The sequence below is a fragment of the Pan troglodytes genome, chromosome 15, assembly GCF_028858775.2.
Source record: "Pan troglodytes isolate AG18354 chromosome 15, NHGRI_mPanTro3-v2.0_pri, whole genome shotgun sequence".
Classification (NCBI taxonomy): Eukaryota; Metazoa; Chordata; class Mammalia; order Primates; family Hominidae; genus Pan; species Pan troglodytes.
Window position 1 is genome coordinate 50413763 of NC_072413.2, and position 234828 is coordinate 50648590.

The window sequence follows — 234828 nt, forward strand, 5'->3', positions numbered from 1 at the left end:
CACTGGAATTTTTTTAAGTACCATTTATACCACCCTCCAATATATAAAATAAACAGAAGTCAAGTCACTCTGGTTGAAGCTCAGGAAGGGGAGACAGAGTACCAGCTGTCAGGGCCTTCCTTCTCCCCATTAGCAGTGCCTGATGCACTTCCATAGGCCCATTGTTTTAGAATCATTGATCTAATTTGCTCCCAGCGGGCATGAATAATCCCACTCCACTAATAAGGCTGATCTGAGTTGTATCAGATTCTTCAGAGAAACAGAACCAGTATGATTTGTGTGTGTGTATTCACTCCTTAAATAAATATATATAATATATCCCTTAAATATCTTTATATATGAATATACTTACATATAATATTTATATATATAAAATAAAGATTTTTTTGTCTGGGCACGGTGGCTCACACCTGTAATCCCAGCACTTTGGGAGGCTGTGGTGGGCAGATCACGAGGTCAGGAGATCAAGACCATCCTGGCCAATATGGTGAAACCCCGTCTCTACTAAAATACAAAAAATTAGCTGGGCGTGGTGGCACGTGCCTGTAGTCCCAGCTACTTGGGAGGCTGAGGCAGGGGAATTGCTTGAACCCAGGAGGTGGAGGTTGCAGTGAGCCGATATCACGCCATTTCACTCCAGCCTGGCAAGAGAGCAAGACTCCATCTCAAAAAAAAAAAAAAAATTAGCCAGGTGTGGTGGTGTGCATCTGTAATCCCAGCTACTCAGGAGGCTGAGGCAGCAGAATCGCGTGAACCCAGGAGGCGGAGATTGCAGTGAGCCGACATCGCGCCGTTGCACTCCAGCCCTGGTGACAGTGCGAGACTCCGTCTCAAAAAAAAAAAAAAAATAGATATTTTAAAGAATTGGCTCATGTGATTGTGGGGCTGGCAGTCTGAAATCTGTTAGAAATTCCATCAGGAATTGATGCCATCTTGAGTCCCAAGCCAGACTGGAGTCAGAACTTCTTCCTTGAGACCTCAGTCTTTTCTCTTAAGGCCTTTAACTATATGAGACCCACTCACACTATAGTGGCTAATCTGCTTTACTTAGTGTCTGCTGATTTAAATGTTAGTTACATCTAAAAAAATACCTTCACAGCAACATCTAGACTGGTGTTTGATCAAACAACTAGGCACAATAACCTAGAGAAGTTGGCACATAGAATTAGCTAACATAGCTGAACCCAGCTTGGGCTGAGTTTCCTGGCTCAGGTAGAAATAAGAAAGTCTCAAAAAATTGCTGACCAGAGATGAAAAAAGCATCTTGTAGTGCCAATGTGATCAAAAGATGCTACTTTGAAATGATTAATATCCAAAACTACAGGTCGAGCAAGGGCCACAAGCAGAGTAAAGAAGGCCTAATTTTGGTGAATTTGGCTTATCTCAAAAATTAATTCTAGAGTAGAAATTCATCACCAAAGTTCTGCCAGAAACGAAAAGCTTTTCATTAAAGATCTATTAATATTTGAGGTTGATAAATTGAGGTTGAAACTCTAGCAGATTGGAGTTTCATACATAACTGGGACCTATTTCCTAGTAGCTGGTTCTTGTTACCAGGGATGTAAATGATGAAAATAAAATTTTTGCCTTTTGAAAGCTGAGCTCATGCTTCTTTTTCAAAAGACTATTAGCTCTTTAACCTAAAAAAAAAAAAGATTCAGAAAGGAGTGGCTGAATAACCAATGCAGTATAGTTCACTCATGCATTATTTAATCACTCAGAAAGTTTTTGGAATGTAAGTTGTGTACTTTTACACTACACAGCCCAAGTCTCAGAACGGGCCCCTCTAAACCCACTCCCAAGCTGAACTACACACATTACTATGCTGGTACCACTCTTATTTTGGCCTCATCTGTTGGATCAGGGCAGCCATTTTAAAAAATTGACAGATGACATTGTATGTTTTTATTGTATACATGATGTTTTGAAGTATATATACATTGTAGAATGGTAAACAACTCTAGCTAGTTTAAAAATACATTAACTCACATAGCTGTCATTTTTGTAATGAGAGCACATAACTTCCACTGTTTACATTTTTCAATAATACAATATACCATCAACTATAGTCACCTTGCTATACAATAGATATCTTGAAATTTACTCCTCCTATCTAACTGTAATTATGTATCCTTTGACCAGCATCTTCCTATACCCTACCCCTCTAGCCACGCTAGTCTCTGGTAACTACCATTATACTCTCTACTTCTATGAAATCAGCTTGTTTAGCTCCCACATGTGAATGAGACCAAGCAATATTTGTCTTTCTAGACCTGGCTTATTTTATCTATTTACTTATTTTTGAGACAGAGTCTCACTCTGTTGCCCAGTCTGGAGTGCAGTGGCGTGATCTCGGCTTACTGCAACCTCCGCCTCCCAGGTTCAAGCGATTCTTGTGCCTCAGCCTCCCAGGTAGCTGGGATTATAAATGCGTACCACCATACCCGGCTAATTTTTGTATTTTTAGTAGAGGCAGGGTTTCACTGTGTTGGCCAGGGTGGTCACGAACTCCTGACCTCAAGTGATCCATCAGCCTCAGCTTCCCAAAGTGCTGAGATTACAGGTGTGAGCCGCTGCGCCCAGCTGGGCTTATTTCATTTAACATAATGTCCTCCAGGTTCATCCATGTCACAAATGTCAGGATTTCATCCTATTTTTATGGCTGAACAGTATTCCATTGTGTATATTTACCATATTTTTTTCTTTCTCCATTTATTCATTGCTAGGCATTTAGATTGATTCTGTATCTTGCATAGTGTGAATAGGGCTAAAATAAATATGGGAGTACAGATATCTCTTCACCATAGTGATTTCATCTCCTTTGGATATATACCCAGTAGCGTGTGTACGTGTGTGTTTAATTTTCATTTTGACTCAGTGTTCTGTGGAAAACTTAATTCACTTGAAAAGGCTGAACTAAAAATATCAATAAAGTTTCACTTTCAGCACAAAACTAGAAATGATGTAAATACAATTTTTTTATCTTGAAGAATTATGATTTTAAGTTGGAGGAGGGATGAGGGAATTAACAACTGTGTTTATGCTATTGGCGTATGTCTTGGCCAGTTTTGCTAGTAAACATCTTTGTCAGTTCTATGGGAGCAATTAAACATGAAATATGCAAGTTTTGAATATTGCCAAGGCTTCAGGAACACGTCACTCTCATAAAATGAAACCGTATTGTACTTTCTCTGTTTTAGTCATATGCCTGTACCATTCATGTCAATAAAGTTTCTTTAACTTGTTGACTGGCATCTGGGTTTTAAGAAGCAGAGAAGAGAATCATGATAAATTTATGTTTCAGGCTATTAAGCGATATTTAGAAAAACTGAAATAAATAGTTAATTGGATACAGTCATCTTGTAAGCTTTAATAGTTTTTTTGCCTTTTTTGCAGTCATGAAACTCTTTGACAACCTAAAGAAAGCTATGGGTCTAGGGCCGGGCGCTTGGGAGGCCAAGGCGGGCAGATCACTTGAGGTCAGGAGTTCAAGACCAGCCTGGCCAACATGGTGAAACCCCCATCTCTACTAAAAATACAAAAAAATAGCGGGGTGGGGTGGTGGGCGCCTGTAATCCCAGCTGCTGGTGAGGCTGAGGCAGGAGAATCATTTGAACCTGGGAGGCAGAGGTTCCACTGAGCCAAGATCATGCCATTGCACTCCAGCCTGGGTGACAGAGCTAGACTCCGTCCCCCTCCAATCACCCCCCACCGCAGAAAAAAAAAAAGAAAAATGGGTCTAACCCCCAGAAGAATGCATACATGTTCATGTACACTCCACTTTACCTATGTGTACTACAGACCCCAAGTAAAAAAATCCCTCCTTAGATATAGGATATTTGTGGAGTGGAGCTCTGCATAAGCAAGCACAGGTCCTCTAACACAGCCACCTCTACCTGCAGTTTCAGCAGTCAGCCTCTAGCTTACTAGGTGCATGTGTAGATAGAATGTAGTCCTGGGTTCCAATTACCCTTCCATCAACCTTCCTAAATGTTCTGGGACTTCTCTTTGTATTCAGGATCAAAGAATTTTAGACTATTAAACCAAAGGTGAAACAAGATTCCTGATGTTACAAATATTTACAACTATTTTTTTTGGTAACTATCAGAGAGCACTAATGACAACTAAAACAATTCAGAAACACATGGAATAGAACAAACTACACAATGTGCTAAATTTCATATGATAAAATCTGACTTAGGTAATCAGGGATAGTTTTTTCTTCAAATAGTTTATTAAATCAATTTGTACCAGAAACACACGCACACACAGGCACACATATATACACATATACATATATAGGCATACATAGTGAAGCTCTGAAATTACAGGAACATACATAGTATTTATGTTAATATATTTTTGAATATTATTTATCAAGACTATGCCTTTCTTGAAAAGATATCAAGATCTGAAAATCCAAAAATATAAAACAAGAATCTGTGGATTTTCATTTAAAAAGTAATTCTTGGGCCAGGCGCAGTGGCTCACGCCTGTAACACACTTTGGGAGGCTGAGGCAGGTGGATCATAAGGTCAAGAGATAGAAACCATCCTAGCCAAAATGGTGAAACCCTGTCTCTACTAAAAATACAAAAAAAAAAAAAAAAATTAGCTGGGCATGGTGGCACACGCCTGTAGTCCCAGCTCTTCGGGAGGCTGAGGCAGGAGAATCGCTTGAACCTGGGAAGTCAAGGTTGCAGTGAGCCAAGATAGCACCATTGCACTCCAGCCTGGGCACAGAGCCAGACTCTGTCTCAAAAAAAAAAAAGTAATTCTTAATTTTAAAAAAGTACAAAATTATTTATTCAACTAGAAGTTTTGTCTATTCAACTACTTGTCACACATCTGTATAAAAGGGCATTTACTCACAGGATTATTTTATTATTATCAGAAAACATAAAAGGTGAGTTGAAAGATATCAAAAAAATCTCTATTTTAAAAAGACACTTTGGAGCCATAAAAATCATTATTTTTCTCTAGCAGACCAAAAGCTGAAGATCATTTTCAGGGGGATGGACCAACAGCAATGGATAGGGCCTGAATTCTCAGATTTCCCATAGCACAGTGGAGAGAGAAAACTTCCACTTTATGAAGCTGGATTAGAGCAAGTGTTAACAAAATAAAGTCTTCTACACATTAAAAAAAATCTCATACGGGCTCATTAAGGGAGCAAGGGAATTACTAGAAATAACTCTGAAATTCTTTCCCACAAATACTGAACTTTCATTCTTTTTACAATGCGTGTCTGTCAACAATTATAAGAAGGAACAGTAAGACAAGGAAAACAAAGAAATTGCTGATTATAGGTTCTGTTATGAACAAATATATATTTTTAAATTTTGTATTTTCAATGGTAGACATGATTTCTTACATGTTTATAATAATTGCACTTGGGTTGATTCCTAGAAACTTGGGAAAGTATAATCACATAGTTTATAGGTTTTACATTTACTTTTAGAAAGGCAAATCATCTCATGCATTCCTATAAGAAAAAATACCATTGTGAATTCTTGGGTTTATACTCCTAAAATATAAAAATGCTTTCTCAGGAAACATGAATTATGATCAAAATTTTAAAAATCAGAGATGCAGAACTCAATCAGAAATTCCTTTCATAGGCTAGGGGAAGTGACCAAGGATAAATCAAAACACTAAGACTAAAAAAGTTTCAGGTACTGGTTGTGTCTTCAGTGTTTTCCCTGAAGCCCAAATCAGATTTAAGTAAGATGTAAGAGGTATGAGAGGTCTGCCTTGAATCCTAGAGCTTGGAAAGTCTTTTGGAAAAGACATGGAGAAAAGAAACACCTTTGTGAAAACCTAGACAACTATGGCCTAGTGACTGGGATACATTTGTAACAACGTAGAAAAGGTGAAAAACAACAAATTCTATGTACAGGTGATTGATGATTTAAAATATCAAAATAAACTTTAAAAGTCCTTTATACCATTGAAAACAGACACTTTACAAAAGCACTATACCATGTAATTCAGATTCTGAGAGCTGTACACACTTAAAAGCAGAAAGTGTTTGCAGTACTACTTACAACAGCATCACCTAAAACACCAATCTTCAACCAACAGGTGATAAATCGCAGCAAAAATAAATTATCTAAAATATATTCTCCCTTAAATTTGTTTTATAAAAATCCTGCCTAGGGCTGAAATTCATCAACTTCTGAAAAATAAGAATTTGGAAAATCTCTTTCAAATGTCCAAGAAGAAATCTCATAACCATGGCTCAGTGGCTTCCTTTGGTGACAAAAACAGGGTAAATCAATGTTATAGTTCATCAATATCACAAAATGGATTGTAGGTTGCATTTGCCAGGCCTTTCACAGTGTCCTGGGGTTCATTTTCCTCTTTTATGGGTTTTTCTTTATTCTATCATTTATGATCATTTATTATAATAATGGTTTGGTGGTTTCTCCCACATATTTTCAGAGCATCTTAGGCAAGCTCCTTTACTTCTCTGAGCCTTAGTTTCATCATTAGTAATATAAAAATGGAAAAAACATCTACCACTCAGATCTTCCTTCTTGGGACTTGAGTGTAACTCATCTTCTAAAACATGGAGTCTCTCTTCCCCACACACCTGGGAATTTACTACAGTTTCATGGCAATTGTTTTTTCATGATTCGTCTTCAGGTTTACAGCTTATCATGGATTTTTTTCACCATGTCTCCTTAAAAGATACAAATGGATCTACCATTTCCTCTGTCTTGTTTTCCTGCATTTCCTGCTTTTCATGCCTAGAAACAAAAAGATTACACTCACATCATGAACATCCATACTAACAACATCCCATAAAATGTTACCAATCTGAAAATTTCTGATCTTGACTGTCACTCCATCTTCACTTTTAAAAAAAATTGTTTTTAAAGGAAAATTGCCATAAGATTTTAATTCACATCCATCAACATCCATCCCTCTACCCCTACCCCTCGCCTCCCATCAACTGCTCCTACCTAACTTGTGGTCTATGGGAAACACCCTTGACTTGCAGTCTGCATGCCTGGTTCAAGCTCTGATTCTACTCCTTAAGAGCTTCAGAAAAATCTCCTTAACTGGCTGGGCATGGTGGCTCACACCTGTAATCCCAGCACTTTGGGAGGCCGAGGCGGGTGGATCACGAGGTCAGGAGTTCGAGACCAGCCTGGCCAACATGGTGAAACCTCGTCTATACTAAAAATACAAAAACTAGCCAGGCGTGGTGGTGGGCACCTGTAATCTCAGCTACTCAGGAGGCTGAGGCAGGAGAATTGCTTGAACCTGGGAGGGGGAGGTTGCAGTGAGCCAAGATTGCACTACTGCATTCCAGCCTGGGCGACAGAGCGAGACTCCGTCTCAAAAAAAAAAAAAAAAAGAAAAAAGAAAGAAAAATCCCTTTAACCAGGGGTTCCCAAGGAGGTTCACTATCAGCATCATCTGGGCAGCTTTTTAACTGTTAAAGCAGAATCCTGGAGGGGGTAGTGGAGGGGAGGAGAGTGAAGCACACAAAAAAATACAAGGGTCTCTTTTATGAAAAGCTCTGCTAGATGATGCAAATGAAGACTCTAGTTTGTGACCTATGTGCTGTAGCTTCTTATTTATTTATTATTTATTCATTTATTTTGAGATGGAATCCTGCTCTGTCACCCAGGCTAGAGTGCAGTGGCGTGATCTCGGCTCACTACAACCTCTGCCTCCCAAGTTCAAGTGATTCTCCTGCCTCAGCCTCCTGAGTGGCTGGGATTACAGGCCCGTGCCATCATGCCTAGCTAAATTTTGTATTTTTAGTAGACCTCAAGTAATCCTCTGCCTTGACCCCCCAAAGTGCTGGGATTACAGGTGTGAGCCACCGTGCCCAGCCCCATGTGCCATAACCTCTTGGTTTTGTTCCTAGCTTGTAAAATACTGAGTCTATTTTATAATGATATTGTGAAAACTAAACAATGTATAGGAAAGGGCTTTATAAATGGGAAACTGAATATAATACAAGGTAGTATGAATCAATACTTTGTAAACTTTAGAGTAAAATAAACTTACTATCAATCATTTCTGCAGCAACCATCACACACAGGATGTGATATAAACATATCAATACTGACTATCTTCTGAAATGCTCATAGTATAAACTCTCTGAGTATACCAGAACACAATTTTAAAAACACATAAAGGAGTTTTAAAACTGAAAGACAAAATGTTTTCACAAGACTTTAGAATAACAAACATCTAAATAATTTCACTCTTTCTGACTTCTTGAATTACATTAAGACTTTATTGTGGGAATCTGCTTCTCAAAGTCCCAGTCTTCTAGGAAACCAGAGAAACACTGGAAGACTTTGAAGCCAAACTAAAGAAAAGAAATGGATGTGCAAATATTGGTAATGGTCTGTCTCCTTCCCATACCTAAGTTGTTTCCTGGAACCATAGTAATTGAGATGCTAAGGGAGGTTTACTAACTCAGTTCCCATTTTGTGCAATTTATATTGCAGGGAATAAACTGTACTCTAATAGTCTGGAAAAATTATTTCAGGAAATGACTTTGGCCCTAGAGAGTATCTGATACATTGTAATTTCCAGGATAAAACATTCACCTACAATTTTTAATCCCCCAGAGGGCTTAATCTACTTATGTTAATGCAAGCAAAGGGGCTGGTAGAAAGGGACTCTTACTCTAAAATGATTATAATTATCATTTTAGGGAGACCATGTGTTTAAGGTAATCTATCATAGATGTTTAATTCTCCTCTTTCATCAAAATAGAAACACTTGAAGTTTACTTTTTTACTCTTGGGAATGGGTGGGGAATAACTGAATAGGCTTGTAACCCTAAATCATAACCTACAATTCAGAGTTCAAGCTCACTAGTTCAACAACACTTTGCTGTATCTGGCTCCTGTTCCTCTCTGGCCTCCTGCATGTCTTTTCTTCAAACACTCTTCACTCCAAATGGAACTAGTGCTCTTGTTTCTGCATGCACCAGGCTGTTTGAGGTCTCCATGTCATCACCCAGGCTCTTTCCTCTCCCTGGAAATTGCTTTAGTAAATTCTACTTATACTCCAAAATTCAGCTCAAGCATCCTTTCCCCAGGAAGGTTTTCTGGCCCCCAGACTAATTTAGCTGCTCCTCCTCCAGGATTCCCCACAATCCCGGGCCACCCTTTGCCTCAGCACTTATAACAACAGGCAAAAGTGATTTCCATGTCTCTCCCACACACTAGATGCTAAGGTCCTGCGGGTAATGGTCCATTCCTTATATGACTTTATGTTCACAGCACTTAGCTCAGGGCTGGCACTTAATAGGCATCACAGATGTTGGTTGGTTGAAGGAATGAATGTAAATGAATGAATGATGTGATCTAAAGATGTGTGGCATGAAATCTCAGAGAATCAATTATGCCACTTGCCTATACTGCAATAACTGCATATTTTCTAATTTTTCGAGTAGCCAGATTTTTTTTAAGTGGGAAAAGCTGAACTCAACTTCTCTGGTAAACAAGTAGGCAATACAGGGAGTCACTCTGGGTGATCGTCCTTGTTCTTTGAAGAGTCATTTGAATTGCTGTTATATGTTAAGCAAATGTAAGCCAAGATCCTCTGCTTATAGAAAAGGTTATATACCCTTTCCTAATACCCTTTGGTATTCACAATTCCAAGAAGGGGTGAAGTGATTTGGACAAGGATCCCTGGGCTTTGGGACAACTTCTCAGTGGGCCAGAGTGTCCCTGAACAATGCTCAGGGGCAGGGAAGGACAAGGGGCTCCCTAAAATAAACCTTGAGGGTAGAAAGGTACTAGAATTGTTAAATGGACCCAGCACTGAGCTGATAGAGAAGAGCAACAGCAACCCCGAGTCAAGAGATGGCAGATGCTGGAACTACTTTAACCCAGATTCAGGGCACATTTGCACTCTGGGGAAGTGGCTATGTGTGAACCAAAGTTGCTGGTGCCTAACAGCTGTAACATTTGAGGACCCAGGCCTCCTTTTGGCATGGAGCTTCTCAATGGAGAACTTCTAGATCATCCTTACTACTATTACTGGGGTGTATCTTCAAACCAGCACCAAGAACAAGGCAGAATACACATGGCCCATCCCCTTATCTTCCATTTTCCCTCCTGTGTCAGAGGCTGTGGATTTGTTACAGCATTTTCCATTGCTGTTTTCCGGTATAGAGGTTGGAAAACAAAATACAGGATTTACTTCCCAGCTCTTTTGCAGGTGGGAGTGGCTATATGGCCCAGCTCTGACCCAAGCCTGATACACAAGCAGAATCTCCCAGGCGACTTTTGATTAAGCCTTTGTCCTTCTTATAAAATGGAGGTATCAGGCATCCACCTCTCTCTTTCTTCCTGCCTTAAATACATGTCAGATGCTTGAGCTTCAGCAAGCATCTTGCAGAAGAGAGGAAACAAGCCATTACATTATGAGCGAAGCAAAGAGACAGAACCTAGGACATTGCTACCACCATGAAGCTGCTATATCTGGTGACTACTTATGTAAATAAAGTAAAATATTTCACTTAAGTAAAATGAAACCCAATATGTTAAGTTACTGTTAGATTATCTGTTACATACAGTTAAAGGATTCTGAACTGACACAATTTTCATACCTGCAGTCATATGTATCAGACACTAGCAGCCACAAGTGATATTTACACACATTGGACAGGGGTTATCCATTAGCAGGAAATCTGGTGGACTGTTACTCAGTACAGAATGGTGCTCTCGAGCACTGCACTCCAGGACACCAAGGGGATGTTGTGTTCAGCCAAACAAAAAACACTCTCGGTATAATTATGTTAACTTTTAAGTTGAGATTTGAAGAACAAAATTCCAGTCAAAAAAGCAACTATTGACTACATTAATGATCAAATGGGACAGATTTTTCTACAACCTCCCCCTTTTGATTTCAGCGTAAGCACTGAATATGGATGAAATATTTAATACCACAACGTGAAAGAAAAACTGTTAATGCTAGATATGAAAATAAATAAGTTAAATTTAAAAATATATTCTAATGGTATCTTTACTTGATCTTAGTTGAAAAGGTGGAGGGACAATTGACTAACCTAAGTATCTTTGAATCCTAAAAATAAGAAGTAAAATATTCAGAAGGTCAAACGGAAGCCAAATTGTTAATGGTAGTTACCACGTCTCCATAATTGGAGTTGGAGGGAAGTGGGACCAGGTATTGCTTTTTGTGTTTATTTCTATATTGTTTAAATTTTATTATGAGAATGTATTACTTTATTTTGTTAATAGGACAAAATTTCTAGTAAATAAACCAATCTTTAAGATGACATACATCCAATGCTTACTAGGCATACTCCCATTTAACCCTCAATACCATGTGGTAAGCAATGTTTTCACCACTGAGGAAACTAAAATGTAAGATTTTAAGTAACTTTACAATATCACACAGCTGATAATTGGAAGAGTCAGGTCCAAAGATTCTTCAGCACAGATCCAAAGCCCATTCTCTCACCAATGTGCTATACTGGTTATATCTCCCAGATGTTTCTGGATATGCAGGTGTTCTCAATTCTGTTTACCAGACATGAGAGTTTCTTTGAATGCTACTTTTGTTAGACAGTTTTTAAGAAAACTGTTCTCCAATAGCTTTTTCCCTCAGACTTTAAGTATCTTTAGAAACAGGAATAACCCTACCTTCTTACAATGTTTAAATAGGGACTTACTCACTGTTCACATTTGTCAAGACCATCTGGGGCTGGTGTGACCTTAGAGTCCTCTCCTGGTAACTTTGGAGAAGTGATTTAGATGCAATAGTCACTCTCAGTACAATAAACCAGACATTCTGAAGGAGTTTCATGGCACAAAGAACTGGGTAGCTGGTTAGGTTGTATCTCTAATAAGAAAACAAGTTTAAATGTGAGGAAAATTAATTCTTCAAAAATAGCCTTCATAACTATATAAAATATCCACCTGAGAAACAGAAAATCCAGACTGCATTTAATGTCAGAGGAAATGAGTGCTTTATTTGATTAAAATACTGACGTGCAATTTTGCCCACTATAAGTCAAGAAGCTGGTCTGGAATATTTCACAAGACTCCAGATTCTGCATCTGTTTTTTTATAGCTCTCGAGGCCTATGTAAGGACTTGACCCTGGGTTATCCAAACTAAATCTTGGATAGGCTTCCACTAATAAATCTTAGTAAAAGAAAAAGGCTTATTTTAAGAGAATGTGAAATTACAGCCTACAACCATAAAGTGTTAAGAATATTAACTCTAAGGGAAGACATGATTGAATTGTCTGATTATTCAATAATCTAGTCATAGGCCATTTTAGTATTATTTTATGTATTTTATATATATTTTAAAATGTCAATGCAGAAGGATGTTATGGACAGGAAATGCTTTACATGGTATCCCACCAAATGGATGTGAAGGAGACTCAGGTTGAATTCCAAATTTTTCCATTCATAAGCTATAGGATGCCTAGATTTTTACCTCAAGCTCAGGTTTGCATACCCAACTCCTTAACTCTATATCTCCAGGCATCATTTTGTTATTGATTTCTAGATTAATTGCACTGTGTTCAGAGAACATGTTGTGCATGATTTTAATCCTTTAGCAATTATCAATACTTGCTTTATAGCCCAGTATATGTTCCTTTTTATAAATGCCCTGTGTGTGTTTGGAAAGAATGTGCATTCTGCAATCAATGGGTGAAGTTAGGTCAAGTTTATTAATGACATTATTTAACTCTTTGATAACTTCCCTTTTTTTTCTGCTGGCTCTATTAATTACTTCGTACTTAAAAATCTCATATGGTGAATTTGTCCACTTCTATTAATTTTTGCTTCACATAATTTGATACCATGTTATTAGGTGATCACAAATTTACAACTGTTGTAACTTACTGATGAATTGAACATTATCATTATGAATAATCTATCGTTTTAATAATGCTTTTGACTTAACATCTGTCTTCTCTGACATTAAGGCTATCTGACCAGCTTTCTCTCATTTGCATGGTATGTATTTTTTCCATCCTTTTACTTTTAACCTTCCTGTATACTTAAGTTTGATATATATCTCTTATAAACTTCATATAGTTGATTTTTTAAATCCTGACAATCTTTTAATTGGAGCACTTAGTCTGTTTGCATGTATTTACTGACATTTCAGATTAAATTGCGGTCCTATTTTGAGCTATTTATCCCACCTGTTCTGTGTTTCATTTATTTTCTTTTCCTGCCTTCTTTTGGCTGGTCATTTCTTGTAGCTCCAGTTTTTTTTTTCTCTCATAGTTTGAAAATTTTCAATTCTCTTAATGTATACCCTAGAAATTACAAAGTGCATACTTATTGAAACCCAAAATTAATCAGTAACTATCCTTTTCCCAAGGAATGTAGAATGCATTAACTCTATTGATTCCTTTTCCTGCTTATATATTGTCATGGTATATTATTTTCATTGTTCACTTTTTAAAACTCCACAAGACATTGTTTTATGCACTCAATTCTCATTCAGATTTACCCATGTACTTACCACTTTGTTCCTCATTCCCTTTTGCCTCTCTTCCCTTCCATCTGGGATCATTTTCCTTCCACATGAAGAATATATCCTGAATCTCCTTATTTTGCAGATGGCAACTCTGTTTTTGCTATTCTGAAATGTCCTGATCTTACTCTCTTTTTTAAAGAAATATTTTCACTGGATTTAAAATTCTAGGTTAGCAATTATTTTTCTTTGTTTATTGAATATATCATTCTACTGGCTTCTGACTCAGTTGTTGTCTGACACTACTTTGAATGCAATCTCTTTTTTTTCCAGCACATTTTAAGGTTTCTTTGCCTTCGGTATTCTGTAGATTCACTGTGTGTGTGTGTAGGGTAAATTTGTTTTTATTTAATCGAATTTATAAGCTTCTGAACTTGTGAATTGGTGTCTTTCTTCATTCTGGAAAATTCTGTTAATTGTTCTTTCGCTTGGCTTCTTTTTCATATTTTTCACCTTTTGTCTCTCTGTGGTACATTCTGAGTGATTTTTTATGATCTTCCAATTATCTTTCTCTTTTCAGCTCTGTCTAGTTTTAATTTTTAGGTTTTTTTTTTTTTTTTTTTTTTTTTGAGATGGAGTCTTGCTCTGTCGCCCAGGCTGGAGTACAGTGGCGCAATCTTGACTCACTGCAACCTCAACCTCCCAGGTTCAAGCAGTTCTCCTGCCTCAACCTCCTGAGTAGCTGGGATTACAGGCATGCGCCACCACGCCTGGCTAATTTTTTTGTGATTTTAGTAGAGATAGGGTTTCACCATATTGGCCAGGCTGGTCTCTTACTCCTGACCTTGTGATTCTCCCCACTCAGCCTCCCAAAGTGCTGGGATTACAGGCATGAGCCACTGCTCCCTGCCTAGTTATGGTTGTTTTTTTTTTTTATTTCTAGAAATTTTCTTTCTTTCTCAAATTCGTTCTGTCTTTTGATTGCCTATTTCCTGAAGATATGTTTAAGCTTGCCTTTTATTTCTTGCAACATAGTAAGCACAATTAATATGTCTAATAATGTTAATTTCTGAAGTCTTTGTTTTGCTTTTAATTCTTGCTAATTCTCAGTATGCTTGGTTTTTCCTTGTGTGCTTACTTAATTTTGACTATAAGTAAATCACTGCCCTTGAAAAAGTTATCTTGGTCAATACTTGGAGGCCTGCTATGAAGGTGGGTAGCTTTCCCCAGAGAGAATGTGTTTGTTTTTGCCAAGTTTCTAGTTCAAGGACCTGTTTGGGACCATTTTAAACTAATCATCACTTGAGGGTTTTTGGACCACATAGGTTATGGCAATTTGGTTTGCAAATCTCAAGGGCTCCAAGTATATCCAAAACTTGGATATAGTTCCAAGTTTTCAGAGAGGGTTTGGCTTTTTGTTTTCCTTTTGCTTCTCACTATCAAAACATCTTCTTTTGTAGTATTTGACTATGTGGAGATGGAGAAGGTTTTTTCTATTTCTTTAAGTTCACCTTTACCTCATAGGCTCTGTGGAGTTCCAACTTTCCATGCTGGTTGGACTTTTAACTTTGGTCCCCATGGCAAAGCTGAAGTTTGGGGCTAGGGACATTTGCCAGGGTATGGGACAGACACCCACCCACACCCACACTCCACGCACCTCCTGGGCCAGGCTGGACCGGTTCTGGCCCCAGGGTGGACTTGGAAATCTCACCACAGGCACCTTACAGAGGTGGACGTGGGGAGACTACTCTTGCTCACCTGAGGCACAAGCGGTTCATGGGCTCCTGGGAAGATTTAGAGCTTTCTACACAACAAAATCCCTCCTTCGTCATCTTCAGGCCAACGGAGACACTTGGCAGCTAAAGAAAGTTGACCGTGTTTTTATTTTTATATTTATTTTTTGTTTTTCATTTTAAACAAGAAGTTTATTTAAACAACCCCATGCTTGGCTTCAAGGGAAAACTCTCCAGGATTTTTTAAGAGTCATTCATCCCTACTTAGACAGATTGCCCTACATGTTGACAGCTAGTATAAAGAAGTTATAAAATGTACTTGGATTTAAATAAGTGAAAAAGATTAAAATTCTCCAGCCTATCAATGTATTTAAGAATTTTTCTGTTGTTGTTCTTTCTTTGTGTTTGTTTTTGGTAAAACAGAGCAAAATGCCAGGCGCGGTGGCTCATTCCTATAATCCCAGCACTTTGGGAGGCTGAGGCGGGCAGATCACGAGGTCAAGAATTCAAGACCAGCCTGGCCAACATGGTGAAACCCCATCTCTACTAAAAATACAAAAATTAGCTGGGCATGGTGGCAGGTGCCTGTAATCCCAGCTACTCAGGAGGCTGAGGCAGGAGAATCACTTGAAATCAGAAGGCGAAGGTTGCAGTGAGCCAAGACTGTGCCACTGCACTCCAGCCTGGGTGAAAGAGCAGAACTCCATCTCAAAAAAAAAAAAAAAAAAAAAACAGAGCAAAATAACTTACTAAAATATAAAATATAAAGATGAGAGCTGAGTAAGTCAGCTCACATGGACAATTCCTTTAGGAAAAAATACTTGAAGTACATCCTTTAATTCTCTGGTTTCCTGCTTTTACTTAGATTTTGGCCCAGCAGTTTTTTGGTCTCTTGTCAGTCAGCCCCTCAATCCTTTGAATAAAGAATTTTAAAAATTATCTAGCATTCTAAATTGTTTTAAGTAACGGAGTTGATCGCAAAAAACCTGAAAGCTTGCTCCCTTATTTCCTTTTTAGGTTTAAGTTTACCTTATCAGTGAGGCCTTCCTTATCCACACTTTATTTTTAAAATCTCCTATACCCCTCCCTACCCTCCTTTGTCTTATTTTTTTCACAGCCATTATCATCTGTGTATCAATTGTATATTTACTTGTTTATTTTCCATCTCACCTGCAGTAGAATGTAAGTTCCATGAAGAAAGGGGCTGTTTTACTCTCATTGCCAAAAACAGTGCCTGGCAGACAATAAACAATATTTGTTGAATCAATGAAGAAAAGCTCTCCACTGAGCTCCATACTGAAGTATCCTACTGTCAACTTGAAATCAAATAGGTTTTTCACTCTTAGACACAATAAAACTTTTGATTTTCTGTCCACCCCCAACACCACCCCAGCTTTCCTATTCCTCATTTCAGTAAATAGCACCACGTTCTTTCAGTTACTAAATCAGAAACTTGAGTTATTTGTAGTTCTTCCTTTTCCCTCAAAACCTAGATCCAATTCATCAGCAAGGTCTATAGGTCAAACCTCCAAAATACAGCTCAAATCCATCCTCAATTCTCCATCTCTATGACCACTCCTTGTGGCAACCAGAATATTCTTCTGAAGTTTTGCATCCCATATTTCTCCCCTGCTTCTTGGTGCACTTGAAATAAATTCCTTACCATCCATGTCTTCCAAAACCCTGCGTAATGCTGCCTCTTCCTAGCTCTCCAGCCTTATCTCTTTATTGCCCCCCTTGCCCATTAGACTCCAGCCACATTGGTTGTATTCCATTCTTCAAATAAGCCAAAATCTTTCCGGAGTCTTCCAGATGCTATTCCTCTATCCAGAATGCTCTTTATTCTCATCTAGGGTGGCTATCTCATCCTTTTAAGTCTCAGCTCAAATATCACCTCATTATGGAGGACTCACCTCACCACTGTACTTAAGTAGGTGGTCCTCTAATCATAATCATTCTCTATCACTTCCCTCTACATCTTCATTGCATTATTGCAATTTGAATTATATACTTATCAGTTTGGGGAATTCTTGAACAGGAGAGATTTTCTGTACTTGTAGTGAGAGTGGATCTCTGCTTGGTATTGGCACAGGATCCTGGGCCCACAAGATTTTCTGCCTTTCTCAAGGGCAAAAGATTTCTGTTTTTACATGTCCTTCAAGAGCAGTGGATCTCTGCCTGGGCCATTAGGGCAGGAAGGTTTGCCATCTCTCCCCCAGTGGCTTTGCTTTGTACAAGAGAAAGGTCTGAGGAAGTGGGCAGTGTTTCACGCCTGTCAGCCCATCATTTCATGCATGCCTGTGTCACTGAGGGGTCTCTTCTCACCAGTCTCTTGCCCCAGTCTTTCTCATTAGCATGCAGTGGAGGCTTGTGGAAAGTGATTGTGAACCTCTATCATGTCAAGGGACCTATTTAAACTGATATTGATTACACAGTTGGCCTTTAAAGAATTCCTTAACATTTAATGATTTCTGTCAGCAGACAATTCTCCATGGGTCTCTCATATTTTTGCATGATTGCATGGAAAGCTACTGCCTGCCTTTCTTCTGGACTACCTTTTCAAGGATATTTATATAAAGAACAGCCTGGAAAGACCAATAGAGATATCATCTCCCTAGAGAGTATCTCCCTCTAGAAGGACAAGTTTGATTACTGTCCAGTATAATAAAGATCTATTCCTCCAGAGCAAAGGGCATGCATGCTAAATATCCATTATAACATATTTGGACTCCCTAAACTCCAAGGTTCTTTCTGTTATGCAATCCACTCTGTGTGCAGGTATCACCTGGGCCTCTTCTGATAACACTGTGGGGATGCTGACACTCTGACTAATGCTACTGGTGTAATAAAGTCCTTTGTTTCCAATTCAGGAATCTGAGGCAAACTAACTTGCAAGGGGTGCTTCTAAATTCTTTATAATTTATTCTCACTTGCTTTAATGGCAGCCTCCTATTCTCTGATGAAGGCAAAACAGTTCACATATCCTGTTTGTCTTTGAAGGGGACTTGTCACTCTTTGAAATTCAGTTCCTTTGGCTACTTTCTCTGAAGGATATAAGAAAATCGATAAATTTTTGTTGTTAGGATAGGAGTAACATTCTCTTGCAGTTTTCTACGTCTTAGGTGGAAGTGAAAATCCTAAGGTGTATCTACTCGATTACTTTTTATTACTGAAATAGACACTGATTTGCAAACTCTTATTTTTCACCTTACACATATTTAATTACTTTTTAAAGAAGCATAGGCATAAGTGAGGAACTCTAGGAATTTTGAAAAACAGCTCGTGAAACATTTCATCACAAGGGCTGGAAACAATGGACCAAGGATATTTACATTCTAGCACAGGTGAGGCAGGAGAGGGTGAAATAATATGACTCATGAGACATGAAATGTTATACAAAATGTAAATATGCACTGGTGACCAACCCTACTAGAGGACCAGGAGAATATACAGGAAAGCTATAACCACTCAGGGTAAAGAGAGGGCTTTTGGAGCTCTCAAAAATGGGTAAGAGGTAGCAGAAAGACCTGAAAAGGATACAGAGGATGGTAGAAGAACAGCAAGCAGTGTCTTGAGGATTCATGGGTTTTCTATTTCTTCATTGTTTTTCCTCCTCTGCATTCATTCTCTTTGGATTTCTTTTGTGAGATTCACCCCTTCTGCATTTGAAAGTACTGTTAGGGCCGGGCGCAGTGGTTCACGCCTATAATCCCAGCACTTTGGGAGGCTGAGGCGGGCGGATCACAAGGTCAGGAGATCGAGACCATCCTGGCTAACACAGGGAAACCCCATCTCTACTAAAAATACAAAAAATTAGCCGGGCGAGGTGGCGGGCGCCTGTAGTCCCAGCTACTCGGGAGGCTGAGGTAGGAGAATGGCATGAACCCGGGGGGCAGAGCCTGCAGTGAGCCAAGATCACGCCACTGCACTCCAGCCTGGGTGACCGAGCGAGACTCCATCTCAAAAAATAAATAAATAAATAAATAAATAAAGTACTGTTAGGACTGCCAATTAAAGTGCCTAGTGGTCCCCTAACCAACTTTCCCAGGACTCCCTGAGTCACAAAAGATAGTAAATCAGTTGGAACCGATTCTTCACTGAGCTGTTAGTTCCTGTTACACAGAACAGACTTAGTTCCTATCCTTTCAAAGCCTAGTTTACTTTTTCTGCTCTGTGAATTATCCAATATTCTCATTTTGCTTAAGTGAGCCAAAGTTGAATTTCTGTTGCTTGTAACCAAAGAAACCCAACTGATAGAGGGAGAGTGGTCCGAGAGGGCACAGTGGAGACTAAAGGAGGCTTGTGAAGGTATTCTGAAACCCAGACACTTTATTTAAAATTATGACAAACATTAATGACTGTCAAAATTGCTGACAAAGGTACAATGACTAAGCAATTTCATGTTTCTATGTGCTGGTACTTAATTAGCATTTTCTAATAGTTAGGCTAATGATGTTTTATTACTACAACCTATATTTAGAGTTCACTCTCATTGTTCCCATATTAGAAATAAAAGCAAATGAAAATGAGTTTAATCAGGCATCACATGCTACAGGAAAAAAAATTGAGGAGAGGGTGCTGACAGTAGCAACGGGTCTATGTTATAAGGAGATATATGCACTTACTGAGTTTTAGCTGTTTGATTCCTTAAATTTCAGTTATAAAAATCAGTTGTATCAGGCAAACCATACGTGAAGAAAATTTAAAGAACAAGATATCAAGTAGATATTAAAAGGAGAAATACAGTAGAGCACCAAATAGAATATTCTCAACAAATGTCTCAAAAAATGCACAGAGCAAAAATGAGACAAACAACTGCTACAAACAGATTAGTCTAACAGCTAAGTGATTTGGAATGAAAATTAACTCTTTGGCTAATCTTTCCCTCCCTCACAGAATGAGGCCGTGTGGCTCAGGGAGACCAACTGATTTGTCTGAAGCTTGCAAGGGTAGATTTCAGAGACGCTTCAGATGAGGGAGCCTCTCTTTCCATGAGGAGATGGCAGAATGCTGAATTCCTGTTCAATCTGAAATTTAGCCATATAACTTGTAGAAATAAGAAGAGGTTTTAAGACTCACTTAAAATATAAATATCATTCTGAGTCCTCTTCTAGGGTTATCCCATCACTTTCTGAAAATATTAGAAAAGATCAAGTTGTATCCAGGTAATAATCAGGATAAGACCATCTAATACATATCTTTAATAGCCAAAATTGTTTCAAACATGATACTTGAGCAGAACCAGGAAATTCTGGAAACCTAGTCTGCCACAGGTTACTTTTAACACAAGGTTACTCAGCCTTGGCACTACTAACATTTTGGGCAGGATAATTCTTTGTTGTGGGGCGCTGTCCAATGCAGGTTATTTAGCAGCATCCCTGGCCTCTACTCACTAAATGTCAATAACTGCCCTAGTCATGACATCAAAAATGTCTCCCGACAATTGCTAAATATCCCCTGAGGTTGACAAACGCTGATTTTAATATCATGACTACAATAAAACAAATATAACTGTCAGCTGCATGAATGCACTGTGGAGTTAACTGTGATTAGAGTTTAATTTTAATCCAAATATAAATCATGGCTAGAACTAAGTTAATTATGCTAGTTTTTGTCTAGTACTGAACTGTCCAATACAGTAGTCACAGGCCACATGTGGCAATGAACACTTGAAATATGGCTACTCGGAAGTAAGAAATGCAGTAAGTATAAAATATGTACTGCATTTAGAAGACTTGGTACAAAAAAGGATGTAAAATATCTCACTAATAATTTCTATATTTAGCTATTTTGGGTATACTACTGGGTGAAAAGTAATATCAAAATTATTTTGCCCTGCTCACTTTTACTTTGTTTAATGTAGTTACTAGAAAATTTTAAATAAAACATATGACTTATATTATAATTCTATTGGATGGCACTAGTCTGCAAACTTGATTTAATATTATTCTTTAAGGAAATAAATTAAGTCTATCATGCCAAAAAAATTTTGGAAACCACAGCCCTATAAAATTAGTTCACTTTTGAGCATCATAACTCTTTATCACGTCTAAATGATTTTTCTGCTTCTTTAAACCAATTACTTCTATTCCAATGCTTTATTCTCAGAGTTTCGATCGGTTCTTTTCTGACTGCCGATTTATCTTCATGTTGTTCCTTATCATTCTCCTGCACATCTGTTTCTTTCATACACTTGGGAACTTTCCTAGTGCCACGGTGAGATGTTGCGGCATCTATCATACTTAGAAAATCATAAGCTGGAAGAGGAGGTTTCCATTCTTGAGCAGGTAAAATTGCTGGAAGGAAGAAACAATCAAAGGTTAAAGATTAACAGCTATAAATCGTCACATCAACATATTAGAAAAGGTTTTATTTTGAAAAATATATTTGTAGAAGTGAAAGTTTTATTAGTTTTACTTATCTAAGCAAAGCTAGGAATTTTTTTACTGTCATTGTCAAAAAGAAATTTGATACATTTGTCACTACTAGCCATTTTCATTTTTAGATTACATTTACAAGCTATTATTTTCTTTAAAAAAAAGTATGAATAGGGGAAAAAAGGTCCATAATCTCAATGCCGATTAACCTTTGCTAAGGTTTTCAAAAAAAGCAATATGTGTAACAAGATCACATACACATATGTAAAACGTTAAATGAAAAAGTCACCTGCTTCCCTCTCTACTGCCAAAGAAATGTAACTATTTCTTATAAATCATTCGAGAAAAAAATTTTGGAACATATGTAATTATTTATTATAGAGTTATTTATATAAGTGTTTCCTTACATTTTAAAGCATTTTCTGTTCCTGAAGCTTTTGATTAACATCTTTTCCACACACTTTATGAAAACAAGTTCATTTCATAAAAATAATTATAGACAAGAAATAATTAAAAATTGCTGTGGAATCAACTGTACTATACATAGTGATTAAATAATTTCTCTTAGATGAGCTTCATGGCAATGAATCTTAACATTATTTTAAAATATTGGTTATTAAAAGAGGTAAACTGATTAAGGCTGATAACATAGAGATAAATTAGCTAACTTTCTTCCATTTACTAGACAGTTTACAAAATAGTTTCAGAATTTAGTTGGCCCATTTAGGGTACTATTTTAAAAAATAAACTATATAAGGAAATGTACAAAGTAAACCTTTTAAAAATAAATTCCAATGAAAGAATCTATGCACTGTTACATGCTAAATAATAAATGCTCATAAGATACAAACTTGAGCATCTCTCATAAATTGAGTATCTTTAAGAGCTTAGAAAAAACATATATATTGCAATTTCCTAGAGTAAAGCTCAAACAAAAATCCGTATATGTACACATGCAGTACAGCTGTACTTTGCTTATTGATATATAATTCCTTCACTCATACTCAACTATATGAAATCCTGGTAATTGGTACATCAGCAGGGCAATAAATTTAGGCTACTCATGAAACTGATGTTTCAAATTGGTGTTGCCAGGTTAGCAGGTTCAAAAGTGACAAACGGATGACATATTTTCTTGAACATAATGAACAGGTAAGAAGAATAACTGTAGTTTGCAATATGCAGATAAATGTATATTAAAGTATCTGTAAGAGTCCAGTTTAGGCTGGGCATGGTGGCTCACATGTACAATCCCACCACTTTGGGAAGCCAAGATGGGAGGACAGCTTGGCCCCAGGAGTTCAAGACCAGCCTGGGCAACATAGTGGTAGCCCTTCTCTACAAAAAATCAAAAAATAAAAATAAATTAGCTGGGCATGGTGGCACATGCCTGTAGTTCCAGCTACTCGGGAGGTTGAGGCGGAAGGTACACTTGAGCCCAGATGGTTGAGGCTGCAATGAGCCGTGATTACACCACTGCACTCAAACCTGGATGAGAGAGTGTGACACTGTCTCAACAACAACAAAGAGTCCAGTTTAAAGTGTAGCATGTAGCAAATATTATATTTAACAATAGTTATTTTTTAAGGTCAACACTGCGGCCTAGCGGTCTGAGACTATGACAAAATGCCTGAAACATCCCAATTCTGCTAATTAGTTGCTGAGGGAACTCTACAAAGATCTTAATGTTTTCAATTGCAAATAAAACTGTAATAATGTATGGGTAATAAATACATTATTCATCAAATCAGTAATGATAATAAATAATACTAATTAACATTTATTGAGCCTTTACTATACACATGCACTATTCATTTTATCTTTACAATTTTATAGACGAGAACACCAAAGCATACAAATATCAGGGAACTGGGCCAAAGTTAAGTGTAAATCTCAAGTAAGAATTGCCAGTGGCCACAGTTTCACAGAAATTAAGATATGCAATAAGTAAGGTGAGGCAGACACCAGTGGCACCATGTTACTGAGTTAGGCTATTTCCAGAATGTTCCTACAACTCATCCGACCCCAACCCCATCTCAGAACACCACTGTTGGCAAAGGTCTATCTAACAGAGATGCTGAGAGCAGGCCCTGCTAGCATAGAAGGCAGAATCCAATACACAGAGACTGTTCAGTTTTCTTTTTCCTGCTGCAGAGGCTACAGGATTAATTTAAGAATAGGAGCAGTAATGCATAGAAATGATGGAAACCCGCAAAGAATGAGCTGGCAAAGATGTTAACAAAATTGCAATAGAAGACACGCCAGTCTCTCAGAAAACTCAGAAGTATAACGTTGATTCTTTCCTCTGGGTAATGGTTTGATCTGAGGAATCAAAGCCCTCCGGGATGTTCCTTGCAGGAAAGGATCTTTACATAGGTGATGATAATACATTAGAGTTTATACTTTACAAAGTGCCTCTGCATTCATTTTTTAATAACTATGTGATGTATTCAGAGTGGAAACTATTAAATTCATTTTATAGTTGTAGAGGAGGAAACCAAGAATGACTTGCCTAGAGCCACATAGTAATCTAGGAAGCTAGGTCAGGAGCTCAGGTTTCTATGTTTTGAACATGTCTGCTTTTTTTTTTTTTTTTTAAGTAATTCTGTTTGAGAAACATTCTTGCCCTAGCTACACATAATCTTGAGTTACAGTCCATGGGAACTCTGTGTCACTGCAGCTACAACATGACAATACTCATTTGCTTCTATAAAATAGCAATGCAGACAGTTAAGTGAACATAGACTTTCTGAGGAGTTTAAGAGCTACAGCTGAAAAGATCCCTATACCATGTGGTGAGAATGAAGTAGTCAAAGATGACTGATAACTACAGAAAGGTCTCCTTCCAGATCCACTTAAACAAAATATTGAATTTAATTAATTAATTCTGTCCCGTTTCCTAGGAAAATATTAAAACCAATAAATTGCCTCAGAAAATTAAGACAAAAATATCATCCAAAGGAACCCAGAATAGCCAAAATTGTCTTGAAAACAAAGAATAGGGCCAGGTGCAGTGGCTCATGCCTGTAATCCCAACACTTTGGGGGGCTGAGGAGGGAGGGTTGCTTGAGGCCAACAGTTCAAGACCAGCCTGGACAACACAGTGAGACCCTGTCTCTACAAAAACAAAAACAAAGACAAAAACAAAAAAATGAAGCCAGGCTTGGTGGTGCATGCATGTAGTCCTAGCTACTTGGAAGGCTGAGGTAGGAGAATCCCTTGAGCCCAGGAGTTCGGGGCTGTAGTGTGTGATGATCGCACCCCTGCACTCCAGCCTTGGTGACAGAGTGAGACCCTGTCTCAAAAAAAATAACAAAATGAAACAAAAGAAAATGAAAAACGAAGTTGGAGTAATCAAATTTCCCAATTTTAAAATCTACTACAAAGCTACAATAATCAAGACAGTGCAGTACTAGCATAAAGACAGGCACAAAACCATATACATGTATGCTCATAGCAGCATTATTCATAATCGCCATAAGTAAAGGCAACCCAACTGTCCATCAACTAAGGAATAAACAAAATGTGACATATCCTTGCAGTGGAATATTATTCATCCATAAAAAGGAATGAACTACTGGTTCATGCTATAACGTGGTTGATCCTTGAAAACCTTATAAGTGAAAGAAGTCAGACATAAGGAGCCACATATTATATGATACCATTTATATGAAATGTCTAGATTAGGCAAATCCATAGAACCATAAAATAGATGAGTGGGTGCCAAAGGGTGGATAGAGGAGAAAATTGAGAGTGACTGCTAATGGGTATGGGGTTTCTTTTTGGGGTGATGAAAATGTTCTGGAATTCAACAATGGTAGTAGTTGCATGATCTTGAGAATGCATGAAAAAGTACTGAATTGTACACTCTAAAAGGGTGAATTTTATGGTATATTATATTTCAATAAAAATACCATCCATATTTTATTTAAGCATAATAGGTTTGTTAAAACTGCTTAACTTGACAGAAATGAAGCAGACCACTTAGGAAGGATGGGTTTGGTGTAATGATTGACCCTAAAATAAATTAAAGTAGCTGATGAAATACATACAAATATACATAATGGTAGATTCATACTATACCTGATAGTTGACATAATATTGAATGAGAATTTGTATACCAGAGTGTATGTGTATATACATACGTACACACATACATACATATTTACATATATACACACACATACAAACCTTATTTCAGGACTCTGTCATGGAACAGTATCAAAATATTATTTTAGGATAGATCATCTAGTATCTAATAAAATCCTTATATAGTACCTAGGAGACTTTTTGTTACATTTCACACTATTTGTTCAATATACTATAATAATCTAGGTTGCTACATGTTTACTTATTTAAACTATAGCTACAGGCCTATTGTTGCCACAACTATGTATAAATGGTTAAGACTCAAATATAAATTAATATATATATCCATACTACAAATATAAATTTTTCTATGTTTTCAGAAAAGTAGATATTATGGCATGTTATAAGCCAGGATAATAGATTCTGGGCCAAGATCTATTTTCTTGTGGTTCAAAATTCTGGCTCTGTCCAAATCAGAAAGAAGTTAAATTGTTCCTGTTTGCAGGTAGCATGATCTTATATACAGAAAACGCCTAAAGACTCCACAAAAACACCTGTTAGAACTAATCAACAAATTTAGTAAAGTTGCAGGATACAAAATAAACAAACTGGACCTTATCTCACTCTTAACTCAAAAGATATTAAAGACTTAAATGTAAGAACTTAAATTACTAAAAGAAATTATTAGACAAAAACATTATAGAAACTCTCCAGGATATTGGACTGGGCAAAGATTTCTAAATACCCCACAAGCACAAGCAACCAAAGCAAAATGGACAAATGGGATCACATCAAGTTAAAAAAAAGCTTCTTCACAGCAAAGGAAACAATAAACAATCAACAATGTAAAAAGATAACCCACAGAATGGAATAAAATATTAGCAAACTACCTGTCTGACAAGGGATTAATAGCCAGAGAATATAAGGAGCTCAAACTACTATGGGGAAAAAAACAACTAATAAACTGATTTAAAAATTGGCAAAAGAGCTGAATAGACACTTCTGAAAAGAAGACATTCAAATGGAAAATAGGTCTATGAAAACAGATATTTCTCTGATCATCAGAGAAAAGCAAATCAAACCTACAATGAGATATCACCTCACCCCAGTTAAAATGGCTTTTATCTCAAACAAAGGCAATAACAAATGCTGACAAGGATGCAGAGGAAAAGGAAGCCTTGTACACTTTGTGGGGCTCAAGACTTCAGTGGAGAAAGTAGCTGCAGATGGGGTATAAATAACAAGAGAACTAGAATTAGAAATGGTGCCTGAAGGTGAAACTAAATTGCTGCAATCTTATGATGAATCTTGAACGGATGCTTCTCATGAATAAGCAAGGAAAGCAGTTTCTTGAGTTGGAAACTACTGGTGAAAATGCTATGAACATCGTTGAAATGACAGCAATGGATTTAGAATATTCCATAAACTTAGTTGATAAAGCAGCAGCAGCGATTCAAAGGATTGATTCCAATTTTGAAAGAAGTTCTACTGTGAATAAAATGCTATCAAACAGCATCATATACTACAGAGAAATCTTTTGTGAAAAGAAAGGTCAATCAATGCTGCAAACTTCATTGTTGTCTTATTGTAAGAAATTGCCACAGCCCAAACTTCAGCACTTCAGCAACTACCACCTGTCAGTTAGCAGCCATCAGCACAGAGACAAGACCCTCCTTCATCAGCCAAAAGGTTACAATTCCTTGAAAGCTCAGATAATTGTTGGCATTTTTTAGCAATATTTTTAAACTACGGTAAAAACATTTTTTAGACATAATGCTATTACACATTTAATAGACTTCAGTATAGTGTAAACATAACTTTTATATATACTTAGAAACCAAAAAATGTGTATGATTTGCTTTATTTCAATATTTACTTTATTGTGGTGGTCTCATACTGAACCCTCAATATCTCTGAGGTATGCCTGTACTTAGAACCAGAATTTTATATAACAATAATGCACTATTTGTAAAATATCCTCATTTTCTATAAAACCACATATTTGCTTACAGTTATAAAAAGAAAACAAGCTGGCATGCACATGGAAAAAGCTGCACAAGAAATATCTTCTGAAATCTACAATTTTAAATTTTATAAAAATAGATGAAATACTTATGCTTTGGTAGGCCAAAGCTCCCACTGTAACAATTTTTTTAATGGCATAAATTACCAAAATCATATGTTTGAATACACTGGTGATCTATACAAGTAACATGGACTCAATGAATTAAAATTCAAGAAACAGGCCTTCACAGGGGAGCCGATCACTGACTGAAGCCTTGCACCTTTGGCCTCCCAGTCAGAGACTGTCCACATGGATGATGCTACCAGCATTTTAATAACTCATCCTACCATTCTTTAGCTATATTTAGAGTTTAACATTTATGGAACAAAATGCAGAACTACATGTATTAAACAAAACAGAAAACTTACTGATATGATTTTCTAGTCCTGCTTCTAATTTCTTCAGCCACAATACAAGGTTTTCTTCAATTATAGCCTGGTCTGAAGGAAATGCAAATACTTGGCCACCTGAATGCAGATTCACCAAAACAAGAAGAGGAAGGGGAGGCAGAGGATCAAAATATGCCCGCAAGATTCCTCTCCCCACTGGAGTATTCTTTCTGCAAAAGGGAACAATTGAACATATTAATGTTTCTTTCTACAACAAAATAATGAAAATAGTAATTTGTAGAACATTAAACTTTTAAGTAGTATCATGCCAGTAAGTTCACTTTATGAAAAGATGTCCTAAAAACCAAGAAGTCTACGACATGTTATTAGTAACCGGATTCTTTTAAAGTTTCTTTTTAACATGGGGCACTTTGTTTCACTTAGGAGAAAAGCGGCAGCCAATGACAATTTTAATGAAAAGCAGGCATAGCCCAAAGGCTTGTCAATTTAGGCTTGACGCAACCAGTAGTTTCCTTCCAACATTTGGCCAAGTATCTGATCATACATCAGCTCAAAAATTAAATGATTACATAACTAGAAGATAACAAGATACTTATTTTTATAAATACTTCTTTTCCATAGAATTGTGCTTTTTCTCAGGAAAAGGCATTAATTTCAAATTAAAGAAGTAGAAATAATTATGTTCATACAAGGAAACTCTAAGTTAAAGATACTTAGTTTTCCTAATGTAACACATTCTACAGTTTATAAAATACTATTTTACTCTTAGATACCTATAATGATAATTGCCTGGGAAAATGTTGCCTCAAGCAGTAGAATGCACTGTTAAACTCTTCACAGCAAAAATGTACACTGCCCCATTTCTGTTATTTTTCAAATGATTTTAAAGAATAAAATATGTCTTTCATCTGATGAATCTGAACAAGGGGCAGTATATTATTTGTGAATTTTGTTCACAGACATTAAATGTAACACAATCCATACATCTAGAAAACATACTAGGAAATATTGCTGATGAATGCACTGAAATCTGTCTGAACTTTAAAAATATAGAAGTACAGAAAAAGGAACTGAAGGAAAAGTCCAAAAATCACAATGTTTACTATTCTGTATTTGCCAAATTTTCTCAATGGGCATCAATTCCTTTTAAAAAGTAGAACAATTATTGCTTTTAAAATTTTACTGTAGAATAAAATTTAATCTAAAATAAGGTCATCTTGGACCTTGTTTGGGGGAGTTTTGTTACTAAAATATCATGGTGACATATTTGATTCCATAAAATTAACTCCAAAGAGTTAGAGAGTTTCGTTTCCTAATGAAAATGTAATAATTATTACTTTCTTTACCTCTTACATATTAAAAAATAAACACATACTTACAGATTTAACCAGCATGGAGTAAATGAATCCAAGTATTTCTGCTTTACCAGTGTCAATATTGCTTTTTTATATTGAGGATTTACAGTGCCATCACTGAACAAAATCAGTAATGGTTTCTGAAGTCTGAAATAACTGGGAAGATTTTCCACAGTGATTTCTGGCTGTCAAAGAAAAGGAATAACAACAATAAAAAATGCATTGGGGATGATAATGCATACCACAGAAGACATTCAAATCACTCAGTCAATTTTAGTTTGTAAAATGTAATTCAAACACATTTTCACTCAAGTAGAGATTTTACTATATTAATAACTATGAATCTCAATCGTCTTATTCAATCCCACATCATCTGAATGAGTTATTTTCAAAATAAAACTACACGGAATTTGAGAATAAATTAATTTAAAGGAGTCCCCTGTTTTACAAGATGTAACACTTCTAATAATTTATTATGCTAAAGTCTGGACCAGACTAACCAATATACACATGACAATTGTTATATTTTTTCCTCTAACATAACAATTTTGAAGAAAACTGTAAGCTGAAAAAGTATTTCCTTTAACATCTATCATTACTTAATAAATATAAAATTTTACTTTTTCCAATATTATGGTTAAAATCATAATTAAAATAACCAAAAATATGCTAAAACAAATCCAAACACCAATCTTGTTTCTTCTGAGTTTAAAATAACTGAAAGAATTTAATATGAAATTAGAAATCGAATCCTTTTATCATTTTTATTACTAATTAAAAGATAGGAGGCTGGGAGTGATGGCTCACGCCTGTAATCCCAGCACTTTAGGAGGCCGAGGCAGGCAGATCGCCTGAGGTCAGGAGTTCAAGACCAGCCTCACCAACATGGCAAAACCCTGTCTCTAATAAAAGTACAAAATTAGCTGGGTATGGTGGTGCCCGCCTGTAATCCAGCTACTCTGGAGGGTGAGGCAAGACAATCGCTTGAACCCAGGAGATGGAGGTTGCAGTGAGCCGAGATTGTTCCACAGCACTTCAGCCTGAGCAACAGAGTGAGACTCTCAAAAAAAAAAAAAACCCAAAAAACAAAAACAAAAACAAGATAAGGAGGTAATCATTCTCCTGCAATTCGCCCATGCTATGCACATTAAAATAAAATTTTGTATGCCTTTCTCCTATTAATCTGCCTTTTTTCAGTTATTTTCATGGAACCTTCAGAGGACAAAGAGGAAGCTTTCTCTTGGCCACTGCACTCTTTTTTATCTTAGAAATACTTCCTTTCTCCACTCACCTCCAACTCAAGGAAGGGCCTAAAATTCTATTATATTAATATTAGCAGTAATGACTGTCTGTCCTCTCTCTCTTTCTGTTCTCTCTTTCACACCTTTCTGTAATGGGGTAGACTTAAACAGTCACTTGATTACAAGTCAGAATCCCAGGTTCTGGATTCATGGAACTGTCACAGTAATAAAACTTTGAGCAAAGCACTCTGTACCCCAGTTTTTAAATCTGTGAAATGAGGGAATTGAAAGAAAAAAAAAAAAGAGAATAACCATTTTTAAATGTATTTGTAGAAGACAATTTGTCTACGCTGTCAGTAACAAGAATTGGAAAGTGCAACAACAATGCTAATATATTTAAGATTAAAAATAGCAATGACATAGAATAATAAAACCTTCTACCATTTTCAGTTCCACGTCCACTATTTCATCCTCTGGATACACCTGCGAGCTAGATATATCATCCCGTATCAGATAGATAACCCCCAGCTGACATATGGGGAAGCTAACACAGAGACTAACTTGCTTAAGTCACCACAGCTAAGCAGGGGGAAGGAGTGATGGTAGAATCCAGGCATTCTGCTCACCAGTTTCCCCTTTCTTTAGATCGCACTACAAATTCAGATGAACTTGTTTTTAATGGTGTCACCCACCTCTAAATATAGTCCTAGTTCATCCTGAAGTGCCAAATTCTGGCATATAACTCCCTTTTCAGTTCTCAAAGCAGCTTGCATTTGCCCATTCTCATTTTTCTTCTAATTATCTCTCTTTCACACTCAAAATCTCCTTCTTACACCTTCCTCTTTCATGGCTTAAATCTTAGATCACTTTTTCTCCAAATTCCCCTATGCTGTCTTCTTGTGTTAGCTTTCATCCTTTAATCTTGTAGTTGAGTTAGATCCCTCTCCTAAATATTGACAGATCTTTTTTTTTTTTTTTTTTTTTTTTGGCCTTGTGCTGTATGAATTTAATTCTCCAAAACTGGCTGAAATAAGCCATAGTCAAATAACAGAAGACGCTTAATGAAAAGTGTTATTTTTACCTTTTAAATGACTGTCCTTTCCTCTATAATAAGAAACTTCCATTAACTGGTCTCAGGAAAAAAATTACTAAAATCAAACCTTTTTTGGAAAATAATCATATGACTTAATTGCACAGGCAAATTCATGACAAGGAATAAATAATATCTATTACAGAAATATTTTCATTAAAATATACACATTGACTTCCTGAAATCTTTTGTGAATTTCATGAGTAGCACTTAGCCATTTTAAAAGAAATGTATGACAGATACTTGCGTGTGTGGCAGATTTTTAATGTCCAACTGCCATGTGTTCTGTACATAGATTTTTTTTTCTCAAATTTCTAAACACAGTGGAAGCCACCAGAGAGAATATCTGAAGCAATTCATTAAAATCTTGGCAGCCAGACCCCAGCTCCCACTTTCCCTGAAAGCTCCCTTTAATGAAGCTGAACGCTGTCCCAGCAATTCCCTCCACAGAAGACCTACTGTCACCACCTCTGGAGGGGCAATTCCTGGAGGAACCAAGTCAGCCAATCGAAGGTCCTGAATAAGCAAAAACTAAGTAAATAAATTACCATCTCGAAAGTGATGGGTTAGTGTGCTCTTTTGAATGCCCCGTAGGAAAACAAATTTGATTAAAATTAAATATTTTGTTGTACGATGTAATGCTCAAATTCAGGGGATTCTGGTGTCCCTCTGGACAGTGTCAGTTGTGGGGGGAGGAGGGAAATGCCAGCTGTCCTATGGCTGTTGAATCACAAGAGCTTATTTTCTTTGATAGGATTTTACTTTGAAAATATGTTGTAGGTGATCATAAATGAAGGATGTGCCTCCTTGCTAAGAACATTACATTTTTCTGCATTTTTCACCTGTTTGTGGCTTTGCATGTTGTTGTTTTTTTTTTTTTTTCTTTTTTATTGATCATTCTTGGGTGTTTCTCGCAGAGGGGGATTTGGCAGGGTCACAGGACAATAGTGGAGGGAAGGTCAGCAGATAAACAAGTGAAAAAAGTTCTCTGGTTTTCCTAGGCAGAGGACCCTGCGGCCTTCCACAGTGTTTGTGTCCCTGGGTACTTGAGATTAAGGAGTGGTGATGACTCTTAACGAACATGCTGCCTTCAAGCATCTGTTTAACAAAGCACATCTTGCACCGCCCTTAATCCATTCAACCCTGAGTGGATACAGCACATGTTTCAGAGAGCACAGGGTTGGGGGTAAGGTCACAGATCAACAGGATCCCAAGGCAGAAGAATTTTTCTTAGTACAGAACAAAATGAAAAGTCTCCCATGTCTACCTCTTTCTACACAGACACAGCAACCATCCGATTTCTCAATCTTTTCCCCACCTTTCCCCCCTTTCTATTCCACAAAACCGCCGTTGTCTTCATGGCCCGTTCTCAATGAGCTGTTGAGTACACCTCCCAGATGGGGTGGTGGCCGGGCAGAGGAGCTCCTCACTTCCCAGTAGGGGCGGCCGGGCAGAAGCGCCCCTCACCTCCCGGACGGGGCGGCTGGCCGGGCGGGGGGCTGACCCCCGCACCTCCCTCCCGGACGGGGCGGCTGGCCGGGCGGGGGGCTGACCCCCCCACCTCCCTCCCGGACGGGGCGGCTGGCCGGGCGGGGGGCTGACCCCCCCACCTCCCTCCCGGACGGGGCGGCTGGCCGGGCAGAGGGGCTCCTCACTTCCCAGAAGGGGCAGCCGGGCAGAGGCGCCCCTCACCTCCCGGATGGGGCGGCTGGCCAGGCGGGGGGCTAACCCCCCCACCTCCCTCCCGGACGGGGCGGCTGGCCGGGCCGGGGGCTGACCCCCCCACCTCCCTCCCAGACAGAGCGGCTGGCCGGGCAGAGGGGCTCCTCACTTCCCAGTAGGGGCGGCCGGGCAGAGGCGCCCCCCCCACCTCCTGGACAGGGCGGCTGGCCGGGCAGGGGGCTGATCCCCCCACCTCCCTCCCGGACGGGGCGGCTGGCCAGGCGGGGGGCTGATCCCCCCACCTCCCTCCCGGACGGGGCGGCTGGCCGGGCGGGGGGCTGACTCCCCCACCTCCCTCCCGGATGGGGCGGCTGGCCGGGAGGGGGGCTGACCCCCCCACCTCCCTCCCGGACGGGGCGGCTGGCCGGGCAGAGGGGCTCCTCACTTCCCAGTAGGGGCGGCCGGGCAGAGGCGCCCCTCGCTTCCCCGACGGGGCGGCTGGCCCGGCGGGGGGCTGACCCCCCCACCTCCCTCCCGGAGGGAGCGGCTGGCCGGGCAGAGGGGCTCCTCACTTCCCGGTAGGGGCGGCCGGGCAGAGGCGCCCCTCACCTCCCGGACAGGGCAGCTGGCCGGGCGGGGGGCTGACCCCCCCACCTCCCTCCCGGACGGGGCGGCTGGCCGGGCGGGGGGCTGACCCCCGCACCTCCCTCCCGGACGGGGCGGCTGGCCGGGCGGGGGGCTGACCCCCCCACCTCCCTCCCGGACGGGGCGGCTGGCCGGGCGGGGGGCTGACCCCCCCACCTCCCTCCCGGACGGGGCGGCTGGCCGGGCAGAGGGGCTCCTCACTTCCCAGAAGGGGCAGCCGGGCAGAGGCGCCCCTCACCTCCCGGATGGGGCGGCTGGCCAGGCGGGGGGCTAACCCCCCCACCTCCCTCCCGGACGGGGCGGCTGGCCGGGCCGGGGGCTGACCCCCCCACCTCCCTCCCAGACAGAGCGGCTGGCCGGGCAGAGGGGCTCCTCACTTCCCAGTAGGGGCGGCCGGGCAGAGGCCCCCCCCCACCTCCTGGACAGGGCGGCTGGCCGGGCAGGGGGCTGATCCCCCCACCTCCCTCCCGGACGGGGCGGCTGGCCAGGCGGGGGGCTGATCCCCCCACCTCCCTCCCGGACGGGGCGGCTGGCCGGGCGGGGGGCTGACCCCCCCACCTCCCTCCCGGATGGGGCGGCTGGCCGGGAGGGGGGCTGACCCCCCCACCTCCCTCCCGGACGGGGCGGCTGGCCGGGCAGAGGGGCTCCTCACTTCCCAGTAGGGGCGGCCGGGCAGAGGCGCCCCTCGCTTCCCTGACGGGGCGGCTGGCCCGGCGGGGGGCTGACCCCCCCACCTCCCTCCCGGAGGGAGCGGCTGGCCGGGCAGAGGGGCTCCTCACTTCCCGGTAGGGGCGGCCGGGCAGAGGCGCCCCTCACCTCCCGGACAGGGCAGCTGGCCGGGCGGGGGGCTGACCCCCCCACCTCCCTCCCGGACGGGGCGGCTGGCCGGGCGGGGGGCTGACCCCCACCTCCCTCCCGGACGGGGCGGCTGGCCGGGTGGGGGGCTGACCCCCGCACCTCCCTCCCGGACGGGGCAGCTGGCCGGGCGGGGGGCTGACCCCCCCACCTCCCTCCCGGACGGGGCGGCTGGCCGGGCGGGGGGCTGACCCCCCCACCTCCCTCCCGGACGGGGCGGCTGGCCGGGCAGAGGGGCTCCTCACTTCCCAGAAGGGGCAGCCGGGCAGAGGCGCCCCTCACCTCCCGGATGGGGCGGCTGGCCAGGCGGGGGGCTAACCCCCCCACCTCCCTCCCGGACGGGGCAGCTGGCCAGGCCGGGGGCTGACCCCCCCACCTCCCTCCCAGACAGAGCGGCTGGCCGGGCAGAGGGGCTCCTCACTTCCCAGTAGGGGCGGCCGGGCAGAGGCACCCCTCGCCTCCCGGACGGGGCGGCTGGCCAGGCGGGGGGCTGACCCCCCCACCTCCCTCCCGGACGAGGCGGCTGGCCGGGCAGAGGGGCTCCTCACTTCCCGGTAGGGGCGGCCGGGCAGAGGTGCCCCTCACCTCCCGGACGGGGCGGCTGGCCGGGCGGGGGGCTGACCCCCCCACCTCCCTCCCAGACGAGGAGGGAGGACGCTCCTCACTTCTCAGATGGGGTGGCTGCCGGGCGGAGGGGCTCCTCACTTCTCAGACGGGGCGGTTGCCAGGCAGAGGGTCTCCTCACTTCTCAGACAGGGCGGCCGGGCAGAGACACTCCTCACATCCCGGACGGGGCGGCAGGGCAGAGGTGCTCCCCACATCTCAGACGATGGGCGGCCGGGCAGAGACGCTCCTCACTTCCCAGATGTGATGGCGGCCGGGAAGAGGCGCTCCTCACTTCCTAGATGGGATGGCGGCCGGGCAGAGATGCTCCTCACTTTCCAGACTGGGCAGCCAGGCAGAGGGGCTCCTCACATCCCAGACGATGGGCAGTCAGGCGGAGATGCTCCTCACTTCCCAGACGGGGTGGCTGCCAGGCAGAGGCTGCAATCTCGGCACTTAGGGAGGCCAAGGCAGGCGGCTGGGAGGTGGTTGTAGCGAGCCGAGATCACGCCACTGCACTCCAGCCTGGGCGCCATTGAGCACTGAGTTAACGAGACTCCGTCTGCAATCCCGGCACCTCGGGAGGCCGAGGCTGGCGGATCACTCGCGGTTAGGAGCTGGAGACCAGCCCAGCCGACACATCGAAACCCCGTCTCCACCAAAAAAATACGAAAACCAGTCAGGCGTGGCGGCGCACGCCTGCAATCGCAGGCACTCGGCAGGCTGAGGCAGGAGAATCGGGCAGGGAGTTTGCAGTGAGCTCAGATGGCAGCAGTACCGTCCAGCTTCGGCTCGGCATCAGAGGGAGACCGTGGAAAGAGGGAAGAGGGGAGAGGGGAGAGGGGAGAGGGGAGAGGGGAGAGGGGGGAGGGGGGAGGGGGGAGGGGAGAGGGGAGAGGGAGCTCTATCTACCACACAGTCCTTCTCGACAGATCTTTTATTGAACAAGCAGAAACATTAGGTGAGACAGAGTCACCACAGCTCAATTCAAACATTTATTGAGGACAAAGTTCAAGATGTTATGCTGGGTGCTGAATCTATAAAGAAATAAGATCCTTTCCTTGCCTTCAAAGAGTTCATACTTTAGAAGAGAAGACAGGTAAGTATACAGACTGCTATAATAAATAAAAAATTTAATGTATGACAATAAGAAAACTTATTGGTTTGAAATTAAACAAGCTAAAAACACAAGGTAGGTGTGATGGTTAATACTAAGTGTCAACTTGATTGGATTGAGGGATGTAAAGTATTGATCCTGGATGTGTCTATGAGGGTGTTGTCAAAGATTAACATTTGAGTCGGTGGGCTGGAAAAGGCAGACCCACCTTAATCTGGGTGGGCACCATCTAATCAGCTGCCAGCACAACTAGAAAAAAACATAAAGCAAACAGAAAAAAGTGTAAAGACTAGACTGGCCTAGTCTCCCAACCTACATCTTCTCCTGTGCTGGATGCTTCCTGCCCTCGAACATCAGACTCTTAGGTTCTTCAGTTTTGGGACTCAAACTGGCTTTCCTTTCTCCTCAGCTTGCAGATGGCCTATTGTGGGACCGTGTGATTTTTATTAGTTAAAACTTAATAAACTCCCTTTTATTATATCTATCCTATTAGTTCTGTCCGTCTAGAGAAACCTGACTAATACAGTAGGGGAGCTCATGGATGATTTTAGGAATTGATATTTGAGCTGGACCCTGGATAAAGAATAAGATCTTGACAGACTGAGGTGTGTGCTTGAGCAGGGATTTCAGACATAGGGAACATCATGAAGATAGGCAGAGAGCTATTAAAGCATACATAATATTTGGGAATAGTGATAATGAAGGATGCCAGAGTTAGGCATGCAAGAGGCAAATATGGCTGTGAGACCAGATGAGTAATGCCTTCATAAGTATTCTAGCTCCTGGGAATACTGAGAAGATTTCTGTATCAGATTGGTGACACAGTTAGGCCTGTTTTTCAAAAGATGACTAACTAGAATATAAATTTGTGAAAAGAAGGACCAGTGGAAGGACCCTACTCTTTCCTATGTCTAGTCAAAAGAGAAAGACCAAGAGATTTGTGAGTTTAGAAGGAAACTGAGTTCTAAAATTAAACACTCGGATTTAGGAATCATCAGCTGGTAGTGATGGTAGAAGTTATGGGTATGGATAAAATTTTCCAAAGAAAAGACATAGCAAAAGAAGAAAAAAAAAGAGTTGAAGATGTAATTCTAGGGAATAAATGAGACAGAGGATGGTCAGATGGATAAAAGAGGACTGAATTACAAAAGCCAGAAGAAAAGAGAATGTTAAGGAGGAATGGTATAGACAACGGTTTTGACTGCTACTGAGAGGCTAAGGAGAAACACAGTTAAGAGGTCATCAAATGTGGTACTTGGAAGGTGACCTTTGGCTCTCTGAGTATATAACAGGCTATAACTGTGTGGGTCCTGGTGTTCTAAACTTGTCAATAATAAAAGCATAAAAAAAGAACTCAGTTTATCTGAGAAAAATACTAAACCCTATTTCCTAATAGGAAACAGTCTTAAATATATCAATGCTTATGTAGTTAATTATTGTGTATTTCAGATTTAAGCATTATTTATCTGGCCCAATTTGTCATCAGGTTCATTAAAATAAAAACTTCATACCATAATAAAAAATCTTCACCCTCTGGTCATCAACTCTCCTTCCTCATCCAGATGAAGGCACTAAAGTCTCTCTAAAGCCTATTTAATCTTTATTATAGCTGTTCAGTATTAAGTTGAACACCACAAATAAAAACATTGGAAACAAACACTGTCACAATGCATATTACATTTGTTGTTACTGTAAACAGATTTTGATACTAAGTTTCTCCTACGTTTCTAAGGTTTAATGAATATAATCTTTAAAAAAATTAGAGACCAATTTTTATCCACTAGATATGCCAAGATAAAAAGAGTAAAATGACACAAATCTTCTGTCAGGAAATACAAAAGTTATCAGAAGCCTCAAAAGTGGGCCTACTCTTTGGACAACCAATTCAAATTCTAGAAATTTAACCTAAATCCATAATCATAGATACACCCAAAGATTACCTAAAAGGATGTTCCCTGAATTATAAATAAAACAAAAACTAAAGACAGCTTAAACAACCATCAAGAGGAAATGGGCTAAATAAATTTTGGTACATTAGTAAACAATATTATGCAGATGTTAAAAATTAAAATGTGTATCTATAGTACTTGATGGAAATACCATTAATATAAAAAGGCACACAGATACATACAGAATTTAGGTTTGGGGAAATGTATTTCCTAATGTAAACTTGGGTAGAAAAGTTATGGTTGATTATAATTTTCTTCTTTATCCTTTCTGTATTACCTGAAAAAGCCAAACAAAGGCTTCTAGTAATTCCAAAAATACTACACTATGTATATGCTAAAGGAATTACTTAATAACATGTCATTAATAACATAAATGTTACTTTAATAAGTAATTTAGAAACATACATCATTAACATAATAATCATTATCAACTCAATGATTTGATTATTTATAACCTATAATTTTAACAGGAGGAAAGGACAGAACCAAGACACAAAAAGACTTAATAAAGACTGCAGTCCCTTAGTTGAGCCCAAAATGTAATGTCCTTTAGATCATCAAGACAAAAAACCTAACAGGATATTCATTTAGCATCTATAGCTAATAAAAATGCTCCTTGAGTCACTTCAGAAATGTAGAAAAGTATAAATTCTAGCTATGTTTAATATGAAAGCAAACAACTAAAATCAGGTAACACAGGTTACATTTGTTGTGCCCTTGAATCCACTATTATACAGTCATGCATCACATGATGTTTCAGTCAACAATGGAGTACATGTAAGATGGTGGTCCCATAAGATTATACCATGTTTTTACTGTACCTTTTCTATGTTTAGATACACAAATATTTACCATTGTTACAACAGCCTACAGTATTTAGTAAAGTAACATGCTGTACAGGTTTGTAGCCTAGGAGCAATATGCTATACCTTACAGCGTAGGTACGTAGTAGGCTATACCACCTAGATTTCTGTAAGTACACTCTATATAAAGTTTGTATGATAAAATTGCCTATCAATGCATTTCTCAGAAGATATCCTCGTTAAGTGATGCATGACTGTAAAAGTAAAACATAAGAAAAAGCCTTTCATAAGACAATATTTTGTTCTAAAACTGTACAAATAGGAGAGTGAAGCAAGATGGCAGACTAGAGTACTCTACCAGTCATCCCCTCTTCCCCTGCAATGACTACTGCAATTTAACAACTATCTACACAAAAAAGCACCTTCATAAGAACCAAAAATCAGGTGAGTACTCACAGTACCTGGTTTTAACTTTATATCGCTCAAAGAGGCACTGAAGAGGTAGGAAAAACAGTCTTGAATCATCAATGATACCCTTCTCCCATCCCCTGGCAGTGGCCACACTGCATGAAGAGAGAATCTATGTGTTTGGGAGAGGGAGAGCACAGCAATTGTGAGACTCTGCATTGAACTCAGTGCTGCCCTGTTTTAACAGCAGGCAAAACCAGACTGAACTCAGTGCATGCTCGCCCACAGTGGGTGTATTTAAACCATCTCTAGCCAGAGCAGAATTGCCCATCCTAGAAGTCAGAACTTGAATTACAGCAAGACTTGTCACCTCAGGCTGGAGTGTGCTGGGGCCCAAATAAACTTGAAAGGCAGTCTAGGCAACAAAGGCTGCAACTCCTAGGTGAGTCCTAGGGCTGAACTGGGCTCAGAGCCAGCAGACTATAGGCACACATGACCTACTGAGATACCAGCCAGGACAGCTAGGGGAGTGCTGATGCCACCTCTCCCCTAATCCCAGGCTGCACAGCTTGTAGCTCCAAAAGAGACCCCTTCCTTCTGCTTAAGGAGAGGAAAGGAAAGACTGGGAAAGACTTTGTCTTGCATCTTGGATACCAGCTCAGCCACAGGAGGACAGGGCCCTGGTCAGAGTTGTGAAGCTCCCTTTCCAGGTCCCAGCTCTTGGATGACATTTCTAGATACACCCTGGGCCAGAAGGGAAACTGCTACCTCTATGGGAAAGACCTAGTCCTGGCAGCATTTATCAACTGCTAAGTGAAGAGCCCTTGGGCCTAGGTAGTACATTGTAGGACTTGAGTGAGACTCCGAGACTTGCTGACTTCAGGTGAGACTAAGCACATTCTTAGCTGTGGTGGCTATGGGGTGAGACTCCTTCTGCTTGAGAAAAGTAGAGGGAAAAGTAAAGGGGACTTTGTCTTGCACCATAGGTACCAGCTCTGCCAGAGAAGGGTAGAACACCAAGCGGGTTTTGGGGGGGCCACAATTCTAGGCCTTGGCTCTTGGGTGGCATTTCTGGACCTTACCTGGGCCAGAGGCAAGCCCACTATCCTGAAGCATGAGTCCCAGGCCAGACAGCATTCACTACAAGCTGATGGAAGAGCCCTTGGGCCTTAAGAGAACATGAGCAGTAGCCTGCCAGTACTCCCTGTGGGCCTGTGGTAGCAGTGGCCATGGGGTGAGGCTCCTCTATCTGGTCCTGGAGGAATTCACCATCCTAAAGGGAAGAACACAGGCCCAGCTGGCTTAGCCACCTCTGATTTTAGAGCCCCAGGGCCTTAAGTGAACATAGGCAGTAGCCAGGGAGTGGTTACAGCAAGTGTTGGGAGAGACCCAGTACTGTGCTGGCTTCATGTCTGACACAGCACAGTGCCAGTGGTGGTGGCCCCTGAGGGTGGTTGCGTCACTCCACCCCCAGCCCCAGGTGGCTCAGAACAGAGAGACGGACTCCATTTGTTTGGGAGAAAGTAAGAGAAGAGAACACCTTTAATGCCCAGACACAGACAAGCATCCAACAGTATCAACAGTGTCCTGGAAAAGATGACCTCACCAAATGAACCAAATAAGACACCAGAGACCAATCCTGGAGAAACAGAGCTATGTGTCCTTTCAGACAGAGAAATCAAAAGAGCTGCTTAGAGAAAACTCAAAGAAATTCAAGATAACACAGGGAAGGAATTCAGAATTCTACCAGATAAATTTAAGAAACAGAAATAATTAAAAAGAATCCAGCAGAAATTCTGGAGCTCAAAAATGCAACTAACATATGTAGAATACATCAGAGTCCTTTAAGAGCAGAAATGATCAAGCAGAAGAAAGAATTACTGAGCTTGAAGACAGGCTATTCATAAACAGTCAGAGGAAACAAAAGAAAAATGAAAAAAAAAAACAATGAAGCAGGCCTACTAGGATCTAGAAAATAGCCTCAAAAGGACAAATCTAAGAGTTACTGGCCTTAAAAAGGAGATAGAGAAAGAGATAGGGATAGAGTGTATTCAAAAGATAGTAACAGAGAATTTCCCAAACTTAGAAAAAGATATCAATATCCAAGCACAAGGTTATAAAACACTATGCAGATTTAACCCAAAGAAGATTACTTCAAGGCATAATCAAACTCCCAAAGGTCAAGGATTTTAAAAAAAGGATCCTAAAAGCAAGAGAAAAGAAATACAACACACAATGTAGCTCCAATACACCTAGCAGCTGACTTTTCAGTGGAAACCTTACAGGACAATAACATGACATATTTAAAGTGCTAAATTAAAAAAAAAACCTTTTACCCTAGAATAGTATAACTGGTGAAAATATCCTTCAAATATGAAGGAGAAATAAAAACTTCCCCAGACAAATAAAATCTGAGGAATTTCATCAACACCGGATCTGTCCTACAAGAAATGCTAAAGAGAATGCTTCAATCAGGAAGAAAAGGACACTAATGAACAATAAAAATTCATCTAAAAGTACAAAACTCATTGCTAATGGTAAGTACACTGTAAAACACAGAACCTACTCTTAAGTAGAAAGACTAAACAATGGACCAATCAAAAATAATAACCACAACAATTTTTCAAGACACAGATGGTACAATAAGATATAAATAGAAACAATAAAAAGTTAAAAAGCAGGAGATGAAGTTAAACTAGAGTTTAACTTGATAGAGTGTAGAGTTTTTATTAGTTTTCCTTTGCTTGTTCGTTTATGCAAACAGTGTTAAGTTGTTATTGGCTTAAAATAACAAGTTATAAGGTAGTATTTACAAGCATCATGGTAACTTCAAATCAAAAAACAAAACAAATACAAACAAAAAAATTTTTAAAAAATTAAATCATATCACCAGAGAAAATCACCTTCACTAAAAAGATGACAGGAAGGAAGACCACAAAACAACCAAAGAACAAATAACAAAATGGCAGGAGTAAGTCCTTACTTATCAAAAATAACATTAAATATAAACAGACTAAACTCTCCAGTCAAAAGACACAGAATGGCTGAAGAGATTTAAAAAAAATAATAAGATCCCATGATCAGTTGCCTAAAAGAAACACACTTCACCTATAATGATATACAAAGACTGAAAATAAAAGGATGGAAAAAGATAATCCATGCCAATGGAAACCAAAAAGAGCAGGAGTCGTTATACTGATATCAGACAAAATAGATTTCAAGACAAAAACTGTAAGAAGAGACAAATAAGGTCACTATATAATGATAAAGGGGTCAATATAGCAAGAAGATATAACAATTGTAAATATATATGCACCCAACACTGGACCACCCAGGTATATAAAGCAAATATTATTAGGGCCAAAGATAGAGATAAACTCCAACACAATTACAGCTGAAGATTTCAACAACCCACTTTCAGCAATGGACAAATCTTCTTGACAGGAAATCCGCAAAGAAACCTCAGATTTAATCTGCACTACAGACAAAATGGGCCTAATAGATATTTACAGAACATCTCATTCAATGGCTGCAGATACACATTCTTCTCCTGAGCATATGGATCATTGTCAAGGATAGACTTTAGGTTAAGTCATAAAACAAGCCTTATAACATTTAAACAAAAAACCTGAAATAATATCAAGCATCTTCTCTCACCACAATGGAATAAAACTAGAAATCAATAACAAGAGCAATTTTGGAAACTATACAAACACATGGAAATTAAACAATATGCTCCTGAATGACCAGTGGGGTCAATGAAGAAATTAAAAAAGAAATTTTAAAATTTCTTGGAAAAAAACCATACCCAAACCCTTGGGATACACTGAAAGCAGTACTAAAAGGAAAGTTTATAGCAATGAGCACCTACATCAAAAAGTGGAAAAACTTCAAAGAAACAACCCAATGATACACCTAAAGAACTAGAAAAGCAAGAGCAAACCAAACCCAAAATTAGCAGAAGAAAAGAAATAATAAAGATCAGGGCAGAAATAATGAAATTGAAATGAAGAGAACAATACAAAACATCCAGGAAACAAGTTGGTTTTCCGAAAAGTTAAACAAAATTGACAAACCCTTAGTCAGACTAGCTAGGAAACAAAGAGAGAAGACCCAAATAAAATCAGAGATGAAAAAGGAGACATTACAATTGATACAGCAGAAATTCAAAAGGTCATTAGTAGCTACTATGAGCAACTATATGCCAATAAATTGGAAAATTTAGAAGAAATGGACAAATTCTTAGACACATACAACCAACCAAGATTGAACCATGAAGAAATTCAAAACCTAAATAGACCAATAACAAACAAGGAGATTGAAGCTATAATACAAAGGCTTCCAGAAAAAAGAAAAAAGCCAAAGCTCGGGACCCAATGGCTTCACTGCTGAATTATACTAAACATTTAAAGAACTAATACCAATTATCAGGGAAATACAAATCAAAACCGCAATGCAATTCCACCTTACTCCTGCAAGAATGGCCATAATTTAAAAAAATAACAGATGTTGGCATGGATGTGGTGAAAAGGGAACACTTTCACACTGCCGGTGGGAATGTAAACTAGTACAACCACTATGGAAAACAGTTGGAGATTCCTTAAAGAACTAAAAGTGTATCTACCATTTGATCAAGCAATCTCACTACTGGTGCACACACGTTTATAGTAGCACAATTTGCAATTGCAAAAATACAGAACCAGCCCAAATGCCCATGAATCAACAAGTGGATAAGAAAATGTGTTTTATATATATATATATACACACACACACACACATACATATATATATGTATACATACACACACATTGTGGAATACTACTCAGCCATAAAAGGAATGAAATAATGGCATTCAAAGCAACCTGGATGGAGCTGGAGACCATTATTCTAAGTAAAGTAACTCAAGAATGGAAAATCAAACATCATATGTTTATAAGTGTAAGCTAAGCTATGAGGACACAAAAGCATAAGAATGAAATAATGGGCATTGGGGGCTTGAGGGGAAGGGTAAAAGGAGGGTGATGGGATAAAAGACTATACATTGGGTACAGTGCATAATGCTCAGGTGATGGGTGCAGAAATCACCACTAAAGAACTTACCCATGTAACCAAATCCCACTTGTTCCCCAATAACCTATTGAAATTAAAAAAAAAAAAACATGAATACTAATCCTACTCAAACTATCCTGGAAAATAGAGGAGAAAGGAGTAATTCCAAACTCATTCTACAAAGCCAGTATTACCCTGGTATAAAAACCAGACAAAGGCATATCAAGAAAACAACAGGCCAATATCATTGATGAATATCAATTGATGCAAAAATCCTCAACAAAATATTAGCAAACCAATTCAACAATACATTAAAAAGATCACTGATCATGTCCATGTATGATTTACCCCAAGGATGCGAGGATGGTTCAACTTACACAAATCAATCAATGTGATACATTATATCAACACAATAAAGGACAAAAACCATATGATCATTTCAACTGATGCTGAATAGCATTTGATAAAACTCAACATCCCTTCATTTAAAAAACCCTCAAAAAACTGGGTACAGAAGGAATATACCTCAACATAACAAAGCCATATATGCCATAGCCACAGCTAGTGTCATTCTGAATGGGGAAAAAGTCTTTTCTCTAAGATCTGGAACGTGACAAGGATACCCACTGTCATGACTATTATTCAACATAGTACTGGAAGTCCTAGCTAGGGCAATCAAACAAGACAAAGAAATAATAGGCATCCAAATTGGAAGGGAAGAAGTCAACTTATCTTTGTTTGCAGATGATATAATCCTATATTTGGAAAAACTAAAGACTCCATCGAAAAACTATTCAAGCTGATAAACAAATTCAGTAAAGTTGCAAGACAAATCAAAATACAAAAATCAGCAGCATTTTTATATGCCAACAGCGAACAATCTGAAAAAGAAATCAAGAAAGTAATCCTATTTACAATAGCCACAAGTAAAATTAAATACCCAGGAATTAACTAAAGAAGTGAAAGATCTCTACAATGAAAACTATAATACATTGATGTAAGAAACTGAACTGAACACACAAAAATAGAAAGATGTCCCATGTTGATGGACTGGAAGAATCACTGTTGTTAAAATGTTCTTAATACCCAAAATAACTACAGATTTAATGCAAGCCCTATCAAAATACCAATGATATTCTTCACAGAAATAGAAAAAATAATTCTAACATTTATATGGATTCACAAAAGACCCAGAATAGCCAAAGCTATTCCTAAGCAAAAAAGAACAAAATTGGAGGAATCACATTACCTGACTTCAAATTATACTATAGAGCTATAGTAACCAAAGTGACATGGTACTGGCATAAAAACAGGCACATAGACCAATGGAACAGAATACAGAATGCAGAAATAAATCCGTACATCTACAGTGAATTAGTTTTCGACAAAGGTTCCAAGAACATACATTGGGGAAAGAAGAATTTCTTCAATAAATGGTGCTGGGAAAATTGGATATCCATAGGCAGAATGAAACTAGACCCCTATCTCTCATCATATACAAAAATCAATTCAAAATGGATTCCAGATGTAAATCTAAGACCTTAAACTATGAAACTACTACAAGAAAACACTGGGGAAACTCTACAGGACACTAGACTGGGCAAAGACTTCTTGAGCAATATTATCCCACAGGCACAGGCAACCACAGCAAAAATGACAAATGGGATCACATCAAGACAAAATGGTCCTGCACAGCAAAGGACACAATCAACAAAGTGGAGAGAGAGCCCACAGAATGGGAGAAAATATCTGCAAACTACCCATCTGACAAGGGATTAATAACCAGAATATATAAAGAACTGATACAACTCTATCAGTAGGAAAAAATCTGATTTAAAAAATGGGCAAAAGATCTGAATAGACATTTCTCAAAAAAATACATACAAACAGCAAACAGGTACATGAAAAGGTGCTCAACATCATTGATCATCAGAGAAATGCAAATCAAAACTACAATTAGGTATTATTTCATTCCAGTTAAAATGGCTTTTATCCAAAAGGCAATAACAAATGCTGGTGAGGATGTGGAGAAAAGGGACCCCTCGTATACTCTCAGTGGGAATGTAAATTAGTGCCACCACTATGGAGAACAGTTTGGAGGCTCCTCAAAAAACTAAAAATAGACGTATCTTACCATTCAGCAATGTGACTCCTAAGTACATTCCCAAAAGAATATCAGTATACCAAAGAGATATCTGCACTCGCAGATTTATTGTAGCACTATTCATAACAGCCAAGATTTGGAAGCAACCTCAGGGTCCATCAACAGATGAATGAATAAAGAAAATATGGTACATACACACAATGAAATACTATTCCGTCATAAAAAAAAGAATGAGATTCTGTCATTTGTAACAACATGAATGGAACTGGAGGTCATTATGTTAAATTAGATAAGCCAGGCACAGAAAGACTAAAAGCACATGTTCTCACTTATCTGTGGGAGCTAAAACTTAAAACAATTGAACTCATGGAGATAGAGAAAAGGATGGTTACCAGAAGCTGGGAAGGGTAGTGAAGAGGACTATTGAAAAAACTGGATATCCATATGCTGAATGAAACTAGACTGCTATCTTTCACCATATACAAAACCCAGTACAGCCTCTGGTTGTACTAATTTACATTCCCACCAAGAGTGTACAAGAGATCTCTTTTCTCCACATCCTCACCAGCATTTGTTACTGCCTATGTTTTGGATAAAAAAGCCTTTTTAACTGGAAATGGTGGGGAGGGGGGAAGTAGGGATGGTTAATGGGTACAAAAACTAGTTTGAAAGAATAAAGAAGACCTAGTATTTGCCAGTATAACAGGGTGATATAGTAAAAAATAATTTAATTGTTCATTTAAAAATAACTATATGAGTAAATTGGATTGTTTGAAACACAAAGGGTAAACACTTGAGGTAATGGATACCCTATTTACCCTGATGTGACTACTATGCATTGCATGTTTGTATCAAAATACCTCATGTAGCCAGGTGCGGTGGCTCATGCTGTAATCTCGGCACTTTGGGAGGCCAAGGCAGGAGGATCACTTGAGCTCAGGAGTTCGAGACCAGCCTGGGCAACATGGTGAAGCCCTGTCTCTACAAAAAAATACCAAAATTATCCGGTGTGGTGGCACATGCCTGTAGTCCTGGCTACTTGGGAAGCTGAGGCAAGAGAATCACTTGAGACCGGCAGGCAGAGGTTGCAGTGAGCTGAGATCACATCATTGCACTACAGCCTGGGTGACGGAAGTGAAACTCTGTCTAAAAAAAAAAAAAAAAAAGCTCATGTAACCCATAAATATGTTCATCTACTATGTACCCAGAAAAATTAGAAATTAAAAACTTTTTTTTAAACCAGGCTGGGCACGGTGGCTTATGCCTGTAATCCCAGTACTTTGGGAGGCCAAGGCAGGCGGATCATTTGAGGTCAGGAGTTCGAGACCAGCCTGGCCAACATGGTGAAACCTTGTGTCTACTAAAAATACAAAAAAAAAAAAAAAAAGCCAGATGTAGTAGTGAGTGCCTGTAATCCCAGCTACTTGGGAGGCTGAGGCAGGAGAATTGCTTGAACCCGGGAGGCGGAGGTTGCAAAGAGCTGAGATCACAGCAACAGTGAGACCCATCTCAAAAACAAAACAAAAAAACCCATATAAATAATAAGAATAGTAACTAACATTTGTTGGATGCTTACCATGGACTAAATAATATACACAAAGCACTATCAAATCATGTCTCATTCAGTCCTCACAATAACTGTCTGCAGTAGATGCTACTATGAGCTACATTTTACGCATGCAGAAACCGAAGAACAGAGAAGTTAACCTATGTCAGTAAGAAATCAACCAATGATTTGAAGCTGGGCAGGCTGACCTTCCAGAATACACATGCTTTATAACAAGTTTCACCCTGGATTAAGCATGTGAACTGAACTTCGGCCACACTAGTCTCAGCAAGATGTAAACTTTTAGCAGTGGACTCAAAATGATGTATGCATAATGACTGAACAATAAAACAGAACAATCCAGTGAATCCCCAGCTCACAAATCACCCTGCCCTGTACCAGCAAAAAATGGAAAAATGTGTATGAACATATACTACCTTTGACTGATCTAGATTTTATTTCAAGTATCACCCTTATTATAAAACATACTCACAAACATTTCCAGTAGTGCGTCTGTTATTATTTGAACTATGTCTTGTGCATGGGTGCTAGCCAGTGGGACGCTCTCTATTTTGCCTTCTGTGTGTCTGGCAAGCAGCAGGGCTGGAAGACTTGCAGCATATTTGGTTGACCTATGGAGAAAGGCAGTATTAAAATTCACGATCAAAATCTAGCATGTCAAAAACATGAAAATCTAGGCTAGGAGGTCACAGTGTGAGGCAGCAAATGGGAAGTCCTACTGCTAAGGAAAAAAATGAACTCCATTTCCAGGCAAACTTATCTTCTATGACAACCTACATTAAAAGAAAGAAACAGGTAATAATCTATAACAAACTAGATTTTTAAAAAGCAACAAGGCAGTAATCTAGCCAGATTTTTTTCTATACAACTTACTCAACAAGAAAATAAATCAGATTTGGAACACAGTGAATGGTTCTCGACCTTTCTGGACTTGCTCACCACAATGCTGAGTAAGAAAATGGGCATTTATGAGAAACCTCCTATCTGCCAGGCACTATACTAGGTATTTCAATTATGTTTTTATTTAACTTTCAGAATGAAAGTGGCCATTATGACCTCATTTTGCAGATGAAGAAATAGGACTTAGAGAGTGATAAATGGCAGACACAGACTTCAAATGAGGTGTCCCTGACACAGTCTGTTCCTGACATAGTCTGTACTCTCTCCACTGAAACAAGAGCCCAAATCCACCCTCCCACAATCCCTTTCGCTAACTAAACCTAAAAGAAAATTATCTAAATAGAAGAAAGCTTTGTGTAAAATTACTAGTGAAGTAGTCATGTATAATAACTTAATTCATGCCAGAACAAAGTATAGACATTATAACAACATAAGCTTTAGTTGGGAGGCCAGTTTTCAGATCACTTAAAGGAACCTCTTAGTTGACCAGTTGGTTATTAACAAAACACACTCTGAAAACTACTGGTCTAGCTCTTTGGACCACAGCTAGATGCACAATGACAGCAGAGTAGAAGATCGTGGGTGATTACCCATTGTCAGATGGACAGTCCTCATATTTCCTTCTTTAATATATACTTTATGAAAATCAGTGATTTCACATATAGAACAAAAGCCTGATCACCAAGAGCATATGTCACCAGTGTTCAAGATGAAAGATTTAAGCTTAGAAATCATAATTAGGAATTTATAGTCAGAAGCTAAGAAAGACAAACTACTGGGGCTTAGTAAGTACACCTATACCTGAAAATGGGCCATAGAGAATGTGATATGTATTAATAATAATCTCCAAATTTGCAGTTCAGTCCTTCATTCTATAGCAACTAAAATATTTTGGTAGTCCACAGAAGTCCCATCTTCTACAGATAAGGTAATTTAAGAGGCTAAAAAAGCACTGATTTTTATACACACACACACCCACTCACCCACCCAGGGGGTAAATAAAACCTCAGATGCTCAAAAAGTAAAATTTATCCCAAACTATGATAACTCCAAAGAACCACATTGTAGGTAATAGAACCCAAAGAGGAAAATTTTTATAGGAGGATGGTGAAGTACGAATCCAAGACTGCCCCATGGGGTCTTTGGTCTAAAGTAAAAGAATAGCTAAAGAATCTAAAGTATTTCCCAGGTACTTTATTTCCTAGAAGGAAATAAAAAAATTTTCTTTAGATTGCTACCTTATTTTCCTCCATCAGCTGTGTAAATATAAGCAATTATTAGATAACATTATTTTGCATAATTTCTTCCTCCCTAAAATTAAAAGAGCAATAAACTTACAGTAGCAAAACATCTTCTTCAGAATAAATTCCAGTGATAACATATCCTTTTAGGTAGTTTCCTGCTTCACTAAAATCTTCTTTTGCTATAAATACATAGAGAAGACAAAAATCTGAAACCTTTATAATTATGTATGCTATTCAACTGATGAAGAGATTTATAGGTGGTAGTATTTCATTATTAATTAATTACAAAAATAATATTTAAGTGCAGATGCCTTATATAATTTAGTGGTTCCAAAATAAATCTGTATTCTCTTTATGACATGGGATTACTACAGAACCGTCAATTGATATAATGCAACGTGGCTTCCAAAACAAATGTACTCTAAATGTAATTCATAAGCTTTATAGCACTCTAATCATAATTACTGAATAAATACTTTTTGCCTTTTAATTTACTCCTATGGCAGAGTAAATGGAGACAGCTGTCTTATGTGTAGCCTGAAAAGAGAAGTAGGTATGTGAAATGATATGCACATTATAACCATAAAATCTGAAAGTATCTACATGCATAAAAAATAGCAGACTGAAAATTGTAGCCCTCTAACAGTGTCTGTGTTAGGGTTGTGCAAGTATAAGGGATTCTGTGTCTTTTAAAAAACAATTCCTACATTTTCTCTAATGTGTTTTCATTAGTTTTGAACTTTGATTAATTTGTATTGTCTTTTCTCATTTGTTAGGATATACATATTCAAAATACAAGCTATTTCTATAAATTTCTGAATACATTTTCATTAATAATAGCATACTGTGGATCTTGTTAATAATGACTATCCTACAACCAAGAAGCAAGTCTGAATTAAATCATTGTAGACTAATGAGAAAAGCACAGAGGTGGACTTATAGGTCAAATTCTTGCCAAGTGAAGGCCAAATGATAATTCAATTCATACATGAAAGATTCACAGCAGTCAAACAGAAAAACACTCATGGAAGAATGAGTCACATAGTACCTACTAGGCTAGGCATGCTGAACCCAAATATCTGTACCTCAGCAGTCAGCACTACATTCATGATGTAAGCATTCAACATTGTCAACATTGGGTAACCACAAGATTATTTTCTTTAAAAAGGGTACATACTTTCCCTAAGATTGAGCAATACTGTCTGTAGGAAAGCTAACTTACTAGAGTAGCTCAGTAGGCAGCATGGGGAGCTCATTTACAATCACAGATTTAATGAGACAACTGGCCAGGTGCGGTAGCTCACACCTGTAATCCCAGCACTTTGGGAGGCGAGGTGGGTGGATCACTTGAGGACAGGAGTTTGAGATTAGCCTGGCCAACATGGTGAAACCCCATCTCTACTAAAATATAAAAATTAGCTGGGCATGGTGGCATGTGCCTGTAGTCCCAGCTACTCAGGAGGCTGAGGCATGAGAATCACTTGAATTTGGGAGGAGATTGCACTGAGCTGAGATCGTGCCAGCCTGGGCCACAGAGCGAGACTCTGTCTCAAAAAAAATAAAAAGAGAGATGAGAGAGAGAGAGAGAGAAAACTTATTAAAATATTTTTTTAGCCCATGCTACATCAAAGTAGAAAAGACACATGAGATTATAAACTAGAAAGGACTGTGTGTCTGTACTTTCATTTCTAAGAGTGAACAGAGTGAAATTCCAGTCAATGGATAAACTATATCTAAAGCAATGACATAACAGAATCTGTTTCAGCTTCTTTTCATTTTAGGCAAGTAGCAATAGAAAAGTACACCATTATTTCCATATAATTTCCTCATACAAAAGACTCTCTACTTATGAATATGTCTCTTAAAAAGTCTCTTCGTAAATCCATGTGTTTGTAAATCCTAAGTGATTCACAGGATGGGAAAATATATGACTGTAGATCTCAGATGCATATCCATTTCCACTAAACTAGAATACATATTTTCCTCTGAACATTCAAAACCAGGCATATTCTCCTCCTTCGTAAAAACTGTATATATGCCAAAATATATGGCAACCTCAAATACAAGAAAGTACTCAATTATCTGAACAAAAATATGCACAAAAAGCTTTTCAGCTACTATAAATATATTTTAATTGCATAAAATAAACATATTTATTTAGCAATATTATTTTTTCTACTATCACATCTTATTAAATAATTATTTTTATAGACATACATACATACATACATCTGTTTTTTAGCTCTGTCAGCAGGGAGAGCTGAGAAGCAAGGAAACCCCAGTAACTAAAAGCACTCCTAACCCCTATATTATACAAACTAGAAAATCTAAAAGAGATGGATAAACTCCTGGACACATACACACTACCAAGACTGAACCAGGAAGAAATTGATTGCCTGAACAGACCAATAACAAGTTCTGAACTTGAATCAGTAATAAATAGCCTACCAACCAAAAAAAGCCCAGGACCTGATGGATTCACAGCCAAATTCTACCAGACATACAAAGAAGAGCTGATACCATTCCTACTGAAACTATTCCCAAAAATTAAGGAGGCGGGACTCCTCCCTAGCTCATTCTATGAAGCCAGCATCATCCTGATACCATAACCTGGCAGAGACACAACAAAAGAAGAAAATTTCAGGCCAGTATTCCTGATCAACACTGAAAATCCTCAACAAAGTATGCAAACTAAATCCAGTAGCACATCAAAAAGCTAATCTACCACAATCAAGTAGGCTTCATCCCTGGGATGCAAGGTTAGTTCAACATATGCAAATCAATAAATGTGATTTATCTCATAAACAGAACTAAAGACAAAAATCACATGATTATCTCAGTAGATGTAGAAAAGGCCTTCAATAAAATACCCCTTTCATGTTAAAAACTCTCAATATACTAGGTACTGAAGAAACACACCTCAATAAGAGCCATCTATGACAAACCCACAGTCAACAGCATACTGAATGGGCAAACGTTGGAAGTAATCCCCTTGAAAACTGGCACAAGACAAGGATGCCCTCTTTCACCACTCTTACCCAACGTAGTCTTGGAAGTCCTAGCTGGAGAAATCAGGCAAGAGAAAGAAAAAAAGAGCATCCAGGCTGGGCACAGTGGCTCACTCCTGTAATCTCAGCACTTTGGGAGGCCGAGGTGGGAGGATAACGTGAGCTCAGGAGTTTGAGACCAGCCTGGGTAACATGGCTAAACCCCATCTCTACTAAAAATGCAAAAATTAGATCTCTGCAAGGAGAATTATAAAACACTGTTCAAAGAAATCAGAGAAAACACAAACAAATAGAAAAACATCCCAAGCTTATGAATGGGAAAAAACAATATAATTAAAATGGCCATACTGCCCAAAGCAATCTATAGATTCAATGCTATTCCTATCAAATTACCAATGATATTTTTCACAGAGCTAGAAAAAAAGTACTTTAAAAGTCGTATGAAAGTCAAAGAAGGTTGAACATTATCTTCTGACAATGTTTTTCATGTAATTTTACATAATAAATTAACCTGTTCATTATCTCTCTTTTGGATGCTGCAGGGGCCCTCTGTAACATTTGAAAGTCACTTTGAGGTCAAAAAGACTTAATTTTAAACTTGATTTTGGGAAGCCTATTAAATATGTCAAAAGTTTAAAACACTTATCAAAATAGATCACAGGTCACTGTAAAATAAATCATTTATTTAGCCAAAGTGATAATTAAAAGGTTTTTAAAAGCAAAGACCTTTATTTGTTGATTAAAAAAGGACTCAGTTTTTAAAAACAATTAAAAGACCTAATAAAGATAGAACATGTCTCTTCTTTCTCCCTTTTTTGAGAGTTTATTCAAAACGTGAATGAAAGTGTTTTATTGTGTCTTATTAGTATTACATGAAATTTATGTGCAAAAGAGAAAACTAAATTTGTATTCTTTTATTAGTGTATTATCAATTCTAAAGCTGATTTTAATAAAAACTTATATACAAATCTCACTTCAGTCAGCTTTTAATCACACAAGATTTTAAAATAAACTTTGTAATCTCATAACAATTTTGAAGTTTTCTAACTTTCTACAATTTATTTAGTTTTATCTATATCTTTTTTATTCTTTTAATTTGAAACAATCTTTAAATAACTTCTTTTTTCTCACATTTTTATGCCTTTATAACTTTCCTCACCAAAAATATATCTTGCTTTTTTAATAGACTCTTTATTTAGAATTCTCTTACATTTAGTAGTTTTAATTATATTATGTTAGCTATAATTTTGACTCTTAGTAACCCAAATTTCTAGTAAAAATCTAGAAATTAATTTTGAACTGTTTATATCAATATTTGTAGATGAAAATCATTTATAATTTTTAGAAAGATTTTAATTTTATTAACAAATCTAAATATATTTAGCTTTTTTATATCATGTAAAAATAAGATGTCAAAGTACATAAACAAACATATGTTTGATAATTAATATTTTAGTATTTTAACTTATTTAGGAATGACTCAGACATTTTATTATTATTTAACATGACTTAAAGATTTTTAATTAAGGGAAAATAAATTATGACACAGGTACCCTCCTTAATGTCTTTCTCAGTTGTCCTTAGTCCTGAGTACCCATGTGGCACCTGATGCCTATAAAAGGCAGGGCTCTTTTGGGTCCTAAATCTACATACCAGATGTCAGGATAGAAGACAGAGCTGTGAAGAGGATGTCTGGTGGATCTGACCACTCCCAGCATGGCCATGAGGCAAATCTGGGCCAAGCAAGGAGGAACAACGGGCCCTGCAGCAGGTGGCCTAAGCATTGACAACATGCCTCCAGGCCTTACCATGGCCACCTGTCCATACCCCAGAATCCTGAAGCTCAAAACCAAAGACCAGCTTATAGTAAGATGTGTGCAAAGCTCTAGGGAAGCTCAACCGCCAGCTTTAGCCCACAGACAAATCAAGCAAGTGCCAAAAATATTATAGAAAATTAGCAGTTTTATGACCTTAAAACATGTAAAGACAGCATAAACCTGTCTGACCAGTAGATCCAGGCAAAAATATCTGAATTATATTTAAGTTACACTCTTGAAGCCATTTTTATTTTACTTTGTTAACAACTTTGAAACTAGATTTACCAAATATCACACATACATAACACATACAGACACAGACATCCAGACAGAAGCAGATTTTATGGCTTTTATAAAAAATTTTCATTTGCTGGCTTTTAAATGGTTTCTCTTTTATTTTTTTAAACCTATAGTCAGCAAGTTCTTTATATTTTTGTTTATTTTTTTTTTAGAGACACAGTCTTCCTATGTAGCCTAGGCTGGTCTTGAACTCTTAGCCTCAAACATTCCCCCCACCTCAGCTTCCTGAGTAGCTGGGATTAGACAGACTCTCACTCCATCATCCAGACTGAGTGCAGTGGCACAATCTTGGCTCATTGCAATCTCCGCCTCCTGGGTTGAAGCAATTCTTATGCCTCAGCCTCCCAAATAGCTGGAATTACAGGCACATGCCACCATGCCTGGCTAATTTTTGTATTTTTAGTAGAGACAGGGTTTCACAATGTTGCCCAGCCTGGCTGGTGTTAAAAACTCCTGACCTCAAGTGATCTGCCTGCCTCGGCCTCCCAAAATGCTGGGATTATAGGCATGTGGAAATATAAGCCACTGTTCCTGGCCCTGGCTACCTGTTACAAAGGGTCTTTTAAAACAGGCAATAAAAATACTGAAATCTTTTGAGAAGCTTCTGCACACCAATAGGCATCCCTGAATAAGCCTAATTAGAGAGTCCTCATTTTTAAATGTACTTCTAAAGTGTAGCATTTTTCATTTGAAATGTTCTACTGTAACTTTAAATAACCTTTAGTAACATTTTGCCATTTTTGTAAGTGTTTGTAGGTAGTTGTAGCCAGAAAGTGGAGTACTCAGTTCTTCAGAAATTAAGGATCTCATTTTTATGTTGAATCTTGGCTTTGGCTCTCAGATTTCCTCACAACTTAGTCATTGACTTTTTTCCTACCTATGAGTGCAAGAAAAAGAAACAAAGGGGATAGAACACAAAAGTCCCTGCAAATTTCTGAAAGCTGAAGTTCATACTACCTACAATATTGCCATTTACTGTCAGTTTCTGTCTGATTCAGACATCTGAGGCCTTTAACTAGATCTAAGTCAGTTAATTATCAGATCTAATTTGATCCTGGACCCAGTCCAATTTCTGTAACAACTTCCAAACCCAGTTCAGATTAAAAAAAAAAATATCTGCTCAAACAAACTCAGATAGCTCAGAACACAAAGCCGTGGAGCTTCAAAGTCTGAAAGAGAACTTACCCACGATCCCCAGTGGCTGCAAGAGAGCAATGGACACAATGGGCCCAGCGGGTACACCATTTGGTCACTCTATGCTTCCGGGGGTCGCTGGAAGTTCTACTATAGGTCCTATTTCTGACACCATCTGTTAAAAGAAAAACTTCGAACTAAATTTAATAGAGTTTAACTGATCAAAGAACTATTTGCCGGCTGGGCAGCCCCCCCAAACCAGAATAGGTTCATGGCAACCTCAGTGCTACCATGAAGTCAGAAAGGATTTACAGACAGTAAGAGGAAGTGAGGTGAAGAAATAGCTGGATTGGTTACAGCTTGGCATTTGTCTTATTTGAACAGGATTTGAACAGTTGGCCACCTTTGATTGACCAAAACTTGGTGAGTGGTATAAGAGTTGGTTATAGTCTGTTTATACATTTAGTTAGGTTACAGTTCACTACTTATAGAGAAACCTTTAGTCTGAACTTAAAATATATACGGAGGCAGCTTTAGGCTAAATTTAACAAAAGTTAGCTTTTATTAACAAAACACAAATTTATATAGAAATGTTAATAAATTCATAAGATTTTTATCATTATTTATTCTCTCTTCAATAGATGTTGATAGTCCAGCTACTAATATATCAGTGTTTGCAAAAAAACAAAAACAAACTAAAAGAAATAAAAAGGAACAAATATCTAACTGACAATGTTGGGAACAATCAATCCAGTCAAATAATGAAGTTATCATATCCAGGCTACATCATTTTGGCACACCAGAACTACCTTTAAGTAATTTAACATTACGTTTTTGACTTGTATTGTGAGATGACTGTATGTACATTTTATCATCATTTGTGTAAAAATATGATCAAGTACACCATTTCTTATGTTGATTCCCAATGTAAAAAATAATATGAAAAATTCTTTTCAATATTTGAATTAGGAAAAAGTTTTCTCTGTGGATTAATCAGCATCCTAACTTGTGTGTTGCGATTTATTACATATGACAATAGATGGCAAAAATTTCATCTTTTTGTTTCTAGTTGCTACCAGATTGCTTAGGGCTAAGTTTTATGACAAACGACAGTGTTTTCTAGACTTTCTACATAATTACCCCCTACTGTTTTATTGCTGAGTTTTTACATTGTTTTCAATGATTTTATCGTACTTGTGCTTTTTATTATCTGAAGACTTAAATTCTTCTTGGAAGGAGGCCTAGTGTGAATAATAAATGAGAAGGTTAGGGCACCAGGCACCTGAGGTACAGAGAGGACACTGTCAACCATTGGAGCAAAAACATTCAAAAGGGAAGGAAGGTGGAGGAGTAAAACACAGACTTACTTCCCAATTTTTCATAAAAATTTTTTTTTCATTAGAAGGTTATGCTCTCTATAAGGCCAGGTGCGGTGGGCTCACGCCTATAATCTCAGCACTTTGGGAGGCTCAGGTGGGCAGATCACTACAGGCCAGGAGTTTGAGACCAGCCTGGCCAACACAGTGAAACCCTGTCTCTACTAAAAAGACAAAAAATTAGCTGGGCATGCTGCTGCATGGCACATGCCTGTGGTCTCAGTACTTGGGAGGCTGAGGCATGAAAACTGCATGAACCTGGGAGGTGGAGGTTGCAGTGAGCCAACATCATGCCACTGCACCCCAGCCTGGGTGACAGAGCAAGACTCTGTCTCAAAAAAAGTAAAAAATATAAAGATATGCTCTCTAGGATTTTGCCTTCAAAGATGATAAGCCACAGGGCACATATTAATATTCTTATTATTTATTTTTTGTAAGTTCCTTTTGTTTTTACTTTTTACAATTCTGAAAACAAAGTAGAAAAAAATTGCTAGATGTAAATTTGTAGAAAGCAAAATTTAATATGTAGTTAATAGTATCTACTATGTGCAAACATAATGCTAGACCAGTGGGGTCCTCATGTCAGACAAATATTCTTAAACTCTTTCATTCAGAATTTGAAATCCAACTCAAGAAAAGAAAAACAAGGAGGAGGGAAGTTTCCTAGATAAATGGTAAGAGTTAGTATAATGAAGTAAACATTGGCCAGGCGCAGTGGCTCACGCCTGCAATCCCAGCACTTTGGGAGGCAGAGGTGGGTGGATCACGAGGTGAGGAGATCGAGACCATCCTGGCTAACACGGTGAAACCCCGTCTCTACTAAAAATACAAAGAGTCAGCCGGGCTTGGTGGCGGGCGCCTGTAGTCCCAGCTACTCGGGAGACTGAGGCAGGAGAATGGCGTGAACCTGGGAGGCCGAGCTTGCAGTGAGCCGAGATCGCGCCACTGCACTCCAGCCTGGGCGACAGAGCAAGACTCCATCTCAAAAAAAAAAAAAAAAAAAAAAATTGAGGGTTTTGTTACCGACTCAAGAGGCCACCTAGATGCAAAAGCAACAAATAACATTCCCAGAAATACTATCGGTCAGAAAAAACACCCTATGTGTACCCTTCCTTAAAAACTTATTGAAAGACACATTCCTGTGAAGCAAGAGATAAGTAAAGAGTAAGGGTCTAAGTAAAGAGAAGGTGTGATATTTAAAAAATACCGTAGTTTATGCTGCCATGTAAAACTATCAAAGTAAAAATAATTGTTATAAGCATATCAAAGTTGAATGCAAAAACATTAATTTGAATTGCATCAAAAATAAGATGAATTAATAAGTAGAAAGATATACAGGTATATACTAAAGCAAATATAAAATGTTAATGGTAGAATCTAGGTGGTGAGTATATGGGTGTTCACTGTACAATTCTTTGAACTTTGCTGTATGCTTGAAAAAGTTCATAATAAAATGTTGGAAAAGTGAATGAAGGATTTTCTTTCAAAAATTTCCAACATTTTATTACGTATGATGCAATAAATAATTAAATAAATAAATAAAAGCTCAGCAATAAAGGTAATATGAATCCATAACATGAAACCATGGCATACAAAGAAAAAAAAACCATAGAACCCCATCTCTACTAAAAATACAAAAAGTAGCCAGGCATGGTGGCACATGCCTGTAGTCCCAACAACCTGGGAGAATGAGGCAGGAGAACTGCATGAACCTGGGAGGCAGAGGTTGCAGTGAGCTGAGATCACACCACTGCACTCCAACCGGGATGACAGAACAAGACTCTGTCTCAAAAAAAAAAAAAAAAAGACTTCAAAAAAGAAATTAAAAGCATCTTCCACAAGAGGGAGTCCAAATCATTGAAACGATCTTTAACTTTATAGATTCAAATATGTTTTTGGGGAACATTTTCTCTAGTCCTGGAGAAAATACAAGCAAAAGAAGCAGACACCATATTTTAAAAAATAAAGAAAAATGGCCAGGCGCTGTGGCTCATGCCTGTAATCCCAGCACTTTGGGAGGCCGAGATAGGCAGATCACGAGGTCAGGAGATGGAAACCATCCTGGCTAATGCGTTAAAACCCCGTCTCTATTAAAAATATAAAAAAATTAGCCGGGCATGGTGGCAGGCGCCTGTAGTCCCAGCTACTCGGGAGGCTGAGGCAGCAGAATGGCGTGAACCCGGGAGGCGGAGCTTGCAGTGAGCCGAGATCACGCCACTGCACTCCAGCCTGGGTGACAGAGCAAGACTCCATCTCAAATAATAATAATAATAATAAAGAAAGAAAAACAATAATGAAGCATAAAACAAGCAGCAGATATCCAAATCAGTTAAGAGAATAAGTATAAATTACTAATGTTCACCTAGTAGAGTCAATAGAAAAAAAACAAGAAAATATTTAAAAAGACAGATCAGAGACTTGACTCTATATTCAACATGTATTATAAAACTAATAGACTAAGTATCAATAGGTAAAGTGAATAAAATAGAAAACAATTAAACAGACATATATCACACACACACATATAGATAAGGACAACATGGTGCTAGTGAAATCACATATAGAGGAGAAAAAAAGGATAAACGTTAACATTAGAAAAAAAATTAAGTTGGCACCAACACTCATCCCATGCACTAAAATATCTAAAGGGTTAAAAACTTTTTAAAAAGGGAAAAAAATCACAATCAACAGAGTAAAAAAGCAATCTATGAAATGAGAGAAAATATTTACAAATAAAATCTTTGATAAAGGATAATATCCAGAATATATAAAGAATTTCTGCAACAAAAATATAAATAACCCAATTAAAAAACAGGCAAAGGAGTTACAGACATTTCTCCAAAGAATATATACAAATGACCAAGAAGCATAATGAAAAGATGCTCAGCATCACTAATCGTCTGGGAAATGCAAATCAAAGCCACAACAAGATATCACCTCACACCCATTAAGATGGCTATCATAAAAAATAAAATAAAATAACGAATATTGGCAAGGATGTTAAAGTCATTGGAACCCCTGTACACTGTTGGTAGGAATGTAAAATGATGCAGCCAGGGTGGAAAATAGTACTGCGGTTCCTCAAAAACTAAAAACAGAATTACCATATGACCCAGCAATTCCACTTCTCAGTATGTACTCAAAATAATTGAAAGCAGAGTCCCAGAGAGATATTTCCATACCCATGTTCGCAACCGCATTATTCACAACAGCCAAGAGGTAGAAGTAACCCAAAAATTCATTAATGGATAAACAGATAAACAAAATAAGATATATACATACAATGGAATACTATTCGGCCTAAAATTGGAAGGAAATTCTGACACATACTACAATATAGATGAACCCTGAAGACATTATGCTAAGTGAAATAAGTCAGTCAGAAAAAGATAAATACTGTATGATTCCACCTGTATGAGGTACATAGAGCAGCCAGACTCATATAAACAGAAGGTAGAGTGGTGGTTACCAGGGCCTGGGAGGAGGATGAAATGAAAAGCTGTTGTTTAATGAGTACAGAGTTTCAGTTTTGCAAGATGAAAATGTTCTGGAGATTAGTTGTACAACAATGTGAATATACTTAATACTTGTAAAACATACACTTAAAAATGGGTAAGATGGTAAATTTTACGTTATGTGTATGTTATCAAAATTTTTTTAAAAGAAAAAATATACAAAGCAAGACAAATTAAAATAGGAAAATATTGTAAATTAAAGCAAGAAAAAATACAGGTGAATATTAGGTGACAAAAATGATAGGGTTTTTTATAGCTAAAAGCAATAGAAGAAATCTTAAAATCAATAGATTAAAAAAATTTTAAACTGTGATATACAAAATTATCATTAAACAAAGCTAAAGAGCAAATAACAGACTGAGGGAAAATAACTGAAACAAAATGACAAAAGCTTAATATCCTTAATATACAAAGGTCTCACACCAATTCATTAGACAAACAGTAAAACTCCATTTTAAAAAGTGAGTGGGCAAGTACAGTGGCTCATGCCTATACTACCAGCACTTTGGGAGGCCAGGGCAGGAAAACTGCTTGAGCCCAGGAGTTTGAGACCAGCCTGGGCAACACAGGGAGACCTCATCTCTATGAAAAATTAAAAAATCAGTGGGCATGGTGGCACATGTCTATAATCCTAGCTACTCAGGAGGCTGAGGTGGGAGGCTCACTTAAGCCCAGGAGGTTGAGTGTGCAGTGAGCTGTGATTGTGTCACTGTACTCCAACCTGGGCAATAGGGCGAGACCCTGTCTCAAAAAAAAAAACAAAAAACCATGAGTAATGTATATAACTTACAATTTATAGAAGACATACGTTATTCTATTGGGAATCTAAACTCATTATATGGTCTAAAATCCATACAAAGACTCAAAAATATTCTTCACATACAGAAGGAAAAAAAAAGGAAACAGTACAAATATTGTTCATAAACAGTTAAATAAGGCCAGGTGTGGTGGCTCACATCTGTAATCCCAACACTTCGGCAGGCCAAGATGGGTGGATCACTTGAGCTCAGAAGTTCAAGACCAGCCTGGGCAACATGGTGAAATCCTGTCTCTACAAAAACACAAAAAATTAGCTGGGCATGGTGGCACATGTCTGTGGTCCCAGTTACTCAGGAGGTTGAGGTGGGAGGATTGCTTGAGCAGGAAGCAGAGGTTGCAGTGAGCCGAGATCATGCCATTGCACTCCAGCCTAGGTGACAGAGCAAGATCTCATCTCAAAAAAAAACAAAAAACAAATTTAAATACATTTTGATATATATATTTACCAAATATTACGTAGCCATAATGTTCATGAAGAATATCAATACATCATTGTAATGTTAAATAAAAACAAGATTCTGGCTAGGTGCGGTGGCTCACCCCAGCACTTTGGGAGGCCAAGGCAGGCGGATCATGAGGTCAAGAGATGGAGACCATCCTGGCCAACATGGTGAAACCCCGTCTCTACTAAACACACAAAAATTAGCTGGGCATGGTGGCATGCGCCTGTAGTCCCAGCTACTCAGGAGGCTGAGGCAGGAGAATCACTTGAACCCAGGAGGCAGAGGTTGCAGTGAGCCGACATCATGCCACTGCACTCCAGCTTGGTGACAGAGCGAGACTCTGTCTCAAAAAAACAAAACAAACAAAAAAAACCCAAGATTCTAACCTAGATACACAGTTTTAGCCCAATTATGTTAAAACATACATAAATACGCAATCTGTAGGTACACAGAAAAAAGATGGAAGAAATTACATCAAAATTTAACACTATCTCTGAATAATTAGCTTACGATATTTTTCTTCAAACTTTTCCATAATTTTGAAATTCTCTATAATTTAAAAAGATATTCTTAAAAAATAAAACTAGCAAGCAATGATATACTCTACTGTATAATTTAAAAGCTCAGCTCTGCTTACCTGTTTTCATGGTTGGACTAAATAGTCCCAGTACTGACACACTAGAATAGGAGATGAGGTCTTTATATAATTCCCCACTTAAATATTCTTCTGCTTCTTGGATCGATATTATATTCACTGGATATGAAATCCTGTTGCTGGATAAACATATAACTATATTACAAATTAATTTTTAAGATATTTTCAGTTTGTAAAAAAAAAGCATACTAAACATAGCAAACAATATATTACATAGGATATCTTACAAAATATAGAAAATTAAATATTATTCTTAAAGAAAATCAGACTCATTAAACAAAATTGCTATCTCCCCAAAAGTGTCGAAATGTACACAGACTTTCATGAATATTCATTTTGTGATCTCAATTCTAGTATCTTCCTTAACCTATTTTAAGTGTTAGCAAAGTCTGAGAATTAGAACTTCTAAAGACCTAAACATTCAGAGATCTTATAATGAAGCTGAATACTTACAGCTGGATAAATTTTAGGAGATCTTCGGTTCCTAACATCCCCGCATAAGATACTGGGTTCTCGCCTTTCTTGTACATCTTTACGATAGGAAATTCAGTAACATTTTGCTTAGTACATACATCAGACCAATCTGCACAGTTTATTCTAGTAAGAAGCATAGTAGATGTGCCTAAATAAAAGGAAAATGCACATTTGTAATTACTAATTGTAGAAAATGCATTTGCTTAGGATCTTCAGTATTTTTCTATCCCATTCTTATTTTAACCTCTCAGCATGAAACACTCCTGCTTAAACACTCTCTTCCCTTGGTCTTTGCAACACCATTCCCTGTTGGCCTTTTCCCTTCCTTTCTAGCTTCTCCTTTTTGTTCCCTTTTGCAGGCTCTTCAGCCAGTAGAGTTGGGGGTCCCTCAAGGCTCAGCTTAAGCTGCCTTCTCTTGTTTTTCTTCACTCCTGTCCTACACAACTTCAATAACCATAGACAATCTAATGAATCCTAAATTTATGTCTTTGGCCCAAACTCCTTGAAGTTCCAGACCCATATATCCTTACTACCTTCTCTGTTTTCCTTTGAATGGAAACCTCCTCAAACTCAACAAGTCTAAAACCATATATGGTTTCTTTTCTGTTTGTTGGTGAATGTTGCTGCTCTTGTGCAACTCAAAAAACAAAGCATCATCTTTCATACCTCTCCATTCCTAAGGCCCTTCATGCCTATTGATTAATCAGCATGTTCTTTCAATTTTACCACCTGAATTTTTAATATCTCTAATTACCGTCCATTTCTCTTTACTGCCACTACTCAAGTTGTCGTTCCTCCTGGATAACTACAATAGGCTTCTAATTCACCTCTTTGAATTCAGTGTCTCTACACTAATGCTAGAGATATCTTTTCAAAACTCAAATATTTTGGTAGCAGCTTACCCCCACCAACCTTTTGCAGAGTTAAATCTTTCTCACCGTGTACAACTTCAAGGACTAGCCTTCTCTGACACAGTGATCTACATCAGGTTCCCTTGATATATGCTATTATAGAACCATGCTCTTTTCCTTATCTCCTTATGTAATTATATACTATTCATTATCTGATCAACGTCTGTCTCTACCAAGACAACTCCTTGAGAGCAGGGACTATGTCTGTTTATCATTGATTTTCCAGCACCTGCAGTACCTTAAATATGCATGTGAATAAATGACATATGTGAAACTCATCCAGGACTTCAGATACCTATCCTGTCTAAACATTATAATTTCTTTTCAGCCTAAGAAAACACATAGTAGAATCTCAAGCAGAAATTCCTACTTGCTCTATAATAAAACGTGTAAAGTTCTCTAAAATATTATAAATCACTGTGTGGAAAGAGATCAAACACTAAATAAAATAAGCACCATACAACTCGAAAGAATAAATTCTAATAAAAGATAAAATTTAGCATCATACTAGATCAAAGAAGGAACCTTTGTGTATCAATTTAGGATATAGCCTAAATGTTACTTCATCATATGATTAAAATTGTGAATGTGATATTTTAATATTTTATCACCAAATGTTTTTAATACTGAAATTAATTTGTATATTTTCAAAGATTCTTGATTACTTCTCATAGATGTAATAACTTATCACTTTAGATTTAGTGTTAACAATCTGATAATATAGGCAAGATTTAGTCTGTCTTTTTTTTTGCTTTTGTATATTTGAGATGGAGTCTTGCTCTTGTTGCCCAGGCTGGAGTGCAGTGGCGTGATCTCGGCTCACTGCAACCTTCCTCTCCCTAGTTCAGGCGATTCTCCTGCCTCAGCCTCCCGAGTAGCTGGGACGACAGGCACGTGACACCATGCCCGGCTAATTTTTTGTATCTTTAGTAGAGACGGGGTTTCACCATGTTAGCCCTAGGATGGTCCTGATCTGACCTCGTGATCTGCCTGCCTTAGCCTTCCAAAGTGCTGGGATCACAGGCGTGAGCCACCGCGCCCGGCCTTAGTCTGTCTTATCACCACTATATCCCACTGCCTTGCACAATGTCTGTTACACAGTATGTACCCAGTAAAAATGTGTAGAATGTACACTGATATTTCTTCACAAATTTTAAATTCTTACATTAAAGGATATTAATACTTGAATTTTGTATGAGCATATAAACAAATATAAACCCTTATTTCTTCCCAAATCAGACCTGCTAAGTGACTTCCTATCAAAGTTCTCTTATCCTTTATTTTAATCATTTTGATATAGGAGTGAAGAAGAAATCACTTAGGCAGATAGCAAGGGTATGGGGAGTCCTCGGTAAGGTTTTTCTTTTTAGTGAAAAGCAGCCCCAAATCTTTTTCTAACAAAGAGCAGCCTGCAAGCTGCAAGGGTGCACGTACCGGCAGGAACTAAGGACTAGACGTTTCCAAGATGGCCGCTCTGTCTTCCCTTCTCTGCCAGCCATGTGTGCTGTAAGGAGCAGACAAGATGGCCCCAGACAACTGGAAAGACCATTTGTATAAGAAGATTAAGGTGGGGCGACCAGACTTCCCTATGCCACTATGTAAATATCATACCTGACTGAAGTAATCTATGAGCCCTATGTAAATCAGACACCACCTTCTCAAACTAGACTATAAAACTCGACACATTCGCTGCCAGCCAGTCCTTTCCACTTGGAGACGCCTTCCTCTATAGAGGAAGCTGTTTCTCTTTCTCTCCTCTCTATTGAACCTCTGCTCCTAAACAACTTGTGTGTGTCCATGTTCTAAATTTTCCTGGTGCGCGACAACGAACCCCAGGGTATATACCCCAGACAACGCTGCTGCTTTGATTTCATCAATAAACATCTGGTGATGCTTGTTTATACAAAGTGCCACATTACATATTTTGCCACCCAAGTATGGAATACAGTGCTCTTCCAGCTGCAGTTCTTTCCTTTCAATAAGCATCCTCAGCATGTCTACTACTGCTAAAACTGTGATTATTCCTTTTTCCCTACAGTTGAAATGGAAAACTTTGATGTTATCTTTAAAACCAGAAAAGTAATACTGATATATATCACTAAAAGTTATATAACTACTTATACTGAAGTTATCAATTCCTGTAAAATGGTTCCAATTTTTACTCATGTTTCAGTTGGAATAGTCTAGTATTCTAAGGTGCCTACAGTATTACATCCCATATACTTTATCAATGCAGTAATTTCAAATAGGTTCCTAATTTAAAAGAAAAAACAGATTATCTTAGATACAGGTATTATGTAAGTATAAAATTTTGACATTTGCTGCCACCTTGTGACAGAGTAAAAAACATTCTTCATTGTCTTCGACTAAGAGATAACAAATGGCTTTTTCCCACAAAGTCAGACCTGTCAGAAAGACAGATGATAGGACTAAATGCCCAAGGTATTATAATATTTTCCTAACTTATAAAGTTATAGTATAGGCTTCAACATAGACACAAAACATTGTAATTACCTATGCAATGCATTTCTACATTAAGTTCCCTGAACTTCCAAAATAGTCCATTTATCTGATATCTGATTACCAAAAAAAATTGTTATTCATAAAGAACATAGTGAATGAAAAGGAAAACAAGTCCTGGGTTGCTTAACTACTTTTTTATTCTACAAACATACACAACTCTGAGCCCTTGCATTGAGGGGGCAGGTAGTCTCTTCATTTGGTCATTAATAGAAAAGAATGCAAGGAAATATTTTTCCATTTTCATCTGGTGTCTAATTAAATGGGGTGGAGAGAGGGATAATTAATCATATTCTTGAGGAACATTATCCAATCACTACTTCATTATGATTTATATTTTCTCCTCCTTTGCTTTTCTTCTAATTATTTGCCAATAAGGCTAGAGAATCTAAAAGAAGAAAACTTAAATTTGTCCATAGATTGCAACTTGCCTTGCATAAAGGAAAATGTGAAAGCAAGCAAGAGGATCTGCTTTTTAAAAAAATGATTAGAGGCTGGGCGCAGTGGCTCATGCCTATATTCCCAGCACTTTGGGAGGCTGAGGCAGGTGGATTACCTGAGGTCAGCAGTTTGAGACCAGCCTGGACGCTGTCTCTACTAAAAATACAAAAACTAGCCAAGCACGGTGGTGCACACCTGTAATCCTAGCTACTCGGGAGGCTGAGGCAGGAGAATCACTTGAACCCAGGAGGCGGAGGTTGCAGTGAGCTGAGATCATGCCATTGCACTCCAGCCTGGGCGACAAGAGTGAAACTCCATCTCAAAAAAAAAAAAAAATTACAGATCATAGTGTCTACAGACTTAATTATCCCCTCACTCAGTAATAATCAAAAGTTAGATCAAATGTGGTTGGGAAATAAAAGGAATGGGGACAGACAGAACAGCGTGTGGAGGCTCGCCTCATGAACTTTTGCTCCAAAACTGCAGCAATACATTAGGAAAGCCAAAAGAAACCACAGACCCTCTGAAGGAAGTGATTGCAACTGCAGGACCTGGGAGACACCCCAAATACTGTGAGTGCTCAAACTGTGGAAGTGGGAAAGGCAGATCGTCCACCCCTGAACACACACCCCCACACCGGGGAACCTAAAGGTCTAGATTACGGGAGAAGATTCTGACCTTATCTGGAGCTTAGTCAATTTAGAGAGCTGAGCGAAAGCGAAATACACGGGTAAAGGAAGCGCAGGAAAATCCCTGTGGACTAGCTGGGTCCCCTACCAAGCCATTTGTGCCTCACCTCACAAGGGGTCCTTGAGGAGGGCTACCAGAGGCACTCAGAGAAGGCCACAGGGAAAAGGAAACCTCCCCCTGAAATTTGTAACAATTTGAACCAATCGAAGAGTCTCCTGGCCAGAACTCGGGGGAGGGCATGAATCCAGCATGCAGACTCCACAGGCTGGGGAAGAAAGAAAGCCCTACTTATTTTTGCAGCTGGGAGGCAGGTAGCCTGGGGCAGGTTCTCAGCCCTGTTCACCCACTGCCTGGAAACAGACTTGGTGCTGTTGAGTGGGGGCACAGTGGAAGTGAGACTGGCCCTTTGGGTTGTGTGGGAGCTGGGTGAGGCCTGTGACTGCCGGCTTTCCTCCACTTCCCTGACAACCTGCATGACACAGCAAAGACAGCCATAATCCTCTTAGGAACATAACTCCATTGACCTGGGACCCTCACCCTCATCCCCCACAGCAGACGCAGCAAGACCTGCCCAAGTAGAGTCTGAGCTCAGACACACCTAGCCCTGCCCCCATCTAATGGTCCTTCACTACCCACCCTGGTAACTGAAGACAAAGGGCATATACTCTTGGGAGTTATAGGGTCCTGCCTACTGCCTGTTCCTCCCAATACTGATGCACTTTCAAGCCAATGCTCTCTTGAAAGTGCCACCTCCCAGCAGGAGGTAAACCAGCACAAAAATAGTGCATTAATCAACCAAAGCTAAGGACCCTCACAGAGTCCATTTAGCCCTTCTGCCACCTCCGCTAGAACAGGTGCCAGTATCCATGGCTGAGAGACCCACAGATGGTTGACACCACAGGACTCTGTGTAGACAACCCCAAGTATCAGCCTGGAGCCTGGTAGACTTGCTGGGTGGCTAGATCCAGAAGGGGGATAACAATCACTACAGCTCGGCTCTCAGGAAGCCACATCCCTAGGAAAAGGGAAAGAGTACTACATCAAGGGAACACTCTGTGGGACAAAAGGAACTGAACAACAGCCTTGAGCCCTAGACCTTCCCTCTGACACAGCCTACCCAAATGAGAAGGAACCAGAAAACCAACTCTGGTAATATGACAAAGCAAGATTCTTTAACTCACCCCCCCAAAAAAATCACACTCGCTCTCCAGCAATGGATCCAAACCAAGAAGAAATCCCTGATCTACCTGAAAAAGAATTCAGAAGGTTAGTTATTAAGCTAATCAGGGAGGTGCCAGAGAAAGGCAAAGCCCAATGTAAGGAAACTGAAAAAAAATTATGCAAGAAGTAAAGGGAGAAATATTCAATGAAATAGATAGCATAAATAAAAATCAATCAAACCCTCAGGAAACAATAGACGCACTTATAGAAATGCAAAATGCTCTGGAAAGTCTCAGCAATAGAATCAAACAAGCAGAAGAAAGAATTTCAGAGCTTGAAGACAAGGTTTTTGAATTAACCCAATGCAACAAAGACAAAGAAAAAAATAAGAAAATATGAACAAAGCCTCCAAGAATTTGTGATTATGTTAAACAACCAAACCTGAATAATCAGTGTTCTTAAGAAGAGAAATCTATTTGGAAAATATATTTGGGGGAATAACCAAGGAAAACTTCCCCAGCCTTGCTAGAGAACTAGGCATCCAAGTACAAGAAGCCCAAAGAAACCTGGGAAATTAATCACAAGAAGATCAATGCCTAGGCACATTGTCATCAGGTTACCTAAAGTTAAGACAAAGGAAAGAATCTTAAGAGCAGTGAGGCAAAAACACCAGGTAACATATAAAGGAAAACCTATCAGACTAACAGCAGATTTCTCAGCAGAAACTCTACAAGCTAGAAAGGATTGGGGCCCTATCTTCAGCCTCTTCAAACAAAACAATTATCAGCCAAGAATTCTGTACCCAGCAAAACTAAGCTTCCTAAGTGGAGGAAAGATACAGTATTTTTCAGACAAACAAATGCTGAGAGAATTCGCCACTACAAAGCCAGCGCTACAAGAACTGCTAAAAGGAGCTCTAGATCTTGAAACAAATCCTGGAAACACATCAAAAAAGAACCTCTTTAAAGCATAAATCTCACAGGACCTACAAAACAGATACAATTTTTTTTAAATGGTATACAGGCAACAAATAGCATGATGAATGGAATGGTATCTCACATCTCAATACTAACATTGAATGTAAATGGCCTAAATGCTCCACTTAAGACACAGAATTGCAAAATGGATAAGAATTCACCAACCAACTATCTGCTACCTTCAAGAGACACACCTAACACATAAAGACTCACATAAACTTAAGGTAAAGGGGTGGAAAAAGACATTCCATGCAAATGGACACCAAAAGCGAGCAGGGGTAGCTATTCTTGTATCAGACAAAACAAACTTTAAAGCAACAGCAGTTATAAAAAAGACAAAGGGCATCATTATATAATGATAAAAGGCCTTGTCCAACAGGAAAATATCACAATCCTAAATATATATGCACCTAACATTGGAGGGCCTAAATTTATAAAATAATTACTAATAGACCTATGAAATGAGATAGACAGCAACATCATAATAGTGGGAGACTTCAATACTCCACTGACAGCACTAGACAGGTCATCAAGACAGAAGGTCAACAAAGAAACAATGGCTTTAAACTATACCCTGGTACAAATGGACTTAACAGGTATTTACAGAACATTCTACCCAACAACCACAGAATATACATTCTATTCAACAGCGCATGGAACTTTCTCCAAGATAGACCATATGATAGAGGCCACAAAATGAGCCTCAATAAATTCAAGAAAATTGAAATTATATCAAGTACTTTCTCAGACCACAGTGGAATAAAACTGGAAATCAACTTCAAAAGGAACCTTCAAAACCATGCAAATACATGGAAATTAAATAACTTGCTCCTGAATGATCGTTGGGTCAAAAATGAAATCATGATGGAAATTTAAAAATTCTCCAAACTGAATGACAATAGTGACACAACCTATCAAAACCTCTGGGATATAGCAAAGGCAGTGCTAAGAGGAAAGTTCATAGCCCTAACTGCTTACATCAAAGTCTGAAAGAGCACAAACAGACAATCTAAGGTCACACCTCTAGGAACTAGAGAAACAAGAACAAACCAAATCCGAACCCAGCAGAAGAAAGGAAGTAACCAAGATCAGGGCAGAACTAAATGAAATTGAAACAACAAAAAATACAAAAGATAAATGAAACAAAAAGCTGGTTCTTTGCAAAGAAAAATAAAACTGATAGATCATTAGCAAGATTAACCAAGAAAAGAGGAAATCCAAATAAGCTCTATTAAAAACGAAATGGGAGATATCACACTGACACCACAGAAATACAAAAGATCATTCAGAACACCTTTGTGCACATAAACTGGAAAACCTAGAGGAGATGGATAAATTCCTGGAAAGATACAACCTTCTTAGCTTAAATTAGGAAGAATTAGCTACTCTGAACAGTGCAATAACAACCAGTGAGATTGAAACGGTAATAAAATTACCAACAAAAAAAAAGTCCAGGACCAGACAGATTCACAGCAGAATCCTACCAGACATTCAAAGAAGAATTGGTACCAATCCTATTGACACTATTCCACAAGATAGAGAAAAAGGGAACCCTCGCTAAATCATTCTATGACACCAGTATCACCCTAATACCAAAACCAGGAAAAGACATAACCAAAAAAGAAAACTACAGACCAATATCCCTGATGAACATAGATGCTATAATCCTCAACAAAACACTAGCTAACTGAATCCAACAACATATCAAAAAGATAGTCCACCATGATCAAGTGGGTTTCATACCAGGGATGCAGGGATGATTAAAATACACAAGTCAATAAATGCGATACACCACATACACGGAATCAAAAACAAAAATCACATGATCATCTCAATAGATGCAGAAAAAGCATTCGATAAAATCCAGCATTCCTTTATGATTAAAACTCTCAGCAAAACTGGTATACAAGAAACATACCTCAATGTAATAAAAGCCATCTATGACAAACCCACAGCCAACATAATACTGCATGGGGAAAAGTTGAAAGTATTCCTTCTGAGAACTGGAACAAGACAAGGATGCCCACTCTCACCATTCCTCTTCAACACAGTACTGAAAGTCCTAGCCAGAGCAATGAGACAAGAGAAAGAAATAAAGGCATCCAAACTGGTAAAGAGGAAGTCAAACTGTTGCTGTTTGCTGATGATATGATTGTTTATCTAGAAAACCCTAAAGACTCATCCAGAAAGTTCCTAGAAGTGATAAAAGAATTCAGCAAAGTACCCAGATACAGAATCAATGTACACAAATCAATAGCTCTTCTATACACCAACAGCAACCAAGCTGAGAATCAAGTCTAGAATTCAACCCCTTTTACAATAGCTGCAAAAAATAAAATAAAATAAAAATACTTAGGAATATACCTAACCAAGGAGGTGAAAGACCTCTACAGGGAAAACTACAAAACACTGCTGAAAGAAATCGTGGATGACACAAACAAATGGAAACACATCTCATGTTCATGGATGGGTAGAATCAGTATTGTGAAAATGACCATACTGCCAAAAGCAATCTACAAATTCAACACAATTCCCATCAAAATACCACCATCATTCTTCACAGAACTAGAAAAAACAATCCTAAAATTCACATGGATCCAAAAAAGAGCCCACATACCCAAAGTAAGACTGAGCAAAAAGAACACATCTGGAGGCATCACATTACCTGTTTGAAACTATAAGGCCAGAGTCACCAAAACAGTGTGGTACTGGCATAAAAATTGGCACATAGACCAATGGAACAGAATAGAGAACTCAGAAATAAACCCTAATACTTACAGCCAACTGATCTTCAACAAAGCAAACAAAAATATAAAGTGGGGAAAGACACCCTATTCAACAAATGGTGCTGAGATAATTGGCAAGCCACATGTAGGAGAATGAAACTGGATCCTCATCTCTCACCTTATACAAAATCAACTCAAGATGGAGCAAAGACTTAAATCTAAGACCTGAAACTATAAAAATTCTATAATAAAAAGAAGACAGCATTGGAAAAACGCTTCTAGACATTGGCTTAGGCAAGAATTTCATGACCAAGGACCCAAAAGCAAACGCAATAAAAACAAAGATAAATAGCTGAGACTTAATGAAACTAAAGAGCTTTTGCACAGCAAAAGGAACAGTCCGGCAGAGTAAACAGACAACTCACAGAATGGAGAAAATCTTCACAATCTATACGTCTGGCAAAAAACTAATATCCAGAATCTACAATGAACTCAAACAAATTAGCCAGAAAAAAACAAACAATCCCATCAAAAAGTGGGCTAAGGACATGAATAGAGACAATTACAAAAGAAGATATACAAATGGCTAATAAACATGAAAAAATGCTCAACAACACCAATGATCAGGGAAATGCAATTCAAAAACACAATGAGATACCACCTTACTCCTGCAAGAATGGCCATAATCAAAAAAATAAAAAAATAATAGATGTTGGCGTGGATGTGGTGAACAGGGAACTCTTCTACTCTGCTGGTGGGAATGTAAACTAGTACAACCACTGTGGAAAACAGTGTGGAGATTCCTGAAAGAACTAAAAGGAACTTGATCCAGCAATCCCACTACTGGTTACCCAAAGGAAAATAAGTCACTATATGAAAAAGATACTTGCACACGTTTATAGCAGCACAATTTGCAATTGCAAAAACATGGAACCAACCCAAATGCTCATCAATCAACGAGTGGACAAAGACACTGTGGTGTGTATATATATATATATATAAAATGGAATACTATTCAGCCATAAAAAGGAATGAATTAATGGCATTTGCAGTGACCAGGATGAGACTGAAGACTATTATTCTAACTCAGGAATGAAAAACCAACCATCACATGTTCTCACTCATATTTGGGAGCTAAGCTATGAGGATGCAAGGGCATAAGAAAGACAAAATGGACTGTGGGGACTCAAGGGGAAAGGGTGGGAATAGGGTAAGGAATAAAAGGCCACAAATTGGGTGCAGCACAGTATATGCTGCTCAGGTGATGAGTGCACCAATATCTCACAAATCACCACCAAAGAACTTACTCATGTAACCAAACACCACCTGTTCCCCAATAACCTATGGAAATAAAAAACAATTTAAAAAAAGGAATGGTACACTTAGGGTTGAGCGTCTAGAATCAATTTCTTGAGTTTTCAAAAGCTTCAATGTATAAATAAGTTGTACATCAGTACATAGTTTCCATTAAATGAAACAAAATTTATGAAACTCTATTATTCATTTATCCAACAATTATTGAAAACCAGATATTCTGCAATGTAAGGCAATATGCCAAGCCCAGTAAGCTGATATAAGGCACACTACCTAACCATAAGGAACTTACATCAAGCACACCTAATCCATTATTACCTCTCTTACTAACAGGCCTCCCTCATTTTCCCCTATGTCTTTGCTGAGATGGTAGCACAGATATTTTCAGTTAAAGTCCATTCCTTGGATCTTTATTTGCCCACTATTAAATGAGGTTTCACAGGATGGTTAACATAAAAAGATCCTGGATATTAAAAAGCATTCCATCCATGAGGAATAAACTATATAGTTTCAAGGACACAGGGATTTTTGATCTCTCATTAGACCATGAGACTGGGTCTTGAATCTGCCAAATTTTTATTTCCAGTATTTAACTGGAGTAACTGGACAGAGTAGGCACTCATAAATGCTTGCTGAATGACTGACTTAAACCAAAAAGGTTGTTGTATTAACTGTAGTCACAAGTACTTAATACATAGGCTTTCTACTTTCTACTAAAGACAGTTCTATGAAGACAAATCAAAGTGAATGCTCCTAAGCACTCTTGAAACTCTTGGTTCATTAACTTAACCCTGGAGACACAAACATAGTAACTGAAATTTTATGTGGTTTTCTATATTTTTTGCATGACATAGTTTTACAAATAGCTACAGCTTAGAATCAGAATAATAAGCATGCATAGCACAGTACACTACCTTTCAGTTTAACTGCCACATCAATATAGGATTGCAAAAATGCCATGGATACTGCTTGCCCTATATGAAAATTAAAAATTCAACAGATATTACATGTGTATCTCCAAAGCATCCACACTGATATGTAACAAATATACAGATTTATGAGGTTTCCCAAAATTATTGTTAAACAGAAATATTCTACTATACATTTCTCAACATAGTCCAACCACTTAAGAGAGTTTCAAATGCAACTGATTTTCCGCACTTGTACTGCAAGGAATATAGCTAAATGGCTATGATTTGAAGATAAAAGCAATATACTTACTATAAATCTATAATAACTGTTAATATGTTAAAAATCATTAGCGTGAGTCACAATTTTTCAAAATTAATGAACATCTAGTTTAATCATTCACCTTTAATTTGTAAATCAGATATAAATCAATTGCACAATCCCAGAATCAGAAGTAAATGCTTCAATGCACACAGTCTACTTGAGACATACGAAAGCAATTTCATTTTACAACATGCAATACATGGAATGCCAAAAATTAAATCTGGGTTTTTAAATGTCCTAATATGTAACAGTCTCCTCTAAAGGCTCATACTCACAACCAGCATAGAAGAGTACTATGCTGTCAGAAGCCATCACTGTTGCATTAAATGTTTCTTCTGTTAGTTCCACTGTAAGTTCCAAAGGTAATTTTCTCTTCCTATCTCTGAAAACAGTTTCTGCCACTTCATCATCCTGAACATCTAAAATGTTGGAAAAGAAATTAATTTAAATATTGATGTATAATGAAAACTATTTAAGCTCTTCTCATAGGAAGCATATAAGAATTCAGTACTTTATACAAACTTTTGAATTCATCCTATCTTAATAGTTAGGATGCATGATATTTAGAAAACTTTCCAGTTGCTTAACTGACTCTGAGATGCTTCCTGACCTAGAAGTTGGGAAGTTTTAGTCAATTTCAAAATTAAAATTTGTTCTACAAAGAATATTAATAGTGCCATTTTGTTTATTTTGCCTCTACTATATGCCAAGCATTATGACAGGCACTAGGAAAACTGGTAAACAAAACAGACATAGTCCTGACCACATGGAACTTCTATCTATGGAAAAGTCAGATAAACTGATCACTGAATAAATATATAATTATAAATTATGATCAATTTATGAAGAAAGGTAAAGGATACACTGAGAGATTATAACAGGGCTATTTAGATTGGGAAGCCCAAAGTCTGCCAGGTAGAGAATCAAGAAAAGAATGTTTTAGACAAAGAGAATAACATATACGAAAGCTCTGAGACATAAAAGAGTTGAGCACATACAAGGCTGAGGGAAGGCAAATTTGACTAAGACAAGATGGGGCTGAAGGAATAAACAGCATGAGAAAACTCTAAACTAGGCAGTGGCTAGATCATAAGAGGTCACATGAGCCAAGAAGTCTGGATTTTATCCAAAAAGCCTCAAGTTATGAGTGGATTCTGAATATGTGAAACCCTTCCTTTAGATAGACCAATCAACAGACTGATAGATTCATCCATCCATCCATCCATCCATCCATCCATGTATCTTCAAAACTACATTTGGATTCATAAATATTCTGTTGGAAGTTTGTAGAGATTGTACGGTAACACAGATGGAGCATATAACTTGATTAAAGGATAAAGCTTCTTTATGAACATGAAAACATGAACATGAAAAGGAAAAGAAAACTCAGGTAGGCAGAGAAGAAAGGCAGTGGTGGCATAAAGAGCAAAGAGAACGGCATGAGCAAAGGCACAGTGGCATGTAAGAGCATGGTGCAATCAGAAGTTCAAACACTGACTGGATATACGATGGTATTAAGAATTGTTAATTTTTTAGATGTAATAATAATATTAATTATGTTAATGTTAAAAAGGAAAATCCTTATATTTCTGAAACCCAGGGAAATACTTATAGATGAAATTACATGTTTTGGATTTGCTACAAAACAATAAGAGGTGGAGGGTGATTGGAGCAGGATGAGCCATGGTTTGATAATGGCTGGGGCCAAGTAATGGATAACAAGAATTTGTTCTATTATTCTATCTCCGTATGTACATAATTCTCTGTAACAACACACTAAAAAGAAAGAAGGGAGAGAGAAGACAATACATTCATAGAACTAAAGTATTGTTTTATACATAATTTCTAATACAGTCACGTACCACATAATGATATTTCAGTCAACAATGGACAACATATACAACTGTAGTCCCTTAAGATTATAATAGAGCTGAGAAATTCCTATCATCTGGTGATGTAGTGGCCATTGTAACATCGTAGCACAACACATTACTCACATGTTTGTGGTGATGCTGGTGTAAACAAACCTACTGTGAGTCATATAGCACATAAGGCCAGGCACAGTGGCTCACACGTGTAATCCCAGCACTTTGGGGGGCCGAGGTGGACGGATCACTTGAGGTCAGGAGTTCGAGGCCAGCCTGGCCAATATGGTGAAACCCTGTCTCTACTAAAAATACAAAAAATTAGCCGGGCATGGTGGCGCATGCTTGTAATCCCAGCTACTTGGGAGGCTGAGGCAGAAGAATCACTTGAACCCAGGAGGAGGAGGTTGCAGTGAGCCGAGATTGTACCGCTGCACTCCAGCCTGGGCGACAAAAGTGAAACTGTCTCCAAAAAAAAGAAAAAAGTACAGAACATATAATTATGTACAGTAAATAATACTTGATAATGATAATAAAGGACTAGATTATTGGTTTATATATTTACTATACTCTTATCATTAGCGTGTACTCCTTTCACTTATAAAATAAAAAGTTCACTGTAAAACAGCCTCAGGTAGGTCTTCAGGAGGTGTTCTAAAAGAAGGCACTATTATCATAGGAAATGACAGCTCCATGCTTGTTACTGTCCCTGAAGACCTTCCAAAGGGACAAGATGTGGAAGTGGAAGAGAGTAATATGGATGATCTTGACCCTGTACAAGCCTAGGCTAATGTGTGTGTTTGTGTTTTCGTTTTTAGAGAAAAGTTTAAAACGTAAAACATAAAAGTTTTAAATGGAAAAAAGCTTATAGAATAAGGATATAAAAAAGAAAATATTTTTGTACAGCTGTATGATGTGTTTGTGCTTTAAGTTTAATGTTATCACAAAACAGTCAAAATGTTTTTAAAAATTGTAAAAATGTATAAAGTGAAAAAGTTACAGTAAGCTAAGACAAATTATTGAAAAAAAATTTATAAATTTAGTACAGCCTAAGTGTACAGTATTTATAAATCTACAATAATGTAATGTTCTAGGCCTTTACACTCACTCACTGACTCACCCAGAGCAACTTCCGGTCCTGCAAGCTCCATACATGGTATGTACCCTATACAAGTGTACCATTTTTTATCTTTTATACCATGTTTTTATTGTACCTCTTCTGTGTTGACACATTTAGATACATAAATATCTACCATTGTGTTATAGGTACCTACAGTATTCAGTACAGTAACAAGCTGTATAGGTTTGTGGCCTAGGAGCAATAGGATGTATCATACACCCTAGGTGTGTAATAGGCTACACCATGTAGGTTTGTGTAAGTGAACTTTATGATGTTTGCTCAATGAAATCACCTAATGATGCATTTCTCAGAAACTATCCTCATCGTTAGGAGACACACGACCATACAATAAATTAAAATTCTAGATCTGGATTTCACTACAACCTCAGCCATTTTCTATACGACTCTAGTCAATCACATAACTCTCTGGGCCTCAATGTTCAACTCTTGTGAAGCATGAGAGTTGCACTATATAACTTAAAGGTACTTTTAAGCACCAAATTCCATGACACTAAAAAATTACATTCTCAATACCAAACTTAGTAAAGACCTATTTTCTTATTTACTGTATTTTTTTATTATTCATATATTTTCATTTTCCTGTCAGTCTTCTGTTTCTTTTTCCTCCTTTCCCTCTTTTCTTATATTCTAATAAGCTACCATCACTTGTAAATTTAGTCACTCCTCAGCTCTACCTTCAACCTATTCATTAATAACATACACACTATTTTCAGTCACACATGCTGCTTTTTTTTTTTTTTTTTTGAGACAGAGTCTCACTCTGTTGCCCAGGTTGGAGTGCACTGGCAAGATCTCAGCTCACTGCAACCTCCAACTCCTGGGCTCAAGTAATCCTCCCACCTCAGCCTCCCAAGGAGCTGGGATTACAGGCACATACCACCATCTTGGCTAATTTTTGTATTTTTTGTAGTGATGGGGTTTTGTCATGTTGCCCAGGCTGGAACACACGCTTCTTTTCATTTTTCAGATTGCCCTTCTGTGGAATCTAGTCTTTTTCATTCTGATTCCATTTTGCTGATTTTCTCTGGGGTGCACCTGTCTCTGATTTACATTCTCAGATGGTAATAAATTCTTTCCTAACCCTTATCTAGTTTTCCTTTGTAAACGGGAGTGATACAGATGGAGGGGGAAGAATTAGATACAGGCACAACACCATACAACATTCTGGGCCAGTATGGATTACTGATAATAGGAAGTTAAGATGAAAAATAAACAAAAAAGGCAAAGCTGCAAAAGAAATACTAGAAACAGGCTGGAGGTTATTGAATGTTTCGAACACAAAGAAATGATAAATGTTTGAAATGATGGATACACTAAATACCCTGACCTGATCACCATAGATTGTATGTATTGAAACATCACTATGTACCCCACAAATAGGTACAATTATTATTGGTCAATTAAAAAAATGGAAATAAAAACCAGAAAGAGAAGGCAGCATCAGAGGGTAAGTAAGGCCACAGAGTCAGGAAACAATATAGAGGCTGTGGCCACAAAGAAATCTTCAAACAGGCGACTCCCACTGAAGACAGGAATCAAATAAACTGAGACTACGGACAAGTCCTCTAACTCTGAAGGTTCAAATATAGGAACCATTACAGGAATAAGCAGGAAACAAGAGACCAGAACACAGGTCTGCTTATGTAATGACAAGCCCACTGAGAACTCCAGAGAGGAACACAAGCAATTCTAACCCCTGCATATCGGAAAAGAACCAGAGCTCTGCTCAAACCAAGAAACTGGTCACTGGTAAGAGTGAAAGCTCTTATTAAATTTATAATATAGATTTTGATCACAATGCATGGACCTCATGAAAATGATATGTAAATTGCTTCCTTCTTGGAGCTCATAATGGTACTATATAAAACATTCAAGTATTTACTATATATGTTACACAAAAATGAACAAGACATAATCCTTGATTTAGAAATATTTACAGACTAGCAGAGAAGAGAAAAAAGCAAATGAATAATTACAGAAGAGGATTAATGTTATGAAAGATGTATCAGAAATAATTATTTCACTATTGCCCAACTGTTACACTTAAAAAATATCAAAATTTAGGCCACTAGATTATTTTAGCGAAGTATTCTTGACTGTCACTAATAATAAGATTTTATTTCAGGATGCTTAAGTTCTAGCCCAGTCCCTACCACCTGCCACTTGTGGGACTTTGGGCAGATCACTGAACTCAGGAAATGCAGACTCTTCATGTATAAAATGAAAGTGGTATCAGCTAACTCAGAGAATAATAATCAAAGTAAATAATATGTGGGAAAAAGAGTTAAAAACTATACAATACTTCATAAATGTAAGCAATACATTTTTTAAAAACTGAAATAACTGTTTAAAAGAAGTGTTAAAATGTTACTGAAATTTACTTCTTATACCATTAACTGGATTTATTTACAAGTACAAATATAACAATATTTATTAGAACTCCATTTCCTAATAAAAATAGTAACAATGAATTATCATGTTGTAGTTTCTAAGTAGAGTTTTTAAACATGGACTAGTCCAGAATGGCTGAAAGAACTGATATGGAAGATGAAGGCACAGATGTGGGAAGTTTGAAGCCTGATATGTAACAGTAAATGTTAATACATTAAACAAAATATAGCATCCTTACATCTTTTCAACAAATCAACTTGATAAAATGTGGTTCCAAATAAATTCCGCCAGGTTTCTTTACAGAGTCTTGAATCTGAATACATTCTTGGAGAAAGTTAATCCATTGGAAATTTCACTGACTTTATGGGTGCTGGGCAGGATGGGGAAGGGGTGAGAATCATAACACATTACCTATATCTGGACCTTCCATGTCATTGTCTTCATCTTCTTGTATTTCCTCAATGTGCATATTATTTTCCACATGAGATATTATTAAATCAACATCATGTAATACCAAAAATTCCACTGGAACTCCCTAGAAATACATTAATTTTTTAAAAATGAATATAGCAAAGTATTTTGACATAAAAATGTTTTACTTGGGCCAGGTATGGTGGCTCACACTGTAATCCCAGCACTTTGGGAGGTCGAGGCAGGCAGATCATCTGAGGTGAGTAGTTCAAGACCAGCCTGGCCAACATGGTGAAACTTTCTCTACTAAAAATACAAAAATTAGACTGGCGTGGTGGCGCACGCCTGTAATCCCAGCTACTTGGGAGGCTGAAACAGGAGAATCATCTGAACCCAGGAGGCAGAGGTTGCAGTGAGGCAAGATTGCACCACCACACTCCAGCCTGGGCAACAAGGCAAGACTCTGAAAAAAAAAAAACAAAAAAAAAAAACAAGTTTTACTTGTTTGACACTAAAATAAAACTAAGCCTTTGAACTTCAATTCTAAAATTCAGCAAAACGAAAAAGGAAATTAACTCCAAAATTACTGTGAAAAGAAAAGCATCCAAAGCATACCTTCTATAAAGACAATGTGTACACTGAAAAAGGTGGCAAAAAAGGTGCTGAAAGCCTCACTTGCTTCTTGTCACAACCACATTATACTGAAGTCTGTAAAGCATTTCACATGTAATACCAAGTTCTACCTCTTTATAAAATGGAAATATATACAATTTTACTGCAAACAGAGTAAATCAAAATTGATTATTCTGACATTCCACAGAAATATTCAAAACAATACTTCATCTAAATTAATTCCACTAATAAGTTCAATTTCCTGTTTAGCTATAAACAACACTAAATTACTATGTGCTCCCAGTTATTTTAAGAATACCAAATTCTATTGAGATCAATATTACTTAATTAATATTAAAAAATATTACTTAAGATTTATTTCACTATTGCCCAACTGTTACACTTTTAAAATATGAAATTTTAGGCCACTAGATTATTTTAGCAAAGTGTTCTTGACTGTAACTCTATATTGGAATAAAGCTATGAGATCTAAGTATGTTTGTTCTTTGCTATCACATATCTTCATTTTTTTAACATTATATTCAAAACAAGCAATTTTAATTTCTACAGAAATATAATAAACTTAAAAAGTAGAGGTTCCAAATATTCACAGAAATTTTTGTAGTAAACCTTTTAATTAAAGTATAACATTAACACAGAAAAGAACAAAAATTTTAAGTACAGAGTTTGATGGATTTTTACAAAGTGGACACACTTGTATAACCACCATACAGATTAAGATACAGAACATCATCAGCACAACCAGTGGCCATCTTCTTGCTCTTCCTGTCATTAACATCCCCCAAAAGTAATCACTATTCTGTCTTTCATCACTGCTATGGTTTGAATTCTGTTTTATCTTGTTTATTTTTTTGAGACAGGGTCTGTCTCTGTCACCCAGGGTGGACGTGCAGCGGCACAATCATGGCTCACTGCAGCTCAAACATCTGGGGCTCAAGTGATTCTCCCACCTCAGCCTCCTGAGTAACTGGGACTATAGGCATGCACCACCACACCCAGCCAATTTTTTGTAGAGATGGGATCTTCCGATGTTGCCTAGGCTGGTCTTGCACTCCTGGGCTCAAGCGATCCACCTGCCTCAGCCTCCCAAAGTGCTAGATTACAGGCACGAGCCACCATGCCCGGCCCAATATTATTTTAAACAAAAAGCAGAATATATAGCATAATTCTGATTTTGATTTAAAAAAATACAGAGAAAGGCCATCAGTGGCTCCAGCAAGAATATCAGCTCCGAGCAACAGGTTGAGACGAGCCTGAGATACCTCAAAAAGTTGTTTTTTCGCCATTCAGAGAAGGACTGTGTGGTAGATAGAGCTCCCTCTCCCCTCTCCCCTCTCCCCTCTCCCCTCCCCCCTCCCCCCTCTCCCCTCTCCCCTGTCCCCTCTCCCCTCTCCCCTCCCCCTCCCCCCTCTCCCCTCTCCCCTGTCCCCTCTCCCCTCTCCCCTCTTTCCACGGTCTCCCTCTGATGCCGAGCCGAAGCTGGACGGTACTGCTGCCATCTCAGCTCACTGCAACCTCCCTGCCCGATTCTCCTGCCTCAGCCTGCCGAGTGCCTGCGATTGCAGGCGTGCGCCGCCACGCCTGACTGGTTTTCGTATTTTTTTGGTGGAGACGGGGTTTCGATGTGTCGGCTGGGCTGGTCTCCAGCTCCTAACCGCGAGTGATCTGCCAGCCTTGGCCTCCCGAGGTGCTGGGATTGCAGACGGAGTCTCGTTAACTCAGTGCTCAATGGCGCCCAGGCTGGAGTGCAGTGGCGTGATCTCGGCTCGCTACAACCACCTCCCAGCCGCCTGCCTTGGCCTCCCTAAGTGCCGAGATTGCAGCCTCTGCCTGGCAGCCACCCCGTCTGGGAAGTGAGGAGCGTCTCCGCCTGACTGCCCATCGTCTGGGATGTGAGGAGCCCCTCTGCCTGGCTGCCCAGTCTGGAAAGTGAGGAGCTTCTCTGCCCGGCCGCCATCCCATCTAGGAAGTGAGGAGCGCCTCTTCCCGGCCGCCATCACATCTGGGAAGTGAGGAGCGTCTCTGCCCGGCCGCCCATCGTCTGAGATGTGGGGAGCACCTCTGCCCTGCCGCCCCGTCCGGGATGTGAGGAGTGTCTCTGCCCGGCCGCCCTGTCTGAGAAGTGAGGAGACCCTCTGCCTGGCAACCGCCCCGTCTGAGAAGTGAGGAGCCCCTCCGCCCGGCAGCCACCCCGTCTGAGAAGTGAGGAGCGTCCTCCCTCCTCGTCTGGGAGGGAGGTGGGGGGGTCAGCCCCCCGCCTGGCCAGCCGCCCCGTCCGGGAGGTGAGGGGCACCTCTGCCCGGCCGCCCCTACCGGGAAGTGAGGAGCCCCTCTGCCCGGCCAGCCGCCTCGTCCGGGAGGGAGGTGGGGGGGTCAGCCCCCCGCCTGGCCAGCCGCCCCATCCGGGAGGCGAGGGGTGCCTCTGCCCGGCCGCCCCTACTGGGAAGTGAGGAGCCCCTCTGCCCGGCCAGCCGCCCCGTCCGGGAGGGAGGTGGGGGGGTCAGCCCCCCTCCCGGCCAGCCGCCCCATCCAGGAGGGAGGTGGGGGGGTCAGCCCCCCGCCCGGCCAGCCGCCCCGTCCGGGAGGGAGGTGGGGGGATCAGCCCCCTGCCCGGCCAGCCGCCCTGTCCAGGAGGTGGGGGGGGCGCCTCTGCCCGGCCGCCCCTACTGGGAAGTGAGGAGCCCCTCTGCCCGGCCAGCCGCTCTGTCCGGGAGGGAGGTGGGGGGGTCAGCCCCCCGCCCGGCCAGCCGCCCCGTCCGGGAGGGAGGTGGGGGGTCAGCCCCCCGCCCGGCCAGCCGCCCCGTCCGGGAGGGAGGTGGGGGGGTCAGCCCCCCGCCCGGCCAGCCGCCCCGTCCGGGAGGGAGGTGGGGGGGTCAGCCCCCCGCCGGGCCAGCCGCCCCGTCGGGGAAGTGAGGGGCGCCTCTGCCCGGCCGCCCCTACTGGGAAGTGAGGAGCCCCTCTGCCCGGCCAGCCACCCTGTCCGGGAGGGAGGTGGGGGGTCAGCCCCCCGCCCGGCCAGCCGCCCCATCCGGGAGGGAGGTGGGGGGGGTCAGCCCCCCGCCCGGCCAGCCGCCCCGTCCGGGAGGTGAGGGGCGCTTCTGCCCGGCCGCCCCTACTGGGAAGTGAGGAGCTCCTCTGCCCGGCCACCACCCCATCTGGGAGGTGTACTCAACAGCTCATTGAGAACGGGCCATGAAGACAATGGCGGTTTTGTGGAATAGAAAGGGGGGAAAGGTGGGGAAAAGATTGAGAAATCGGATGGTTGCTGTGTCTGTGTAGAAGGAGGTAGACATGGGAGACTTTTCATTTTGTTCTGTACTAAGAAAAATTCTTCTGCCTTGGGATCCTGTTGATCTGTGACCTTACCCCCAACCCTGTGCTCTCTGAAACATGTGCTGTATCCACTCAGGGTTGAATGGATTAAGGGCGGTGCAAGATGTGCTTTGTTAAACAGATGCTTGAAGGCAGCATGTTCGTTAAGAGTCATCACCACTCCTTAATCTCAAGTACCCAGGGACACAAACACTGCGGAAGGCCGCAGGGTCCTCTGCCTAGGAAAACCAGAGAACTTTTTTCACTTGTTTATCTGCTGACCTTCCCTCCACTATTGTCCTGTGACCCTGCCAAATCCCCCTCTGCGAGAAACACCCAAGAATGATCAATAAAAAAGAAAAGAAAAAAAAAAAATACATATACATATGTGAACATAGGATAAAAACCAGACTGACACATGATAAAAACATCAAAACGTTAACAGCAATTTTCTTTGAATAGGAGCAATTTATAATTTACAGATTTTTCTATAATAAAAATATATTAAAGACCACATATATTAGCTTTCTTTAAATAAACAGATATTGTAGAACAATACATAAAACAACTAACCTCTTCTGCTCTTTTGAAGACCACATTAGCATCTTGAGGAATGTTCACTTCCAAAGAGTCCCTTTTTCAAAATGGAAATAAATGTTTTATGTTGCTAATCTGAAGAATAATAGTCACCCAGGACTTCAATAGAAAATAGAACTACATTCTTATACTAAAAATTATGAAAAAATATTACAATTTAGTGACTGAAAAATTTTACACATAAACATAGACCAGATTTTCTAGTCTCCATCTTAATCTCCATCTTCATTTAGCAAGGTTTAAAATTCTAAGTTTTAATCAACCTTAAATGAATGTACACATTTTAGCTCAGCAACTAGTTCTAACTATATTGGAATCTATTAGAGATTTGAGTTTATTTATAAGTGATTAAATTACCATATTTTAAAACGTGGAAACTATTAGCGTTTTGCTAAATATAGTAAATATTCGATGTTTAAGATACCTTAACAAGAGTAGAACTCCTGCTTTTCCCAGAAGACGCCAAGCAACCCATTCTGCAGTTCTTCTATCAGCTTCATAAGTAGCCTGTTGGCTAACAATAAAAACTAGTGGTAAGCCCAGTTGGAGATGGACAGTTGAAACTTGTTGAGGATCTTCAGCAACTTCAGTCTTCATTGAAAAAAAAAAAAAAAAGTGTGATAACAATATTCCAACATTTGGATTTAAATTCTCCTAATTCTTATTAATAAAGTCATGAGTAAAAAAAAGTGTAAAATAATCCAACAGTAACAGAAACGATCTCTTAATTTCCTGAATTTAATGCTCCCAATGCACCTATATAGTTTTGTTTGTTTGTTTTTTGAGACAGAATTTTGCTCGCTCATCAGGCTGGAGTGGAATGGCACAATCACAGCTCATTGTAGCCTTAGCCTTCTGGGCTCAAACAATCCTCCCACCTCAGCCTCCCGAGTAGCTGGGACCACAGGTGCACACCACCATGCCTGGCCTTTTTTTTTTTTTTTTTTTTTTTAATTTTTTGTAGAGACGAGGTCTCCCTATGTTGCCCAGGCTGGTCTTGAACTCCTGGGCTCAAGTGATCCTCCCACCTTGGCCTTCCAAAGTGATGGGATTACAGGCATGAGCCGTCGTGCCTGGCCCCCTATAAGTTTAGGCATTATAAAACTAACAGATTTTATAAGAAGTTAAACCAAAAATTACAATCATAAAGAATAAACATATTATAAATAAAAACAATAAATAAAACAGTGTGGGACTAATTGATATAGAAAAATATTTCAAGGGAAATAGAACAGATAACTAAGGAATACACTTTTTCATTAAGAATTTAACATATAATGACACATTACAAAACAATGAGGAATATCTGAGTTAAAGTAGCAAATTAAATACACACATCTAATTTCACTCCCTCCAGAACTCCCAGGAAAACTAAAGCAGCGGGATTTTTAAAAGAGATAAACACATGGATGTGAAGAAGGGAAGAGAAAAGGTAGCACAATTTTAGAAGTCAGAATAATAACTGACTTAGGAGATCCTACAAAGCAAAAGCCTAAGCCATTAGAGGGAAAACTAAGTTTTAACTACAGAATCCTAAAATTGCTCAGGAACTGTCAGTGTTAGGCATGTCTGGACCTGGGAAGGAAATGTTGGAAGGGAAGTGACAGGAAGGCTCTAAAATAAGGAGGAATGTGTCAAAGCTTTTGAGAGGCAGTTAGATCCCGATTCCCCTCCCCAACTCTATGAGTTTAAACAACTGTCACTTCCCTACACCAGCAGAAATCTAGGAACAGCTGACAGTGTGGACACCATGCCGAAATCAGGGGGATTAAGTAACCAAATGTTGAGACGTTCCCCTCACCCCAGGTCCCTTTCCACTCAGTTCCCAGAATGCCAGCAGCTAGGCCTTTGTCCTCAATTGGAATTTGTATCCTTTTTGGGGGACTAACCCCAAAAGCCTAAAGATACTGACATTGGGATTCGCCAAAAAGCAGGCCAGGCCCAGTTACTTTATAGAGCTCTAGGCTCGGCCCTGCTCACCTCTTCAGTCTGCTTACTGCCTAAGAGACATAGACTTCTGCCACTGCTACCCACACCTTCTCTATCTTCCACCATAGATGTCTCCCAGACAAGACTCAACCACACTCCTTGAATTCTCACACAGAGAATGTGTGAGAATCTGGAACAGTGTTGCCTGCCTCTGCCCCTCCTCCACACTCCTCTTTTGCCGCCACCCAGCACAGCTGGCTTCAGGGTCCATCTGAGCACTGCTTGGAGTTCCCAGGACATTTGAACTAGGCAGGGAGGTGGGGTGTCATGTGGCCAGGTGGCCAGAAGGCACTAAGAAATCCCATGGGATGGTCTGTGCAGATCAGACACTTACCAGTCAGGGGGCAGAAATGTCAAGGGCAGCTTACAATGGTGCCACCTTCTCACCATTCCCCCTTCCCAACCCTCCTCGGCCCAGTCAGCCAAAGAGAGTCAGTACTATTTTGGCCACATCTCTCAAGTCTCCGCCAACCCCAACTGCCTTGAAGTCTCTGCTTTTTGTCAGAGACTTGCAAAGACTGATGTTTTTGTTTTGTTTTCTCATCATTCCATTGTGATAGTAAGAAACTAAGAAGATTAATGAAAAGCTCAGGCACGATGGCTCACGCCTATAATCCCAGCACTTTGGGAGGCCAAGACAGAAGACCACTTGAGGTCAGGAGTTCAAGACCAGCCTGGGCTACAAAGTGTGACCCTGTCTCTATTTTTTTTTAAAAGAAAAAATTAAATAAAATTTTAAAAAGAAGATTAGAGAAGAAATAAAATGTGAACACATGTCACTGTTCTATATATATATATATATACACACACACATATTTAAAAGTCACCAAGTCCCACCAATGTTAGAATTTCCAATCAGCTTCTAGTTTCAAATTCTAAACTGTGAATAGATATCCAAGGATTAACAAACACCTGAGGAAAGCCTCTAACATGAAAGACAGAGACTAGAACACATAGAAAAATAAATAACATAGAGAAAATATAGACTATATGGGAAGAAGAAAGGTTCAGAAACCACCATAGACAACCTCAAGGAGATGGGAAGACACTGGATCCATAAAGAATTGAAAAATAAAGTTAAATAAATCTCCCAGAAAGCACAACAGAAATAGATGGAAGATAGAGAAAAAAGGTAATAAAATTGAAGGACTAGTTCAAGAGGTCTAACATCTAAATAATGCAAGTCACAGAAAAAGAGAAGGGAGAATATAGAAGAAATCATCACTGAAATAAACACAAAATTTTCCCACAACTGAAGGACATGAGTTGTCAGATTGAAAGAGCCCACTGAATAACCAATAGAGTGGATAAAAGCAGATACAAAGGAAGATGCATTCTCCCAAACTTTCTAATAATTAAACTTCTTTTTTTTTTTTTTTTCAAGATAGAGTTTTGCTCTCTCACCCAGGCTGGAGTGCAGTGTCAGGATCTCAGCTCACTGTAACCTCTGTCTCCCAGCCTCAAGCAATCCTCCCACTTCAACCTCCACCAAATAGCTGGGACTACAGGCATGCATCACCACACCCAGCTAATTTTTATATATTTTGTAGAGATGGGGTCTCGCCATGTTGCCCAGGCTGGTCTCGAACTCCTGGACTCAGCCAATCCACCCACCTTGGCCTCCCAAACTGATTCCTATCACCAGGGGATAGGAACCTTGGGAGCTATCTTAGAAGTCTGTCTACCATAGGTAAGTATAGGATTCTCTTCGGCAATTTTTAGGAAAGATATATAGATATAGATATAGATATATATATAACTCAATAACTTGAGTTATTAAGTACTCTTAATACAGCCCCCAAGATTCCTACCCCCTAGTGAACAAATCTTGTATAATCCCCTCCCCTGAGTGTCAGTAGGACCCGTGGGTAGCCATTCCTTTGGTTACGTGACATTACATAGGAGTCTGTTGTAACACACTCAAGTAAGATTCTCCCACTGGCTTTGAAGGAGCAAGCTGCAATGTTGTGAGAGGGCCATGTGGCAAGGGCTTGAGAGCAGCCTGTAGGAAATGAGAACAACCCCTGTCCAACAGCCAGCAAGAAAACAGAAACCTGGGTCTTACAACCACAAGCAACTAATTTCTGCCAAAAACCTAGATGAGTGAAATACCCTGAAGGAGTAAAAATGCCTGTTTTTTTTTCCTTGTGTATTAGGAGAACTATTAGTAATTAGTAATTCGGTATTCTAAAGCAAAAAGGAGGAATAGTCAGTAAGGCTAGAAATCTGGCAAGGGGCCAGATCATTGAAAGCCATGAATATCCTGCCAAGAAAATGGGGCTTTATTGTGTAAGTAAAGTGAAGCCATTTATGAATTGCATGAACTCATGATCACATATATATTTTAAAAATATCACTCTGTCAGCTTTCAAATGAGATTTCAGATGTAAAATTACATGCAGGAAGATGTAGGAATTAAGAATGTTTTCCCAGATGTCTGCCATCAATGAATGGACAGTAAGATAACCAAAATAATAGAAAAAGAACCAGTGGTGGTGAAGGACAATACCTTAATGTCACATGTGTTGTGCTTAAGGAGGGATACATCTAATTAACAGTTAGACATATGGGTGGGAGCTCCAAATAAACATGTGACCTGAAAATTCAGATTTGAGAATCTGTGTAGTTAATGCCACAGAAACAAATGAGATCACTTGAGGGGTGTGCTTTGAGCAACTATCACTGTGTAGCAAAGTACCCTAAAACCTGGTACCTTAAAATGATAAGAATCATTTCTTTTGCTCAAATATGTGTAAGCTCATCTCTGCTTCATGTGGCATTAGTAGGCTATTTCAACTGGAGGCTGAAGATTCTACTTTACAGATGGCTCATACACATGGCTAATAAGCTGTTGCTGACTATTAGGAGCTCAGCCAGGGTTGTGGTCTAAGGGCCTTGATTCTCCTTTTTATGGGCTTCTCCTCAGGCTGCTTAGTCTAACAACAAGGTGGGGGTTTTCAAGAATGAGCAAATAAAGAGAGCAAGGTAGAGGCACATGACATTTTGTGAAACATAGCCATTAATGATATATGAAGTCATATATCATCACCTTAGCCTCATTCTGTCGGTCAAGACAGTTACAAAAGCCCAACCAGGTTCAGGTAGAGAAGTCAGACTCCACCATCCCACAGGTACAGTGATAGGGTGACATGATAAGGGGAGCTTATGGGATGGGAGGTACTGTTGGACTTTGTGAGTCTTGGAGAAAGGAGTGAACCTCTTTTGCATGTGGGAGGGATTACTGCAGCGGTAGTCTGCCCCCTGGCTAAAACAACTCATATCACTTCCATGTGTAAAATACACACCTCTCTCCAAGACTCCTAAAGCCTTATCCCATCAAGCTTTGATTGAGTCCTGCACAAAGTTTAATACATCATCTACATTTAGTTCCAGGTGCAGGTAAGTCCTTTGCATACAGCTCCTTGAAAACTATTCCTCTCAATCTGAAGACCTGTGAACTAAAGAGACAGATCGGCCACCATGGTGGCTCACGCCTGTAATCCCAGCACTTTGGGAGGCTGAGGCAGGCGGATCACGAGGTCAGGAGATCGAGACCATCCTGGCTAACATGGTGAAACCCCATCTCTACTAAAAATGCAAAAAAATTAGCCGGGTGTGGTGGTGGGCACCTGTAGTTCCAGCTACTCGGGAGGCTGAGGCAGAAGAATGGCTTGAACCTGGGAGGTGGAGCTTGCAGTGAGCCGAGATCGCTCCGCTGCACTCCAGCCTGGGTGACAGCACGAGACTCCATCTCAAAAAAAAAAAAAAGAGACAGATCATTTTCCCCAATACATACGCAACAGACAATGATGGGACAGGCATAGTATAACCACTATATACACTCCTAGTTGAAGCGGGGAAAAATGGAGGCACACGATAGTCACTGGTCTACAGCAAGTCTGAGGTCCATTCAGGCATATATTGCCAGTTCCTTGACTAGGGCTCAGTCCTGTTCCCTGAACTTGAGACTCTTGGTTACAAAGTCTGGGCCTAGGTCTGCCCTCCAACTCGTCTTTTTTTTTTTTTTTTTTAAAGCCTGTGATTGCAGCTGAGTAGATTTCTTAGCCTTTTCCTGCCCCTCAAAATTTGGAGGTATAAAGTACATATATCATTTTGTGCTATTTCTGTCTCTTACCATACAAGTTGGTATAATTCTTTTAAAATCTTGTGGGTTTCCTAATTATGATTTTTTTATGATTTTATGATTTTTTTTTTTGAGACAGAGTCTCACTCTGTTGCCCGGCTGGAGTACAGTGGCATGATTACAGCTCACTACAGCCTTGACTTCCCCAGGCTCAGGTGATCCTCCCACCACCTCAGCCTCCCAAGTAGCTGGGACTACAGGTGCATACCATCATACCCAGATAATTTTTTATGTTTTTGTAGAGATGGGGGTCTTCGTATTTTGCTCAGGCTGGTCTCAAACTCCTGACCTCAAGCGATCCACCCACCTCAGCCTCCCAAAGTGCTGGGATTATAGGTGGGAACCACTGCACGCACCCTAATTATGAAGTTATAATCCATTCCATTTGACAAAAAACGAAATCACAAATGTCCTTGATAGGCAGAGAAAGTCATAGGGTAGTATCATAAAAATTATAACTAAATAAAATATGTAATATAAATACAAATTAGTATAAGAGTAGATATAAAAGTGACAGAAACATTCTTGCATTGGGGTACAACTACCAATATTTTTCTACAATTCATGTATTACTATTAAATAACTAAAATTACTTAAAAATTAACTTTCAAAAATGATATAATAAACAGGATTATAAAAGACTATTATGAGCAATTATATGCCAATAAATTTGATGACTTAGAAGAAATAAATTCTTAGAGACATACAGCCTACCAAGACTGAATCATTAATAGAAAATCTGAACAGATCTAGAACTGGTAAGAAAATTAAATCAGTAATCAAAAACCTCCCAACAAAGAAAAGTCCAGGACCAGACGGCTTCAATGGAAAATCCAACTAAACATTTAAAGAAGTAATGCCAATCCTTCTTAACCTCTTCCAAAAATTCAAAGAGGTGAGAATATTTCCAAACTCATTTTATGAGGCCAGCATTATCCTGATACTAAAGTCAAAGATACTGCAAGAAAAGGAAACTACAGAGCAGTATGAGCAATATCCCTAATGAATATTAAGGCAAAAATCCTCAACAAAAACTACCAAACTGGGCTGGGAGCGGTGGCTCATGCCTATAATCCCAGCACTTTGGGAGGTGAGGCGGGCGGATTGCCTGAGCTCAGGAGTTCGAGACCAGCCTGGGAAACATGGTGAAACCCCATCTCTACTAAAATACAAAAAATTAGCCAGGGCATGGCAGCATGCACCTGTAATCCCAGCTACTCAGAAGGCTGAAGCAGGAGAATCACTTGAACCCAGGAGGCAGAGGTTGCACTGAGCTGAGATTGCACCACTGCACTCCAGCCTGGGCAACGGAGCAAGACTCTGTCTCAAAAAAAAAAAAAAAACCTACCAAACTGAATTCAGCAGCACATTAAAAGGATCACTCATCATGAGCAAGTGGGATTTATGCTTGCAATGCAAGGATGGTTTGACACACAGAAACTAATTAATGTAATACTGTATACCAAATTGACAGAACAAAGGACAAAAATCACATGGTCATTTCGATTGATGCAGGAAAAGCATCTGAAAATATTCGACACAATTTCATGATAAAAACTCACAATAAACTAGGAACAGAAATAAATTACCTCAAGATATTAAACAGCATAAATGAAAAGCCCAGCCAATATCATATTCAATGATTAAAAAACTGTGAACTTTCCCTCTAAGACCATGAACAAGTCAAGGATACCCACTCTTGACACTTTTATTCAACATAGAACTGAAAGTCCTAGCCACAGCAATTAGGTAAGGAAAACAAATAAACACATCAAAATTGGAAAAGAAGAAGTAAAATTATCTCTGTTCACAGGTAATAGGATCTTATATGTGCAAAACCCTAAAGATCACACACACACACACACATACACACACACACTCACACACACCAGAAAACCATAAGAACCATTTTGCAGGATACAAAATCAGCATACAAAAATCAGTTGCATTTCTATACACTAATAATGAACAATCCAAAAATAAAATTAAGAAAATAATCCCATTTACAATAACACTGAAAAAGAATAAAATACTTTGGAATAAATTTAACAAAGGAGGTAAAAGACCCTTATACTGAAAACTACACAACATTGCTAAGAGAAAATTTAAAAGACATAAATAAATGGAAAGACATTCTGTGTTCATGGATTAGAAGACTTAATAATATTATTAAAATGTCTATACTACCCAAGGCAATCTACAGATTCAATGCAATCCCTATTAAAATCCCAATGGTATTTTTTGCAGAAATAGAAAAAATATCCTAAAATTCATATGGAATCTCAAGGGATTTCAGATAGCCCAGACAATCTTGAGAAAGAAGTACAAAGCTAGAGGCCTCACACTTTCTGATTTCAAAATATATTACAAAGCTACAGTAATCAAAATAGCCTAGTACTGGCATAAAAACAGACACATAGACCAATGGAACAAAATAGAGAGCCCACAAATAAACCTTCATGTATATGTTCAAATGATCTTTGACAAGGATGTCAAAACCACTCAGTAAAGAAAGGACAGTCTCTTCAATAGATGGTGCTGGGAAAACTGGATATCCACATGCAAAAGAATGAAAAGCGACCCTTATCTCACAGCATATACAAAAATTAACTCATAATGGATTAAATACCTAAACATAAGACCTGAAAGTAAAACTCCTAAAAGAAAACATAGGGGGAAAAGTTTCATGACATTGAAATGGGCAACAATTTCTTGGATATGACAACAAAAGCACAAACAACAAAAGCAAAAATAGACAAACTAAAACTTCTAATAGAGTAAAAAGACAACTGAAAGAATGAGAGAAAATGTCTGCAAACCATATATGAGATAAAGAGTTAACATACAGAACATACAGAGAACCCCCATAATTCAATAACAAAACAAATAACTCAATTTTTTAAATGGACAAAAGACTTGAATAGACATTTTTCCAAAGAAGATACACAAATGGCCAAGCATATGAGAAGATACTCAACATCACTAATCATCACGAAAATAAAACTCGAAACCACCATGAGGTATCATCTCATATCCTTTAAAATGGCCACTATCAAAAAAAAAAAGAAAAGAAAGAAAAGAATGACAAATGTTGGTGAAGATATGAAGAACTGAACCCTTGTGCACTGTTGGTGAGACTGTAAAATGGTGCAGGCACTATGAAAACAGTACAGTCATCCCTCAGTATCCATAAGGAATCAGTTTCTGTACACCCCTTAAATATACCAAAATCCATAAATGTTCAAGTTCTTTATATAAAAGTCATAGTATTTGCATATACCGACACGCTCCATCTTGTACACCTTAAAATCATCTCTAGATTATTTATAATATCAAATACAATGTAAATACTATGTAAATAGTTGTTATACCATAATTTAATTTTGTATTATTTTTATTGTTATATTTTTATTTTTATTGGGTTTTAATTATTTTTTATCTGCAGTTGGTTTAATCCAAGGATGCAGAATCCACAGATACAGAGGGCTGAGTATATGGAGGTTCTCCAAAAATTAAAAATGAAACTACCATATGATCCAGCAATCCCACTTCTGGGTATATTTTCAAAAGAATGAGAAAAAAGATCTCAGAGAATACCCATGTCCATTGCAGCATTACTCACCATAGCCAAGAGGTGGAAGCAACCTAAACGTCTATCAATGGATGAATGGATAAATAAAATGCGGTATATACGTCCAATGGAATATTATTCAGCCTTAAAAAAGAATAAAATCCTGACATACACTACAACATGGATGAACCTTGAGGACATTATGCTAAGTGAAATAAGCCAAATGCAAAAACAAATATGGCATAACTCAGTGTATATGTGGTATCTACAGTAATCAAACTCATACGAATGGAAAGTAGACTGGTGGTGTCAAGGACTGCGGTCAGGTAGAGGGGAGATGTCAAGTTGTGTGTTCAATGAGTATAGAGTTTCAGTCGTGCAATATGAAAAAGTTCCAGAGACCTGCTGTACAACAACGTACACCAGCTAATACTGTATTATACACTTTCAAATTGTGATGAGGGTAATCTTACGTGGTTTTTACAACAATGGAAAAAAAGTCTCTAAAACAACCATGTTAGGAAACACTATGCTGCACAATATTGCACACTGCCACATAAGTTCTCTAGAAATAGGAGCTAAATGAATAAATCGTAACAGCATCTTTCTAATTTCCTATATAAAAGAGTAGGCTTAATTTAATTCAAGTGTCTTGAATCTGAGACAGACAGCTAGATGAACAAACAAAAAATAATGTAAAAATTTCAGAAATTATTAAAAATGTATAAACTTACCCATCTTTTAACATTTTATTAGATATTTGCACTTGAGAATTCTTCTTGGGATTCAGATAAAAGCTTTCCTTCTATCTACAAATATAAACTGAATCCATCATGGAGAAAATCATCAGCATTCTAAAATGTCCTTGGTATTTGCCAACAGGACAATAAGTGAACCATTTTCCCATCTGTGTTCGCTGCTGGGAACCTTAATAATACATCTAAAACAACTCCATATCTGGCAGAATCTTACTTAACCTATTTAAGATTGAAATTCACTTAAAAATTCTATACTCAAGATTTATTTTCAGTTTGACATGATCAAAATGACACACCTCCCATCATGAGTATAAGACATAGTTGTGTTATATATCTACAATTAGGTGTCCAAGTACCCTGTTTACCTAAAAGAAAAAAAAAAAGCAATAAACACACATACAAAAGCAATCTGCATCTATTTTCATATGCTTAGAAGTGAACTAATAATACATATAATTGCAATGATCAGACACAATGCAGTTTACAAAAAAGCCTGAATCCTACTTTCCATTTTTATTAGTTTATAAAAAGACTTTGTAAACATACCAAATTATTTCAGATCCTGAACCCAGAAACCCAAGCTAATTTGCAAAGCATCTTACCAAACACACAAAACCCAACCATGATTAAACCCCAAGGGCTTGTATATAGAATAATGTCTAAGATAACAGGGGGAATGAGCTTCAGTAGTACTATGAGAGAATAAGAATAAAGCAAGAAACATGAATTCAAAGTCCTATGAAGTCAGCTACTAACAAGAACCTGTAAGAAGTCAACAAATTTAGGTACCACCGTTTGGGACCTCTCTATCTCATTCCAGTTAACTATACCATCAAAGGGTATAACCCGTTAGAACAAATTTTGGTCTAAGAGGTGTTTCCTATAAAAGTGTTTGGCGTTACTCAGTTTTTTTAACCTCAAATGTATTATTTAAGAACAAAAAACAACCTCAAACACTGATATGGTCAAATATTTAAAGAAATAAAACATAAAAGTGACCAAACCAGCTGAGGATTCTAACATCTTCCTAATTCCACCGGGGTAAGCCTTAGCCACCCTCCAATAGTCTCAAGGAATCTTTCGAGGCTTTGTCTCCTTTTCTGTACTCTGCATTCATTTTCTCTGTTCTGGTCTATGAAAGTCCACGAATCTGTGCTTCTAGGCCTCACTCTGCCAAGTATTTCTAGGCTGACATCAAGGTTTGAATTCTCAGCTTAGCTTTCCAATTTGGCTCTGATCTTCAATTCAGCCTTTCAGATCTTTCTTGGCTTTATGCTACTGGTCATTCCTACCTATTTCAGTGTGTACCGGGGCTTCTGGAGCCTCTGCCTGAATCCTATATCCAAGTTCCCTAGTTGTCTAGGAAAAAAAAGTTCAAACAAATAAAACGCTTATGCATTATTCTGTGAAAGTGTTGAAGCAAAACCTACTCCAGACTTTGATTAACAATTTAATATTCCTTTTGAGTGAACAGTGGTTAGAGCAGGGTCACCTGCATGGCACAACTCTACAAAGTACCATTGACATTGTATTTTATAAAATGTGTATTTCAAGGGGCTGTTGTTCCTATAGAATACAATATAAATGATGTCCTTAATTTTTTGCCATGTTATGCTTTCAGGTAAAACCACACTTAACTGAAGTCATTATGAACTTTCCAAAGCTTTGGTTTCTTAATTTCAAAACTAATACTACAGGGGGTGGAGCCAAGATGGCCAAATAGGAACAGCTCCAGTCTACAGCTCCCAGTGTGAGCGACGCAGATGAATGATTTCCGCATTTCCAACTGAGGTACAAGGTTCATCTCACTGGGGATTGTCAGACAGTGGGTGCAGGACAGTGGGTGCAGTGCACCGAGCGTGACCCGAAGCACGGTGACACATCGCATCACCCAGGAAGTGCAAGGGGTCAGGGAATTCCCTTTCCTAGCCAAGAAAAGGGGTGACAGATGGAACCTAGAAAACTGGGTCACTCCCACCCTAACACTGCGCTTTTCCAACGGTCTTAGCAAACGGCACACCAGGAGATTATATCCCGTGCTTGAGGGCTCCGAGGGTCCTACGACCACAGAGCCTCACTCATTGCTAGCACAGCAGTCTGAGATCAAACTGCAAGGTGGCAGCGAGGCTTGAGGAGGGGCGCCCGCCATTGCCAAGGCTTGAGTAGGTAAACAAAGCAGATGGGAAGCTCCAACTGGGTGGAGCCCACCACAGCTCAAGGAGGCCTGCCTGCCTCTGTAGACTCCACCTCTGGGGGCAGGACATAGCCAAAGAAAAGGCAGCAAAAACCTCTGCAGACTTAAATGTCCCTGTCTGACAGCTTTGAAGAGAGCAGTGGTTCTCCCAGCACGCAGCTTGAGATCTGAGAACGGACAGACTGCCTCCTCAAGTGGGTCCCTGACCCCCGAGTAGCCTCATTGGGAGGTACCCCCAGTAGGGGCAGACTGACACCTCACATGGCCAGGTACTCCTCTGAGACAAAACTTCCAGAGGAACAATCAGGCAGCAACATTTGCTGTTCACCAATATTCGCTGTTCTGCAGCCTCTGCTGCTGATACCCAGGCAAACAGGGTCTGGAGTGGACCTCCAGCAAACTCCAACAGACCTGCAGCTGAGGGTCCTGACTGTTAGAAGGAAAACTAACAAACACAAAGGACATCCACACCAAAACCCCATCTGTATATCACCATCATCAAAGACCAAAGGTAGATAAAAACCACAAAGATGGGGAAAAAACAGAGCAGAAAAATTGGAAACCCTAAAAATCAGAGCACCTCTCCTCCTCCAAAGGAACGCAGCTCCTCACCAGCAATGGAACAAAGCTGGACAGAGAATGACTTTCACGAGTTGCGAGAAGAAGGCTTCAGACGATCAAACTACTCCGAGCTAAAGAAGGAAGTTCGAACCCATGGCAAAGAAGTTAAAAACCTTGAAAAAAGATTAGACGAATGGCTAACTAGAATAATCAATGCAGAGAAGTCCTTAAAGGACCTGATGGAGCTGAAAACTATGGCACGAGAACTACGGGACAAATGCACAAGCCTCAGTAGCCGACTCAATCAACTGGAAGAAAGGGTATCAGTGATGGAAGATCAAATGAATGAAATGAAGTGAGAAGAGAAGTTTAGAGAAAAAAGAATAAAAAGATCAAAGCCTCCAAAAAATATGGGACTACGTGAAAAGACCAAATCTACGTCTGACTGGTATACCTGAAAGTGAGGGGGAGGATGGAACCAAGTTGGAAAACACTCTGCAGGATACTACCCAGGAGAACTTCCCCAGTCTAGCAAGGCAGGCCAACATTCAGATTCAGGAAATACAGAGAACACCACAAACATACTCCTCGAGAAGAACAACTCCAACACACATAATTGTCAGATTCACCAAAGCTGAAATGAAGGAAAAAATGTTAAGGGCAGCCAGAGAGAAAGGTCGGGTTACCCACAGAGGGAAGTCCATCAGACTAACAGCTGATCTCTCAGCAGAAACTCTACAAGCCAGAAGAGAGTGGGGGCCAATATTCAACAATCTTAAAGAAAAGAATTTTCAACCCAGAATTTCATATCCAGACAAACTAAGCTTCATAAGTGAAGGAGAAATAAAATACTTTACAGAAAAGCAAATGCTGAGAGATTTTGTCACCACCAGGCCTGCCCTAAAAGAGCTCCTGAAGGAAGCAATAAACATGGAAAGGAACAACCGGTACCAGCCACTGCAAAAACATTCCAAATTGTAAAGACCATCGATGCTAGGAAGAAATTGCATCAACTAACGAGCAAAATAACCAGCTAACATCATAATGACAGGATAAAATTCACACATAACAATATTAACCTTAAATGTAAATGGGCTAAATGCTCCAATTAAAACACACAGACTGGCAAATTGGATAAAGAGTCAAGACCCATCAGTGTGCTGTATTCAGGAAACCCATCTCATGTGCAGAGACACACATAGGCTCAAAATAAAGGGATGGAGGAAGATCTACCAAGCAAATGGAAAACAAAAAAAGGCAGGGGTTGCAATCCTAGTCTCAGATAAAACAGACTTTAAACCAACAAAGATCAAAAGAGACAAAAAAGGCCATTACATAATGGTAAAGGTATCAATTCAAAAAGAAGAGCTAACTATCCTAAATATATATGCACCCAATACAGGAGTACCCAGATTCATAAAGCAAGTTCTTAGTGACCTACAAAGAGACTTAGATTCCCACACAATAATAATGGGAGACTTTAACACCCCACTGTCAACATTAGACAGATCAATAAGACAGAAAGTTAACAAGGATATCCAGGAATTGAATTCAGCTCTGCACCAAGCGGACCTAATATAAATCTACAGAACTCTCCACCCCAAATCAACACAATATACATTCTTTTCAGCACCACACGACACCTATTCCAAAATTGACCACATAGTTGGAAGTAAAGCACTCCTCAGCAAATGTAAAAGAACAGAAATTATAACTGTCTCTCAGACCACAGTGCAATCAAACTAGAACTCAGGATTCAGAAACTCATTCAAAACTGCTCAACTACATGGAAACTGAACAACCTGCTCCTGAAGGACTACTGGGTACATAACGAAATGAAGGCAGAAATAAAGATGTTCTTTGAAACCAATGAGAACAAAGACACAACATACCAGAATCTCTGGGACACATTCAAAGCAGTGTGTAGAGGGAAATTTATAGCGCTAAATGCCCACATGAGAATGCAGCAAAGATCTAAAATTGACACCCTAACATCACAATTAAAAGAACTACAGAAGCAAGAGCAAACACATTCAAAAGCTACCAGAAGGCAAGAAATAACTAAGATCAGAGCAGCAGAGCAGAACTGAAGGAGAGAGACACAAAAAACCCTTCAAAAAAAATCAATGAATCCAGGAGCTGGTTTTTTGAAAAGATCAACAAAACTGATAGACCGCTAGCAAGACTAATAAAGAAGAAAAGAGAGAAGAAGCAAATACACACAATAAAAAATGATAAAGGGGATATCACCACCGATCCCACAGAAATAAAAACTACCATCAGAGAATACTATAAACACCTCTACATAAATAAACTAGAAAATCTACAAGAAATAGATAAATTCCTCAACACGTAGACTCTCCTAAGACTAAACCAGGAAGAAGTTGAATCTCTGAATAGACCAATAACAGGCTCTGAAATTGAGGCAATAATTAATAGCTTACCAACCAAAAAACAATCCAGGACAAGATGGATTCACAGCCGAATTCTACCAGAGGTACAAGGAGGAGCTGGTACCATTCCTTCTGAAACTATTCCAATCAATAGAAAAAGAGGGAATCCTCCCTAACTCATTTTATGAGGCCAGCATCATCCTGATATCAAAGCCTGGCAGAGACACAACAAAAAAAGAGACTTTTAGACCAATATCCCTGATGAACATTGATGCAAAAATCCTCAATAAAATACTGGCAAACCAAATCCAGCAGCACATCAAAAAGCTTATCCACCATGATCAAGTGGGCTTCATCCCTGGGATACAAGGCTGGCTCAACATACGTAAATCAATAAACGTAATCCAGCATATAAACAGAACCAACGACCAAAACCACATGATCATCTCAATAGATGCAGAAAAGGCCTTTGACAAATTTCAAAAACCCTTCATGCTAAAAACTCTCAACAAATTAGGTATTGATGGGATGTATCTCAAAATAATAAGAGCTATCTATGACAAACCCACAGCCAATATCATACTGAATGGGCAAAAACTGGAAGCATTCCCTTTGAAAACTGGCACAAGACAGGGATGCCCTCTCTCACCACTCCTATTCAACATAGTGTTGGAAGTTCTGGCCAGGGCAATCAGGCAAGAGAAGGAAATAAAGGATATTCAATCAGGAAAAGAGGAAGTCAAATTGTCCCTGTTTGCAGATGACATGATTGTATATCTAGAAAACCCCATTGTCTCAGCCCAAAATCTCCTTAAGCTGATAGGCAACTTCAGCAAAGTCTCAGGATACAAAATCAATGTGCAAAAATCACAAGTATTCTTATACACCAAGAATAGACAAACAGAGAGCCAAATCATGAGTGAACTCCCATTCACAACTGCTTCAAAGAGAATAAAATACCTAGGAATCCAACTTACAAGGGATGTGAAGGACCTCTTCAAGGAGAACTACAAACCACTGCTCAATGAAATAAAAGAGGATACAAACAAATGGAAGAACATTCCATGCTCATGGGTAGGAAGAATCAATATTGTGAAAATGGCCATACTGCCCAAGGTAATTTATAGATTCAATGCCACCCCATCAAGCTACCAATGACTTTCTTCACAGAATTGGAAAAAACTACTTTAAAGTTCCTATGGAACCAAAAAAGAGCCCACATTGCCAAGTCAATCCTAAGTGAAAAGAACAAAGCTGGAGGCATCACGCTACCTGACTTCAAACTATACTACAAGGCTACAGTAACCAAAACAGCATGGTACTGGTACCAAAACAGAGATATAGACCAATGGAACAGAACAGAGCCCTCAGAAATAATGCCGCATATCTATAAGTATCTGATCTTTGACAAATGCAACAAAAACAAGAAATGGGGAAAGGATTCCCTATTTAATAAATGGTGCTGGAAAAACTGGCTAGCCATATGTAGAAAGCTGAAACTGGATCCCTTCCTTACACCTTATACAAAAATTAATTCAAGATGGATTAAAGACTTAAATGTTAGACCTAAAACCACAAAAACCCTAGAAGAAAACCTAGGCAATACCATTTAGGACATGGGCATGGGCAAGGACTTCATGTCTAAAACACCAAAAGCAATGGCAACAAAAGCCAAAATTGACAAATGGGATCTAATTAAACTAAAGAGCTTCTGCACAGCAAAACAAACTACCATCAGAGTGAACAGGCAACCTACAGAATGGGAGAAAATTTTTGCAATCTACTCATCTGACAAAGGGCTAATATCCAGAATCTACAGTGAACTCAAACAAATTTACAAGACAAAAACAAACAACCCCATCAACAAGTGGGCGAAGGATATGAATAGACACTTCTCAAAAGAAGACATTTATGCAGCCAAAAGACACATGAAAAAATGCTCACCATCACTGGCCATCAGAGAAATGCAAATCAAAACCACAATGAGATACCATCTCACATCAGTTAGAATGGCGATGATTAAAAAGTCAGGAAACAACAGGTGCTGGAGGGGATGTGAAGAAATACGAACACTTTTACACTGTTGGTGGGACTGTAAACTAGTTCAACCATTGTGGAAGTCAGTGTGGGGATTCCTCAGGGATCTAGAACTAGAAATACCATTTGACCCAGCAATCCCATTACTGGGTATATACCCAGAGGATTATAAAACATGCTGCTATAAAGACACATGCACACGTATGTTTACTGCGGCACTATTCACAATAGCAAAGACTTGGAACCAACCCAAATGTCCAAAAATGATAGACTGGATTAACAAAATGTGGCATATATACACCATGGAATACTATGCAGCCATAAAAAATGATGAGTTCATGTCCTTTGTAGGGACATGGATGAAGCTGGAAACCATCATTCTCAGCAAAGTACTGCAAGGACAAAAAAACCAAACACCACATGTTCTTACTCATCGACAAAAGAACACATCGACACAAGAAGGGGAACATCACACACCGGGGCCTGTTGTGGGGTGGGGGGAGCGGGGAGGGATAGCATTAGGAGATATACCTAATGTTAAATGACGAGTTAATGGGTGCAGCACACCAACATGGCACATGTATATATATGTAACAAACCTGCACGTTGTGCACATGTACCCTACAACTTAAAGTATAATAAAAAAAAAACTAATATTACATAATTCCTAGTAAGCATCATAAAGTGAAATAAGATCAGAGAATCTTCCTCCTTATTATCTATCAAAAAAAACAAAAAAGAGTTTTGAAATACAGCAAAAAAAAAAAAATTCATGAGCAGAAACTTTAGGAAAGGGCACAACTTCAAGCCAGAATGTTGTAGCAAAGAAAAAACAGATTTTTAGTAAAGCTAGGTATGAGTCCTAATCTTACCCCCAATGGTGAAGGACAAAATCCTGAGAATTCTTAATAATACTCAACTATTCCAAGAGAAGGAAGTGAACCTGGAGGGAAATAGTGAAGAACTATACAGTGAACTGTCCTTTCTCTTTCTCTCTGCTCTATGCAGATTAAATATATTTAATTATTTTTTAAATATTATATTTTAAATATAATTAATTAATTAAATATAATTAAATATATTTAATATGGAAGATTAAAACATATTCAGAGGGTATTCTCCCAACATGAAAGGAACAAAAGACCTTTAAACTGCTTTCTTTAAAAAAAAATTACTTGTAGTCAAAATGCAACCACAGAAAAAAGTTACTTAAAGAACTAATAGGTACAGCACACAAACATGGCACATGTATACATATGTAACAAACCTGCATGTTGTGCACATGTACCCTAAAACTTAAAGTATAATAATAATAAAAAAATTTAAAAATGACAGCACATAAAAAAAAAAAAGAACTAAGGAATGGCTGGGCGTGGTGGCTCACGCATGTAATCCCAGCACTTTGGGAGGTCCAGGCGGGCAGATCATGAGGTCAGGAGATCGAGACCATCCTGGCTAAGACAATAAAACCCCATCTCTACTAAAAAATACAAAAAAATTAGCCAGGTGTGGTGGCAGACACCTGTGGTCCCAGCTACTCAGGAGGCCTGAGGCAGGAGAATGGCGTGAACCCAGGAGGAGGAGCTTGCAGTGAGCCAAGATCGCGCCACTGCACTCCAGCCTGGGAAACAGAGCGGGACTCCGTCTCAAGAAATAAAAAAAAAAAAAAAGAACTAAGGAATAAAGCCTGTAAAATTGTGGTGGCAAGCTCTGAATCTATTTAAGTGCAGAAGCAATGCTTTTTAAGAAGAGGGAATTATGGTTACAGAACAGAATATACAGAATATAAATATCATAGACCTTGATAATGTTCAAAGAACAAAACGAAGACAAATCAGAAGGGCAAGGGAGCTGAGATGGAAATAAACATATGAAGTTAATTTTCTCATCTTTCACAGGTAGGAATAAGTCAATACTATCTAAAATGGAAACAAAGTTTTAAAATATAATGATTTTAATTTCTTAATGTCTTTCAAAACCATTTTAAACACTTGAGACAATATTCCTTAAAGAGCCCTCTACTGATGAAAAACACTTATCAATAGTTCCATAATCCCTCTAGTTTCACATCAGTTTCATTTTCTTCTATTAAACTCAAATAACATTAGATATCTTTACTATAAAGTAGTACACACAATATGACATGTCCACTAATCCATTCATTCCCCTAACTCTACACATCCATATGGGTGCAAAGATGACAAGTGTGGTGGTCATCTAAAGTTAACTTCTGAGTAGAGGGATTAAGTGACTGCTTAAAACTTTTCCTTCATACTTGGCTGCAATGTTTGGATTACTTATAATACACATGCACCACTTTTATATTTTAAAAAAGACATACTGAATGAGAATATCTACTAAAGATTTTACATATGCTCAACACAACCCTTCAACTTTTCGGAGAGAACAGTTTGCTGATCACCATCACCTAGTGTCTCTACAACATTCTTTCAGGCTAATGGTAAGGAAACTGGAGCATCAGAAATCCTATGGTTCTAATATCTACCAACTTTTAAAACAGTGATCAAAGCATTCATAAAAGAGGTCTTTTCTTAGCCATGATGTGGTCTTTGTGATCTGTGAGCACTCACCAAGACCCAGAGTTCATTATTACTACCACAGAATATTTTCACTTACACAATGCTCTATTTGGGTTTCAATGCAATAATATATGAAGGCATTAAAATGTCATTTAATGAACAGTCTATCTTCTATTCTACCTTCAATAAAGAATTATTCCTAAATCCCTCAAAATGAAAAAAAGGGAAAAGCTATAACTGTCATTCATCTAGTAAAACATGCATCTATAAATCAAAACTTAACAAATTTTATGTTAAAATAAGACACATACCTTTTACAATTATACAGGCAGTAGAAAGCAAATAAAAATATAAAATAAGACACATACCAACAGAGGTGCTTTCATTGTCTTAATAAACAGGTGAATGTTCAGTGTAGTCAATGGCTGTTCCATTAGTGTTCTTCTACATTGCTGGGTCAAGTCCAAGACTAGTTTACAATGAAAAAAGTAGAGATGTGCATATTCCACATCCTCAGAGCTACAAATTAAAAATTAATTAACTTAATGAAGTTCAATATGTGATCCTTCTACCATCCAATAAGCTGTAACAATGAATTTTGTCTTAAGTCTCATGCTTTTGAATTATTATTTTGGTAAAAGCCTGAAAGAGTATAAAATTAAATGAACTTGGGCAACAAAGAAGATATAGAATATTAAAGAAAATTAACCTTAATATCTGAACAAACCACATGAGTTGTATAAACAATTTTTTTTTTGCTTACCTCTTTAATATGGTAGTTTCTAAATTATAATAGGTTATAGGCAAGCCTATAACCCTTCTTCCATAAAAAGCTGTCACCTTGCGGACAATGAGATTATCTTCAAATACAGTTGCTTTTCTAGAGCTATGCTAAATGAAGCTTTGTAATGCAAATTTTCTAAATTTAATTTAAACCCAAAGCTGTTTTGAATAAACTTCAGCCAAAACATTCTAAAATAGAAACCATGTGACAGTTTGTGGGAGTTTGTGAGTTTGTATCTGAAATATTACAAAACTCAGCAAATATGGCTTATAATTTGAGCTTTCGCATTCCCTTCAGCATGAGAATTCAAAGATAAACTTATAGTGGAGATAAGGTTTGCCAAAATTAAAATAGCATTTTAGAAATATCCATATGGCATTAGTAGGGTTTGGCAAAATACTACAAAATTTTATTTTTAAAATGCTATTTTAATTCTTGAGACATATTTAAACTGAGCTGACAAGGTTCACTGATTTCAAATTTAATTACCAAGTAATTTCTAATCAATTCAATGATTAAAGAAATAGTCACTCAAAGATTTACTTAATCCCTACTATGGTTTAAGCCCTGTGCTAAACACAACAGATAAAGGTAAATAAAACAATTACATCCTTGAAAGAGATATAGTCAAACAATTAAATTGTAGTTTGTAAGTGCTATAATATGCAAAAATACTATAAGGAACAAGGAAATATTTCTTTCTGCTTCAAATTAGGAAGGAGAAGGAAGGGGAAGAAAACGGAGATTATCGCAGAGCTTAAAAAACAAAAAGGGAGAGAATTCCCCCTCCAATAAGATAGGACAAATGAGCATTTCAAACAAAAGCAATGAAAGCATATATATGCAATGAAAGCATATAACTTGTTGAGGAGATTCCTGAATAGTCACATACTGCTGAAAGGAAAGTGTTGAGTGCAGGAGATCCTAGTTAAGGCTGGACTCCATAACACAGCCTCTGAAACAACAGAATAATGTTGGAAAATTATTTTATCAGGGATCATTTGCTTGCAGATAACGGAAAACAAAAACAGTGAAACTTATTTGAAGTTTATAAGAGAATCTCACAGAATATAAGGAAAATTCAAATAATTGGATCAGAGAAAAGTCAGAGAATAAATGTAGAGACCTGAACAGCAAGCGTTCAGGGAACTTCGTTTGCCATATTAACACTTTTCAGCTCTCAATTCAATCTGGGAAGACACCTTTCTGTTTTACTTATAAGTGGGCAAAACATTCCTGTGAGCAAAACAGCTACCATGTTGTATAATCCAGTTTTTCCATGTCCAATTCTAAGTTCCTGGGAGAGAGGATCTCTCATCTCTCTCATTTGCTCAAGTAAGCCAGTGGATTGGCGGGCCCTAGGTCAGGTGTCCACCTCTGATTTAATGGATTGTGACATGTATGGGGCATGGGTAATACCCTTCTTGGCCCACAGATTCTTTAGGAAGGGAATATAGGGAAGTAGCAGAAAGTACTGGAGTCTATGGCATGCTATCTCTTTTACTACCTATCATAAATGCTTTTCTTAACAAATAATTTCAAACACACTCAGATCCAATATGATACAGCAATTAATATACTAGCCTTAACTGATGTTATAAAGCCAGAAACTAGAATAGTGTCTACATCACATAGGAAGCATTCAATAAATATTTGCTGAATGAAAGAATTAACAAGTGAAAGAAAGAATGTATTCACCTCACTCCTATTAGGAGATAACCCAAATAGCCAACTACTTTATCCAAAAGTGATATCACAGCACCACTGTATTCAGAATCCATAGTCTTTCCCTGTCACCTCAGGTCCAGGGATGACTCATCACCATCTTGTTACCCATGAAGAAATGATATTCCAAACTTCCCCAATACATCATATATTCAAAAGCAAATGAAAAACAGGATAAGAAGATAACTGTGCATTTTTAAATTCCCATTTAAAAAATGGGAAAAGCAAAAAAATCTTACAGAAAAATACCATGCCTTAGTCTTAGATCAGAATATATATACATATTCTGTGTGTGTGTGTGTATATACATATATATACAGTATATATACACATATATATTATATATATAACTTACTGAACAGGATGTGTAAGGTAAATAATAGGACCTATACCTTGCCAATAAATAACCACCTCTTTATGTTTTAATATCACTATTATTTGCAATTATTCATTAACTAAAAAATATAGAGGCTGGTAAGATGAGAGAATACAAACAACTAACCCTCAGAGAAACTGCGGGGCTAGCATGCAATCACTGTGGTATGGAGAATAACAAGGCTTCACCCATTCCAGGATGGGAAATCAGCAGTACAGACAAACAGTGAGCATGCATCCATTTTATTTAACTCATTAATGACAGAATCAGCAGAATGAGACAGGTCAATAAGGAGAGACTAATGGAAAAAGGAATGCTGGTCAATGTCATACAGAGCAATAAAAACATAACTTCTCTTTGTAGAAACTTTCTTCTCTGCCTACTCTCCTTCCCTCAAAAGTCATTTCACCTTATCAGTTTGCTATGCCCTAGCCTCTAAATGTGGAGCTGTACAACATCTGGGCTTTAAACTTTTGTGTGTGGCATATCATATAGCTGCTGTTTCCTGAGAGGTCAGCAGGAGAGCTCATTAAAAACTCTTGGATGGCATTAAAAGGTCATACAATCACCATTGTGCCCTGTTTTGGATTAATTTTCCTGAAGAGCATTTTGAAGTCAAACAAAAAAGAAAGAAAACTTTAACCCTAGGTTGCCCAGCCAAAAAGTGTGGAAAGTAGGCTTCTACCTAAAATTGTAAACTAGACAAGAAAAATCAACATTCAAACATTCTGTTCAAAAACTGTACCTAAATACATTTAAGATTATTATGACAAAGTAACTTACAAGAGTCTCACAAAGAACTTCTGAAGCTTCATTTTGAAAGCTGTTATTTTACCCCCTATCTGATCACCGCAGGAGAACCATTCCTAAGATATCCCGCTTGGCCACTCACATCTTGTGGCTTATCCACACTGCCTTCGTTACCTTAGTCTAACATCACTTCTGTATATTTTAAGACTGTAATACAGCAGACTATAGTAATAAAGGGGATTTCAGGTTTCATTTATATATTCACGTCTGCTATGGTTCCTTTATCTAAGCCCATGCTGTGGGAGCATAATGGAAATGCTAAGTAATGCGAAATAAGTGAAGAAGAAAAAAAAAAACCTTTAAATTGTTGACATGTGCTTTTTATACATACCCAATACTTTCCAAAAGGGCAATTTCTGTGGTTAAGACAAATTGGTATGTAGTCCCATACACAAAAGCGGCTTCCATGACTGCTCTGTGCTCTGAAGAAGAGATAAAGGGAGTTGGAAGACAGGAAAAAATAGTTTGTGTGACTCTATGTAAACTTCTATTCTGAATATTATCCTACACTCCTTTATGTTCTACTATATTTAAAGAAAAATCCTTCACAGGGATACTAGTTGGGAAAATGCAGGCAGTTAAAAGAAGTTATAAAAAGTCTATTCTATTCAAGGTAAGAGAAGAATTCAGAGGGAGTAGAAAATGAGTTTTTACTTGAGAATATAATATACAACAAACTTGTGGTAGTTTCTTTCTAGTAGTAGGGAAAAGAATATGAATCCACCATACAACTTTCATGTTAGGTTTTATTTGTGTATGTGTCTGTGTATATTATTTCTGGGTTAGTTTTTTTAATCAAACTTACACTGAAAGAAAACAATAATTTTACAAGGCATATAATATACAACAAACTTGTGGTAGTTTCTTTCCAGTAGTAGGGAAGAGAATATGAATCCACCATACAACTTTCATGTTAGGTTTTGTGTATGTGTCTGTGTATATTATTTCCGGGTTAGTTTTTTTTAATCAAACTTACACTGAAAGAAAACAATAATTTTATAAGGCATATTAATAGCCACTCCCTCACCCTCTACTGCATTTCCAATTCCCAAGGGACAAGCACTTTCAACTCATTTCTTCTTCTCTTATTTCTTTTATCTCAACTCTTTATTTCATACATATATGTGTGTGTGTGTGTGTATCATATATAACTTAATATATATAATAAGAGTTTTAGTATTATCTGTTGACTTCCTACTGTGGAAGATGACAAATCATCTCTTTCCTGAAACTCAGCTCCACAAATGTAAACATATCCCATCCCAACTCTCCCAATATAGTTCTAACTTTTATTAGATCAATATCCAGTATTACTTTGTTGACTCAGTAAATACTATTTGCAGAGAAGCCATATGGTACAGAATGGCCACTTTCCCTTTTTGAGCAACTTCTTCACTATAGTTATAACTATCTTTTTAAAAATTTTGTTTTTCTTTTCTAATTTCTTCCTAAACTCTTCCACAATTTTCTAACTCTCTCAAGACTTCAAATATATCAAGTATACTATCAAATCAATCTTCTTGTAAACATTTCTGCAGAGCCTTCTGATTTGCTCCAATATGAACTCTTGCTACCTAGCCTGCTGCACAACTGCCATCCTGAGGATTCTCTTACTCCCTCTCTTGTGTTGGGTCCTTTTTGCCTGTTATCCAATATCGTCTTCTTTATTGCTTCCTTGTGCCCATTATCTAACACCTGCCTGTGAGAGGACATACGGAATAGACAACTTTTGCAGTCCTGCACATCTGAAAGCGTCTTAATTTTATTTTCAAAATTAACTATAGTTGGCTGGGTACAGAATTCTAGGTTCTAGTCATTTCCCATTTCCCCTGAGAATTCTGAAAACACTGCTCCATTTCCTTCCATTTCTAGTACAGCAATTTAAGAAGTTCGATGCTATTCTCATTCTCAATCCTTGAACTGCAAACTCTTCTTTCCTCTCTGGAAGATTTTAGAGTAGTCTTTTTATCTAATATTCTAAAATTTCAAAATAGGAAGTCTTAGTGTGGCCCTGTGGTATTACACTATGCTGGGACTCAATGGGTCCTTTCCATCGGGCAGCTCAAATCCTTCAGTTCTGGGAAATTTTCTTGAAGTATTTCTTTGATGATTCCTCCTTTTCAGGTTTTATTTTCCCTTTTCTCCTCACTGTCATTTCCAGACAATTATCTTCCCATCCCCCACATACTCTCCTAGCACTTGAACTGCATATCATCAGATCATTCCACTCACCACCCCACCTTGGAGTCACCCAAAACACCCCAGCCAGGATCACTTCCCGTCATTCCATGAAGAATTTAGCTTCTGTCACACTGTCACTCTCTCTAGTACTACTCCTGTCATAATCCTTGGGAATTTTATTATTATCCAGGTAGATCATCCTTTCAAAATCCCAGCCTCTCAGGCCTTGGCCTTCTTTATTCCAGTCATCCTTCTTCAATCATATCTTAACCACTAACTCTACACCTTGCAATCACCAATTAATGCAATCCCCTCCATAATTTCCCTCCTCCCCCACACAAACACACATCTCCAGCTCACTCTGTATAGCACACAACTCTAACCCATCAGGACCTACAATCCATAGGTCCTCCCCCTCTGGTCTTCTCTTTCCCTCTAATTAAGCTTAAATTCCCTGGTCAATCTTTATAATAATTTCCCTGCCCCCTTTTTTTTAGGCTAAAAAATGTAATCCAGGTTAACTCAGTGCTCAGCCTGTTCAATACTTACAGCTGCAAAAGGAAACATAGCTGGGGAGAGGGGGAGGGAAGCCAAAACAAGCTAGCATCACCAAGCTAATGGTGTCACTTTAAATTGCTGATATTAACTATTATTGCTGCCTAACAACCATTCTTTATTTCCAGGCCTCCGAAATAGCTCTCTCAACTCTTCCCTCAAATTAGCTGATGATTTTGTGTCTATTTCACTGAGAACAAACAACCAATTAAAAAACAAACCAAAAAACGTTTATAAACTCTTAGCACCATATCCACCCACCCACTTGGCTGAATGGATGTCCGCATTTTCTCATCCCTCTGGTTACCAGAGATGAACCTTCTGTGCTCCCACCCAAGAACAACCCCTGCCCTTGTTCGCTACATTCCATCCTCTCTTGCCTACTCGAAAACTTTGCTCCACCAACTCCCCCCTCTTTTTCCTGTGTGAGGCATTTCCGCTTTCCTACCAGATCTTTCTCGTTAACATACAAATACGTTTTTCAAAAAATTATTCTCCTAACTCCATATATTCTTCCAGCCAGTGCCCCGTTTTTCTCCTTCCCAATAGCAAAACTTTTCTAACAAGTCTCCGTGTTCAGCCTTCAATTGCTCTCTACCTATTCTGTCTTACATCCCTCCTATCAGGCATTAAACCCCTACCACTCTACAGAAACTGTGCTTGTCAAGGTCACCAGTAACTTCTATACTGCTAGGTAGGCATAAAGGCCACTTGGCACTTCTGATGTTAAATCAACCTTTCAGCATCATTTAACACAATTGTTCCTGCTCTCTTCCTTAAAACTCTATCTTTACCTTGCTTACTGGGCACTTCTACCACATTCATTCTGTCTCCTTTACTGGTTCATCCTTACCTTACTGATCCATAAATGTTGAAGTATCTAATAGGTTCAGTCTTCTCTTTTCCATCTAGACTCACTCAGTGATCTCTTCTGGTCTCACAACTTTATTTCTCAAATTTACTTCCCTAGTCCATACTCCCAACATGAAATGCAGTCTAGTAATACCCAACTACCATACTCATATCTCTATTTGAATGTCTTTTGGGAATTTCATAAGTATGATGTCAAAAAGTGAATTCCAAGAGCTTCCTCTCCAAATTATCTATTCCCAGTCTTCTGAACCTCAGTTGCTAGCAAATTCACCTTTCAAGTAGCTCAGGCTGAAACCCCAGAACCAACCTTGTCTCCACTATTTCTCAATCTATATCCAATAGATCAGCAAACTCAGTTAGCTTTACTTCCCAAACACTGCTAAAATTCAAATTTATTGCCACCTCCATTGCCATCACCCTGGTCCAAGCCACCCAGCATCATCTTTTGGTTGACTTATTGCAATAACTTCCTATTTTTCTCCCTTACTCTATCTTTGCTCCTTCCAATCTAAGTTAGTCAACATTATTTACTGAATACTGGAAACTACTATACCAGGTAAAGGAGGGCTATAAGGAAATAAAAAAGAAATAGCTAACACTTTCAGAGTACCTACTACACTCTAGGAACCATTTAATTATTCATTTAATTATTTAATTAAAATAATTTATTTTAATTATTCATTAAAGTTCATTTGATTCTCACAATTACACTAACAGGTAGGCACAATTTATTTTCCCCATCTTAATCACTAGGAAACTGAAGTTAAGTAACTTGTCCAAGGGCTCACTACAAATAATCAGTATAGCAGAAAGTCTAACCTAGAGAGTTCTTATTCAACCACTGTATTATGCTGCCCATTTAAAGAAAAATAGCGTAATAGTAAAGATGCTTTAGATTTATTTTAAATATTATGACTGTAGTCAAAAAATACACTATTTTAAGTACTTCAACATACATAAGTACAGAGGCATAGCAAAGATTAAAGCAAAAGTTAAAGAATACCTGGTATTCCAATGGCTCTTACATATGAGAATATAATATTTGCTTTTCCTTTCAGAGCATTTTCTATGTTCTGAAGGTCTTCCAGGTTGGTAATATATTTCACTTCATTAAAAAGAAGAGCACTGAAATAAATACAGATATAATTAGTAGAAAAATCTGATATGTATTTAGTTACACCACACTTCTTTTAAAGAACCTAACCAAAAGAGAAATATATCTCCATTGAATAAATTATCAGTAGTAATAATGTAAGCATTTTAATAATACTAAATTGGAATCACTCTCCAGATCATTAATCTGTCTCTGAGAACATCAACCAGGGACAGTTGTGAGACGATGTTCATTATGTATTACAACGGTCTCAACAGATTAAAACTGTATTCACTAACACCCTAGTCTGGCCAAATATTCCCACACAGACCTCTCAGCCTTGAACACATTTAAGCCCTTCACAAACCTAAACAGCAGGCTTCTTTGCATGGCCTATAAGGTCTGACAAGACCTAGACCTTGTCTACCTCTCCAACCTCATTTTGCTCTACCATTCCTCATGTTTACAACATTCTAGGCAAACCTCAGAGCCTCTGCACACAGTTTTCTTTGCTGGAAGCTATTCCTTTTGCTCCATTTCATAAGTATGATCTCAGATTAAACATCGTTGCCTCAGAGAAGTCTTCTCTGTTGGTCCTGTGTAAGTAAGCCTGTAGCATTTTCCTCTCATTTCAGTAGTTGATTCCTTTATAGTACTTATTACAACTTATAATTATTTATATATTTATTTACTTATCTCCACCTTTCTCATTAAACCCTCATGCCCTTGAGGCAAGGATTTTGCATATTTTATCACTATATCTGTAAAAACTTATAATACAGCCTAGTACACTATATTCAATAAATATTTATTGAATGAATGAAAGAAAAAGTAGGGCAGGAATTATTTACTCCCATTCTTTATTTGAAGAAATGGAAGTTCAAAACACTGAAGAGTTTACTCAAAAACGCATTTATTGAATCAAGAAGCCAGGGACAGAATACAGAACAGGTGTTCTCAGTCCTAGTCCAGTAATCTTTCCACTTGACCGTAATTCTTCCAAATCATCCTTTCAGTGTATAAATCAGACTGACTGATCATATTTATTCATCCAAAATTATCCCTTTTTTAAAGTTGTCTGCTTCTGGCCGAGCACAGTGGCTCAAGCCTGTAATCCCAGCACTTTGGGAGGCCGAGGCGGGCGGATCACGAGGTCAGGAGATCAAGACCACGGTGAAACCCCGTCTCTACTAAAAATAAAAAAATTAGCCAGGCGCAGTGGCAGGCACTTGTAGTCCCAGCTACTCGGGAGGCTGAGGCAGGAGAATGGCGTGAATCCGGGAGGAGGAGTTTGCAGTGAGCTGAGATCACGCCACTGCACTCCAGCCTGGGTGACAGAGCGAGATTCTGTCTCAAAAACATGAAATAAAATAAAAATAAAAATAAATAAAGTTGTCTACTTCTATATAAATTCTCTACCCCTAACAACTCATTCCACTTAATCCCCATGTGCATAAGTATGTATTTTTGATAGGCTAAACTTCAAAAAATTTTGAAAACTTTTCAAAATTTTCATGTTGCAGGTCCACATACTTAAATAAACAAAGGTTCACTCAAATACTTCAAATAAATTAGTCAAACATCGTTTCCTCCTATAAAGTTTTTCCTAATACAGCAGTTCTCAAACTTTTTGGTCTCAGGAAACTTTTATATCCTTTAAACTTATTGAGGTCCTCAAGGAGCTTTTATGTAAGTTATATTCATCAATAGTTGCCAAAATAGGAATTAAAATAGGAATTTTAAAATATTTATTAACTCTTTTAAAAATAAACATCATTACATGTTAACATAAATACTTTTTCTTTAAAAAAAAAAAAAACTATACTTTATAAAACCAAAGGAAAACTTAGTGAGAAGAATGGTGTTTTACTTTTTTTTTTGAGACGAAGTCTTGCTCTGTCGCCAGGGCTAGAGTGCAGTGGCACGATTTCAGCTCACTGCAACCTCCCCACCCTTGGTTCAAGTGATTCTTCTGCGTCAGCCTCCCAAGTGGCTGGGACTACAGGCGTGCACCCCCACGCCTGGCTATTTTTTTTTTTTTTGTATTTTTAGTAGAGATGGAGTTTCACCATATTGGCCAGGCTGGTCTCGAACTCCTGACCTCATGATCCGCCCGCCTCGGCCTCCCAAAGTGCTGGGATTACAGGCGTGAGTCACTGCGCCTGGCCTTGTTTTACATTTTTGCAAATATCTTTAATTCGGACTAAATAGAAGACAGCTGGATTTTCATTTCTGCTCCTGTATCTAATCTGTTGTGACATCACACATCATGTAGCCTCTAGAACCCCAATTCATGAGGGAATGAAAGTGAAAAAGCCAAATAATGCCTTAGTGTTACTATAAAAATATTTCCACTCAGTGGGCACCCTGAAAGCGCTGTCCTAAATTATGCTGGCTTAAATATTTACCCATTCATTACAGATTTCTTCCACTTTTTAAAAGAAATGTAAAACTTGATCTTCTATCATTCCCAGGGCTCTTGTTTTGTTTTTATAAGAAATACTTACTGAACAGTATTCACTATGTGCTAGGTATTTTCAGGTTTTCATTTAACCTCTCAACAATACTTCCGGAACAGTATTACACACATATTCACACACAGGCAACAATCTGAGAGACTAAGTAACCTGCTCCAAATCATACTTCTAGTTGCTGGCAGAGCTTCTGACACCAAGGCCAGGATTTTCTAAATTATATTACTGACCACTTATAAAAATGGGAAACCAGGTGGAAAGGTGGCAACTAAAGAATGGCAATGGAGTCTCAGTGGCAAGCTGAGCTATTGGCTGCCTATACATTTTGGCTAACAAGTCCAGAATCACTCTTCAGTTACTTCAAAACAGTTGGGAGGTACAATCTAGTTAACTCAATTGGACTACCATGTAAATTCTAGGCTTGGAAATTACATTCACCTAGTCATGACTTTTATTGTTTTATTATCTCCAATGTGTTTGCTTCAAAAATTAAGTCTGAGTATACAACCCTCCCCAACCATTGTTTGCAATAAAGACTGGCAAATATTTATTAGGTACTTACCACATGCCAGGCATAGTACTAAGCACTTTATAAATAGTGGCAATTTATCAATTTGGGGGCTGCCCACTCCCTTTTGCTTTGTCCAGTTTTCTAAGTCTTCAAGGTAGGCAGAGCCCAAGTGAAAGCTGATATTATCAACCTTGCTTTCCCAGGCTCCTTGCTACAAGGCATGACTATCTGACAAAGAATCACTTGCCTGAGATTCTGAAGCAGGAGCAGGCGATACCAAGAACAAGGAACAGTAAAGAATTATTTCAAGAAGCAGTGGCAGTAACAGCTGGCTTCAAAGGTAGCAATGACAATTGTTAGTCACAGCCCCAATGCAGGTAATGCAAGCTGTAGTATCCAATGCTCAGCAATAATGCAGCTGTCCTCCTCAGACCCACTCTGTGTCATAATTTTCACTGTATCCAGAGCTGTCTAACCTTTGAGTCCAGTTCTCTAGCCCTTCTATCAAGGCTGAGATTTCCTATATCCACTTCAAATCCTTTTCTGCTTAAGCCAGTCAGACCCAGATTCTAGGGCTTATAACTAAAAACCCTCAGCAATGCACTCTGTCTTGTTTAATTTTCATGGCAACCATCTGAAAGCAGAACTATCATTAACCCCATTTTAAAGATAAGTTCAGGGGCTTAAAGAGGTTACCCTGCCTAATGTCCCAAAGCTCATTAAGTAGTCATTATCCATGACATAATAATAACCAAAACTAATGACATTCATAATGTAATGATCCCTATGATTTTTCCCAATGGCTTCCTCACTTTAATATATTCCTTAATATATTCATTTTCAGAATATGAGGATCCATTCCACAGCCTGTGCTCCCTTACTCCAGTTCCAAAGAGGAGAAATACTGACAAAAATGGGTTAAAGGAAAAGTCTCTCTTGGGATTTTCTTGCTCTGTTGATGGGGTAAAACAGCCTGGGGCTGCTCTAACTAGGTTCTTCCTGTCCCAGAAAGGCCTTCATTTTCTTTGGCATGCTTTTCCTGAGATTTTCCTGCAGTAACTATTAGTTGGATAAGATATTTGGTCAAGAATTGAGTGGGTGTCAGAAAGAAAAACAACAAAGGGTCTACCTGACCCTACTTTTAGAGCAGCAAGCAACTCAATCCTTTTTGAGATACAGACAATTTTTGTATTACATTTCTGTCATCATTCAAATTCTTAGAACACAACAAAAAGGAAAATGTAAATGTTTTACCATACCAAAACCCCCAGGAAAAAAAAGACAGAGAGAAATAAATTACTTTTATCTAAATTAATTACTGTGTATTATGACTGGGCAGATTCACATATAAAAAGAAATATCCCAAAGTCTTTTAATAAGTATTTCTAAATTAACATAATAAAAACAAACCAAACAGGTAGAAGCCACCTCTTGAGAGTACAATAATAAAGTTCACAAATATCAATCTTAGTCTTTTGTCATAAATTATATATTCTCCTAATAGCTTGCTTCTTATAAAATTCTTACTACTAGAAATAATTTTATGACCTTAAAATTTAAGAGTATTTCTGATCTTCCCATTTTTAACCACCAAAAAGTAAAACTTCCAAATTCATCATCCACAAATCCAAAATTTAAGCACCTAATATATGTCATGTACCACATATGTACTGTAGAAGCACTTTGTATAAAAATTTGCAGTTTGGAGATAAAACCATTAATACCAATTAACAGAGCTGTGAGGAATTCAAACCCAAGAAAAGCAATTTTTTCTTATAATTTCCCAGTAAAACGTATGTCATTATCGAACAGGAACCCACCTGACAATATTGTGTAGGAACAAATCTGATACAGATAAAAGAATGAGCAATCGCTCAATGCCTATTCAGGAGAGAACAGCATGGGCACAGTTCAGGAGTTTTAGAGGAGGACAGCTGTAAAAGTAACTTTCCCCCGAGGTTCTACAGTAACAACGCCTAAACACTCAATCCTTACGCTCTGCAATAATGTGTTAAAGAATAAAATATTAGTGGAAACTATGACAGTTAAAAATAATTCTTCTAATACTTGAAGTTCATGTTATGAGTAGTATGTTAACATAAAGGGAAAGGAATTTCTATTTTCTGACAAAATACAGTATTGTCACAAGAAGTAGTACCATATCTTAATAAAGAGTTAATGAGATTTCACTGTTTCTTACTGGATTATCTTTTCTTTTTGCATCATTTGATGATTTTTTTCTTTTGCATCATTTGATTTTTTATTTTTATTTTTTTGAGGGTCTTGCTCTGTCACACAGGCTGAATGGCAAAATCATAGCTCACTGCAGCCTCGAGCTTCTGGGCTAAAGCCATTATCCTGTCTCAGCCTCAGTCTGAGTAACTAGGACAACAGGCACACATCACCATGCCTGGCTAAATTCTAAAAACGTTTTGTAGAGACTGGGGTCTCATTGTATTGCCCAGGCTGGTCTTGAACTCCTGGCCTCAAGTGATCCTCTTTCCTTAGCCTCCCAAAGTGCTGGGATTACAGTGTGAGCCACCTCACCTGGCCTGAGGATTCTTAGGAATCAACAATGAGTACAGGTAAAGAAGAATGGGCTGGGCGTGGTGGCTCACTCCTGTAATCCCAGCACTTTGGGAGGCTGAGGCGGGTGGATCACCTGAGGTCCGGAGTTTGAGACCAGCCTGGCCAACATGGTAAAACCCTGTCTCTACTAAAAATACAAAAAATTAGCCGGGCATGGTGGCAAGCACCTGTAATCCCAGCTACTCGTGAGGCTGAGGCAGGAGAATCGTGTGAACCCAGGAGGTGGGGGTTGCACAGGGCCAAAATCACGCCATTGCACTCCAGCCTGGGCAACAAGAGCGAAACTAAAAAAAAGAATGGCCTTTCATTGCAACTGCTTCCTCGTGGCAAATATCCCCACCAACTGCCACACCATGAACTCACATTTGTTTTTTCTTCTTAACTGATAAATAAAACTTCCTGCATTTATATATATATATAAAATAAATAACATTTTAGAGCACTGGGCAAAATCCGTAACACATTATTTTCACGTGTTATTTTGATCATCGCAATAATCTCATGAGGCTGCAAGTATAACACATAAGAACGAGGAAAATAAATATAAATTGCTCATATTCTCAATCAATAAAAATTAGTTGGGCCAGGCACGGTGGCTCACACCTGTAATCCCAACACTTTAGGAGGCCGAGGCGGGCGGATCACAAGGTCAGGAATTTGAGAACAGCCTAACCAACATGGTAAAACCCTGTCTCTACTAAAAATACAAAAAAAAAAAAAAAAAATTAGCCAGGTGTGGTGGCGCATGCCTGTAATCCCAGCTACTCAGGAGGCTGAGGCAGGAGAACTGCTTGAACCCAGGAGGCGGAGGTTGCAGTGAGCCAAGATCGCACCACTGCACTCCAGGCTGGGCGACAGAGTGAGACTCCATCTCAAAATAATAATAATAATAATAATAATAATAATAATAATAATAATAATGATAATAAATAAAAATTTGTTGTTACTTTCCTTTTCTAAATACAATCATCTCTCAGTATCCTCAGGGGATTGATATCCAGGATTGATTCTTGGATACCAAAACCCATGGATGCTCAAGTCCCATATAAAATGGCAGAGAATCTGCTATAACCTACACACATCTTCCTGTATACTTTAAATCATCTCTAAATCACTTACTTATCATACCTAATACAATGTAAATGCTATGTAGTTATATTTAAAATTTTTTTTACTGTTGTATTGTTATATTTGATTGCCTTTTTCAAATATTTTTGATCCACTTGTGGTTGAATCCACAGATGCAGAACCTGTGAATATGGAGGGCCAACTGTATTACCATTCTTAACCCCATCTAGAAGCTGGGAAGTAAAATTTTCCTCACATAGTAAATGAACCACTCAATTTTGCCACTTTTCACTTTGTATATTTAGAAGGCAGAGTTAAGAATTTTTAGACTATAAATCCAAATTCTCATTTTTAATTTAAATGTCATTTATTTCACAAAGTGGTAATACTTTTACAGGGTTCAAAACACAAAAGGTACCAAAAAAGTTAGAGTCTACTTCATCCTTCACCCCCAGCTTCCCCATATCATTCCTATCAACCAATATGTTCAGTTTTTGTGAAACCTTGTAATACATATGCCACATACATGTATACTACATGCATTTACATGTGCCTCTGTAGAAGGAAATCCTGTGTGGCTCTCCCAGTGCTCCTACACAGACCAAATCTCCTGAAGATCAAATCTAGCAAGATAGAAAAATGGAGAAGTCCCATTCTAAGTTTGTTTCCTTTTCTCCAGGAGCCATCTGCTTCCATTCAAAGAGAAATAAAACATATCTGTGATATTGTAAAATATGTATTTGGTCCCCAACCCTGTTTGCTGGCATGCAACTCCTGATATCCTTATAATCTCCACCAAACTGATGTCCTGTGTATGCTAATGCGCTGACCGATGGCTGGCAGACAGCTTCAGGATGAAGCCTGGTCACTAAAAGACCAAGGCATGATTAGAGGGTTAGGACTTTCAGCTCTAACTCTCAATCTCTGAGGAGGAGCGAGGGGCTGAAGGTTAGTTGGTCACCAATGGCCAATGGTTTAATCAATCATATCTACATAACAAAGTCTCCATAAAACCCCAAAGGGAGAGGGCTTGAAGAGCTTCCAGAGAGCAAAATGCACAGAAGTTCCTGAAGGGTGGCATGCCAGGGGAGGGCAGCATGCCAGGGGAGGGTATGGAAGCTCCACGCCCCTTTCCATGTGCCCTGCCCCATGCATCTTTTCATCTGTATCCTTTGCGATACTCTTTGTAATACACCAATAAATGTAAATAATTGTTTCCCTGAGTTCTGTGAGCCACTCTAGAGAAACAGCCAAGCCCAATGAGGGGCTTGTTGGAGCCATGAGAACCCCAATTTATAGCTGTTCAGACAAAAGCATAGGAGCTTCTGTCCTATCTGACTGGCATCTCAGGTAGGGGGCAGTCTTGGGGACTTGGCCTTCAACACATGCAGGATCTGATACTATCTTCAGGTAGGTACTGTCAGAATTGAATAAGAGGACACCCCGCTGATGTCAGCTACAGAGTTGGTGTGTGGAGAAGACTCCTCAAACATCTGGTCACAGAAGTATTCTACATTTTGTGAGAGCAGAGGAAAAATGATTTTTGTTTTTTTCACACACTATCTTCTCTTCCCCAGAGTCAAATGCTTATATTTAGTGATAGGGGCCTTCCTCTTCTGCTCTTACATTCCACAGTAAAAGATAAGCACTTTATCTTCAGAGAGGAAGAGTAAGTGTGCCAGCTCCTATATAAACTCGGAGATTAATAATGTTGAAGTTCTCCTTCTTCAAACCTTGCTATGTACAGGTATAAGCATCTGACTCTTGCCTTGTCATTCAGTAGAGAACTAGGTATGAGGATAGCGCTACCGTGCTACTCTGGCTGCTGTTATTGCCGTAAGGTCAATTCTCTAATTCAGAAGTCTTCTATGTGTGTATAACATATATATATTACACAGACTCACAAGTAGGGTAACAACTCAGACTCTTTGGAGTTTTGGACTTAACACCCCCTCTCCTATGTAAATAGTATGATGCTATGCCCTAACCATTTGATTTATTTCACTTACTACATCCTGCAAAATCAATCTGAGAAAATTTTAATAGATTGACAAGTCACTATATTTTAAATCAATGATGTTTCAGCAGTGTTGTAAATATCCTACCAAAAAAGGTACATAATTGACAATAATGGTCAAAAAATATGTTTCAAATATTAACAATTAGTATAAAGATCACCCTAAGTTTATACTTGTTATTCTATCTCAGATTTTACTAACTTAATTTTTTCTTCAATTCCATATTCTGAAAATAACAAATTATCTAAACCAATGATCTTTTCTGCTGACGAAGTAGCAAAGTTCAAGTATAACTGTAGGTCACTGGTCTCAAGCAAAACATTCTAAGTAAGGAACAACACAAATGCTTCGGGATAAAAGTAACAGCATGGGTTACACATTTTTAAAAAGCAAGCCAAATAAAGTAACACATATTCTCTAATGCAGGCTTTTAGTTCATAGACAAGTATTTTGAGAACAATCCAAACATCTGTAAATATTTCTCCTTATTAAGAATTAGGCTAAGTATTGGATTTAGGTCAAAAATAACTGACTAGTTAAATATATTTTAATATGTATGTCAATGAATTTTTGTAAATGGAGGCAATCCCAGGAAATTTTGACTTGCCTGTTTACTGACTAATAAAATGTAAATGTAGAAGAATTATATATGATATATACATACACAGCTCTTATGTACATATCTAATAGTAGATAACAGTATCTTAGAAAAAAGACAAGAATATAAATACAAAAAAATTGCTTAGTAGTAAGTCACAGTAATAATATCCTTATTATAAGTGAAATACTATTTTGTTTATTATTAATAATAGTTGTAACTAGTTCATTTTTCAATTTATAATAAAAATCCGTAAGGTCAAAAGACACAAAATTAGTATGCAAAAATCAATCTTTCATATACTGGTATATATATTATACCTAGGTGTATATATATATGTGTGTGTGTATATATAATACCTATTATATATATTATCTATAATACCTATTATATATATTATCTATAATACCTATTATACATTGTCTATAATACCTTTCTATATATTATCTATATAATATTCTATATAATCTATATAATACCTATTATATATTTTATCTATATAATACCTATTATATATTTTATCTATATAATACCTATTATATATTTTATCTATATAATACCTATTATATATTTTATCTATATAATACCTATTATATATTTTATCTATATAATACCTATTATATAGCAAAGACTTGGAACCAACCCAAACGTCCAACAATGATAGACTGGATTAAGAAAATGTGGCACATATACACCATGGAATACTATGCAGCCATAAAAAATGATGAGTTCATGTCCTCTGTAGGGACATGGATGAAGCTGGAAACCATCATTCTTAGCAAACTATTGCAAGGACAAAAAACCAAACACCGCATGTTCTCACTAATAGGTGGGAATTGAACAATGAGAACATATGGACACAGGAAGGGGAACACACTGGGGCCTCTTGTGGGGTGGGAGGAGGGGGGAGGGATAGCATTAGGAGATATACCTAATGTTAAATGACAAGTTAATGGGTGCAGCACATCAACATGACACAGGTATACATATGTAACAAACCTGCACGTTGTGCACATGTACCCTAAAACTTTAAGTATAATAATAAAAAGAAAAAACAAATACCTACTATATATTATTACATATAATGCCTATTATATATTATATATAATGCCTATTATATATATTATATATAATGCCTATTATATATAATATATAATGCCTATTATATATATTATATATGCCTATTATATATAATATATATAATGCCTATTATATAATATATATAATGCCTATTATATATTGTATATAATGCCTATTATATATGATACCTAGTATATATTATTATATAATAATTATATATACACCTATTATATATATTATTACTATATCTAATAATAAATACCTATTATATATAATATATGATACCTATTATATATTATATATGAATTACATATTATATATAATATACATTATATACATTATATACATAATATACATTATATATAATGTATATTATATATGAATTATATATTACATATTGTAATATATAATTATATTATAATTTATAATTATATAATTATATATTACAATATGTAATATATTTCATATATTATATATTATATATTATTATATATTATAATTATTTTATGTAATTTATTTATATATTATATTTATATATTATATATTTATATATTATATTTATATATTATATATATTTATATTATATATATTTACATATAATTATATATAATATATTTAATATATATTATATATAATTATATATTATATATATTATATATTATTTATAATATATATTATATATTATAAATTATATATAATTAATTATATAATATATTATATATAATTATATTATATATAATTATATATAATATAATATATAATATATTATAATATATATTATTTTATATATTATTATATATAATTATTATATATTATTATATATATTATAATTATAATCATAATATATTATATATTATAATTATAAGTATAATAATATATAATTATATTATATACATAAATATATAAATATATAATATATAATTATAATATATATAAATATAATTATATATTATATATAATATATATTATATATAATTATAATATATATAAATATAATTATATATTATATATAATATATATTATATATAATTATATATATTATATATTATTATATATAATATGTAGTATATATATGTGTGTGTATATACATATATATAAAAAAACCTAGGTATATATATGTGTATATATGTTAGACCTCTTGTATAATAGATAAGATGTATATTTCTTATATATATAAGAACACATCAGTATATGTCTGTATACGTCAGTATGTCTCTGTGTATTAGAAGATAACAGAAGAAAAAATTCATTTACAATAGAAAAAAAGATATAAAATCTCCAGTAATAAATTTAAGTATGCAGGCATATATTTTTAAAAAGCATTAAAACACTACTAGAATCAAAAGAATGAAAAGACAAGCCACAAACTGGCTTGTCTGGGAGAAAATACTTGTGAAAAATATATCTGATGAAGCACTGTTACCCAAAATATACAAAACTCAACAAGAAAACAAACAACCCAATTAAAAAATGAACCAAAGACCTTGACCTCATCACAGATAGACAGATGGAAAATAAGCATATGAAAACATCCTCCACATCATATGTCATCAGGGAAATGCAAATTAAAACAACAAAGAGATACCACTATATACCTATTATGCTAGCCAAAATATGGAACACTGAGAACACTGACAAGGATGTGGAACAACAGGAACTTTCATTCATTGCTGGTGGGAATGCGAAATGGTACAGCCACTTTGGAAGGCAGCTAGCAACGTTTTATAAAACTAAACATAATCTTACCATACAGTCCAGCAATCACACTCCTTTCGTATTTACCGAAAGGAGTTGGAAACTTAGGACCACACAAAAACCTAAATATGGATGTTAATAGCAACTTCATTTATAATTGCCAAAACTTGGCAACCAAGATGTCTTTCAGTAGGTCAATGGTTAAACTGTGATATATCCATTCAGTGGAATATTATTCAGTGATTTAAAAAATGAACTATCAAGCCATGAAAAGACATGCAGAAACCTTAAATGCATATTACTAAGTGCAAGAAGCCAAGATGAAAAGGCTACATGCTGTATGATTCCAACTGTATCACATCCGGAAAAGACAAAACTACAAAGATAGTAAAAAGATCAGTGGTTTGTAGGGGAGAGAGGAAGGGATGAATAGTTAGGCACAGAGCATTTTGGGGGCAGTGAATCTATTCTGTATGATACTAATGGTAGAAATGTGTCATACATTTGTCAAAACTTATAGAATGTAGAACACAAAGAGTGAAACTTGAATGTAAACTATGTACTTTAGTCAATAATATGTCAATATTGGTTCATCAATTGTAACAACTATACCACACTAATGCAAAATGTTAATAATAGGGAAAATTATATATAAAGGAGGAGATATACTGGGATTTCCTGTACTATCTGCTCAAATTTCTGTAAATTTTTCAAGTTTCTGTACATCTAAAACTGCTCAAAGTCTAAGACTTTGTTTCTTAAAAATCCCAAAAATGGGTGAATTCATTTATAACAATGGAATAAGGGAAAGGTAGTACAACTTAAAATCCAGAAGTCAAAAAAGAAAAAATAAATTTGACCACATAATTTTTTGAAGAACACAATAGGGAAATTCAAAAGACAAATGAAAAACTTCAAAAATTTTTACAGTTTGTGCTTTATATAAGGAGAGCTCCTAGAAATTAACAAAAGTAAAGTTTAAGCTGAGTGCGGTGGTATGCACCTGTACTCCCAGTTATTCCAGAGGCTGAGGTGGGAGGATCCCTTCAGGTTAGGAGTTTGAGGCCACAGTGTGATATAATTGCACCTGTGAATTGCCAATTCACTCAAGCCTGGGGAATACAGCAAGACCCCATCTCAAAATAAATCAAGTTTAAAACATAATTTAAAAATGGACAAAAGTTGTCAAGCAACAGTTCAAATCTTTTTTTTTTTTTTTTTTTTTTTTGAGACAGAGTCTCACTCTGTCACCCAGGTTGGAGTGCAGTGGCGCGATCTCAGCTCACTGCAAGCTCCACCTCCCGGATTCACACCATTCTCCTGCCTCAGCCTTCCGAGTAGCTGGGACTACAGGTGCCCACCACCACGCCCGGCTAATTTTTTGTATTTTTAGTAGAGACAGGGTTTCACCGTGTTAGCCAGGATGGTCTCAATCTCCTGACCTCGTGATCTGACCACCTCGGCCTCCCAAAGTGCTGAGATTACAGGCGTGAGCCACCGCACCCGGCCAGTTCAAATCTATTTTTATGAGTAGTATGCAACTGTAAGAGTACAACAGACAAAAAAAAAAAACTGCTAACCAGGAACTGGGTATTTCAAACTGATGGTTTTAGCATCCAAAAGTAAGAAGATAGGTTGTTCCTCATGGCAATTTGCAAGGTACAGCTAAGGGACAGCATACTGTTTGGCATAGTTCTTTAACATTGTAAATATCGTTACTGGGAAATTTTATAAAACACTGTATTACATAAGTCATTTTCTCACATTTTAAACAAAAATGAGGACACTGCCTCTTTGGAATTCTACTTCCTTGATATTTATTTTTTTTCTCTCCGTTTCTTCTCTTAAATGGTGGTATTGCCCTAGGATGCTCCCTGGCTGACCTATATGTTGACAACACCTGGATGTACACTGCTCTGGGGCTCAAACTCCTATAGATGCCTGACTGAGGCATGATGGACTTTCCACTTGCTAAAGTAGACTCATATTCTGTAAATTTGCTCTTCTTCCTTGCCTATTTCAGATGGTGATCAGACTAGATCTGGGTAGCATGAGGTAGGAAAGAAGAGATCGAGAATTAACAAGTTTGTAGTTCTACTGTTACCAAATTAACCATTACCAAGTCCAGCTAATTTCACCTCCTAAGCATTAAAAAGAAAATCCCCCCTTTGCTGTATCTACTCTACCTCCCTAGATTATACAACGGTCACAGAATGGTTTATACATGTGCTCAAACCCCATAGACATATCTCACATCCACCAGAAAGATCTCTCAAATACTAATCTGATCACATCACTTGCCTGCCTACAGCTCTTTGCTGGGCAATCAGGTGTTAAAGTAGTCAATCAGAACAACAAGCCAAACTAAAAGTAATAATCAAGGTTTCATTTACTTACTAGGAAAGTGCAAACAAGATGCAAAAAAGAGAGGTGCTGGCTCAACAATGTTAAATTTTTCATCCCTTGGAATGACCACAGGCAAGGGTCAGGTGGATACAGTGCAGACACAAGGTATCATCTCATTCCAAGGAGTCCCAAACAACAGGCCCCACTTCTTTATGGACCCATGGACTTGAGGGAACAAAAGGGGTGTGGGGTAAGAGCGGAAAGGCCCTGACTCAAAGATAAGAAAAGCACCTTAGTCAAGGGCTCTGGTAAGGAGGCCTCAAAATGGAGGTAGCGGGGCTAGGAATGCAGATGCACATATAAGCATAGGGGCCTGAAGGATTAGGAGAGGAATAGGCCTATGTCCTTGACCTCAATTTTCTCTAGAAAACTGCAATGTACTGCTTATGTGCCAAGTGTGGTATGGTGAGGGCAGCTTCCCCCTGTGAGGTTTGTCAGGCATAGCCTTGGAATATTGCATATGATCAGGCCTGAAAGATCACATAAGGATTTTGGCCTACAGCTGGACTCCTCACTTTTCAGTGGTTACCCAAAAGCCTAAACTTATACAGAGGGAAAACAAAAATTCCCTTCCTCTGACCCCATGTCTACTTTTCTACTCTTATCTCCTGCTTCACATTTTATACTCTGGCAAAACCACCACCTTCTCCCAACTACTTCTAACCTCTATGACAAGCTTGTCCAACCTGTGGCTCATGGGCTGCATGCAGCTCAGGACAGCTTTGAATATGGCCCAACACAAATTCGTAAACTTTCTTAAAACATTATGAGATGTTTTTGCAATTTTTTTTAAGCTCGTCAGCTATCATTAGTGTACTTTATGTGTGGACCAAGACAATTCTTCTTCCGATGTGGCCCAGGGAAGCCAAAAAAAAGATTGAACATGGCTGTTGTATGCCTTTGTTACAAAGTTCCTCTTGCTTTTCTCACCTTCCCCTTCTTCACCAAGCACTTACCCTTTAACATTCATCCCAACTGCCACTTCCTTCAGGAAGCCCACTTAATAAATATCCACCCTCATTCTAGACATGAATAACTACTCCCTTCTCTGTGGATCCATTAGCCCTTATGCATACATACTTCTACTATTTTACTTATCACATATTAATAATATTTTCTGTTTGTCTGTGCAACACTAAATTCCTACAGAACAGAAGCCACATCCTATTCTGTTTTTTATAGCCAATGTCTAACAAGTGTCTGGCACACAGCAGGAACATGGGGAATAATCTATTTGTGGAATTCGTGTTCTATAAATCAGCATTAGTACAGCACTAAGAACAGGACACTACTAAAGCAGGACTGAATGAGCTGAGCCTCACGGAGTAACCAGTTTAGATAACAGGGTCCTCGGTCCTCTCCATATCTAGGGCCAGCTATTTCAAAACCACTTTGTCATCAAGTTGTTCAATGTGGATATGCCACTCCAGGATTTGGTGTCAAATTTGGATTCATTCTTTATGAAAAGACTTCTTTTTCTGTTTCTTCACCCCCATTTCTGGGTCAAAGATAGTCATCAGGTATCCACCGGAAAAACAGCTGCTAACTAGTAAGCTTCCTGAGAACAAATGTCATATCTATTACTTGGACTTTTTGCTAAGCTTCACAGAACCCCCACCATCAAGATAGCTACCCCTCTGTCCCAGGAAAGGGATTCCAAGGAATTCCTTCCTCAAAAGACCATCTTCACTCATTACGATTGGCTCCTTAGTCTACAAGTATCAGGGCCCATGGTTGTCAGGAATTTCTAAAGGCCTTTTGTTAACATATTATTGGGACTGGAACATTTGTAAAGTGATAAGCACAACTTTTCACCTGTAAGTTTTGAATTTCCAGGAGTTAAACTACCAATTTTTGTAGGTGAGAGAGGAAGAGGAGACCCAAGCAGAAAAAGACAGCCAATGTCAGCAAAGGTCTTAGTGGACAACAGGCTTATAACATTAAATTAGAAAAGTCCATGTAAACCTGTGTCCTTAACAAGTCATATTTTCTAGCTCTGTTACCAAAGAGAATATCAGACTTAATTCAGGGGAAGAGTCCAAGAATGGACCCCAGATAGACCTAAATACCAGGCCTGGAGATTCCAGGCCAGAAAACTTAAACTTTCTCTCAGTAAACACTGAGGTATGTGTTGGGACAAACTCTTTCTGTACTAACTGAGCAAGCCCAGAGCTAGAGAATCCAGAAAGAAACCCAGCTGGGATAAGAAGAAAGCCAGGTACTTTAAAAATCCCAGTGAGAATAACAAAGATGAGTGGTGCATGCCTATAGGTCCCAGCTACTCGGGAGGCTGAGGTGGGAGGATCGCTTGAGCCTGGGAGGTGGAGGTTGCAGTAAGCCAATATCACGCCACTGTGCTCCAGCCTGGGAGACAAAGTGAGACTCCATCTCAAAACAAAAAACAAAACAAAAAAAAACAAAGATGAGCTTCCTACCTGGTACTATGGTCTAAATGTTTATGTCTCCCCAAAATTCATATGTTGAAATCCTAACTGCCAGTATGATGATATTAGGAGGTTATAAGGGCAGAGCCCTCATGAATATTAGTGCCCTAATAAAAGAGACCCTGAGAGAGCTCCTTTATCCCTTTCATCATGTGAGGACACAGGGAAAAGATGACCAGCTATAAACCAGGGGCCCTCACCCAACACCAAATCTGCCAGTACTTTGATCTTGGACGTCCCAGATTCCATAACTGTGAAAAATAAATTTCACAGTTGTTTATAAGCTACCCAGTTTCATTGTTGTTTATAAGCTACCCAGTCTACTGTATTTTGTTATAGCAGCCTGAACAGACTAAGATACCTGGCAAAATCCTCGCTCCTCCAGTTAGACCTCACTCGATGTGGTTTTGTTGAGTCATCTCCTACTCTTATAAAAGTATCTCCATGTTTCTGTATCCTTTGCCATTAAAAAAATTTTTAGATCCTCGATGTGGGAAGATAGATTAGTAATTTGTGTTAAATTGTTGCCTACAAATATAATGTTAAAACCCTGAAATATTTTAATGAATTGTGGTTATTTAAAATGAAATCAACAGATAAGTAACAAGTAAACAAATGAATGTGTAGCCCCTGTACTTACAAGAGAACATGGGCGACAATGGCATTCACATCAAACAAGGTGTCAGTAGGGAATTCTCTGAGCAATATGTTGCCCCTATAAAAAGTTTAAAAACATATTAATATTGAAAAATACAAAAAACATTTCCTTAGAATTCAATTTACTTGTCTATCAAATACATTAGCTTATAAGGTCTTTGATGTTACAGCTGTGTCTTGTCCACATACTCCACATACCTACCAGCGTCCTGGCACATAGTACATTCTCAATAAATATATTAACTTTGAAAAGCCTAGGCTCTGTACCTGGCAAAAAGGCTAGAAAAAAATAGGAGTCCAAACAAGGATTCCTACCAGTCTCCCCAACTCACAATCACACACACACACACACACACACACACACACACACTCCCCAAATTGGGCTGGGAAGAAGGCAAGAAGGAAAAAGAAGTGTCCTCAGAAGGTCCCTGAGGAAACAGGACCTCTCCCCACTTCTTCGGCCAAATCCCAAGGATTTGAGAAACCTCAGGTAGATCAAACCCAAGTGCAGAGAGATTGGCAGATCTCTCAAAAATAAAGCACATTTATTTCACACCCAAATGTGGACCTGACATATCTACCCAGAACATTAAATTTGGTAAGCACTTGCTTACCAGGCATTTGTTGTAGGAGTTTACACAAGAGCCTCACAAACAACCTTGTGATGTAGGTATTACTCTCTGTTTTATAAATAAGGAAGTTAAAGTACTGAGAGGTTAGATAACAAATCTATTACTTGGACTTTTGGTTAAGCTTTACATGATCCCCCCTACATATGACTTTATTCTAGCTCAGTGATATTTTACATATTTGAATATTCTAGAAGTATAGCTTTGTATTTGTCCAGCACACTCAGGAAAATAGCTTACTTGAATAAATATGCTTTCATCAAATCCTTTTCTTTTCCACAGTATCTTGATATTTCTTCTTTGACACAATTAACCTTTAAAAGAGTATACTTAAGTTTTAGCATATATATCAAAAGGTCAAGTTTCTTGGTTGGGGAAACAAGAAGGAGAATTAAATATTACAGTTTGTTGCAGGTCAAATTTTGTATTTTATGTTTTTTTCTGATTTGTATGCTATAATTGTTCACATATTCAAGTGCATGAGATAACCCAGAGAAAGGCACTATTTCTGAATTCAGTCTCATGGAACAAGTATGTGGTAACCACGTAGAAAAGGAAGGACACATTTAAGGCAAGACAAAAAGTATGAGCAATAGCCAGGAAGCACAAAAGTGAGTGCTAACTTGGGATGATGAAAGCATCTCAGCAAGTGGAACACAGAGATAGCAGATACTGCTGGTTTCCCACCCAAAATCCATCCTTCCCTTTTGTTTACTAACAGAACTTTGCTAAAAGCAAGTGTTTCATTAAAAGGCTTTCCCAACCTCCCCAACAGCCTGCAATGGCTAAATGGTGTTTGGAGGAGTCACTGGGCTGAAACTGCTAAAAGGCTCTTAAAAGTGGGCTGACTGATACTTTTGCTCTTTTCACTCCTTCTTGACCAAAAATAGGTAAGACAGCTGAAGTACCAACAGCAATCATGGACCATAAGGCATCTTTAAAGAAGCTACTTGCAAAGAATGGTACAACAGAAAGAATGAACTAAGTCAATGATGATGTCAGAGCAGCCATACCAGCCCTGGATAGCTTATAATCTGAACTCTAAGTGAAAAAAATATATAATAACAATCTTGGCAACAACATGAAGATAAATAGAAGGCAAAAGAACACAAAGATAAGGAGAGTTTAAAAGAATATCACATTAGCGTAGGTCATGGATGACTTGGATGAGAAGTAAAGCCAAAAAGGACAGAAGACATACAAAAGGCTTTTTACAAATACAATACATACAACTAGGGGGAAGACTGAGCATGTACATGCAGATTGAGATAGAGGAAGAGAGGAAAGAGAAAAAAAGAATGAAGGGGTTTCTAGATGGGGCAAATGGAGAGCCACCAATGTTAACTAACCAAAACTAAGGCTAGAAGAATAGTTATTTTGTTTTGCATTTGGTAAGGCTTTTGTTTCTCTTAAGAGGGGGTTTTCCTGTTGTTCAATTTAATTTTAATGGGATTTGAGGAAGAAGAAGAAGAACTGGGGAAGCAACATTTGTTTAAAAGGCTACAAAACAGGAACTAACACTAAGAAACGAGAAATAGAGAATCAGAATTAAAGTCGGACTATAACCATAACCAAAAAGTAAATTTTAATATATGTAATTTAAAAAATTTTTTAAGTTACAGCATAAGGATGGTTGGTATTATGACAATAGATGTGTCCATTCATTCATCAATTCAAAATATATTTGAACATCTACCATGTCAGTCACTGTTCTAGTCACTTTGGGTACAGGTAAGTTCCAAATAAAAATATTTAGCTTTAGAACAATGTAAGGTAGAGACAAGTTGAAAACTAATTAATATGTAGTGTTAAGTCCTATAAATAAAAAAATTGTAAGGGAATAGCATGTGATAGGGCATTTTAGAGAGGTAATCAAGGAAGGCTTCTCTGAAAAAGTGACATTTGCACAAAGAACTGAAGAAATGCAGTAATGCATAAAAATATACAAATAAGTATAAGAGATGAGTTCTAAGCAGAGGGGAAAATATCTGCAAAGGCCCTGTGGTTAACAGCACCTCCAGCAGGTTCAAATAACAGAAAGATGACCACTATGTATTAAGAACGAACTGAACAAAGTGGAGGGTCAGAAAATGAGATCAGAGACAAAGCCAGTGTCCACAACACTCAAAAGTTTCTATTTGATCATAATTGGAATGAAAGGACTTTCGCAGCATGGTAGTGATGTATCCTGATACATCTGGCTACATATAGAGAAGAGTCTGTCATGGGACAAAGTGAAGGAAGAAAGGCCAATTATTAGGAGGCTATTGTGGTTTCCCCAATGAGAAGAGATGGCAGGAAGAAGTAAAAATGAAGGTATAGGAAGTGGTCAGATTTGAAAAGTTCTCATAGTAGAACCAAGTAGTAGATGGATTACTTATGAGAGAAAGAAAAGTCAAGGATGACAGAGCTTTTTGTTTAAAATCTACTTTGATACACTAGATTTCTTCTGGTTATCACTTGTATAATATATCTTTTTTTTCCTTCCTTTACTTTGAAGATTTCTGAAACCCTTATTTTGGATGCATTTCTAAATATCATTGGTTAGGGAAACAAGAAGGAGAATTAAACATTACAGCTTGTTTCAGGTCAAATTTTGTACTTTACGTTTTTTTTCTGATTTGTATGCTATAATTGCTCACATATTCAAGTGCATGAGATAACCCAGAGAAAGGCACTATTTCCGAATTCAATCTTATGGAACAAGTAGGTGGTAACCAGGTAGAAAAGGAAGGACACATTTAAGGCAAGACATATAGCCCTAAATAGCATACAGCTTTCTTGGGTTATTGTATCCAGCTTGACATTCATTGTCTTGACTAGAATACATAGCCCATTTCTATTTTAGCATTTTCTTCATCCTGCCTCTTGCTATCTTCTGAAAACAATCTTAAATGCTGCTTTTTGTGAAGTCTTTCCCAATACCATCTGTGACTTTCCACCTCAAAAATCAAATATAGGCTTTCTTTCCTTTAAACTTCAATGGGCTAGGCGTGGTGGCTCATGCCTGTAATCCCAGCACTTTGGGAGGCTGAGGCAGGAGGAACACCCGAAGTCAGGAGTTTGAGACCAGCCTGACCAATATGGTGAAACCCCATCTCTACTAAAACTACAAAAATTAGCCAGGCATGGTGGCATGTGCCTGTAGTCCCAGCTACTCGGGAGGCTGAGACAGGTGAATTGCTTGAACCCAGGAGGCAGAGGTTGCAGTGAGCCAAGATGGCGCCACTGCACTCCAGCCTGGGTGACAGAGCAAGACTCGGTCTCAAAAAAAAGAAGAAAAAAAACTTCTATGGCACTTTATTTGTATCTCTCCTATTACAATGATCAGGTTCTGCTAGTTATTAAAATGACTTGTGAATGTGTTTTATCCTCCTTATTTAGGATATAAACTCTCCAAAGAAAAGGACAGGGGCTTAGTCATCTTTCTATCCAAAAGAAGATTAAATATGGTAAGCTCATTTCTATCTCACAAATATTTACTCAGCACTGAGTGGTGGGAACTGAGCTAGGCACTCAACAAAGGTTTATCTCATTTGCCACTATCTCCTTTCTAGATAGAGCTCAGCATTCTCACTGTAAAAATCAGGAGTTTCCGGCCGGGTGCAGTGGCTCATGCCTGTAATCCCAGAATTTTGGGAGGCCAAGGCGGGTGGATCACCTGAGGTCAGGAGTTCGAGACCAGCCTGGCCAATACGGTGAAATCCCATCTCTACTAAAAATACAAAAATTAGCCAGACATCGTGGCACACGCCTGTAATCCTAGCTACTGGGGAGGCTGAGGCAAGAGAATCACTTGAACCTGGGAGGCGGAGGTTGCAGTGAGCCGAGATTGTCCCATTGCACTCCAGCCTGGGCGACAAGAGCAAAACTCTGTCTCAAAAAAAAAAAAAATCAGGAGTTTCAGTTATGTTAGTCCATAAGGGCAACAGCTTGGGCATGAACCTTAGCATTCCATTCAAGTTACTATATGCATAGTTATTAGCGACAGTCTACCAGTTACTAAACAGTATGATTATCCCTTTTGAGTTTCCTACCAACCTACTACTTCATTTCTAAGTTTCAATTTAAAATTTTATTCAGAGATCCTTGGAGATGATTGCCATTATCACTCTAGAGTGAAATCAGTTGTTCAAAGTTAATTGAGATCTCTATACATACAGAATTGACACATTTAAAAAATAGATATTTTTTAAAGGTATACAGCCAATGTTAGTCAATGTTTCTATGCTGTCTGCTCTGGGAACTCTAGCTGCAGAGACCAAGAGCGACCATAGCCATCTTTTAGAAGAGGAAGGCTAATGAATTAAGAAAAAATGTACACAGAAAGTCAGGTAGACATTAACCAGAAAGAATTTAGTATCACTGGGTTACCCCTCATTCAGTTGTCTGATATATAAATTCTAAGTTTAAATTAAATGAAAGGCTTACATATCTATCTAATCCATGATGCATGTGGAAATTTTCTATAATACTGTATGGCAAATTTGAACATTTTTTGAGAAAAAAATTAAATATGTAATGTTGAGTCGTTATAACTTTGTTCTAAAAATAAATGCGAAAAAGTGAAACATAAACAATTATAAAGACTTAGAAGAACAGAAAAAAATTATTTGGTTACCTCCATTTTGTTACTTCAGTTTGTGCTAATAAAAATTTAAAAACAGCTGAATTGTGGCTACCTATTATGAAATATTCATTAGGCAAAACAAAACAGAACAAAAACCTAACTATAGGTTTGAAAAATGATACCATGGGCCCAATAGAATGGTTTATAACATAAAGTTAAATTCTAAGCTAAAAATTTTTAAACAGCTTTTTGTCCCCTCTATATACAGTATGTTATGCAATAACCTGAAACTATCTTTCTGGGATTCTGTTTATTCTTATGAAAAAAATATATTTCCAGTTTGGAAAAAGATATGAAATGGAAGTATTTTAAGATATTCAATCTTAAGCCATAAAGTTGTAAGATGTTCGTCACTAATATTTTAGTAACATAAATATCTTTCTACCTTGGCAACTGAAATTCCATAGTCCTGCAGAGGTCTAACAGCCTCATTCAGTTCTTCAAGAAATACAGATGTTCTTGGGGAATCTAAAATAACAAATGTTTCATGAATGTTTATGAATTGCCCCTTAAAAATGAATTTTAAAATCTGCAAACACAGAATAGATTCATTTGTCCAACTAGCATGCAACAACAAATAACTAAACATATCTCATTACATATTTTCACACCCTTATTTTACTATTGCCTCATTATTCTTATTTGTGTTTTTATCATGATGTACTTTAACTATGTAAATGGACCTTAAAAACTTCCTAAAACAACAATATAATAAATGTTTCGTTTAAACCTAACATTTGGCATTCTTCCTCCAAGTTTAATACCATATACACAACACACATGTACACATACAAAAACTTTCAAAATGATTTTAAAATACCATTTTCTAATCACAATTATAATAAGGGAGCCAACAGAAATGTGTACTCACTTATTAATTCCAAGAATAGTATTTTTAAGACATGAAGACTTGAATTTGACTATTAAAAAAATTATTAGTTATGCTCAATAGTTATATTAGTTAATTCAGTATAATTAACAATACAGCTAAAGCAGGGTATTAATCTAAAGCATTACATTTAAAGTTTTAAAAAACTTAAAATAGTTACACGCTAAAAACATGAGAAAGTATTCTTTCAGATGTTATGTTAGTAGCTAACTCTTATCTAGTGTTTACTATGAACTCAGCATATAAGTAAAATCATTTAATCCTCACAACAAACTATAAAGTACTATTTCTTCTGAACAGATGATGAAAGAAAAACACAGAAAAGCTAAGTGACTTAACCAAGGTCACACCACAGGACAAGCGGCACGGGCCGGATTCAAACCCAGTCAGACATATTATAGTAACAGCTATATAGCACATATTATTAATCTTAACAGAAATTTCCCACTGAACTTACTGATTAAATAGCAATAAAAACATCACAAGAATCATATTAGAATTTTAAAAATACTTACCAGCTTGACAAAAATAAGCTAAAGAGGCTTTTCCTGGTTGCAAGGTACTAAAATATTTCTGAGGACTCAGTTCTGGTAAAGAGTTTACTGTTGGCATGTAAAAAATGCACATTATGACAAAAGAGATCCCAACTCTAAAGACATTGAAGCCGGAAAACATTATCAGCTGCAGTTGTATCTGAGCGGATTTTGTCTGTTTTTTCACTGCTGTGTTCTGTTTCCTAAGACAACACCTGGCACAGAGAAGGTATTCAACAAGAGTTTGTTGAATGAATTTGTTAAATGAATGAATGAAGTAAAATCTACAAAAAGAAAGTCATTAGTCACATCATTTGATTTTGCTAGTACTTTACTATATCATAAAAATTTGAGGGGGGACAATATATAACAACATTGACTTGAAAATACTATTGATTTTTCATACTTGCAAAAGATATCAAAACTACCTAGAAAATGCTCAATTTAGTAGAGTATGTTAAGCTAATTGTCATTTTAAAGGGTTCTAAAATTAATTCTCAAACATTAACCAATCCATTTTTTAATTGGGCATTTTGTTTTTCTTTACCTATAGTTGATTATAAGAAATAATCGAATAATTATTTAATACCATTTAGATGGGAGTGAGACATCCAAAATATGCCTAATATGTTTACTTTTACTTTAAATTCCTTAGAAGAAATCTATTAAAACAATGGAAGAACATTCCTTCTAAATATACATAATTTGTAATGCCTAACCCTTAGATTTCTCTATACTGCTTAAAAATTTAAATATCTTTTTCAACTCATACTTTAATTCAATTCTATGTTCTGAAATCAAATTTGTTCTAGATATCCTCCTCTTATCTTCTTTCTTGGCGTACTTACTTCCATGCTGTCCTCTGTATCTGCTGTTAATTCTTTGTTTTCTATTTTGCTACTTTCAAATTTTTCTTGAACAACTTCAAGAAGTTTTCTACTGATGATCTATGTTATCTACATTTAAAAGAAGAAAGTTTAGAAAAATTAGTATAATATAAAAACAGTCATAGCTGTAGGTGAAAATTTTGTTTCAGTATTTTTAAAATTTCAAACAGGACCCATCTCTTTCAAATGCAAGCTCACTATCTCAAAATAGGCAATAGGAAAAAACAGCAATAGATTATTTCTATATACTCATAAGGATAAAAGTAGAATTTTTCAGCAAAGAATAAAATAATAAAGAATTTGAAATGTATGAAAAATCATATTAAATTGAGTATTTACTCTGCTCATTCAATATTATCAATAAGCACATAATGTCTCTAACAAGCCAGTGTTCCTGAAAAAAAAAATGAAGTAATTACTCATTGGTTATTTCCTAATAATTCTGTTCTTCAGAGGCAGTATATATCAAACAGTGAAAAAATTTGCCATCAATTTTTAATAATGAGTCAAGAGTTCAAAAACTCAAAGTAAAATGAGAAGCAAGAACTATAAGAGGTATATAAAAATGCAATTTTAATGACATAATTAAGGGGTATCATTGACATTAAAATTGATTATACATTATAACCATTTTAAACCAGCCTATTTTAAAGCTACTTTATATTAATAGGGATGTTTTAAAATAGGTCATCCACTATTTTCTTCATATTCTGGAGAAAATGCATGCATTTCTGAGGCTAAGAGAATAACTATGTAACATTCATTACTATATATGAAATAACTATAACCTAATTAAACTGTACAACATGAAAAGCACAGGTGAAAGATTCCAGTATAGAATATCATCTTTCCTGGCCTCCAGGTTATAATTTAACCATTTTAACACTAAATTGGACATCAGTGTTAACATATTATTACTCTTTTCCCCTAGAATGTATTTTGTAGCACCAAAGGTCTAACCATACAGCCAATGCTTAAATACTTTCCCATATTTCCTATCTCGTTGGCCAAACAAGATTATATATGTGAAAGCACTGTGCTTTTAATCGGTTAGAGACATTGGTGATTGTTCTTACATGTTTAGAGTTAGGAACTCAGTAATAATCTCTGTAGTTTGTTCCATCTATGGTAAGATTTGATTATTTTAAAAATTACTTAAAGCAAAGAATACCGCACGGGTCAGCTAGAAGTAGAATTTATGTCTTCATAATGAAATAAATACTGAATAATGATTTAACCAAAACCATAACAACTGTTGAGAGAAAGGGAAGATAGAAAATAAGGAAACATGCAGCTAGGGTGGGAAAATAAATGAAAGAGAACTAAATTTTCAACTTTCGCAAAACCAAAAACCAAGTTTATTGAAAATAGGACGGTCAATGCCAAAACAAACAGTGAGCAGTTGAAAGTAATTGGCTCTAAGGAAGAAGAAAGAGGGGAAAGGGAGTAGGGGAAGGATATGTACCTTGTAGGGCCATGGAAGAGTGGACATTTCACATGCATGGAAAATAAAATGCATTTGCTCAGAGACATGCTGTCCTCATAAAAAGATCTTAACTAAAGGCAAGGGAATGTGGGTGGGGAAAGAGAATATCAGCAAGAGCAGAGTGAAAACAAAGATACAAAAGGTACTTGGTGACTTTTTTTTTTTTCTTTTTTTACCTCCAGTAATTAGAAAAGGGAATGAAAAACAATACTTGGCCAGCCATGGTGGCTCACGCTTACAATCCCAGCCCTCTGGGAGGCAGAGGCAGGAAGATCACTTGAGCCTAGGAGTTCAAGAGCAGCCTAGACAACACAGAGACCCTGTCTCTATAAAAAGTAAGAAAAAAAAATTGCCATGCATGGTGGCACACACCTGTAGTCTCAGCTACCAGGGAAGCTAAGTCGGGAGGATCGTGATTGAGGCTGCACTCCAGCCTGGGTGAAAGAGGAAGACCCTGTCTAAAAACAAAACAAATAAACAAACGAACAAACAAAAACTTAATACTACAAAAATCTAGATATCAGAACCAAGTGATGAGTACCTTCAGAGAAATGCGGCCTTGTTACCTCGGTGTGATAGTTCATTACTATAGTTCTAGTTCTCCTTGCAGTTACTAATTACACTTAAGCTCCCTCCATCCTCCACCTCTGGGGGAGTTAGTTACGACCACCAGATGACTTACTGTGGCCAATACAATGTGAGCAAAAGTGGCATCTGTCTCTTTCAGGCAACAGTTTCGGCAGTTAGTGTTAATAAAGCCAGGCTTTACAGTCTTCTGCTGCAGTCAAGAGAAATGCCCAAATGCTGTCTATTCTGTGAGCATGAGCATAACAGAGAACTCCCAGCTAATGTGTAATAAGCATGTGACATAGGAAGAAATAAACCTTGTTGTTTTAAGTCACTGAGACGGCAGGGGTTATTATAGCAGCAAAAACTATTTTCTCTTAAGCTGTATATAAACTAGAAGTGAGATGCCACCTTAACAAAAACTCCAAAACACTGGCTGGGGCCAAGCAGCATAGAAACTGTTCTGGGCCTGCTCAAGGAAACATTTATCAGAGACTGGAGCTAAGCAAGTGACCCACATTAATAAGTTTGATAAAACTGTCACTACAATAATTTGGAGGTGACATGTACCTGATTAACTTATAATGAATGTGTACCTATGTTCCCGTGGCTAATGAACTTATTTATAGCTCTAAAAGAAGAGGTTGGAAGATAGATTAGTACTGTGTGATGGTTGCTGTTGGTGGTGTTTAACAAGGTATTAAAAGAAAAATACCCAGAGAAGAACTGCCATCCAAAAGACTAGATGTTCAAAACTTAAAACAATCCTTAGGCCCCCACCTGTGCATGGTCACAAAGCAAACTGACAAAACTGCTCAGCCACAGAAAGAGGTCAGAGGCCATATGCTCCAAAGCCAATTTCAGATGTGGCCAAGAATAACAAAAATGGAAGAACCTCACATAGGGCAAAGCCAAGGACCACGGAGAACTATGCTGTAGGGCATGTGCAGAGTAAAAAGTATTTGTTACTTGTCTAAAATAATGACATAAATACAGAAATGGAATGTAAATGTTTAGAACATTTTATAGCAATTTCACAAAGTAATTTTATATTTGTTGAATCTAATAATAATTTTAAAATTGGGCTTGTAAATTGATGTTCTTTATTTCACTTTTCCTGTAATTCATTTCTATTGTGTTAGGAGTGTTGTTGTTGTTTCAACTGGCCTAGAGAACTCAGGGAACAGAACTAGAGCCCTAGCAACAACTGCCTAGAGAGATTTCAACCGTAGATTGCTACAATCTAGAGTCTGGTGTGTGTTTTCCATTCTTCCTCTCTCCAAACAGGAATACTTACAGTTATCTCTCCCAGCACTGCCTTATGTGTTCAACAGGGGGTGGCAGACAGATAACTTCTATCTAGACCAGTAAAGAGATGACCACTGCTGGGCATTACTCAAAGATCCTCAACTTTAGGCTTCACATAGTGAAGATGGTAATTTTGAATTACCTCCACCAGGAAAAGCCAAGGAAGAACTACATATACAAAGGAAAGCATTTGTTGACGAGAGACTGTTCAAATGTTTCTAGTTCTCTGCACGTTAAAATTATACATCTCACTTCCTTGAGTTAGGTATGGCCATGACTTGGCCAATGAAATGTGCAAGGTGACATGTACTTCTGGAAGCTTTTAAGAGTCAGTATACATGTGCAATGAACCACAACACACTTTCCCTCTGCCATGATGACTGATTACACTCAAAATTAGGCCTTGTCTGTCAGCCCAAGTCCCAGAAAGAGAACACCATAGGGGAAAGCTCCCAACTGATCCAGTGTAAACTAAACTATTATGTGATGGTTACTATGGGACTGAACGAAGGCAGAACGAATGTAGAAATGAAAACAAAGACAAAATAATCTGTTTTAAAGAAGGGGTCAGGGGGCTCCTTGCTTCTAGTGAGCAAGGGCCTTGAGCTTCCACAACCCTTCATATTTATTGGGTAGCAAGAGCAGGGAGGAGCAGGTAATGGTTGGTCAGCTGCTTGATTTATCACAGGTTCACATGATTGCTAACAGGCTGTTCAGATGTTCCTGTAGATAATCACAAGAAACACTGTGCCTGGGGTGTGACTGGCCTTAGCATTCCTTCTGGGAGGCAGATGCAGTTTGTCAATTCGCCAACAACCTGCCTTCATGAGAACAGTTTGCTGTTTGCTCATATAGCCTCCAGTGGTATACCGAGTTGGTCACAACCCTCATTCTTTCTGCCTTCAACACTATTAGGCCAGGCACGGTGGCTCACACCTGTAATCCCAGCACTTTGGGAGGCCGAGACGGGTGGATCACCTGAGGTCAGGAGTTCGAGACCAGCCTGGCCAACATGATGAAACCTGTCTCTACCAAAAATACAAAAAATTAGCTGGGCATAGTGGCAGGTACCTGTAATCCCAGCTACTCAGGAGGCTGAGGCAGGAGAATCACTTTAACCCAAGAGGCAGAGGTTGCAGTGAGCCGAGATCACACCATTGCACTCCAGCCTGGGCAACAAGAGCAAAACTCCGTCTCAGAAAAAAATAAAATAAACCATTATTTTAAACTTCTAATGTTTCCGGGTTGTTTCCACAGTATAACCCAGTCTAGCACTATTAGTACACCTGGTCTTAGTAATGGGTAAAGGGATTATGACTTGAACATAAGATGACTCTTTAAAATGCAATTGACTATTACCACAAAAGATGCCAATACTAAAAGATGGGAAAAGTAATAGGTAAATGTTTTCCATAGCATGTTTGCCAATACTACAGATACACCTCCCAACTACATGTAGACTTTGATCCTTTGGGCTGCAAGAGGCCCTCAATTCTTCAGTATAATGGTCCTGCTGGCATGGATCAGAGTTGGCATATAAGATGTAACTTTTGTCTCATCCCTAAACTCTAAAGAAGTGTGTTTGCACAGCTCATTTAAATAATAGAAAGAATGAGTGACATGTAACTAAAGACTAATACAAGAGGGTAACAGCACTGTAAGAATGGCTCCGTGAGACAATAGTAGAAAAAGGGCTAAAGCGTGCACATAAAATGTTAAAGGCGACAAAAGTGTGTTTTGTTCAGCAACTGAATATTAAGCTCCAAAAGACATCAAGGAGGAAGTACTTCAAGAGAAAATGCTAGTCTTCTTGTAAGGAGACAGTATGAGGATTTGCCTTTGTGTTCCTTAGGCAGGTAGAACAGCTGGTAGCCCTCGTTAGCTCCACCAATCCCATTTTGGTATAGGGTACTGTATGCAATAGTAATTGACAAACAATTCTGATTTTTTTTTTTTTTTTTTTTTTTTTTTTTTTGAGACAGAGTCTAAACAGAGTCTCTGTCACCCAGGCTGGAATGCAGTGGTGCAATCTCCACTGACTGCAAGTTCTGCCTCCCCGGTTCATGCCATTCTCCTGTCTCAGCCTCCCAAGTAGCTAGGACTACAGGCGCCCGCCACCACACCTGGCTAATGTTTTGTATTTTTAGCAGAGACGGGGTTTCACTGTGTTAGCCAAGATGGTCTTGATCTCCTGACCTCGTGATCCGCCCACCTTGGCTTCCCAAAGTGCTGGGATTACAGGCGTGAGCCACCATGCCCGACCCAAACAGTTCTGCTTTTAAATGTTTGAAAGACTACTGTGCTAGGGTCATCTGTCCTCTCAGAACAACAATATTAAATCTTTATGCATTTGGACACATTTAAATTTTAGAATAGCTGACACCAAGCTTTTCTAGGAAACCCTTGGTTAGTTCCCCCTTTATAGGCCTAATATTCCCTTATGATTAACCATAAAATTAATGGCTTTTCCTCTCAGAAAAGAAGGAAATTAACAACTGTAACTATTAAATAAATTGTAGCAACATCTGTGGCCATCATACTCAGGAAAAAGACACACTTCATATTTTGCAACAAATGGAGTATATAACGCTTACAAAGTTCCCGTAAGAACATTCTGTCTGAAGTCAGCTTACTTACAGTTTAATGCTGCTACTGGAGAACAGAACCTGCTCACTGAACCAGCCTCAAATAAAATGTTGATCAGATCTCAACACAGTTTATCATTTCAGACCCAAGGAGGCAATAAAAGGAGTCAACATCTCTCCCCTTTAGAGCCTTTTCAAAGCAGTTGGGAGGAAAATCCTCTACCTGCACCCTCACCCCCCACCTCTAAACACACACTCCCATCCCCCAAAAAAGAGAAAGGAGGCGGCTATCCAGACTTGCTCTTACTGACACATGGCAGGTGGCAGGTAAGCCTCACAGGCCAAGACCTAAAATTAGTATGGGTACTATCCAGATGTTTACTATCACTTTGAGCAGAGAATAGAGGAGAAAAAGAAAAACGCTTTTAAAGTCTATTGATGACTTGAAATGTGCACCTCAATGATTATGGAAGACGCAAATAGGCCATGGCAGAGAATATGTGGCGCCCTTGATTTTGACAAGTGCCTAAAATCACACAACTCTGATTTTATGCTCAATTTAAATACTTAAGCACATTACTGCAATCAATTACATCACTGCTGTCATGAGCATCCTGTCTCCTATTTGAAGAGAATTGTGTACCGCCCTGACCACATGCTCTAAAAATACATGAGATGAACTTCTTAGGTTCCAATAAACATAAAATCCTTCTCCAAAGCATAGACGTTGGATTAGGCCTGTTAACTTCTTAGAGCAAGCTGTACCCTCTCATACACTGCACTCTCTACCTGCTCAGCTGAACGTTTCATCTGAGGGATGTCTAGGTAACAGTGCTAGGCCTGTACATCTACCACAGTTTGTCAGCATACCTATAAAGAACTCAAACCACACTAGCATCTGGTACCTGGACAAACGACTGTCCCAGAATCTACAAAATAGACTTTAAAGTTCCCTGTGGAATACTTAGCTAGGAAAAAAGACAGCAACACTCTTCTTGGGCAAAGCATATGACAAAGGCCAGCCTGGACAATATAGTGAAACCTCGTCTCTACCAAAAAAAAAAAAAATCAGCCGGGCATGGTGGCTCCAGTGCCTGTAGTCCCAGCTACTTGGGAGGCTGAGGTGGGAGGACTGCTTGTGCCCAGGAGGTGGAGGTTTGTAGTGAACTGTCACTACAGCCTGGGCGACAGAGCGAGACCCTGCCTGAAAAAAGGAAAAAAAAAAAAAAGCATAGGACAAAGGATGGTGAGGTAAGAAAAGCTGGGTCTTTGTTGCTCCAATAAACGTAGCAATGTCTTTCACAAGGATACTGAATTCGTAATGTGCTGTGTATTCTAAAGAAAACAAATTATTTCCTTTTAATTTTGCACTACTTGCTAATTTTATTTCCAAATACGAAAAAAAAAAAAGTCAACAACTATGTGCCGGCCCAATATACGTTAGTCGATCTGATTATTCCTCGCTTCTTCACAGCAGTAACATAGCATGTATTTTCTCTCTCAGCCCCAGGAATAGCGCCACCATCTACCATACACAGGTCCAAGGCTTCGATACATGTGGAATTTAAACAGTACAGAATATTCTACTTCCTCTCCAGGCAATCATCATACTTACAAGTCTGTTTCTGCCTTTTTCCCAAAACTTAAGCCCAGAGCATCTTCCCAAATTCTACGTTTGAAAGAACCAGCTTCCCCCTGCTCACAGATCGCTTCAACATCCATCTGATACTACTACTACTCTTCCTTAAGAGACATTTCCCTTGGCCTTGGGAGGAAAGGGTCTTTCACTTAAGAGCTCCGATTCTCCCCGTCGCCCCTTTCCATCCCCTCGACCCACAAAGGGCTCCGGTGTTTCCCGCCGTTCATGCAGCGAAAAGAGAGGGCAAAATGCCCTCAGGAGGCTCCAGGTGAGGCCTTTCGGTGCCCCAGAGACGGGTGTCTTAAGTCAGACTCCGGAGCTGTGCAGTGCAGCCCTGGCTACAGAAAGCCGCTTCGTCTGAATCCCCGGGTCTGCAGGCAGAGCACACAGCCTGAAGGGCCGGCGCTGTCACCTACCTGCCCGGGACCTGCGGGCGGGGACCTGGGCCGTTCCCGAGGCCGCGCGGCCAACAGTTCCCGCCGCCACGCGACGGAGGAGGAGGCAGAAGACGGGGCCGTGCCAGACTAGCCGGGTAGCCTGGAACCACTTCGCCAACCTGCGAAGGCGTAGCACTTCTCCCTCCCAGCCTGCAGCCGCCACCGACTCGGCGGAGTCGGCCTCCTGGGAAAAAACAACCTGCGAAGCTCCTCCTTCTCCTCGTGCTCCCTACGCGAGGCACTCTCTAACCAATGGGAAACGTGGTGGGCGGAGCGAGAGTGACAGACGATTACAGAGTCCTCCCGCCGGCGCGAACGGGCGGTGCAGTAGCAGGGCCAATCAGCAGCGTGGGTGGGAAGTACAGGGGCGGGAGAAAGTAGGGAAATTACGCGCCCAATCAGATCTCGGGACCCTCGAGCGACGGGTCCTGCGGCCCGTGGCCTTCCGAGCGCGGCGCTCAGGGGGCGTGCCTGCCTGGGCCAATCGGCGCGAGCCCACAGTGCGGAGCGAGCGCCTCAAATGCTCGGGTTTCTCAGCTGATTGTCTCCAGCCGAGAGTTGTTTTTTGCAGCTACGGAGCAGAGCCGCAGCAGGAGGAGCCGAGACCCCCGGGGGGTGGGGGGAAAGAGGAGGCGGGGTCCGGGGGAGCCGCGGCTGCTTTGCGCTGGACTCCGGGTCCCGTCACGGCGCTTCCTGGGGTTAGAGGCTGGGGTGGGTGGGGGGTAAGGGGGCAGTCCTTCTCCCCTTCGACGGCGGCTCCGAGTCCAGCCCCTTCCTTCCCGCGCTCGCTCGCCCGGCCCCCAGCCCCCTCATGAGGGTGTCCGTGCCGGGTCCGGCGGCCGCTGCCGCCCCCGCAGCCGGCCGCGAGCCCTCCACGCCCGGCGGGGGCGGCGGAGGCGGAGGCGCCGTCGCTGCAGCCTCAGGCGCCGCGGTGCCGGGCTCCGTGCAGTTGGCGCTGAGCGTCCTGCACGCCCTGCTCTACGCCGCGCTGTTCGCCTTTGCCTACCTGCAGCTGTGGCGGCTGCTCCTGTACCGCGAGCGGCGGCTGAGTTACCAGAGCCTCTGCCTCTTCCTCTGTCTCCTGTGGGCAGCGCTCAGGACCACCCTCTTCTCCGCCGCCTTCTCGCTCAGCGGCTCCCTGCCCTTGCTCCGGCCGCCCGCTCACCTGCACTTCTTCCCCCACTGGCTGCTCTACTGCTTCCCCTCCTGTCTCCAGTTCTCCACGCTCTGTCTCCTCAACCTCTACCTGGCGGAGGTAAGGCGGGAGGGCCGGCATGCGGGGCCCGGGCGGGTGCGCGGGGCCGCCGGGATCATCTCCCGCTGAGGACCAGCGGGGGCGGGGGGTGGGCAGCGAGAGGCGGACTGGAAACCAGCCTGGGGAAACTGAGGCACACCTGGAGTGTGAGCCAGTGTTTTCGCCTTAAACTTAAGTGTCTGATTGGCTTGATTACTGAGGGGTCCGGGCTAGGGGGTGAGTGAGTGTGTGTGTCTGACAACTTAAAACAGCAACGGAACGAACCCTTTGTTCGGTGTTCTGGCCCTTCGAGGTAAGGCGTTGGTGGCACCAACAAAGTGGCATCGCAAGAAGTAGCAGCCCCGGTGGCTCTGCCGAAGCCGGACTATGTTGAGGGAGGTTGGATGCTGAGGTAGCAGCAGCTCTGCTGAAGCTGGACTGCTGCCAGCCATTACGTCACCAGGCAGAGCTGTTCCTCTGCTATTGTTGCTGCGTTTCTTTTATTAGAAGCTTATATTCCCTCCTGCATCTCCTTTCCTGTGGCTCGATAAGCCTCACATAAATTTCGTTCGATAGTTCCCCAGCAGGGTTGATGATCAATAACCAATGCTGAGGATCAGGATAAGGACCTCCATAAAGCCCTTAATGTTTGCCCCAGTTGCTTCATGCTTTAGCGGTTTATCCTACCACCTATTAGCATAGTCTTTTTTGGAGCTAATTAAGAGAAAAAAATACTAGCTTAACCTGTGCCTATTGCAGAAACAAAACCACCAAACTGTTTTTGCAATAACTTGCTTAATATCTGGAACCTAATCACACCCCCTTTCTCTTTTATGGGGAATTGCTGGTTGGATTGCATTGTTCTGCAGCGCTTAGGTATTTGACCCATTTCAAACAGGTTTGGGAGTGTAAGGTTGTCAATCATGTGTGTCAGCTTGTGGTATTTAAGCCATAATATTTTAAGACTTCCCCCCAAAAAAGTCCTCCTTCCCACCAAAAGAAAAGCTTGAGGAGGGGAGGAAGCAAGGTGACATCATATGCTTAATACAGACTAATATAGAATAATATTGGCCTATGCAGCTAATCCTCTCAAAGGCTTTTTTGGAGGTGATGGAATTAATGTAGTTCCAAGCAAAAGTAAAAAAAAAAAAAAAATGACGTATATTAAGTGTTTATATTTCCTGCATAAACCAACTCTTTTCTCCTTTAATAAATAGGAAGTAGAATGCATAATTTTATAATCAGTCATAATGTCAGCTATTTAGCACACTAAAAACAATAGTTGAAAACAACAAAACTAATTTAACTTTTATTATTTTCCTTCTCCATCCTTTGAAAGTCCAAACAATACAATGACAAAAACGCAAACCAGTAAGCGGAAATAAGAAGCATAGGTTATCACAAATCAAATGATGCCATAGTCGTGTCACTTATTTGAGGGTGTTCTAATGTAGTTGTCGTTTAAGCTGTTATAACACTTCTACCCTTTATACTTAAACTGATACATTGTAATCTTCCTGCCCCCATTTCAGATAGTGCGTTAGTGACTTCTCAACGCTGAAGCTTTTACTCCAGGTTCAGATGTTTACCTGAAAGTGACTAGCGATTTTTATGCCAGGGGCATCAGATGACTTGTTTTTTCCCTATATATTTTGATTTACAAAATAATATGAATGATTCACTGTAAAATAGTTGGTAGGCATTTCATAAAGTGGGTAAACACTCTTTTTACTTCTTGAGGTATAACATATACAATAAAGTCCACAATCTTAAATGCACACCTAGATGAAATTTTACATCTGTATACACCCATCTTACCACCACCCAGATTAAGATATAAAGCATTTTCCGTGTCCCAGAAGTTTCCCTTTTTACCCTCTCCCAGTCAGTAGCTCCCCCAGGTAAGCACAAAGTGGGTAAACAGTATCCAAAAAAGGAGATATATTTAAGCTCATAATTCTGAAGGTATGCTTATATAGCATAGAATACACGGAGTATCTAGATTGGGTCTTCAGACTTTGAGCTAATATTCCAAGCTAGTGAGGAAGAATTTAAAATCTGAAAGTCTTCCTGTTAAATGTTTGTGTAATATGCTTTTTTAAAAACGATAAAACTCTATTAACCTGAAAAATACAATTTGGAAAGAAGCTGGGATAAAGCTTTTTTCCTTTGTAATGCCTGCTAAAAAGAGTGTGAGTTGTTTGTCTATCCTTTCTTTTTATAATGAAATTAACAATTTTAGGACATAGTTGTACTTAAGAGAACAAATTGTCAATTTTTTTGAAAGCCTGTTTGAAAGGAGATATCTTAACCAGAAATCATTTCTCTTTTCATTAGAGAAAATCTCCAGGAACCTGTATTTAAGAGAGTATTTTAGTTCAAATTTTTATGTCAGTTCCAGATAACTGCAAGTATACTTCCCATTGATCATTCTGAATTAATGAAGTTTTTCCTAGTGAGTTCTTCATATTATAGCAAAGTGGTAGGGAAAGCCTGTGTGGTGATAAATATAAGACTTAACTGATGTTTAATTTTTTTAACCAAAAGCCCCTATAACTTTTTTGAATAGTCGTGTGTCTTGATTACCAACTCACTCTGTCTTTGCTGTATGCCGTATTAAATACCAATTCCATATTACTTTTCACTTGTTTAAAGCATTTGTTTTTTTCTGATTCTCACTAAGAGTAGCTTTAAGGACTTAGTTATAAAGAATCGTGGATCAGTATAAAAAGTAAAACAAACTCTACTACTTTGAATACATTTTGGTGGATATTCTAAAACTCATGTTTTTGAAAAGTTAAGAAATGCCTCAACCCCTTTTTTCTTTTTTTCTTGGTGTCTACACTTGAATGGAATTGAGATGAGGGAAAGTAGCCCTTTCTTAAACAGTTAAGCTTCTCAGTGTCTCATACTTAACCTCCTGGAAGCCTATAGTTGAGAGAGAGGGGGAAAAAAAAAAAAAGAAAAGCCACCTTGTACACTAATCTAAAAACACATTTTGAACTTCTGGCAGGATCAGTAGGACAAGAGCTTTTCCAGAGAAGGGTTCACACTCCTGGACTTTTACCGGAGAAGACTTCAATATTTGAAACAGACTATCTGATAAAACTGATTCTATCTACCATTAGAACATATTGAAGGACTTAAAAGGAGAGTTGACAGCATCACACAATATATCCATGTAAGAAACCTGCACATGAACCTCCTGAATCTAAATTTTTTTTTTTTTGATGAGAGCTGATGGTATACCATCTTGGAGTGTTGTGATGCATGCCAAAATCAATGAGTTCATCTTCAACATATTGAAGTTCTTACTTTCAATTTGGTCTTAGGAGTGCCAGTTGCTTAATCAGGATAAAGTACAGTGACTTAATCACAATGCCAAAACAGATAGGAAAATTAAATTCAAAATCTTAACTCTTACATTTATGGATGCTATTATTGTCCCCACCAGTAGATATATTCTTATATTGGTAATACTTCAAATAACATGCAAGTCAACTTACAGGTTCATTTGATTTTGTTCTGTTCTTTGATTTCCCACAAAAGTTGAAATCACACTTCTACCACCTAAAATAGAAATTCCTTGAGGATAAGAAGGAATATTTTACATATTTTTATCTCCAGCAACTAGAACAATGGTGATTATATTATTGAATGACACTTTATAAAAAGGTCAAAATTTAGAAAATAGTTATCTAAAATATGGGGGTTAACTTTATTTTGATGAACATTTGAGGTAAATTATGTATTGTCTGGAATCTATTTTCTGCCTAAAAGATTTCATACAATATAGAGTTTTGTTTAATGAAACTTTTTATATCATGGCAAATGGCCCATACTAATTAAGGCTTTGCTAATTTAGTTTCAACAAATTCTACAAAATAGAAAAGTCTGTAAGATGAGTCTCATATCCTGAGTCAGTTACTGTTTACCAGAAATAGTGGTTTAGTTCAATGTTTGACTTTTATCCATAACTGACTATAAACTGTTTTTGTCTGAATCTACTAAATTTTTTCACTATCTTGATCTTATTTTTCCTGAAATCATCTGTGAAGCCGAAGTTTCAGATACATACCTGTAACAAAAGACATGATTATAATGCCTTATATTTTATGAAATTGGTATTTTCAAAGCACTTTGTAACATTTGTCTTCACAACCCCCATGAAATAGAAAGAGATGTGATTTGTCCAAAATTAAATGGCTGATATGTATCAGTTGTGATACTATTGTATAGCTCAGGTGCTATGAAGTCTTATCAAGTAATTTGTTTCTATACCATGAACTTTCCTGGATACATCACTTCTTTATTAGTGCTTTTCTAACTTGCTTTCCCGTTTTTCACATGGTTTCAAACCTTTTCCACTGTCTAGCAAACTCTTTCTTCACCTTTCATCCACTGCATATGACTCTTGGTTTAAAGAAGTAGAAGCCGGGTCATCTGGCCTACCAGAGATTCAGAGAAATGCTGCAGAGAGTAGTCAGTCTTTTTCAATGCATAATTGGGCTGGCAAGAAAAGGCCAGAAACTACCAAAAAAAAAAATGCAGAATGATAAAATATCACACAAATGTGTGTCTTGGGGGTAGGGCAGGAGTGGTTTTCAGCTGCCTCCTGTTAGCCTGCTGCCCAGATTTTAATTTTGTGTGTTGAAGGTGTAGGGAGGTGTCGTTGCAGGCTGTGCCTTGCAGTGAGGTCTTATAAAAGACTTCATCCCCTCCAGCATAATGCCAGAATCCTTTAAGTGTACACCTTCAGTGGATCAGCTAGGAAAATAAGCAGGTCCTCAGAGCTAGATAGGGGGTACAAATTGGTAAATAAAAGTCTTCCCTGGGAATGCAAAATAAGCTCATTCTTGCACAAGTTTGAAGCCTAAATTCACATCAGTTCTGTGATTGAGAGGAGCAGACTGGGGGGTTTCAGGAGATCTAACTTGAAAACATAAAGTTATCCTTGCTTGATACTAACCTCAAGGAGCTGTAAGAAGCAGATGCAAAGCATCTGTGGAAGAATGTACTTTAAACCCAGACTTCTGACAGATAAAATTCCAAAAAACATGGGTTCAGAATAAAAAATCACACTGGGGAATTGCAGATATCAGAATTATTAAATACATAGTACACAATAATTACTCATTTATGAATTAAACACTGTTGAAATACAAAACTTAAAATTGGCACATTTGGAAATCATTTTTTAATGAAAAATTGAAAACTGAAATGGATGGTTAAACAGATTAAACACAGTTAAAAAGAAATAAGTGAACTAGAAGATCTTAGGAAAAAAAATCACTCAGGATATAGCCCAGAGAAATAAAAGATGGAAGATACAACCAATGGGTGAAGAGAGAATGAGGATATAATGAGCAGGTCCAACATATGTGTAATTGGAATTATAGAGAAATTATTCAAAGGGAAAATAAGAGTTTACGCAAATTTATTAAAGACATCAAAGTTTCAGATCCAGAAAGCCCAACAAATCCAAGGTGGGCTTTGTGAAAACATTTAAAGTACACTTCAAAACACTGACCTGGTGCAGTGGCTCACGCCTGTAATCCCAGCACTTTGGGAGGCCAAGGCAGGCAGATACAAGGTCAGGAGATCGAGACCCTCCTGGCTAACATGGTGAAACCCCGTCTCTACTAAAAATATAAAAAATTAGCCCAGCATGGTGGCACGCACCTGTAGTTCCAGCTACCCGGGAAGAGAGAGAGAAGGCAGGAGAATCATTTGAACCTGGGAGGTGGAAGTTGCAGTGAACCGAGATCACACCACTGCACTCTAGCCTGGCGACAGAGCAAGACTCCATCTCAAAAACAAAAAACCTTCAAAAATCAATGTGATAAAAGCCATATGTGTAGTGTAAAGGAGAAAATCATATGATCATCTCAATAGATGCAGAAAGAAGAATTTGACAAAATTCAACCATAGATGATTTTTTAAAATTAACTTTTAGTAAATGAGGGAAAAGGGGGAATTTTTTCAGTCTAATAAAAAGCATCTTCAAAAAGCCTATAGCTGATATTATACTTAAATATTGGCAGCATATTACCTAGGAGAAGAACAAAGTACTTCACAACATTGTGCTGGAGGTCTTAGCCATTGCAATAGGCAAGGGAAAGAAAAAGGTTCGAAAATTAGAAAAACAGAAGTAAAATTGTCTCTATTTGTAGGTGACACAATTTCTTAGGTCAAAAATCCTAATCTACAGATAGCTACAGGAAGTAATATTTAAGCTTATAGGATATAACTTTTTATATACTAGCAGAAAACAATTAGAAAAATGAAATATAAAAATTCCACTTGGCAGGGCATGGTAGCTCACACCTTTAATCTCAGCGCTTTGGGAGGCCGAGTTGGGAGGATCGCTTTAGCTCAGCAGTTCATGACCAGCCTGGGCAACATAGACCTCATCTCTACAAAAAAATAAAAAATTAGCCAGGTGCAGTGGCATGTGCCTGTAATTCCAGCTACTTGGGAGGCTGAGGTGGGAGGATCACTTGAGTCCAGGAGATAGAGGCTGCAGTGAGCCAAGGTTGCACCACTGCACTTCAGCTTGGGCGACAGAACAAGACCCTGTTTCAAAAACAACAATTCTACATGCAATAGTGTCAAAAAATTAAAATATTTAGGAATAAATAAAAGATGTGCAAGACCTCTACAAGGAAAACTACAAAACATTATTGAGAGAAATTAAAGAGGCCTCAGTGAGTGGAAAAATATACCCTGAAAAGCTCATTGCTTTTAAGGTGTTATTTCTCCCTTAATTTGACCTATAAATTCAATGCAATTCCTATTAAAATTTTTGCAGGATATTTTGGTAGCTGTTGCCAAGATGGTTTTAAAATATGCGTGGACATACGAGGGACTTAGTGTAGCTGAAACAATTTTGTAAAAGAAGGACGAAGTTGAAGGATCGCACTACTTGAAGAGTAACTGTAAAGCTACAGTAATCAAGAGAGTGTAATGCTGGGGAAAAGATAGACATATAGATCAATGGAGCAGGATAGAGAATCCAGAATTAGACCCACATATATATAGTCAACTGATTTTTTTCCCCAAAAGTGCCAAGGTAATTTAGTGGGGAAACGTTTTGTCAACTAATAATTCCAAAATAATTGAATATTCGTATGGGAAAAATGAACACTGATTCTTACCTCACACCATAGAATGTACTTGACATAGATCATAGACCTAACTGTAAAAGCTAAAATTTGTAGAAGACAGAAGATGTTTTCTTGAAGGAGGCAAAGGTTTTGCAGTAAACAAAAAGGCATGAACCAAAATTGACAAATGAGACTTTATCAAAATTTAAAATTTTTGTTTTTTGCAAGACAAATAAGAGGCAAGCCACAGACTGGGAGGAAATATTTGCAGCACATGTATCTGGCAAAGTACGTTTATCCAAAACATAAAGAACTCATAACTCAATAAGAAAATCCAGTAAAAATGAACAAAGGATTTGAACAGATACTTCACAAAAAAAGATATATGCATAGCCAAGAAACACAAGAAGAGATGCTCAAGGTTATTAGTTATTAGGAAAACAAAAATTACACACGTTGAACTACCACTAAACATTGATTAGCAGGACTAAAATTTAAAAGACTAACCATACCAACTATTGGCCAAAATGTGGATTAATTGGAACTCCTACACTGATGATAGGAATGTAAAGTTTTACAACCACTTTGGAAAACAGTTTAGCAGTTGTTAAAAAAAACATAAGCCTGTCATAAAATCTAGCTGTTACAGAAGCCAGGCATGGTGGCACAGGCCTATAGTCCCAGCTACTCAGGAAACTGAGGCAGGAGGATCACTTGAGCCCAGCAGCTCAAGACCAGCCTGGGCAGCATAGCAAGACCCTGTCTCAAAACAAAACTTACGGAGAAAAATCTAGCCATTATAGATACTTACCCAAGAGAAATGAAAGCATATGTTCCTATAAAAACTTGAACATGGATGTACATAATAGCTTTATTCACAAAAACTCCACTGAAATTAACCCAGATGTTCATCAGAAATGAATGAATGAACAAAATATACCAATACAAAGGAATACCACTCAGTAGTAAAAGCAAAGGAACAAACTACTGACACAACAACATGGATTAATCTCAAAATCAGTATGCTGAATGAAGGAAGCCAGGGAAAAATGAGCTCACACTGTATCATTTCATTTATATTAAATTTTAGAAAGTGCAAACCTATGGTCACAAAAAGCAGATCACTAGTTTCCTAGGGTCTGGAGCAGAAGGGAGGACTTACAAAAAGAGGGCAGGGTGAAATTTAGTGGGTGGGGAGATACTCTGTATTTGATTGTGATCGTTTCAAAGGTTGTACAGCTTTCTCAAAACTCAGAATTGTACACCTTAAATGCATGCAGTGTATTGTATATAAATTATATTTCAATGAAGTTGATTTTTAAAATTTCAGGGCTTTGCAATTTACTCCGAGAATAAAAGCTGAAGCAGGGAAGAAATGTACAACCTGCAGCTCCATCATCTAATTTATGTTAGAAAGCTAATCATCTAATTTATGTTAGAAAAAGAACAGGATAAATCCAAAGGAGATGAATCTTAAGAGTAATAAAATAGAAAAAACAAAGCAGGGAAGAAATGTACAACATGCAGCTCCATCATTTATCAGCTCTATGTAACTTGGTTAAGTTAGTTGGGTAAATTACTTACCTTTTCTGTGCCTATTTTCCTTCTTATAAAAATTAGAATAATAATACCTGCCTCATAGAATTACTGTGAAAATTATATACTTCATATAAAATGTTTGGGACATGGTAGTACTATTGATTGTTGGCTATTATTAAATTTTAAATAACTGGGATTTCATAGTCTACATTCTCACACTCCTAAAAGAAGCCAGAATTCAGTAACAAAAATAACTTGTAAAGCTGAGCATGGTGGCACGTGTCTGTAGTCTCAGCTACTCAGGAGGCTGAGGCAGGAGGATCACTTGAGCCCAGGAGATTGAGTCCAGGCCTAGGCAATGTATCGAGACCCTGTCTCTTAAAAAACAGCAAACAAAAAACAACTATTAAAGGTTCATTTAGAAATGTTTAAAACAGTTATGAACAACATGGGTAAAAGAAGAAATTCCAATGGCATTTAAGAATACTATATGATAATAAAAATACTATATATCAGAACTTGAATTATGCAGCTAGGTTAGCATGTAGAACTAAATTTACAACCTGGAATATTTACATTAGAAGAAAACATTTAATAAGCTAATCATCTAATTTATGTTAGAAAAATAACAGGATAAATCCAAAGGAGATGAATCTTAAGAGTAATAAAATAGAAAAAACAAAGAGGTTTGATAAAGCCAAAAGCTACCTAATACCTTTCTTCATAATCAAACTTCTTTCAGAGGTGACCATGAATATATCAACATTTTCTCACTTCTCCAGCTTCTCTAATCTGCCTTCCCCCCATTAATCTACAAAATAGTTGTTGCCTATGGCTCACAGTGACCTTCATGTCAATAAGTTCATTAGGCATTTTTCAGTCCTCATTCAAATTAACTTCTCAGCAGCAATTGACCCCCCATATCTTTCCCCTTATCACTGGCTAGCACATTGAATAGCATTCTCCTAATTTTTTTGTTACCTTGATAGCTTCTTTGTAAGCTCATGTGCCTGTCTTGCCATCAGAGAGGTTGAGATTTCTAAACACTTAAGCCTAGATCCCCTCTTCTTTCCAAGTGATCACATCCACTTTCGTGACATCATGCCACTTAAAAACAGATGACTCACACTTATCTCCGATCCTTACTCACCCATACTACTCTGAGCTGGCTCTGTAGATTCTGCACTGATTTGACATCTTCATGGTATCTGATGCACTCAGATTCAACATGATCTTTCTTCCTCCTCTCCCACCCTACACCTATATGCATCAAAACCTGGTTCTTGAACCAGGCACAGTTCTGCCTGTAATCCCAACAACTTGGGAGGCTGAGGTGGCAGCATCACTTGAGCCCAGGAGTTCGAGGCTGCAGTAAGCAATGTTTGCGCCACTGTACTCCAGCCTGGATTACAGAGCAAGATCCCAACTCAAAAACACACACACACACACAACTTGGTTCTCCTCTTTTGTTCCCCATTTCCGTGACTAGTATTTATATCCAATTATCTATATAATTCAGAAACGTGAGTCCTTCTCAATATTCTTTCTCCCTCATTCCGCACATTCACTGCATCACCAAATCCTGTTACCTCCTAACATCTCTTAAGTCCATTCACTTCTTCCCTTCAAAATGCCTGGTCCAGGCTACTAGCATCTATTGACTAGTCCATGGCAGTTAGCCTTCTAATTGGTGTGTCTGTATACCCTGGCCCCCACAGGCCCATTCTCCACAGTGTTGCCAGAGTTTTTTGGAACAAAAATCTATTATAAAAGCCCCACCCAGCCAGGCACGGTGGCTCACACCCGTAATCCCAGCACTTTGGGAGGCCAAGGCAGGCAGATCACGAGGTCAGCAGTTTGAGACCAGCCTGGCCAATATGGTGAAACCCCATCTCTACTAAAAAATACAAAAATTAGCTGAGTGTGGTGGCACACACCTCTAGTCTCAGCTACTCGGGAGGCTGAGGCAGGAGAATTGCTTGAACCTGGGAGGCAGAGGTTACAGTGAGCCGAGATCGCATCACTGCACTCCACCCTGGGCAACAGAGTGAGACTTCGTCTCAAAAAAAAAAAAAAAAAAAAAAAGCCCCACTCCTAGATTTCTCCATTGGATCTAGTTACTCATTAGAATAGAGAGAGTTCTATGTATACTACAAGTCACTTCATGGTTCCAGCCTAATTTCAAACTATGCTCCTCATTCCTCACCATTCCAGCCACATTAAACATTATTTTAGTCCTCTACTTGCCATATTCCTTCTGCCACAGAGCCATTCCATATTCTTTTCTTGCTACTTAGAATGTTCTTTCCTCCTCCTTTGCTTAGTTAACTGTCAACTCCAGGGCACAGTGCTTCTTCAAGGAAGCCTTCACCCAACTACTCAAGTTAGATTCCAAAATTATAGACTAGTAGAGGAGCATTATGCTGCTCTTCTTCATATCATTTGCACAGTTGGAATTTTATATTTGTGTGACTTTTTTGTGTGAGCTTACTAGATTGGTAAGCACTATAGGAATAAGGACCAAGTCTGTTCTTGCTGTATTAGGTATTGGTACCTAATTTAACATCTGATGTGTATTAGGTGTTCAGTAAATATTGAATGAAGTTCTTGTTCACCATATCCCAAATAGCATAGTGGGGAGGAATCCCTGAATATATAATTTCACAGCAGAATTTGCTCTACCCTTTTCTTTCTTCTCTTTTCCCACTTATCTACCTCCTCCCTTCAAAAAAAAAAAAATGCTTGCTTTAAAACAAAAGTCCCAAAATCAGATGCCTAGAGGGACCTGAATGCTACAACCTCGGAGAGAGAATAGGGGAGTGTTGGTGTTTGTGGTGAATCGGAAAGCACGTGTTTAAAGAGGACAATCACATTAATTCAGTTCCAGCTATGAGATTACATTGTCAAATCATCTGATTTTTCAAGAGAAATCACAAATTTGAATTTCTTAAAATGAGAAATCTACTTTTTAAATAATTACAGGATTTTCAAGTATGTTAAAAATACTGTAGGCTAATACCGAATAAGCTAAGCAAAACTTTTGTGGATCAAACCGAAACCATGGGCTATTTTCTTCTCCTCCTCTTCCTCCTCCTTCTCATAGGAATAAAACAACTAAATATAATCCTGTCTTTATAATTTCCATATACCAAGCTTTAATTATATTTAATACCCATCAAAGTTAGTTAAAATGAACTCTGAGTAATTTATACCTTATGGAAAAATTACGGTGTTCTAAGTCTGACCAAATGTGTAGAAAGTACCATATTATCTTTGGATATGCCATGTATGTCTGCTTTGCCCCACTATACTACATATTGCTTTAGATCAGCTACTATTTTACATTTATTTCAAAAGAAATTTTGCATACCCTTCAACACCTAGCACTGTTATATATGTGGTCAGTGCTTAATGACTTGGAGTAAATTAGTGGTAAAGTAAGGGAATTTAAAAGAAGCATTTTCTTCTTTCCACCTCCACAAACAAAATCAGAATCTAACTTCATGGAACATTTCATCTAATTTGTTTTAAATAAAGACAAACTTCTAAAAATTAAGTGTCCTTGTAATCTTATTATTTTAACTTTGGTAAAGGGGTATGTTTAAGATAGTACATCATGAATGGCCCTGAACAAGGAATCTGGGAACCAGAATTCTAGTCCAAATTCTGCTTTATATGAATAATTGATATTTGCAAATCATTATTTTTCTGGGCCAGTTGTATAATTTGTAAAGTGGTTAGTCTCAGTGATATCTAAGATACCTTGAATTCTAGTATGCTGATACTAATAAAGCAATGCAGAATTTGAGAATTTTTGCTTAAACTCCTTAGTACCTAGTTCTGTGATCTAATACAGTATCTGAATTCTGTCTCTGAGATATAGATGCCAGTTAAACAGAGTTATACATAACATGTTAAAACTGATCAAAATTTATTTAGGACCCAGGGATCATCATCCTTCTAGAATAATATTTCAAATTTGTACCTTCTCTTTTCTTACAAAAACTCAATTACAGCTACCATTTTCATTAGCATATTAATCACACTCTACAATTTGTTTTTCCAGCCTCAGTCTTCTCAGAGTATAAAAAAGCTTAAATATTTTCTTAAAAATTTGTACTCTCCTCAGCTACTACGTAGGATCCAGTCATTTGAGCTGATTTGAGGTGGTGTAGTATATACTCTAAGGAGAATATAAACTTTTATCCCTTTATAGCCCTATTTTAGGTTGTTTCATTGGTCAGGAGCCCCTTGTATTTTTTCTCTCTCCAAGAGCTTTTGTGGAAGAGAAAGTTCAATGTGAGGGCTGAGGCTGTTAAGTGCCCAATTGGCATTTTTTTAAAAAATCTATTCTGAAAAGAATGGGACATTAAACAGCAGGACTGACAGCAGTAACTTAAGTCAGAATAGAGCATATATACTTGGCAGTAGCAGGAAATCCTTTTGCCCAAAGTAGAAAAAGTGATATGATTACCTGCTAGGAGCATTATACATAAGTATGTTTTTAGACATGAATTAACAGGCTAGAATCAGTCATGGTTAAAGGCACCTACATTTTTAAATGGATGGTAGATTTTCCAGGCTTTGTAAACTGGATGTTATAGGGATACCATTAGAACACTGGATACAGGCCAGGTGCAGTGGCTCACGCCTGTAATCCCAGCACATTGGGAGGCTGAGGCGGGTGGATCATCTGAGGTCAGGAGTTTGAGACCAGCCTGGCCAACATGGTGAAACCCTGACTCTACTAAAAATACAAAAAATTAGCTGAGCATGGTGGTGTGTGCCTGTAATCTCAACTACTTGGGAGGCTGCGGCAGGAGACTCACTTGAACCCGGGAGGTGGAGGTTGCAGTGAGCCAAGATCACACCACTGCACTCCAGCCTAGGTGACAAAGTGAGACACCGTCTGAAAAAAAAGAAAAGAACTCTGGATATGGAGGTATTAGGTAGTTAAGAACTTGGGCACTGGAGTCCCATTCCTTGGACCCTTGCTAAGTGACCTTAAGTGGGTAACTTCTCTGTATCATAGTTTCTCCATCTGTACCTACCTCATGGGGTTGTGAAGTTAAATAGAATAATACTTTAAATAGCAGAACATAATAAGACTCAAATGGTAGCTATTATTATTTTAGAAAAAAAGAAAAGAGCATCTCTAAAATTAAGATTTTCCTCTGCCACCTTTCTTACATATAAACTTTAGACAATATGATAAACACTTTTTCTAATTTATGGTAATATTTGAGATATCTTTATTTCTTTACTGTATGATTAAGATAGGTTTGTAGGTATTCTCACCTTTTAGGTCATGGATTTGTCCTAAACCACATTAGAAATTAGAAGGATTGGAAGGCAGGTCTTCTGACTACACTGCTTTTTCTGTCGTACTCTAGAATAAGCAGTTGTAAGCTGTTGTCAGCGTTCATCACTGCTTACATTCAGATTGTTCTTTTTTTTTTTTTTTTTTTTTTTTTTTTTATTGAGACAGAGAATCGCCCTGTTACCCAGTCTCTTGTGCAGTGGCGTGATCTCCACTCACTGCAACCTCTGCTTCCCAGGTTCAAGCGATTTATCTGCCCCAGCCTCCCGAGTAGCTGGGATTACAGGTGCGTGCCTCCACGCCTGGCTAATTTTTGCATTTTTAGTAGAGACAGGGTTTCACCATGTTGGTCAGGCTGGTCTCGAACTTCTGACCTCGTGATCTGCCCGCCTGGGTCTCCCAAAGTGCTGGGATTACAGGCGTGAGCCACCGCGCCTGGCTGAGATTGTTCTTAAGAAATCCAGATTAATTACCAGGTGGCTGGCAAGATGGCCAAATAGGAACAGCTCCAGTCTGCAGCTCCCAGGGAGATCCCAGGGAGATCAGCGCAGAAGGTGGGTGATTTCTGCATTTCCAACTGAGGTACCTGGCTCATCTCATTGGGACTGGTTAGACAGTGGGTGCAGCCCGTGGAGGGTGAGCAGAAGCAGGATGGGGCGTCACCTCACCCGGGAAGCCCAAGGGGTCAGGGAACTCCCTCCCCTAGCCAAGGAAAGCCATGAGGTACTCTGCCTTGAAAAATGGTGCATTCCAGCTCAGATACTATGCTTTTTCCACGGTCTTCCCAACCTGCAAACCAGGAGATTCCCTTGGGTGCCAACACCACCAGGGCCCTGGGTTTCAAGCACAAAACTGCTTGGCTGTTTGGGTGGACACTGAGCTAACTGCAGGAGTTTTTTTTTCATACCCCAGTGGCACCTGGAACACCAGCGAAACAACCGTTCACTCCCCTGGAAAGGGGGCTGAAGCCAGGGAGCCAAGTGGTGTAGCTCAGTGGATCCCACTCCCATGGAGCCCAGCAAGCTAAGATCCACTAACTTGAAATTCTTGCTACCAGCACAGCGAGACCTGAGACACTGGAGCTTGGTGGGGGGAGGGGGCATCCGCAATTACTGTGTAGAGTAGGCGATTTTCCCCTCAGGGTGTAAACAAAGCCACCTGGAAGTTAGAACTGGGCTGAGCCAACCGCAGCTCAGCAAAGCCAATGTAGCCAGACTGCCTCTGTAGATTTCTCCTCTCTGAGCAGGGCATCTCTGAAAGAAAGGCAGCAGCCCCAGGCAGGGGCTTATAGAGAAAACTCCCATATCCCTGGGACAGGGCACCTGGGGGAAGGGGCGGCTGTGGGCACAGCTTCAGCAGACTTAAACATTCCTGCCTGCCGGCTCTTAAGAGAGCAGCAGATCTCCCAGCACAGCGCTTGAGCTCTGCTAAGGGACAGACTGCCTCCTCAATTGGGTCCCTGACCACTTTGCCTCCTGACTGGGAGATACCTCCCAGCAAGGGGCGACAGACACCTTATGCAACAGGAGAGCTCCGGCTGGCATCTGATGGGTGCCCGTCTGGGACGAAGCTTCCAGAGGAAGGTACAGACAGCAATCTTTGCTGTTTGGCAGCCTCTGCTGGTGATACCCAGGCAAACAGGGTCTGGAGAGGACCTCCAGCAGACCTGCACCGGAGGGGCCTGTTAGAAGGAAAACTAACAAACAGAAAGGAATAGCATCAACATCAACAAAAAAGGACATCCATGCAAAAACCCCATCTGAAGAGCACCGGCGTCAAAGACCAAAGGTAGGTAAATCCATGAAGATGAGGAAAAACCAGTGCAGAAAGGCTGAAAATTCCAAAAAAAACAATGCATCTACTCCTCCAAAGGATCACAACTCCTCACCAGCAAGGGAACAAAACTGGATGGAGAATGAGTTTGACAAATTCACAGAAGTAGGCTTCAGAAGGTGGATAATAACGAACTCCTCCAAGCTAAAGGAGCATGTTCTAACCCAATGCAAGGAAGCTAAGAACCTTGAAAAAAGGTTAGAGGAATTGCTAGCCAGAATAACCAGTTTAGAGAAGAACATAAATGACCTGATGGAGCTGAAAAACAGCATGAGAACTTCGTGAAGCATACACAAGTATCAATAGTCAAATCTATCAAGCAGAAGAAAGGATATCAGAGATTGAAGATCAACTTAATGAAATAAAGCGTGAAGACAAGATTAGAGAAAAAAGAATGAAAAGGAATGAACAAAGCCTCCAAGAAATATGGGACTATGTGAAAAAGACCAAACTTATGTTTGATTGGTGTGCCTGAAAGTGATGGGGAGAATGAAAACACTCTTCAGGATATTACCCTGAAGTGGGAAAACACTCTTTAGGATATTATCCTGAAGTGGGAAAACACTCTTCAGGATATTATCCAGGAGAACGTCCCTAACCTAGCAAGACAGCCAACATTCAAATTCAGGAAATACAGAGAACACCACAAAGATACTCCACAAGAAGAGCAATGCAAGACACATAATCATCAGATTCACCAAGGTTGAAATGAAGGAAAAAATGTTAAGGGCAGCTAGAGAGAAAGGTCGGGTTACCCACAAAGGGAAGCCCATCAGACTAACAGCATATCTCTCTGCAGAAACCCTATAAGCCAGAAGAGAGTGGGGGCCAATATTCCAACATTCTTAAAGAAAAGAATTTTCAACCCAGAATTTCATATCCAGCCAAACTAAGCTTTGTAAGCGAAGGAGAAATAAAATCCTTTACAGACAACCAAATGCTGAGAGAGTTTGTCACCACCAGGCCTGCCTTACAAGAGCTTCTGAAGGAAGCACTAAATATGGAAAGGAACAACCGGTAGCAGCCACTGCAAAAACATACCAGATTGTAAAGACCATCGACCCTATGAAGAAACTGCATCGACTAACGGGCAAAATAACCAGCTAGCATCATAATGACAGGATCACATTCACACATAGCAATATTAACCTTAAATGTAAACGGGCTAAATTACCCAATTAAAAGACACAGACTGGCAAATTGGATAAAGAATCAAGACCCATTGATGTCCTGTATTCAGGAGACCCATCTCACCTGCAAAGACACATATAGGCTAAAAATAAAGGGATGGAGGAATATTTACCAGGCAAATGGAAAGCAAAAAAAAGCAGGGGTTGCAATCCTAGTCTCTGATAAAGCAGACTTTAAACCAACAAAGATCAAAAAGGACAAGGGCATTACATAACGCTAAAGGGATCAATTAAACAAGAAGAGCTAACCTAAATATATATGCACCCAATACAGGAACACCCAGATTCATAAAGCAAGTTCTTAGAGACCTACAAAGAGACTTAGACTCCCACACAATAATAGTGGGAGACTTTTAACACCCCACTGTCCATATTAGACAGATTAACGAAACAGAAAATTAACAAGGATATTCAGGACTTGAACTCAGTTCTGAACCAAGCAGACCTAATAGACATCTACAGAATTCTCCACCCCAAATCAACGAAATATACATTCTTCTCAGCACCACATCACACTTATTCTAAAATTGACCACATAATTGGAAGTAAAACATTCCTCAGCAAATGCAAACGAACGGAAATCATAAACAGTCACTCAGACCACAGTGCAATCAAATCAGAACTCAGGATTAAGAAACTCACTCAAAACTGCACAACTACATGAAAACTGAACAACCTGCTCCTGAATGACAACTGGGTAAATAACAAAATGAAGGCAGAAATGAATAAGTTCTTTGAAACCAATGAGAATAAAGACACATCATACCAGAATCTCTGGGACATAGCTAAAGCAGTGTTTAGAGGGAAATTTATAGCACTAAATGCCCACAGGAGAAAGCAGGAAAGATCTAAAATTGACACCCTAATGTCAGAACTAAAAAGAACTAGAGAGAGGCCGAGGCGGGTGGATCATGAGGTCAGGAGTTTGAGACCAGCCTGGCCAACATAGTGAAACCCCATCTCTACTAAAAATATAAACAATTAGCTGGGTGCAGTGGCAGGCACCTGTAATCCTGGCTACTCGGGAGGCTGAGGCAGGAGAATCACTTGAACCCGGGAGGTGGAGGTTGCAGTGAGCCGAGATTGCGCCATTGCACTCCAGGGGGCTGTGTGAGACTCCATCTCAAAAATATTAATAACAAAAGATCCAGAGAAGCAAGAGCAAACAAATTCAAAAGCTAGCAGAAGACAAGAAATAACTAAGATCAGAGCAGAACTGAAGGAGATAGAGATACGAAAAAACCTTCAAAAAATCAATGATTCCAGGAGCTGGTTTTCTGAAAAGATTAACAAAATAGATAGACCACTAGCCAGACTAATAAAGAAGAAAAGAAAGAGGAATCAAATAGACACAGTAAGAAATAATACAGGGGATATCATCACCGATCCCATAGAAATACTGACTGCCATCAGAGAATACTACAAACACCTGTACACAAATAAACTAGAATATCCAGAAGAAATGGATAAATTCCTGGACACATACACCCTCCCAAGGCTAAACCAGGAAGAAGTCAAATCCCCGAGTAGACCAATAACAACTTCTGAAATTGAGGCAATAATTAATAGTCTACCAACCAAGAAAAGCCCAGGACCAGACGGATTCACAGCCAAACTTTACCAGAGGTACAAAGAGGAGCTGGTACCATTCCTTCTAAAACTATTCCAATCAATAGAAAAAGAGGGATTCCTCCCTAACTCATTTTATGAGGCCAGCATCATCCTGATACCAAAACCTGGCAGAGACACAACAAAAAAGGAAAATTTCAGACCAATATCCCTGATGAACATCGATGTGAAAATCCTCAATAAAATACTGGCAAACCAAATCCAGCAGCACATCAAAAAGCTTATCCACCACAATCAACTGGGCTTCATCCCTGGAATGCAAGGCTGGTTCAACATACGCAAATCAATAAACATAATTCATCACATAAACAGAACCAATGACCAAAACCACATAATTATCTCAATAGATGCAGAAAAGGTCTTTGATAAAATTCAACACCCCTTCAAGCTAAAGATTCTCAATAAACTAGGTATTGTTGGAATACTTCTCAAAACAGTAAGAGCTATTTATGACAAACCCACAGCCAATATCATACTGATTGGGCAAAAGCTGGAAGCACTTCCTTTGAAAACTGGCACAAGACAAGGATGTCCTTTCTCTCCCCTCCTATTCAACATAATATTGGAAGTTCTGGCCAGGACAATCAGCCAAGATAGAAAAATAAAGGACATTCAAATAGGAAGAGAGGAAGCCAAATTGTATATGTTTGCAGATGACATGATTGTATACTTAGAAAACCCCATTGTCTCAGCCCAAAATCTCCTTAAGCTGACAAGCAACTTCAGCAAAGTCTCAGGATACAAAATCAATGTGCAAAAATCACAAGCGTTCCTATACACCAATAATAGAGAACTCCCATGTATAATTGCTACAAAGAGAATAAAATACCTAGGAATACAACTTACAAGGGATGTGAAGGACCTCTTCAAAGAGAACTACAAACCACTGCTCAAGGAAATAAGAGAGGATGCAAACAAATGGAAAAACATTGCATGCTCATGGATAGAAGAATCAATGTCGTGAAAATGGCCATACTGCCCAAAGCAATATCTAGATTAAGTGCTATCGCCATCAAGCTACCATTGACTTTCTTCACAGAATTAGAACAAACTATTTTAAATTTCATATGGAACCAAAAAAGAGCCCATATAGCCAAGACAATCCTAAGCAAAAAGAACACAGCTGGAGGCATCATGCTACCTGACTTCAAACTATACTACAAGGCTACAGTAACCAAAACAGCATGGTACTTATACCAAAACAGATATATAGACCAATGGAACAGAACAGAGACATCAGAAATAACAACACACGTCTACAACCATCTGATCTTTGACAAACCTGACCAAGCAATGGGGAAAGGATTCCCTATTTAATAAATGGTGTTGGGAAAACTGGCTAGCCATATGCAGAACACTGAAACTGGACCCCTTCCTTACACCTTATACAAAAATTAACTCACGATGGATTGAACACTTAAACGTAAGACCTAAAACCATAAAAACCCAAGAAGAAAACCTAGGCAATACCATTCAGGACGTAGGGATGGGCAAAGACTTTATGACCAAAACACCAAAAGCAATGGCAACAAAAGCCAAAATTGACAAATGGGATCTAATTAAACTAAAGAACTTATGCACAGCGAAAGGAACTATCATCAGAGCGAACAGGCAACCTACAGAATCGGAGGAAATTGTTGCAATCTATCCATCTGACAAAGGGCTAATATCCAGAATTTACAAGGAACTTAAACAAATTTATAAGAAAAAAGCAACCCCATCAAAACATGGGCAAAGGATATGAACAGACCCTTCTCAAAAGAAGACATTTATGTGGCCACAAACATATGAAAAAAAGCTCATCAACACTGGTCATTAGAGAAATGCAAATCAAAACCACAATGAGATACCATCTCATGCCAGTTAGAATGGCAATCATTAAAAAGTCAGGAAACAACAGATGCTGGAGAGCATGTGGAGAAATAGGAACACTTTTACACTGTTGGTGGGAGTGTAAGTTAGTTCAACCATTGTGGAAGACAGTGTGGTGATTCCTCAAGGATCTAGACCAGGAATACCATTTGACCTAGCAATCCCATTACTAGATATATACCCAAAGGATTATTAGTCATTCTACTATAAAGACACATGCACACATATGTTTATTGTGGCACTGTTCACATTAGCAAAAACTTGGAACCAACCCAAATGCCCATCAATGATAGACTGGATAAAGAAAATGTGGCACATATACACCATGAAATACTATGCAGCCATAAAAAAGGATGAGTTCATGTCCTTTGCAGGGACATGGATGAAGCTGGAAACCATCATTCTCAGCAGACTAACACAGGCATGAAAACCAAACACTGCACATTTTTATAGGTGGGAGTTGAACAATGAGAACACATGGATACAGGGCGGGGAACATCACACACCGGGGCCTGTCGGTGGGTGGGGAGCTAGCAGAGGGGTAGCATTAGGAGAGATACCTAATGTAGATGACAGGTTGATGGGTGCAGCAAACCACCATGGCACATGTATACTTATGTAACAAACTTGCACGTTCTGCACATGTATCCCAGAACTGAAAGTATAATTTACAAAAAAAATCCAGATTAAAGCAAGCGACATTTCTTCTTTCTTCCGTGGGATATTCTGTTGCTCCTTCTGATACATTCTGCTCCTTTTTCCCCCACCATTATTAGATCTATTTCCTCTGGTGAATCTGGTGCTGCCTCTGTCTTTACAAAAAGCAATTCTGCTGTCTTCCTAGCTCAAAAAGCATGAATGGTTTTATGAAAAATCAGTAATATACAATGGGGGAAGTAGTGTTGGAAAACTTTTTAAAGGACAGCATAGTTTCAGCACAAATGCAGTTTAAATCAGTTTTCTAGGGAGTCTATATTGTATGAGACTCTTGGTTCAGGAATAAATTCAATATATTCCTTAAACTTAAAAAACATTAAATTATCTTCAATGAAATGTTTATAGTAAACTAATGAACAGTTCATAGTAATTAGTTATATTTTACAGAGATTTTTAGTAACAAAAGCTCACAAATTTTTCTTCTCACCCATAAATTTAATACTTCACTCCTGAAAATTTTAGTTATTTATACTTTTTAAAAATACTTCTACATGGTAGCATGCACCTGTAGTCCCAGCTACTCAGGGGGCTGAGGTTGGAGGATCGCTTGAGCCCAGGAGGCCGAGGCTTCAGTGAGCTATGATCATGCCACTACATTCCAGCTTGGATGACAGAACAAGACCCTGTTTCAATAAAAATGAAAATAAAATATAAAAAATACTTTTAGTTAAGTCGGGCATGTAAAGTTACCTAACAATCTGAAAAACAACACAAAGTGGAGATGTTAAACTGCTCAGTTATTACATTTTACTGAACAGATCCTTTGATTTCTTAATACATTTTCTTGGGCATGTTAATTCTGCAGATCTTGAACAACTAATAACTAGTTGCTGTGACATATAGGTGGAACATTAATAAAGCAGTATTTGTCACCTTAGAAGATTTATGAATTGGGAGAATTAAGCTATACCATCTAAAGATCCAAATGTACAAATATATCAAAGAAAACCAGGATCCCTATGAGCCTTGAATTAGGAGTCAGGACATCTGGGTTGATCCTATTCAATTTCCCGTGTGTGTTCCAGGACAGTCTAATCTCTAAAGCTCAACTTTGTTATCCATAAAATTAAGTTACTGAACTAAATTTCTAAGCTTTCTCTTAGTCCAGGAGACTTCAGGGACAACCTCCCAGTTATCTTCTCCTAGTGGAGTCTTACAGATAGAGCTTAGTCTCTCACTAAGAAGTTCACGTGAGCCGTGTTGTTCGGAGTTTTTATTGGGGGTTGGTCATATAGGCATGGAGCATCCACATGGCTGACTTTACTCAGTCCCCAGCCTCTCCAGAAGTCAAACTGATACTATGTGGCCCAAGGCTGCACCGTAACTCACATTGTTAGCATAAACTATTTGGAATGGCCCAAGGCCCCAGATAAAGAAAGACACTCTTATCAGGCAGACTATTCTACATGTGTACCCTTTGTTTAACTCCCACTTATAAGTGAGAACATCAGTATTTGACTTTCTGTTTCTGAGTTATTTTACTTAAGATAATAGCCTCAAATTCCATCAATGTTGTTGCAATTGATAGAATTTCATACTCGTTATAGCTGAGTAGCATTCCATGGTCCATATATACCACATTTTAATCTAATCATCCATTGATAAACACTTAGGTTGATTCTGTATCTTTGCTATTATGAATAGTGCTGTGATAAATATAGGAGTGAAGGTGTCTTTTTGATATAAGAATTTCTTTCCCTTTGGGTATATACCCAGTAGTGGAATTGCTGAATGGAATTATAGTTCCATTTTTAGTTATTTGGGAAATCTTATTGTTTTTCCATTAAGTTGTACTGAAAGAGATAGAGAGCAACGTAATAATACTGGAGGACTTCACTCCACTTACATCACTATATACATCATCGAGGCAGAAAGTCAACAAAGAAACTCTGGACTTAAATTGGACTTCAGACCAAATTAACCTAATAGACGTTTACAGAACATTCTACCCTACAACCACAGAATACACATTCTTCCTACCTGCACATGGAACATTCTCAAAAATTGACCATATGCTGGGCCACAAGGCGAGTCTCAATAAGTTTTTAAAAATGGAAATCATACTAAGCATCTTCTCAGACCACAGTGAAATAAAAATATAAACCAGTACCAACAGGAACTCTCAATACTATCTATGTAAATAGGCTGGGCTCAGTGGCTCACACCTGTAATCCCAGCACTTTGGGAGGCCGAGGCAGGTGGATCACTTGAGGTCAGGAGTTCGAGACCAGCCTGGCCAGTATGGGGAAACCCCATCTCTGCTAAAAATACAAAAACTAGCCAGGCGTGGTGGTGCACATCTGTAGTCCCAGCTACTCTACTCGGGAGGCTGAAGCAGAAGAATCACTTGAACCCGGGAGGCGGAGGTTGCAATAAGCCAAATTCGTGCCACTGCACTCCAGCCTGGGCGACAGAGTAAGACTCCTCAAAAAAAAAGATACCTGGAAATTAAACATCTGCTCCTGAGTGATCTATGGGTAAACAGTGAAATCAAGGCAGAATCAAAATATTTGTTGAAATGAGTGAAAATAGATACCAAAACCTCTGGGATACAGCAAAAGCAGTGCTGAAAGGGAAGTTTATAGTGTTAAATGTCTACATAAAAAAGACATTTCAGATTAACACTAATGTCACACCTCAAGGAACTAGAAAAACAAGAACAAACAAAACCCAAAGCTAGCAGAAAAGAGATCAGAACTGAATGAAATTGAGACCAAACATGCACGCGTGCGCGCGCACACACACACACACGATCAATGAAATGAAAAGTTGATTCTTGGCAAAGACAAACAAAATTGGTAGGCAAACAAAAGAAGAGAGAGGATTCAAATAAGAACAATCAGAAACTATAAAGATCTGATTTTATCTTTAAAATCAGGTAAATTTAAACTTAGGGGTGCAGTGGCTCAAGCATGTAATCCCAGCACTTTGGGAGGCTGAGGCAGGCGGATCGCTTGAACCCAGGAGTTTGAGACCAGCCTAGGCAACATAGCAAAACACCATCTCTACAAAAAAAAAAAATTAGCTGGGCGTGGTGGCATGCACTTGTAAGTCCCAGCTACTGAGGCTGAGGTGGGAGGATCGCTTGAGCCTGGGAGGCAGAGGTTGCAGTGAACTGAGATCGTGCCACTGCATTCCAGCCTGGGTAACAGAATGAGACCCTGTCTCAAAAAAAAGCAATAAAGGTAATATTACAACTGATACCACAGAAATACAAAGTTTATCAGAGACTACTATGAACATCTCTATACAATTCTGATTTTTTATTATGTATATGTGACTTGTTTTTTCCTTTCTGAAAATAATAGGTTATTCTTTGATTCTAGTGTTCTGAAATTTCATAGTGATGTATCTTCAAATGGGTCTGTTTTCTATCCATTTTGCTGGATATTCAACAAGCCCCTTCAACTTACTAACATGTATTTTTTAGTTCAGGGAGACATTCTCGTATTTTTAACTTGATTTTCTCCGCTTCTTTATTTGTTTCTCTTTCTGGAGCTCTTAATGTTTGGATGTTAGACCTTTTAAATGAATCCTTTTCTTTTCTTTCCTATTTTGCATCTGTCTTCTTTCTCTGCTTTTTGGGGGAGTTTCCCAATTTCCAGCCTGTCTTTTGACTTTTTAAAATTTCTACTAGCATTTGTAATTCCCTTCCATGAGCTCCTTTTTATTCTCTGAATTTTTTATTAACATCATGTTTTTGTTCATGAGCTCCATATCTACTCTCTCTAAGTTTATTAAGGATAGTTTTCCTGTTTTAGTTTTTAAATCTGTATTTTTTTTTGCATTGATCTCTTTTATTAAAGACTTTTGAGCTATCTGGTTATCCTTGGCTCTCTGCTAATAATTAAGAGTGGAGGCCAGGCATGGTGGCTCACACCTGTAATCCCAGCACTTTGGGAGGCTGAGGTGGGCGGATCACCTGAGAACCTGAGATCAGGAGTTCGAGACCAGCCTGGCCAGCGTGGCAAAACCCTGTCTCTACTAAAAATAGAAAAATTAGCCAGGCGTGGTGGCACGTGCCTTTAGTCCCAGCTACTCAGGAGGCTGAGGCTGGAGAATCTCTTGAACCTAGGAGGCAGAGTTTGCAGTGAGCTGAGATCGTGCCACTGCACTCCTGCCTGGTCAACAAGAGCGAGACTCCGTCTCAAAAAAAAAAAAAAAAAGAATGGAAACTCTGAGCTTATGGGTGAGATATGTACACTCTGAGCTTTGCTGTAGGGTGATCTGGCTGAACTATTTGTTACAGAACCCCCGTTGCTAGTATGTTTAGATCTTTCTTCTTGGGCTGCTAAGATTCCTCAGAGAAAAAAAAATATTCTAATCTTTCAAAGAGTAAAGGTCTATTCCAGCATTTTGAGAACCTAGTTAGGGAAGAGGGTTGGGGTGGGGGAGAATCTCTATGCTTGGTGTATACCAGTCATCTCCATTCTCAGTGTGGTGCTAAACTATCAACTGTGCCTGGCATTTAACTTTCATGCTTTAGACCAAAGGCTTTTTGGTGGCCTCTCCAGAGAATAAATACCCAGATATCTGCCAGGATGAAGAAGAGGCATTTGCCCAGGTTATGGACTAGGGAAAGAGAGATTTAACTGCTCTTAAACAGCTTTTATCTACCCGTTTTAGCCACCACCACTTCTCAGTTCTCTCTGATTGGTACCTGATTCTCCTGGTACCTTTTGAAGATTCTGAAATCATGTTGTTCTCAACCCTTCTCACTACTAGCTTGGGATTCATCTTTCTTGGGTAATCATACATTGTGTTGGGTGTCCCTAAGGCCACCTTCAGCCTTGATGATTTGCTAGGACTCACAATTGTTAAACTCATGGTTACAGTTTATTACAGTGAAAGGACGTGGAGTCAAATCAGAGGGAAAAGATACGTAGAGTAAAGCCTGGAATAAACCAGACACACACTTCCAAGAGTCCTCTCCCAGTGGAGTTACACAGGATGTGCTTAATTCATTCAGCAATGAGGTGTAACAACACATGTGAGATGGTGTCTACCACAGAAGATCATTAGAAACTCAGTGCCCAAGATTTTTTTTATTGCGAGCTGGCCGTGTAGGTACCCTCTACCTAACAAATACCAAATGTCAAGATTCCAAGAAAGAAAACAGGTATTCAGTATAAACTATATTATTTGCACAAATGCTTTAGGTAAAGTGAAGCACAGCTCATCATTTAAGGAATGGTGGGAATCCTCCTGAAAGCCAGATTTCCAAATGCCAGCCACAGGCCAACTTTATAAGCAGTCTTTCTAAGGATAGCAGTCTTGAGCCTGCCATGTTAACCTTTTTCTGCACGTACACCCATCTGCTTTCTAGCTTCCAACATTCATTATTGCAGTCTTTCCTATTCTACTCAGATTTATGGGTTTATGCCTTTCATGAAAATTCCTTTACTGTTGTTTTAGTAGAATTTCAAGTTGGAACAAAATTAGATATGGATATTCGATATTTATTTGAATCATCAAAATTCATTTGATTGTAAATTAAACCATCCCAATTTGTATAATATCATTTTTAAGCAGCTTAGAAGAAATCAGACTAAGCAGAGAGAAGAGACTAAAAGAAAAAAAAATTTTTTTTTTTGAGACAGAGTCTCACCCTGTAGCCCAAGCTGGAGTTCAGTGGCACGATCTCGGCTCACTGCAATCTTCGCCTCTGGGCCCAAGCAATTCTCCTGCCTCAGCCTCCCAAGTAGCTGGGACTGGAGGTGTGCACCACCACACCCAGTTAATTTTTTTGTATTTTTAGTAGAGATAGGGTTTCACCATGTTGCCCTGGGTGGTCTCGAACTTCTGAGCTCAGGCGATCCACCCACCTCAGCCTCCCAAAGTGCTGGGATTACAGGCGTGAGCCAACACTCCTGGCCAATGAATAATTTTTTTAAGCATTAGGGTATTAAGACCCTAAGAGAGATGCAAGAAGATATTGAATCCTAGAAACAAGAATAGGCTGCTGTAAATATATATATTTTTTAGTATATACATCTACTAAATATATTTATATTTATATATTTATATTTATATAATAATATTTATATTTATATATTAAATATATAAATATATATTTCTTAGTAGATAAAATATATACATATATATTTTTAGCAGATAAAAGTTATTGGCCAGGCGTGGTGGCTCACACCTGTAATCCCAGCACTTTGGGAGGCTGAGACAGGTAGATCACCTGAAGTCAGGAGTTTGAGACCAGCCTGGCCACCATGGCGAAACCCCACTGAAAAGTACAAAAGAATTAGCCAGGCATGGTGGCAGATGCCCGTAATCTCAGCTACTCAGGAGGCTGAGGCAGGAGAATTGCTTGAACCCGGGAGGCAGAGGTTGCAGTGAGCCGAGATTGCGCCACTGCACTCCAGCCTCGGTGACAGAGTGAGACTTCTTCTCAAAAAAAAAAAAAAAAGTTGTTAACCATATGATAGACATAGAAGGTGAACATCTGGCCGGGTGCAGTGGCTCATGCTTGTAATCCCAGCACATTGGGAGGCCGAGGCAGGCAGATCACCTGAGGTCAGGAGTTCAACACCAGGCCAGCCAACATGGTGAGATGCCTTCTCTACTAAAAAAAAAAAAAATAGCTGGGCGTGGTGATGCACGCCTGTAATTCTAGCTACTCAGGAGGCTGAGGCAGGAGAATTGTTTGAACCCAGTAGGCAGAGGTTGCAGTGAGCTGAGATCGCGCCACTGCACTCCAGCCTGGGCAACAGAGAGACTCCGTCTCAAAAAAAAAAGAAAGTGAACATTGAGGAAGAGTGCATTTATTCAATTTATGGCTAAAGTAGCTAAATGCTTCATATTTTATATGCAGGCAATAACAATGGTAAGCTTGGGAATGGTGCGCTACTCTCTATAGGAACTTAAGCAATTGATATGGAAATTGGATAACTGCTTCTGTGAAAATCATCTACTTAATTGGATATGTATGCCTAACTCTTCACCATGGAAAAGAGATTATGTTTACCACAATTCATTTTTGCATCAATTTCAAATTTTATATTAGATATGCTCTCCAGTAAAGTTTCTATTTTAGATCAACAAAAGAGGGAAAATTAAATTGACAAAAATGAATTCCATAGAAAAGCATTTGTTCTATAAGTATTTCAGTACCTACTATCTTCAAAGCAACATGGTCTACATGTCATGGGTGAAAATAAACGATACACAGCTCCAGTGTAACCCTCTTGTCTTAGTCTGCTTAGTCTTCAGGCTGTTGTAATAAAATATCATAAACTGGGTAGTTTATAAGAAAACAAATTTATTTCTCACCATTCTGGAGGCTGGAAAGTTTCAGACCAAGGTGCCAGTAGATCCAGTGTCTGATAAGGATCCACTTTCTGGTTCATAGGCAGTGCCTTCCCACTATGTCCTCACATGTTGTAAGAGGTGAGGAATCTATGGGATCTCTCTTATAAGGATACTAATCTCATTAATGAGGGCTGCATCCTCATGACCTAGCAGGTCCCAAAGGCCCCACCTCCTAATACTAATCACATTGGGGGTTAGTATTTCAACATGAATTTGCAGGGGACATAAACATTTCATATCATTGCACATTCCTCAAGTCTTGGGATACTTGTATTAATATTACATTAGGTGACAGTCACAAACAATATATTTGCAATACTCTCATATTTCCTTTATTTGAAGCACTAAAGGAGACATATAAGTCTGCATTTTAAAATGGAAATATCTGGCCGGGCATGGTGGCTTATGCCTGTAATCCCAGCACTTTGGGAGGCCAAGGCGGGCAGATCACCTGAGTTAAGGAGTTCGAGACCAGCCTGGCCAACATGGGGAAACCCAGTCTCTAATAAAAATACAAAAATTAGCCGGGTGTGTTGGTGTGCACCTGTCATCCCAGCTACTTGGGAGGCTGAGGCAGGAGAATGGCTTGAACCTGGGAAGTGGATGTTGCAGTGAGCTGAGATCATGGCAGTGCACTCCAGCCTGGGCAACAGAGTGAGACTCTGTCTCCAAAAATAAATAAATAATTAAAAATAATAAAATGAGAAAATCATTTCAAATCACTTGTATATGAGTTGAATATTACAAAATAAAATTGACTATACTAGTAATACCATTATTTTAAATCTTCAATAATTCAAATATCCTAAAATAATATTTTCTAAATAAGGATCTGCTAGTCTGTATATGGGATAAAAGTAGATTATGTGATATAAAATATTTGACAGCCATTAACCCTTAAAATTCTTTATACTTTCATAGAAAGAATAATATTCTTTTATAAATGGCCCATTTATCCAGTTTTTTCTGGTATTAAGGAAGAGCTGGAAAGATACAGCCCATCTGACATAAATTGACATCAGTAAGTCATTTAGATACATTATTTACCATTCTGAACTTTAAAAAAATCTACATAAAGCATGTGTTTATTGTTTCATAAATTATTTCAGTATCTTAACAAATGATATATAATTGCTTGATATTTTTTCATATTACTAATTTTTTAATTCATGATCATGTCCTGTTAGCTATATTCTATAATATACTTGGAATCTATTAATAGCAGATAATTGTGTTTAAGCCTACTATAATCCAAATGTGATTTAAGCACCTGGTTATGCTTCTATAATGCATTGGAACATGTTCTGCAAATCTGGGATGGTAGCTAACCTTTATTTTTTTTCTCATCCAGCTCAACTCCCTGTCACACCCATTATCCCATGACCTGTAATTTTATGGATTATCCCTCTCACCCTGTACCGATTCTTTTCTTCACATGATCCTTTTAAATGCCTTCACTGAAATCTAGCTCTTCTCAGATGACATCTCATGTCTTTTGTGGGAAAAATGATCAGCCTATTTTATACTTCCCAATACTACTTACTAATGTTATACCATCATCATCTCTGAAATCTGTGCCATCTGATTAGATCATCATTGGCTGTAATAATAACTTCCACCTTCCTGGATGAATCAGCACTTTCTTCCTTCTTCCCTGGTTTCCTGTGATATATGATCTTTCTCAAAACCTTTATTGATAACCCATCTAATGTCTCAATTCAGTGGTTTCTTAGAGCTCTAAAACCCTTCATTTCTATTTGAGCCACCCAGTAGCATGACCACACCTTGGATCAGCTCTTAAAAACTGAGCTATTCTTTCTGACCAATGTCTTCTCTTTTCCCTTATATATATTCAGTTTATTCTTTTATCTGTTTTTTACCCTCATCCTGACTTTTAGTCACTTTATCTCTTCTGTTCTCCCCACTCCATTCTAGTGTTCCTCATCCCTTGACTTTTTGCCGTGCCAAACCTGTTCGTTCACCAGAGTGAGTTCTTCCTCTACAATAGTGCCCACATTTTCCAATTCTAAATTACTGCATGAAAAAATGCATCCTAGTTATTTGAACTTTTTATAATGTGTCAACCTAAAATAACAGATTGTCCAAAGACAATAAGTTTATTCAGGAATGAGAATGATTATAATCCAGGTTATATGTGCTAAGCTGGATCATGGGCATATTTGGGGAGGTTGAGGCAAGGGGAAACTTTTAAAGGCAAAATTCTAAAGGTTACATAGTTGTTTTGAAATGGTTACCCCTCGTCACAAGGATTAATAAGAAGGGCGGTGTCATTCCAAGGCTGAACAGGCAGTTGCTGGATAGATGTCCTCACAGAAGTATTCTTCGTGTAAGGTTACGGTGACTTTTGTGCATGGTTGTGGTCTTCAGAGAATCCTTGTAATCATTTTTATTATAGAAATGTGTATAAGACTCCTCCTTTTTGGCCTCCTGACTCCCTTTTGTTAAGATTTGGCATAAGTGACTCCACTTTGATTCTGACAACTTTCACAGGATCTCGCCCTGTTGCCCAGGCTGGAGTGCAGTAGCGCAATCATAACTCACTGCAGCCTCAAACTCCTGGGCTGAAGCCATCCTCTGCCTCAGCCTCCCAAGTAGCTAGGATGATAGGTGTGGTTATAGTCCTGACTGATTGATTGCAGAGACAGAGCCTTGCTATGCTGACCAGATTGGTCTCAAACTACTGGCCCCAAGCAATCCTCTTACCTCAACCTCCCAAAGTGCTGGGATTTCAGGCACGAGCCACTGGATCTGGCCCATTTTTTTTTTCTGTTAAATTGTTTCCATTTTAAAATCAGAAAACCTTGCTAATTATATCCACTGTCAACTGCTCAACTTTAACTGGACCTTGCTGTTTCTCAATATATTCTTTTATAACCTTTCTATTCATGTGTTCCAAATGTTTTTCATATTCCAGTGCTTAAATCTAACATCTTTCACAAGAAGTGACCTTGCCACCTACTTTCCTAGAAAAAAATAGAATCCATCTGCCAAATTCTCTTATCCTTCTTCTCGATATCAAAATATCAGAATCCATACTATATCCACATTTTTTATTATAACAAAGAGCTGGTTTGTAAATTATTTTAAATTTTCTGTGCAGACCTCCAAGTTTTTCTTTAATTTTCTTTTCTTCTCTCTTGACTCAAAAGTGTCTTCCTTTTCAGGACTAACATGCCTCTTGTGTCTAGAGCCTTCCTAACAATTAAACTAACTCTCTCTTGCTCTCGCTCTCACTCGCTCTCTCTCTCGCTCTGTCTCTCACTGTCTCTCCACTCTCCATCTTCTACTTCGCCCTCTATTTAGTCAATTTCTGACCAACAGATTGCTGAATCTTCAACCATGAAGAGTCTTTTACCCTACTTTAAATTTAACAGATTAGCCTGCTGTTGTTTTATGTACACAAGACCAAGGCCAGGTACGGTGGCTCACGCCTGTAATCCCACCACTTTGGGAGGCCAAGGCGGGTGGATCACTTGAGGTCAGGAGTTTGAGACCAACCTGGTCAACATGGTGAAACCCTGTCTCTACTAAAAAACAGAAAAATTAGCCAGGTATGGTGGCAAGCGCCTGCAGTCCCAGCTACTTGGGAGGCTGAGGCATGAGAATCACTTGAACCCAGGAGGCAGAGGTTGCAGTGAGCTGAGATTGCACCACTGCATTCCAACCTGGGCGATAGAGGGAGACTCAGTCTCAAAAAAAAAAGAAAAGAAAAGAAAACACAAGACCCACAAGTCAGAGTGAAAGACCGTTTATCACTCATGGCTAAAGCAGCAACAAAAGCAATGTCTTTTTGCTGTGAGTCTCAAAGCCCCCAAATTCATAGGGCAGCACTGTGAGAGGATGTTACCTGCGCATGCAGTGGGGAATGCTACAGGAGAGAAAACCCTGAAATAAAAACAGAGACAGAGATAGACATTTATTCTAGAGTGTAAGCAAATCTTCACCAGGGAGAGAGAGGGAGAGTGTACTATCCTGGAATGTCCTCAGGGAGGACAGTGTTCTCTACCTTTATTATACCAGTCAGGAATATTCCTTCTGACCTTAAAGTAAACAGTATCTCTTGCATTCAGGGATGTTTGTCATACAAACCCCTTTGCTCAGAAGATCCAGACCATGCAAAAACATGAGACGTTCATAGAGAATTCTCTTCCAACACAGATTTTCCCAGGTTTCTGTTAGCTTCAGATATCTCTCAGTCTATACTCACTGCTTCTGTTGTCTTACTTCCTATCAACTCCTTGCACTTCTGCTCTGTCAATCTGAAAACTATTCTCTGCAAGGTACCAGTGACATACCAGTCACTCAATTAAATGGTCTTTTCTTAATCATTTCTGACGTTTTGCAGAATTTTAACAATGGCTCTACTTTCTTGCTTTTAACTCTAAACTACTCTGCTGTTTTCTATGACTAGTCTGATTCTTATGTTTCTCTCCTCTGCCCATCTCCCTTTTCTTTACTCTTGTGCTTTCTAATTGTGACTATTAAATGTGAACATATCACAGGTTGACTCTCATTCTACACTTTTTCCCTTAAGTGTATTCTACTGAGTTTCAGCTGTCACCTCTATTGGTGACTGTAATTTCCTTCTTACATTCCAAAACTCACCTATTATCTTTATTTCTGCCTAGATGTAATACATTTTAAATATAACAATACATTTCGTGACCTGGCTTTTAAGTTTTTTGTCAGTGGTGCCCTCATTCTATCAATTGTTTAGATTCAAAACCTGAGAATATAGTTTAGTCAGCTCAAGTTCAACAGTCTTTTAACTGGAATTCTTTGCCCCACCTTAATGCATTTTCTACACTGTCACTTAAGAAATCATTCAAACATAGAATCATATTACAGAGTTTATAGCCAGCCCATTTCTTCAGCATTTTATACAAAGCCTCCATGATTTGATGACTGCTTGCCTCCAGCTTCAACTTCTGCTGTTTACCACACTATCCCACACACCACCACCACACGAAAACACTTTCTTTGACCTTAATTCACTGCTCATTTATTCAAACACTGTCTGAAAACCTACTGTGAACTAGGCATTATGGTAGGTATTGGGCTCTATATCTGAGTAAGTTATGGTCTTTCTTAAGAGAGAAATAAATATGTAAATAAATGATATAGATTATGATTAATAATGCAAGGATAAAAAGAGTTGTCTCTCTCCCTGAGACACTTAACCTAACAATATAAAGAATGACATTCTAGTAATGTCTGGAAGGATGAGTTGGAATTTGTTATCTGGCCATAAAACATAGTCTAAGCAAAGTAAAAATATGTACAAAGGCACAGAGATATAAAATTGAACCACCTATTTGAAGAGTTGTAAATAATTCAGAATGACCAGGCCAAGTGCAGTGGCTCATGCCTATAATCCCAGTACTTTGGGAGGCTGAGGCTGGCGGATCATTTGAGGTCAGGAGCTCGAGACCAGCCTGGCCAGCGTGGTGAAACCCTTTTCTACTAAAAATACAAAAATTAACTGGGCATGGTGGCACACGCCTGTAGTTCCAGCTACTCGAGAGGCTGAGGCAGAAGAATTGCTTGAACCATGGAGGTGGATGTTGCAGTGAGCCAAGATCGTGCCAGTGCACTCCAGCCTGGGTAACAGAGTGAGACTCCTTCAATAAAAAGTAAAATGAAATAATAATTCACAATGACTAAACCGTAAGTTTGAAGGTAGGCCTAAAAGGATACAAGGATGGGAAGGTGGAGCTAGGCAATAAAAAACCTTTTATGTATTAAAGGAGTGTGGACATTTTCTGGAATAGTGTGATCAGATGTACTTTTTTAAAAGAAGTTCCTCCATCATAATAATTTATTCAGGTAAGAATCATTGGTAGATATTATGAACTAGTCAAGGAAATTTGAAGAGTAAAAGATATTTACATCATCTCTAAATATTGCTGTATGTGATACTCTTTAAATACAATGGGAAAACAGTAACTAAATGGTGGAAAAGCACTATAAATACCACTTTAACCAGTTGATTAAAGTTTTTTATTGTGTTTTGTTTCTGAGACAGAATTTTGCTCTTGTTGCCCAGGCTGGAGAGCAGTGATGCAATCTTGGCTCACTGCACCCTCTGCCTCCCGAATTCAGGCAATTCTCTGGCCTCAGCCTCCCGAGTAGCTGGGACTACAGGTGCATGCCACCACTCCTGGCTGCTTTTTTTTATTTAATAGAGACGGGGTTTCACCATGTTGGCCAGGCTGGTCTCGAACTCCTAACCTCAGGTGATCCTCCTGCCTCAGCCTCCCAAAGTGCTGGGATTACAGGCATGAGCCACCGCTTCTGGCCCAATTGATTAAAGTTAACATCACAGTAATTGGACAAATCAACATCATTAACCTCCTGATATAATGCATTGAAGAGAATGCAACATCATCACTTCTGTGGTAATCCTACCAAAATGCATATCCAAAATCTAATCATAAGGAAACACTATAAGATCACTGGTCTCTATATTCTTCAAAATTGTGAATATCATGAAAGACAAAGGAAAGAAATGAAGATTAAAAGAGACTAAATACCCATGAAATATGTACCTAATGCATAATCCTGGATTTTTTTTCATAAAAGACTTTATTGGAATGATTGGAAAAATATGAATAAGGTCTGAAAATTACATGATAGTATACATATTCAGTTTTATGATTTTTGTAATTATACTATGGTTACATAGGAGAATTTTCATCTTTAAAGAAGTATACATTGAAGTACTTAGGGCAAAGGAGTGTCAAACAACTTTCTCTCAAATGATTTTTTGAAAATCATATATAGAACACTGATGTTCATAGCGGCAGCATTCACAATAGCCAAAAGGTAGAGGCTACCTAAGTGTCCATTGATGGATGAATGGATAAGCAAAATGTGGTATACACATGCAATGGAATATTATTCAGCCTTAGAAAGAAAGGACATTCTGACACATGCTACAGTGTAAATAAACCTTGAAGACATTATGCTAAATGAAAGTCACAAAAGGACAAATATTGTATGAATCTACTTATATGAGGTACATATAGTAGTTAAATTCATAAGGACAGAAAGTAGAGAGATGGCTGCCAGAGCCTGGAGGAGGAGGGAATGGGGAGTTGTTGTTTAATGAATGGGTATAGAGTTTCAGTTTGGGAAGATGAAAAGATTCAGGAGATGGATAAAGGTGATGGTTGCACAACATTGTGAATGTACTTAATGCCACTGAACCATACACTAAAAAATGGTTAAATTTTATGTTCTATCTATGTTACCACAATTTTTAAAAATTAAATAAATCATGTATGGGGGGGAATTTTAAAGAGTGATCAAATAAACAGTTATCATCTGAAGAGGGTGGATGGAATTAAGAATGAAGGTAATCAATTAAAAGGCTGCTGTAGTAATCCACTGTGGTAGTGGAGATGGCAAAAGTGGATGCATCTATGACTTAATATAAGTAGTACAGTTTAGAGACTAACAGTATACTATTTTAGACTCCTTCATTACATTCAGCCTCTAGTAGATGGTAGTACTGTTACCAAAATACAGTCAGGCACCGCATAACGACGTTTCAGTCAATAACTCACCCCACATACAACAGTGGTCCCATAAGATTATAATGAAGCTGAAATATTCCTATAACCTAGTGATGTTGCAGCTATTTTAACATCATAGCCATTGTAACGTCATAGCACAATGCATTACTCACATGTTTATGGTGATGCTAGTGTAAACAAAGCTGTGCTGCCAGGGGTATAAAAGTGTAGCACATACAATTATGTACAGTATATAACACTGGATAATAAATGATTATGTTACTGGTTTATGTATTTACTATTATTTTAGAATGGCTTTCTACTTATTAAAAAAAAAGTTAACTGTAATACAGCCTCACGTAGGTCCTTCAGGAAGCATTCCAGAAGAAGGCATTGTTATCATAGGAGATGACAGCTCCGTGCATATTATTGCATCTAAACACCTTCCAGTGGCACAAGATGTGGAGTTAGAAGACAGTGATACAGATGATCCTGACACTGTGTAGGCCTAAGCTAATGGGTGTATTTATGTCTTAGCTTTTAAGAAAAAAGTTCAAAAAGTAAAAAATAAAAATGAAAACATTTTACAATAGGAAAAAAAAGCTTATTGAATAAGGATATGAAGAAAGAAAATATTTTTGTACAGCTGTATGACGTATTTGTGTTTTAAGCCAAGGGTCAGTACAAGAGTCAAAAACTTAAAAAGTGTATAAATTTAAAAAGTTATAGTAAGCTGAGGTTAATTTATTGTTCATTTTTAAAAATAAATTTAGTGTAGCATAAGTGTACAATGTTTATAAAGTCTACAGTAGTGTACAGTAATGTCCTAGGCCTACACATTCACTTACCACTAACTCACTGACTCACCCAGAGCAACTTCCAGCCCTGTAAGCTGCATTCATATTAAGTGCCCTATACAAGTGCACCATTTTTTATCTTGTATACCACATTTTTACTGTATGTTTTCTATGTTTAGATACACAAATACTTACCATCGTGTTATACTTGCACATAGCATTTGGTACAGCAGTAACATGCTGTACAGGTTTGTAGCCTAGGAGCATAGGCTATATACCATATGGCCTAGGTATGTAGTAGGCTATACCATCTAGGTTTGTGTAAATATACTCTGTAATGTTCACACACTGACACATTGTGCTTTTTTTGTTGTTTGTTTTGTTTTTTATTATACTTAAAGTTCTAGGATACATGTGTACAATGTGCAGGTTTGTTACATAGGTATACATGTGCCATGTTGTTTGCTGCACCCATCAACTGGACATTTACATTAGCTATTTCTCCTAATGCTACCCCTCCCCCAGCCCCCCATCCCCTTATAGGTCCCAGTGTGTGATGTTCCCCGCGCTGTGTCCATGTGTTCTCATTGTTCAACTCCCACCTATACATGAGAACATGCGGTATTTGGTTTTCGGTCCTTGTGATAGTCTGCTGAGAATGATGTTTTCCAGCTTCACCCATGTCCCTGCAAAGGACAGGAACTCATTCTTTTTTATGGCTGTGTAGTATTCCATATTGCATATGTGCCACATTTTCTTAATCCAGTCTATCATTGATAGACATTTGGGTTGCTTCCAAGTCTTTACTATTGTGAATAGTGCTGCAGTAAACATACATGTGCATTGTCTTTATAGTAGCATGGTTTATAATCCTTTGGGTATACACCCAGTAATGGGATCGCTGGGTCAAGTAGTATTTCTAGTTCCAGATCCTTGAGGAATCGCCACACTGTCTTCCACAATGGTTGAACTAATTTACACTCCCACCAACAGTGTAAAAGCATTCCTATTTCTCCACAACCTCTCCAGCATCTGTTGTTTCCTGACTTTTTAATGATCACCATTCTAACTGGTGTGAGATGGTGTCTTATTGTGGTTTTGATTTGTGTCTCTCTAATGAGCAGTGATGATGAGTATTTTTTCATGTGTCTGTTGGCTGCATAAATGTCTTTTGAGAAGTGTCTGTTCATATCCTTTGCCCACTTTTTGATGGTGTTGTTTGTTTTTTTCTTGTAAATCTGTTTAAGTTCTTTGTAGATTCTGGATATTAGCCCTTTGTCAGATGGGTAGATTACAAAAATTTTCTCCCATTATGTAGGTTGCCTGTTCACTCTGATGACAGTTTCTTTTGCTATGCAGAAGCTCTTTATTTAATTAGATCCCATTTGTTTATTTTGGCTTTTGTTGCCATTGCTTTTGGTGTTTTAGTTATGAAGTCTTTGCCCATGCCTACGTCCTGAATGGTATTGCCTAGGTTTTCTTCTAGGGTTTTTATGGCTTTAGGTCTTACATTTAAGTCTTTAATACGTCTTGAATTAATTTTTGTATAAGGTGTAAGGAAAGGATCCAGTTTCAGCTTTCTGCATATAGCTAGCCAGTTTTCCCAGCACCATTTATTACATAAGGAATCCTTTCCCCATTGCTTGTTTTTGTCAAGTTTGTCAAAGATCAGATGGTTGTAGATGTGGGGTGTTATTTCTGAGGCCTCTGTTCTGTTCCATTGGTCTATATATCTGTTTTGGTACCAGTACCATGCTGTTTTGGTTACTGTAGCCTTATAGTATAGTTTGAAGTCAGGTACTGTGATGCCTCCAGCTTCGTTCTTTTTGCTGTTTTGCTAGGATTGTCTTGGCTATGGGGGCTCTTTTTTGGTTCCATATGAACTTTAAAGTAGTTTTTCCAATTCTGTGAAGAAAGTCATTGGTAGCTTGATGGGGATAGCAATGAATCTATAAATTACCTTGGGCAGTATGGGCATTTTCATGATACTGCTTCTTCCTATCCATGAGCATGGAATGTTCTTCCATTTGTTTGTGTCCTCTTTGATTTCATTGAGCAGTGGTTTGTAGTTCTCCTTGAAGAGGTCCTTCACATCCCTTGTAAGTTGGATTCCTAGGTATTTTATTCTCTTTGTGACAATTGTGAATGGGAGTTCACTCATGATTTGCCTCTCTGTTTGTCTGTTATTGGTGTATAGGAATGCTTGTGATTTTTGCACATTGATTTTGTATCCTGAGACTTTGCTGAAGTTGCTTGTCAGCTTAAGGAGATTTTGGGCTGAGACGATGGGGTTTTCTAAATATACAATCATGTCATCTGCAAACAGGGACAATTTGACTTCCTCTTTTCCTGATTGAATACCCTTTATTTCTTTCTCTTGCCTGATTGCCCTGGCCAGAATTTCCAACACTATGTTGAATAGGAGTGGTGAGAGAGAGCATCCTTGTCTTGTACCGATTTTCAAAGGGAGTGCTTCTAGTTTTTGCCCATTCAGTATGATACTGGCTGTGGGTTTGTAATAAATAGCTCTTATTATTTTGAGATATGTTGCATCAATTCCTAGTTTATTGAGAGTTTTTAGCATGAAGGGCTGTTGAATTTAATTGAAGGCCTTTTCTGCATCTATTGAGATTATCATGTGGTTTTTGTCATTGGTTCTGTTTATGTGATGGATTATGTTTATTGATTTGCATATGTTAAACCAGTCTTGCATCCCAGGGATGAAGCCGAGTTGATTGTGATGGATAAGCTTTTTGATGTGCTGCTGGATTCAGTTTGCCAGTATTTTATTGAGTATTTTCACATCGATGTTTATTAGGGATATTGATCTAAAATTTTCCTTTTTTGTTGTGTCTCTGCCAGGCCTTTGTGTTGGGATGATGCTGGCCCCATAAAATGAGTTAGGGAGGATTCCCTCTTTTTCTATTGATTGGAATAGTTCGGAAGGAATGGTAGCAGCTCCTCTTTGTACCTCTGGTAGAATTCGGCTGTGAATCCATCTGGTCCTGGACGTTTTTTGGTTAGTAGGCTATTAATTATTGCCTCAATTTCAGAACCTGTTATTGATCTATTCAGAGATTCAACTTCTTCCTGGTTTAGTCTTGGGAGGGTGTATGTGTCCAGGAATTTATCCATTTCTTCTGGATTTTCTAGTTTATTTGCATAGAGGTGTTTATAGTATTCTCTGATGGTAGTTTGTAATTCTGTGGGATCGGCGATGATATCCCCTTTATCATTTTTTGTTGCATCTATTTGATTCTTCTCTCTTTTCTTCTTTATTTGTCTTGCTAGCGGTCTCTCTGTTTTGTTGATCTTTCAAAAAACCAGCTCCTGGATTCATTGATTTTTTGAAGAGTTTTTCATGTCTCTATCTCCCTCAGTTCTGCTCTGATCTTTGTTGTTTCTTGCCTTCTGCTAGCTTTTGAATTTGTTTGCTCTTGCTTCTCTAGTTCTTTTAATTGTGATGTTAGGGTGTCAATTTTAGATCTTTCCTGCTTTCTCTTGTGGAATTTAGTGCTATAAATTTCCCTCTACACACTGCTTTAAATGTGTCCCAGAAATTCTGGTACGATGTGTCTTTGTTCTCATTGGTTTCAAAGAACATCTTTATTTCTGCCTTCATTTCATTATTTACCCAGTAGTCATTCAGGAGCAGGTTGTTCAATTTCCATGTAGTTGTGCAGTTCTGAGTGAGTTTCTTAATCCTGAGATTGATTGCACTGTGGTCTGAGACACAGTTTGTTGTCATTTGTGTTCTTTTACATTTGTTCAGGAGTGTTTCACTTCCAATTATGTGGTCAATTTTAGAATAAGTGTGATGTGGTCCTGAGAAAAAGGTATATTCTGTTGATTTGGGGTGGAGAGTTCTGTAGATGTCTATTAGGTCTGCTTGGTGCAGTGCTGAATTCAAGTCCTGGATATCCTTGTTAACCTTCTGTCTTGTTGATCTGGCTAATATTGACAGTGGGGTGTTAAAGTCTTCGATTATTGGGAGTCTAAGTCTCTTTGTAGATCTCTAAGGACTTGCTTTATGAGTCTGGGTGCTTCTGTATTGGGTGCATATATATTTAGGATAGTTAGCTCTTCTTGTTGAATTGATCCCTTTACCATTCAGTAATGGCCTTCTTTGTCTCTTTTGATCTTTGTTGGTTTAAAATCTGTTTTATCAGAGACTATGATTGCAACCCCTGCTTTTTTTTGCTTTCCATTTGCTTGGTAGATCTTCCTCCATCCCTTTTTTTTTGAGCCTATGTGTGTCTCTGCACATGAGATGGGTCTCCTGAATGCAGCACACCAATGGGTCTTGACTCTTTATCCAATTTGCCAGTCTGTGTCTTTTAACTGGGGGCATTTAGCCCATTTACATTTAAGGTTAATATTGTTATGTGTGAATTTGATCCTGTCATTATGATGTTAGCTGGTTATTTTGCCCGTTAATTGATGCAGTTACTTCATAGCATCGATGATCTTTATAATTTGGCATGTTTTTGCAGTGGCTGGTACCAGTGTTTCTTTCCATGTTTAGTGCTTCCTTCAGGAGCTCTTGTAAGGCAGGCCTGGTGGAGACAAAATCTCTCAGCATTTGCTTGTCTGTAAAGGATTTTATTTCTCCTTCACTTAGGAAGCTTAGTTTGTCTGGATATGAAATTCTGGGTTGAAAATTCTTTTCTTTAAGAATGTTGAATATTGAACCCCACTCTCTTCTGGTTTGTGGGGTTTCTGCCGAGAGATCCCCTGTTAGTCTGATGGGCTTCCCTTCGTGGGTAACCCGACCTTTCTCTCTGGCTGCCCTTAACATTTTTTCCTTCATTTCAACCTTGGTGAATCTGACAATTATGTGTCTTGGGGTTCCTCTTCTTGAGGAGTATCTCTGTGGTGTTCTCTGAATTTCCTGGATTTGAATGTTGGCCTGCCTTGCTAGGTTTTGGAAGTTCTCCTGGATAATATCCTGAAGAGTGTTTTCTAACTTGGTTCCATTCTCCCCATCACTTTCAGGTACACCAATCAAACATAGATTTGGTCTTTTCACATAGTCCCATATTTCTTGGAGGCTTTTTTCATTTCTTTTTACTCTTTTTTCTCTAATCTTGTCTCCTCGCTCTGTTTTATTAATTTATCTTGAATCACTGATATCCTTTCTTCCACTTGATTAAATCGGCTATTGAAGCTTGTGCATGCATCACGAAGTTCTCATGCTGTGGTTTTCAGCTCCATCAGGTCATTTAAGGTCTTCTCTACACTGTTTATTCTAGTTAGCCATTCGTCTGACCTTTTTTCAAGGTTTTTTGCTTTCTTGCATTGGGTTAGAACATGCTCCTTTGGCTCGGAGAAGTTTGATTACTGACCTTCTGAAGCCTACTTCTGTCAACTCGTCAAACTCATTCTCCGTCCAGTTTTGTTCCATTGCTGGCGAGGATCTGCTATCCTTTGGAGGAGAAGAGGCACTCTGGTTTTTGGAATTTTCAGCTTTTGTGTTCTGGTTTCTCCCCATTTGTGCAGTATTTGGACGAGAGTGTACCATTCCTCCAGGTACAGTCTGTCACGGCTTCCCTTGCTTAGGAAAGGGAAATTCCCCAACCCCTTGTGCTTCCCAGGTGAGGCGACACCCCGCCCTGCTTCAGCTCACCCTCCATGGGCTGCACCCACTGTCCAACCAGTCCCAATGAGATGAACCAGGTACCTCAGTTGGAAATGCAGAAATCACCTGTCTTCTGCGTCAACCTTGCTAGGTGCTGCAGACTGGAGCTGTTCCTATTTGGCCATCTTGGAAGGAACCCATCTTGTATCTCCAAATGGTGCATTTGTAACAATGCATTTCTCAGAACATATATCTCTGTCATTAAGCGACACGTGGCTGTACAGTAGGTATGAGTAGATGCACAGGCATCTATCTTTGCCTGATGATTCACCTGCCTAACACCAATTTACTCTTCATAAGTTGGCTCAAATATTATGAGAAGTCCTCCCTGACGCTCCAGACAGTTTTTCCCCTTACCTCATACCCTTTCTTGGAGTGAATTAGTCTTTTCTTCTTCTAGATTTTGTGATAGCATATTTTGCATTTATATCACAATGTATCAAAATAGATGGTTTTTCTGTTCTTTCATACTCTGAGCTCCTAGAGAGCAGAAACCATGGTCATGTTTATGAATCCATAGCACCTTTCATAGAGTGTGATATATAATAGGCACTTGGTAAATTTTTAAATGAAATCAGTGAGTTACCATGTACCTTCACTATTTTTCTTCATAATGTACTTTCTTCTTTCTTTCCAGGTCCCCAAACTTCATACTCTACTTCAGTAGTCCTGTAACTGGTCTTTCTACTTTTATTTTGTAGTTCCTCTGTAGTAGCCTGTACACTAATGTCAGATTAGTGAAATTCCATATTTTGGAATAGCTGTATAAAAACTTTCAATATCTTCCCATTATCTAAAGAATAATTTAAAGTTCACCAGTAAGGACTTGAGATCCTTAATACTATGTTCGCAGAATATACCATGTTTATTTCAAATTTGGTTTACCTACTCACCTAACTTTATTCAACAAGTATCTGAGCACCTGCCTTTTGTAAGGCTTTGTAAAAGAAGAAAGTTTACTAAATATGATATATCCTCATTATCTTTGTGTTCACTTTTGGTACCTCATTTCGCTTTACTAATTCATTTCATTACTGAAGAAAATAGTCTTTGGAGAATACTCAGCCATATTCATATTTAAGCAAGAAGTTCCATTTTAGAATAAAAAATGACTAATATAATGAAGTTTAGGATAGGTGACAAGCCATTCAGCACAATGTCTGCCTCATAATACAAGTACAGTAAATGTTTAAACTGAATTAATTCTGTTTAAATCTTTAAAGATAGAAATGTAGGTTTATGTTGATAACAAAGAAAGTTATTGATTTATTGTTTTAAGCCTTTGGAAACCTGTCTCTTAGTTTATGGTAGCTCAACTGTTAACATTTCAACTTTGCGTGCTATATGTTATTTATAGTGGTAGCACTTTAAAACACAAAATCAGAACATATTTAAGAATTCTATATTACATGTTTTCAAAATTTTCTTTTTATATTCTCTTTATAGGTTATATGTAAAGTCAGATGTGCCACTGAACTTGACAGACACAAGTAAGTTTTATGAGTATCTAAATTTCTATCTAAAAGATCTAAAGCATTAATTCATTAATATTAAGGCTTAGTATCTAAAAGATCTAATTTTTTTAATAGTAGACTTCTCGTGGTAGAAGGGAGTGGTTGTTGAGGGCACCTTCACAGTTTTATAGAAAACCAAGTTGTTAGATTGGTTCAAAGGAATCAAATTGAGTAGCCCACATTTCTCTCCCTTCAGCCATACAGCTGACTAATTTTTTGTTTTTTTGCTGCTCTGTCCCTGCTTCAAATGTTAGATCTAACTTCATAGGGTACACTTTTGCCAAAGTTAGATTATGCTGTTTGGAGTGAGAATGTTCCATGAAATAGGTAATATTTCAGTACTGATCAATCTCAATAGCGAGAGTGCTAAGCTGTGGAGTCAGGAGATTGGGGTTTCCAACCCAATTTTCCCACTAACTTGCTGACTGTGCAACTCATGTACCCTCTACTAGTTTCTAAACTACTCTAATTATCTGGATATGTAGGTAATTTCAAGATCCTTTTTGGGTTTCAAACTATGTAATTACTGTTTTTATTATTTAATCTGAGAGAACTTCAAAATACAACCTTTTAAAACTAAAATCTTTTTGCTTTGCATGTACACTAAGCAGTTTTGTTTGCTTGTTACAGATTGCACATTACCTTCAGTTTACCTCGTTTAAACCATTTCCAAAGGCAGCTACTTTCTGATTTCCACTATTGAAATGACCCAATATATCAGGAAGCCAGATAAATTTCAGCATCATATGTATTTAATTTGGAAGTATAAATGTGTTTGAACTGGCATTACGTTCGTGCAGATAGTTGTTACTGCTACTTGATACACATAGCAGCCTTAACTGAAGAGTTCTTATGAGGTAGCCTAAATTTTCTTAGGGGGAAGAGATTAAGGATTTTATGTGCAGAGTTGCTCTTCATGCACAGTAAATATGCAACTTTTTAAGAACATAAGGTATTAATGGGTGCTTGAAGCTCTACATATACTGTCCCTATGTTCTTCTTTAGTCAAGTTTGAAAGCATTTTTTGCTACAATCAGAAGTTCATAAGGAATATTGTTTAAAACATACTTTAACTCTTAAAAATTTTTTTTCCTTTTTTTTTTTTTTTTTTTTTTTTAATTGATACAGTCTCGCCGTCTCACCCAGGCTGGAGTGCAGTGGCGCTATCTTGGCTCATTGCAACCTCCACCTCCTAGATTCAAGTGATTCTTGTGCCTCAGCCTTCTGAATAGCTGGGACTACAGGCGTGTGCCGCCATACCCGGCTAATTCTTGTATTTTTAGTAGAGATGAGGTTTCTCCATGTTGGCCAGGCTGGTCTCGAACTCCTGGCCTCAAGTGATCTGCCTGCCTCGGCCTCCCAAAGTTCTGAGATTACAGGCATGAGCCGCCATGCCTGGCCTAACTCTTAAAATTAATATTTTAATCAATTAAAATTTAATCAATATGAATTTAGATACAGTATATTAATTTTCAGGCACATTGTAAAAGCCTGATAATTCTTGGATTGGAAAGGTTAATGAAAATATGCTTAATAGTTATAAAAATGAAAAATTTGGGATTACTTGAAATAGTGTTAAGATAGTCCTATCTTATTCCTGGTGGAGAAACTGAGTTCAAGTCAACCTGAGACTATTACTGAATAAATGCTTAAAAATCTATGCCATTCATAAACATTTCAAACTGAAGGAATTCTTGTACCTAACATAACACACTAATGCAGAATTAAATTTGATTTCTTATTAGTTATATAACCATCTAATATACTTTTTTTCTTTCAGAATTCTACTGCATTTGGGCTTTATAATGGCAAGCCTGCTCTTTTTAGTGGTGAACTTGACTTGCGCAATGCTAGTTCATGGAGATGTCCCAGAAAATCAGTTGAAGTGGACTGTGTTTGTTCGAGCATTAATTAATGATAGCCTGTTTATTCTTTGTGCCATCTCTTTAGTGTGTTACATATGCAAAATTACAAAAATGTCATCAGCTAATGTCTACCTCGAATCAAAGGTAAGAATATTTCTTAAATTGGCACTTGAAAATCTAATTTCAAATTCTTACCCTACTAATCATATTTTAATGGAAAATTTATATTGCTATTTTATTTTATTTTATTTTATTTTATTTGAGACAGGGTCTCGCCATATTAGTCAGGCTAGAGTGCAATGGCTATTCACAGATGCAATCATTGTGCAGTACAGCCTTGAGCTTTTGGGCTCAAGTGATCCTCTGCCTCAACCTCCCAGGTAGCTGGGACTACAGGCATATTGCTTTTTTAAAAAATATCCTGAATGACAGTTACACTTTGAGCATGAAAGAATAATCACTAGAAATTAAAAGTTATTCAGTATTTGGTCCTTACTAAACAATGGTTTAAAGAAAAGAAGAAAGAATATACTAAGCATGTTGTATTTTCTGTGATTCTGCATTGGAGGCTAATCACGTGAAATAAATCAGAATATATATGAATGGATCAAAAATAGTCTATAATATAAAATCATGCTAGCATCTTAAGATTTTGCACAGTAAGGGTGGCAGGGTTAGCAATGTTAAGATGTCATATAGGTAAAAGTGGTTTTTATTTGTATAAAGGTTAGAAAATGTTACTTCACCCAATAATATGAAGGCTGTATGATATTTGAAACAACTAATTGTGTAGCAAAATTTATAAATGCCTTGCTTCTCCCTTGCCTTATACTTCGGATCAACAAACAGAAGCCAAATAGTAGCCCATTAACAAAGAAACATGGAAGTTTCTACCATTGTTGATTGACCATGTGATTGAGTAGAAAATTGATCATCACAGTTTATGTGTGGCATTGGGTGTGAGGGGGTAGATATGTGGATATTGGGATATGGGTATGTACATAAATACATTTTTACAATCACTTCCACAGGAGAGCTTGTCTTCTTGCTTTAATTTGACATCATTGCCTATTCACTAATAATAAGTTGAGAGAGTATCTTAGTTAAAATAGTCCTCTGAAATATTTTTAGGCTTCTATATTTTCGTTATCCTTAATATAGTCCTAGTAAAGTAAGGTACTATAATTAAATATATGGTAATCAACTTGTCCTTTAAATGTAGGCAGAGATTTTAATTTTACTTTTTAAATATATTTCAGTGGAATGCTGGGGGAGATTGTGTGTGTGTGTGTGTATATATATATATAGAGAGAGAGAGAGAGAGAGAAGAGAAGAGACAAAGAAAATCAGACTTTCAAACTTATTAATCTTACCTGGAAAATTATTTTATTAAATTTCTAGTCTAGTTTGCTCCTAACATTTAAATATTTTAGCTAATTCAGGCTTTGGTTTGACTTTTAAAAATAATACTGTCACTGTTACAGTCCATAATCTTTTGGTAGGAGCAATGGCATCTTTATTTAGTATAATAACATCACTATAGAATTCATACCTGTTGCTTGTCTAGGGATAAAGCATAAATAGATGTTGAATTTCAAGTGCTTCTTCTCTAGATACCTAGTGTATTTCTAAGTTTGGTTTTTTACTCGCTTTGAAATAGATAATACTCTGAATAAAAGTCACCAATCTGAGAAGAAAATTTCATTTACTAAATCCTCCAGAATTATTAGAACACCATTCCCTTACTATCATATGAAAGGTATTCACTTATTTATTATTATTTAAAGTTTTAAATTTAAAAGCTGTATGGATTCGGAATTATCTAGGAATACTGCAGATATACATGTTCAGACATGTTCACCTATAAAGGTAGATGACATACTAGATGATTTGTTTAATATTGTAATGTTAAGTAGTTCCCAGTCTTCCTAACTAGATTATAAACTTCTGTATTCAAAGAGCATGTCATCTTGCTTTCATGTTCTTGTATAATCACTAGACTCATTTTTGACTTTTGACTTCTATAATAGTGTACAATAATAGTCATTCCTTTTATTCAATCAACAAGTGTTTATTGAGCATCTACCTCTTTCACTTTCTGGGGTTTTTTTGGTTGTTTCTGTCTCTCTCTCTCTCTCTCTCTCTCTCTCTCTCTCTCTCTCTCAATACCTTTGTTACTCTTTCACTATCAAACTGACCCTGTTTCTTGTTGTCTTTAAGAGCATTTCCTTAAAGTTCAGACTTTGGTCTTCTGTCTTCCTCTTTTCATTCTTTCTTCCTTCCTTTACATGTTCTGTGACAATAAGATCCTCTGTAATTTGTCTCAACCAGTCTTACCTTCCTTATTTCCAAATAAAGCACAGTATGCCCTCTATCTCTATATTCTTAGGCTGTTTTATTATCCAGGAACGGCTTTCCTCTCACACATCTCTATCTGATTGTTCATGTCTTATCTAACTTTAAAGACCTCACTTAATCTTTCCCCTTTTTATGAACTCAATTTGATCCCTTCTCCCCCAACTCTAAAATAAAATTTAGAAATAACTCACTATCTGAATTATCTTGAAATTTTATTTATTTCTCTTGGGGCACTTATCAGTTTATACAAAGTGGCATTTGTATGTGCCATCTAATTTTTTTGTATTTTTTAATTGACGTCATATTTAGTTGTACATATTTTTGGGGTACATGTGATATTTTGCTACATGTATACAATATGTAATAATCAAATCAGGGTAATTGGGATATCATCACCTCAAACATTTATATTTTTGTATTGGAACATTACAGTTCTTTCTAGTTATTTTGAAACATATAATAAATTGTTATTAACTATAATTTCCATAATGTACTATCAAATACTTACTCCTATCTAACTGTATTTTTGTACTCATCAACCAACTTCTCTTCATCCTCCCCTACCACTCTTCCTTTTCCAGCCTCTAGTAACCATTATTCTACTCTACCTCCATGAGATCCACTTTTGTAGCTCCCACATGTGAGTGAGAACATGTAGTATATTTGTCTTTCTGTGCCTGGCTTATTTCACTTAACATAATGAACTCCAGGTCCATCCACGTTGTTTCAAATGACAGGATTTCATTCTTTTTATGCCCATGTAATAGTCCATTGTATACATGTACCACATTTTTTTATTCATTCATCTGTTGATGGACACTTAGGTTGATTCCATATCTTGGCTATTATGAATAGTGCTACAATAAATATGGGAGTGCACCTGTCTCTTTGACATAGTAATTTCCTTTCTCTTGGATATCTACCCAGCAGTGAGATTTCTGGATCATATGGTAGTTCTATTTTTAGTTTTTCAAGGAACTTCCATACTGCTTTTTGGGGTTGTTTGTTTGTTTGTTTTTGAGATGGAGTCTTGCTCTTTCGCTGAGGCTGGAGTACAGTGGCGCACTCTTGGTTCGCTGCAACTTCTGCCTCCCAGGTTCAAGTAATTCTCCTGCCTCAGCCTCCCGAGTAGCTGGGATTACAGGTGCCTGACACCATGCCTGGCTAAATTTTTTTTGTGTTATTAGTAGAGACGGGGTTTCACCATGTTGGCCAGGCTGGTCTCGACCTCCTGACCTCAAGTAATCCACCCTCCTTGGCCTCCCAAAGTGCTGGGATTACAGATTGGAGCCACTGTGCCCAGCCTCATACTGTTTTTCATAACGGTTGTCCTACTTTACATTCCCATCAACAGTGTACAGGCATTCCCCTTTCTCTGCATCTCTGCCAGCACTTGATTTTTTTGTCTTTTTGATAATAACCATTCTAACTATAGTGAGATGATAACCCATTGTGGTTTTGATTTGCATTTCCCTGATGATTGATGTTGAATTTTTTCATTTAACTGTTGGCCATTTGTATGTCTGCTTTTGTAGAGATGTCTATTCAGGTATGTTGCCCATTTTTAATTTGATTATCTATCTTTTTGCTATTGATTGTTTGAGTTCCTTATATATTCTGGTTATTAATCCCTTGTTGAATGGATAACTTGTAAATATTTACTCCCATTCTGTAGGTTGTCACTTCACTTTGTTAATTGTTTCCTTTGCTGTGCAGGAGCTTTTTAGCCTGATGTAATCCCATTTGTCTATTATTACTTTGGTTGCCTATGCTTTTGAGGCCTTACCCAAAAAATATTTGCCCAGATGAAGGTCCTGGAGCATTTCCCCAGTGTTTTCTTCTAGTACTTTCATAGTTTCAGGTCTTAAATTTATGTTTTAAATCCATTTTTGTAGATGGTGAGAGATGGGGCTTTTTTTTTTTTTTTTCTTGAGACAGAGTCTAGCTCTGTCTGTCACCCAGACTCTAGTGCAGTGTTGTGATCCTGGCTCACTACAACCTCCACCTCCCAGGTTCAAGCGATTCTCCAGCCTCAGCCTCCCATGTAGCTGGAATTACAGGTGCTCACCACCACGCCTGGCTAATTTTTTTGTATTTTTAGTAGAGATGGGGTTTTGCCGTGTTGGCCAGGCTGCTCTTAAACTCCTGATCTCAGGTGATCCACCTGCCTTGGCCTCCCAAAGTGCCAGGATTACAGGCATGAGCCATCGCACACAGCCAAAATGGGGCTGTTTAATTCCTCTGCATATGGATAACCAGTTTTCCCAGCACCATTTATTGAGATTGTGACTTCCCCCAGTGTATGTTCTGGGCATCTTTGTCAAAAATAAGTTGGCTGTAAGTGTGTGGATTTATTTCTGAGTTCTGTGTTCTATTCCACTGGTCTGTGTGTCTGTTTTTATGCCAGTACCATGCTGTTTTGGATACTATAGCTTTGCAGTATAATTTAAAATCAAATATTGTGATGCTTCCAACTTCTTTCTTTTTACTTAGGATTGCTTTAGCTATTCAGGGTCTTTTGTGGTTCCATATAATTTTAGGATTTTTCTTCTATTTCTTTGAAGAATGTAATTGCTATTTTGACAGATATTTCATTGAATCTGTAGATCACTTTGGGTAGTATAGAAATTTTCACAATATTGATTCTTTCAATTAATGAGCATGGGATGTCTTTCCATTTTTTGTGTCCTCTTCAATTTCTTTCTTCACTATTTCATGGTTTTCATTATAGAGATCTTTTACTTCTTAGGTTTAATTTATTCCTGGATATTTTTTGGTAGCTGTTGTAAATGAGATTGATTTCTTGATTTCTTTTTCAGATTGATCACTGTTAACATATAGAAACACTACTGATTTTTGTATGTTGATTTTGTATCCTTCAATTTTACTGATCATTTATCAGTTCTAATAGTTTTTTGTGGAATCTTTAAGTTTTTCAAAATATGAGATCATATAATCTGTAACAAGGATTAATTTGACTTCTTCCTTTCTAGTCTGGATGCCCTTTATTTCTTTCTCTTGCCTAATTGCTCTGGCTTAGACTTGCAGTACTATGTTGTGTAAAAGTGGTGAAAGTGGGTATCCTTATGTTGTTCCAGATTTTAGTGGAAAGGCTTTCAATTTTTCCCCATTCAATATAGTATTAGTTGTGTGTTTGTCATATTTAGACTTTATCTTGCTTAGGTATGTTCTGTACCCTATTTTTTTACGGCTTTTATCATGAAAGGATGTTGAATTTTGCTGAATGCTTTTTAAGCATCTATTGAAATGAACATGTGGTTTTTGTTCTTCATTCTGTTGCTGCGATATATCACATTTGTTGATTTGTGTACATTGAGCCTTCCTTGCATCCCTGGGATGAATCAACTTGATCATGGCGAATGATCTTTTCAATGTGTTGTTGAATTCTGTTTGCCAGTATTTTGTCAAGGATGTTTGCATCTATTTTCATCAGAGATGTTGGCCTGTAGAGTTTTTTGTTGTTTGTCTCTTTTCCTGTTTTTGGTATCAGAGGGTAATGCTAGCCTCATAGAATGATTTTGGAAATGTTCCCGCTCCTTCAATTTTTTTGAAATTGTTTGAGCAGAATTGGTATTAGTTCTTCTTTAAACTTTCAGTAGAATTTAGCTGTGAAGCCATAAGGTCCTGTGCTTTTTCTTTGTTGGGGGACTTTATTACTGTTTTAATATTGTTACTCATTATTGATGTATTCAGGTTTTCTTCATTATTCAGTCATGGTAGGTTATATGTGTTCAGGAACTTATCCATTTCTTCCAGGTTTTCTAATTTGTTGGCATGTAGTTCGTAATAGTCTCTAATGATTTCTTGTATTTCTGTGGTATCTGTTATAATGTTTCCTTTTTCTTTTTCTTTTTTATTTTACATGAATAGTGCTTTTATTTATTAATTAAATTTGTTTATTTACTTTGAGACAGTGTCTCGCTGTGTCACCCAGGCTGGAGTGGGCAATGGTGTGATCTCAGCTCACTACAGCCTGGACCTCCCAGGCTCAAGTGATCCTCCCACCTCAGACTCCCAGGGCTGGAACTACAGGCATGTGCCACCACACCCAGCCAATTTTTTAAATTTTTTGTAGACAGAATCTATGTTGTCCAGGCTGCTAATGTTTCTCTTTTCATCCTTAGTTTTAATTATTTGAGTCTTCTCTTTTTGTTAGTCTAGCTAAGTTTGTTGATTTATTTTTTCAAAAAACAAACTTCTTGTTTTGTTCCTCTTTTGTACTTTTTTAAGTCTCAATTTCATTTATTTCTGCTTTAATCTTCCTTATTTCTTTCCTTCTACTAATTTTGGCTTTGGCTTGCTCTTGCTTTTCTGTTTCCTTGAGATACATTATTAGATTGTTTATTTGTCTTTCTATTTTTTTGATGGAGGCATTTACTTCTATAAACTTCCCTCTTGCTGCTGCATTTGCTGTATCCTATAGTTTCTGGTATGTTGTGTTTCCATTTTTGTTTTTCTCAAGAAAGTTTTTAATTTCCTTAACTTATTCGTTGAGCCATTGATCGTTCAGGAACATGTTATTTAATTTCCATGTATTTTTACAGTTTCAGAAGTTCCTCCTGTTACTGATTTCTAGTCTTGCTCTGTTGCAGCCAGAAAAGATATTGATATGATTTGACTTTGTTTAATTAATTTGTTGAGACTTGTTTTCTGGCCTAACATATGGTCTATTCTGGAGAATGTTTTAGGTACTGATGAGAAAAATGTGCATTCTGCAGCAGTTGGATGAAATGTTTTATGGATGTCTGTTAGGGCTAGTTGGCTTAGAGTATAATTTATCTCCAATGTTTCTTTGTTGATTTTCCACCTGGATGATCTGTCCATTGCTAAAAGTGAGGTGTTGAAGTCCCCTACTGCTACTGTATTGCAGTTTACTCTCCCTTTAGCTTTGCTAATATTAATATTTGCTTCATATATTTGGGTGTTCTTGGTGTTGGATGTGCATATATTGTTGTCATGTCTTCTTGCTCAGTTGACTGACACCTTTGTATAATGACGTTTGTGTCTTTTTACAATTTTTGACTTAAAGTCTATTTTATCTGGCCAAGTGCAGTGGTTCATGCCTGTAATCCCAGCACTTTGGGAAGCCAAGGTGGGCAGATGGCTTGGCTCAGGAGTTCAAGACCAGCCTGGCCAACATGGCAAAACCCCGTCTCTAGTAAAAATACAAAAATTAGCTGGGCATGGTGGCGCATGCCTGTAATCCCAGCTGCTTGGGAGGCTGAGGCACAAGAATCGCTTGAGCACAGGAGGTGGAGGTTGCAGTGAGCTGAGATCACACCACTGCACTCCAGCCTGGGCAGCAGAGCGAGACTCTGTCTCAAAAAAAAAAAAAAAAAGAAAAGAAAAAGAAAAGGTCTATTTTATCTGATATGAATATAGCTCTTCCTACTCCTTTTTGGTTTCCATTTGCATGGAATATCTTTTTCCATCCCCTCACTTTCAGTGTATTGTGTCTTTACAGGTGAAGTGATTTTCCTGTAGGCAACATATAGTTAGATCATGTTTTTTAATCCATTTAGCCACTCTGTATCTTTTAATTAGACAGTTTAATCCATTTACACTAAATGTTACTATTGATATGTTAGGATTTACTGCCATTTTTGCTTCTTTTCTAACTCCTCTCTTCCTTTCTTCCTTTTTTACTGTCTTCTTTTGTGGTTAAGTGATTTCTCTGGCAGTATGTTTTAATCTATTGCTTTTTATTTTTAGTGTATCTGTTATAGATTTTTGCTTTGTGGTTACCATGAGGCTTACAAAAAATATTCTGTAGTTAACAACAAGTTACTTAAGATTGATAACAACTTTACTTTGATCGCAAAAAGAAGAGAAAACAAAGAACACTGTACACATTAGCTCCATTTTCTTCCCCACATTTTGAACGTTTGATGTCACAATTTGCATTTTTATATTGCCTGTCTCTTGGTAAATTGTAGTCATTATTTTTAATACTTCTGTCTTTTAGTCTTCTTAGTAAATATATAAGTGGTTTATGCATCGTGATTATAATATTAGTGTAACAATCATGTTAACAGTCTTTTTCCTGTGGTTTAAAAAAATTCCCTTTAGCATTTATTGTAGGACAGCTCTGGTGATAAATTCCAAGTTTTTGTTTGTGAAAGTCTCTCTTTCACTTCTAAATAATAGCTTTGCTAGATAGAGTATTCTTAGAAGGCTTTTTTTTTTTTCCATCAGCACTCTGAATATATCATCCCATTCACTCCTGGCCCGTAATGTTTCTGCTGAGAAGTCTGCTGCCAGGTGTATTGGATCTTTCCTAAATGTTATTTGCATCTTTACTCTTGCTGCTTTCAGGATCTTCTCTTTGTCTTTCACCTTTGGGAGTTTGATTATATGTCTTAGAGTATCTTTACTTGGACTGACTCTGATTGGTGACCTTTGACTTTCCTGTACCTGGATATTTGTATCTTTCTCCAGGTTTGGGAAGTTTTCTGTTATTATTTCTTCAAATAAACTTTCTACCCCTGTCTTTCTCAGTTCCCTACCTAACTCCAACACCCCAAATATTTGCTTTTTTATGTTGGCCCACAGATTCATAAGCTTTCTTCATTTCTTTTTTTTCTTTTTTCTCCCCTGTGTATTTTCAGCTAGTCTGTTTTCAAGCTCACTGATTGTTCTGTTTAACCAATTCTGCTGTTGCTCCCTATTACATCTTTCATTTCATTCAGTGTATTTTCAGCTCCTGAGTTTCTGTTTGATTGTTATTTCAATCTCTATATTAAATTTCTTTGATATATTCCTCATTTGAGTCTCTGTGATTTCCTGAAGTTCATTGACCTTCCTTAAAACAGCTATTTAAAATTCTTTGAGAGATCTCACATCTCCATCACTTTGGGGTAAGTGGCACCTTATTTTATCCATTTGATGAGGTCATATTTCTCTGAATGTTCTTGATGCTTGTGGAAGTATGACGGTGTCTACACACCAAGGGGTTACATTTTTATTTTAGTTTTCACAGTCTGGCTTTGTTTGTGCCTGGCCTTCTTCAGAGGGCCTTCCAGGGATTCTAAACAGACTGACTTGTGTTTCCTGAGCCTGTGTCTACTGCAGTTGTCTCAGCACTGGAGGACGCTCTAAGCCTAGGCTTGCTCCATGTCTTGTGAGGGCTCGGAAGTTGATGCCAATTTCTGGCCCAGATGGATCTGGGGAAGACACAAGGAAGGTACCGGGGCTGGGTGGGAATGCTGGCCAGGGACCCAAGTCCAGAAAACTGTCCCAGTGGCCCAGATGGGTGTGCCTCCCAGCAGGTATTTACACAGGAGTAGGTGGAGCTTAAGAGACAAAGGCAGTATGACTTCAATGGCATGTAAGACCTGGCCTTTGACTATTTTTGTGATTCCCCTACCACTATCACTCTCCTCTTCCTTTTCTAGCCACATTGGCTTTTTGTGCCCCAACTTCTCACCACAAAACATACACTAAGTTTATTCCAGCCATATAGACTTTGTATTGTATATATTGTTCCCTCTGCCTAAATTGCATTTTCTACAGGTACCTATGTGATGGCTTCTTTGCATTCAGGCCTCAGTCGCTTTTTCAAAGTTGCTCTTCTTCACTACCCAAATAAGACTATCCCCCATTCTGATTACTACATCTGTCACCCTCTTTTGTTATCTTCACAGCATTTATCAGTAGCCAAAATTATTTATTCATTTATTTTCATAGTTATTTTCTACTTCTCCCTGCTAAAGTATAAACCAGGAAAGGAGCTCTCTTATGTGTGTTATTCATTTTTCAGTCCTTTTCTAAAATAATGCCTGGCATATTTTAGTGAAGTGAAGACAAGGGTAGTCTCCCCTTATCTGCGGTTTCCTTTCCACGATTTCAGTTACTGCAGTCAACCTCAGTCTGAAAATAGGTGAGTACAGTACAATAAAATATATTGAGAGAGAGATGACCACATTCACATACCTTTTATTACAGCATTTTGTTATAATTATTCCATTTTATTACTATTTTGTTAATTTCTTACTATGCCTGATTTATAAATTAAATTTTATTATAGGTATGTATGGATAAGAAAAAAAATAGTACATATCGGGTTTGGTACTATCCATAGTTTCAGGTATCCACTTAGGGTTTTGGAACAAATACCCTATGGGTAAGGAGGGGACGACTGTAGTAGATGTTCGGTAAATATTTGTTGAATAAATACATTCTATGCTTGCATATAGTCTTAGCCAGAGCAGCTTTACTTTAGTAACCAAATAAGCCTTCACAACTGGGTTGTATCAAGAGCAAATTGAACCAATAAACATGCCCAAGTTCACATAGTTGAACCAGGATTCAAACTCAAGTCTGACCATAGGTCTCTGCTAGTAACCACCATGCATTGACTCCATTTACATCACCCTGTGTTTACTTATAATCTTTTAGGTGTGTATTTTTATATAGGTTTTAATTTACATGGATATGTTTGTTTGCTTATTAATAACATTATTTCACATAAATTCTTATTGGATTTTGCCGTAATACTCTCCAAAAGAATAAATCATTTTATAATGCTATCATTAATATAAAAGTATACCTTGTTTCCTCTGCTCCATCAATATTTGGGTCTAAATTTTATTTATTTTGGTTTTTTCATTGATATGCCTTAAAAGTTTTAATTTAGATTTATCTAATTGTTATGCATTTATAATTCATGTAGATAATTATTCACATTTCTATATGTATAAACTATTTCTCAATGATTTGTAGAGTGGAATCTGGGAATTTATTCTTTATATCTTTGGCATGTGTGATTTCTGTTTATATTAAAATGTTATCTTTTTTAAGAATGATAGCCTTCGTAAGTCTAATGTGTACCTAGTTATGAATAGATATTTAATCTTATTAAATTCTTGTTAATTACTTTATATTGCTACAGTTTTCCTTTTCTATTTATTATACAAATATAGTAAATTGTTTGACTAGATTTTTGTCATATTCCTTGAATTTTAAGTATACAACCTCCTTTTGTTATTTTTTATTTTTTAAATTTTGGTATTTTCATTATTATATTATTTAAAATGTTATTAAACCTACACTTGAAGTAAAATTAACCAACATTTTTTGACTTTTTAGTATCTTTTCAGGTTTCAGGATATAAATGTATTTATTTCAAATAAATTGTACACTACATAGTACAAAGTAGTAATAACTCAAGGTCTAGAGTTATATTGCTGGATTTAAATCAGAGATCTGCCATTTATCAGCTCTATGACTTTAACCTCTCTGTCCACCTTTAAACTGAAGATAAAGTATAGTAATCATGTCCATAGTGGTGTTGCAAGGATGAAATAATAATGTATGGAAAGTCATAGTATATTACGTGGCACTAAAAATATAAATGTTGACTCGCTATCATCTTCATCATCATATTTTGACATAGTTTATAGAATAGGCTTGTTCTTACAAAACTTGGAAAAATCCTTTCATTACCCATTTGGCAGAATGTTGTTCTTTGGTAAACTTTTTTGGTTTTCTTTTGTTTTTCACTGTTATTTGTCTGTTAACTGGTTTTATTTCTACCAGACTTGCTGTTTTATAGTTTTATGGGCAGTTAGCCATATTATCCTTACTAAAAATGTATTTTTTCTGATTATTAAAACTTGGCAATATGAAAGAATATGATTTCTTTAATGTTCTAAACAGCCGTAGTGTCACCACTGACACTTAACTGTATTTGGAACTCAGTGTAAATGTAAATATAATTTTATACCCTGCTTTTCCCCTTATACTAGTAAAGGATTTTCTCATGCTATTAAAAATTCTTTTTAAGGCTGCATAACATTTCATCATATACCAAAATTAATTCTTATCCTACTGATAGGCCTTTAAGTGGTTTTCAAAAAAGAATGTCAGCCTCCATAATGTTAATTTTCTTCAAAATCAGTTTTGTTTTGCTTTTTATTTTTAGTAAGAGTTAGAGGTTTTAGTAATTACATCTAGAACTGTGTATCCCAGCCTCAGTTTACAGAGCACTCACGTATCTTTTATGTTATGATTTGCATTACTTTTTTTTCTTGATAGAGACACATTCTCACTGTGTCACCCAGGCTGGAATGTAGTGGCGCAATTATAGCTTACTGTAACCTCAAACTCCTGGGCTTATGTAATTCTCCGACCTCAGCCTCCCAAGTAGCTAGGACTGCGAGCATTCACCACCACACTCAGCTTTTTTTTTTTTTTTTCCTTTGAAGAGAACAGGTCTTGCTATGTTGCCCAGGCTGCTCTCAAACTCCTGGCCTCAGATGATCCTGTCATCTTGGCTTTCCAAAGTACTGGGATTACAAGCATGAGCCATGGTACTCAGCCCATTATTATTTTTTTTAATTCTTGGAAAATTTTTTATTTTTAATTTTTGTGGGTGATTATAAGGTATATATGTATGGGGTATATAAAATATTTTTGGGCCAGGCGCAGTGGCTCACGCCTGTAATTCCAGCACCTTGGGAGGCCAAGGCGGGTGGATCACGAGGTCAGGAGATCAAGACCATCCTGGCCAACACGGTGAAACCCTGTCTCTACTAAAAATACAAAAAATTTGCCCGGCATGGTGGCGGGTGCCTGTAGTCCCAGCTAATCGGGAGGCTGAGGCAGGAGAACGGTGTGAACCCAGGAGGCGGAGCTTGCAGTGAGCCGAGATCATGCCACTGCACCTCCAGCCTGGGGGACAGAGTGAGACTCCACCTCAAAAAAAAAAAAAAAGATATTTCTGATACAGGCATGAGAAGCATAATAATTACATTATGGAAAATGCAATATCCATCCCCTCAAGCATTTATCCTTTGTGTTACAAACAATTCAATTATACCCTTTTAGTTATTTTAGAATACACAATTAAATTATTATCCATAGTCACCCTGTTGTGCTATCAACTAGGTCTTATTAATTCTTTCTAACTACTTTTTGTACCCATTAACCATCCCCACTTCTCCCCAACCCCTCCACTACCCTTCCCAACCTCTGGTAACCATCCTTCTACTCTCTATCTCCATGAGTTCAATTGTTCTGATTTTTAGCTCCAACAAATAAGTGAGAACATGCGATGTTTGTCTTTCTGTGCCTGGCATATTTTATTTAACATGATGATCTCCAGTTCCATGTTGTTGCAGATTACAGGATCTCATTCTTTCTTATGGCTGAATAGTACTCCATTGTGTGTAAGTACCACATTTCTTTACCCATTCATGTGTTGATGGACACTTAGGTTGCTTGCAAATCTTGGCTGTTTGGACAGTGCTGGCTGCAACAGACATGGGAGTGCAGATATCTCTTTGATATACTGATTTCCTTTCTTTTGGGTATATACCCAGCAGTGGGATTGCTGGATTGTATGGTAGCTCTGTTTTTAGTTTTTTGAGGAGCCTCCAAACCATTCTCCATAGTGGTTGTACTAATTTACATTCCCACCAACAGTGTCCAAGGTTCCCTTTTCCTCACAACCTTACCAGTATTTGTTATTGCCTGTTTTTTGAATGAAAGCCCATTTCACTGGGATGAGATGATACCTCATTATAGTTTTGATTTGTATTTCTCTGATGATAAATGATGTTGAGCACTTTTTCTTTTTTTTTTTTTTTTTTTTTGAGACAGAGTCCCACTCTGTCACCGCAGGCTGGAGTGCAGTGGCATGATCTCAGCTCCCTGCAGCCTCAACCTCCTGGGCTCAATCAGTCCTCCCACTTCAGCCTCCCTATTAGCTGGTACCGTAGGCATGCACCACCACACCTGGCTAATTTTTGTATTTTTTGTGGAGATAGGGTTTCACCATGTCGCCCAGGCTGGTGTCAAACTCCTGAGCTCAAGCAATCTGCCCACCTCAGCCTTCCAAATTGCTGGGATTACAGGTGTGAGCCATGAGCACTTTTTCATATTCTTGTTCGCCATTCATAAGTCTTCTTTTGAGAAATATCTTTTCAAAGCTTTTGACCATTTTTATTTTATTTTCCTTTTTTTTGAAACAGGGACACTCTGTTGACTAGGCTAGAGTGCAGTGGCGCAATCACAGCTCACTGCAGCCTCAACCTCCTGGGCCCAGGTGATCCTCCTGCCTCAGCTTCCTGAGTGGCTGGGACTACGGGCATGTGCCACCATGCCCGACTAATTTTTTATATTTTGTAGAGACGGGGTCTCGCTATGTTACCCAGGCTGGCCTTGAACTCTTGGTCTTAAGCTATCCTTCTGACTCACCCTCCCAAAGCACTGGGATTACAGGCATGAGCCACCATGCCCAGCTGCCCATTTTTAAATCAGATTATTAAATTTTTTTTCCTATAGAGTTTGAGTTCCTCATATATTCTGGTTATTAATCCCTTGTCAGATGAGTAGTTTGCAAATGTTTTTTTCCATTCTGTGGGTTGTCTCTTCACTTTCTTAACTGTTTCCTTTGCTGCACAGAAGCTTTTTAACTTGATATGATCCAATCCATCCATTTTTGCTTTGGTTGCTTGCGCTTGTGGAGTACTACTCAAGAAACTTTTGCCCAGACCAATGTCTTGGAGAGTTTCTCCAAGTAGTAGTAGTTTCATAATTTGAGGTCTTAGATTTAAGTGTTTAATTCGTTTTGATTTAATTTTTGCATATAGCAAGAGATAAGGGTACAGTTTCATTCTTCTGCATATGTATATCCAGTTTTCCGAGCACCATTTATTGAAGAAACTACCTTTTCCCCAGTGTGTGTTCTTGGCACCTTTGTCAAAAATGAGTTCACTATAGGTGTGTGGATTGGTTTCTGGGTTCTCTATTCTGTCCTACTGGTTTATGTGTCTGTTTTTATGTCAGTATCATGCTGTTTAGGTTACTAAAGCTCTGTAGTATAATTTGAAGTCAAGTAATATGATTGCTCGAGTTTTGTTCTTTTTGCTCAGGATGTCTTTGGCTATTCTGGGTCTTTTGTGGTTCCATATACATTTTAGGGTTTTTTTTTTTTTTTTTTTGGTCATTTCTGTGAAGAATCTCATTGGCATTTTAATAGGGATTGCATTGAATCTGTAGATTGCTTTGGGTAGTATGGACATTTTAACAATATTGATTCTTCCAATCCATGAACATGAAATATCTTTCCATTTATTTGGTGTCCTCTTCAGTTCCTTTAATCAGTGCTTTATAGTTTTCATTGTAGAGATCTTTCACTTCTTCGGTTGACTTAATGTTTAGATATTTAATTTTATTTGTGGCTATTATAAATGAGATTACTGGTTTGATTTCTTTTTCACATTGTTGACTGTTGGCATGTAGAAATGCCACTGATTTGTGAATGTTGATTTTTGTATCCTGCTATTTTTTAATTTGTATTTATTAAGCAACTGAAACAGTGCTGTGATTTGATTCTTTTTCAGTATAGCACTCTCACTTGCTTTTTAAATACTAGTTATTGTAAATTTGAATAGTTTATTTCTACTCTTTCATTTTTTTATTTTCTCACATATTTAAGGTTGCTACTTTCTTCCATGTCAATGTCCTTGTATAGACATTTAATTCATTTTTTGTAAACTAATACAGGTATTTAGAGCAATATGTTTTCTCAAGTACTGCCTTGGCACCTTTCTATAATCTTGTAATATTATAGCAAAAGTCATTATTTAACAAAAATCAAGAAAATTTCTGTTTGGATTTCAGCCCTGTCTCAAACATTGCATATTTACACATCAGTATGAGTTGGAAACTATCTCTAGTTATAGGTCTTCCTTCAGCTCACCTTGGGAAAAAAAGCCTAAAATTCACACATATGTTCTCTTTTTTGTTTGTTTGTTTGTTTTGAGACAGGGTCTTGCCCTGTCACCTAGGCTGGAGTGCAGTGGCCCAATCTCAGCTCACTGCAACCTCTGCCTCCTGGGTTCAAGGGATTCTCAAGTGTTATCCCCCCAAGTAGCTGGAATTACAGGCATGAGCCACCACGCCCAGGCTAACTTTTGTATTGTAAGTACAGATGGGTTTCACCATGTTGGCCAGGCTTGTCTCAAATTCCTGGCCTCATGTGATCCGCCTGCCTCAGCCTCCCAAAGTACTGCAGTTACAGGCGTGAGGCACTGCCCCCAGCCATGTTAGGTTCCTCGTCTTCCACATGAAATTATAAATTTTACTCTTTGCTTGATTGTCCATGCATGGAATCTGACCTACTAAATAATATAGAATTTCTGTATTCCAGGTTCTTGTTAGAGAAAATAAACTCTCAACTGTTAAATTCAGAAGTTTAGTTGCCAGAAAGATGACCTGAAGGATGTGCAGTCCATTTACCCACCTATTCCATTTTATGCTCAGCCCAATCCAGATCATTGAAGTTTTGTACCAAGACTGCATTGTATCCTGGGTAGAGTCGTCTTTTCTGACCTCCACTTTGACACCATACTTTGGCCTACAGCAACATATTTGTAAAATTTCTTGTAAGGAAAGTTTATTTTAAAGCCATAATTATATAATGTTGTTGAGGATATTGTCTATACAGTGTCTCCAGAAAAGATATTTTGCTCAGATTCAGTACCTAAAAACTGGTATTGGTTAAATCCTTCTTTCCTCTGGCTGCTATGTTCAGAGGCAAATATGTGGCTCACCTCTGTCAGCCATGATGATCTTATGATATCTATTTTTGGTACTGGTTCTACCTCTAGTTTCATCTCAGTTTCTTACCCACCATTCCCTCACACACACACACATACATTTCCATATTTATTTTTATTTTCTGTATATCTCTGTAATTGCTTCAAATTCTCTTGTGCAGTGAGAGTGGTATAAATAAAAAATAGAATCAAATATACTTTATATTTCTTTTGTCAGGTATATCAATTTGAAATTAATATGGAAAGGCCTTAGAGAGAGTGTATTAAGTGATTAAAAGATGGAAACTGGCCGGGCGCGGGGGCTCACACCTGTAATCCCAGCACCTTAGGAGGCTGAGGCAGGTGGATCACTTGAGGTCAGGAGTTCAAGACCAGCCTAGCCAACATGGTGAAACCCTGTCTCTACTAAAAATACAAAAGTCAGCTGGGCATGGTGGCACATGCCTGTAATACCAGCTACTTGGGAGGCTGAGGCAGGAGAATTGCTTGAACCCAGGAGGTGGAGTTTGCAGTGAGCCGAGATTGCACCACCGCACTCCAGCCTGGGCAACAGAGCGAGAGTCCTTCTCAAACAAACAAACAAACAAACAAAAAGATGGAAATTTAGGATCAGAGAGATAAGGATGTAAATCCCAGCTCTACTGTTTATTGGCTGTGTGACCTTAGTCAAACTGCAGCATCTTTAAGCTTCACTTCCCTGATCTGCAAAATGGAGATAATGATAGTGCTCTCATGGGTTGCTATGAGGATAAGAGCTGTCCATACCTTATAAGGTTGTTGTAAAGATTAAATTTAAAAATACATAAAATGCTTGGTATATTGCCTACCACTAAAAAATTGCTTATGAATGTTATTTATTATGGTATTAATGTAATTAGGGGATGGTAATCTAACTTCACAGAGTTCCTGAACACCTGAAAATGTTGGCAAAATTTGACTGGGGAAGGGTCTTGTATTATGATCAAATCTCAAAAGGAACAGTCACTGAAAAAAAGGAATAAGAATTACTGAAGAACAGGATTCCCCTTTTGAATATTTTAACTTTGCTTGACTCTACATGATTTATATCCTACTCTACTTTTTGGTAAGAGTTGACCTGTCTGATAGATTACATTTTATCTACTACTTAAGTAGTTTTTCTGAGAAATTTTTGGAACAAATATGAAATAGCCTTTTTGATGGGCATTTTTGTTCTGAAATCTCATCTTTTACTCCAATCTCAGTTTTGTTTTGTTTGCATTGACATGATAGACTGGATACTGTCTTTTAACTTTTTGTCTATTGCTAACATTTTAAGTGTGCCTCACTAACTTAGGCAAAGTTTTATGGAGTTTAATTATGAATGAGCACCCCTTTTTATAGGGTAACTCAAATAGTTTCCATTTATTACCATGATTGTCAGTATTTGTCTTTTTCTCTCTCATTAAGTTTTTTTGTTGCTGTTTGCTTTGCCTTCATTTGTAGAATTTCTAGGGCACATTTACTTTTCATCAGAATTATAACTTTTTATCAGTTATAAATCAATGAAGTAAATATGCTTTTTATCAGAATTATAACTTTTAACATTAAAACGCATGCTAATAGAATTATTTTTATTCTAACATTATTTTCCATTTCAGAAAAAATAAGAACAGTTATAAGAATATAGAAGACATATTACTTTCAAAGGACAAAATAACTCGTCAGCATAAAAAGGCTCAAACCAGCTAGATGCTTAGTCCCCGAGATAGCAAGTTGGGATTCTTTGTCTGAAAGACCAATCAAAGAATGGGTAGGAATAAAAGTAAGCTTTTAGGCTTATATATCTGGCCAGGGACATGTACAATTTTATATCTGGATAAGGGTGTAAAAGGAATCATTGGCACTCAAGATCAGCTTGTCTGCCAGCCCAATCAGCCATTTGCAAATAATACATTTTCTCACTCCCTCCTGTATTTCTAACAGTTTTAATTACTGTATAAACCTTTCTGTTCTGTGTTCACTCAATCCTTGATCCTTACTATTTAACATATTGGGATGGGAGACAGCATCAGCCTTTTTCAGAGACACAGTAACATTCAATCAAATATTTCTTATCTTTCATACAAGGCAACTAATTCTATACAGCTAACACAATGGTTTATGGTAACTTAGGCCATAATTAAAGAAACAGGCTAATATCTCTCTTCCAGCACCTTGAAATACCACTTAACTAGAATTTGGAGAGAGTGATGGTAGAAAAATACACACTGCATTATCCCCTGTAATATAGATATGATTGCCACCTTCCTAATATTTTAATATTTAATATCCTAATATTATAATTTCTCCCTTGAGTTACTGGGATTTACTTTATCCCTCTTAAGCTATAGAGCTTCTTTAGTTTGCTGCCCTAGCTACTGCAGTTGTTGTACTGCAAGTCTTATTTCCTATTCTGTTGCTGAGCTGACCCACCACACCTTGTCCCATTTGAAAGATCCTTGCTTACACTTAGGTTTATATCTCTTATCTTCTCCTAAGCCTAAGTAGTTTTTTCCCTGCTTCTAGACCCTTTTACTCTATGAGCTAGCATTTTCAGAATTTCTTAATTTTTCCATGGCCAGATAGCCCACCCAGTAAAAGCCATCCACTCCATAATGTCAGGGTCATAGGAGCCAGAGATTGAGTTTCATTGTGACTTAGCAGCATGAAACTGTGTGTGAAACTGTGTAGGCGTTATAATTATCAAGACATGTTTTAAAATTTATTAATTAATTCTACTTTGTTTTCTTGTTTTTAATGCTGAGGTTGGCATTTTAATTTCAAAATGGAAATAGTATTTGTAAGATTCTTTGAAAAAAAATACATGCACGATTCTATGTCTGGTAATGGCTAAGATTGCTCCTAATGGACCAACTTTCCACAGATAGCAATCAAATTCTGGACAAAGTGTAAAAAAGCACTGAAGGCAATGGAGAACAACCACTTAGAAGAAGAAAATGACACTGAGTGAGTTTCCTGTTTTTTACAGCTTCTAGCCTGAGAGAAGGTCCCATCCATGGGGCAGCCAAAACTGGAAGAGAAATCCACTGTTTTACTGGCTTGAAAAATCAGAAGATAAAATTGTAGTCACTACTGCAGATGTAAAGTGAGTAGGAAATCTCAGGAAGAAGATACCAGATAGAAGAAGCCCCATACTCTTATTATAAAGTCTGTCAAAATTTTATCTGATACCTGAACTACACATGTGAAAGACAGGCTCCAAACAGCACAGTTAAGGATAAAGAAATTTAACTGAGATTTCAGCTGACCAACGTATGGGAGACAGAGTTTGGGATTTCAGTTCAGCCAAGTTAATTGTTTGCTAAAATAATTAAAAATCAACATCTTTCAGAAGAACATAGCAGAATCCAGACTCTAAAATATGTCACTCACAATGTCCAGGTCAAAGTTACAAATATACGAAGAAACAGGAAATACATACTCAAGAGCAAAAACCAAAACTCAAAAGGCAATGAAGACAACCCCACCACCACCAAGATAACCTAAATTTTGGATTTATCAGACAAAGCATTTATAATATGCTCAAGGGCTTGAAGGAAAATACACTTGGATAAATAAATAGGAAATCTCAAGAGAAATAAAAACTATTAAAAAAAGAACCAAATGGAAATTCTAGAATTTAAAAATATACTATTTAAAATAAATGTCACTAGTTGTGCTTAACAGCAGCATATTGGAGATGAAGGAAGAGTCAGTTCACTTAAAGATAAATCAATAAAAAATATCCAATCTAAAGAACAGAGGAAAGTGGGGAAAGACTGTAATAAAACACATAGAAGCTCAGGAGTCTAATTATGTGTAATTATCACCCCCAAAGGGAAAGAGGAAGAAGATGAAGTTGGAAAAAATATTTGAAAAAATAATGACCTAAACTTTCCAATTTTGATGAAAGACATAAATTATAAATTTATGTCTTTCAAGCTTAGCAAACCCAATCAGGATAAATATGAAGAAAATTTTGTCTAGGGTCATTACAGTTAAAGTGCTCCAAACTAAAAAGAATACGAAAATCTTGAAAACAGAGAAAAATAAATTATAGAATTACATAAAGGGACATCAATGTAAATGATGACTCACTTCTCATCAGAAATAATGAAGGCCAGAAGACACGGAAACGGTATTTTTTAAATGCCAAAAGAAAAAAGCTGTCAACTCTGAAATACAAATCCAGTGAAGATATTATTAAAGAACAGTGGAGAAATAAAAACATTTCCAGAAAAAAGAAGACTAAGGGGATTACTTACCAGCATACCTAACACTGTAAGAAATGCCAAGAAAATTCTACAGACTGAAAAGAAATAAAACCAGCTTGAATTTCAGCTCTTCAAGAAGGAATGAAGAACATGAGAAATAGTAAATATGTGGGTAAATATGATTTTTAACTTCTTTAAAATATGATTATGCAAAACAAAAATCACGTAATATTGTGAGGTTTACATATGTATATGTAATATATAATTCTCTGTGTATTATATATAACAACCATAGCATAAAGGAGAGGGTGTAAATGGATCTATACAGTTGCAAAGTTCTAACATTTATATCAAATGATAGGATATTAACTACTATCTAGACTGTGAGAAGTTAAGGATATATTTTATAATCCCTAGAGCAATGGTTCTCAAATTTTTTGGCCTCAAGACCCCATCACACTCCTAAAAATTATTGATGATGCCAGAGAGCTTTTGTTTGTGTATATTATATCTATTAATACAAATCATACTATAAATAAAAAATTAAGAGATTATAAAAATATCCATTTATTAATTTATTTAAAATAAATCCATTACATTCTAACAAATAACATGTTTTATAAAAAAATTTTTTATAAAACAAAATAATACTGAGAAGATTGGCATTGTTTTACATTTTGCAAATCTCTTTAATATCTGACTTAATAGAAGACAGCTAGATTTTTATGTCTGCTTCTGCATTCAATCTATTGTGGTATGTTGTTTAGGTTGAAGCATATGAAGAAAATCCATCCTCACACATATATATAGTTGGAAATGGAGGAGAATTTTAATAGACTTTTCAGATAATTGTGGATATCTTCTTTAATACTACACCAAAACTCAGAAGTGGAGGTTTCTTAAAGGTTAGTTGCCATGTGGAATATAAAACCATATTGGTGAACTTTTTGTCCTCTCCATTGGTCAATCTTGCATTTGAATCATTTTGTAACATCGCGCATTAATCATTTGGAAAAGAATGGTCCTAGATCTTCAAAATGTTGATACATTTCATTAGACAATATTCAAAAGCATGTGTTAATTATCAGACCATCTCATTAGAAAAGCCTTTTAGTTTTAAGAAGCTGTTAATCTTAGAGTACAAGTATGTACAAGTTTCTAAAAATTACAATTTTCACTTAAAAGCTTACATTTTATCATTGGAAATAAATGCTGCCAGATGTTTTCATTGAAGTGATACACTCATTTTATTTATTTTTGAAAAAAAAATATGCCCAGTAGCCAAGTCCAAATAACCATTGTCTGTCTGCCAGAATTGTCTGTCAGGTAAAAAATGGTGTTCTATGAAAAAAAGTGGTTAGATCCACTAACAAGTCAATCACGTAAGTGCTTTTCCTCAGTACAGCTGCTGTACTTGAGTGTGCAGCAGAATTACTTTAAGGGCACATCTCATCACATAGAATGTTAAATACACATGTACTCTAGGGTTTATATTTAATACAAATTATATTTTCAGTGCTTCACCAAAGATATTCTTCAATGAAACTGACTTTCTTTTTTTAAGTACAAGTGCATGGTAGTGAAGAATATAGTCACTGCCGGTACAGTTCATTGCCACCGTCTTGATTTGTGCTAAGGCCCAATAATTTTACACACAATTGGTCTAGCACAGATAGTGAATTTATCAACACAGTTGGCCCAGGATAAACAATCAGAAAAGTTATTCAACACTTTGATTATTTTGGTACCACTTGTGTTTCCTATCAGGCGTTGACATAAAAGAATATTTTCTTGGATGATTAGTTGGTGCTGACACCATATAAATGCAACAAAATAAGCCCTGCCACATCTGTACATTCATTCATTTGTAAGACAAAAATGTGTTTGTAGACAAAACATTAAATTAATCTTTACATTTTCAGTTAAATCCTTAAATCAGTGAATTTCTGTATAATTGGAAATGGCAATGCCATGGTTCTTTTATAAACTTTCCATCCAGCAGGCATTCAGCAATGTCAATTATATAAGGCTATACTAGTTTCTAAGCTATTGTGTACTTTATTGGCCAATGCGATATAATAACTTAGCCTTTAAAATGCTTCAGTGAGTGGCCATTTCCTTTCTAGTCTGGAAAGTTATAAAAACAATATTTGGTGTTTAAAGCATTCATGATACCTACATCTAAAATTTCAATTCCTTTTGCTTTAAACTCTGAATGATTGGTCTCAAAGTGATGCTGCAGCTTAACTTGGACCATGAAACTATTCAAAAATGTTCTGTTACAGAAGACACAATAAGGTAAATTATTAACATTTATAAAGCTTACTGAAAGAGGCTTCATAATATTTTTTCCTTATTTATAGTTTCACTCAGTTCATTTGACGTAGATTCCTCTCTTCATTGAGTCAGAGAACTGTCTATCACTTTCATCTTTCTCAGCATCTTAGAGGTAAACAGGGACATTGGATGTTGGGAAAATTATAGTGCTAAAATATATAACACAAAATTTACCATTTTAACCATTATTAAGCATAGTCAGTGTCAAGTATAGTTCATTATCATTAAGTACATTCATATTGTTGTGCAGCTGTGACTACTGTTCATTTTCAGAATGTTTTTCTCATCCCATACTGAAATTCTGTATCCACTAAGCAACAATTCCCCCATTTCTAAGCTAATGATCCATTCTTAAATATGAAAATATATATAATTTTTTATTTTAAAGTAAAATATTCTAAAATCAGTTTTATTTCTAATTAAATTTTTTTAAGTTTTTGAAGAAAATTCTTAAATATTGTAAAATAAATCTTCATGGTATACATATTCTTGTGTTTCCATGTAGGTGTGAGCACAATTCTAAATAACCCATGGGTAAAAAAAAAAAAAAGAAAGAACAAGGGAAATTAGAAAAGATTTCAAACTGAAGGATAATGAAATAAAATATATCAAAATTTGTGGAATGCAGTAAAAATTGTACTTGAAGGGAAAAGCACAGATTTAAATAATATATTAGAACATAAGGATATAAAATGAGTGACTCAAGTTTCTCCCTTAGAAATGGTAGTGGGAGTGTGTGGAGTAGGAAAAAGTAAGCCCAAAGTAAGTAATAGAACTGAAATAGTCCAGGCATGGTGGCTTTGGGAGGCTGAGGCAGACAGACAGTTTGAACTCAGGATTTTGAGAGCAGCCTGAGCAATATGATGAAACCTCATCTCTACAAAAAATACAAAAATTAGCCGGGTGTGGTGGTATGCACCTGTAGTCCCAGCTGCTCAGGAGGCTGAAGTGGGAGGATAGCCGGAGCCTGGGAGGCAGAGGTTGCAGTGAGCCGAGATCATGCCACTGCACTCCATCCAACGCAACAGAGCCATATGCTGTCTCAAAAAAAAAAAAAAAAACTGAAATGATAAAGATAAAAATAGAAATCAATGAAATAGGAAACAAAAAATGGAGAAATTAAAGCCAAAAGTTGATTCTTGAATACATCAGTCAATTTGATCTACAGGAAAAGAAAACAGTGAAAATACAAATTGCCAATGTTATGAATGAAAGAGGGACTATCACTAAACATCTTACAGACATTAAAAGACAAGAGGATATATGAACAACACTTTGCTGGTAAATTTGAGAACTGAGATGAAATGGACAAATTCTTTTAAATATACAACTATAAATTGATAGAAGATGAAATTGTATTTTATCTTAGATTTTGTAATCTAAGTAGACCCATATTTATTAAAGAAATTAAAGTTATTATCAGAAATTTCTCAAAACTGCAGCTCCAGATGATTTCACTGGTTAATTCATCAAATATTTAAAGAAGAAACAACACCAATAGTATACAAACTCTTAGAAAATAGAGGAGGGGGCTGGACACGGTGGCTCACACCTGTAATCCCAGGGCTTTGGGAAGCCGAGGCGGGTGGATCACAAGGTCAGGAGTTCAAGACCAGCCTGACCAATATGGTAAAACCCCATCTCTACTAAAAATGCAAAAATGAGCCGGGCGTGGTGGCGTGCACCTGTACTCGCTTCTACTCGGGAGACTGAGGCAGGAGAATCGCTTGAACCCAGGAAGTGGAGGTTGCAGTGAGCCAAGATTGCACTACTGCACTCCAGCCTGGGCGACAGAGTGAGACTCCATCCCAAAAAAAAAAAAAGAAAAAGAAAAGAAAATAGAGGGAAGAACACATCTTTTTTTTTTTTTTTTTTTTTTTTTTTGAGACGGAGTCTTGCTGTGTCACCCAGGCTGGAGTGCAGTGGCGTGATCTTGGCTCACTGCAATCTCCGCCTCCCAGGTTCACATCATTCTCCTGCCTCAGCTTCCCGAGCAGCTGGGACTACAGGCACCCGCCACCATGCCCGGCTAATTTTTTGTATGTTTAGTAGAGACGGGTTTTCACCGTGTTAGCCAGGATGGTCTCGATCTCCTGATCTTGTGATCCACCTACCTCGGCCTCCCAAAGTGCTGGAATTACAGGCGTGAGCCACTGCGCCCGGCCAGAAGAACACTTGTTAGACCAGGTTTTATGAGACCAGCATTACCTGATGCCAAAGCTTGACAAAGATAGAGTGGCAGCCCTCTGTATTCACAGGTCCTACATCCATGGATTCAACTAACCTTGAATTGAAAATATTAAATAAATACAAAGTAACAATACAACAATAAAAATAATACAACTTAAAAAACAATACAGAATAACAACTATTTACATATCATTTTTCACAGTATTCAGTATTATAAATAATCGAGATGATTTAATGTATACAGTAGGATGTGCACATTATATGTAAAACTATACCATTTTATGTAAGGGACTTGAATATCTGTGGAGTTTGGTATCCACAGGAGGTCTTGGGACCAATCCATGGATACTGACAGATGGCTGTACATTAACACTTACAGACTAGTGTCCCTAATACTTAGAGATAAAATCTAATCAACATATAAAAAGCATAATTTATTGTGTCCAAGAGATGTTTATCCTAGGAATGCAGCGAGAATCAGTGTCATTCACTACATTAAAACAAAAGAGAAAAACCACATAATCATTTCAATAAACAATGAAAAGGCATTTGACTAAATTTGGTACCCTTCATGATTTAAAAAAAAAAAACCTCTCAGCTAATAGTAGAAGAAAAGGAAAGTACTTGAATATCATAAAAGGCATCTACTAAAAAACCTAAAATTAATGTCATACTTAAATATTGAACGTTCTCCCCCTAAGATTGGAAACAAAGCAAGGATGTCAGCTCTCACCATTTTTATTCAATATTCCAATAAGACAAGAAAAAGATACAAAAGGTAAACAATGGGAATTAAGAAGTAAAACTGTCTCTAATTGCAGATAACAATTGTTTAAGGAGAACATCTTAAGGCATCTACTAAACAACTAGAATAAATGACTTTAGCAAGTTCTCAGAATAGGTCAAAATACAAACACATTGTATTTTTATATATAACAGGAATAATCAACTGGAAAATAAAATTTAAATGAACAACACCATTTACAATAGTAGCTCAAAAAAAAGATATTTAGGAATAAATTTTCCAAAAAGCAAGCAATATCTGTATACTGAAAACTACAAAATACTGCTAAGAAAAACCAAAGAAGACCTAAAATTAGTGAAGAGATATACCATGTTTGTGGATTAGAAGATGCGGTATCATTAAGATGGCAATTCTCCCCTAATGAATCTGTAAATTCAATGCAAACCAAATCATAATTTTACCATGCTTTTTTTTAAAAAAGGAAATTGGGCTGGAGGTGATGGCTTACACCTGTAATCCCAGCACTTTGGGAGGCCTTGGTGGGAGGATCACTTTGGCTTAGGAGTTCAAGACCAGCCTTGGCAATGTAGTGAGATGCTATTTCTACAAAAAATTTTAAAATTAGCCAGACATGGTGATGTGCACCTGTAGTCCTAGCTAACTGGGGAGCTGAGGTAGGAGGATCCCTTGAGCCCAGGAAGTCAAGGCTGCAGTGAGCTGTGATCACACCAAAGCACTTCAGTCTGGGTGACAGAGTGAAATCCTGTCTCAAAGATAAGTAAAAATTTTAAAATTGAAATTGACAGGTTGGCAAACTCACCAAGTGGTATACAGCTTTTCACATGTCAATCATACCTCAATAAAGTGGTTTAAAAAGAAGACAAGTTGATTCCAAAATTTGCACGACAATGCAGATGATCTAAATATTTAAAGTGTGCTGGCTGGGCAGTGCGGTGGCTCACATCTGTAATCCCAGCACTTTGGGAGGCCGAGGTGGGTGGATCACAAGGTCAGGAGACGAGACCATCCTGGCCAACGTGGTGAAACCCCATCTCTACTAAAAATACAAAAATTAGCTGGTCGTGGTGGCACGTGCCTGTAATCCCAGCTACTCAGGATCCTGAGGCAGGAGAATCGCTTGAACCTGGGAGGTGGAGGTTGCAATGAGCCAAGATCACACCACTGCACTCCAGCCTGGCGACAGAGCAAGACTCCGTCTCAAAAAATATATGTATATTAAAAATAAAAAATAAAGTAGTGCTTTCCTATGGAATTTTCTGTGTTAATGAAAATATTCTGTAGCTGTACCGTTCAGTATGATAGCTAGCCAAATGTGACTTAAAAAGTGGCTAGAGCAACAAGAACTGTTTAGGAACTTTTAGTTTAATTTAAATGTAAATACTCTCATGTGGCTAGTGGCTATTGTGTTGAACAGTGCAGAAAGTAACCCTGAAAATGAAAGGGATTCATACTACATTATGTTGAAACTTAGTATAAAGCTACAATAATTAAGACAGCGTGCTACTGACGTGAGAAAGACAGATTAGTAGAACAGAATGAGAGCTTAGAAATCAATCTACACTTAATGTGGTTTATTGATTTTTGACAAAGATGGTAAAGCAATCCAATACCACAAGGAATTTTTTAAACTAGTGGTGCTGAAGCAACTCGATATCCATATGGAATAAAATGAACCTCCAACTCCATTTCATACCATACACAAAAATTAATTCAAAATGGAACATAGACCTAAATGTAAATGAAACAAGTGAAAAGCTTCCAAAAGAAAACAGGGTAGTTGCAGCAGATTTCTTAGAGGGGCAATAAAAAGTAACCATGAAAAAAATAAGTTGATAAATTAGAAATAATTAAAATTTAAAATTTCTCATCAGGCTGGGCATGGTGGCTCACGCCTGTAATCCCAGCACTTTGGGAGGCCAAGGTGGTCAGATCGCTTGAGGTCAGGAGTTCAAGACCAGCCTGGCCAACATGGTAAAACTCCGTCTCTACTAAAAATACAAAAATTTGCCAGGTGTGGTGGCAGGCACCTGTAATCCCAGCTACTCAGGAGGCTGAGGCAGGAGAATCACTTGAACCCGGTAGACAGAGGCTGCAGTGGGCCAAGATTGCACCACTGCACTCCAGCCTGGATGACAGAGGGAGACTGTCTCAAAAATAAAAAAGAAGTTAAAATTCTTATCAAAGGCAAGACTGAGAAAATGCAAAGACAGGCCACAGACTTAAAGAAAATGTTTGCAATACGTATATCTGACAAGAGTTGATTGTCAGCATATATAAAGATCTCCTACAACTCATTGATTTAATAAGACAACCCAATTTAGAAGTGGTCAAAAGATTTGAATAGATTCTTCACAAAGAAGATATACAAATGGCCAATAACACAATATTATTAGTCATCTGGGAAATGCAAATTAAAACCAAAATGAGACATCACATCTTCCAGCATGGCTAAAAAGATTGACAGTCCCAAATGAGGCCTAGAATTGGACAGTTTGGTGGAAAAACTGAAACTCTCACACTTTGTTGGAAGTATAAAATTGTATATCCATTTTGGGAAAAGATTTGTGAATTTCTTACACAGCTGAACTTAACGACCACCATATGACCCAGCAATTCCGCTCTTAGGTAGTTACCCAAAAGAGGTGAAAACATATCCACAAAACTATTTGTACAAGAATATTCAAAGACTCTATCTAACTGTCATATAAACAAACTCATATAATCAGAAAGTGGAATTAGTGTGATTTACTTTCTCAATTTTCCTGGGTCTCAGTTTTCTAGGATGTGGGACTTCAGGTGCTAAAACCAGAAAACCCCTAAGCAAATCAGGAAGAGTTGGTCACTGTAATTATCCTCTCAGCAATAAAAACAACTAACTCCTGATAGATACATCCAAAAACAAGGATGAATCTCAAAAACATTCTGCAGAGTGAATGAAACATACAAGAGTTCATATTCTATGGTGCCACTTACATGAACTTCTAGAGCAGGTAGAACTAAGTTGTAAAAACCAAAGCAGGGGAGCATTTGTGTTTTGGGTTTGGTTGATGGAAGGGGTGTGAGGGAACTTCCTGGAATGATGATGTTCTGTATTTTGGTGGAGATTTGGGTTACATGTGTGTATACATTTGTCAAAACTCAATGACTAGTAGGTTAAGGTGTCTGCATATCTGCGTTCTAAAAGTATCTGTAAACACTATTGAACTCCAATGTTATGGATACTGAGGTGTTTAGGAGTGAGGTGTAACTCTTTTTCACTTATCAAGTGTGGAATTTCTTTAAAAGTGGTATGTAGGTGTCAGAGACAGGGAAAGGAAAATCATTCCTTGAGAATTTCTCCTGAGTTGAATTGCTTGTTCTGACTCTATTTTAGGAAGGTTTTCTTCAACTTTCGATAACACTTTCTATGTCGCTGGATCCTTATTTTTCATTTTGTAATCCTGTATTTTGTGGGGGTGAATCTTTTGTTTTCCAAATCAATGGGTGTCTTTCATTGTTTTATGTATGTAATTTGACTAGAGGTTGTTTTGTTTGTTGTATTAATTCGGCATTATTGATTCTTTGCTCTTTTCTCACAATCTTTTTTTAAAAGCTTCTATAGTATTTACAAATTTAAACAGTTTCTCTGTATTATAGCATGTTTCTGACAGTTGTCTTATTTCCCAAAGCAGTGCATATAAACTTTTGCAGTTATTTTTGAGGATGGTAATTCTTACAGCATTCTGTTTTCTTGTTCTTGTTTCCTTACTTTTCTTTAATAATACATTACTTCTAAAATTGGATCTGGATTGGTTTAGATTAACTTTTTTATTAACAACTTTTTTTGGATTCACAAAAATAAAATAGCATATTGTAGAAAATTTTAGCCTTAATTTTTAAGTTTTGCCAGTTTTATTTTCACACATACTTTTTGTGATGGTAGTGTGTTAGCTCAAAGAAGGTGCTCTGTTACTATCCCAACATCTTTCAGGGTATCTTTTATCTTTTAGTTCTTTCTTTTCATATACCTCTAAAATGAATTGTTCTGAGGAAGTCAGTTATAATAATGGTTCTCAACCCTGCAAGAGCCCCGCAAGACCCAGTGCAGTTCTAATAACAAACATTTTTAATTACCTGTTTCTATCCTGAAATTAATGGATTTTTAACCTACCTACACACATAAAATTCAGTGTAATTGCCTTAATTGTAACATAAAGAGGAAATAAAAGGAGAGCAATTAATAAATATTTCAACATGTTACTTTTAGAGCATGATGTAATAGATGTTTGTGTTTAGACACAGAAACCATGAATGGGGCAGCTATAAATGCAGACTATTACAGGTGTGTTGCATTGGTCACTTGTATACCACAAGCAGTATTGCTGTCAATGTCATGATTTTCTGAAATATTTGAACAACTGATAAAATTCTGAAGAAAACAAAGCACAAATTTCCTTCAATTTACACATTCTATGTGTTTGTGGAAATTTGGGCCTCTATTTAAACTATGCAAATATATACTTCGTTTATATTCAAAACGGAATTAGGTTCTGACTCAGATAATTATAAACAGGTGTTTCATCTTCATGACTGTCCAGGAGGACATTAGAAAGTTATCAAGGCCAGAGGACAGTTAGCTTAGGTGGAGGATTCTCCTGTGACTTGGAAGTCATCTAGCATCCCTGGACCTTGTGCACTAAATGCCATAATTGCCCCTTAATCATTGTGACAGCCAAACACAAACTTCCAAAACACTATACTGGGTGTTTCTGTGCAATGGAACTCTTTGGCAAGGATGTCACAGAGTAATTTTTTTAATGCATAAAATAAAATACATAGGATTGCAAGGAAAATGGATTGTATGGAAATACAGACCCCAGGTTAAGAATCTCTGCAAGAGGTGACTACCACACCCTTCTCCAATATACACACTCCAGTTGAGAACCACTAAGTTGGAAGGGCTTTTTATGTTGAGGGAAATGGTGAAAGCCATAGTCTTAAAATTTTAAGGATTTGAAAGTACATATGGGTGCCCAGAACATTTGCCATCAACACTGTGGCATCAATAGGGGACTAACAAGCACTCTGTAATAGAATCTAAAAGAATGAAAGCAAATAGCATAGGAACTCTATTTCTATTCTAATTTTGTATGAGAAATTAAGTGTATCAAATGGACTAATGCTTCTATTTTCCATTCTTTTCTCATTATGACTAAACTACCTCTTTGATTAACATCAATTAAAGTTCAGATCTTTTGCCAACTTGTTTATTCATATATTACAAGGCAACCTTGGCAGAACAAAATCTTTCTCCAGCTGCTATTTGGCAAGTTGGCAAAAAAAAAAAAAAAAAAAAAAACTTACACATATTAAACACAAGCAGTTCTAGGAATAGGAATTGAAAAGCAAGATAATCAAGAGTTTATTTCAACAGGTACTCAGTGCTTTGTAGGAGTGCATTGCAAGAGGTGACCATATTGTATGTACATGAATAGCTTGTCGTGACAAATGTGTAGAATACTAAAGATGATGATTTTTATTTGTTTTAGGGTATGTCTCTGTGCCAGACTGTCGTCGTGGGCTCTGTAGTCATTCTTCTCTACTCTTCCAGAGCTTGTTATAATTTGGTGGTGGTCACCATATCTCAGGATACATTAGAAAGTCCATTTAATTATGGCTGGGATAATCTTTCAGATAAGGTAAATACCTACCATGTATTGCCAGTCTAACAATGTGATAATTAACTTACCCTCATCTAGGAGAACACTGTAGTGTTTGACTTACAAACACATTTATGGAATCTCTGTCTACTGTCAGTAATCATACTTAAAGCTTTGTGTTTAAAAATCTTTATGTACGTGTGACATTTGAAATCATTCTTCACAGAGAACTTCTCTCAAAGGAGTATTTTCTCTCTCTTTTTTGGTAAATAATAATAGTGCCGCAAGCCTCTCGGTCATATGCTAATTTTACTTATTTTTGTTAATGATGATGTTTAAATATTTCTAGATAAATGAATTCCCTATTATTAGCCAGTGAATATGGTCTTTGTTAGGAGGAAAGTAACTCTCCCCTACCCAAGAACTACATATACTCTTAATATTTGGTTCAGGTTTACATGTTTAAATAATGGCTTTCATAAAAATCTGGCTTTGTCAGTCTTGATAATGGGAGAGCATTCGTAGTTCCTTGGGTGTCCAGGTATTTGCTATCATAATTCCCAGTACTCTAACTACGCATATTTAACTTCCTAGCATTCCCATATGCTTCCTAAACATACATTTTGACATAGCTATGTGTCATATCTTTATAGTAATTTAGCTTTGTACTGAATTTAAGGGTTCCGGGAATACTATTTTTCATTTACCTTTCTAAAGTGAAGGAATTTTCACATGTGGTTCCTTGTGGCAGATTCTATTCACTCCTTTTTCCATTTCCCTCTTCCAACATCTGATAGAACAGAAACAAATTTAATATGTAGATTAGGTCCAAAAGCATATTTTAAGTAGAGCTGAGCTGAGTGACTTAACATGTTACGTTTTTCTATAGGTGTAATTAGGGTAAGTGCTGTTATTTTGCCTATGGAGCAGCTGGAACAGTAATGTCTTTAAAAGTCACTCTCTTTAGATTATGGGGCCTAAATAGGAGATCACTCCTTATTATCCATATATTAAAATTGTCATAAACTGATACACTGAAAAAATTAACTGCTTTTTATTTTTTGTAGCTTCAAAGCATTTTATGTCCTTTAAAGGATAAGTGTCATTTCATGAGAAACCACAAAATATAGAAAGTTTTAGAGTTTATGTGCTTGTAGTTGATATATTTTATCTTACCTGACTTGAAACAAGTTAACTGTGGAGGTGATTGCTTATACAATAAACAGATGTAAAAATTCTCTGCCATGCTCTATTTACAGGCTCATGTAGAAGACATAAGTGGAGAAGAATATATAGTATTTGGAATGGTCCTCTTTCTGTGGGAACATGTGCCAGCATGGTCGGTGGTACTGTTTTTCCGGGCACAGAGATTAAACCAGAATTTGGTATGATATAATATTCCCCAATGCCTGTTCTCCTATTTTTAAAAATTATGGAACATTTATATTGATTTTCTATTTTTGGCAAAGGTTAAGACTAAAAATTATTATAGATTCTAGCCTCCTTTCTTAGTGGAAAAGTAAAACCTTCATATGCTATCTAATACTTTGTTCACAGGCACCTGCTGGCATGATAAATAGTCACAGTTATAGTTCCAGAGCTTACTTTTTCGACAATCCAAGACGATATGATAGTGATGATGACCTGCCAAGACTGGGAAGTTCAAGAGAAGGAAGGTAGATGTAACAAAGCCACTTAGCCTGAATTACTATTGAAATTGATTGAAAAAAACAAATCTAAGCTTTAACCAAAATATGAAAAAAGGTGATTTGGTGGTAATATGTCAATAAATAAGATCGGCAGTACTGGAGTTTAAAGCAGTAGATGTTAAACCCAGGGTGGGACCTGCATTATCAGGAACTACCATTTGACTCAAAGCCTATATGCCTTTTGGCTAAAATGGTACCATTTCATTTCGGGATCACTTGTTGGTTCAGAGCTGTTTGTGGGAGGGGGATGCACAAGGAAGAAATACTATTATAGTGATTATATGTCTGTTTCCATATCTTTAGTGCTGGTCAAAATCCAGAGAAAACCTAGATAAAACTCTTGGGAAGCTTAATTGCCATAGGAAATGTTCCCATGCCCTCCTTGTTACAAAACCATTTCAAGTCCGTAACTAGTACACTATTGACTGTGATTCGGGCAAAGAGGAAAGCTTAATGGCTGAAGCCATGAAGCATAATGGCTTCAGCTTGATATGACATTTTCTGTAATCCTAACTTCATCTGGGCAAGTTACATAACCTCAGTTTTTTGACCCTGTTTTTCATCTGTAAGACAGGGATAATAGAACCTATTTCAGAGGCTTGTTGTGAGAAATGAATGTATATGTGTGTCTGCATACATACATACATACATAGATGTCTTAGAATAGAGCCGAGTACATAAGGACTACATTGTTGTCATCTGACAATCAAGTTCTACCAGTTCTGAGTGGCATTTATTCATTCTTTTGTAACATACTGCAATATAGAATCCAGGATATTAGATAAAAGTCATTAAATTTGTAGAAAAGCATTTTGTTATTTGACAAAGAACATATTTCAATGTATTTGAGTGCTAACTTTATTACAAAATTCATTGAAAATGCTAAAAATTCAAATGTGACTTCTTATATCCTGATCATAGTCCTATGGCCTTTTTGCCTTTTTTTTGTTGCAGTTTACCAAATTCGCAAAGTTTGGGCTGGTATGGCACCATGACTGGGTGCGGCAGCAGCAGTTACACAGTCACTCCCCACCTGAATGGACCTATGACAGATACTGCTCCTTTGCTCTTTACTTGTAGTAATTTAGATTTGAACAATCATCATAGCTTATATGTGACACCACAAAACTGACAGCATCACCAAGTCATGATTCTTGAGTTGTTTTTCATAAATGTGTATATTCAATGTGTTTAAATTCCATCTACATAAACATTCCATTATCTGTTGCAACTGAAAACAAAATCTGGAAGTGTGGCTGTGTTTGGTAAATAACACAGCTATTATTTTTGACCTCTTCATAGTAAAATGAAGTAAAATGGAAAGTTTGGAGTAGGAGAAAAGAGAGATTAGATCTTAAGGCACTTGATGGCCTCCAAAAATCCTGACTTTGGAACATCAAATGCATATGTGCACTTTTATCTTTGTTCTGAGTCACTGCAGTCCCCAAAGTCATATGCCAATGTTCATACTGAAATACTCTATTGTACACCAAACTGGAAGGCAATTTTCCTATGAAAATCAAAGCCAGTATATTCATTGGTATGCTCTATACAGATATCTTAATAAAAATTTTATAGTGTGAACAGTGCACAGAGTTAAGGCATAAAAATGTATCATTCTTTATAAAAATCTACTGAAAATGTGTAATCATTGAAGACAGTTCTTTTAAGCATGATTTTAAAATAGCGACTGAAATTCAATCATTTTAAACAAATGATGGTAGTAATCCATTAGTTATGGCCAGCAGTGTTCTTTGGAGAGCCACAATAATTTCAAGAGGAAAATATACCAGTGAAAATTGTGTGGCTATTTTGAGTAGAATTGGTCAGTTGATTATTTTGTGTAATTGAGATATATGTAGTAGTTTAAGCATGATTCTTGAAGAAAGCAATAGTGACTTTTGCATAGGGAGATTTTGGTAGAAACTTCTTGGGACTAAACAAGTTTAGAGATGCATTTAAGAATTATTCACAAAATGTGTAATTCTAAATTAAAACATAAATATATTTTCAAAAGCATTTGATTTCTCTGAAGCATGATATAGCTGGTCTTACCTAGTGAATCAGGATTGTCCTCAGGTAAATGAAATCATGATACATTATTGCAGTGAACTCAAGTGCAATACTTTGTAAGACATATAATTCCTATGATTTTCACATTTTTATATCTTATATATGGAAAAAGCCAAATTAAATTGAATTCAAATTAATTCCAGCATTAGACTAAATGAGCAAACTTAAGTAAATGTACAAACTAGGTAAGTATAAAACCACAGGTTAACAATATTGGAGTACTTTTAGAATTACATTAAAACTGTCTTAAATGTCCTATCCCAAATCTAAAAAAAAAGAAAATGGTAGGCTGAGATAATACAGAATTTTAAAATGCACTTTGTACCAGTGTCTATATGGAAAGAAGTAGATGCTGAATACCTCAAGATGCCAAGGGAACAAGCAACATTGGGAAGTTGTCACAACATGCTCAAAGACAAACTACGATTGTCTGCTATCTATTTCTTCAGAACTGGAACTAATACGACTATCCTTTTCTGTTTTATACTTTGATTAGAATGTTATTTCCTCGCTTACTTAAAATGTACTTCAACTTTTTAACAACTGATACAATAACTTCATAAAAGTATAACACTAGGTTGAAACCTTAAGGAAAAATTGAAATTGTTAATGCTTTCGATCTTTTGGGAGGCCAGTACACAGACAAATAAATTTCTTCTTTTTATGATACAAAATGACTTTGTATTCAATCAGAAGCATATACTTATGTTATTTTGGGTTTGTTTATAATTCTCTCATTGTAACCAAATTATTTTAAAATGTATAGTATAAAAAGTTACCCGTGGTATTAAGTGACAAAAGCGTACTTTTATTACAACTTCAGTTGTTAGATTTCTTCTCAGAATGCCAACTGTTTATTTTGCTAATAATGTTAGGCATCTAATCATCTAGAGCTGTCTGAAAAGATATGTTGTCTTTGTTAATCCTTGCGGTTCAAGGTGATAAAGTTTTTCTAGTAAGGCTCCCCTCGATAATGTTCCTATTTGACCAAACTAACAAAGATTACTTTTTAAAAATTTTTCAGATAAAATAACTTGGTTCTTTCTGCTGCATTAGTTGATTGTTCCAAATTTGAGATTTGTAAGTTTATTCTTATCCCTGACTAGGGTACCCAAATTCTTGCATTTGTCTCCTTATACACATCTAACATATCACCAAAGACAAATAAAGATACACTCTGGCCCAATCTTTGCTTAAAAATTCCAAAGCACTAGGAGCACTTTAAGTTTGGTCTCGAAAGGAGTTGTTTATAAAATCAAAGGGCTACCGATTCCCTGTTCGTCCTGCACTGAAGCACATGATGACAATATCAAACCTTCATTTTTGTTCATTAAAAAGTGAATTTCATTACTTAAGTGTGTAATTCTATAGTGATTAGCAGTATTTGTTTTCATCATTTCACTTGGGTGGCCATTAATTTTGAAACCTTTACCACTCATTGTAGTTGGTTGTAGTTTTATGGAAAATGTAATTTATAGCTGAAGTGGCTTTTTTATGCATAGCTGCCTTTTTTATTGTTTAACAGTGTTTCTCAGCTATATAATCAGTTTCAAACTGGTTGTAAAAGTATAGCTGTGGCCAATGAATGTATTTATTTGTTGTTTCACTAAATTGTAACAAAACACTACTATTAAAAATAAAAGTGTTTGTGCTTTTATTTAGAGTTCTGGTTTTCTTCATCTCTTATAATGGACTATACTGAGTTTCTATCATATAAGAATAAGAACATAGTGCTACCACAAAAAAAAAAAATCAGGAGTTACAAATGATAGTTCGCCTTTAGTGATCTCATAATTACTTACATCTGGATGTAATATTGCTCCATATACACCAGTTTGACATGAAGTGCCATGCAGTTTAAAATGCCGATACATTATTAGATAGTACAACATTTTTATTTTTATTTTTTAAGGGTTTTTTAATACGTTAAGTTTTAGGGTACATGTGCACAATGTGCAGGTTAGTTACATATGTATACACGTGCCATGCTGGTGTGCTGCACCCATTAACTCGTCATTTAGCATTAGGTATATCTCCTAAAGCTATCCCTCCCCCCCTCCCCCCACCCCACAACAGTCCCCAGAGTGTGATGTTCCCCTTCCTGTGTCCATGTGTTCTCATTGTTCAATTCCCACCTATGAGTGACAACATGCGGTGTTTGGTTTTTTGTTCTTGCGATAGTTTACTGAGAATGATGATTTCCAATTTCATCCATGTCCCTACAAAGGACATGAACTCATCCTTTTTTATGGCTGCATAGTATTCCATGGTGTATATGTGCCACATTTTCTTAATCCAATCTATCATTGTTGGACATTTGGGTTGCTTCCAAGTCTTTGCTATTGTGGATAGTGCCGCATTAAACATACGTGTGCATGTGTCTTTATAGCAGCATGATTTATAGTCCTTTGGGTATATACCCAGTAATGGGATGGCTGGGCAAATGGTATTTCTAGTTCTAGATCCCTGAGGAATCGCCACACTGACTTCCACAATGGTTGAACTAGTTTACAGTCCCACCAACAGTGTAAAAGTGTTCCTATTTCTCCACATCCTCTCCAGCACCTGTTGTTTCCTGACTTTTTAATGATTGCCATTCTAACTGGTGTGAGATGGTATCTCATTGTGGTTTTGATTTGCATTTCTCTGATGGCCAGTGATGGTGAGCATTTTTTCATGTGTTTTTTGGCTGCATAAATGTCTTCTTTTGAGAAGTGTCTGTTCATGTCCTTCACCCACTTTTTGATGGGGTTGTTTTTTTCTTGTAAATTTGTTTGAGTTCATTGTAGATTCTGGATATTAGCCCTTTGTCAGATGAGTAGGTTGCGAAAATTTTCTCCCATTTTGTAAGTTGCCTGTTCACTCTGATGGTAGTTTCTTTTGCTGTGCAGAAGCTCTTTAGTTTAATTAGATCCCATTTGTCAATTTTGGCTTTTGTTGCCATTGCTTTTGGTGTTTTAGACATGAAGTCCTTGCCCATGCCTATGTCCTGAATGGTAATGCCTAGGTTTTCTTCTAGGGTTTTTATGGTTTTAGGTCTAACGTTTAAGTCTTTAATCCATCTTGAATTAATTTTTGTATAAGGTGTAAGAAAGGGAGCCATTTTCAGCTTTCTACATATGGCTAGCCAGTTTTCCCAGCACCATTTATCAAATAGGGAATCCTTTTCCCATTGCTTGTTTTTCTCAGGTTTGTCAAAGATCAGATAGTTGTAGATATGCGGCGTTATTTCTGAGGGCTCTGTTCTGTTCCATTGATCTATATCTCTGGACCTCTTCAAGGAGAACTACAAACCACTGCTCAATGAAATAAAAGAGGATCCAAACAAATGGAAGAACATTCCATGCTCATGGGTAGGAAGAATCAATATCGTGAAAATGGCCATACTGCCCAAGGTAATTTATAGATTCAATGCCATCCCCATCAAGCTACCAATGTCTTTCTTCACAGAATTGGAAAAAACTACTTTAAAGTTCATATGGAACCAAAAAAGAGCCCGCATCGCCAAGTCAATCCTAAGCCAAAAGAACAAAGCTGGAGGCATCACGCTACCTGACTTCAAACTATACTACAAGGCTACAGTAACCAAAACAGCATGGTACTGGTACC

The 234828-nt window shown here is 38.0% G+C and overlaps 2 protein-coding genes and 1 long non-coding RNA gene across 6 annotated transcripts; 1 reads left to right on the plus strand and 2 right to left on the minus strand.

Moving 5' to 3' along the window:
• Positions 1 to 4224: 4224 nt before the first annotated feature.
• On the minus strand, positions 4225 to 15308 carry LOC134808297 (uncharacterized). Its single transcript, XR_010150943.1, has 3 exons — positions 15208 to 15308; positions 11684 to 11849; positions 4225 to 6751 (listed from the first exon to the last, which is right to left on the minus strand). It is a non-coding gene; the product is annotated as an uncharacterized LOC134808297 (long non-coding RNA).
• Positions 15309 to 19491: 4183 nt separating this feature from the next.
• Positions 19492 to 148517, minus strand: TXNDC16 (thioredoxin domain containing 16). Of its 3 annotated transcripts, XM_001158742.7 has the most exons (21): positions 148213 to 148517; positions 140173 to 140280; positions 139307 to 139539; positions 138288 to 138370; positions 133513 to 133586; positions 132627 to 132701; positions 115014 to 115135; positions 110733 to 110823; positions 107075 to 107225; positions 86944 to 87110; positions 86496 to 86556; positions 81978 to 82101; positions 76445 to 76588; positions 75851 to 75910; positions 64176 to 64344; positions 63705 to 63841; positions 50750 to 50834; positions 48984 to 49122; positions 29443 to 29603; positions 28082 to 28272; positions 19492 to 21478 (listed from the first exon to the last, which is right to left on the minus strand). In XM_001158742.7, the coding sequence occupies exons 3-21, from the start codon at positions 139464 to 139466 to the stop codon at positions 21213 to 21215; spliced, it is 2460 nt and encodes an 819-aa protein (XP_001158742.3). In that variant the 5' UTR covers positions 139467 to 139539; positions 140173 to 140280; positions 148213 to 148517; the 3' UTR covers positions 19492 to 21212. The 3 variants fall into 3 exon arrangements, with proteins under 3 accessions (XP_001158742.3, XP_009426089.1, XP_063648981.1); XM_063792911.1 differs by lacking the exons at positions 19492 to 21478; positions 28082 to 28272; positions 29443 to 29603 and adding exons at positions 38219 to 38857; positions 40874 to 41064 and having other exon boundaries at positions 148213 to 148496; XM_009427814.5 differs by lacking the exons at positions 133513 to 133586; positions 139307 to 139539; positions 140173 to 140280; positions 148213 to 148517 and having other exon boundaries at positions 138288 to 138371.
• Positions 148518 to 148732: 215 nt separating this feature from the next.
• Positions 148733 to 232880, plus strand: GPR137C (G protein-coupled receptor 137C). 2 transcript variants are annotated; one of them, XM_024348727.3, is made up of 8 exons: positions 148733 to 149488; positions 193416 to 193459; positions 195264 to 195492; positions 208848 to 208895; positions 227327 to 227476; positions 228697 to 228822; positions 228995 to 229113; positions 230101 to 232880. In XM_024348727.3, the coding sequence occupies exons 1-8, from the start codon at positions 149045 to 149047 to the stop codon at positions 230276 to 230278; spliced, it is 1338 nt and encodes a 445-aa protein (XP_024204495.1). In that variant the 5' UTR covers positions 148733 to 149044; the 3' UTR covers positions 230279 to 232880. The 2 variants fall into 2 exon arrangements, with proteins under 2 accessions (XP_024204495.1, XP_001146700.3); XM_001146700.8 differs by lacking the exon at positions 208848 to 208895.
• The last annotated feature ends 1948 nt before the right edge of the window (positions 232881 to 234828 follow it).

What these genes read in the sequence shown, in the direction of transcription:
- TXNDC16 (XM_001158742.7), bottom strand. Translation starts at nt 139,466, where the DNA reads ATGTTTTCCGGCTTCAATGTCTTTAGAGTTGGGATCTCTTTTGTCATA. An exon ending in AGTACTCTTCTATGCTGGTT is followed by an intron (nt 75,911 to 76,444) that starts GTGAGTATGAGC and finishes ATTTTCATATAG; the next exon opens with GGCAAGCAGTATCCATGGCA. An exon ending in ACGCACTACTGGAAATGTTT is followed by an intron (nt 29,604 to 48,983) that starts GTGAGTATGTTT and finishes TTTCTTTGACAG; the next exon opens with CCAGAAATCACTGTGGAAAA.
- GPR137C (XM_024348727.3), top strand. Translation starts at nt 149,045, where the DNA reads ATGAGGGTGTCCGTGCCGGGTCCGGCGGCCGCTGCCGCCCCCGCAGCC. An exon ending in ACTGAACTTGACAGACACAA is followed by an intron (nt 193,460 to 195,263) that starts GTAAGTTTTATG and finishes TTTTTCTTTCAG; the next exon opens with AATTCTACTGCATTTGGGCT. An exon ending in TGAATAGTACTCCATTGTGT is followed by an intron (nt 208,896 to 227,326) that starts GTAAGTACCACA and finishes TATTTGTTTTAG; the next exon opens with GGTATGTCTCTGTGCCAGAC.